Below are 282175 nucleotides of genomic sequence, written 5' to 3' on the forward strand. Positions count from 1 at the left end.
TGGCGTTTGGGGCAAAATAAATTTATATTAAAAATCGATTCAGGATTTTAATGAATCAATATCACGTTATCCAAGCTAGAATCGATTTTAATCGATAATCAAAACCCACCCCTAGTAACTGTGTAATCATGCTTATGTACATCTGGATAATGACACAAACTGTGTGGCGCTCCACTTTTTAATAAACTAAAAGACATTATAGGATCTGTAGTGTTGTTTATTTATATTATGGTACTTATCAGTTGTGATATTTATTACTGTGTGCATACTTTATTAGAAGAGAAAAAAAATCTCTTCCTTGCTGGTTCCATCGAAGAAGAAATGCTCAAGTAACTGTGTAGCACGTAGGTAATCCAATTCCACAACACAGCGTGATGAGGGAATCAGCTGTGTTTTGCTGCCCATTTTATTTCGAATCTGGCGCGAACCGGCGAGCCAGTTCCTGAATCAGTCACGTGGTACGGACTGCCCACGAGGCCTCGAACGTCACTGCATACGTAATCAAAGCGAGCCTCGATACGCGCTTCATAAAAATTCCCCCGAGATTACTCGACACGCTTCGAAGCTTCGACACATCACTACCTCTCACATCTAAAGGTAAGTGTCAAGGTAACTTTGAACTGTTCAGTCAATCTTGAGTTTATCGAAGTTTTCTGAAGGACGCTTTCTGTTGCTCTCTGTGAGAGAAGACCGTTAAAGGCGAGGCTCTCCAGAGTGTAGCAAAACAGGAAACCACAGCTGTGTGTGTGTAATGCTGGGCTTATGCTGGGCTTACACTGTGCGATTTTTGGCCCATTTTGAGCCGATTTTTGAGTCGTGCGACCGTTTTGGCGATCGGCCCGATTTTGGCCTTCGTCGTGCATCGCGTAGTATACGTGGGCTAATGCTGGGCAGACACTGCGATTTTTTTCAGTCGCGCGATTCAGCTCCTACTCAAACTGTACGTTGACTCGCAGGGGTTAGAAGTTCATAGGTCACGGTGCAGGGTCTCACACTATACGGCCCGATGCTCTGATGCGACCTGAGTGCTCACACTGTGCGTCCATAAAATGAAGGTTATAACGGAAATTCTGTCGCTCGCTCTCCCTCTCTGTCTTTCACTCACACAGACACACCACCACCATCAACTTTGCTAAATTGCTAATGAAAAACATTGATCAGGCAGCTGTGATTGAGCAGCAGTGTAGATCCAACTATTTTCACGGTTGTTGTGGTCGTGATAATTTTGTGAGGCCACATCGAAAAGGCTCGAATGAGCTTTCCAAAGTTCTACAAGTTGTGCTCCCATCGCTTGTGTCCAGATCACACACATGTGCTGTGCTGTGCCGTCTTTTTCGCTGACATTTGTGTTTGCGCGTGCGCAGTGTGACAAACTGCAGTGACACCCTGGTCAGTTCTTCTTTCATTGACTGAAGGGTACCAACAATTTTGTCCACGTCTACGGCGCTACTCCCTCGGACCGAGAAACCCCTCTCTCTCGGGTCTGGGTGACGGTATTGCTCTTGAGCTCATGTAGAGCACACTGTCCTTGCTAGAGACAGATGAAGGCGGATTCCTCTTCACTCAAGTCTTCCTCCGACAGCTGGCTTTACCAATTCACTGTTGCTGGCTGCAAAGGGTTACTACTCACTTGCAGGAGTGGCCGCAACCACTGGCAATAAGCTGCTCTTTATAGAGGACTCATGCTCGGGGAGACGTTTTCTGGTCCACCCTCTCTCCCAGAAGAGCCCCGGGAACGCTTGTGTCATCTTTGCATACCTCCACAATTACATATTGTTTAGTCTTTAAAAAAGAAATTGAGATTTTCCGTGTACCACCAGAGAGAGACTAAGTACTACTAGTGGTATGTGTACCACAGTTTGAGAACCACTGTTCTAAACCATGCTGTGAAACTCCTGGGGACCACCCCTTAAGGGTGAGATTAAAAGTATATGTGTATGACTGAGGGGCTGCCCCTCAGATCTGCTCTGGGAGAAACATAAGAATGTAGAAGAGGTGAAGGGAGTGTGTTTTTAAAAAAACAAAACAAACAAATACGTTCGATAAAGTGCTTTCGGTTCGGTATGCATATGTATCGAACAATACAAAATCTTTTATTTGTTTTATCAACTTTTCTTCCAACGATGCTGTCTGTGTTGAGCGCTCAGTAGATCTGTGTTCGACTACCCCGCCTAGGCTGCACTGTCGAGTGCAGATCCACTGAGCGCAGCGCAAGCTAGCAAGACAGAAGCCAAGCTCGTTGCAATATGGCAACTGCCTCAACGCTACCCGAAATTGAACCTCCCCCACCTTCATTCAGATCTGGCGTTTGAAACTATCGTGATGTTCATGTGAAGCATGACCCTGATGGTAAGCGCGTCATGGACAAAAGTAAAACAGTATGTCCGATGTGCCACGCAATGCTCAATTGGTTGGAACTAGTGCGTTATCGCCGTTAGCTCGTTAACATGTTGATGCCGTCCAGCCCCACGCACACGATCCATGGTAACTCGTTAAGGGAGATTTGCAGCGTTATGGCGTTAACGTCATTTTAACGAGTTTAACGCTGACAGCACTAGTGGGAACACAATGAATATGACTACACATTTATGCCGACATCATCCTAGTGCAAAGACAAGTGGAAGCAGACAAAAACAACAAGCACGCATGCCACAAACGTTACCAGAGTCATTTAGGCAGCCGTTAGCACATGATTCTCCTTATGGGGACCTGATATGTTTAATATGCTGCTGAGAGTATAGCCCAGAAGAAGCGTATAGAATAGCTTTTATTTTGGAAAGAGCCATTTCTCTGTAATAAACTCTCTTTTCCAAAGATGAGTGATTCCTCAATCAGATTTATTTATTTATTTATTTTTGTTGTTTCATCAACATTAAATTTAAAAACTGTACTTTTGAGTTAAAATATATATTTATAATGTTAATAAATGACTAATTAAAAAGGCATGAACTTTTTATTTTTGTATCGAAAAAATATCGAACCGTGACACCAAAGTATCGAACTGAACTGTGAATTTTGTGTATCGTTGCACCCCTAGTTGGAGGTAAAAGTGCTATAATGAAAAACATTTCAAGAAAATGTAAAATAAATGTATTCCAGGATAAAACACAGCTGTCTTTGTCTTAACGCTGCAAATCGGTGTGTCGGCCCACTGGGCATTTGATTCTAATAACAGGCCTCAGTCTCTCCTGCTACTGGTCTGCATACTGCTAAATTTGGTATCGGTGCTCAAACCTTTTGTGTCTGTTTGCCCACCTCGGGAAGCAAAAATTTGTTGAACATATGAGACACTTTGACTCTTCAGTGCAGTGTGGAGCCTAACAAAGATCTGTTTTGTGTCCCAGCTGATCAGCAGGAGGAGAAGAGTCTGACGGAGCAGCAGAGGAACATTTTCAGCTACTTGGACTCAGCTCAGCCACTACAGAGGAAACAATGAGCTCAACACAGAAGGTGACAGACAGAGCAGGGCGATATGACCAAAAATGTTTATCACGATATACATTTGAAAATTTGCGATAACAATATAGCTGACGATAAAATTGACACTAGACAAAATACTTTACAACTCCACGACTTTATCAGTGCAAAAAAACCCCATCAATGTATTTTCACTTAAACAAGCAGCTGTTTTTTATGTGCATTAAAGTTATATAAAAATGTAACAGTGCAAATACAAATGCCTTGGAGCAAATGTCGGCCAATTTCCTCTGGAAAATCCTTTTGGTTAAACTCTCAGCAAGCAATTTGCATTTGCACTGTTAAATTTTTATATAACTTTAATGCACATAAAAAAACATCTGCTTGTTTAAGTGAAAATATATTGATGGGTGTTTTGCACTAATAAAGTTGTGGAGTTGTAAAGTATTTTGTCTCGCGTCAATTACATCGTCAGTTATATTGTTATCACAAATTTTCAAATGTATATCGTGATAAATATTTTTGGTCATATCGCCCTGCTCTACTTTCATGTGTTACTGTTTAGGCTTAAATAGGTTTGATGTTTGGTGCCTTTTTCTTAATGTAAAAAAAACCCAGTATTGTTCAATCATTTTGTCAGCAGCTAATAAGACAAACATAGGATTTATTATCACTGAATGGTTATGTATAAATCTAGAAAAAGTAAGTGTGTGTGTGTGTGTGTGTGTGTGTACAATCAGGAGGGATGGGCATGATTTTAGTGTTTGAACAGTCATGAATTATTTTTAACAGCAGGTTGCATGTAATGTGTTAGAACTACCAGCAGGTGGGGATAAGAGACCTTTAAGGCGTTTGGTGCCACGCTCCACCTTCAGGTTTAAAACTAGTGTTAATGGAGGGAGTTTGAAGGTTGAGTTTGTTCCACGACTGCATTTCACTCACTGCCTCTGTTTGTATCTCTGTCACTGCAGGACCAACATGGAGCGAGAAGTCAGCGCTCTCAGGAGGCCGACAAACCTCACAGAAGAAAGGGAGAGAAAACATACACCTGTGACGAGTGTGGGAAGGATTTTACTTTGAAGGCTAATCTAAAACAGCATCAGGTCATCCACACTGGAGAGAGACCGTTCAGCTGTGACTTGTGTGGAAAGTCTTTTTCCTGGAAGGAATCCCTAAAACAACACCATCTCATCCACAGTGGAGTTAAAGCGTACAGCTGTGATCAGTGTGGCAGAGCTTTTAATTGCAGTAGGAGCTTACAGAGGCATCTAGTTACCCATTCTGGAATTAAGGCATACAGCTGTGACATCTGTGGAAAAACTTTCAGCCGGCAAGAGAACAGAAATATACACCTACGCATTCACACCAGACATGATGTGTACTGCTGTGAACAGTGTGGCAAAGAGTTTACAACAGATGCACAGTTAAAACAACACATGTTTACCCACACTGAGGAGAGACCTTATAAATGTGACCTGTGTGAGAAGACTTTTAAATCTCCACATGACCTGAGACGACACCAACAGATCCACACCAGAAAGAGACTCTACAAGTGCAGTTACTGTGAGGTATGTATTTATATTGTTATCTTGTCATTTTAGCCTGACTGTTTGGAACAACTCTGCTCATTAAACTGTGTTAGCATGTTAGCAATTCTACTGCATGGAAAAGCAGCTCTGAGTGATTATTCAGATTTTCATGTTAGTTATGATTTTAGTATTACTGTAGTATTATGGTGGTAGTATTGTAGTTATTGCAGCCCAGTAAACTGAGTGTGTTAACTGAAACAGTCAAATGTAATTGGACGTCTGCAGAGATGCTCTTTATTTCAGGCGACGTTCAGGATAAAAATGTTGAAGGACTGACTTACACTGTCTTTGTGTCTTTGTTTAGAAGCAGAGCGACACAGATGGATCCAGTTCTCAACCCTGTCATCACTGTGGTGGTGGGAAAGACTTTCGTTGTGACCTTTGTGGAAAAACTTTCAGTCAGCAAGCCACCCTAAAAAGACATCAACGTAGACACACTGGAGACAAACTGCAATACTGCAAAGAATGTGGGAGAAGCTTCACCACACCAACTGAGTTAAAACAACATGAACTGATTCACAGTGGGGTTAAAAAGCACCTCTGTGATCAGTGTGGGTCATCCTTCACCACTGCAAGGGAGCTTAAAAGACACAAACGAGTCCACACAGGAGAGAAACCATACAAGTGCAGACACTGTGACAAAAGCTTCTCAGATTCATCTGGTTGTAACTATCATGAACGTACACACATGGAAGGAAACTACAGCTGTGACCAGTGTGACAAGAGCTTCAGGAATCTCAGTTCATACTCCAAACACAAACGATCCCACGTTACTAATAAACTGTTTCACTGTTACCAATGTGCCCAAACATTCACCTCATTGTCTGCTCTGTGCAAACATCAGCGTGATCACTCAGGGCTGAAATCACTCCCATAACTGGATCACAGTGAATCTGAAGAGACAGAAAGATCCTCTGGTTTCAGTGTCAGACTCAAAAAGCTTGAGATCAGGCTCCACAGAGTTCAGATAGAATCATTTAAACTTGTGTTGAACTGAACTGGTTGCTGGGCTGAACTTCTACATAATACAGATTTACATGGGATCTTATTTTCTGTCGTTTTACTGAGTCAGTTTTGTCCTTTTTTCTCTGTCCAGGGGCCCGTTCTTCGTACGTCGCTCACTACATCCAAGATCAAACCATCGCGCTAACCGTGAGCTCGCTAATCCGGTTCCCCGAACACACCTGCCGTTGACGATTAGTACAGCAGTAATGTGACATCACTGGGTGTCGTAAAAGGGGCTACGCATCGATAGTAGAAACATTGATCGGCAACCCGCTGAGTGGTCAGCGAAAATGTCGAAGGAGCGCGCTCAGTATTGTTCGGCAGCAGAGCAAGAACTCTTGATTGAGGGATTTCAGGAGTTTCAGAGTTTAATTAAAACGCAAGGGAACACTGCAAAGGCTGCAAAAGCAAGGAGAGAGGGCTGGCAGAAAGTTGCTGACAAATTAAACTCGTAGGTGATTTAATAATAATAATAATAATAGATTGGATTTATATAGCGCTTTTCAAGGCACCCAAAGCGCTTTACAATGCCACTATTCAGTCACTCTCACATTCACACACTGGTGGAAGCAGCTACGGTTGTAGCCACAGCTGCCCTGGGACAGACTGACAGAAGCCAGGCTGCCATATCGCGCCATCGGCCCCTCTGGCCAACACCAGTAGGCGGTAGGGTAGATCTATCATATGACACGATATTATCCAATATTATATGGCATTATATTGTATTATAATATGTTATATTATATCCCCTTACACATTAGAGCCACAACAGGACCCACTAGAACATGGGAACAAATAAAAGTGAAATATAAGAGTATTCTACAGAATGGTAATATTTATCTCTTATATTGCTTTTCGTCTCTTGGAAAGAGACCCTGTAATAGTCTGTTAGTTTGTTCATAACAGCAACCAAGAAAAGGGCAGAGCAAAAAAAGACAGGTGGTGGTCCTGCACCCCCTTGTCAACAAGTTGGTTAAGTAAATAATACCCTCACGGGAATATCGATATCTCTCTATGAGCACACTGTCACGCTGAGCTGAAGGATCCTGTCTGTCCCGCAATATACGCTGAATTCTGAGGACTCTCCTTATCAATCTTGCACCTTCCGCAATGGGTTGGTCGCGTATACGGACAGGACATGGCTGCGACAGACTTCCCAAATCCACCTTCGCTTTTATAGCCGTGGTCTCTCATCTTGATTACACGAAGTAATTTACAATTACTACTCTGAAATATGAATTACATCTGTAATAATCACATACACGTAATAGAATGTTAATAGTACATTTCCCTTTTTTAGGAAATGACCTGTATGTATCTGTGTGAAATCAATAAAAGGATCAAGTACTGCATTATCTTTAGTTACATTGATGTTATTTATTTATGGTGAAACAGTGGTGGAATATCGCTGTTGCTTTTGTATAAATGAAGCGGACATACCTGCATGGCCGCGATCTAATCCTGTTTACATAAAGTAAGAGATAAGATAAGATAAGATAGAACTTTATTAATCCCTCGGGTGGGTTCCTCTGGGAAATTCGATTTCCAAAAAAGCACAGCACCGACAGAAGTTACAGAGTTATACACACACACATATATATAAATACAGAGACAATATAAATAAAATATACGAAGGGGATAAATAGAATAAATAGGAATAAAAATAAAAATACAAGTGAATTGCACATTTCAAGTATTGAGTCTATTGCACCGTTGACTATTTACAAAAGTATTGCACAAAAGGTATTGCACAGTGAGGTGAAGAGGCACTACAGCTTAGTTGTTCCCCCCTCCTTTGTTCTCCTGTTTCCCCTCCCTCTCCCCTCCAGAGAGGAGTTAAACAGTCTGATGGCGTGTGGGACAAAGGAGTTTTTAAGTCTGTTAGTTCTTGTCTTTGGGAGAAGCAACCTGTCACTGAACAGACTCTTCTGATTGTTTATGGCCGTGTGCAGAGGATGCCTGGCATTGTCCATAATGTCCATCAGTTTCTTTAATGTCCTTTTCTCTGCCACTGTCACCAGAGTGTCCAGCTTCATGCCGACCACAGAGCTAGCCTTCCTGATCAGTTTCTCCAGCCTGGATGAGTCCTTGCTGTGCTGCTCCCCCAGCACACCACAGCATAGAAAAGTACTCCAGCAACCACCGACTGGTAAAACATCCTCAGGAGCTTCCTGCAGATGTTAAAAGACCTCAGCCTCCTGAGGAAGTACAGTACAGTACAGTACTGCTCCCGAGCAGGTTTATGCTTACGGCTGCCCAAGGGCCCTGGCCGATGGTCGGTATCGTTGGCGGCACGACCAGGTGCTCAGAGTAGTTGCTGAAAAGATTGCCTCAGCAATCAGCACCAGCAAGCATCATCATGCTCCGAGGAAGGCAATCTCTTTTATTAAGGCTGGAGAGAAACCCCAGGTGCGCCCACATTTGACAACTGGCCTTCTCAACACAGCCTCTGATTGGCAGCTACAGGCTGACCTGGGTAAACAACTAAAGTTCCCTCAGAACATTGCAAAAACATCACTCCGGCCAGACTTGATAATTATTTCTGAGGCCTCAAAACAGCTGATCATGCTGGAACTCACAGTGCCCTGGGAAGAGCGGATTGAGGAGGCTAATGAAAGGAAACGAGGAAAGTACCAGGAACTAGTGCAAGAGTGCAGGGGAAGGGGCTGGAAGACTTTCTATGAGCCCATAGAAGTGGGTTGTAGGGGCTTTGCAGGACGATCACTCTGCAAAGTCCTAGGCCGGCTGGGCGTGGCTGGGGCAGCCAAGAAGAGGGCCATCCAGGCTGTGAGTGAAGCGGCAGAGAAAGCCACAAGGTGGCTGTGGATTAAGAGGGCTGATCCGTGGGTAGCTACTGGTACGCAAGTCGGGGCCTGATCACCCCCGGCTGGGTCGCCTGGGCGAGGGTGTATGATGTTGTGAGACCCGAAACACCTGATGACCCTAGGATACATCACTGAAGATGCGTACCAGTGCATCCAGGAGATGTGTCTTTATAGTTAAACTCTGGCTGAGCCAGTGACGCCTAGGAAGAGTCTAGGTGACAACCAAGAAAGTTTGGTGACGACTGGAGAGACAGATGACAGCTCGGAAAGACGGCTCCAGGGGCAGGGTGGGCTAGCATCCCGGTCTGCAGTTTTCGCGAGAAAGCACCCAAAAAGCTATGGAAAGCCCTAAAGAAAGATACCCCCAGGAGACCCCGAGAGGGGGGGAGGATGAGGTCTCCAATCGGACGGACTTAAGGTTAACGACTAATGCAATGGAAAGGACTACGAGTAAGACATGTATCTGCGGCAAGCTGTGCAAGAACCAGCGTGGCCTAAATGTCCATCAGGCTAGAATGAAATGTTTGGAGCGGGAGAGTGAGGTGCAACGCACAGGTCCTGAACCTGGTGAGACGCAGGAGGAGCCCGGCCAGGAGGCACCCCACAGAGCCCAGTCCCTCCATGCACAGGACTCTTCCAATCCAAGCAGTGTAGTTCCACAACAGCGGATTAAGTGGCCCCCAGCCAGCAGCCAGAGCGAGTGGCAGAAGTTTGATGAGGATGTCTCCAACATCATACAAGCTGTGGCCAAAAGAGAGAGACCCGAAACACCTGATGACCCTAGGATACATCACTGAAGATGCGTACCAGTGCATCCAGGAGATGTGTCTTTATAGAATAAAGCACCAAATCCACACTTTTAAGCTTAAATTCTTTTTAATCCATTTTAAATCATGCTTTTTATTTTTGTTTTTTAATGTCTCTGTAAAGCACTTTGAATGACCTTGTTGTTGAATTGTGCTATATAAATAAACTCGCCTTACTGAATACTATGTCACTTATTTATGTGCAAATGTTTAATAATGAAGAACATTAAAGCATTACTGTTGGCCACATGTCGGCAAAGTTATGTGACATTAGTGATGTTTGTACTAACTTGGTTTTAAAGCCTTTAAAATATTCGCTGTTCAATAGTCGACCTTAATCTTACAGAGAATCTGATGATTTTATGGATAATTAAAGTCAGTCATATATCCACAAACACAACAAGCTGAAAGTCAGTGATGCTGCTCGGTTTGCAGTCCTGAATATCACGGCACAAGCAGGATTCACTGCACTGTTAATGTTAGCTATGTTATATTGCTGCCTCTGTTCGGTGGTGTCGAGCCAAACGGACTTTAACGTGTGTTTGAACGAGCTGACGGTTCACTCGTTAAGCTGAAAGAAAGATGCCTCCGTGCAAGCTTGAACATGTTGCGTGTGCCGTCGGAACTGGATTTCAGTCTAAACTGGTGTCCGTGTTGGTCCTGCAGAGAATCAGAGTTGGAAAAGTTGTTAATGTAGCAAAAAACAAAATGTAATGCATTTTGTTCATAATCTCTTTAAAGTCATGATCTTTTTTTTTATCGCTGTCACTGGAGTGGGTAAATGAGTCTGCAAAGTTAAAAAAACAGATTTACATTTATTGTTTATTACTTTTATCGTCATCATCCCATTTATACACATTTAAGAAATAACGTGTAAAATAACCTTTTGTTTGCATTTGGAGACTCGGCGTTTGAACCATCCCAGATATCTGCACCAGGGAACCAACTTCTCAAGCCGGTAAAAAGGTCAAGGACACAGTTACACGATCGCTAAACTAACCTGTTTTTGAATAAAAGAAAACCATATAAGCATGATCCCTGGAATCTCGGTTTAAAAAAAGAGAAGCACTACAAATTACTTTTCTTATGTTTAGTATACAGGAGTTGCTGCTCACACTCTGAGTTGCACTAGTGTGTCTGTCAGACGCCCGCACGCGCAGTCACGCCGGACACTTCCTGACCTTATTTCCACGAGCCTTCGACTCAGCTGCAAAGTTCTTACGGGGTCAGTTTCATCAGAATTATCTGCCATCATTCAGACATAAGTTGAGCAATGGTTTAACCAATTTTTTCCATCAAGCCATGAAGGGATGCCGGAATTAAACAGAACATAGGATGTAAGTTAAGGAAATATAAGTTTGACCTTGGAGCACATCTCCTTCAGCGTTCACAATAATGGATTGCATTTCTCTCAGTCAACTGACTGTTTAGGGGGGAAAGCGGCTAATAGTTAGTGGGCTCTGTGTTTGTTGTTTTTTAATCACACTAGGAGTGAACAAAAGCAGAAAACAACCCTGTAAAGATGCAGACTGTGAAAGTCTGGTATATACCACAAATCTTACCAGCTGTAACTGAGTTTTTTGTGGTTTAAGTTATAAGTACGTGTCAAGACTTCTGTCTCCCAGCAACATTGCCGATGTGATCCTTCTTTTTTGTTCCCTATTAATGATCTACGGTAATATGTGATATTGCCCCCATAAAATAATAAGGCTTTAATGAAATCATTGTGATACAGAGATTTGGATTCTTGTGCGTGCAATGTGCATGAAGTAGATAAACAAGAAATTTAGTCAAGATTGGATGTACTTCTGTGTTTACCAACTGCTCCAAACTGACTTTATGCTTCATACGTGTCAACTCAGGGAACTCCTGTTGTGACCTCCCCTCTGTGAGCACACACGCACACACACACACACGCACGCACGCACGCACGCACACACACACACACACACACACACACACACACACGCACGCACGCACGCACACACACACGCACGCACACACACACATGCACACACACACATGCACACACAGAAAGAGAGAAACAGAGATCATTAATGCAGAGGATTGCAGCAGCTCTTGTATTTTCACTCTGCTGGATTTTAGATGAACAGTCACATAAATCTCGCTCCAAATTATTTGAAAAAAACATCAAAGTATCACAGTATCGTGTTTTTTTGTTAGGGTCAAACTTCTCTTTGGGTAAAAATTAAGCCAACATCCAAGTGTCAAAGGTCGGTTCCAGGATGAAGGTCAAAGGGAAAGTCCCTGGGACGCTTCCGGTTATGTTTCCATCCGGCGTAGTCATCTGACGGGTCCGTGCTATATCGCCCTTCCTGACCCGGACTGGTATAACGTTTTGTAGAAAAGTTTGATCGATTCGCATGTCTGTCTGTGCTGTGCTTTACAAACACTCTTAAAGAAAAACAAACATCAGCCAAACACACGGTTCATCCTGATTGTCAGGTGTCGGCCATCCAGATTCCAGAGGTGCTGTGAAAGGTCATAAAGTTAACACTGTGCTGTAAAAAGAAGGCTGGAGTGCACAGAAACTGGTAGAGATGCAGGTATCTGGTCGTCCTGGGTTCCACAGACTATAAGCTAAAAAGAATAAACACATTAAATTGCTGCACATTTGTAGAATAACATTTGAGATTACTTTAAAAATATTTTTTTATTACATTAAATGTAAAGAGTCAAATGGAAGTCTTTCTAAAGTTATATCATGATATTTATATTATGAAAAGCAGATTTTTGACAATTTAAGGTTTTTACATTTTTAGATAAAATAAACACAAAAAAACAAATAACAAGAACACAAAGCTGGCAAACCCAACCAAAACTGACCAAAATCTAACAAAAATACTCCCACATGACAGAACCTCTCCTCTGCCTCTCTGGCTCCATATCTCTCAATAGAACGATCTGTGGTTTGCTATCTCTCACCATCAGAACGCTCCACAAATCCTGCGAATGACTCACTTCCTTATAAACAGTGTTGGCAAGTTATTTTGAAAAAGTAATTAATTATAGTTACTAGATACTTCTTCAAATAAGTCACTTAGTTAGTAACTGAGTTACAAGATTCTGAAAGTAATGAATTACTTGAAAAGTAACTATAGCGTTACTTTAAAAAAACGTTTAACCCTCTGGGCTCCAGGGATAATTGGCCATTTTTAACTACTTTTGATTTTACCTCCATATTTCACCTTTACAAACGATTTACTTTGCCTTGTTTGGCATCATTCTTTTCAGCACAACCTCACATGTCTGAATTTACAGTCATGTTCTCATTTTGACATACTGTACTGACACAATTGATCTAAAATCAGACAAAAACATAAAATCCGAGTAGAAAAAGTTATATATTTTACTGTAACCACCACAAACATGTTTAATGAATCACATTTCATAATTTTAAATGCAAATATTAATTGACAATTTTAAAATCATATGCAACAGTTTGTCGATGCAAGGCTGAGGGTGCTTTTGTAAGATCCAGGAAGAGGTGGCTGGAGGAGGGAGAACAAAATTCTGCTTTTTCAGGCTTGAAAAATACAGATCCAAAATCAACTAAATATTAATGGCACTGTCTTTGACAATCCTAGAGAAATTTCACATTTCTGTGCCAAATTCTATACTAAACTGTACAACTCAAACTATAATGAGGATGTCTCAACACTGTTTCTCAATAATATTAAAAACCTAAAAACTATTGTTGTGGAAGATAGAAGTCACTGTGACAGCCCTCTGACTGTGGAGGAAGTTTGTAATTCTATTTCTGCACTTAAGGCCAACAAATCTCCTGGCACAGATGGTTCAACTGCAAAGTTTTATAAATCATTTTCTAATCTCCTGGCTGCGTTCTTACTGCAGGTTTTCATAGAAAGTATAGAGAATAACACCCTCCCTCCTACTCTTACTCAGGGTCTCATAACACTTATTCCAAAGCCAAACAAAGACTTACTTCTTATTGATAGTTGGAGACCCGTCTGTCTGCTCAATAATGACTATGAGATTATGATTTTAGTACTTACTAACAGAATTAAAGAGGTCTTGGACACAATTATCGATGAGACACAATCAGGCTTTATAAGAAATAGATACATTTCTAATAACATTAGACTGGTTTTAGATCTACTTGATTACTCTGATTTGGTATCTGACAATAGCTTCATTCTCTTCCTGGATTTTTAAAAGGCTTTTGATACAATTGAACATCAATTTATGTTCCACTCTTTGGAAAAATTTAGCATTTTTCTGTAAAGCTTCAAAACCTTGTACACAAATGGCAATAGCTCAATTAAAATGACTAACGGCTCCACCCCGAGATTTGACCTGTTATACAAGGAATCACCATAGCTGATAAGGAGCTCATCATCAGCCAGCTAGCTGATGACACCACACTCTTCTTGAAGAATGCAAATCAAATCCGTCCAGCCCTTAGTGTTATTAGTGATTTCTCTGAGGCATCTGGTTTATGTCTAAATCTAAAAAATGTGAATTACTAGCAATTAAAGGCTGCACTGCAAATGCTATCTGTAACATTTCTGTTAAACAAGAAGTCACATACCCAGGACTGTTAATATCCCAAGACCAAAAGTCAAGATGCTCATCAAACTTCACTCCGATTATACAAAGTGTCGCGGTTCGAATTTTGAGGAAGAGACCTACGACTGAAAGTCCATAGTGGGTCAACACAAAATATTTTATTAAAACACCTATAAATGGTGAAAATAGACACTGCAAAACATCAGGCTCCATCTCCCTCCGCAGGGAGCGCAGACAGAGTCCTCGGAGGTGTTCAAAAAGTGTTTTATTACACACACACAGTACACGTACAGTGTGCGGGGAAGCCTTGATCTTTCGTCTTCTCCTTTCTGCTCTTTACAGAAAGCTTTATAGCCTTTAATGACGTCAGGACAATTCCCAGACCTCCTCTATGTTCAGAACAACAAGACTTTCCCAGAATTAATACCAGATGTTTCCACTCATGTTTCCTGGGAACCTAACCAATAGTGTGTAGAGTGTGTAGTTTTGTGAAATTGTGGGTTCAGGCCAAAGAGAGTTGACTATCCTTATCTGACCTGGGCCTGCCTGGACCTGCAGCCAAGCTGGTGCTTTCTAGAATATGTTTTATTCTGCGTGCTCTGAAATAACTGATAAATGATACATGATAAACTGATGATAAGCTGATGATAAGTAATACAGACTAATGAAGTAATGATGAAATAATGACAGTGCATGTAAATGATAACACAGTGACAGTAAAATAACATGTTTTTCTTGACAAAAGAAACACAAAAAAAAGTTCAACCAGTGGCTGCAAAGGGATTTATCTCTGAAAGGTAGAGTTTTAATTACTAAAGCTGAAGGGATATCCCGACTGGCATATGCTGCTCTCTCCTTACATCTGGATAAGAAAATTAGTAAAGACATCGACCGCATGCTCTTTAATTTTATATGGAAAAACCATAAGCAGGTCCTCTTAGCGTGGACCCTCATTTATAAACACAACTTCTCACCACACATATAACTCATCTGGAACAACAGAGATATTTTATTCAAAAATAAATCACTTTTCCTGGAAACTTGGGTCCAAAATGGGATCCTATTGGTGGCTCAGCTGGTTAATAAAGAGGGAGTACGACTTACTTACAATGAATCCCTTACACTATATAATTTCCCGTAAGTGTTTGGGAATTCTCAATGGTGCTTGGTGCCATACCCTTAATGTTATATAAAAACACTGACAGGTCAATATCTACCTCAGTCACTCTCCCTGATCCAGCTGAGTCAGCAGTGGGAAAAATCTGCTTTTCACAGGAACTTGGTAACAGCAATAAGAGAATACGTAGTTTATTCCAAGAAGATATCGTGTCTCTCCCATATATATAATATCTTACTGGAACCGACATGTTCCAGATATCACCTGAAAGACAGTCAGGATGAGCCCATAAATATCTAATTGTAAACAAGGTGAAGGAAATCTCATATAAAATTCTTCATAAATGTTACCCAGCCAGTCACTATATGGTAACATTTAAAAGACACATAAATACTAATTGAACTTTCTGTGGGCATCATCCAGAAACTGTAGCACATCTTTTTTGGTACTATTCCTCTACACAGAGATTCTGGAAGAATTTAACAGTTTTGTTATTGTCCATATTTTAAGGGCGTTTTCTTAATGATGGGGAAATGTTTTATTCTGTTTCTTTAAGTTCACCAGGAAGAATGATAAATGTTTTTTATAATACATTTCTTAATACGTTTAGCTAAATGTTCTATCCATAAATGTAAGTTTATTAATAAAACACCATATTTCTGCTTTTTTATAAGGATATGGAATTGTACATACAATCAATATCAGACTCAACCAACAAAAAGGAGCAATATTTATATATGTTGATTTTTGCACGTACTCATATAATTATTTTTTTTTACCCCCGGTTCTGTATGTTCATGTTCTGTTCTTTCTTAAACTTCATCTGTTTGTATGTTGTATACTTATTGTGTTTCAATAAAGTTCAGTAAAAAAGTACGTTCTAAATGAAGCTTCAGACGTCACTAATCACGTGACTCTGGCCAAACGAATCAAGCCTCGACACGGTGCTTCTGAAGCAGTATGTTGATCTTTTTCACACACGCACCGGAGCGTCAGCTTCAAGCGGACCATCGCTACCTCTCACATCTAAAGGTAAGTGTCAAGGTAACTTTGAACTGAGTTCAGTCAATCTCGAGTTTTTCGAAGTTTTCTGAATGAAGTTTTCTGTTGCTCTCTGTGAGAGGAGACCGTTAAAGGCGAGGCTCTCCAGAGTGTAGCAAAACAGGAAACCACAGCTGTGTGTGTAAGTGTGCAAACGAATATATTAGAAGTGCAAGTGAGCCACGAGTAAAGAAAGGTCAAGTTTCGTGGTTTGTTTTTCTCACCACTGATCACGCGCTCAACACTCTACACATACTTGCATCACACGCGCACTCTCAAGCATCCGTATTGTACAATTCTGGGCGTCACGTGAGTTGCAGGCGTTACCATATAACGGAAATCTCCATTGTTCTGTAGCTGAAGGCTTTTCAGTGAGTTTTTTGGACATCCTGATAATAATGAATTACAGTCGTTCAGCCTGGAAGTAATAAATGCATGAACTAGTTTTTCAACGTCACTCTGAGACAGGATATTTCTAATTTTAGAGATGTTGCGCAAATGGAAGAAAGCAGTCTTACATATTTGTTTAATATGTGCATTGAAGGACATGTCCTGGTCAAAAATGACTCCAAGGTTCCTCACAGCGTTACTGGAGGCCAAGGTAATGCCATCCAGAGTAAGAATCTGGTTAGATACCATATTTCTAAGCTTTTCAGGGCCGAGTACAATAACCTCAGTTTTATCTGAATTAAGAAGCAGAAAGTTAGCGGCCATCCAGGTCTTTATGTCTTTAAGACATTCCTGCAGTTAATCGACCTCTGTTGGGGGTAGCGTTCAGATAGCTGCTCTGCTCTATGTTGGTACAGGGCATTGAAGATGATAACAGTGGGTGGATTATATTCTTAAACTTAGTTACAGCGCTTTCAGAAAGACATCTACTTTGATAAAGTCTACTCTCCACCGCTGTGTAATCAATTATTGTAAATGTTATCAGGAAATGATCAGACAGGAGAGGGTTTTCAGGAAACACTGTTAAATGTTCAGGTTCGATGCCATATGTTAAAACAAGATCTAGAGTGTGATTAAAGTGGTGGGTGGCTTCTTTTACATTTTGAGAGAAGCCAATTGAGTCTAATAACAGATTAAATGCCATGCTGAGGCTGTAATTTTTAGCATCTACATGGATGTTAAAATCACCCACAATAATTGTTTTATCTGAGCTCAGAACTAAATTAGATGTAAAGTCTGAGAAATCAGACAAACTCTGTGTAAGGCCCAGGTGGACGATAGATGATAACAAGTAAGACTGGTTTTATAGCTGGGGTGGACAATGTTAAGCATCAGGCTTTCAAATGAATTGAAAGTCTGTCTTGGTCTTTCATTAATTAATAGGCTAGTGTGAAAAATTGCTGCCACACCGCCCCCTCGGCCTGTGCTTCGAGATTTCTGGTAGTTAGAATGACTCGGGGGTGTTGATTCATTTAAACTAACATAATCATCCTGCTGCAACCAGGTTTCTGTAAGGCAGAGTAAATCGATTTGTTGATCAATTATTAAGTCATGTACTAACAGGGACTCTGAGGAGAGAGATCTAATATTTAATAATCCACATTTCACTGTTTTACTCTTTGGTTCAGAGGTGGATACTGTATTGTTCTTTCTTTGTAATTGTTTATGTTTAAGTTGTTTGTTGCTGGTTTTTAGTTTGTTTTTGTCTTTTTGGAAGCTGACACAGTCTCTATGGAGATAGGTTTGGGGGGGGTAGCAGGAGGAGAGAAGCTGCAGAGAGGCGTGTAAGACTGCAAGTCTGCTTCCTGGTCCCAACTCTGGATAGTCATATTTTGGGGGGTTTAATAAATTTGTCCATATTTCTAGAAATGAGAGCTGCTCCATCCAAAGTGGGATGGATGCCGTCTCTCCTAACAAGATCAGGTTTCCTCCAGAAGGTTTGCCAGTTATCTATAAAGCCCACATCATTTCTGGGACACCACTCAGACAGCCAGCAATTTAAGGAGAACATGCGGCTAAACATGTCACTCCTGGTCTGATTGGGGAGGGGACCAGAGAAAACTACAGAGTCCGACATTGTTTTGGCAAAGTTGCACACCAATTCAATATTGATTGTAGTGACCTCCGATTGGCGTAACCGGGTGTCATTACTGCCGATGTGAATTATGATCTTACTGAATTTATGTTTACCCTTAGCCAGCAGTTTTAAATTTCCTTCAATGTCGCCTGCTCTGGCCCCTGGAAGACAATTGACTATGGTTGCTGGTGTCTCTAGCTTCACATGTCTGAGAACAGAATCGCCAATTACCAGAGTTCGACCCCCGGCGGGTGTGTCGCCGAGTGGGGAAAAACGGTTAGACACATGAACGGGTTGGTGGTGTACCTGGGGCTTCTGTTTAGGACTATGCTTCCTCCTCACCGTCACCCAGCCGCCCTCTTTCCCCAGCTGCTTGGGGTCTGCCGGGGAACAGCTAGCGGGGCCTACGCTATCTTCGGCTGCACCAGCTACAGGGGCCTGACTAGCTATGGGTGAATGAAGGGTGCGAAGCCTCCTGAGTCTCCAATTCAGTAATCCTGGCCTCAAGAGCTGCAAATATGCTACATTTGTTACAGATATCATTACTGCTAAAGGAGGCCGAGGAGTAACTAAACATCTGACACAATGAGCAAGAAAGTGCAGGAGGGACAGGTGAAGTAGCCATGGTGCTAACGAGTCGGCTACGAGCTAAGCTAAGCTAGCGAAACAGTACAGAGAAAGTGAGTGAATACTTTGGCTATAAATTAGGTAGTGAGTACACAGAAAGTGTGCTTCGGATGAAGCACGTGAAGATTATACTATGAAAAAGAATGTATTTAAAAGTTGTTAATTAAATTGCTAAGCAAATAAGCTACTCAGAAACACCACTGTGTTTGAGCAGGAACAGGAAGTGATACTCTACCGCAGAGCGAGCGAACACCAAGTGACAGCGCCACCAAGAGTCTTATCGTTGCAAATCGGTGTGTCGGCCCACTGGGCATTTGATTCTAATAACAGGCCTCAGTCTCTCCTGCTACTGGTCTGCCATACTGCTAAATTTGGTATCGGTGCTCAAACCTTTTGTGTCTGTTTGCCCACTTGGGGAAGCAAAATTTTTTTGTTTTTTGTTGTCAGATGAACATATGAGACACTTTGACTCTTCAGTGCAGTGTGGAGCCTAACAAAGATCTGTTTTGTGTCCCAGCTGATCAGCAGGAGGAGAAGAGTCTGACGGAGCAGCAGAGGAACATTTTCAGCTACTTGGACTCAGCTCAGCCACTACAGAGAAAACAATGAGCTCAACACAGAAGGTGACAGACAGAGCAGGGCGATATGACCAAAAATATTTATCACGATATACATTTGAAAATTTGCGATAACAATATAACTGACGATATAATTGATGCAAGACAAAATACTTTACAACTCCACAACTTTATTAGTGCAAAAAAAACCCCATCAATGTATTTGCACTTAAAGAACTATGGGCTCAAAATGTGGTCATAAATATTTTGTACTTGTAAAAAAGATTTGTATGTGTAAAAAAGATTTGTGTGTGCGTAAAAAAGATTTGTGTGTGCGTAAAAAAGATTTGTGTGTGCGTAAAAAAGATTTGTGTGCGGACTTAGAAAAAAACCCCTGCAAGTTACAAGTGCGGATTTTGACCCTATTTTTCTTCCTTTCATCTGATTGGTCAATGTCATGTCAATCACAAATGTAACAATCAGATGAAAGGAAGAAAAATAGGGTCAAAATCCGCACTTGTAACTTGCAGGGGTTTTTTTTCTAAGTCCGCACACAAATCTTTTTTACGCACACACAAATCTTTTTTACGCACACACAAATCTTTTTTACGCACACACAAATCTTTTTTACACATACAAATCTTTTTTACGCACACACAAATTCTTTTTTACAAGTACAAAATATTTATGACCACATTTTGAGCCCATAAACAAGCAGCTGTTTTTTATGTGTATTAAAATTATATAAAAATTTAACAGTGCAAATGCAAATGTCAGCCAATTTCCTCTGGAAATGCCTTTTGGTTAAACTGTCAGCAAGCAATTTGCATTTGCACTGTTACATTTTTATATAACTTTAATGCACATAAAAAAACAGCTGCTTGTTTAAGTGAAAATATATTGATGGATTTTTTGCACTAATAAAGTTGTGGAGTTGTAAAGTATTTTGTCTAGTGTCAATTATATCGTCAGTTATATCGTTATCGCAAATTTCCAAATGTATATCGTGCATTTGATTTGATAAATTTTGATCTTTTGATTGATAAACTAAAATGTTATGGATTTTCACCAGCTGCTTTGTGCTGGAAAAAAAAGTTATTTAGACAGAAGATAGCAGAAGGTTTATTGTAATGGTTATTTCTCAGTTATGAACTGCGGTTTACCCCAAGGCAGCTGGCTCGCTCCACTTCTCTATTCAGTTTTCACTGACAATCTGCAATATGTCTTGGCTTAATCTTGGGTATGCCAATGATTCCACCATGTTTTATTCAGCCAGTGACAATTCTGAATTGACCAACGTGTCACAACAAAATTTGCTGAATGTGTTTGACTGGATAAGTAAAAACAACATGATTTTAAATGTATTTAAATCCAAATCTATGTTAATTAGAAGCAGATTAGTCAACAGCCCACAACTGAGTCTTTCCATAGCCAGTGTTAGAACACGTCACCCAGATGAAACTACTCGGCGTTACCATAAATCACCACCTTTCATGGTCTCAGCACATCGATTGTTTTTAAGAAAATGGGACAAGGCATAGCTATGGCTATGAAATGCTCTTTGTGTATCAGTTCTTCAATTATGAAAGATGTCATTAATACACTAGTAATGTCTCATCTGGAGTATTGTTCAATCATTTGGTCAGCAGCTAATAAGACAGATCTTAACAGACTTCAGTTAGTCCAGAATAAGGCGTCCAGATTAGTGTTAAGATGTTCATACTATAATAATATTGATAAAATGTATTATCAACTTTCTTGGCTTCCTGTACAGACTAAAATATTCTATGGCTTACTTGTATTTAGGGCTGCTCGATTATGGCAAAAATGATAATCACGATTATTTTCACTGAAATTGAGATCTCGATTATTTGACGATATTTATTTAACCCTTGAAGACCTACCATAGAACCAAGTCCGCCAGAGCTTATATATTTTTTTTACATGTTGTAGTGCCATTTGTGGGAGCATTTCAAGTTGCTATACATCAATACAACTGTTATAGCCCATATTTTAATAACATGTATGCATTAAGTCCATAGTAACTACATTAATTGCAAAAAAGTGCAATAAACTACAAATAAAATTGAAAATCGTTTTTGTTTTGTTACATATATTTCTACTTGGAGAAATTTAAGAAGCTCATCCCTCAAAACTTTAAATACAAAAAAGTTGCAAAAAATAGTTTACAACAGGAAATTTATTTTGAGTGTCTTCATAGTTTTATTTTGGAGATACAGCAATTTTTATATACTGCAGGAAAAACAAAAAACAATCCTATGATGCAAATTTGCAAAGAAAACAGCTTGTGCATCAAAATAAACTATTTAAAGCAGTGCAATTCGAGTTTTAAGCATCCCAGCAACTATTCAGAAAAGTATAGAGTTAAACATGACTTATAAAAACATCAGTATTGGCTTTTAAGGCCTACAAGTAAAAAACTTCATTTTCCGCGAAAATGACGTCACTTCCTGTTTCGGGCAGGAAATGACGTACATGCGATAGTTCGCGTTGACGTCTTGTTCAATGTGGGAAGTGTTATGAACAGCTGATTGGATCGGCAAAGCGTGTTTCTGGAATATTATGTTTTTGTTCCTGCAAGCGCTTTTTATGCAATTTTTGCAAAGCTATATGTGGAAGGAAACCGTGACAGAGGACAAGCTGATGGCATAAGATGTAAGTACAACTCCTCCGGTTTCATATGCAAAAAAAATTATTGCGCTAGCTTACGCGGTTCAGGTTCTACAGGGATTTAAAAATAGTTACACAAAACGGAGCGTGCAGCTCTGACCAGCTTTAAAGGGTTAACAATAACAATGTATTGAATAATGACTTTAAAAAAATAATATAAAATAGTGTGCAAATACTGATAACAGCGCAAATGTTTGCAATATAAAAAATAAATGAAAAATGTAAACATCTATGTTTAGTGAACTTTGCAGTGTTGCTCTGTGGTGCAGCTACGACACCGTAGCAAAGTTTACACACTGTGTCTACTTGATCCACGTCTGACTCCGCGAACCCATAATGTTTCCACACCACTGAAGTTTTATTTTTTTTTACCTCTCTTTTCAACCAACGGCAGTCACTCTTCTTTCCAAATAAGCTCTGCTTAACTTTCCGAGCTTCCCTCGGTCCTCTTAATTGTTGTGACGTCTGTTCGAAATGCAGAGAAGTGCGCTCGATTTGCCACACGGAGCAGCGCGAGAGTAAAGCACGAGGTGCTAATAATCGGCTCAGTCATTTTTAATGATCGCTGAAAGCCCAGATCGTAATTGTGATTAAAATGCGATTAATTGAGCAGCCCTACTTGTATTTATAAAGAAAGCAATTCTGTTAAACACACCACATTTATTTCTGCTCAGCTGCAGTATCCAGATGAAATACATAATCATATTACACAGTTTTCAGCAAACTGCAATTTAGTAAATGCTCGAGTTAAAAGTAACTTTTAGAGCAACGTTTAAGTGGAATAAATTGCCTTATAACATTAGAGAATTATTCAAACTATTCAGAACTTCAATGAACACTTAACTATGGAAGCCCGTTTCCGCCACTAAAAAAAAAAAAAAAAGGATCCATAACTCAAAATTTCGAGTTAATTTCTCGAAATTTCGACATATTAACTTGAAATTTCGACATACACTCAACAAAAATATAAACGCAACACCTTTGTTACTGCTCCCATTCCCCATGGGATGGACGTAGAGACCTAAAATTCATTCCAGATACACAATATAACCATCCCTCCCAAACAGTGGTCACAAATCAGTCCAAATGTGTGGTAGTGGGCACATCTGCTATATTGAGATAATCCATCCCACCTCACAGGTGTGCCACATCAGGATGCTGATCTGACATCATGAGTAGTGCACAGGTGTACCTCAGACTGCCCACAACAAAAGGCCACCCTGGAATGTGCAGTTTTGTCTCACAGCAAAATGCCACAGATGCCACAAGCAATGAGGGAGCGTGCAATTGGCATGCTGACAGCAGGAATGTCAACCAGATCTGTCGCCCGTGCATTGAATGTTCATTTCTCAACCATAAGCCGTCTCCACAGGCGTTTCAGAGAATATGGCAGCACATCCAACCGGCCTCACAACCGCAGACCTCATGTAACCACACCAGCCCAGGACCTCCACATCCAGCAGGTTCACCTCCAAGATCGTCTGAGACCAGCCACCCAGACAGCTGCTGGAACAATTGGTTTGCACAACCAAACAATTTCTGCACAAACTGTCAGAAACCGTCTCAGGGACGCTCAACTGCATGCCCGTCGTCCTCATCGGGGTCTTGACCTGACTCCAGCTCGTCGCCGTAACAGACTTGTGTGGGCAAATGCTCACATTCGATGGCGTCTGGCACGTTGGAGAGGTGTGCGCTTCACGGATGAATCATGGTTCACATTGTTCAGGGCAGATGGCAGCTGAGAATGTCCCAGTTCTTGCATGGCCAGCATGCTCACCGGACATGTCACCCATTGAGCATGTTCGGGATGTGCTTGACCGGCGTATACGACAGCGTGTACCAGTTCCCACGAATATCCAACAACCTCGCACAGCCATTGAAGTGGAGTGGACCAACATTCCACAGGCCACAATTGACAATCTGATAGACTCCATGCGACGATGTGTTGCACTGCATGAGGCAAATGGTGGTCACACCAGATACTGACCGGTTCTGGGTCCCCAGACCCCCAATAGCGCAAAAAACTGCACATTCCAGGGTGGCCTTTTGTTGTGGGCAGTCTGAGGTACACCTGTGCACTACTCATGATGTCAGATCAGCATCCTGATGTGGCACACCTGTGAGGTGGGATGGATTATCTCAATATAGCAGATGTGCCCACTACCACACATTTGGACTGATTTGTGACCACTGTTTGGGAGGGATGGTTATATTGTGTATCTGGAATGAATTGTAGGTCTCTACGTCCATCCCATGGGGAATGGGAGCAGTAACAAAGGTGTTGCATTTATATTTTTGTTGAGTGTATTAACCCGAAATTTCGATTTATTAACTCGAAATTTCGAGTTAGCGCTGCCAATCAGTAATTTCCTCGTCATTTCCTCGTTACCCGGAAGCTGAAGCCCTCAGCTACAAATGCTACAGCTAAGCTACCGGTATTACATCCAGTCGTGAATGCACAGATTGCTGAGTGTTTTCAGCCTGGCTTCACAAATGATGAAATCCCTGTGTTATTAGCTGAATCACATGGTGTTACTATCAGCAAACGTACTCGCAAAAGCGCCAATTTGTTGGGATCCGTTTTTGAGTGCACGTTCCTCTGCGCCATATGCTTCCGGGTAACAAGAAAGCGACCTCATTCACCTATATTTTTGATTGGCAGAGCTAACTCGAAATTTCGAGTTATATTTCTCAAAATTTCATCTTATGGATACTAGCTGTTTTGTTTTTATTTAGTGGCGGAAACGGGCTTCCATACTTAAAAGCCGATTCACAGAGCTTTTAGTTGTTGTAAATATTGTAAGAGATGATTTGTTTTTGAAATTTGTGTAATGTGCCTGAATGTTATTGATATTATTATTATTATTATTATTATTATTATTATTATTATTATTGATTGCTTATATTTTAACAATTGTGAAACCTCACTGTGGATGTAAGAGCCAAATTATGTGGATATCTTGAATCCACTTTATTGTATAATATTTTATGTGATAGTATTTGACGGAAGATGAGCAACATCTGTTGTGGAAGCTAATGGGATTCTTTTTGAATAAACAAATAAACAAACATAGGATTTATTATCACTGAATAATTATGTATAAATCTATACAAAATATAGAAATATGTATTAGAAACAACAAAATAATATAAATTATAAAATAATGTGTGTGTGTGTACACAATCAGGAGGGATGGGCATGATTTTAGTGTTTGAACAGTCATGAATTATTTTTAACAGCAGGTTGGATGTAATGTGTTAGAACTACCAGCAGGTGGGGATAAGAGACCTTTAAGGTGTTTGGTCCCACACTCCACCTTCAGGTTTAAAACTAGTGTTAATGGAGGGAGTTTGAAGGTTGAGTTTGTTCCACGACTGCATTTCACTCACTGCCTCTGTTTGTATCTCTGTCACTGCAGGACCAACATGGAGCGAGAAGTCAGCGCTCTCAGGAGGCCGACAAACCTCACAGAAGAAAGGGAGAGAAAAAACACACCTGTGACGAGTGTGGGAAGGATTTTACTTTGAAGGCTAATCTAAAACAGCATCAGGTCGTCCACAGTGGAGAGAGACCGTTCAGCTGTGACTTGTGTGGAAAGACTTTTTCCTTGAAGCGTTACCTAAAACAACACCAACTCATCCACAGTGGAGTTAAAGCGTACAGCTATGATCAGTGTGGCAGAGCTTTTACTCACAGTAGCAGCTTACAGAGTCATCTAGTTACCCACTCTGGAATTAAGGCATACAGCTGTGACGAGTGTGGGAAGGAGTTTGCTAGGAAGGATAAACTAAAACAGCATCAGGTCATCCACACTGGAGAGAGACCGTTCAGCTGTGAGTTGTGTGGAAAGTCTTTTTCCTTGAAGCGTTACCTAAAAGGACACCATCTCATCCATAGTGGAGTTAAAGCGTACAGCTGTGATCAGTGTGGCAGAGCTTTTACTCACAGTGGCAGCTTACAGAGTCATCTAGTTACCCACTCTGGAATTAAGGCATACAGCTGTGACATCTGTGGAAAAACTTTCAGCCAGAGAGGGAAACGAAATATACACCTACGCATTCACACCAGACATGATGTGTACTGCTGTGAACAGTGTGGCAAAGAGTTTATAACTCACACACAGTTACAACAACACATGTTTATCCACACTGAGGAGAGACCTTATAAATGTGACCTGTGTGAGAAGACTTTTAAAGCTCCACATTACCTGAGACTACACCAACAGATCCACACCAGAAAGAGACTCAACAAGTGCAGTTACTGTGAGGTATGTATTTATATTGTTATCTTGTCATTTTAGCCTGACTGTTTGGAACAACTCTGCTCATTAAACTGTGTTAGCATGTTAGCAATTCAACTGCATGGAAAAGCAGCTCTGAGTGATTATTCAGATTTTCATGTCAGTTATGAGTTTAGTATTACTGTAGTATTATGGTGGTAGTATTGTAGTTATTGCAGCCCAGTAAACTGAGTGTGTTAACTGAAACAGTCAAATGTAATTGGACGTCTGCAGAGATGCTCTTTATTTCAGGCGACGTTCAGGATAAAAGTGTTGAAGGACTGACTTACACTGTCTTTGTGTCTTTGTTTAGAAGCAGAGCGACACAGATGGATCTAGTTCTCAACCCTGTCATCACTGTGGTGGTGGGAAAGACTTTCGTTGTGACGTTTGTGGAAAAACTTTCAGTCAGCAAGCCACCCTAAAAACACATCAACGTAGACACACTGGAGACAAACTGAAATACTGCAAAGAATGTGGGAGAAGCTTCACCACATCAGGTGCATTAAAACGGCATGAACTGATTCACAGTGGGGTTAAAAAGCACCTCTGTGATCAGTGTGGGTCATCCTTCACCACTGCATGGGAGCTTAAAACACACAAACGAGTCCACACAGGAGAGAAACCATACAAGTGCAGACACTGTGACAAAACCTTCTCACATTCATGTAATCGTTACTATCATGAACGTGCACACATGGAAGGAAACTACAGCTGTGACCAGTGTGACAAGAGCTTCAGGAATCTCAGTTCATACTCCACACACAAACGATCCCACGTTACTAATAAACTGTTTCACTGTTACCAATGTGCCCAAACATTCACCTCATTGTCTGCTCTGTGCAAACATCAGCGTGATCACTCAGGGCTGAAATCACTCCCATAACTGGATCACAGTGAATCTGAAGAGACAGAAAGATCCTCTGGTTTCAGTGTCAGACTCAAAAAGCTTGAGATCAGGCTCCACAGAGTTCAGATAGAATCATTTAAACTTGTGTTGAACTGAACTGGTTGCTGGGCTGAACTTCTACATAATACAGATTTACATGGGATCTTATTTTCTGTCGTTTTACTGAGTCAGTTTTGTCCTTTTTTCTCTGTCCTGGTTTTGCTCGTCTGTAAATAATTGAAACTCAGTCAAATAGTTCATTGTTCTCCAGCAAAACGTTTTGGAAACTCATGTTTAACCTTTAAACTCTGACATGTTTTAGCACACAAGGCTTCATCGGGAAGTTCACTCATGATTGGACCATGAGAATAAAGGTTTTTAGTTCTTTCAAAGAGAGTCTTGGAGGTGTTTGATGTTTTTGTTTTTTCTACAGAAAGGAAGAAACTATTTTTCTTGCTTTGTGTAGTGTGGAAGTTTTTAATGTTTCTTTCATCTGTGATGTTCTTGAATGTGTTGACATGAAGATGGTACAAATAAACTGTCCTTTTAGTTTTAGCTCCTAATTTATTCATTATTTATGGATGTAGCACAGCAGCAGTGTCTTGATTAACACATGGAGGGCTCGGGATCTGATGGTAAATAATGTTTTGTGTCCTTGTACACATCATACAGCTCAGCTGTTCCACAGATGTCAGGTTTACACAGTGGGATGGTTTGTAAGAACACAGCTCTCCTGTGGATAAATCCTTGCTCTTAGCCTCAGGACCTCACACAGTCCCAGCAGGTTTGGTCAGAAGATTTATCCCTTATACCAAAACGTCACTGGTTGAACTGGCTGCATGCATCTCTGAATGTAAATTGGTGCACTATTAATAGATCACTCTTGAACGGTATCGTCACCCTAATTTGCCCACTTAGTAAATCTCACTCATGGCCAAGAAATTGAAATGAATCTTTTTTCCCTGCTGGATAGTGATCCACTGTAACTCTGCTCCTCCTTCCTGTTTAGGATTTCTGTGGCTGAAGTAAAATTCCCTCCATCCATCACTTATCCCAGCTAACCCAAAGTGAAATAAAGTTTTGCTCATCTTAACAAAGCATTACAATAATGGGCATTACCAATGCAAACTGAATAATACAGAAGATGAAAGAAGAGACTTTGATCAGTTAATAAAGCTCATGATCTTGATTCATTGTGGCTGCTACACAGATACTTCTGGGTCACTTCTCTCAGTTAGGAACCTTCCTCACCAAACTGACTGTTGGACCACACCCCTGGTTTCATGAGAAATTGTTTCAGCCATGATTTCTCTTCCTGTATTTCAGAGTAAAGACTGAAGTGACAAATGGAAACATGTTTAAAAAACGCAATGTGGGAAAGACATTGAGGTCTTTAGAAGTTACCCTGGGTTTTTCTGTCACCCTGCTAGATGTTACACACCTTGTTATTGGACTGATTTCTAAATTAAATGTGACGTAATATTTGCTCTTGGTTTGTTTCTCCTGTACAGAACCTTGCAGTACAACAGAAACCTAAAAACATTATTTGTAGTTGTTATTCTTAGTTGTTCTGCTGCCTAAATACCACAGGGTGTAATTATGAAGTTATTGAGCTGCACATACTTTACGACCTGCTTAAGTTCGAGGTCACAGCGTCTGTAGAGCAGCTGAAACATAATGAAGTCTACAAGGTTAAAGTTTTATCTTCACTTGTTGTTCTCTCTGCTGCTTGGTTTGATGGATCTGAGAGCTTTTGTTTTTATTACTGTTATTATAATTATCATTAATATCTTTAAAAGCTTTAAAATAGTGTTTGTGTTTGAAAAAATGGATTTAAGAATTGAACAGAAACATCTGTCCTTCTGAAAATCGCCCAAAGGCACGGAGACAAACTCAAAGGATGCAACCTGTAACTTTCTCTTCCTTCATGTCAGCACCATCATCGATTATTTATATAAAATGCATATAGCAACAGTAACACTTTAGTTTGGATTTCATGATTTCTGTAATTGGAAAATATTATTTTGTTTAAAGACAGAAGTGACCGCATAGTTACAACATTAAAGTGAAATATTTAATAGTCTAATAACAGATTATGTGTTGAAGCTGTCGTTTCAGGAGGAGAGAAGCTGCAGAGAGGCGTGTAAGACTGCAACTCTGCTTCCTGGTCCCAGCTCTGGATAGTCATATTTTAGGGGGTTTAATAAATGTGTCCATATTTCTAGAAATGAGAGCTGCTCCATCCAAAGTGGGATGGATGCCGTCTCTCCTAACAAGACCAGGTTTCCTCCAGAAGGTTTGCCAATTATCTATGAAGCCCACATCGTTTCTTGGACACCACTCAGACAGCCAGCAACTTAAGGAGAACATGTGGCTAAACATGTCACTCCTGGGCTGTATCCCAAAGGCTGCTCGAAATGCGGCCCTCAAATGTGTCCTTCATTTCCCTGAATTTTAAAGATGTGTCGGTGTAGACTTCGTGGCCCAACATATCCCAGATTGCATAGCGCGGCGGTGGATGTGGATAATTTTGCCGAAAAAAACGGTGGAAGCTGAGCGGCCAAAGAGTAAACGTTTAAAAGTAAGTACTGTTATGATGTCTCAACAGGACCTGGAAAAACTAGTCCATGCATTCATCTTTAGTAGGCTTGATTACTGTAACAGCATCTTTACAGGTCTACCTAAAAAATCAGTCAGACAACTGCAGCTCATTCAGAACTCTGCTGCTCGAGTCCTCACTAAGACCAAAAAAGTGGACCACACCAGTCCAGCTCTGAGGTCTTTACTCTGGCTGCCTGTCTGTCAGAGGATAGACTTTGAAGTTCTGATGCTGGTCTATAAAGCTCTGAATGGTTTAGGACCAAAATACTAGTGATGGTGATATAAAGCCTCGTGATGAACTGAAGCTTTCCATCCAACTGGTCGACTCATGGTTCGAAGCATTGTGATGATTCATTTGCTCTACTTCGCCATCAAGTGGACGATTCAAGTGAAACAAGCTCTGTGATTATAATGATGTGACGTGTAAACCGCTAAACTGAATAAATAAATTGTTTTCATGATTATTTATCCCGAATATTGTCTCAGTATGTCTGATACAAAAGAGAAAGTGGAACCTATCAGGACAGAGTTTTGGTATGATTGTGTAACTGTTAGAGCTGGGTATCGTCACTGATTTCTAGAATTGATTCGATCCGATCTGGGTAAATTTTTCCTCAGACAGTCAGAAATGTTATAATTCAGATCACGGATCAGTACATTTCCATAATTTTATATCTATAAAAAAAAGATGACATTTGCGAGACTTTATCAAAGGTGTAAGCATCACAGCAGATGCCTTTGTATCAAAGTAGCTGAGGCTAAAACAGAAAAATGATTTTATAAAAATATTTTTCAGTAGATCAAAAACGAAAGAAAACCATTAATCAACATATGAACATTACCTGATGCTGCTGAAGTGAAGCAGAGAAAAGTTACAGAGGTTTAGAGACACGGCTAAGCGTTTTGCATTTTGCATAATTTTAAAAAGTTTACATTTGTTCAGTAGCCTACTGAACAGCAGAAATTAGGTTTTCTTTTTGGAAGTAAGTAAAAGGGAAAAAAAACAGCGACCGACAGCGCTGTAAACAACGGTAGACTTGTGCATAACAAGCAAGCAAATAATGCAGAAAACTGATTTTTAGACGGGAAACTGTTCTTGGAGTACAGAGAGAGACCACGAGCTGTGCATGAAGTGTGATTTTATCGTGGTGGAAGCAAAATAGCAAAAGTCAGAGGGAATTCATGGCTATGTTTATGTGAAGCGTAGTTTGGATCTTCTTTTGCTGCTGGTTCAGTCAATATTGTTTGGAGAGGTAAAACCTACAGCTTCAGAATCAGCGCAAAAAGGGCGTAAAACACAAGGCCCGCCGACAGATCAGAACCAGCGAGCTGTCGGATTTCGGCCCTAACCGTGTCCGTGCCGTAGGGTGAGAAAGGCCACATCTCACTGATTCTGATGTGTCGGCGGGTCCGCGCTTTGTGTTTACGTCTTTGTGCATAATAGCCTACGTGTATCTGCTGTCATTTACTGTTTTAGCTGTTTGGTGGTTGTTGAAATTTAGTGAGGTTTAACCTGAGATTCTGGCGTTTGGGGCAAAATAAATTTATATTAAAAATCGATTCAGGATTTTAATGAATCAATATCACGTTATCCAAGCTAGAATCGATTTTAATCGATAATCAAAACCCACCCCTAGTAACTGTGTAATCATGCTTATGTACATCTGGATAATGACACAAACTGTGTGGCGCTCCACTTTTTAATAAACTAAAAGACATTATAGGATCTGTAGTGTTGTTTATTTATATTATGGTACTTATCATTTGTGATATTTATTACTGTGTACATACTTTATTAGAAGAGAAAAAAAATCTCTTCCTTGCTGGTTCCATCGAAGAAGAAATGCTCAAGTAACTGTGTAGCACGTAGGTAATCCAATTCCACAACACAGCGTGATGAGGGAATCAGCTGTGTTTTGCTGCCCATTTTATTTCGAATCTGGCGCGAACCGGCGAGCCAGTTCCTGAATCAGTCACGTGGTACGGACTGCCCACGAGGCCTCGAACGTCACTGCATACGTAATCAAAGCGAGCCTCGATACGCGCGTCACAAAAATTCCCCCGAGATTACTCGACACGCTTCGAAGCTTCGACACATCACTACCTCTCACATCTAAAGGTAAGTGTCAAGGTAACTTTGAACTGTTCAGTCAATCTTGAGTTTATCGAAGTTTTCTGAAGGACGCTTTCTGTTGCTCTCTGTGAGAGAAGACCGTTAAAGGCGAGGCTCTCCAGAGTGTAGCAAAACAGGAAACCACAGCTGTGTGCGTGTAATGCTGGGCTTATGCTGGGCTTACACTGTGCGATTTTTGGCCCATTTTGAGCCGATTTTTGAGTCGTGCGACCGTTTTGGCGATCGGCCCGATTTTGGCCTTCGTCGTGCATCGCGTAGTATACGTGGGCTAATGCTGGGCAGACACTGCGATTTTTTTCAGTCGCGCGATTCAGCTCCTACTCAAACTGTACGTTGACTCGCAGGGGTTAGAAGTTCATAGGTCACGGTGCAGGGTCTCACACTATACGGCCCGATGCTCTGATGCGACCTGAGTGCTCACACTGTGCGTCCATAAAATGAAGGTTATAACGGAAATTCTGTCGCTCGCTCTCCCTCTCTGTCTTTCACTCACACAAACACACCACCACCATCAACTTTGCTAAATTGCTAATGAAAAACATTGATCAGGCAGCTGTGATTGAGCAGCAGTGTAGATCCAACTATTTTCACGGTTGTTGTGGTCGTGATAATTTTGTGAGGCCACATCGAAAAGGCTCGGATGAGCTTTCCAAAGTTCTACAAGTTGTGCTCCCATCGCTTGTGTCCAGATCACACATGTGCTGTGCCGTCTTTTTCGCTGACATTTGTGTTTGCGCGTGCGCAGTGTGACAAACTGCAGTGACACCCTGGTCAGTTCTTCTTTCATTGACTGAAGGGTACCAACAATTTTGTCCACGTCTACGGCGCTACTCCCTCGGACCGAGAAACCCCTCTCTCTCGGGTCTGGGTGACGGTATTGCTCTTGAGCTCATGTAGAGCACACTGTCCTTGCTAGAGACAGATGAAGGCGGATTCCTCTTCACTCAAGTCTTCCTCCGACAGCTGGCTTTACCAATTCACTGTTGCTGGCTGCAAAGGGTTACTACTCACTTGCAGGAGTGGCCGCAACCACTGGCAATAAGCTGCTCTTTATAGAGGACTCATGCTCAGGGAGACGTTTTCTGGTCCACCCTCTCTCCCAGAAGAGCCCCAGGAACGCTTGTGTCATCTTTGCATACCTCCACAATTACATATTGTTTAGTCTTTAAAAAAGAAATTGAGGTTTTCCGTGTACCACCAGAGAGAGACTAAGTACTACTAGTGGTATGTGTACCACAGTTTGAGAACCACTGTTCTAAACCATGCTGTGAAACTCCTGGGGACCACCCCTTAAGGGTGAGATTAAAAGTATATGTGTATGACTGAGGGGCTGCCCCTCAGATCTGCTCTGGGAGAAACATAAGAATGTAGAAGAGGTGAAGGGAGTGTGTTTTTAAAAAAACAAAACAAACAAATACGTTCGATAAAGTGCTTTCGGTTCGGTATGCATATGTATCGAACAATACAAAATCTTTTATTTGTTTTATCAACTTTTCTTCCAACGATGCTGTGTGTTGAGCGCTCAGTAGATCTGTGTTCGATTACCCCGCCTAGGCTGCACTGTCGAGTGCAGATCCACTGAGCGCAGCGCAAGCTAGCAAGACAGAAGCCAAGCTCGTTGCAATATGGCAACTGCCTCAACGCTACCCGAAATTGAACCTCCCCCACCTTCATTCAGATCTGGCGTTTGAAACTATCGTGATGTTCATGTGAAGCATGACCCTGATGGTAAGCGCGTCATGGACAAAAGTAAAACAGTATGTCCGATGTGCCACGCAATGCTCAATTGGTTGGAACTAGTGCGTTATCGCAGTTAGCTCGTTAACATGTTGATGCCGTCCAGCCCCACGCACACGATCCATGGTAACTCGTTAAGGGAGATTTGCAGCGTTATGGCGTTAACGTCATTTTAACGAGTTTAACGCTGACAGCACTAGTGGGAACACAATGAATATGACTACACATTTATGCCGACATCATCCTAGTGCAAAGATAAGTGGAAGCAGACAAAAACAACAAGCACGCATGCCACAAACGTTACCAGAGTCATTTAGGCAGCCGTTAGCACATGATTCGCCTTATGGGGACCTGATATGTTTAATATGCTGCTGAGAGTATAGCCCAGAAGAAGCGTATAGAATAGCTTTTATTTTGGAAAGAGCCATTTCTCTGTAATAAACTCTCTTTTCCAAAGATGAGTGATTCCTCAATCAGATTTATTTATTTATTTTTGTTGTTTCATCAACATTAAATTTAAAAACTGTACTTTTGAGTTAAAATATATATTTATAATGTTAATAAATGACTAATTAAAAAGGCATGAACTTTTTTTTTTGTATCGAAAAAATATCGAACCGTGACACCAAAGTATCGAACAGAACTGAACTGTGAATTTTGTGTATCGTTGCACCCCTAGTTGGAGGTAAAAGTGCTATAATGAAAAACGTTTCAAGAAAATGTAAAATAAATGTATTCCAGGATAAAACTCAGCTGTCTTTGTCTTAACGCTGCAAATCGGTGTGTCGGCCCACTGGGCATTTGATTCTAATAACAGGCCTCAGTCTCTCCTGCTACTGGTCTGCATACTGCTAAATTTGGTATCCGTGCTCAAACCTTTTGTGTCTGTTTGCACACCTCGGGAAGCAAAAATTTGTTGAACATATGAGACACTTTGACTCTTCAGTGCAGTGTGGAGCCTAACAAAGATCTGTTTTGTGTCCCAGCTGATCAGCAGGAGAAGAGTCTGACGGAGCAGCAGAGGAACATTTTCAGCTACTTGGACTCAGCTCAGCCACTACAGAGGAAACAATGAGCTCAACACAGGAGGTGACAGACAGAGCAGGGCGATATGACCAAAAATATTTATCACGATATACATTTGAAAATTTGCGATAACAATATAGCTGATGATAAAATTGACACTAGACAAAATACTTTACAACTCCACGACTTTATCAGTGCAAAAAAACCCCATCAATGTATTTTCACTTAAACAAGCAGCTGTTTTTTATGTGCATTAAAGTTATATAAAAATTTAACAGTGAAAATACAAATGCCTTGGAGCAAATGTCGGCCAATTTCCTCTGGAAAATCCTTTTGGTTAAACTGTCAGCAAGCAATTTGCATTTGCACTGTTAAATTTTTATATAACTTTAATGCACATAAAAAAACAGCTGCTTGTTTAAGTGAAAATACATTGATGGGTGTTTTGCACTAATAAAGTTGTGGAGTTGTAAAGTATTTTGTCTCGCGTCAATTACATCGTCAGTTATATTGTTATCACAAATTTTCAAATGTATATCGTGATAAATATTTTTGGTCATATCGCCCTGCTCTACTTTCATGTGTTACTGTTTAGGCTTAAATAGGTTTGATGTTTGGTGCCTTTTTCTTAATGTAAAAAAAACCCTCAGGTTACAATCAGACATTTTTCTTCACTGAACCAAGCTGGTCATTTTACCAGCTCAGCTCTAAATCATGTTACAGATGACATATGGTATAAACATCTAGATGATGGGAAAGTGGTGTTCTTGGACATGATTGTTGGGCTTCATTTCTGTACTGAACAGTCATTTTAAGTTTAGCTGGTAAATAACAATTAGCTAATGTTGTTCATGAGACTAAAGTCATCTCACTTTGGTAACGTAACTATAATATGGCCAATAATATAGTTATTATGTTAATCACTTCACTCAAAGACAAGTATCTTTGACAGTGTATATATAGATGTATCATATATAAGAGACAAATATTGTTCCTTTAATTTGTTGGCATTACTAAATTTGGCTCAATGCTTACATATCTGTGTAAAAAGCAAATGTACGAGCTGTGATAACTGTGTCTGATAGAATGAAGAGTAGACTGATATATGAAATATTCCTTTATTGGGTGAGAAAATCAGACCATGTCATAACTGCTTTAAGTCATACAGAATAGATATCAGAGCCATAACCCTTTAGAGCCGATCGGAGCGGGAACGCTCTGTTATGCGTAACTATTTTTAAATCCCAGTAGCACTGCAACCACGTAAGCTAGCGCAAAAATTTTTTTTGCATATGAAACCGGAGGAGTTGTACTTACATCTTATGCCATCAGCTTGTCCTAGGTCACGGTTTCCTTCCACATAAAGCTTTGCAAAAACTGCATAAAAAGCGCTTGCAGGAACAAAAACATAATATTCCAGAAACATGCTTTGCCGATCCGATCAGCTGTTCATAACACTTCCTACGTTGGAATAGACGTCAGCGCGAACTTTTGCATTTCCTCCATTACCTGCCCGAAACCGGAAGTGACGTCATTTTCGCGGAAATGTAGTCTTTTTTGCGATCAGGGCCTCAGGGCCTATACTGCTCTTTTTAAAAGTTATCTTTGACTTTATGACTTTCTGTGTCGTTTCTGGGATGCTTAGGACTCATATTGCACTGCTGGAAATAGTTTATTTTGATGCATATGCTGCTTTTTTGCAAATTTGCAGTATAATATTTATTTTCGTTTTTCCTGCAGTGTATAAAAATTGGTGTATTTCAAAAATAAAACTATGAAGACACTCAAAATAAATTTCCTGTGGTGGGAAACTATTTTGTGCAACTTTTTTGTATTTACAGTTTTGAGGGATAAGCCTCTTAAATTTCTCTAACTACAAATATATGTTAAAAAATCAAAAACGATTTTCAATTTTTTTGTAGTTTATTGCACTTTTTTGCAATTTATGTAGTTACTATGCACTTAATGAATACATATTATTAAAATCTGGGCTATAATGGTTGTATTGATGTATAGCAACTTGAAATGCTCCCAAAAATGGCTCCACAGCATGTAAAAATATAATATAAGCTCTGGCGGACTTGGTTCTATGGTAGGTCTTAAAGGGTTAAACAGGCTGACTTCTGCTAAATGGGTCAAACTGGGCAGAAAGTATACAAACACATAACATCCTTATAGAATATGATGTAACACTATAGATCAACTTACCACAGAATATATAAAGCATATAAACAATTACAGCAATATGATGCAACAAACACAGCAGTGCTACTAATCCAAAATACTCAAAGCTTCATAGAACTGAAACAAACATTTATTTTTAGCTCCATTCTGCTGCTGATACATACTTTAGGTTTCTGAATATTAAACTTGTTTCTGCCTTTCATAGTGTGTAACTTGAAGGCCCTGAGTACTTTCTCCCACACTGAAAACACTGGAATGATACAATTATTTGAACATTACCTAATAAGACTGATTCAGGACAGACCATTAGTTATTTTAAACTAGAGCTGGGCGATAAAACGATAACGATATGTACTGCGATATAACTTTTTCTCGATAGAAAAATTAAACTATTGCGATAGACCTCACTGCTCTTGTCCTCTTAAAAAAAGGAAAAAAGAAGAAAAAAAAGAACAGCCAATCCAAATTAAGTAGTGCAGAGCCGAACCAATCACAGCCGCAGCGTCACGTCACGTGACTTGTTACGTACAGCACAAGTGCCAAGCCGCACATGTGTATTTGTTTGGGAAGCAGCCAGCCACTGTACCGCCCGGGTAATGGAGGAAATGAGTGTGCAGACTAGAGAAAAAACAACCGAGAGCGTGACTGAAGAGAAAACAGATGATGGTTCCAATGCCGGAGAGATTGTCGAACGGAAAAGCCATAGAAGTTCCGTAGTGTGAAGGTATTTCGGCTATTTCAAGTCTGACAAAAACAGAGTAGCGTTCACTGTAAATTGTACTGAAAGCAAGTCTGGAAATACAATAAACCAGTGCATGCTCAGTCTCTGACTGGAAGCGCTAATTTGTCATTTGGCTTTTGTCAGACTAAAGTAACTGTTAAAACTGTTTGAAAAGCTAAGCTATACAACAAGGAGAGATTGAGAATTTCCTTTTAGTTCTCAGTTTATTTGATATTGACAAAAGTTAGTCAATTTTGTCTGTTCTTCTGTAAAACAAACTAAGATTTATTTTTAGAATTAATATTTTGTTTCTAAGTGGAATTGACAATTTAGTAGCCTGTTTTGTTTGTTCTATTTTGAAACTTAAACTCTTTAGCGGCTGCCTTTTGTGTAGTTTGCAATATTTGCCTTTATTTATCTGAAAAAGTCTCATGTTCCTTAAGTACATCTACCCTGTTGAACTTATTATGGGAAATAAATATATAAAATAAAAACAAGCTGCTGATTATTTCACATTTTACTTGTGAGCAAAGGCACATTTAAATCTTACAAATATAGTTATTTGGCTTATATCGTGATAGATATCGTTATCGCCTGAAATGAAAAAAACATATCGTGATATGAAAAAAATCATTTTGAGCAGCCTTTGAATTGGGACAGCCTCGCTGTTACCGTGACGTAATCGGCCTTATAATGCGGCCTTTAAGGCTGCAGACCCTGAATTGGGATACAGCCTATGTCAGGCTGATTGGGTTAGAATGGCAGACCTGACATGTTAAAAGGAGGGTGGTGCTTGAAATCATTGTTCTTCCATTGTAAACCATGGTGACCTGTAAAGAAACGCGTGCAGCTATCATTGCGTTGCATAAAAATGGCTTCACAGGCAAGAATATTGTGGCTACTAAGATTGCATCTAAATCAACAATTTATTGGATCATCAAGAACTTCAAGGAAAGAGGTTCAATTCTTGATAAGAAGGCTTCAGCACATCCAAGAAAGTCCAGCAAGCACCAGGATCGTCTCCTAAAGAGGGCTCAGCTGCAGGATCGGAGTGCAGAGCGTGCTCAGGAATGGCAGCAGGCAGGTGTGAGCGCATCTGCACGCACATTGAGGCGAAGACTCTTGGAAGACGGCCTGGTGTCAAGAGGGGCAGCAAGAAGCCCCTTCTCTCCCCAAAAAAACATCAGGGGCAGATTGATCTTCCACAGAAAGTATGGTGAATGGACTGCTGAGGACTGGGGCAAAGTCATATTCTCGGATGAAGCCTGTTTCCGATTGTTTGGGGCATCTGGAAAAAGTCTTGTCTGGAGAAGAAAAGGTGAGCGCTACCATCAGTCCTGTGTCAGGCCAACAGCAAAGCATCCTGAGACCATTCATGTGTGGGGTTGCTTCTCATCCAAGGGAGTGGGCTCACTCACAATTTTGCCCCAAAACACAGCCATGAATAAAGACTGGTACCAAAACGGCCTCCAACAGCAACTTCTTCCAACAACAGTTTGGTAAACAACAATTCCTACATAAGACACACAGGATTATAAGGGGCACCGTCGACTTTCAAAAAAATGAAAGGATTGATTTTAAGTGTGGCGTATTTTCCAAAAAACACGGTAATAACGACGGCCTGCTAGCATGCTCTACCACAAATAGTGCTTTGTTGTGTATCTGATGGACGAAAGCTAAACCAGTTCCACACCACTGAAGTTGAAGCATTTTTACAAACCAATTCTGGTTCATCTGTTTCATTCAACGATCCGCTTTCACCCTTCTCATTCTCCGTCGCCGCCATGCTTTTTCCTCCATGTGTGTGTGAAAACAAAGGCACTGCGCATGCGCATTTTACCCATATTCTATTGTAATATTTCATTTTCTCATCGTTGCCCAACATTATATCAAATCAAAATCAAATCACTTTTATTGTCACACCAATGTACCTGCACATGTGATGTGACAATAAAAGTGATTTGATTTTGATTTGATTTGATTTATACCGGTATTGCTGTGAACGGTATGATATAGCCCAGCCCTACATGAAAGGCACCCTGATCGTACACTAATCGCACATTAAAATGATCAAAAGAGGCAAAACTGTGTGCCAGAGTCTCGGGTCAGCGTTTGTTTTCATGTCACAGCACCAGAACGATTGCAGGCGCTCATAAGTAGTTACCATAAATCACCACCTTTCATGGTCTCAGCACATCGACTCTATTATTAAGAAAATGGGACAAGGCATAGCTATGGCTATGAAATGCTCTTTGTGTATCACTTCTTCAGTTATGAAAGATGTCATTAATGCACTAGTAATGTCTCATCTGGAGTATTGTTCAATCATTTGGTCAGCAGCTAATAAGACAGATCTTAACAGACTTCAGTTAGTCCAGAATAAGGTGTCCAGATTAGTGTTAAGATGTTCATGCTATACTAATATTGATAAAATGCATAATCAACTTTCTTGGCTTCCTGTACAGGCTAAAATATTCTATGGCTTACTTGTATTTATAAAGAACGCAATTCTGTTAAACACACATTTATTTCTGCTCAGCTGCAGTATCCAGATGAAATACATAATCATATTACACAGTTTTCAACAAACTGCAATTTAGTAAATGCTCGAGTTAAAAGTAACTTTTTGTAAAACTGTTATATTTAGAGCAACTTTTAAGTGGAATAAATTGCCTTATAAAATTAGAGAATTATTACCAACTATTCAAAACTTCAATGAACACGTAAAAGCCGATTTACAGAACTTTTAGTTGTTGTAAATATTGTAAGAGATGATTTGTTTTTGAAATTTGTGCAATGTGTCTCAATGTTATTGATATTATTATTATTATTATTATTATTATTGATTGCTTATATTTTAACAATTGTGAAACCTCACTGTGGATGTAAGACCCAAATTATGTGGATATTTTTTATTTTTTTTAATAAATTTTATTTTCAGTCACAGCAGAATATTAACAACAAAACATTGAACATACAGTAGTTTGCTGTTCAGTATTTACAATACCCCAAAAGATAACAGAAATAGAGAAGGAAAACAAACAAACCAACCAAAGAAACCCCTACAAAACAACAAAAAACAAACAAACAACAACAAACAAATATAAAAATAAAATGTATAAGGGACATTCAGTGTACAGTTAACTATGATAGTGGTATAGAGATATGGCATCCGGTCATGATAGGGTGGTCATTTTAAATGTTTCCATGTACATCAGGAATGGCTGCCATGCCTTAAGAAATTTGGTGGTTGAACCTGCCAGTGTATATCTCATCTTTTCTAAATGTAAAAACCTCATGAGCTCTGCAAGCCACTGTTCATGTGTGGGAGGAGCTTCCTGCTTCCATTTTAAAAGTATAAGGCGCCTTGCGATAAGTGAAGCAAAGGCAATAGAATTCGAATAGTGTTTTGGCAAAGTGATGTCTTGAGGTATCACCCCAAAGATAGCTGTTAGAGCAGAAGGATCATATTTAACGTTATACATCTCTGACAGACAGTGTTAAATATAGACACCCAATAGTTATGAAGATTGGGGCATGTCCAAAAGGTATGAAGGAGCGAACCTGTTTCTGCTTTACATCTGTTACACAGAGGGTCAGCTCCTGGATAGAACTTTGCTAACTTTTCCTTGGAGATATGTAATCGGTGTAGGACCTTGAATTGCAGGAGCCCATGCCTGGCACATATCGAAGAAGAGTGTACCCTCCGGAGAAAAGATTGCCAGAGTTCATCTGTTATAGTCATCCCAAGGTCTTTCTCCCACTGTGCTTTAAGGATGAAGAGAGAAGGAGATTGAAGATCTGATAATATAGCATAGATTTCTTTAATCGCCCCTCTCTTATGAACGTTTATATTGATAATTTTATCCAAAGAAGTTTCCTCAGGTAGTTCTGGAAATGAAGGAAATCGACTCTTTACAAAGTGACGAATTTTTAGATAACGAAAAAAATGTTGCCGAGGAACATTAAACTGCTTCAGGAGCTGCGTGAATGAGGCAAAAATCCCATCTACAAAAAGGTCTTTGATATTTCTAAGGCCATTACTTTCCCATATTTTAAAGGCAGAATCCATCATGGAGGGTGGGAACATATGATTAGAGCAGATAGGTGCTTTAATTGACATTAAGTGTAACCCCAACCTTTTCCTACATTGCACCCAGATTCTGAGCGAGTCATACAACAAAGGGTTACGTTTATAGGTGTAGAGTTCTAATGGGAGAGCTGAACTCAACAAAGCTGATAGGCAAATTTTGCCACAACTGGATGACTCAATTTGGAGCCAAGCTGGAGTCTCTGTAGTAACATTACTCATCCAGTACAGCATATTACGAATATTTGCTGCCCAATTATAAGACTGAAAGTTTGGCAAGGCTAATCTTTATTTATTTTATTTATTTATTTATTTATTGTCATTGTCAAGAACAATGAAATTGCGTTTGGGGCTTCCATACAACCCAAAAAAAAGAAGAAAATAATAAATACCCCTTAAAACCCAAGTGTACATATTTAACCCAGTGTGACTCCAATGCAATAAGACAATCGTTAGCAATAATGTTCGTAGAAATTCAGACAAAGACCTGAGAAACATGACAAAATACAACAATGCAACCCATTCAATATTATTGTACTGTGAGATATGATATCAGATATGATAGTTATCTATTTAAGAAAGAGGGGGGGGGGGCAGGAGGGGGAAGAGAATAAAGATATGATGCACCAATGCAGACCAGTTCATTGCTATTAAGAAGTTGGATATGGTTATTGTCCGTGAGAGCGGGGCAGAGAGTTCAGGAGCCTCACAGCCTGTGGATACAGGCTGTTGGCCAGTCTGGATGTTCTGGCCTGTATAGACCTGTACCTTCTCCCTGAGGGCAGCAGATGGAAAAGGTGGCGCGCAGGGTGATGTTGGTCCCGCAGGATACTGTGCACCCTCCTCAGACAGCGAGTGGGGAAGATATTACTGATCTCTGGCAGACTTGTTCCAATAATTCTGCCAGCTTCTTTCACCACCCGCTGGAGTGCTTGCTGATCGGCCTTGGTGCAGCTGGGGAACCACACTAGAAATCCATACGTCAGAACGCTGCTGATGGCACAGTTGTAGAAGTTCAACATCAGAGATCTGGGAATGTGTGCGCTCCGCAGTCTCCTCAGGTAGTAGAGGCGCTGTTGGGCCTTCCGTACAACTGAAGTGATATGGTTGCCCCAGGACAGGTCCTCGGTCACAGTTACCCCCAAGAATTTAAAACTGCTCACCCTCTCCACCGCCTCACTGCCAATGAAGAGAGGCAGATGGTTGTTATGGCCCCTCTTCCGGAAATCTACAATGATCTCCTTGGTCTTTTTGGTGTTTAAGACCAAGTTATTGTCGTGGCACCATGACTCTAGTTGTTGCACCTCTGTCCTATAGTTTGTCTCATCATTGTTGGATATAAGTCCGAGCACTGTAGTGTCATCTGCAAACTTAACAATGAGATTGGACGCGCAGGAGGAAATACAGTCATGGGTGAAGAGAGTGTATAGCAGAGGGCTCAGAACACACCCCTGAGGGGCACCGGTGTTGACCACAAGGGTGGAAGAGGTGTTCTTACCCACTCTGACACTCTGTCTACGGTTAGTGAGGAAGTCCACAATCCAGTTGCACAGAGAGGAGTTAAGTCCCAGTTGGTGGAGTTTGGGACGGAGTTTGTATGGCCGGATGGTATTAAAAGCCGAGCTGTAGTCTACAAAGAGGAGCCGTGCATAGGTGTTCCTGTGTTCCAAGTGCTTCAGTAATGTGTGCAGCACCCATTGGCCTAGTCCTCTGCATGAAATCTTTACGAATTCGTGGACTTTTGCCATTCCAAATAAATGCAGAGATATGCTTATTCAGTGTTTATAAAATACTTATTGGGTAAGTAGCATGGGATACATTGAAATAAATAAAGGAACTTGGGTAGTATGTTCATTTTGATAGAATTGATGCGACCAATTAATGACAGTGGTAAATTGTTCCATCTCTGAAGATCTGTCTCAGTATTCTTAAGCAGCGGGACAAAGTTTCTTTCATATAGACCTTTGTATGAGTGGGTAACCTTAACCCCCAGATAGGTCACATACCTTGATTTAACGTTAAATTGAAAATCTGAAAACGAAATCTTCCTGGCTATAGAGTTGACACAGAGAAGTTCACTTTTATGCAGGTTCAACTTGTAACCTGAAATATTACCAAAACATTCAAAAATGGCAAGAGCACGGGGAAGAGAGCATAAAGACTCTGACATATACAGCAGTAGGTCGTCAGCATATAAGGATATTTTGTGCTCCTGGTCACCTCTGAAGATGCCCTTAATGCAACTGTCAGCTTGCAGTTTAATCGCCAGTGGTTCAATTGATAATGCAAAAAGAAGAGGGGATAAGGGACAACCTTGTCTTGTACCACGGAGAAGTAGGAAATAAGAAGAGAATAACGAATTTGTTCTAACACGTGCCATAGGTGAGGAGTAAAGTAACTGAATCCATGAAATGAAATTAGGGCCAAATCCAAATTTATGTAGAGTACAAAACAGATAATCCCACTCCACCCGGTCAAATGCCTTCTCAGCATCGAGTAATAAGGCAATTTCAGGGGTTGTAGTTGACTTTGTGTGTAATATGTTTAAAAACCTGCAATTATGTGGATATTTTGAATCCACTTAATTGTATAATATTTTATGTGATTGTATTTGTATTGTATCTCTGTCACTGCAGGACCAACATGGAGCGAGAAGTCAGCGCTCTCAGGAGGCCGACAAACCTCACAGAAGAAAGAGAGAGAAAACATACACCTGTGACGAGTGTGGGAAGGATTTTGCTAGGAAGAATGAACTAAAACGTCATCTGGTCATCCACAGTGGAGTTAAAGCATACAGCTGTGATCAGTGTGGCAGAGCTTTTACTCGCAGTAGCAGCTTACAGAGGCATCTACTTACCCACTCTGGAATTAAGGCATACAGCTGTGACGAGTGTGGGAAGGATTTTACTGGGAAGGATGACCTAAAACATCATCAGGTCATCCACACTGGAGAGAGACCGTTCAGCTGTGACTTGTGTGGAAAGTCTTTTTCCTGGAAGGATTCCCTAAAACAACACCAACTCATCCACAGTGGAGTTAAAGCGTACATCTGTGATCAGTGTGGCAGAGCTTTTACTCACAGTAGCAACTTACAGAGGCATCTAGTTACCCACTCTGGAATTAAGGCATACAGCTGTGACATCTGTGGAAAAACTTTCAGCCAGAGAGGGCACCGAAATATACACCTACGCATTCACACGAGACATGTTGTGTACTGCTGTGAACAGTGTGGCAAAGAATTTATAACAGACACACAGTTAAAACAACACATGTTTACCCACACTGAGGAGAGACCTTATAAATGTGACCTGTGTGAGAAGACTTTTAAAGCTCCACGTCACCTGAGAGAACACCAACAGATCCACACCAGAAAGAGACTCAACAAGCGCAGTTGCTGTGAGGTATGTATTTATATTGTTGTCATTTTAGCCTGACTGTTTGGAACAACTCTGCTCATTAAACTGTGTTAGCATGTTAGCAATTCTACTGCATGGAAAAGCAGCTCTGAGTGATTATTCAGATTTTCATATCAGTTATGATTTTAGTATTACTGTAGTATTATGGTGGTAGTATTGTAGTTATTGCAGCCCAGTAAACTGAGTGTGTTAACTGAAACAGTCAAATGTAATTGGACGTCTGCAGAGATGCTCTTTATTTCAGGCGACGTTCAGGATAAAAGTGTTGAAGGACTGACTTACACTGTCTTTGTGTCTTTGTTTAGAAGCAGAGCGACACAGATGGATCCAGTTCTCAACCCTGTCATCACCGTGGTGGTGGGAAAGACTTTCGTTGTGACCTTTGTGGAAAAACTTTCAGTCAGCAAAAGACCCTAAAAAGACATCAACGTAGACACACTGGAGACAAACTGAAATACTGCAAAGAATGTGGGAGAGGCTTCCCCACATCGCATCACTTAAAACAACATGAACTGATTCACAGTGGGGTTAAAAAGCACCTCTGTGATCAGTGTGGGTCATCCTTCACCACTGCATGTGAGCTTAAATCACACAAACGAGTCCACACAGGAGAGAAACCATACAAGTGCAGACACTGTGACAAAAGCTTCTCACATTCAAATAGTCGTAACAAGCATGAACGTACACACATGGAAGGAAACTACAGCTGTGACCAGTGTGACAAGAGCTTCAGGAATCTCAGTTCATACTCCGAACACAAACGATCCCACGTTACTAATAAACTGTTTCACTGTTACCAATGTGCCCAAACATTCACCTCATTGTCTGCTCTGTGCAAACATCAGCGTGATCACTCAGGGCTGAAATCACTCTCATCACTGGATCACAGTGAACCTGAAGAGACAGAAAGATCCTCTGGTTTCAGTGTCAGACTCAAAAAGCTTGAGATCAGGCTCCACAGAGTTCAGATAGAATCATTTAAACTTGTGTTGAACTGAACTGGTTGCTGGGCTGAACTTCTACATAATACAGATTTACATGGGATCTTATTTTCTGTCGTTTTACTGAGTCAGTTTTGTCCTTTTTTCTCTGTCCTGGTTTTGCTCGTCTGTAAATAATTGAAACTCAGTCAAATAGTTCATTGTTCTCCAGCAAAACGTTTTGGAAACTCATGTTTAACCTTTAAAACTCTGACATGTTTTAGCACACAAGGCTTCATCGGGGAGTTACTCATGATTGGACCATGAGAATAAAGGTTTTTAGTTCTTTCAAAGAGTCTTGGAGGTGTTTGATGTTTCTGTTTTTCTACATAAAGCAAGAAAAATAGTTTCTTCCTTTATGTAGTGTGGAAGTTTTTAATGTTTCTTTCATCTGTGATGTTCTTGAATGTGTTGACATGAAGATGGTACAAATAAACTGTCCTTTTAGCTTCAGCTCCTAATTTATTCATTATTTATGGATGTAGCACAGCAACAGTGTCTTGATTAACACATGGAGGGCTCGGGATCTGATGGTAAATAATGTTTTGTGTCCTTGTACACATCATACAGCTCAGCTGTTCCACAGATGTCAGGTTTACACAGTGGGATGGTTTGTAAGAACGCAGCTCTCCTGTGGATAAATCCTTACTCTTAGCCTCAGGACCTCACACAGTCCCAGCAGGTTTGGTCAGAAGATTTATCCCTTATATCAAAACGTCACAGAGTCTCCTTTGCTGTGCTGTTTTCACAAAGAAACGTAAACTGAAGACCTGGGCCCTATTTCAGGAAGCCGGTTTAGAAAACTCAGAGTGAAAAATGATACTCAGGGTTGAGTAACCCCGAACTGTCCAACTCGGAATATTCGGTTTCAGAAAGGCTGATAACAAGTAGTTCAATCAACGCGGAGTTCCTTTAACCCCAAGTTAAGCGCGCGCACGAGGATACATAAAGCCCTGATTATTGGAGCACAGATTAAGCGAGTCACCATGGAGACGGAGGGAAAGAAGGCGCGGTCAATGTATTTTACAGCGCTTGAGGCCGAAATTCTGATGGCAGCATATGCCGATAACATGCAAATTTTGCAGAAAAAAAGTAACACAGCCTCAGCTGCAAAAGAAAGGGAGCATGCATGGCAAAACATAGCCGACAGAGTCAATGCGTGAGTGTTAATTTAAACATTGATCTAGGGATTTCAACCCATTTAACACGTTATTTATTATATGTCATTTTTTATTTTATACATTTTATTTTGTGACGTGATGTGAGCGCAGGTGCAACCCAACAGGCCCCAAACGTTCCTGGCAGCAAGTAAAAATGAAATATAAAAATATAGTCCGAACAGGTAAGGTGTAATTGTATTATGAGCCATAGTGCTTGGTCTGTTTGTCCGATGTAAATCAATTGCAGTTAGAGGCTACATTAATTTTCTTTCTGTAAGCACTTATTGAAATTATCTGAGCACATTACAAGTACATATTTGCTTACTCTGTATGCTCAAATGTGACCCGTTATGGCCACTAGAAAAAAAGCGGAGGCCCGAAAAACAGGTGGGGGTCCTCCACCACCACCACTCACAGAGCCTGGCCACTTGGCTTCCACATTTGTGATAATGTTGGCAGCATCACATATGATCTTCACAGTGCAGAGAACACAAATTTGCATCCATTACTATAATGAAATAATTTGTTAGTTTGAAATGCTACGGGGAACTATGTACCTGCACATTAATGCCGTGGAAAGACTTCCTGTTCACATAGTCCCCTTCATTTACTGAAGGAGCAATGATTGGAATGTGAGTGCCATCTGTACAGCCAATCACGCCTGGGAACCGTGAAAATAAATGTAAAATTTAAGTAGTAGTTCAAATATCACCACATCATGAATTAAGTTTTGTTCATCCTGATACCTGCAATTTTGTGGAATCCCTCTTTGATAAATCTTGTGGGTCTATGACCGGGGAACACCACAAACGAGTACAGGAGACGTTTCAGTGCAACTGTAACATTCCTGACTGCGCGACAGACGGTAGCCTTGGAAACGTGCTCAGCTTCACCAATATTATACAGAAAGCTCCCGTTTGCAAAAAACCGAAGTGCAATACAAATAATATTACAGAACTGAGAGGATGTCCGCGATGTGTCACATGAGCAATATTAAGCCTGAGGATGTTATTCAAATAAATTATAGATTGTGCTGAAAAACGGTAACGTTCACACAGAAAATCATCAGGAAATGATAAAATGTCCAAACGCGCTCTAATCACTCTCTCCCGGCGGAGAGCTATGCGGAGAATTTGGGCTTCAACATCTACTGGCTCTTCAAGGAAGGAGCACGCCATGTCTGACACTTCCTACAGTCAGGTTTCCGACAAAGAGGCGGAGAAGGTCAGGGTTAGTTGAAGTAAACCTGCTAGGGGGCAGGTTAGCTTCACGGAGTGTGTCGTCATAGTAACTCACTCAGGATTAATCTAAACTCGCTTTGTGAAACCGAAAACCCAGAGTTTTTGTTAACTCAGGGTATACTTACTCAGAGTTTGCTCTAAACCGGCTTCCTGAAATAGGGCCCTGAACTTACAATGTTTTAATTAGTTTAGCAGATTCAGTGTCTCCATGATCAAATCTGCTGTTTTTGTGCTGCTGTTGGTAGAAAGCCGTTTAATACTGAAATGAACTGGCTGCATGCATCTCTGAATGTAAATTGGTGCACTATTAATAGATCACTCTGGAACGGTATCATCTCTCTAATTTGCCCACTTAGTAAATCTCACTCATGGCCAAGAAATTGAAATAAATCTTGTTTCCCTGCTGGATAGTGATCCACTGTAACTCTGCTCCTCCTTCCTGTTTAGGATTTCTGTGACTGAAGTAGAATTCCCTCCATCCATCACTTATCCCAGCTAACCCAAAGTAAAATAAAGTTTTGCTCATCTTAAAAAAGCATTACAATAATGGGCATTACCAATGCAAACTGAATAATACAGAAGATGAAAGAATAGACTTTGATCAGTTAATAAAGCTCATGATCTTGATTCATTGTGGCTGCTACACACATACTTCTGGGTCACTTCTCTCAGTTAGGAACCTTCCTCACCAAAACTGACTGTTGGACCACACCCCTGGTTTCATGAGAAATTGTTTCAGCCACGATTTCTCTTCCTGTATTTCAGAGTAAAGACTGAAGTGACAAATGGAAACATGTTTAAAAAACGCAATGTGAGAGAGACGTTGAGGTCCTTGGAAGTTACCCTGGGTTTTTCTGTCACCCTGCTAGATGTTACACACCTTGTTATTGGACTGATTTCTACTGCTGGACTACTCCTGGGGAGAGTAACAATACTCTTACTAATTAGCTCTCTTTCACACCTTTGGGGATATTTATTTTTGTGCTTGCAGCGCTGTGAGCCAGAACAGCGAGAGAAAAATCTGCAACAGCGACGGGCCGAATGCTTAAGTGAATCCCAGCAGCTGCACATGTGCAACGCTGATTTAGAAGATATCTTTGCTCTGGATTTATATTTATACTTTTTCATTTCTATATGATTCTTCTTGCATCTAAACAAAGATGATTCAATTTGATAAATTTTGAAGGCCGGGCAGCACGGTGGCACGGTGGTTAGCACTGTTGCCGCACAGCAAAAAGGTCCTGAGTTCAATTCCACCATCAGGCTGGGGTCTTTCTGTGTGGAGTTTGCATGTTCTCCCTGTGTTTGCGTGGGTTCTCTCCGGGTACTCCGGCTTCCTCCCACCGTCCAAAGACATGCAGCTTGTGGGGATAGGTTAATTGATTAATCCAAATTGTCACTAGGAGTGAATGTGAGTGTGAATGGTTGTCTGTCCCTGTGTGTTAGCCCTGCGACAGACTGGCGACCTGTCCAGGGTGTACCCCGCCTTTCGCCCTATGACAGCTGGGATAGGCTCCAGCGCCCCCCACGACCCTGAAAAGGATAAGCGAATGGATGGATGGAAATTTTGAAGGCTCTTCGTGCTCGGGTGTAAATAAGATGTAATATTTGCTCTTGGTTTGTTTCTCCTGTACAGAACCTTGCAGTACAACAGAAACCTAAAAACATTATTTGTAGTTGTTATTCTTAGTTGTTCTGCTGCCTAAATACCACAGGGTGTAATTATGAAGTTATTGAGCTGCACATACTTTACGACCTGCTTAAGTTCGAGGTCACAGCGTCTGTAGAGCAGCTGAAACATAATGAAGTCTACAAGGTTAAAGTTTTAGCTTCACTTGTTGTTCTCTCTGCTGCTTGGTTTGATGGATCTGAGAGCTTTTGTTTTTATTACTGTTATTATAATTATCATTATTATTTTACTCTTTAAAAGCTTTAAAATAGTGTTTGTGTTTGAAAAATGGATTTAAGAATTGAACAGAAACATCTGTCATAAAAATCGCCCAAAGGCACGGAGACAAACTCAAAGGATGCAACCTGTAACTTTCTCTTCCTTCATGTCAGCACCATCATCGATTATTTATAGTAAATGCATATAGCAACAGTAACACTTTAGTTTGGATTTCATGATTTCTGTAATTGGAAAATATTATTTTGTTTAAAGACAGAAGTGACTGTGTAGTTGCAACATTAAAGTGAAATATTTAATAGTCTAATAACAGATTATGTGTTGAAGCTGTCATTTCAGGAGGAGAGAAGCTGCAGAGAGGCGTGTAAGACTGCAACTCTGCTTCCTGGTCCCAGCTCTGGATAGTCATATTTTAGGGGGTTTAATAAATGTGTCCATATTTCTAGAAATGAGAGCTGCTCCATCCAAAGTGGGATGGATGCCGTCTCTCCTAACAAGACCAGGTTTCCTCCAGAAGATTTGCCAATCATCTATGAAGCCCACATCGTTTCTTGGACACCACTCAGCCAGCCAGCAACTTAAGGAGAACATGTGGCTAAACATGTCACTCCTGGGCTGTATCCCAATTCAGGGTCTGCAGCCTTAAAGGCCACGTTTTAAGGCCGATTACGTCACAGCAACGTGACAAAGGCTGTTCCAATTCGAAGCCTGCTCGAAATGCGGCCCTCAAATGTGTCCTTCATTTCCCTGAATTCTAAAGATGTGTCGTGTAGACTTCGTGGCCCAACACATCCCAGATTGCATAGCGCGGCGGTGGGTGTGGATAATTTTGCCAAAAAAAACGTTGGAAGCGGAGCGGCCAAAGAGTAAACGTTTAAAAGTAAGTACTGTTATGATGTCTCAACAGGACCTGGAAAAACTAGTCCATGCATTCATCTTTAGTAGGCTTGATTACTGTAACAGCATCTTTACAGGTCTACCTAAAAAATCAGTCAGACAACTGCAGCTCATTCAGAACTCTGCTGCTCGAGTCCTCACTAAGACCAAACAAGTGGACCACACCAGTCCAGCTCTGAGGTCTTTACTCTGGCTGCCTGTCCGTCAGAGGATAGACTTTGAAGTTCTGATGCTGGTCTATAAAGCTCTGAATGGTTTAGGACCAAGATACATCAGTGACCTCCTGACCCAGTATGAACCTTCCAGATCCCTCAGGTCACCTGAATCCGTTTTTTTTTATCAGTTCCCAGAGTCAGAACCAGACACGGAGAAGCTGCATTCAGCTTTTATGCTCCATATCTCTGGAACAAACTCCCAGAAACCTCAGATCAGCTGAAACACTCAGTTTATTTAAATCCAGGTTGAAGACTCACCTGTTCTCAGCTGCATTTAAATAAAGCACCAAATCCACACTTTTAAGCTTAAATTCTTTTTAATCAATTTTAAATCGTGCTTTTTATTGTTGTTTTTTTAATGTCTCTGTAAAGCACTTTGAATGACCTTATTGTTGAATTGTGCTATATAAATAAACTTGCCTTACTGAATATTATGTCACTTATTTATTTGCAAATGTTTAATAATGAAGAACATTAAAGCATTACTGTTGGCCACATGTCGGCAGAGTTATGTGACATTAGTGATGTTTGTACTGACTTGGTTTTAAAGCCTTTAAAATATTCACTGTTCAATAGTCGACCTTAATCTTACACAGAATGTGATGATTTTGTGGATAATTAAAGTCAGTCATATATCCACAAACACAACAAGCTGAAAGTCAGTGATGCTGCTCGGTTTGCAGTCCTGAATATCACGGCACAAGCAGGATTCACTGCACTGTTAATGTTAGCTATGTTATATTGCTGTCTCTGTTCGGTGGTGTCGAGCCAAACGGACTGTAACGTGTGTTTGAACGAGCTGACGGTTCACTCGTTAAGCTGAAAGAAAGATGCCTCCGTGCAAGCTTGAACATGTTGCGTATGCCGTCGGAACTGGATTTCAGTCTAAACTGGTGTCCGTGTTGGTCCTGCAGAGAATCAGAGTTGGAAAAGTTGTTAATGTAGCAAAAAACAAAATGTAATGCATTTTGTTCATAATCTCTTTAAAGCCATGATCTTTTTTTATCGATGTCACTGGAGTGGGTAAATGAGTCTGAAAAGTTAAAAAAACAGATTTACATTTATTGTTTATTACTTTTATCGAACATCATCCCATCCCATTTATACTATTTAAGAAATAACGTGTAAAATAACCTTTTGTTTGCCTTTGGAGACTCTGCGTTTGAACCATCCCAAATATCGGCACCAGGGAACCAACTTCTCAAGCCGGTAAAAAGGTCAAGGACACAGTTACACGATCGCTAAACTAACCTGTTTTTGAATAAAACAAAACCATATAAGCATGATCCCTGGTGTTTTGGTAGATCCCTGGTTTATGATAGCAGCAACATTAACGAGACTGAGACAGCTCTGTCTTAACGTGGCGACTTCGTTTATTGCCAAACTGCAACAACAAACACACACGACACAACCACCAGAGGGTGCTGCATGAACCATTGAATTAGTCCGTACCATAACACCTGGAATCTCAGTTTAAAAAAAGAAGCACTACAAATTACTTTTCTTATGTTTAGTATACAGGAGTTGCTGCTCACACTCTGAGTTGCACTAATGTGTCTGTCAGACGTCCCAAATGGACAGACCACACGCGCAGTCACACCAGACATCTCCTGACCTTATTTCCACGAGCCCTCGACTCAGCTGCAATGTACTTACGGGGTCAGTTTCATCAAAATTATCTGCTGTCATTCACACATAAGTTGAGCAATGGTTTAACCAATTTTCCATCAAACCATGAAGGGATGCCGGAATTAAACAGAACATTGGATGTAATTTAAGGAAATATAAGTTTGACTATGGAGCACATCTCCTTCAGCGTTCATAATAATGGATTGCATTTCTCTCAGTCAACTAACTATTTAGGGGGGGAAAGCTGCTAATAGTTAGTGGGCTCTGTGTTTGTTGTTTTTTAATCACACTAGGAGTGAACAAAAGCAGAAAAAAACCCCTGTAAAGATGCAGACTGTGAAAGTCTGGTATATATCATAAATTTTACCAGCTGTAACTGAGTTTTTTGTGTTTTAAGTTATAAGCACGTGTCAAGACTTCTGTCTCCCAGCAACATTGCCGATGTGATCCTTCTTTTTTGTTCCCTATTCAGGGCTCTAGACTAACTTTTTGCCATGGTTGCACTGGTGCGCCTAAAAATAAAATTTAGGCGCACCAGCACAAAATTTAGGCGTACAAGCACAAAAGTTAGGCGTACCCAAATTTTTAAACTGCATTACTTAACACCTCAGTTTTACATGTTCACGGTTTTTTTGATTTGTAAATGATTAACTAACAACCTTTCAAAATGATTAACTTGACACCCCCTTTGCTGCCCAAATTAACAGCAGCTCCATCAGCCCCCATAGCAATGATTTTATCCAACCAGTTACTGCACTGGTCCCCAAGAGCAGCAAATGCTTTCTTTGAGGCAGCATAAATTCCTAAACAAATTTAAAAAAAATACCATTTACTTATCAGATCAAGAGTTTACAATGCAGTCTTTTTCAGTTTGAGTTTCTATATTCATGTATTATTGCTATGTTTAATTTTCAATGATAAGAACATGCTAGATATGGTTAATTCAGTAACACGACGTAATATTATTAATCATATACATAGGCTACGTGACATGACATGGCTTACCTTGGGCATGGGCATGCTGGACCTCAATGTGTCCAATCAGTATATTCGCTGGTCTTCCTTTTTGAAAGATACGAGCGTACACAATGACACATTCTTTTGTGGCGATGTCTGTGTCTCCATCGATCAGGAAGGCCATGTATGTACTGTTTGCAATTTCCACTGACGTCTTTTTTTTCAGTGTGTCAGCGATTACGCCTATAAACTGGGCGCACGCAACATCATTGCTGTATGTGGGGTTTATGTCCAAGCCATTTTTCCTGTGAAGAGTTATTTCTGACTTGAACTTAGTAAACGGAACTTCTTCTTTTGCAATATTGTAGGCGATGTTAAACTTAATGATCATCTCGGCCTCCTCCGATGACCTGTTTACTCCTGCCTGCCGCTGAAAGGCAGTGGGGAGCGGGGACATTTTGGCAGAGCATTTATCGCGGCATATAATGTGTCTTCTCGATGCTGTATGCTTTTTCAGCGTTTCAATTCGAAACGTATTAGCACCAGTGACAAATGCTGTGTTGCCGGCCATGGTCTTTCCACACTCGCGACAATAAATGCAGTGCATCATATTGTCAGCTTGGCTGTATCTTAGCCAGGGAAACTGGTCAAGCCACTCGATTCGAAATCTATACATTTTCTCACTTTTACTTTCAGTGGACTCCGGCTGGGAGTCGATCGTATGTGGCTCATTTTCTGATGCCGTCTCCAGTGTTTGACAAAAACGGAGAGGTTGATGGCTCCGTGTCAGAGCGCTGGCTCAGAATTTTGGACTGATCAGGCCTTAACTTAACGAAAAAGTTATCAATTGTTCTTTTCATATTTTCTCAATACCAACTTCATACACTTCTGACCTGGGCTACTCACTCTTCTCTATCTGCCCGCACTTTCAAACGTAAACACAAGTAGGTCTGCAGGAATATCTGGACCACGGCCAATCACAGAGGTCCCCGCCTCTGAGTATCTCTGATTGGTTTAGAACACGACATGGGCATAATGTGTGCCTGTTGTTGAACACACGGAGACTTTCAGGGTTGCTGAAACTTTTTTTCCGAGAAAATACTTGGTTGCACCGGTGCGACCAAGTATTTTTTTTACTTGGTCGCACCGGTGCAACCAAGTATTTTTTATTAGTCGCACCATGGAGAAATTTGGTCGCATTTGCGACCAAATTGGTCGCACTCTAGAGCCCTGCTATTAATGATCTACGGTAAATTGTGATATTGCCCCCATAAAATAATAAGTCTTTAACAAAATCATTGTGATACAGAGATTTGAATTCTTGTGCGTGCAATGTGCATGAAGTAGATAAACAAGAATTTTAGTCAAGATTTGACGTACTTCTGTGTTTACTGGTGCAGACTGGTTATGTGGATTTGCTATATGAATATGCTCAAGAGTCTGTTTGAGCTAAGAAACTTGAAATATATACATATAATTTTAAATCAGTAACATAGATAAAATGTTTTTGGATAACAAACGAGTCACATTTTAAACACTGTTTGAATAATCAAAGAGACAATTATAAAGCGCAGGCTACAACAGACATGCTTAACGGGAGCAGAGAAACACGCTGTATTGTCTCTTCTCCTTAAGTTGCTGGCTGTCTGAGTGGTGTCCAAGAAACGATGTGGGCTTCATAGATGATTGGCAAACCTTCTCGAGGAAACCTGGTCTTGTTAGGAGAGATGGCATCCATCCCACTTTGGATGGAGCAGCTCTCATTTCTAGAAATATGGACACATTTATTAAACCCCCTAAAATATGACTATCCAGAGCTGGGACCAGGAAGCAGAGTTGCAGTCTTACACGCCTCTCTGCAGCTTCTCTCCTCCTGAAACGACAGCCTCAACATAGCATTTGAATGAATGAATGAATGAATGAATGCTTTATTGGCCATATGCAGGTTGCCCCACAGAGGAATAGGACCCCCCCCCCGACTTACACACACAACAACAAGACATCACATGGGAATACAGTCGGAGACCGGCAGCGTTGGGAGAATAACACTGAAAAAATTACACAACATTGGGAAAAGTACAAGAGGAAAAAAAGAGACCTCTTCACACGCTGGGCAACCTATGGGAGGACAGCATGAGAACAGGAAACAAAAAAAACTCCTCTGCACAGAGAGCACATTAATGTCCACATCACAACATCAGAGCACATGACAAGCCACAGGGGATGGATAGGGGGTGGGGGGTGATTCGAAGGAACACAGCAGTCGTCCTGCACCATGCTATCATTTCAGCGCGGCACGCAGACCCGCTGCCTTCCCCCGCAGGAACAAGCATCGAAGGCGTTTGGAAGGGAGGGGGATGAGTGCGTGCTTATCAGTGTAAGTGTATGTGTGTGCGTGTCCATAGTTCAGCTGAGACAGTGTCCTTCGCTGTATCAGGCTAAGTAAACAGTCCTCCAGCCGATCCAGGTGTCCTTCATGGGATGGGAAGAATAGTCATCACACAGTCGTTATCAGGGAGTTGTTTTGGTGGGCTCCAGCCTTGGGCCTAGCAGCTGGCGCCGTGGTGTCCAAATGTAGAATATTGTTGATTTCTCCTTTATGCGAGCAGCGAATTTAGCACTCTGACACTGGGGCCTCGATTTCCCGTTGGAGTGCTGCGAGCCTCCCCATGATGGTATCAAGCTTCTGTTCCGTGGTGTTGTCATTCTTTTGGTTCTGAGACCTCACAACTGCAGTGAGCCGTTCTGCGATGTTATCCAACTTTCGCTCAAGGGTGTTATTGTGAGCAGGCCCCTCTCTGATGTATCCCATCATACGCTCAATGGTGTTAGTTTGAGTCTTCACGGCAGCTGTAAGCGTCTCCAAGGTGTTAACCATGCTGCGTTCGGTGTGGGAGGCCGCGCCTCGTCCCATCGCTTCAATTCCAGCGGTCAGCTTAGGGGGGGTTTGAACAGCTGGTTCCGCTCTCTTATTTCTCCGATAAGTCAGGGCCAAGCCAGCTCCGATCAGCAAGAACCCTGTTATCATGGTTCCGAATAGGTAATCTGTTATTAGACTATTAAATATTTCACTTTAATTTTGCAACTACGCAGTCACTTCTGTCTTTAAACAAAATATTTTCCAGTTACAGAAATCATGAAATCCAAACTAAAGTGTTACTGTTGCTATATGCATTTAATATAAATAATCGATGATGGTGCTGACATGAAGGAAGAGAAAGTTACAGGTTGCATCCTTTGAGTTTGTCTCCGTGCCTTTGGGCGATTTTCAGAAGGACAGATGTTTCTGTTCAATTCTTACAGACGGTGTGACCTCGAGCTTAAGCAGGTTGTAAAGTATGTGCAGCTCAATAACTTCATAATTACACCCTGTGGTATTTAGGCAGCAGAACAACTAAAAACTAGAAAGCGAAAATTTCAGAAGAAATTTTAAGTGTGCCTATGCCGCTGCTAATCAGTGTAGTTTGCCATTCATACGGCTACAGAGAGCAAAACTCAGCAGAGCAGCCATTCTCCACCATGAACTATGGTAAAAACAAACACCGCTCGCACCTCACAGATAACAGCTTACAGTTTTGTGTAAAGATGAGGTGACTTCGTACAGCCCTGATTTGCAGACGCTGTGCGCAGAGGTTCATGAGCAGAAGTCCCATTGTACCACAGCAGACCCGACAATGTTTGCATGAACATGCTTTGAAGCATTAAGTTATGGACCACTTTTCACACATGGTTGGTGTACCCACACAGCCGGCTGTAGCTTTTCAACTCACAGCCCAACACACACCCAAAAAACAGCCGAGAGAGCACAGACTTTACGCCCGTAGGTCCACCTCCCCTGCAGCAGCACTGCAGACCACGCCCCGCCACACACATCAAACATGTAAAATAAATATTTATGCACTTTTGCATTCACTTTTTATTTTTACACAGTGTTCTGAATGATTAACAATGGTCTACAGCCAATCGTGTGTATTATTATACAAACTTTGGTTGTAAGATTCAGATAACTATTTAATAAAAGCTAAATATTTTATATGAGAGTAAGAAAGAAAAGTATATCTTTGTGCCCCCCTTTCCCTGTTAATGCCCCACCTGGCCCCCTGGCAAAAGCTTTGCTAGATCTGCCCCTGCACAGTTACCAGCTGTCAGCTACACAGAAAAGGAGCTTGGTGTTATTCGTCTCTCAGAAACAGTTCATAACTTCCCTTCCACCCATTCATGTCACCTAAAAGGTAAACCTGTTTCTCGATCACCAGTTCAGCTCTGATGATTCAGTAAGGACATCTCCTGGTTTGGACCAGCCGTTTTTAAAGCTGTGACTCCAGCAAAAATCAGCTGATACTAGAAATTAAAATCAAATGAATTCTAACAACAGCTGATCTAGCTAAAACGTGCTGCTGTTGTTTAGCGCGATAAATAAACAAGAGAGAAAAGCCGATCATCCACAAATAATGAATAAATTAGGAGCTAAAGCTAAAAGGACAGTTTATTTGTACCATCTTCATGTGAACACATTCAAGAACATCACAAATGAAGAAACATTAAAAACTTCCACACTACATGAAGTAAGAAAAATAGTTTTTCTTTCAGGTGGTTTCAGAAAAAACAAAAACATCAAACACCTCCAAGACTCTCTTTGAAAGAACTAAAAACCTTTATTCTCATGGTCCAATCATGAGTGAACTCCCCGATGAAGCCTTGTGTGCTAAAACATGTCAGAGTTTTAAAGGTTAAACATGAGTTTCCAAAACGTTTTGCTGGAGAACAATGAACTATTTGACTGAGTTTCAATTATTTACAGACGAGCAAAACCAGGACAGAGAAAAAAGGACAAAACTGACTCAGTAAAACAACAGAAAATAAGATCCCATGTAAATCTGTATTATGTAGAAGTTCAGCCCAGCAACCAGTTCAGTTCAACACAAGTTTAAATGATTCTATCTGAACTCTGTGGAGCCTGATCTCAAGCTTTTTGAGTCTGACACTGAAACCAGAGGATCTTTCTGTCTCTTCAGATTCACTGTGATCCAGTGATGGGAGTGATTTCAGCCCTGAGTGATCACGCTGATGTTTGCACAGAGCAGACAATGAGGTGAATGTTTGGGCACATTGGTAACAGTGAAACAGTTTATTAGTAACGTGGGATCGTTTGTGTGTGGAGTATGAACTGAGATTCCTGAAGCTCTTGTCACACTGGTCACAGCTGTAGTTTCCTTCCATGTGTGTACGTTCATGCTTGTTACGATGACCTGATCGTGAGAAGCTTTTTTCACAGTGTCTGCACTTGTATGGTTTCTCTCCTGTGTGGACTCGTTTGTGTGTTTTAAGGTGACTTGCAGTGGTGAAGGATGACCCACACTGATCACAGAGGTGCTTTTTAACCCCACTGTGAATCAGTTCATGTCGTTTTAAGTGATGTGATGTGGTGAAGCTTCTCCCACATTCTTTGCAGTATTTCAGTTTGTCTCCAGTGTGTCTACGTTGATGTCTTTTTAGGGTGGCTTGCTGACTGAAAGTTTTTCCACAAAGGTCACAATGAAAGTCTTTCCCACCACCACGGTGATGACAGGGTTGAGAACTGGATCCATCTGTGTCGCTCTGCTTCTAAACAAAGACACAAAGACAGTGTAAGTCATTCCTTCAACATTTTTATCCTGAACATCGCCTGAAATAAAGAGCATCTCTGCAGACGTCCAATTACATTTGACTGTTTCAGTTAACACACTCAGTTTACTGGGCTGCAATAACTACAATACTACCACCATAATACTACAGTAATACTAAAATCATAACTGACATGAAAATGTGAATAATCACTCAGAGCTGCTTTTCCATGCAGTAGAATTGCTAACATGCTAACACAGTTTAATGAGCAGAGTTGTTCCAAACAGTCAGGCTAAAATGACAAGATAACAATATAAATACATACCTCACAGTAACTGCACTTGTTGAGTCTCTTTCTGGTGTGGATCTGTTGGTGTAGTCTCAGGTAATGTGGAGATTTAAAAGTCTTCTCACACAGGTCACATTTATAAGGTCGTCCCTCAGTGTGGGTAAACATGTGTTGTTTTAACTGTGTGTCTGTAGCAAAGTATTTGCCACACTGTTCACAGCAGTACACATCATGTCTGGTGTGAATGCGTAGGTGTCTATTTCGGTTCCCTCTCCGGCTGAAAGTTTTTCCACAGATGTCACAGCTGTATGCCTTAATTCCAGAGTGGGTAACTAGATGCTTCTGTAAGCTGCTACTGTGAGTAAAAGCTCTGCCACACTGATCACAGCTGTACGCTTTAACTCCACTGTGGATGAGATGGTGTCTTTTTAGGTAACGCTTCAAGGAAAAAGACTTTCCACACAAGTCACAGCTGAACGGTCTCTCTCCAGTGTGGATGACCTGATGATGTTTTAGTTTAGCCTTCAGAGCAAAATCCTTCCCACACTCGTCACAGCTGTATGCCTTAAGTCCAGAGTGGGTAACTAGATGACTCTGTAAGTTGCTACTGTGAGTAAAAGCTCTGCCACACTGATCACAGCTGTACGCTTTAACTCCACTGTGGATGAGATGGTGTTGTTTTAGGGATTCCTTCCAGGAAAAAGACTTTCCACACAAGTCGCAGCTGAACGGTCTCTCTCCAGTGTGGATGACCTGATGCTGTTTTAGATTAGCCTTCAAAGTAAAATCCTTCCCACACTCGTCACAGCTGTATGCCTTAATTCCAGAGTGGGTAACTAGATGCCTCTGTAAGCTCCTACTGCAATTAAAAGCTCTGCCACACTGATCACAGCTGAACGGTCTCTCTCCAGTGTGAATGACCTGATGACGTTTTAGTTCAGCCTTCTCAGTAAACTCCTTCCCACACTCGTCACAGCTGTATGCCTTAATTGCAGAGTGGTTAAGTAGATGCCTCTGTAAGCTGCTACTGCGTGTAAAAGCTCTGCCACACTGATCACAGCTGTATGCCTTAATTCCAGAGTGGGTAACTAGATGATTCTGTAAGTTGCTACTGCGAGTAAAAGCTCTGCCACACTGATCACAGCTGTACGCTTTAACTCCACTGTGGATGAGTTGGTGTTGTTTTAGAGCAACCTTCCAGGAAAAAGACTTTCCACACAAGTCACAGCTGAACGGTCTCTCTCCAGTGTGGATGACCTGATGCCGTTTTAGATTAGCCTTCAAAGTAAAATCCTTCCCACACTCGTCACAGGTGTGTTTTTTCTCTCTCTTTCTTCTGTGAGGTTTGTCGGCCTCCTGAGAGCGCTGACTTCTCGCTCCATGTTGGTCCTGCAGTGACAGAGATACAAACAGAGGCAGTGAGTGAAATGCAGTCGTGGAACAAACTCAACCTTCAAACTCCCTCCATTAACACTAGTTTTAAACCTGAAGGTGGAGTGTGGCACCAAACACCTTAAAGGTCTCTTATCCCCACCTGCTGGTAGTTCTAACACATTACATCCAACCTGCTGTTAAAAATAATTCATGACTGTTCAAACACTAAAATCATGCCCATCCCTCCTGATTGTGTACACACACACACACACACACACACACACACACACACACACACACTTATATTATTTTATAATTTATATTATTTTGTTGTTTCTAATACATATTTCTATATTTTGTATAGATTTATACATAATTATTCAGTGATAATAAATCCTATGTTTGTTTATTTGGTTATTCAAAAAGAACCCCATTAGCTTCCACAACAGATGTTGCTCGTCTTCCGTCAAATACTATCACATAAAATATTATACAGTAAAGTGGATTCAAGATATCCACATGATTTGGGTCTTACATCCACAATGAGGTTTCACAATTGTTAAAATATAAGCAATCAATAATAATAATACTAATAATAATAATAATAATAATAATAACAACAACATTGAGGCACATTACACAAATTTCAAAAACAAACCATCTCTTACAATATTACAACAACTAAAAGTTCTGTAAATCGGCTTTTAAGTGTTCGTTGAAGTTTTGAATAGTAGCTAATTCTCTAATTTTATAAGGCAATTTATTCCACTTAAACGTTGCTCTAAATATAACAGTTTTACAAAAAGTTACTTTTAACTCGAGCATTTACTAAATTGCAGTTTGTTGAAAACTGTGTAATATCATTATGTATTTCATCTGGATACTGCAGCTGAGCAGAAATAAATGTGGTGTGTTTAACAGAATTGCTTTCTTTATAAATACAAGTAAGCCATAGAATATTTTAGCCTGTACAGGAAGCCAAGAAAGTTGATTATGCATTTTATCAATATTAGTATAGCATGAACATCTTAACACTAATCTGGACGCCTTATTCTGGACTAACTGAAGTCTGTTAAGATCTGTCTTATTAGCTGCTGACCAAATGATTGAACAATACTTCAGATGAGACATTACTAGTGCATTAATGACATCTTTCATAATTGAAGTGATACAGAAAGAGCATTTCATAGCCATAGATATGCCTTGTCCCATTTTCTTAATAACAGTTGATGTGCTGAGACCATGAAAGGTGGTGATTTATGGTAACTTCTTATGAGCGCCTGCAATCGTTCTGGTGCTGTGACATAAAAACAAACGCTGACCCGAGACTCTGGCACACAGTTTTGCCTCTTTTGATCATTTTAATGTGCGATTAGTGCACAATCAGGGTGCCTTTCATGTAGGGCTGGGCTATATCATACCGTTGACGGTAATACCGGTATAATGTTGGGCAACGATAAGAAAATGAAATATCACGATAGAATATGGTTAAAACGCGCATGCGCAGTGCTTTTGTTTTCATACGCACATGGAGGAAAAAACATGGCGGTGACGGAGAATGAGAAGGGTGAAAGCGGATCGTTGAATGAAACAGATGAACCAGAATTGGTTTGTAAAAATGCTGCAACTTCAGTGGTGTGGAACTGGTTTAGCTTTCGTACGTCAGATACACAACAAACTCTATTTGTGGTAGGACATGCTAGCAGGCCGTCGTTATTACCGTGTTTTTTGTGGAGTTGTAAAGTATTTTGTCTAGTGTCAATTATATCATCAGCTACATCGTTATCGCACATTTTCAAATGTATATCGTGATAAATATTTTTGGTCATATCGCCCTGCTCTGTGTCACCTTCTGTGTTGAGCTCATAGTTTCCTCTGTAGTGGCTGAGCTGAGTCCAAGTAGCTGAAAATGTTCCTCTGCTGCTCCTTCAGACTCTTCTCCTCCTGCTGATCAGCTGGGACACAAAGCAGATCTTTGTTAGGCTCCACACTGCACTGAAGAGTCAAAGTGTCTCATATGTTCATCTGACAAGTAAAAGAACACATTTTTGCTTCCCGAGGTGGGAAACTTGTTGGAAACAAACACAAAAGGCTTGAGCACTGATACCTGGCATTGCTGGCATTGAAAGATGCAATGCCAGCAATGAGGATTGTCAAGACTAAAACAATCATTAAGCAAAGACAACTAATCCCCACCACGATTTTTTGATACGGGCAACCGCCCGTATCAAAAACCGCTACTGAGTGTCACAAGTTAATCTGGCTGTAGGCTATGGTACTTGGCCAGAGGTTGCGCTGGTTGACTCGACTCCATTTGAGTGCACACAAAGTAAATTGCACACTTTAGCTGTGCAGCGAAAATGAAAATCGCCCGTATCAAAAACCGCTACTGCCTATACTACTGTGCTGTGATGTCGCTCGTAAGGGTGAAACTCATTGTGAAACGTTTGAGAACCACTGCTACAGAACAATGGAGATTTCCGTTATATGGTAACGCCTGCAACTCACGTGACGCCCAGAATTGTACAATACTGATGCTCGAGAGCGCGCGTGTGATGCAAGTATGTGTAGAGTGTTGAGCGCGTGATCAGTGGTGAGAAAAACAACTCACGAAACTTGACCTTTCTTTACTCGTGGCTCACTTGCACTTCTAATCTATTCGTTTGCACACTTACACACACACAGCCAGCTGTGGTCTCCTGTTTTGCTACACTCTGGAGAGCCTCGCCTTTAACGGTCTCCTCTCACAGAGAGCAACAGAAAACTTCATTCAGAAAACTTCGAAAAACTCGAGATTGACTGAACTCAGTTCAAAGTTACCTTGACACTTACCTTTAGATGTGAGAGGTAGCGATGGTCCGCTTGAAGCTGACGCTCCGGTGCGTGTGTGAAAAAGATAAACACGCTGCTTCAGAAGCACCGTGTCGAGGCTTGATTCGTTTGGCCAGAGTCACGTGATTAGTGACGTCTGAAGCTTCATTTAGAATGTACCTTTTTTTAATTGAACTTTATTGAAACACAATGAGTATACAACATACAAACAGATGACGTTTACAAAAGAAACAGAACATGAACATACAGAACCAGGGGTAAAAAAAATATTATATGAGTACGCGCAAAAATCAACATATAAATATTGTTCTGAGAGCCTTTTTGTTGGTTGAGTCTGATATTGATTGTATGTACTATTCCATATCCTTATAAAAAGGCAGAAATATGGTGTTTTATTAATAAACTTACATTTATGGATAAAAAATTAGCCAAAAGTATTAACAAATTTATTGTAAAAAACATTTATCATTCTTCCTGGTGAACTTAAAGAAACAGAATAAAACATTTCCCCATCATTAAGAAAACTCCCTTAAAATATGGACAATAACAAAACTGTTAAATTCTTCCAGAATCTCTGTGTAGAGGAACAGTACCAAAAAAGATGTGCTACAGTTTCTGGATGATGCCCACAGAAAGTTCAATTAGTATTTATGTGTCTTTTAAATGTTACCATATAGTGACTGGCTGGGTAACATTTATGAAGAATTTTACATGAGATATCCTTCACCTTGTTTACAATTAGATATTTATGGGATCATCCAGACTGTCTTCCAGGTGATATCTGGAACATGTCGGTTCCAGTAAGATATATATGTGAGAGACATGATATCTTCTTGGAATAAACTACGTATTGTCTTATTGCTGTTACCAAGTTCCTGTGAAAAGCAGATTTTTCCCACTGCTGACTCAGCTGGATCAGGGAGAGTGACTGAGGTAGATATTGAACTGTCAGTGTTTTTATATAACATTAAAGTACCTGAGGGTATGGCACCAAGCACCATTGAGAATTCCCAAACACTTACGGGAAAATTATAAAATGTAAGGAATTCATTGTAAGTAAGTAGTGCTCCCTCTTTACTAACCAGCTGAGCCACCAATAGGATCCCATTTTGGACCCAAGTTTCCAGGAAAAGTGATTTATTTTTAAATAAAATATCTCTCTTGTTCCAGATGAGGTGGACGTCACAACAATGTGATTGGTCACTGGCAATGTTGAACCTGGATCAACATTTATTATGAGGATGTGGGAACAACACCGACACGAGGATATCAGATCATTCCAGGATGAAGGTCAAAGGGAAAGTCCCCGGGACGCTTCCGGTTATGCTTCCATCCGGCGTAGTCATCTGACCGGTCCGTGCTATATCGCCCCTCTTGACCCAGAGTGGTATAACGTTTTGTAGAAAAGTTGGATCGATTCTCTCTCTCCCTCTCTTTCTCACTCTTACAAAAATAATAAATTCTCTGGGGGGGGGGTTTTCTCATACATTTATGGTACCCGGCGGAGGAAACATTGACCGGGATTGAACCGACGGTCGTCTGACTCCTTCTTGATGTGCGTAAAACAAGGCCATTTTCTTTTAGGGTTTCTGTCTATTTTCTGTTAATGGGAAAACCTGTTGTAAAAAGTAGCTATAAAAATGATGAAAAACTCTTTACTTTTGGTCTGATAAGGAATGGCTCCACAAAACCAAAATACCTCATCGAGGTGTTTTAATAAAATTATTTGGGATAGAGTTCTGAATATGTGAGCGGTGCTTTTTTTACTAAGGGATATTTTTTTACACATACGAGGAGACTAGTGGGTGGCCTGTAGGTTAATATAAGAAAGTAAAATAAATCCGCTATTGTAAAAAGAAATAGCTCTCTACAAGCAATAGAAAGTCCTTCTTTTCATTGCAACCTTTGGTGTAGCATGCCTCCACCCGGCTCTATAAATATAAATGCAATCCGTTACTAGTCAGATAATCTCAAAGGGTTTTATATTATTGTGCCTGTAATAAGATTAACATAAGAAAGAAAAATAAAACCGCTATTGAAGAAAGAAATAGCTCTTTACTGAGAAAAAGGTTATCAAGATCATTGTCATAATACTGAAACATTTAAACAGAATTCAAACTATGAGTTTGTCTGTGAAAAACGAACTGTCTTGATCATTCTGTCTGTCTCTATGCAGCATGCGCTCCAATCTCCGCTGACTCATCAGAAATCTGCTGCGTCACCCCCCTGAACTTTTCCTCCCTCCAGGAACCACCCCTCCTTTTTTCCCACCGGATGCAATTAGGCACACATATGGAATCGATTAGACACTTCCGGAGTACTTTCTGTAAGGTCAAAAGGTCAAGGCTAGGGCCATCAATCAAACTGATGACACATGGTGTAGGGTTATGTTTTTTTTCTATAAGGATGTTATGTGTTTGTATACTTTCTGCCCAGTTTGACCCATTTAGCAGAAGTCAGCCTGTTTAAGGTTCTGATATCTATTCTGTATGACTTAAAGCAGTTATGACATGGTCTGATTTTCTCACCCATTAAAGGAATATTTCATATATCAGTCTACTCTTCATTTTATCAGAAACAGTTATCACAGCTCGTACATTTGCTTTTTACACATATATGTAAGCGTTGAGCCAAATTTAGTAATGCCAACAAATTAAAGGAACAATATTTGTCTCTTATATATGATACATCTATATATACACTGTCAAAGATACTTGAGTGTCTTTGATTGAAGATTTAAGGTGATAGGAAATATAAATAACTGCAACTTGAATCTTTACTGAAGCTCAGTGTAGCGAACCCCCCCCCCGAATGAAGGATGACACTTTACTGATGGCGTTTTGAAGGTTTAATGGCAGTAAACCATCAATCTCACCGTAAGAGCTGGGGATGTATACACAGAAACAGCGTGTAAGCAAAATAATCCACACTCTTACAATCGTAAACCTTATAACATGAAGTTCGTTTCAACGTAACATTTAACAAATGTAGCGACTATCACAAAAACATCTAAACGTCTCCTTATTTACATCATAACCATACCTTGTGCCTCTATCAAGGGGGCTGCTAATGACAAAAGAAATCACCATAGGCTCCGTTAAGCCATCACTTTTCTAAACTCCCGCGACTGCTGCTGAAAACTGCGCCAAAAACTGTTTTACAGGAAATCGTCCCATCAAAATAAAGGCTTCTACACACGGACAGGAAGTTGGTAGTAGAAAACAGGAATGAGTGCCAAAATAAGGTGCAAAGAAAGGCATTCAGGGTTATTTACACTCAGTATTTGACACGGAGTTCAAACTCACTGCTGTAATAACTGATAATGATTAATATAATAACTATAATATTGGCCATATTATATTTACATTACCAAAGTGAGATGACTTTAGTCTCATGAACAACATTAGCTAATTGTTATTTACTAACTAATCTTAAAATGACTGCTCAGTACAGAAATGAAGCTCAACAATCATGTTTTACAGTCCTGTGGTCTCAGCCTCAGATACTAAATCACACAGAGCTCATGTAGAAACAAATGAACAAAATATGTTCTCCTTCATTTCTGTCAAACAAAGCTGTATGAAACATTTACAGATGTTAGTATCATGGTTGCTAGGCAACCTGGGTAGCGCGACGGAGGCTAGACCGTCCCATTTCACAAGCCTACAAGCCTCACACTTCCGGCCTTAGCAGTCTTTGAGCAGTCCCTGAGGACCGTTGAGGCTGCGTACTTTAAGGCTGCAGATCCTGAACTGGGATACAGCTCTGGTCTGATTGGGGAGGGGACCAGAGAAAACTACGGAGTCCGACATTGTTTTGGCAAAATTACACACTGATTCAATATTGATTTTAGTGACCTCCGATTGGCGTAACCGGGTGTTGATTGATTGATTGATAATACTTTATTCATCCCAAGGGAAATTGGGTTAACCCTCTCAGGCTCAAATTAAGTTTTTGTTGTTAATACACAACCAAGTCCTGCAGTGGTTGTCATGGTCTGGGTGGTTTTCCACAGCATCGGCTCCTCCCCACTGGGTGGAGTCTTTGTTGTTCCTCATCTGATGGCAATCACACCGGCAGTATTTATGACCTGCACACTCAACTGGTCTTCGCCAGATTATCTCCCAACTTTAGTCAGTTCTCGGCCTCACGTCTGTTCCTTGGTGACTCATCAACTTGTAAGACAGCTCAGTGTATTATTCTCAGATTCACTCGCAGCTCTCTGTGGGATTCCCCTGACTGCTCTCTCCCCTCTTTCAGTGCCCTGGCCAGCCACAGTTTCCCCTGCCCAGTCCCTGCACCCAATTATCCCTGCCATCTAGTCATAGTCATAGTCATAGTATTTTCTCTCGCCTCAGACGTCTAGTTTATGTTCCTTAATTCTAGTATGAAATTTCTGTTAGCCTCTGAGCATTGTAAATAAAGACTCGTTTTCGTTACACCGCACCTCTGGCCTCCGGGTTTGAAACGGCACTTGAGTCCATCCCATTTCCACGGGCCACTGTGCCATGACAGTGGTACTTCTGAGTAAAAAAAAAAAATCATAAAATATGTATGTGGGGTAATCAGGTTGTTAGTTTTTAACTGTTACAAATTGGCAACGCCTGCCTCGAGAGGGTTAAGGCTGCCAGCCTTGCCAGCGCCATCTTACCCTCCCAACCATACATACATTACACAAACATCACATGATTCCAGTCAGTATCAGCAGATTCTTGAGAACAATGTTCAAGAAGACTCTAGGGACAGCAAGTAGGCCTGCAGAGCGAGAGCGAAGTGCTCTAATAGGGTGATATGGTACTACAAGGTCATTAAGATAAGATGGGGCCTGATCATTTAAGACCTTGTATGTGAGGAGCAGGATTTTGAATTCAATTCTGGATTTAACAGGAAGCCAATGAAGGGAAGCCAAAACAGGAGAAATATGATCTGTCTTTCTAGTCCCTGTCAGTACTCTTGCTGCAGCATTTTGGATTAGCTGAAGGCTTTTCAGTGAGTTTTTAGGACATCCTGATAATAATGAATTACAGTAGTCCAGACTGGAAGTAATAAATGCATGAACTAGTTTTTCAGCATCACTCTGAGACAGGATATTTCTAATTTTAGAGATGTTGCGTAAATGGAAGAAGGCAGTCTTATATGTTTATTTAATATGTGCATTGAAGGATATATCCTGGTCAAAAATTACTTCAGGGTTCCTCACAGCGTTACTGGAGGCCAAGGTAATGCCATCCAGAGTAAGAATCTGGTTAGATAACATATTTCTAAGACTTTCAGGGCCGAGTACAATAACCTCAGTTTTATCTGAATTAAGAAGCAGAAAGTTAGCGGCCATCCAGATTTTTATGTCTTTAAGACATTCCTGCAGTTTAACTAATTGGTGTGTGTTACCTGGCTTCATGGATAGATAGAGCTCCGTGTCATCTGCATAGCAGTGAAAATTTATGCTATGTCTTCTAATGATGCTGCCTATGGGAAGCATGTATAATGTAAATTGAATTGGTCCTAGCACTGAACCCTGTGGAACTCTATAATTGACCTTAGTGTGTGAAGAGGACTCAACATTTACATGAACAAATTGGAGTCTATTAGATAGATATGATACAAACCACTGCAGCACAGTACCTGTAATACTTATAGCATGTTCTAATCGCTCTAATAGGATATTATGGTCAACAGTATCGAACGCAGCATTAAGGTCTAGCAGGACAAGCACAGAGATGAGTCCACTGTCAGAGGCCATAAGAAGATCATTTGTAACCTTCACTAAAGCTGTTTCTGTGCTGTGATGAGCTCTGAAACCTGACTGAAACTCTTCAAATAAACCATTCCTCTGCAGATGATCTGTTAGACAACTACTCTTTCACGGATTTTTGATATGAAAGGAAGGTTGGAGATTGGCCTATAATTAGCTAAGACAGATGGCTTTTTGAGTAAAGGTTTAACTACAGCCACCTTGTAGGCCTGTGGTACATAGCTGATTATTAGAGATAGGTTGATCATATTTAAGACTCAAGAATTAATTAATGGCAGGACGTCTTTGAGCAGTTTTGTAGGAATGGGGTATAAAAGACACGTTGATGAGATGATGAGAGATGATGATGAGATAGCCTTTATTTGTCAGTTGCAGGTCTTTTGCCCACAACCGAGATGACAGACCTTGCCGACCGTACATACAATACACAAACATCACATTGGGGAGACAGGTCAGGCTAGGTAGCGAGGAACAAACATTGAAATGTGTAACACAAAAGGATAATACAGGAATGCACAGATATCAACACACCATAGCACAATAAACACAGACAAGCAACATGGGAAAGAGTTCCAGTGTGTACATCTGATCTGGGACCGCTGCAATCTTTCGATTGCGCCTCCAACTGACCCGATGTCCACATCAGAGGGGAGGTAAGCGTTGGAGGTGGCGTTGGATCCGGGGTAGGGAGGGTGATGCATCGGTGAGTGCTTATCAGTATCAGTATATGTATGTGTGTGCGTGTCCATAGTTCAGCTGAGACAGTGTCCTTCGCCCTGCCAGGCTAAGTAAACAGTCTTCCAGCCAACCCAGGTGGCCTTGCATGGAATGGGAAGGAACAGACTAAACACAGTCGTTATCAGGGTGTTCAGCTCCGGCCTTGCAGCTGGCGCCGAGAGGGTATCCGCATGAAGTAATGGTATTTTTTACTTTAGTGCGAACAGCTCATATGAATTTCAAAGCAGTTCTACTGTCCAACACTGGTCTCTCACTCTCCCGTTGGAGAGCCGCGAGCTTCGCCATGCTTGCGTTCTGTGATGTTGTCATTTCTTGTGCTCAAGGAGCCAATTTCTGAGAACTCACAGCAGTGTGCCTCCCCGAGATGTAATCCAATTTTGCGCCCAGAGATGTTATTCCGAGCTAGCCCTTCCGAGATGTATCCAGTCTGCAGTCAGAGATCTTATTCTGAGTATTCACAGCAGCCGTAGCCTCTCCAAGATCTTATCCGTGCTGACTCAATGAGCCCATTTTGAGAAACTCACGCCTCTCCCATCGTTCCAATCCCAGTGGGCAGCCTTGTGGGGGTTTGAACAGCCGATTCCGCTTTCTTAATTCTTCGATAAGCCAGGGCCAAGCCAGCTCCGATCAGCCAGAACCCTGTTACCATGGTTCCGAATAGGTAGATATCTTCAGCACTCAGGCTCACCCAAGCCCAAACTTCTCGTTGAGAAAGGGGTGTCAATTGCATTTAGGGACCAGTTGATCCAATCCATAATTCCTCTTTTAGGTTTTAGAGAACAGACTGTGAGAGAGTGTTCCAGGGAAAATACAAAAAAAACCCCCACGAGACTAGACAAGGACATAAGCAGGGAAGATAAGGGAGAGGAGAAAAAGTGCGTCCACCTCCTCCGAGAGCCAAAGAAAGAGCTGATGGTTTGGAGGAAGTAATTATTGAAATTAACTCAGAAAGATCAATTGGAGAAAAAGAGTCTAACTTAACATCGATGGTACTAAAAGTAGCTGTAGATAATATTACATCTGTGGGATGATTATTGGTAATTTTTTCTCTAATGATGATAAAAAAAAAAATTATTTGTGAAGAAGTTCATGAAGTCATTACTAGTTAACGTTAAAGGGATTGTTGGCTCAGTAGAGCTCTGATTTTTTGTCAGCCTGGCTACAGTGCTGAAGAGAAACCTGGGGTTGTTCTTATTTTCTTCAATCAGTGATGAATAGTAAGATGTTCTGGCTTTGCGGAGGACTTTCTTATAAAGCAGCAAACTATTTCTCCAGGCTAAATGATGATCCTCTAAATTTGTGACACGCCATTTCCTCTCCAGCTTACGAGTTATCTGCTTTAGGCTACGTGTTTGAGAATTATACCACAGAGCCAGGTACTTCAGATTTGAGGCCTTAGTTTTCACAGGAGCTACAGTATCCAGAGTCGTACGTAGTGAGGAGGTGAAATTATTAACAAGATAATCGACCTCTGTTGGAGTAGCGTTCAGATAGCTGCTCTGCTCTATGTTGGTACAGAGCATTGAAGATGATAACAGTGGCTGGATTATATTCTTAAACTTAGTTACAGCGCTTTCAGAAAGACATCTACTTTGATAAAGTCTACTCTCCACCGCTGTGTAATCAATTATTGTAAATGTTATCAGGAAATGATCAGACAGGAGAGGGTTTTCAGGAAACACTGTTAAATGTTCAGTTTCTATGCCATATGTTAAAACAAGATCTAGAGTGTGATTAAAGTGGTGGGTGGGTTCTTTTACATTTTGAGAGAAACCAATTGAGTCTAATAACAGATTAAATGCCATGTTGAGGCTGTAATTTTTAGCATCTACATGGATGTTAAAATCACCCACAATAATTATTTTATCTGAGCTGAGCACTAAATAAGATAAAAAGTCTGAGAAATCAGACAGAAACTCTGTGTAAGGCCCAGGTGGACGATATATGATAACAAGACTGGTTTCTGAGTTTTACAGCTGGGGTGGACAATGATAAGCATCAGGCTTTCAAATGAATTAAAAGTCTGTCTTGGTCTTTCGTTAATTAATAGGCTGGTGTGAAAAATTGCTGCCACACCGCCCCCTCGGTCTGTGCTTCGAGATTTCTGGTAGTTAGAATGGCTCGGGGGTGTTGATTCATTTAAACTAACATAATCATCCTGCTGCAACCAGGTTTCTGTAAGGCAGAGTAAATCAATTTGTTGATCAATTATTAAGTCATGTACTAACAGAGACTTGGAGGAGAGAGATCTAATATTTAATAATCCACATTTCACTGTTTTACTCTTTGGTTCAGATGTGGATACTGTATTGTTCTTTCTTTGTGATCTTTTATGTTTAAATTGTTTATTGCTGGTTTTTAGTTAGTTTTTTTGTCTGTTTGGGAGCTGACACAGTCTCTGTGGAGATGGGTATTGGGTGGTGGGGGGGGGGGGGGGTAGCAGGAGGAGAGAAGCTGCAGAGAGGCGTGTAAGACTGCAGCTCTGCTTCCTGGTCCCAACTCTGCATAGTCTTATTTTGGGGGGTTTAATAAATTGGTCCATATTTCTAAAAATGAGAGCTGCTCCATCCAAAGTCGGATGGATGCCGTCTCTCCTAACAAGACCAGGTTTCCTCCAGAAGATTTGCCAATTATCTATGAAGCCCACATCGTTTCTTGGACACCACTCAGACAGCCAGCAACTTAAGGAGAACATGTGGCTAAACATGTCACTCCTGGGCTGTATCCCAATTCAGGGTCTGCAGCCTTAAAGGCGGCATTTTAAGGCCGATTACATCACAGCATCGCGAATTGGGACAGGCTGTCCGAATTCGAAGGCTGCTCGAAATGCAGCCCTCAAATGTGTCCTTCATTTCCCTGAATTCTAAGGATGTGTCGGTGTAGACTTCGTGGCCCAACATATCCCAGATTGCATAGCGCGGCGGTGGATGTGGATAATTTTGCCGAAAAAAACGTTGGAAGCGGAGCGGCCAAACATTAAACGTTTAAAAGTAAGTACTGTTATGATGTCTCAACAGGACCTGGAAAAACTAGTCCATGCATTCATCTTTAGTAGGCTTGATTACTATAACAGCATCTTTACAGGTCTACCTAAAAAATCAGTCAGACAACTGCAGCTCATTCAGAACTCTGCTGCTCGAGTCCTCACTAAGACCAAACAAGTGGACCACACCAGTCCAGCTCCGAGGTCTTTACTCTGGCTGCCTGTCCGTCAGAGGATAGACTTTGAAGTTCTGATGCTGGTCTATAAAGCTCTGAATGTTTTAGGACCAAGATACATCAGTGACCTCCTGACCCAGTATGAACCTTCCAGATCCCTCAGGTCACCTGAATCTGTTTTTTTTTTATCAGTTCCCAGAGTCAGAACCAGACACGGAGAAGCTGCATTCAGCTTTTATGCTCCATATCTCTGGAACAAACTCCCAGAAACCTCAGATCAGCTGAAACACTCAGTTTATTTAAATCCAGGTTGAAGACTCACCTGTTCTCTGGGGGTCCTCTCAGCTTGGCTGGGGCGTTTCTTTGCCTCCCTCCTGCTGTGTGCCCAGCCTGGAGACTGTGGTCTGTGACCGGCTCCCGGTGCAGACGGCTCCCTGTTATAGTGTTTCCTCACTTGGCTCATGCGTACCCAGCCCAATTTTACTATTTAAGTGTGCATGTGTGTGTGTGTGTGTGGGGGGGGGGATATGCGTGTATTCACATCGTTTATGTTAATGAGAGTGTGGGGAGTGAGTTGGAGGGTGGGGTGGGCTGCTTTTAACCATGTAAAGCACTTTGTGCTACATTTTTTTGTATGAAAAGTGCTTTATAAATAAAGATTGATTGATTGACAAAGTGTCTGGAACGCTGATTTTTTTAAAAAACGTTGAAAAAAAGTCTCTGTACTGCATTTATGCATTTAGTAATAAGGGGTGGCTGTAGATAAGGAGGTAGAGCAGGTCACCTAGTAATCCGAAGGTTTTTGGTTCAATCCCTGGCTTCTCCAGTCTGTATGTCAAGTATCCTTGGGTGACATACTAACCTCAAGTTGCCCTCAGATGCATCCATTGAAGTGTGAATTTGTATGAACGTATCCATTTAGAAGGTGCTTGTGTGACTGGGTTAATGTTGTATAGAGTGCTTTGAGTACTTTGGGAGAGTAGAAAAGCGCTATATAAGAATCACTCCATTTACCCTATTCCATAAGCATTCCTCACAAATCAGCCATATGCTGTACAGTAAAGTCACACTGACACAGGAGAAGGATAACTATGGCTATTCAACACCATTACGTGACACGTTCAAGCTGCATGATGCAGATAAAGTGACTGTGCAGATAAAGGTGTTTTTTCTTGTTATCATAAGACATTTGGAGTGACGATTTCTACAACCCAGTAAAGGTTACACTCTGAGGAGTCACAGTTTTGATATTCGACACAAAGAGAAAAGCTCACATGTTTGAATTTGTTTACAGTTACAGTTTTTATAAATTCTGACTGTAAAAAGCTTTTACAGCTTTGATATTCTTTGACACTCGATATCAGGTGATTAAATTTAAAGGTTTCTATGTCCCATTTACACTAACCAGTAACAGTATGTCTAACACGTTTTTAATTTAGATACAGAATTAAGCTAATTTAAAAAATGTTAGACCTCATGCCAGATTTAATTGATAGAGATATATGTATGCATTATTTCCTTTATGTACCTTCCTCCCAAGTTAACTGCAGCCAAAGCTAACTAGTGACTGAGTCATGGACTGCAATAAAGGTTGTATGGTGACTGAATAAATCCCCCCGAGCCTTCTGAGCACGAGAAAAACTGCTGTATCACGAGAAAAACTGCTGTACCTGTACAGGAACAGGTGAGGGCACCAGCTGAACACCAGTCCCTCCTACCCAAGGAACTGAAACGGGTGGAGAGAAATTGTGTCAAATTGAGCAAATTGTGTCTGGGCATACAGATCTTTCTCAAAAATTAGCATATTGTGATAACGTTCGTTATTTCCTGTAATGTACTGATAAACATTAGACTTTCATATATTTTAGATTCATTACACACAACTGAAGTAGTTCAAGCCTTTCATTGTTTTAATATTGATGATTTTGGCATACATAACTCATGAAAACCCCAAATTCCTATCTCAAAAAATTAGCATATTTCATCCGACCAATAAAAGAAAAGTGTTTTTAATACAAAAAAAGTCAACCTTCAAATAATTATGTTCAGTTATGCACTCAATACTTGGTCGGGAATCCTTTTGCAGAAATGACTGCTTCAATGCGGCGTGGCATGGAGGCAATCAGCCAGTGGCACTGCTGAGGTGTTATGGAGGCCCAGGATGCTTCGATAGCGACCTTAAGCTCATCCGGAGTGTTGGGTCTTGCGTCTCTCAACTTTCTCTTCACAATATCCCACAGATTTTCTATGGGGTTCAGGTCAGGAGAGTTGGCAGGCCAATTGAGCACAGTAATACCATGGTCAGTAAACCATTTACCAGTGGTTTTGGTACTGTGAGCAGGTGCCAGGTCGTGCTGAAAAATGAAATCTTCATCTCCGTAAAGCTTTTCAGCAGATGGAAGCATGAAATGCTCCAAAATCTCATGATAGCTAGTTGCATTGACCCTGCCCTTGATAAAACACAGTGGACCAACACCAGCAGCTGACATGGCACCCAAGTCTAATGTTTATCAGTACATTACAGGAAATAATGAACTTTATCACAATATGCTAATTTTTTGAGAAGGACCTGTATAGTCTTTGCAGATTGGACAGCCTCAGAAACACTCAACTTGGACACAGAACAGTACCTAGGAGGAGCCACAGTCTTAATAGGTTCTAGCAAGGGGCAACTAGAGTCCTTAAATGTCCCTGGGAAACAGACAGTCTCTTCCTGTAATCTCCATCCCTACCAACTGCTTGGGCCCTTGCTGAAAAATACATGGCTGAAAGCCTGGCTTAAAAACATTAACCACCTCCCTTTCAGCTGACATGGAAACAGAACTTGCAGCCTTGGGAAATTTCACAGCAGCCCCAATATTTCTTCCCTCAGGTTTAAGGAGAGCAGTCTTGGTCATTTTAACACTGGATTCAGATTGTACAGAATGAAAACAGGTTCTTAAATCCTCAGAGCAGGAGTTCAAACAAAGAATCAACTACCTCTAAGTTAGCAGATTTAGATTCACCTGCTTGGCAGTTAGTCTTCAAAGTCTTAGGGGTAGATTTATTGTTTGTTACGTTCATGAGTTCAGGAGGATCATGAGAAAAACAGTGTTTGTTGCGCACCACTGCTGATTGCCCAGAGGAAGTGGCTGTGTGAGCGTCACTCACTCCAGGAACATGGAGGTAAGCCAGACCGTGAATCCTCCTGCGGACCAGACCGAAAGTCCTCCGGTGGGCCGGGCTGGGACAAAGAGGCGGGAAGCTTGTGTAGCTCCAAACGTGGAAGTCCCAAAAACAAAGCGAAGGATTGCAGTGGAGTAAGCCCAGTGTCTTACACCACATAATCCTTCTTTCGGAGTGACGCCAGAAAACTGAGGAGCTGCTGCCGTGGTAGCCATCGAAGTTTGGAAGCTGCGGGGCCCACCCAGAGCCAAACAAGAGCCATCGCAGGGTGACTCGTGCGCCCAGGGCACACCTAGCCTCCTGCCTCACTCTCTCCTTGAGGAAGGCAGAAACTGCGGGTCGCCGATACCACACTGAGTCTGCTGGGCCCATGACTGGTTGGGTCGTTCTGTCAGGGAGCAGTCGTAGTGTGCTGTGATGCAGGTAGATGGAGGGCCCACATGCAGGACTCGAAACCAAGAGGTAGTGATGTGACGTTCTGTATCGAGGCTTCGAAGCTTGTGTCGAGTAATGGAGGGGGCGTTTCCGCGATGCGCGTATCGAGGCTTGCTTCATTTATGGGAGGAGCTGAAAATGATGACGTCCGAAGCCTCGCTGCCCGGCTGTACCACGTGACTGGTTCATGAAGTGGTTCGAACTTTGCCGCGAGATATGACAGCGATATAAACCCCTCAGACTTCATTCAAAAATGTGGGTGTTTGATGGAGAGTTGCGGTTAGTGAGAGTTTGGAGACAGTTTGGAGGCCGTTTGGAGGTTTATGAGAGTGAGGAGAGAAAGTCAGGAGAGAATGGAGCCAGCTAAGAAGAGGAGGATGTCCTCCCTTGTGTGGGAACATTGTGATCTTATTCCTCCCAACAAGGTATGTAAATTTCTACAGAAGATGTATTTTCATAATACTGATGGTGCCATAAAACTTATGTTAAGCTGTCTTTACTTTTTTACAAGGTGAAGTGTTTGCTATGTGCCAGGGAGCTGGGATATAACAACAACACCTCATCCATGCTTAGGCACTACAGAGCTTTGCATGAGAATAAGGGGAACACCGATTGTGGAGCAAGACCAGGTGAGCCATCAAATGCCATGATAATATAGCATGCAGTAATGTTACTAAATGATATAACAATATTATACAACTGTAATAAGTTACGTGTGATACTTATATTTGTGCTTTGTCTTTATTGTCTTTCCTCAGGAGAACAATCTCCAATAGATGAAGACCTGGTCAGCATGGTGATTGAGGACTCCCAGCCAGTTAGCATTGTGGAGGACAAAGGATTCAACAGATTTGTTAAATCATTAAATCCTAGCTATGTTCTCCCCACTAAAAGGTCATAAAAGCAGTGAAAATTTAGTTTTTACAGAATAAAATGTCAACATGCAGGACTGAGGCTCAAAGCCTCAGTGTGTAGCTGTCCATACCTCAACGTTACAAAAGAACAACCACTGTCCACACCCCAACCACACCTCACCTCACAGTAAATGATCATTTCCATTTTAAGCATTTCCAAATGATCATTTTCCATACTACCAGTATAAATATACACAGTATACTGCCATCACTACAATATAGATGTTTTACACACTGCTTTTGTTGTTGACTGTGTGCAAAAGGCCACACTCTTCAAATTCATGCCAACTAATATTTTTACGTCCAGTAGGTGTCCTACTAGAGCAAATGAAGCTTCAAGAAGCTTTGCGCTGGGGTGAACCAATTGGATGAAAAGCTTCAGTGCTTCATGGGGCTTCATCTGCCCATCACTACCAAGAGGTTAACTTAAATAGCAGTTTATTCACTGGGATGACTCATCAGAGAAATAAAAATTACTCAAACACAACCAAAAAATGATGAACACTGGAACCTAAAACAAGAGAACCCACACAAACAGAACCAAGATCTAAGCGCATGAACAATTTTCAAGCACAGGGAGGAAGTGACCATCAACAACCCAACACAGAGCAGGGAAAACACAGGGCTTAAATACACACTGGGATAACGAGGGCATGAGACACAGAAGGGGAGGACAGCTGGGAGTAATCTGACATGACGAGAGCAAGGGAAGCAAAACTCAACACATGACATATGTCTGTGAAGGTTCTCAGTCATCCAGGTCATCGTAGTCTAAGGAGCTTGGAAAGAAAAGTATCTGGACTTCTTTAAGTTGCTTGAAGACGTTTCACCTCTCATCCGAGAAGCTTCTTCAGTTCTAAGGTCAAATGGCGGAGAGTCACAGATTTAAGTCCCAGATTACTCCAAAATACTGACTTAACAATGTGGTGTATGCTGTACAGTGTAGCGAGGAATGCCCAGACCTCTACATTGGAGAGACCAAACAGCCACTTCACAAGCGCATGGCACAACATAGAAGAGCCACCTCCACAGGACAAGACTCAGCAGTCCATCTGCATCTTAAGGATAAAGGTCACTCTTTCGAGGATGCCAATGTTCACATTTTGGACAGAGAGGACAGATGCTTTGAAAGAGGAGTGAAAGAAGCCATCTATGTCCACTGTGAGCGACCATCTTTGAACAGAACGGGTGGTTTACAACACCAACTGTCTGCCATCTATAATCCAGTTTTGAGATCCCTTCCCAGACGCCTTAATGCCCACTCACATCCTGGGCCATCTGACCTCAGGAAATCACATGATAGGGAGGGGCCAGGTTTCAAAATGAGCTCACACAAAACCCTGGCTGATTGTGACCCACAACCGTTTTCACACCTTGGCTCATATGATTAGGTAGAGGATCATCAGGGGGTCCTTTTGTCCCTCTTTGGGGGGAAACTCCCACTGGGACTAAATCTGGGACTCTGGACGCTTTTCTTTCCAAGCTCCTTAGAGTATTTGGTATGAAAGAAAACAAAACAAATTGAGTCTCATTCTTTGTGAACTAAAACTAGAGATTTAAAGGCATTTTAGTAAACAATAAATACTAAGACAAAATGTGTCACTGTGTTATATTCATTAGCTTAATGCAGGCTGCCACTGTGAATAACAATGTGTTGTTTTGCCTGATTTCATAACGGTTACACTGACTCACTGCTCTAGGAGTATTTACTGCAAGTCCAGAAATCATAGCTGCCTCATCTTCCTACACCTTTGTGGGGCGCTCTAGCTACGTCCCAGTGTGTGTTGGTTTGTGTGTGTCTGTGCGTCACTAGTGGCCAGGCGTGTGTGAGAGTGAATAGCCTGTGTGTGTGCATGGCTGGGCCTGGGCCCTGTGGGACATGGTCATGGAGCAGGTGTTCTTGGGTGCCGTGGGCAGGCCTGTACAAAAGGGTTTTCAGCCACTAGTGGAGTCAGCTGCCCCTGACCTCTGGTTCTCCAGGATTCTCACCCTTCAGCTGTGGGATCCCAATCTGGAGCGTCCTCCTTCTCCTGCTGGGATGGACGCACGGATGTCACTGAGATTTGTGGCCTCAGGTCTTTGTTACTCGTAGAGGTGCTGGACAGGCCGGTTCTTCTGCATCCATCTCTGGATGCCTCTGGCTCCTGGGGGCTCTCTCTCTCTCTCTCTCTCTCTCTCTAACACACACTGCAATATGACTGCTGATTTATGTATCTGTGGATTTTTCTTACATGTGCAGTGGCTGTCGATACATTGTGTATTTATATTTGTAAAATGTAGTTGTAAAAATGTAATCAGGAGACGTAGTGAGACATGGACTGTGACAACACGAGTTTGACGCAGGGGTCGAGGGGACACGAGAGAGAGAGGGAGAGACAAGATTAGCTGGGGAAATATACATGGATACACATGACAGACATGGAATGAAACAGGGAGGATAATGTAAGGACGAAACAGGCAGACGAGACACAAAGACATAACAGGGACGCACAAAGGCGAGGGAGACTTAAACCCAGAGGACACAACAAACACACGCTGAAGACACGATGCTACAAACATAGTGGGGAGACACAGACATGAGAGTAACCTAAACAGATAAAACTAAACAGGGAAACAGAGAACACAACCATAGAACTAACTGAAGGTTAAAGTCTCTACTAGGGATGTAAGAAAATATCGATACAACGAAATATCGCAATATTTCGCTCAATGATACTGAATCAATATTTAAAATCACTGTTATCGATTTTTTTTTTAATTGAAAAATGACATGCATTTACTGTTTATTTCTTTTGTATGTTGGAATTCAAACTCCGGCCACTGGTTTGCAGTTTTCACCGCCTTTACTATGACGTAAAAACGAGGTCTCGCGATAACTGTAGAAGCGTCTAGTTTCCCAAAAGAACGAAGTAGAACAGTCAGTGGACATGTGTGATGCTAGCTAACTGATGACTGAAGAGGAGAGGATACAGCCGGCCCCCGCAGCTTTCAAAGCTGATGTGTGGACTTATTTTGGATTTAGGACAAAAGAAGGCAGTAAAGACTATGACAAGAGCTATGCAGTCTGTAAAATCTGCACCGCCAGAGTCAAATATTCTGGTAACACAACAAATTTACGAACACACGTGTCTAGACACCATAGCGACGTAGCGTCAAATGCTAATTTTAAAACGAAACGAGGTGATCCCTCTCAACGGACAATTGAAGAAGTTAACTTTTCGAAACTACCAGCAACTTCAACTCGTGCAACAAAAATAACGCAGTCAGTACTTGTTTTTATTTGCAAAGACATGCGCCCTCTGAGTGTTGTGGAGAATAAAGGATTTCGTAATATGATTAAAACGCTGGAGCCCCGTTACACCGTTCCTTCTCGACAACACATCACGGACATCGCTCTGCCAAAGTTGTACCAAGAAGTCAAATCGACAGTGCTGGACTCTCTCAACTCGGCTGAGACAGTTGCTCTGACATGCGACGCTTGGACTTCGAGAGCCACTGAATCGTACGTAACTGTTACAGCACATCACATAACGGACCAGTGGAACCTTCAGTCTCATGTACTACAAACCCGAGCCATGCATGACAGTCACACAGGTGAGCACATTGCAGCGTTACTAACTGACGCTGTGGCTGAATGGGGATTGAACGCAAAGGACCTTGTTGTTGTTACCGATAATGCACCAAACATGGCTCTCGCGGCTAGACTTGCCTCAGCTATCCAAAGTAGCAAGGAGTTTCCTATGCATTCCTGGAACAAGTGTCTCTGCAGAGAGAGTTTTCTCCTCTGCAGGAGACATAGTAAATGCACAGAGAAGTGTCCTGAGAGCTGACCATGTCGATCAGCTTGTATTCCTGCACAAAAATCTGGAAATTGAAAAATAAACACTGAGAAAACACTAGACATGTAAAATCTCTGATATGAGAATGTTTGACATTTTGGTTGAGTCTCATAAGCACTTATTTAGATGAGTAAATTCCTTTTTTCAGGTTGTACTAAAAGTGTTCCATTGATGGACACTGCAGAGCTGTACTTTATTTTATTAACACTTAATTGTAATAGCACTTTACATTTTTTGTTAATGTTTACTTGGATGGATTCTTCAAGCAATTTCATTTTTGATTTATATTTGTTTATGTTAAGGTCACATAAAAAGTGCTTTGTTTTGATGCTCCATAGAGCAGTTTTTGGATAAGTATTTTACAATCATAGTACTTAGAAAGACTTCAGTGTTACATGTTTACTTTTTTCATGTTAAAAAATACTTGATATTTCAGTAAAGTAGTTTTTGTTTGTTTATTTGACATGACTTCTAATAAGGCAGATGTTAATTTCTCCATTCATTTTGAACTTAGAGTGTTTTTGTTTCAGATGTTTCATGTGAAGCATTAAACAGTTTGGACTGTTTACTTGAGTTTTCCTAATTAAATTTAGTCCTACTAAACACAAATATCGTCTGGCTTTTAGTATTGCAATATATCGTATCGTCTACCCTGTATTATGATACATATTGTATCGCCAGATTCTTGCCAATACACACCCCTAGTCTCTACTATACAAACCAGAACATAATACAAACGGGCATAAAACTCAAAATACCGGCCCGTGACAAAAACGAGTTTTCTTCATTTCTTTCATTTGTAACTGATGGTGAGTAGTATTTCTAGTACATTAAAGCACATCCACAGTGTTTCGTACGTCTCTTTATTTTTTTTTATTTTTTATTCTAATTTGAATTGATATTACAGCACTAGTGTTTATAAAAAACAATGGAAAAACATGAGATGAAACGCAAATTCACATTTGAAGTGTGTATCTGGATTAACTTTTTTATTGCTGTATAATAATCGACACCGACGTTTGCGAATGGTGGTAGATTTTCCCTTTCTGGGTCCTTGTCCATTAGGTTCCTCTTGTGTCTCAATCCTCTGTGTCCCTCTTTGTGTGACCGTTTTTATACGTTTGTGAGTTTGTGTGTGCGTGTGTGATTGTGGTTGTTTGCTTGACAAAGGCAAAGTGTGCTTTGCAATATTACACACAGTAAAGCAGCCCAGAGTTCAAAGTTCAAAGTTTGTATTTCTTCATAAAAGTTCAAAATAAAATATTTACTACACATTTCAGCCGGTGTCAGTCTCTGTTTCACTCTCTAACTGTGGCTTAAGTACATAAAACATTCAAGAATCTGATAGATTAATAATATCAGACAGAATGTGTTCCCAGCACTCGATATCTCCCATTTGTGGTCTACTTCTCCTAGTTTTACATATCAACTGACATTATTGTCTACATCACCAGCACTATAGAAGTGAGTGGGCTATTATACCATAGTGCATGTTAAGGTAAATACTGCACAAAAAGTAAGTAGCATCTTGTATGAGATGATTAGGGTAAGCAGTAATGTGTATGTGAGCCTAAAGAAAAGGAATTTAAATACACCAGTACCAGCTTCAGATCATATTGTATATTATATGTTTATACTTCTTATAATATGTCATCTGTCATGTTTATATGCAGTGACAATTGTACATGTGGAGTTGTGCTCATATTTGGTTTTTACATTAAGTGTATCATTTGTAAAATGTTGATATTTCTTTCTTTTATTATTGTCTTGTTTGTTTGCACGTGCTTGTAAATACAGCAAATATTTACAACCTTTGTTTTTTGAAGAATGTTTATGTTTGTGGCGATGAAGCTATCTGGCAACATGACACAGCCCTTTGAACCTCATCTTCATGCCCATCATGTGGCTATGGTACAGGATTTAGGTTTAATGTGATGCATATGCAGGTTACAGCCGGGGAATGGCAGTAAGTTGTGGAGTGATTTGGCATGTTTGACTACTGTTACTCCAAATTCTCTCACATATAACAGGAAAAACCCCTCTTACCCAGTGTCATGGAGTTTCACAGGTACACAGAGGCAGTGTTGGGAAGGTTATTTTTAAAATGTATTCCGTTACAGAATACAGAATACATGCCCCAAAATGTATTCTGTAACGTATTCCGTTACGTTACTCAATGACAGTAACGTATTCTGAATACTTTGGATTACTTAATATATTATCATGCTTTTTACAACAACGTAAATGTACTATTGCTGTGTGATTTATTACTGAAGGTCCGCGACTCCGAACTGTAGTAAAGGGACCTCTGACTAATACGGCGGGGTCCCTGTCGGCTCGTAGCCGAAAAATAGCTTTACTTTGTTGTGTGGGTCAACTTTTCTTGTAAGAGACAGAGAGAGGCGTTGAAAGGCTGCTCCAACGGAACTTGTTGTTTTCTTTTTTTTTTTTTTTTTTTTTCTCTTTTTTTTTCTTTTGTTTTTTTTTCTTTTTTTTTCTCTTTTTTTTTCTTTTTCTTTCTTCTTTTCTTTTCTTTTTTTTTCTTTCTCTTCTTCTTCTTTATTTTCCTCTTTTTTTTTCTTCTTTTGAGCGTTTTCAGAACAAACCCTGACCTGTAAAGTGCTATTTGCATTTTTCAGTCAATGGATTTTGTTTGCCCGTAACCTGAATGCAACCTTTTTATATTTCTCCTCATAATGTTCTTTAACAATCAGAGAGAAGTGTATTAAACAAAAAGAACCTGGCTGTGAGGTTGAGTTTAAGTCTTTGTTATGACATTTTTGCTAATGGTAGGGTGCCATAAAAGAGGCTGTCTGCTTTCCAATGTTTTTTTGGCTGACACCAAGTGGAACGGCTTAGTACAAACCAGAACTGATGGCAGCCAAGAGCTGGAACCTAAATCACAGTCATTTCAGTTTTGTGGAAAATGTGAAAAAACATTGTCAAGGATTTTCTTGAAACCTGTGTGCATCTCTATTAAAAGTTGAAAACTCATTTTAAAAAAATAAAAAAAATAAAAAATAAAAAAGACTGAAACGGCAGAAAAAGCAGATATACAACATCAGATCAGACACATGTTATTATGATTCTGTCAGTTTAACACCTTTTCACTCCATACCAGCATAAGTGGTAAGTTTCATGGTTGATCAGTCATTCAGAGAAAACCTGACTGGAGCTGAAACATAGCCAAGAGACGGCCCGCACTGTGGGCAAAGCATAAATTTTTGTCAAAATACCAAAATCCATCAGCCAAAGTTCTGCTGTTAGTTGAAGAACTGGCAAGAAGCCTTCAAGATCTAAGCTTAAAGTGAGAGCCTTAAAGTTCAGCTTGACCATTTATCTTTCTGCTTGTAGAGAAAATATAAAAACATTAGAGCATGATGATGGGATACTTGGAATAGGGATCCTTGGTTTACAGCAGGGGTGTCAGACTCCAGGTCTCGAGGGCCGGTGTCCTGCAGGTTCTAGATCTCACCCTGGGTCAACACACCTGAATCAAATGCAGAACTTCAAGACATGTTGAGGAGGTCATTTCGCCATTTAAATCAGCTGTGTTGGATCAAGGACACGTCCAAAACCTGCAGGACTCCAGCCCTCGAGGCCTGGAGTTCGACATATGTGGTTTACAGGATTCACAAAAGAATGTATTTTTTTTTTTTTTTTTTTTTTTTTTTAAATGACATCAGAAACAGCAGTATGCGACATTACGTGATGGCAGAGCTTCAGTTCATCCTTTGTCATTTTTTTTTTTTTTTTTTTTTTTTTTAATAAATAGGACAGGGGGAATGAATGAGAGAAAGAGGGGGAGAGAAAGAAAGAAAACCAAAGGGGAGAAGAGACGGTGAGAAGGGGGGGAAGAGAGAGAAAAAAAAAAAGAACTCCTGGGTCACCTGTATGGAGAAAAAACAAACAAACAAACAAAAAAAACAAACAGAGGAGACAGCAAACAACAAAGAGCAACATAATAATAGAGAAAACAAAGCACCATCACAATAAACTAGCTAGTCATAGATATCAATATTTACTAAATAATAAACGATATTGTGCAGCACGCAAGATAGACAGCGCACAGTGTGCTTTGAGGCAGCAGCCAAGAAAGCTTTAGTCCGCGTCTGTGAATACCCATGTGTGCATACCTGTGTGGATCAGCATGCTTGCATTCCAAAGGTTTCTCCATGTAATGATCTGCTAGGGAGTGTGGGGGGGCCACAGCCCCGTCCTCCAGGGTGTGAAGCAGGTATGGAGGAGATCAAAACTCCAGACATCCAGAGGCCCCCAGAACACAAGAGACCATGGAAGACCAACAGAGGGGCAGCCGCGCCACTGTTCCAGTAAGAGCTGAGGAGAGTCCCAGATGAGGGCTCGCCCAGCAGCCGCGGAGCAGAAGTCAGGGGGAGTTGCAGTGACGCGCCCGTGAGCTCCGCCGGCCCCCAGCTGTGCCTGAGTGACCGAGCCCCAGGCCGAGAGGCCGGGGGCACCCCACCTCCAAAGGGGCCCGAGCGAGCCCCAGGCCCCAGGCCCCGACAAGCGGCCGCCAAGGAGTGAGCCGGTGTGTACCCGGACGCCCACCCCCAGACACAAAGAACCACCAACACACCGACACCTGAGGGAGTCCGCCACCGGCAGGGGAAGTGGTGGTGGGTGGAGATAGGCCTCCAAACCTTGGAGGGCCTGAGGTGTCCCCAGAGAGGTGGCGTCTGATACCCAACCTCCGGAACTTGTTGTTTTCGGAGGAAAACACGAACACGGTGTACAGTTGAGTCTTAATAGCTTACTTACAACTGGGCTCGTCAGGCACTCTTCTTGGCTGCAGTGGTTATTATTATATTTACATGCTTCCAGCTCCCGTTTTTCCTCGACGACAACTCGTACCTTTCCACTCCCCTTTTTCTCCCTCCTCGCGCTCACAGACCCATAACGTGTATGGCAGTCCATTCTCCCTGCAACACGGACTACACTGCCCATGATGCTACATTCTTTAGAGCTATGCTTGTAGCATTCTGCCTGTTAGCTTAGCACAACAACAACAAGGAAAAGGCGCTCTCTCACCCAGGAAACACACAGTCGCAGAGAGCGAGAGAGCGTCGCCCTGTAACCATGGCAACCGTAACCCTGCCGCCTGGAACAACAGAACGTAGCTGTCAAACAAAACCCAAACAGTCCTGACCTGCGACAAAATGAAACAGGAAAGTACCGCAGTGTAATCTATTTATTTCAACAAAGTAACTGTATTCTGAATACCACCTTTTTAAACAGTAACTGTAACGGAATACAGTTACTCATATTTTGTATTTTAAATACGTAACGGCGGTACATGTATTCCGTTACTCCCCAACACTGCACAGAGGCACTAAGTTATATCAAAGAAGCCAATTTGTTTGCAGCAATGCTGCGAAGAACATCTTAAAAATACAAAATTCTTCATTGATTTGAGCTGTGGGGTTTGCTACACTTGGCAGAAAATTAAAGAGTAAACAGTGAAAGCCACAAACCCAAGTCACGAGATCCTTGAATTCCATTTTTAATCTAAACAGAAACTTCCAAGGGTCTGTGGACAATGGATGACCACCCAGTCCAGCAGGTGGTGATAATGTACCTTAAAGCGTTAACCGCCAAAGAATCCAAAAAGAAGAAGAAGACGAGGAACACGACGACGACGAAGAAGAAGCCACAGAGTTCCCGTTTCATTGCTGTTTGTTTCTCAGTTTTTCCCTCTCCCATCTAAAAGTAAGTGCCAAGGTAAGTTTGATCTGAGTTCAGTCAGTCTTGAGCTTTATGAAGTTTTCTGCTCCTCTCTGTGAGAGCGGGCGGGAGAAGACCGTTAAAGGCGAGGCTGTAGAGTGTAGCAAAACAGCTGGGTATGTGTATAAGTGTGCAAAACAATAGATTAGAAGTGAGCCACGAGTATAGTATGGTCACGCTTTGTGAATTGTTTTTGTCACTACTGATCACGCGCTCAACACACACTCTACACGTGCTTGCATCGCACACGCGCACTCTCAAGTATCAGTATTGTACAATTCAGCTGGACTGGCCATCGGACATACCGAGCATTTCTTTGTTTATCGCCCACTTTGCCCCAGAAAGAGGAAAACAGCGTATGTTGGCGGAAAAGTGCTATAATGAAATCCATTTATTTATATTAAAACACAGCTGCCTTAATCTTATTGGCGCAAAGTTGTGTCTGCCCACTGGGCACAGGGTTCGCTGGAAAAGCTTGAAAAGGGACCTTGAAAGTGCTTAGAAAGTGCTTGAATTTGACCCTGAAAAAGGCGTACGAACCCTGTGGGCATTTGATTCTAATAACAGGCCTCAGTCTCTCCTGGTACTGCTGTGCCATACTGCTAAATTTGGTATTGGTGCTTAAACCTTTTGTGTTTGTTTCAAACAAGTTGCCCTCTTGGGGAAGCTAAAGTTTGTTCTTTGTGTTGTCAGATGACCATATGAGACACTTTGACTCTTCAGTGCAGTGTGGAGCCTAACAAAGATCTGTTTTGTGTCCCAGCTGATCAGCAGGAGGAGAAGAGTCTGACGGAGCAGCAGAGGAACATTTTCAGCTACTTGGACTCAGCTCAGCCACTACAGAGAAAACAATGAGCTCAACACAGAAGGTGACAGATACTAGTGATAACTAAAACTCCATTAAAAGCTGAAGTACTGATATATATTTTACGCAAAACTTATTGATCCTTGTGCTATATTAAGGTAATGTAATGTTTTAATAATTTAATAATACAATGCCTACATTGTAGAGGGTGACTTTGCCTCTAAACAGGAACATGAGCAGGGAGGAGGTTAAAGTGGGATTGAGCAGGTGGGAACCCTAAAATCAGCTGTAGTGGCTCAGCGTGGGGAAAAGAATCACAGCTCACAATAATTTCTGTTGAGAGCTCCAGTAGATTTTCTTAAAGTACAGGCTGTGATCAGCTGACCTGCTGCTCTCTGTGGATGTACACAACTGAATTCAACCAGATGTCAGCAGATGTTTCATGAGCTGTCCTGGCTGATTTCCATCCTCTACACTGACAGTACACTGTCTTTATATTAGACACTATACTGTTGGTATGAAGGTGGAACTCAGTGAATGAATGTCAGCATCATGAGCTTCAGTTTAAATGAATCTCTGCTACACTTGATGTAATCTAACTCTGACATGAGCACCACAGTCACACACTGTTCTTTACTTTAAATCCATCACAGTTCAGCAAACGAACCTGTTTATCCTGCACTAACCTGCAGAGGATCTACATGCAGTTTTTAAATAACACAGTTAGTCTGCCTCAGATTGTTTTGCAGCATCTTTCAGTATATGAAAAAACATAATGTCACATGTACAGACATGTATATTAATCAAATCCCACTGAGCAGTCCTTCCCTTTAAATCTGACCTCTCCTCTTCCTCTCCTGTCCTGTGTGTCAACCTTGTTCTCATTCGACAGCGTAACATACCGGCGATTTGTCACATCCCGAGGCGTTCCTCAGGCACGCGAAAGTTAACCTTCTGCGTTCCTATGATACGCACCGGGTTGTGGATGGAAAGCAATAGATTGGCGCTGCCGGCGGTAATACACGTTCCAGCTCTGACCATAACCTGATCCCTAACATAAGCACCACCTTAATCATGTTAGATAGTGTTTTCCATAACAATTACATTAAACGTACATGTGTAGATTCATTCCAAACGGTATAGGGACGTGTTGGGTGGCGGAAAGCGTAACATACTGAAGATTTGTCATCTAGCACAAGCGTCAACAACCTTTAACACCCAAAGAGCCATTTGGACCCAGTTTCTAAGGAAAAGAAAACACTGGGAGCCGTAAATACTTCTTAACATCTAAAATGGAGCTAACACTGTGTATATTGTTTTTTTTTTACCTTTATGCTTTGTATAAACAACTATAGTGTGTTGCTTATGAAATCCATGAAGGGCTAAAGAGAAAATGTAATTTTATTTATGTAATGAATACATTTTCAACTCTTAAAAAATAATAACAAAAAAGAAAGACAACCAGTTGAAGGTCTCTTTTAAATGAATTAAAAAGCTAAACTTTAATTTATCATGTAGCAAACAAAAACTGTTGTGAGCTGTCATCCTTAAATCGCCTTTGGGCTTTCGGAGTATAGGGGAGCCTTGACCTGAATTTAGAAAATAATTGGAAAACAGCACTATGCTCCTAAAAAATTAAAAATAAATATTTGCAAAATATTTTTTTATTATAATAATATAATATTTATATAATAATGATAATATTTATTTTACCTGGTTAATGTGTGTCGCAGGGTGTGGCCCAAAGTGCCGCTGCAGGAGAGGCACACACACCTGAGCGGCATCCGGAATCACGCCTCGCCGACTTAAGTCTGTTGTTTGTACGTGTCGGGCTGTGAGCTGGAAAGCTACAGCCGGCTGTGTGTGTGAGAAAAGTGGTCAATAAAGAGATGCTGAAGAGCAAGCTAATGCAAACATCGTCGGCTCTGCCGTGATATGTTTACAATGGGACTTCTGCGGTAAGCTGTCGTCTGTGAGGCGTGAGTGGTGTTCGTTTTTAACATAATTCATGGTGGAGAATAGCTGCTCACTTACGGATGTGGATCCGAAGACTGACATTCCACAAATCAGGCGTCCTGATAGGCCACTCTCGTCAGAGGTAAATGCAAATGAATCTGCCCAGGCATCATTAAATGTTGTATTGTCTTCAGATATCTTTCTTTTCTTACATTTCTCCATACTTGGCCTACCTAGGGCTGAAAGTCTCGATGAATGCACGTTGTTTCAGTGGGTATACCGGCTTCCACAAGTGTGACTCTTATTTTGAGCAACGAAAAATAATAAAATATGACTTTATTTTTATATTTCAAGATCACAATAATCTTCTAGTCTTCTTGTGTTAGTTGTTTTTTAGAACTAACACAAATACACTTCAGTTAAATACTTATAATTTATTTCTCCAAACCACGCAGAGCCACAGTATAAAGACTAAAGAGCCACAGGTTGCCGACCTCTGACCTAGCATAAAATGTTACACTTTGGGAATGTGTTGGTGTGTCTTAGCTAACTTCAGTCAGAGACAGGGAAAGATCTTTTCTCTTCCTGTGATATACAGCAGCTGGACTTTTAGCTAGCAACACACTGTGAGACAAACTGCACAAAAACAGTTTGTGTGTTTGCTGATGTTTGTTGAGCTGATGGAAACGCTGCATTTGAAATTACCTGCCACTTAAAAAATTATTACTCCATTTATGCTCGCTTGTCTTCTGTATTGCTAGCTAGATGCTGAAGCACCGCGGCCATTGTTGACAAAAACACAACAATGTTCCACTTTAACAGTCCCTGACTATGACACACAGTTTTTCCTTTTTTATCTCATTTTAATGTGTCATACCCTGGTGATTAGTACACGATCATAATTGCCTTTCATGTGTTACTGTTTAGGCTCAGGTTGGTTTGATGTTTGATGCCTGCAGCCAAATAACTCCCCTCAAATGGCTATACAAAAAATCAATACATTTCAATATAGCTACCGTTCTGATTAATTTACATGTTGAAAGCGAGTGGGAAGAAGTAAACACTTATTTAATCCCACCCCTTTGCCATAAATTATCAGTTAATATTTAGTCTGCTTCCTTAGTGATATAATTTGTAATAAAAATAGCAATTTCTGATATACTGTTTACTATAATATCACATCATGATTTTTTGTTTTTGTAAATAGAGACATTCACTTAATTTCAATATTTTCCTTTTCTTTATAGTTCGAGAAGATCATATTTTTATAACTGTTTCTGAACTGTTTTGGACATGGCTTTAATTCCATATTCAGACTGTTCCACAGTTTCACTCCATGAACAGAAACACAAAAGCTTTCTCTTGCAGTACGTACCGTCCCTGTTTTGAAGTTACAAAACCCCTTAAATTATAGCTTCCTTCTTTCAAAAAAAAACATACTCTGAATATTACCTTTATATTTTTTGCTTTGAATAGAATTTGTACTGTTTGGAATTTCACTAGATTGTCAATTTTCAATATTTCAGACTGCAAAAATAGTGAGTTTGTATGTTCCCTATAACCTGCATTGTGGGTGATTCAAATTGCTTTTTTTTTTTCTTTTTGCTTTTTTTTTTGCTTTTTTGAAGAATAAAAAGTGAATGTAGTGTCGTTTTATAGTTGTTGCCCCAGACCTCTGCACAATAGCTTAAGTATGGTGAAACCAGTGAACAGTATAGAATATGAAGTGATGTTCTGTCGAATACCTGCTTTGGCTTGTTTACTATTGCAATGCTTAGTGATACTTTAGAATGAATATATCTTACATGAGCACGCCAGTTAAGATTTTCATCTATTATTACCCTGCAAGAAGGTCCTGAGTTCAATTCCACCATCAGGCCGGGGTCTTTCTGTGTGGAATTTGCATGTTCTCCATGTGGGGGGGTTCCTCCAGGTACTCCGGCTTCCCCCATGCAGCTTGTGGGGATAGGTTAATCCAAATTGCCCATAGTGAATATGCGAGGGAATGTAAGAGCGAATGGTTGTCTGTCCCTGTGTGTTGGTCCTGCGACAGACTGCGACCCTACAAAACGATAAGCGGAAGCGAATAGATGGATGGATTTCATAAGCAACACACTTTAGTTGCTCTGTGGATTCTTTTAAAAAGCAGTTAAAAACTTTTCTGTTCAAACAAACCTTTTGTTGATAGACGTATTTACATTATTTACATTATTTACATTTATTTTGTGACTGCCTGTCTGTGAAAAAGGCTTAATATATAAACTTTACTTACTTACTTTAGTTGTTCACACAAAGCATAAAGATAAAAAAAAAAACAAAAAAAAACAACATACACAGTGCTATCTTCATTTTAGATGTCAAAAAGTATTTGCGGCTCCCAGTGGGTTTTTTTGCGTGGAAACCGGGTCCAAGTGGGTCTTTGGGTGTTAAAAGTTGCTGACCCCAGGTGTAGGGAGTAAAAGTTTAAAAGAAACCCTGAGGCTACAATCAGACTGACATTCCTTTACTGAAGCAGGCTGGTAACTGTTACTTTTGATTTATTATCATTGAAAAAAAAAAAAAGAAAAGTATGTATGTATGTATGTATGTATGTATGTATGTATGTATGTATGTATACATACATACATACATACATACATAGACATGTGTGTGTGTGTGTGTGTGGAGCAAATGTCGGCCAATTTCCTCTGGAAAATCCTTTTGGTTAAACTGTCAGCAAGCAATTTGTATTTGCACTGTTAAAAATTTATATATCTTTAATACACATAAAACCAGCTGCTTGTTTAAGTGAAAATACATTGATGGGATTTTTAATAAAGTTGTGGAGTTGTAAAGTATTTTGTCTTGCGTCAATTATATCGTCAGTTATATTGTTATCGCAAATTTTCAAATGTATATCGTGATAAATATTTTTGGCCATATCGCCCTGCTCTACTTTCATGTGTTACTGTTTAGGCTTAAATAGGTTTGATGTTTGGTGCCTTTTCCTTAATGGAAAAAAAACCCTCAGGTTACAATCAGACATTTTTCTTCACTGAACCAAGCTGGTCATTTTACCAGCTCAGCTCTAAATCATGTTACAGATGACATATGGTATAAACATCTAGATGATGGGAAAGTGGTGTTCTTGGACATGATTGTTGGGCTTCATTTCTGTACTGAACAGTCATTTTAAGTTTAGCTGGTAAATAACAATTAGCTAATGTTGTTCATGAGACTAAAGTCATCTCACTTTGGTAACATAACTATAATATGGCCAATAATATAGTTATTATGTTAATCACTTCACTCAAAGACAAGTATCTTTGACAGTGTATATATAGATGTATCATATATAAGAGACAAATATTGTTCCTTTAATTTGTTGGCATTACTAAATTTGGCTCAATGCTTACATATATGTGTAAAAAGCAAATGTAGGAGCTGTGATAACTGTGTCTGATAGAATGAAGAGTAGACTGATATATGAAATATTCCTTTATTGGGTGAGAAAATCAGACCATGTCATAACTGCTTTAAGTCACACAGAATAGATATCAGAGCCTTAAACAGGCTGACTTCTGCTAAATGGGTCAAACTGGGCAGAAAGTATACAAACACATAACATCCTTGTAGAATATGATGTAACACTATAGATCAACTTACCACAGAATATATAAAGCATATAAACAATTACAGCAATATGATGCAACAAACACAGCAGTGCTACTAATCCAAAATACTCAAAGCTTCATAGAACTGAAACAAACATTTATTTTTAGCTCCATTCTGCTGCTGATACATACTTTAGGTTTCTGAATATTAAACTTGTTTCTGCCTTTCATAGTGTGTAACTTGAAGGCCCTGAGTACTTTCTCCCACACTGAAAACACTGGAATGATAACATTATTTGAACATTACCTAATAAGACTGATTCAGAACAGACAATTAGTTATTTTAAACTAGATCTGGGCGATAGAACGATAACGATATGTATCGCGATATAACTTTTTCTCGATAGAAAAATTAAACTATCGCGATAGACCTCGCTGCTCTTGTCCTCTTAAAAAAAGGAAAAAAAGAAGAAAAAAAAGAACAGCCAATCCAAATTAAGCAGCGCAGAGCCGAACCAATCACAGCTGCAGCGTCACGTCACGTGACTTGTTACGTACAGCACAAGTGCCAAGCCGCACATGTGTATTTGTTTGGGAAGCAGCCAGCCACCGTACCGCCCGGGTAATGGAGGAAATGAGTGTGCAGACTAGAGAAAAAACAACCGAGAGCGTGACTGAAGATTACCGAAGAGAAAACAGATGATGTTTCCAATGCCGGAGAGATTGTCGAACGGAAAAGCCATAGAAGTTCCGTAGTGTGAAGGTATTTCGGCTATTTCAAGTCTGACAAAAACAGAGTAGCGTTCAGTGTAAATTGTACTGAAAGCAAGTCTGGAAATACAATAAACCAGTGCATGCTCAGTCTCTGACTGGAAGCGCTAATTTGTCATTCGGCTTTTGTCAGACTAAAGTAACTGTTAAAACTGTTTGAAAAGCTAAGCTATACAACAAGGAGAGATTGAGAATTTCCTTTTAGTTCTCAGTTTATTTGATATTGACAAAAGTTAGTCAATTTTGTCTGTTCTTCTGTAAAACAAACTAAGATTTATTTTAAGAATTAATATTTTGTTTCTAAGTGGAATTGACAATTTAGTAGCCTGTTTTGTTTGTTCTATTTTGAAACTTAAACTCTTTAGCGGCTGCCTTTTGTGTAGTTTGCGATATTTGCCTTTATTTATCTGAAAAAGTCTCATGTTCCTTAAGTACATCTACCCTGTTGAACTTATTATGGGAAATAAATATATAAAATAAAAACAAGCTGCTGATTATTTCACATTTTACTTGTGAGCAAAGGCACATTTAAATCTTACAAATATAGTTATTTGGCTTATATCGTGATAGATATCGTTATCGCCTGAAATGAAAAAAACATATCGTGATATGAAAAAATCATTTTGAGCAGCCTTTGAATTGGGACAGCCTCGCTGTTACCGTGACGTAATCGGCCTTATAATGCGGCCTTTAAGGCTGCAGACCCTGAATTGGGATACAGCCTATGTCAGGCTGATTGGGTTAGAATGGCAGACCTGACATGTTAAAAGGAGGGTGGTGCTTGAAATCATTGTTCTTCCATTGTAAACCATGGTGACCTGTAAAGAAACGCGTGCAGCTATCATTGCGTTGCATAAAAATGGCTTCACAGGCAAGAATATTGTGGCTACTAAGATTGCATCTAAATCAACAATTTATTGGATCATCAAGAACTTCAAGGAAAGAGGTTCAATACTTGTTAAGAAGGCTTCAGCACATCCAAGAAAGTCCAGCAAGCACCAGGATCGTCTCCTAAAGAGGGCTCAGCTGCAGGATCGGAGTGCAGAGCGTGCTCAGGAATGGCAGCAGGCAGGTGTGAGCGCATCTGCACGCACAGTGAGGCGAAGACTCTTGGAAGACGGCCTGGTGTCAAGAGGGGCAGCAAGAAGCCCCTTCTCTCCCCAAAAAAACATCAGGGGCAGATTGATCTTCCACAGAAAGTATGGTGAATGGACTGCTGAGGACTGGGGCAAAGTCATATTCTCGGATGAAGCCTGTTTCCGATTGTTTGGGGCATCTGGAAAAAGTCTTGTCTGGAGAAGAAAAGGTGAGCGCTACCATCAGTCCTGTGTCAGGCCAACAGCAAAGCATCCTGAGACCATTCATGTGTGGGGTTGCTTCTCATCCAAGGGAGAGGGCTCACTCACAATTTTGCCCCAAAACACAGCCATGAATAAAGAATGGTACCAAAACCGCCTCCAACAGCAACTTCTTCCAACAACAGTTTGGTAAACAACAATTCCTACATAAGACACACAGGATTATAAGGGGCACCGTCGATTTTCAGAAAAATCAAAGGATTGATTTTAAGTGTGCCGTATTTTCCAAAAAACACGGTAATAACGACGGCCTGCTAGCATGCTCTACCACAAATAGTGCTTTGTTGTGTATCTGAAGGACGAAAGCTAAACCAGTTCCACACCACTGAAGTTGAAGCATTTTTACAAACCAATTCTGGTTCATCTGTTTCATTCAACGATTCGCTTTCACCCTTCTCATTCTCCATCGCCGCCATGCTTTTTCCTCCATGTGCGTATGAAAACAAAAGCACTGCGCAAGCGTGTTTTACCCATATTCTATCGTAATATTTGAATTTCTTATTGTTTCCCATCATTATACCGGTATTACCGTATGGGGGTGCCTACTGGGGTCAGCGGGGTCACTTGCCCCTCCCTTCCTTCCCTCCCCATCTCCAGCTGCCTCCCTCTTCCCGCTCCACCACAACCACCCACACATGCAGGGCCTTGGAGTAGGGGTGTGTCACCAGGGTGCAGAGGAGGCTACCCCCCCCCCCCCCCCCCCCCTCTGTCCCCTTCTGGCTGCCTCTGCCTCAATTTTATCCCACAACTTAGACATTCACATTACTCACACTCTCATTACACATACATATAGGATCTTGGGGGTGGGCACGATACACGGATTCCAAATTACCATCAGGGTGTACACCTCACCCCTGGCGTCGTTGCCCACCTCTCAATTTTAAATACACGTAGACATTGAGGGCTAGCAGGAGGGACTATGCGCTTACCTGCTGCTCTCTGGCAGGTAGGTCCATGCCCTCCTGGGTTTTAAATGCACCTTAGAACACAAATGCATCAACACTACAATGAGCGGGTGGAGGGAGGTTTTGGAGTCTTCTCTCACCCCCGTTCTCTGCGGCCTGCTGGAGCGGGGGGGCTAGAAGGAGGAGTTGGCCGTCCGACTGGGGTCTGGAGTATGGGGCCTCCCTGCTGCTGCGGAGTCGGGGCGGTCTGCCTCTCCCCACCGCAGGCAAAAGGGTAACACCACCTGGGTCTGGGTGCAGTTCCCCCCTCCAGGGGCAAGGGTACCTAGACCCGGTTCGTAGAGTACGCTTGGGGAGTGTGATCGTGTGTACAGCGTCTCTTTATGTCTGTCTCCACGTTGGTTGAGTGTGGAGTGAGTGCATATGAGAGCATGAGGGTGGGAATGGATGTTTGTGTCTGTGTGTGCCTGTATGTCTGTGTCTATATGTCAGGTTGGGTATCAGACGCCACCTCTCTGGGGACACCTCAGGCCCTCCAAGGTTTGGAGGCCTATCTCCACCCACCACCACTTCCCCTGCCAGTGGCGGACTCCCTCAGGTGTCGGTGCGTTGGTGGTTCTTTGTGTCTGGGGGTGGGCGTCCGGGTACACACCAGCTCACTCCTTGGCGGCCGCTTATCGGGGCCTGTAGCCTGGGGCTCGCTCGGGCCACTTCGGAGGTGGGGTGCCCCCGGCCTCTCGGCCTGGTGCTCGGTCACTCAGGCACAGCTGGCTGCCGGCGGAGCTCATGGGCGCGTCACTGCAACTCCCCCTGGCTTCTGCTCCGCGGCTGCTGAGTGAGCCCTCATCTGGGACTCTCCTCAGCTCTTTCTGGGACAGTGGCGCGGCTGCCCCTCTGTCGGTCTTCCTTGGTCTCTTGTGTTCTGGGGGCCTCTGGATGTCTGGAGTTTTGATCTCCTCCATACCTGCTTCATGCCCTGGAGGACGGGGCTGTGGCCCCCCCACACCCTCTAGCAGATCATTACATGAAGGAACCTTTTAGAAAAACAAGCGCGTCCATGCTCACAGGTGTACACACGGGTGATCACACCCACAAACTACACCCTTTTTGGCTCCTACCTCAAAGCACACTGTGTTCTGTTGATCTTATGTGCTGCACAATAATGTTTAATATTTAGTATTTACTGTCATATTCCCATATATCATCGTGATGTTGTTTATTCTATTACTCTTGTTCTCTTCTGCTTGTTTTCTTTTTTCTTTCTCAACAGGTGATCCAGGTGATTGATATATGCATTTTTTCTTCTTTTTCTGCCCATTCTGTTGGTTTTTGTTTTTTGCCCTTTCCCCCGTCCCTCTTCTCAGCTGTTTCTCTTTCCCTCTTTCTTTCTCCCCTTCTTTCCCCCAGTCAAGTCTTTCCCATATTCAGTAAGTGAAAATAAAATAAACAATAAAAGGTGAATCAAATGGACCATTACAGCAAGGCTGGGATGGTCAGTTTGGTAAAGTAAATCCGTTGGGCATCTTTCTTTGCCTTTAGACAACAATTCTGATGGCAAAAGAGCCAAACAGGACAGGCAAAAAAAAAAAAAAAAAGATGTTCATACTACACTAATATTGATAAAATGCATAATGAACTTTCTTGGCTTCCAGGCTAAAATATTCTATGGCTTACTTGTAGTTATAAAGAAAGCAATTCTCTTAAACACGCCACATTTATTTCTGCTCAGCTGCAGTATCCAGATGAAATACATAATCATATTACAGTTTTCAACAAACTGCAATTTAGTAAATGCTCGAGTTAAAAGTAACTTTTGTAAAACTGTTATATTTAGAGCAATTTTGAAGTGGAATAAATTGTCTTATAAAATTAGAGAATTAGCAACTATTCAAAACTTCAATGAACATTTAAAAGCTGATTTACAGAACTTTTAGTTGTTGTAAATATTGTAAGAGATGGTTTGTTTTTGAAATTTGTGCAATGTGTCTCAATGTTATTGATATTATTATTATTATTATTATTATTATTATTATTATTGATTGCTTATGTTTTAACAAGTGTGAAACCTCACTGTGGATGTAAGAGCCAAATTATGTGGATATCTTGAATCCACTTTATTGTATAATATTTTATGTGAGTATTTGACGTGAGACGAGCAACATGGAAGCTAATGGGGTTCTTTTTGAATAAACAAATAAACAAACAGGATTTATTATCACTGAATAATTATGTATAAATCTATACAAACTATAGAAATATGTATTAGAAACAACAAGTGTGTGTGTGTGTGTGTGTGTGTACACAATCACGAGGGATGGGCATGATTTTAGTGTTTAAACAGTCATGAATTATTTTTAACAGCAGGTTGGATGTAATGTGTTAGAACTACCAGCAGGTGGGGATAAGAGACCTTTAAGGTGTTTGGTGCCACACTCCACCTTCAGGTTTAAAACTAGTGTTAATGGAGGGAGTTTGAAGGTTGAGTTTGTTCCACGACTGCATTTCACTCACTGCCTCTGTTTGTATCTCTGTCACTGCAGGACCAACATGGAGCGAGAAGTCAGCGCTCTCAGGAGGCTGACAAACCTCAACCAAGAAAGAGAGAGAAAAAACACACCTGTGACAAGTGTGGGATGGGTTTTACTTTGAAGGCTAATCTAAAACAGCATCAAGTCATCCACACTGGAGAGAGACCGTTCAGCTGTGACTTGTGTGGAAAGACTTTTTCCTGGAAGGATTCCCTAAAACAACACCATCTCATCCACAGTGGAGTTAAAGCGTACAGCTGTGATCAGTGTGGCAGAGCTTTTACTCACAGTAGCAGCTTACAGAGCCATCTAGTTACCCACTCTGGAATTAAGGCATACAGCTGTGACATCTGTGGAAAAACTTTCAGCCAGATAGGGAACCGAAATATACACCTACGCATTCACACCAGACATGATGTGTACTGCTGTGAACAGTGTGGCAAAGAGTTTATAACTCACACACAGTTACAACAACACATGTTTATCCACACTGAGGAGAGACCTTATAAATGTGACCTGTGTGAGAAGACTTTTAAAGCTCCACATCACCTGAGACGACACCAACAGATCCACACCAGAAAGAGACTCTACAAGTGCAGTTACTGTGAGGTATGTATTTATATTGTTATCTTGTCATTTTAGTCTGACTGTTTGGAACAACTCTGCTCATTAAACTGTTAGCATGTTAGCAATTCTACTGCATGGAAAAGCAGCTCTGAGTGATTATTCAGATTTTCATGTCAGTTATGATTTTAGTATTACTGTAGTATTATGGTGGTAGTATTGTAGTTATTGCAGCCCAGTAAACTGAGTGTGTTAACTGAAACAGTCAAATGTAATTGGACGTCTGCAGAGATGCTCTTTATTTCAGGCGACGTTCAGGATAAAAATGTTGAAGGACTGACTTACACTGTCTTTGTGTCTTTGTTTAGAAGCAGAGCGACACAGATGGATCCAGTTCTCAACCCTGTCATCACCGTGGTGGTGGGAAAGACTTTCATTGTGACCTCTGTGGAAAAACCTTCAGTCGGCAAAAGACCCTAAAAAGACATCAACGTAGACACACTGGAGACAAACTGCAATACTGCAAAGAATGTGGGAGAAGCTTCCCCACATCAGCTGAGTTAAAACACCATGACCTGATTCACAGTGGGGTTAAAAAGCACCTCTGTGATCAGTGTGGGTCATCCTTCACCACTGCAGTCAACCTTAAAACACACAAACGAGTCCACACAGGAGAGAAACCATACAAGTGCAGACACTGTGACAAAAGCTTCTTACAATCAGGTAATCGTAACAGGCACGAACGTACACACATGGAAGGAAACTACAGCTGTGACCAGTGTGACAAGAGCTTCAGGAATCTCAGTTCATACTCCACACACAAACGATCCCACGTTACTAATAAACTGTTTCACTGTTACCAATGTGCCCAAACATTCACCTCATTGTCTGCTCTGTGCAAACATCAGCGTGATCACTCAGGACTGTAATCACTCCCATCACTGGATCACAGTGAATCTGAAGAGACAGAAAGATCCTCTGGTTTCAGTGTCAGACTCAAAAAGCTTGAGATCAGGCTCCACAGAGTTCAGATAGAATCATTTAAACTTGTGTTGAACTGATCTGGTTGCTGGGCTGAACTTCTACATAATACAGATTTACATGGGATCTTATTTTCTGTCGTTTTACTGAGTCAGTTTTGTCCTTTTTTCTCTGTCCTGGTTTTGCTCGTCTGTAAATAATTGAAACTCAGTCCAATAGTTCATTGTTCTCCAGCAAAACGTTTTGGAAACTCATGTTTAACCTTTAAACTCTGACATGTTTTAGCACACAAGGCTTCATCGGGGAGTTCACTCATGATTGGACCATGAGAATAAAGGTTTTTAGTTCTTTCAAAGAGAGTCTTGGAGGTGTTTGATGTTTCTGTTTTTCTACATAAAGCAAGAAAAATAGTTTCTTGCTTTATGTAGTGTGGAAGTTTTTAATGTTTCTTCATCTGTGATGTTCTTGAATGTGTTGACATGAAGATGGTACAAATAAACTGTCCTTTTAGCTTCAGCTCCTAATTTATTCATTATTTATGGATGTAGCACAGCAGCAGTGTCTTGATTAACACATAGAGGGCTCGGGATCTGATGGTAAATAATGTTTTGTGTCCTTGTACACATCATACAGCTCAGCTGTTCCACAGATATCAGGTTTACACAGTGGGATGGTTTGTAAGAACGCAGCTCTCCTGTGGATAAATCCTTACTCTTAGCCTCAGGACCTCACACAGTCCCAGCAGGTTTGGTCAGAAGATTTATCCCTTATATCAAAACTTCACAGAGTCTCCTTTGCTGTGCTGTTTTCACAAAGAAACGTAAACTGAAGACCTGAACTTACAATGTTTTAATTAGTTTAGCAGATTCAGTGTCTCCATGTGCTGCTGTTGGTAGAAAGCCGGTTAATGCTGAAATGAACTGGCTGCATGCATCTCTGAATGTAAATTGGTGCACTATTAATAGATCACTCTTGAACGGTATCATCTCACTAATTTGCCCACTTAGTAAATCTCACTCATGGCCAAGAAATTGAAATAAATCTTGTTTCCCTGCTGGATAGTGATCCACTGTAACTCTGCTCCTCCTTCCTATTTAGGATTTCTGTGGCTGAAGTAAAATTCCCTCCATCCATCACTTATCCCAGCTAACCCAAAGTGAAATAAAGTTTTGCTTATCTTAAAAAAGCATTACAATAATGGGCATTACCAATGCAAACTGAATAATACAGAAGATGAAAGAAGAGACTTTGATCAGTTAATAAAGCTCATGATCTTGATTCATTGTGGCTGCTACACAGATACTTCTGGGTCACTTCTCTCAGTTAGGAGCCTTCCTCACCAAAACTGACTGTTGGACCACACCCCTGGTTTCATGAGAAGTTGTTTCAGCCATGATTTCTCTTCCTGTATTTCAGAGTAAAGACTGAAGTGACAAATGGAAACATGTTTAAAAAACGCAATGTGAGAGAGACGTTGAGGTCCTTAGAAGTTACCCTGGGTTTTTCTGTCACCCTGCTAGATGTTACACACCTTGTTATTGGACTGATTTCTACTGCTGGACTACTCCTGGGGAGAGTAACAATACTCTTACTAATTAGCTCCCTTTCACACCTTTGGGGATATTTATTTTTGTGCTTGCAGCGCTGTGAGCCAGAACAGCGAGAGAAAAATCTGCAACAGCGACGAGCCGAATGCTTAAGTGAATCCCAGCAGCTGCACATGTGCTACGCTGATTTAGAGGATATCTTTGCTCCGGATTTATATTTATACTTTTTCATTTCTATATGATTCTTCTTGCATCTAAACAAAGATGATTCAATTTGATAAATTTTGATGGCATTTGTGCTTTGTTGTAAATGAGACGTAATATTTGCTCTTGGTTTGTTTCTCCTGTACTGAACCTTGCAGTACAACAGAAACCTAAAAACATTATTTGTAGTTGTTATTCTTAGTTGTTCTGCTGCCGAAATACCACAGGGTGTAATTATGAAGTTATTGAGTTGCACATACTTTACGACCTGCTTAAGTCCGAGGTCACAGCGTCTGTAGAGCAGCTGGAACATAATGAAGTCTACAAGGTTAAAGTTTTATCTTCTCTTATTGTTCTTTCTGCTGCTTGGTTTGATGAATCTGAGAGCTTTTGTTTTTATTATTGTTATTATAATTATTATTAATATTTTACTCTCTAGAAGCTTTAAAATAGTGTTTGTGTTTGAAAAAATTAATTCAAGAATAGAACAGAAACATCTGTCCTTCTGAAAATCGCCCAAAGGCACGGAGACAAACTCAAAGGATGCAACCTGTAACTTTCTCTTCCTTCATGTCAGCACCATCATCGATTATTTATATAAAATGCATATAGCAACAGTAACACTTTAATTTGGATTTCATGATTTCTGTAACTGGAAAATATTTTGTTTAAAGACAGAAGTGAGTGCGTAGTTGCAACATTAAAGTGAAATATTAATTAATGAGCATTAAGTATATTTGTTGCTTAAGCGTTTGCACTATAACTTAAGTAGGATTATAACTTTTAAGCAAGGAAAGATTTCAGATATTTAGTTCACTGTTTCAGTCATTGTATATGAAATTAAAAAATTTACGTTGGTCAAATATGATCCTCTAAATCAAATAAGTTTGAAAAATACTTTTTTAAATTTCCTTTTTGAAAATAAATGATGTATTTTTAAATGTCGCAACAAATTTTCACAAAAAGTAACTAATAATTAAAACCAGTTAAACAAAATAAAACGATTTAAAAATAAAATTTTTGAATCATGCTTAACCAAATGCCAGGATGGAGAGCTGAACCTAAAGTATACGTAGAAAGATTTCAACATTTGAGCAGATTGTCCAGTTTTTAATGTTTTTATCACATATAAATGTCACAGTAGTGGGTCCTGGCCCAATGCTTTGTGTTTTTCATTTAATATTCTTTGACTATTGTTTTTCTTGGTTTTTGTTATTCTTATTTATCAGGCTCTCAGTAATCTTAGTTCTCCCTGCCTCAGTGTTCTTCTTAGCCTGTGTTTAGTTTCTGTTCCCGTGTCCCACGTTTCATCATTTCATGTCGAGTCACCCCTGTCTCTATGTTCCCTGTTTCTCCCCAGTCAGCCCCGCCTCCCTCGGGCACTCATGTGTGATATAGAGTAATAAACCTGACTACATTTGCTACACTCTCTTTATTACCTGTTACTTTAAAATTCATACACTAATTATGTCTGCCCACCTCTCTAATGTGAAGGTCAAAGGTCAACATCCCAGTGACATAAGAATAATCCCAAAGGGGCAAGGGGAGCGGTTAATTTAGCATATTTAGCATTAAGGGTACAGCAAGGATATACTTTTACTTATTGTGGCAGGGGTGTGGTCTCTGGCCTGCTGCAGTGGAGGCTGGTGGTGGGACGTTGGACGGCACAGGTGAGGGTGATGGAACTCATGACTCTCCCCTTTATAGTGACTGAGGAGACTGGCGTGGGGGAAGCGTGTAGTGGAGGAAGCCGAGGAGAGAGCTGGTTTCTGGCTACAAAGACGGCGTCAAACCAGAAAAGATTGCTTGTGGTCAAATAATGTGTCAATCACCTCTGAATCAAACTCTGTGTGGGTCAGTTCATTTCACAGTATTGTTTAGTATATCTTCACTTGTCTCACTCTCCTTCTGTTCTGTCCATCAGGACGATCCTCAGCGCTTACACAGATCCTCCATCGATGTTTTGGATCCAATCAGTGATCAGTTCTACGAGGAGGCCTGGATGGTCACCAGCGCTCGCTACAACTCCATCTACAGGAAGGTGAGTGTACTCCTTTGTATTCAGATGAACTTTCTTTTTTAAAATACATTTTCATATATGAGCTTTCTATTATTTCATGGGCAATGTAATCAATATTAAAATTACAAGCATATCAACAAAGGTAAAGCTGATTTTTTTTTTCCACTTGCTGTCACACAGTCATGGAGGAATACAATTAATCCCTAATTTGTCTGTGAAGGTTCTCAGTCATCCAGGTCATCGTAGTCAAAGGAGCTTGCAAAGAAAAGCGTCTGGACTTCTTTAAGCTACTTGAAGACGTTTCACCTCTCATCCGAGAAGCTTCTTCAGTTCTAAGGTCAAATGGTGGAGAGTCCCAGATATAAACCTAGTGGGAGTAACCCCACACAGAGGGACAAAAGGACCCCCTGATGATCCTCTAATCGCCTGAGACAAGGTGTGAAACTGGGTGTGGGTCCCAATCAGCCAGAGTTTCGGGTGAGTTCATTGTGAAACCTGGCCCCACCTTATCATGCAAATTCCTGAGATCAGATGGCCCAGGATGTGAGTGGGCGTTAAGGCGTCTGGGAAGGGATCTCAAAACTGGATTATAGATGGCAGAGAGTTGGTGTTGTAAACCACCGCCTCTGTTCAAAGATGGTCGCTCACAGTGGACATAGATGGCTTCTTTCACTCCTCTTTCAAACCATCTGTCCTCTCTGTCCAAAATGTGAACATTGGCATCCTCGAAAGAGTGTCCTTTATCCTTAAGATGCAGATGGACTGCTGAGTCTTGTCCTGTGGAGGTGGCTCTTCTATGTTGTGCCATGCGCTTGTGAAGTGGCTGTTTGGTCTCTCCAATGTTACATTGGAGAGACCAAACAGCCACTTCACAAGCGTCCCTCTGTGGGGGGTTACTCCCACTAGGTTTATATCTGGGACTCTCCACCATTTGACCTTAGAACTGAAGAAGCTTCTCGGATGAGAGGTGAAACGTCTTCAAGTAACTTAAAGAAGTCCAGACGCTTTTCTTTGCAAATCCCTAATTTCCTTTGGGATTAATAAAGTATTCTGATTCTGAATACAATAAATACATAATCAATCATAGATCCTGAACAATGAGATTAAAAGAAAGTCTGTGGCTCTAAAAACTAAACAGTATAAAGACATGCTCCAAGCTGCTTTTTCTCTCCTACTCCTCTAGGTTTTCCACTGTCGGCCATCCAGAGATGCTGGAGGGCTACCTGGCCAATGCTGGCCTACGCAAAGAGGTCCCGGCTCGGGCTCGGAGGAGCTGAAGAAGATCCTTGCCTTCCTCGTCAGTTTCCTCTTCAGTTCATGTCCCAACAAAACCTGCTTTCACCTATTAGCTCCAAAGAGGCTATAGTGCCCGTGGAGGTCTGGACCTGAGGCCTGTGCTCATCACGTGGAAGGTGAATAGAAAACACTCTGACACCATTCTGGAGGTCTGACGGGACTCTGACCAAAACACAGATGAAATAAAACTTGTGGCTGGAGTTTTTAAAATCTCTTTTTCACCTCATAGATTAATGCTCATGATTGCATGTTAGCAAGACAGCATCTGCCCAAGGTGAAACTCTCAGGATGACATTTACTCTTAAACTGTTATCTGGTTAAGACTACTTGAGGAGATCTTAGTAGCGAGTATGTGGATTTAGTCTCTTCACCAACAGCAGACAGACCCATGCCAAGAAAGCAGACATGTTCACAGAGAAAGCAGAGAGCAGAGATTGGAAAAAGCTAAAAAGAAAACGCTGCAGCTTTAGACGACTATCTGCCTGTAAGGCTGAAAAATTCCAGTTACGCTCTATTTTGGAAAAGGTCCCAGTTTTGGTAACCTGGATTTTTATTTCCCCTCTTCTGCTACAGATGTTGACTGTGACCTCAGAGGCCAACTGGACCACAAAGCTGCAACAGGATTGAGGGAGAGGAGTCTTCATCCAGCTTCAAAGAAAACATCTAGGTAAAGTGATGTGGATCAGTGGATAAAAGTCTCCACTTTCAAAGGAGATACTCTGAGAGAGAGAGAGACTATCTGAGCCATTTTAGCCCAAATTATAGTACTTTATAGTACAGCAACACTTTTAAAGGACAAAAATTAACATAAACTTTGACTGTAATACAAACAAAGTATTGCATGTGTTTTTTAAAACTGTTCCTCAGATGGGCAGGATATCACTATTAGACTGTCCCACCAGCCAACTTCAACAAAAGAACACAGCAGCATTCAGTGATCAGCACAGATGAGCTTGTTCCTCTAACACTCAGCATCTGATCCCTGTTGGTCTGTGTGCTTCTGCTTTTGGTCAGTTAGAAACCCTGCAGTAACCTCACCCAACACTGTGTCTTCTTGTTCGCCTCAACGTTGAAGTGTCAAATGTCAAACATCTGGAAAGGAAACCACACCAGTGTACTGTGATGCTTCACCAACATGTGGCTGACGCTGGTTCTGCCTTTCATGCTGACATCACCAGAGAGCCCCGCCCACCTCAGGACCTCCCCTGTCATGTATTGAACAGGATGATTATGAAGATGACCGAGTGCAAATAAGACTGTAAAAATCCACGACCAGAATGTTTAGATGCTTTCTAATTATTCATGAATATCATGAGTGTTTGTGTGTTTTGTCTTTTCTTTCCTGACGTTTGTTACTAACAAAGACAGTTTACGCTCTGTATGTGTTTTCATCCTTACCAGCCACACTCTAACTGCAATTAAGAAAACAAACTTTAGAAATTGTCGACTCAGTGACTTCATAAAATATTTAAGTGGTTCAGGTAGAGGCAGTTTTTAAATGACCATGAACACTTACCTTATTGTATCTGTACAGCATGTTTTTCTATTAGACAGATTTGTAACAGAGGCCTTGCTCTCAGTAAGTTTGAAGTCATTTTCTGATTTATTTTGTAATCTCTGACCTTTGTACATCCTGCTCAGTTTGCATGCTGCCTTTAGGAGTTTCTGTCTTTTGTATTTGAAGATAATTCATTGAATATACTCTGCTGCTTCCCTTTGGTGCCTCACACATCACTTTGTCAAGTTTTTCAGTGTCATTTTTTTATAGCTGTTTGAATTCTCTGTATGTTTGACCCTGTAGACTGTTTAATGGACTGCTCGTCTTCCTGTTTGTAACCACTGCCTGTTTACGACTAAAGATTTGGATTTTTGACTTTAATACAGCCTCTGCGTGTCGTCCCTTTGTGACCTCGTCCTCTGTGAATGTGTCACAGATGTTTTCATTATAATAACACAGCTTTCCCACAGTGGCTTGCAGCAGCAAAGCTTCAGATTAACACAATGATTTTATATTCAGAATTATTCTGACAGTGGGCCACTGTGAATTGTGATCTTTCATGAGGTCAATTTTAAAGTTCAGTATTTCAAAGCAGGAGCTATGAACAGTCATCATGTTGGCATTAGAATTATTATTATTAATCATTATTAATAATGTTGTTACTCATAACTTTTATTAGTATACATGAATTTTATCAATAGTAAAAAAATAATGAATAATTCATGTCTAACTTTCATTGTGTTTTGTATATTAATTATATTTAAATAGAGATGTTGACCATAACTGTACAGTAGCATACTAAAACAAGCATCAATGTAACATACATTAATGGTCCAAGCTGTCATAAATGGGGAGCCTGATCCTTTATTATGAAAATATGACGAGTATTTTTCTTGTCAGTTGGGAAGAAGTTGGTCTTCTTTTTTCCTTTTCTGTTATAATTGAAACTCTGATCAAACCTACTCATGTTTACAGCAGGTAAAAGCAACTGACAGTCCATGGCATTGTTGTTTGTAGATGCGCAGTGTAGTGGGAGCATAAATCAAAATGAAATAAAACACTAACATTTATGTAATAAAACATTTTAATGAAAATGATTAGACCCTTTATAAACTTTAAAAGGATCTGAAAACAACACTTTTTAAAACAGTATCTTGGGGTGTAGGTGGTCAAAATAGAAAACTGAGCTGAGGATTTAAGTTCAATCCATCTATTCATTAAACTTAGGAGGAAGAAATGTCAGGCTGGTTGTTGTGGAAGTTTTCCACTTAAATAAACCAAAAGAGTCTCCCTGAGCCTAGCATGGCTCTCAGTTAAATACCTTCTCCAGGAACAAAAGGCAGTACACAGCTGTTTCACACCTTAAGGTTCACACTCCCTTGCTACCTCCCAGAGTCCTCAAAGAGACAAAAGACTCTTCCTGTGGAGTGGTCTGCTTCTCCAACTTCCTTATTACAGTATGGGTGTCAGACATGTTAAAATCCAGTGGCACCAAGGCATTATACAATAAAATAATTTGATTAATACACAAGTAAAAGAAATTCCTATACACGAGCAGGATTTTGAATTCAATTCTGGATTTAACAGGAAGCCAATGAAGGGAAACCAATACAGGAGAAATATGCTCTGTCTTTCTAGTCCCTGTCAGGACTCTTGCTGCAGCATTTTGGATTAACTGAAGGCTTTTCATGGAGTTTTTAGGACATCCTGATAATAATGAATTACAGTCGTCCAGCCTGGAAGTAATAAATGCATGAGCTAGTTTTTCAGCATCACTCTGAGACAGGATTTTTCTAATTTTAGAGATGTTGCGCAAATGGAAGAAAGCAGTCCTACATATTTGTTTAATATGTGCATTGAAGGACATGTCTTGGTCAAAAATGACTTCAAGGTTCCTCACAATGTTACTGGAGGCCGAGGTAATGCCATCCAGAGTAAGAATCTGGTTAGATACCATATTTCAGGAATCAGAAAATATTACAAGATTTTCAGGGCTGAGTAAAATAACCTGTTTTATCTGAATTAAGAAAAAAAAAAGTTAGTGGCCATCCAGGTCTTTATGTCTTTAAGACATTCCTGCAGTTTAACTAATTGGTGTGTGTTACCTGGCTTCATGGATAGATAGAGCTCCGTGTCATCTGCATAGCAGTGAAAATTTATGCTATGTCTTCTAATGATGCTGCCTATGGGAAGCATGTTTAATGTGAACAGAATTGGTCCTCGCACTAAACCTTGTGGAACACCATGATTGACCTTAGTGTGTGAAGAGGACTCTCCATTTAGGTGCACAAATTGGAGTCTATTAGATAGATATGATTCAAACCACTGCAGCGCTGTAAATTAAATTAATTTGTGGCCACATTCAAAAGGACTTCTCCCTGTGACTTTGTCTTTAATAGCGTTTAATGAGTGGTCTTCACAAAAACTGCTTCTTCACTTAGTAGTTGACAACAGACCTTAATCTAGAGGTTTAAGATTACCATTAAGATTACCATTTCGTAATCTTAAACTAGCCAGCTGCATAAATTTGGGCACGCCAACAGAAAATTGACATCAATATTTAATAGATCCACCTTTTGCAGAAATAACAATCTCTAATTGCTTCCTATCGCTTCCAATGACAGTCTAGATTTAGTTGAAGGTATTTTTGGACCATCTCCAAAACATCTCCAGTTTAGCCAGTTTTTGTGGTTTTTGAGCATGAGCAGCCCACTTTAAGTCACACCATAGAATTTCAATAATATTCAGGTCTGGGGACTGAGATGGCCATACCAGAACATTGTACTTGTTTCTCTGCACGAATGCCTTACTAGATTTTGAGCAGTTTTTAGGATTGTTGTCTTGTTGAAATATCAGCCCCGGCACAACTTCAACTTTGTCACTGATTCTTGAACATTGTTCTCAAGAATCTGCTGGTACTGGACTGGAATCATGTGATGTTTGTGTAATGTATGTATGGTTTTCCCATTAACAGAAAATAGAATCCTTAAAAGAAAACTGTCTTATTTTGCACACACCGCAGGTCAAGAAGGCGTCAACAACCCCTCTAATCGATATTAGTATTTCTTAAGTCTTGTAACCTAGCAAAGAATTTCATGCAGGCCTCAACTCCTAGTACGTGTAAAATAACCCTTAGTGAAAAAAAAAAAAAAGCACCGCGCACATATTCAGAACTCAGAACTAAATTCAGAACTAAATAATTTTATTAAAACACCCTGATGAGGTATTTTGGTTTTGTGCAGCCACTCATACCAAAGTAAAGAGTTTTTCTTCATTTTTATAGCTACTTTTACAACAGGTTTTCCCATTAACAGAAAATAGACAGAAACCCTAAAAGAAAATGGCCTTGTTTTACACACATCAAGAAGGAGTCAGACGACCGTCGGTTCAATCCCGGTCAATGCTTCCTCCGTCGGGTACCATAAACATATGAGAAAAAAAAAAACCCCAGAGAATTTATTATTTTTGTAAGAGTGAGAAAGAGAGGGAGAGAGCGAATAGATCAAACTTTTCTACAAAACGTTATACCACTCCGGGTCAGGAGGGGCGATATAGCACGGACCGGTCAGATGACTACGCCGGATGGAAACATAACCGGAAGCGTCCCAGGGACTTTCCCTTTGACCTTCATCCTGGAATGATCTGATATCCTCGTGTCGGTGTTGTTCCCACATCATCATAATAAATGTTGTTCCAGGTACAACATTGCCAGTGACCAATCACATTGTTGTGACGTCCACCTCATCTGGAACAAGAGAGATATTTTATTCAAAAATAAATCACTTTTCCTGGAAACTTAGGCCCAAAATGGGATCCTATTGGTGGCTCAGCTGGTTAATAAAGAGGGAGTACGACTTACTTACAATGAATCCCTTACACTATATAATTTTCCCATTAGTGTTTGGGAATTCTCAATGGTGCTTGGTGCCATACCCTCAGGTACTTTAATGTTATATAAAAACACTGACAGTTCAATATCTACCTCAGTCACTCTCTCTGATCCAGCTGAGTCAGCAGTGGGAGAAATCTGCTTTTCACAGGAACTTGGTAACAGCAATAAGAGAATACGTAGTTTATTCCAAGAAGATATCGTGTCTCTCCCATATATATAATATCTTACTGGAACCGACATGTTCCAGATATCACCTGGAAGACAGTCTGGATGATCCCATAAATATCTAATTGTAAACAAGGTGAAGGATATCTCATGTAAAATTCTTCATAAATGTTACCCTGCCAGTCACTATATGGTAACATTTAAAAGACACATAAATACTAATTGAACTTTCTGTGGGGATCATCCAGAAAGTGTGGCACATCTTTTTTGGTACTGTTCCTCTACACAGAGATTCTGGAAGGAATTTAACAGTTTTGTTATTGTCCATATTTTAAGGGAGTTTTCTTAATGATGGGAAAATGTTTTATTCTGTTTCTTTAAGTTCACCAGGAAGAATGATAAATGATTTTTTTATAAAAAATTTGTTAATACTTTTAGCTAAATTTTTTATCCATAAATGTAAGTTTATTAATAAAACACCATATTTCTGCCTTTTTATAAGGATATGGAATTGTACATACAATCAATATCAGACTCAACCAACAAAAAGGCTCTCAGAACAATATTTATATGTTGATTTTTTCTTTTTTTACCCCTGATTTTGTATGTTCATGTTCTGTTCTTTTGTAAACTTCATCTGTTTGTATGTTGTATACTCATTGTGTTTCAATAAAGTTCAATTTTAAAAAAGTACATTCTAAATGAAGCTTCAGACGTCACTAATCACGTGACTCTGGCCAAACGAATCAAGCCTCGACACGGTGCTTCTGAAGCAGTATGTTGATCTTTTTCACACACGCACCGGAGCGTCAGCTTCAAGCAGACCATCGCTACCTCTCACATCTAAAGGTAAGTGTCAAGGTAACTTTGAACTGAGTTCAGTCAATCTCGAGTTTTTTTTTAAGTTTTCTGTTGCTCTCTGTGAGAGGAGACCGTTAAAGGCGAGGCTCTCCAGAGTGTAGCAAAACAGGAAACAGCAGCTGGCTGTGTGTGCGTGTGTGCAAAAGAATAGATTAGAAGTGCAAGTGAGCCACGAGTAAAGAAAGGTCAAGTTTCGTGAGTTGTTTTTCTCACCACTGATCACGCGCTCAACACTCTACACATACTTGCATCACACGCGCGCTCTCGAGCATCGGTATTGTACAATTCTGGGCGTCACGTGAGTTGAGGGTGTTACCATATAACGGAAATCTCCATTGTTCTGTAGCAGTGGTTCTCAAACGTTTCACAATGAGTTTCACCCTTACGAGCGACATCACAGCACAGTAGTATAGGCCTATTTAACACTACATACACATACTTGCCAACATTCAAAAGGGCTCTCTCTCTCTCTCTCTCTCTCTCTCTCTCTCTCTCTCTCTCTCTCTCTCTCTCTCTCTCTCTCTCTCTCTCTCTATGGCACACTCCGTCAGTCTCGTTCCTCTAGAACGACAAAATGTTTAAAAATATTCTCATGCAGATGGTGTTCACAGGACAGCAAGAGTAAACGATCGGGAGAATCTTGTCTTTGTCATCGTTCCCCTCGTACGTGTTATTACTCAGCGGATTTCAGCGGTTTTGCTTCACAACTAGTGCAGTTTACTACTCAAATGGAGTCCAGTCAACCAGCGCCACCTCTGGCCAAGTACTATAGCCTACTACTAGATTAACTTGTGACACACAGTAGCGGTTTTTGAAACTGGCGACACGGGCGGTTGCCCGGGACGGCATCACAAGCATCGGGGCAAAAAAAAAGATTGCTCCTCATTCTGCCCCGACATCATGCCAGCGCATATTTGGAATGTCGTAGGCTCCGATCGGTTTTCTATCACCCATTTGCTGGGAGTAAGGGCGCCCTCCGTTTGCGAGGTGCGCCTGCTGCTTGCGGCACAGGGAGGAGAGGGCGGGGCGGCGGGGGAGTCTCTGGCTGTATCCCAATTCAGGGTCTGCAGCCTTAAAGTATGCAGCCTCAACGATCCTCAAGGGCCGCGTACTCAAAGACCGCTAAGGCCGGAAGTGCGAGGCTTGTGTAATGGGACGGTCTAGCCTCCTTTGCGCTGATACTGTTGTTTGTCAATAAAGTAAAAAAAAAAAAAAGAGCCTCCGTTGCTCTGCCCAGGTTGCCTAGCAACCATGATACTAACCACTGGAAACGTGTCATAGCTTTGTTTGACAGAAATGAAGGAGAAAATCTTCTGTTCATTTCTTTGTTTCTACGCGAGCTTTGATCATTCTCTGTAAGATTAAGCTCAGCTATTGAACGGCGTATATTTTAAAGTAAAGGCTTTAAAACCAAGTTAGTACAAACGTCACTAATGTCACATAACTTTGCCGACATGTGGCCAACAGTAATGTTTACCGTTCTTCGTTATTAAACATTTGCACACAAATAAGTTCCATAATATTCAGTACTTAAAATGCACTCTTCGGCCGCCCCTCATTTGCCGTTTTTTTTTCTGCAAATTTATCCACACCCATCGCCACGCTATGCATTCTGGGATATGTTGGGCCATGAAGTCTACACTGCCACAGCCTTAAACTTCAGGGAAATGAAGGACGCATTTCAGGGCCGCATTTCGAGCAGCCTTTGAATTGAGACAGCCTTGAAATGCGTACAAGGCTGCAGACCCTGAATTGGGATACAGCCTCTGGCTGGCTGGAGCGGCATTTAATCCGGTTGTTCAGTGATGACGCGACGAATCCTACTTCCGGGCCTAAAGTAGTGTGCGTTTAATATGGCTTTTGTGTTGTTAACATGTTTAATGTTATGTATTTTCTTCTATTTGATCTCAAAAAGCTCCTAAAACAGTCAGTGATCTCTGTTGACCTCCCTCGGCTTTTATTACCGCTAATCATTTATTTAAGCTCAGTTTTTAAAACCTTAGGATGTAACTACAGCCCAGCCCATGCAGCAGTATATGAATGACTAACCTCGTATTGTGGATGGATTATCTCAGTTGTTCTCCTGGCTGAAGTTTGGTCCTTTTACAGCATCCTGCCATGCGATTACATTTGTTCCTGACCACCGAGAACACTCACGTTAACTTTTATCGAGTGGAAAAAAAAGTTAGCTTGTTTATATTATGCTAACATAGCTGTGTTGCTAGCAGTCACATAGCACATCATTATATACCAGCTAGCCCAACTTCAGTAACCCTACAAACGTCACTGCTGTTAAGTTTCCTGTCTTCATTTATGTTGGAAGTGATAACAGAGCTGTACGTTTTAATTTGTTTCCAAAACCCCGCAGTCAGGACATATTGGATTTAGATAGAAGCTAGCGAGCTAACTCCCTGCTAACTTCTAACTCCGTTAAATGTCATAAATTCCGTTTTCATGGATGCCTGGATGTTAAACTCAATTGTTACACCTGGTGGAGCAGAACGCTGATCATTTTATTAAAGATGAAAGACTTTTGATAGTTTTTCAACTCTCAGTAATGCCATAGTGATCGTTTGATATATGGACCTGCAGCGGAGTTTAGGTCCAGACACGGCTAGTGACGTCAGACTGAACAATCGGATAGAGATTGACAGACCATGTGACTTTCGCGCATTGCATGCCGGCAACTCGTGGCAAAACAATCCAAGTACCGCATCAAACGCAAGCATTTGCAGCACCGCAAAACGTTCATTCTCCGGTTCCAATACCTTCTTGCTTTTTCTTTGTTTCCCAAAAAAGGTATGTACAAAAACGAAAGAGAACAATGCCGGTCCGTACAAAGACAGACTTGATGAAAAGTCAAAGAAAGATACGTGGAAAAAAATCAAAGGAGTGAAAGGGTCAGACCCTTACAAGCACACAGAGTGGACAAAATACGTTCGCGTGCTGCCCAACTTTCACCATGCTAATTATACGGTTCTTGGAGTGAGTGCATACACTCATGAAGTTTAGTAACTTCAGGTCACTGCAACAAGCCCAGGTCCAGTTTTTACCAGCTTCGCCTTATTTCTAAGACCAGGCACTATATCCCGTATAAAGACCTAGAAAAGCTCATCCACGCCTTTGTAACGTCGAGGCTTGATTACTGCAATTCACTTTATTGTGGTCTCCACTCTTCCCTTTTACATAGATTACAGACAGTTCAGAATGCTGCAGCACGCATTCTAACTAAAACCAAGAAGTTTGCCCACATTACTCCTGTCCTTGCTAATCTGCACTGGTTGCCTGTCAAATATCGTATTCAATTTAAAATTTTGTTGTTTACTTTTAAAATTACCAATAACACTGCACCAAGCTATCTTAAGGAACTTTTAAACCCATATGCTCCTGCTAGGGCTTTAAGGTCATCCTCACAGTTACTGTTGGTTCAGCCCAGATCTCGACTGAAATCTAGAGGTGATCGATCGTTTGCTCTAGTTGCACCGGAGCTGTGGAACAATCTCCCGATTGGCATCCGGGCGTCTGATTCTATTCATTCTTTTAAATCACGGCTAAAAACATATCTTTTTAAACTTGCCTTTTCTACCAGTTAAATGCTGGCTTGCTTGCAGTGACCTATTGACCTATTGTATTGTATTGTATTGTATTGTATTAAATTCTCTGCTATCTTTCCATTATTGGTGTCTTTTATCATGGTGGTACAGTCTTACCTTGCTATAACCTATGTGCTGCAGTCTACTCTTATTGGTGGCTTTTATCTTCATAAATACACATTCGTTAACAGTTTATTAATAGGACCTTTGAGCTCAATGGTAATTAATTAGTAGTGGAAATAATTTCTGGTTCGCATCACAGAAATGTAGCAGCGACAATAATATTGTATGCTGTAATCGTACTGGGCAATTAGTGATACAAAAAACTGTTGTGTGAAATCCCAGAAATAAACCTTAGACAAAGTGAATCTGTGAACTAAGCTGTAGGTCTATTAGGTTATTTGTGGTGATCCTCGGGTTGGGGGGATTTGTGTTCATACTGGGGTCCGTTCTTCGTACCTCGCTTACTACATCCAAGATCAAATGACACATCCAAGATCAAATCATCGCGCCAACTTTGAGCTCGCAATTCCGGTTCTCCGAACACACCTGTTGTTGACGATTAGTATAGCTGGATGAAGTAATGTGAGATCACTGGGTGGCTTAACAGGGGCTACGCATCGATAGTAGAAACATTGATCGGCAACCCTTTGGTCGGCGAAAATGTCGAAGGAGCGCGCTCAGTATTTTTCGGCAGCAGAGCAAGAACTCGATTGAGGGATTTCAGGAGTTTCAGAGTTTAATTAAAACGCAAGGGAACACTGCAAAGGCTGCAAAAGCAAGGAGAGAGGGCTGGCAGAAAGTTGCTGACAAATTAAACTCGTAAGTAATTTAATAATAATAATGGAGTGGATTGATATAGCACTTTTCAAGGCACCCAAAGCGCTTTACAATGCCACTATTCATTCACTCTCACATTCACACACTGGTGGAGGCAGCTACGGTTGTAGCCACAGCTGCCCTGGGGCAGACTGACAGAAGCCAGGCTGCCATATTGCGCCATCGGCCCCTCTGGCCAACACCAGTAGGCGGTAGGGTAAATTTATTATATTATATTATATCCTCTTTTAGGGCTGCTCAATTAATCGAATTTTAATCACGATTACGATCTGGGCTTTCAACGATCATTAAAAATGACTGAGCTGATTATTAGCCCCTCCCTAATTTATCCGCGACACCTTAAAGGCCGGTCCGTGAAAATATTGTTGGGCATAAACCATCCGTGGCGCAAAAAAGGTTGGAGACCGCTGATTAAGAGGACCCGAGGGAAGCTCGGAAAGCTAAGCAGAAGTTATTTAGAGAGGAGAGTGACTGCCGTTGGTTGAAAAGAGAGTTTAAAAAAAAAAACTTCAGTGGTGTTGCACACTATTTTATATTATTTTTTTAAAGTCATTGTTAACCCTTTAAAGCCGGTCAGAGCAGCACGCTCCGTTTTGCGTAACTATTTTTAAATCCCTGTAGAACCTGAACCGTGTAAGCTAGCGCAATAATTTGTTTTGCATATGAAACCGGAGGAGTTGTACTTATATCTGATGCCATCAGCTTGTCCTCGGTCACGGTTTCGTTCCACATATAGCTTTGCAAAAATTGCATAAAAAGCGCTTGCAGGAACAAAAACATAATATTCCAGAAACACGCTTTGCCGTTCCTATCAGCTGTTCATAACACTTCCCACAGTGAAATGATGCACATGCTGTTTTCTTTGCAAATTTGCATCATAGGATTGTTTTTTGTTTTTCCTGCAGTATATAAAAATTGCTGTATCTCCAAAATAAAACTATGAAGACACTCAAAATAAATTTCCTGTGGTGGGAAACTATTTTTTGCAACTTTATTGTATTTAAAGTTTTGAGGGATAAGCCTCTTAAATTTCTCCAAGTAGAAATATATGTAAACAAAACAAAAGTGATTTTCAATTTTTTTTTTGTAGTTTATTGCACTTTTTTGCAATTTATGTAATTACTATGGACTAATGCATACATATTATTAAAATATGGGCTATAACAGTTGTATTGATGTATAGCAACTTGAAATGCTCCCACAAATGGCACTACAGCATATAAAAAAAAAAAAAATAAAATAAAAAAAAAACTCTGGTGGACTTGGTTCTATAGTAGGTCTTAAAGGGTTAAATAAATATCGTCAAATAATCGTGATCTCAATTTCAGTGAAAATAATCGTGATTGTCATTTTTGCCATAATCGAGCAGCCCTATCCTCTTTCACATTAGAGCCACAACAGGAGCCACTAGAACATGGGAACAAGTAAAAGTGAAATATAAGAATATTCTACAGAATGGTAATATTTATCACTTATATTGCTTTTAGTCTCTTGAAAAGAGACCCTGAAATAATCTGTTTGTTTATAACAGCAACCAAGAAAAGGGCAGAGCAAAAAAAAGACAGGTGGTGGTCCTGCACCCCCTCGTCAACAAGTTGGTTAAGTGAATAATACCCTCACAGGAAAATCGATATCTCTCTATGAGCACACTGTCGCGCTGAGCTAAAGGATCCTGTCTGTCCCGCAATATACGCTGAATTCTGAGGACTCTCCTTATCAATCTTGCACCTTCCGCAATGGGTGGCTCGCGTATACGGACAGGACATGGCTGCGACAGACTTCCCAAATCCACCTTCGCTTTTATAGCCGTGGTCTCTCATCTTGATTACACGAAGTAATTTACTATTACTACTCTAAAATATGAATTACATCTGAAATAATAAAATACATGAAATAGAATGATTAATAGTACATTTCCCTTTTTTTAGGAAATGACCTGTATGTATATCTGTATGAAATCAATAAAAGGATGAAGTACTGCATTATCTTTAGTTACATTGATAACATTTATTTATGGAAAAACAGTGGTAAAATATCGCTGTTGCTTTCGTATAAATGAAGCGGACATACCTGAGTGGCTGCGATCTAATCTTGTTTACATGAAGTAAACCTGCTCCCAAGCAGGTTTACGCTTACGGATCTGTTGCTATGACAGCAAGTCCCGGATGAGCTTCGGGGAACCGAACGATCCAAGATCACGCGAAATCGTCACCAATCAAATCCAGCTAACTTACTTAGCGAGGTACGAAGAACGGGCCCCTGGAGTGCAAAATTAAAACTAATGGAAGGTGGACAACAAAAGTTCAAAGCCACATCACATCCTGTAAGCATAGTCTGCCTGTGTCGCTACTGCACCTGTTTCTATGACTACATTGAGTAGAGTCTGAGTGGCTGCACTTGACACTGGTGCATTCAAATCCACCCTCAAACATATTGAAAGATGCAATGTGGATTGTCAAGACTCAAACCAATCAGTAAGCAAAGACAGCAGGGATCACTTGTTTCTATTTATTATACAGCCAGATTTACTTGTGACACACATGTGCAGCTGGCTTTATCACCTATTTTGAATTTGTTTCAAGCACAATACATTTGTAACTTTCAGTGTTTTCCGGTCTTCCAAAAGAAGAAAAAAAACCTTCAACTACATGACATGCAATTGTGTATTTGTTTTCACCTTATCATACACTTGAAGTTTTACAAATCACCACTCCTTTTGTTTAATAACATTTCAGTCTCAGACAATCTAGTTTTTCTTACAGAGATTGAATGCACCTTCTGCGGATGGCGGTACCACACAGTGTGCGTGGACTTCCCCTGTACAGAAGGCAACTACAAATGCTGTGAATGCTAAATAAACAGAAACAAATGATCCCTGTTGTCTTTGCTTAATGACTGGTTTTAGTCTTGACAATCCTCATTGCTGGCATTGCATCTTTCAATGCCAGCAATGCCAGGTATCAGTGCTCAAACCTTTTGTGTTTGTTTCCAATAAGTTGCCCACATCGGGAAACAAATGTGTTCTTTTACTTGTCAGATGAATATATGAGACACTTTGACTCTTCAGTGCAGTGTGGAGCCTAACAGAGATCTGTTTTGTGTCCTAGCTGATCAGCAGGAGGAGAAGAGTCTGACGGAGCAGCAGAGGAACATTTTCAGCTACTTGGACTCAGCTCAGCCACTACAGAGAAAACAATGAGCTCAACACAGAAGGTGACAGACAGAGCAGGGCGATATGACCAAAAATATTTATCACGATATACATTTGAAAATGTGCGATAACGATGTAGCTGATGATATAATTGACACTAGACAAAATACTTTACAACTCCACAACTTTATTAAAAAACCCATCAATGTATTTTCAGTTATACAAGCAGCTGTTTTTTTTATGTGCATTAAAGTTATATAAAAATTTAACAGTGCAAATGCAAATTGCTTGCTGACAGTTTAACCAAAAGGCATTTCCAGTGGAAATTGGCTGACATCCTAAACATAACCATGTATAATATCCAGAAACTTAAAAAGAGGTTATACAGTCGTGGCCAAAAGTTTTGAGAATTGCATAAATAATGTTGAGAGAATATTGACTAGCACAAGGCTGGAGATCATCATGGCTGTATTCCAATTCAGGTTCTGCAGCTTTAAAGTACGCAGCCTCAACGGTCCTCAAGGGCCGCGTACTCAAAGACCGCTGAGGCTGGAAGCCTCGATCGCGCTGCCCAGGTTGCCTAGCAACCATGATACTAACAGCTGGAAACGTTTCATACAGCTTTGTTTGACAGAAATGAAGGAGAACATACTTTGTTCATTTGTTTCTACATGAGCTCTGTGTGATTTAATAAGTATCTGAGGCTGAGACCACAGGACTGTAAAACATGATTGTTGGGCTTCATTTCTGTACTGAACAGTCATTTTATGATTAGCTAGTAAATAACAATTAGCTAATGTTGTTCATGAGACTAAAGTCGACTCACTTTGGTGATGGAACTATAATATTGCCAATAATATAGTTATTATATTAATCACTTCACTCAAAGAAAAGTTTCTTTGACAGTGTATATATAGATGTATCATATATAAGAGACAAATATTGTTTGTTCAATTTGTTGGCATTACTAAATTTGGCTCAATGCTTACATATATGTGTAAAAAGCAAATGTACGAGCTGTGATAACTGTTGCTGATAAAATGAAGAGTAGACTGATATTGAATATTCCTTTATTGGGTGAGAAAATCAGACCATGTCATAACTGCTTTAAGTCATACAGAATAGATATCAGAGCCTTAAACAGGCTGGCTTCTGCTAAATGGGTCAAACTGGGCAGAAAGTATAGAAACACATAACATCCTTATAGAATATGATGTAACACTATAGATCAACTTACCTCAGAATATATAAAGCATATAAACAATTACAGCAATATGATGCAACAAACACAGCAGTGCTACTAATCCAAAATACTCAAAGCTTCATAGAACTGAAACCAACATTTATTTTTAGCTCCATTCTGCTGCTGATACAGACTTTAGGTTTCTGAACATTAAACTTGTTGCTGCCTTTCATAGTGTGTAACTTGAAGGCCCTGAGTACTTTCTCCCACACTGAAAACACTGGAATGATACAATTATTTGAACATTACCTAATAAGACTGATTCAGAACAGACAGTTAGTTATTTTAAACTTTCCTAGCAGTCCTTCACAAACAGGGAACAGTCTGTCTATTCTCTCCATCTGTCAGCTGTTGCTGGCTCTTCCTCCTCCTCTTCCTCACACACTGCTGAGTTTGTCCTGGTGGATCATCAGGGGTGCAAAGCCTCACAGATGATGTGCAGCAGTGGGTCCCTCAGTCTGTCCTCACTCTGGACACTTGCAGTCGTCACACATGGAAATCAAATGTGTGATAAGCTGCAGGATTCAAACACAAGTGTAACTTATAAATACATGTTCATACTTTTATTCCACAATCAGAGAGAAAGAGAGAGAGAGAGAGTGCAGGACAGACAGACAGGTGACAGTCTCAGGTGTACACACTGCTACAAAACAGCACAAGAGAAGCAGGATTTAGTGTTTGTGTTATTACGAGTGCTACACAAGAAGAGTTCCCAGATGGTACAGTGGACACATGTGTGACTCCTGTGATTAAAGCATCTTTCTTTCAGCTTAACGAGTGAACCGTCAGCTCGTTCAAACACACGTTAAAGTGCGTTTGGCTCGACACCACCGAACAGAGGCAGCAATATAACATAGCTAACATTAACAGTGCAGTGAATCCTGCTTGTGCCGTGATATTCAGGACTGCAAACCGAGCAGCATCACTGACTTTCAGCTTGTTGTGTTTGTGGATATATGACTGACTTTAATTATCCATAAAATCATCACATTCTCTGTAAGATTAAGGTCGACTATTGAACAGTGTATATTTTAAAGTAAAGGCTTTAAAACCAAGTTAGTACAAACATCACTGATGTCACATAACTTTGCCGACATGTGGCCAACAGTAATATTTTAATGTTCTTCATTGTTCAACATTTGCACATAAATAAGTGAAATAATATTCAGTACTCACTTTTAAAAGTTTAGTCTTTGGCTGCTCCGCTTCAGCTTTTTTTTTTTTTTTTTTTTTGGCAAAATTATCCACACCCACCGCCGCGCTATGAAGTCTGGGATATGTTGGGCCATGAAGTTTACACCGCCACATCCTTCAAATTCAGGGAAATGAAGGACACATTTGTGGCTGCATTTCGAGCAGCCTTTGAATTGGGACAGCCTCGCTGTCGCTGTGACGCAATCGGCCTTAAAATGTGGCCTTTAAGGCTGCAGACCCTGAATTGGGATACAGCCTATGTCAGGCTGATTGGGTTAGAATGGCAGACCTGACATGTTAAAAGGAGGGTGGTGCTTGAAATCATTGTTCTTCCATTGTAAACCATGGTGACCTGCAAAGAAACGCGTGCAGCCATCATTGCGTTGCATAAAAATGGCTTCACAGGCAAGAATATTGTGGCTACTAAGATTGCATCTAAATCAACAATTTATAGGATCATCAAGAACTTCAAGGAAAGAGGTTCAATTCTTGATAAGAAGGCTTCAGCACATCCAAGAAAGTCCAGCGAGCACCAGGATCGTCTCCTAAACACGATTCAGCTGCGGGATCAGAGTGTCACCAGTGCGGAGCTTGCTCAGGAATGGCAGCAGGCAGGTGTGAGCGCATCTGCACGCACAGTGAGGCGAAGACTTTTGGAAGACGGCCTGGTGTCAAGAGGGCAGCAAAGAAGCAACTTCTCTCCAAAAAATCCCCATCAGGGACAGATTGATCTTCCACAGAAAGTATGGTGAATGGACTGCTGAGGACTGGGGCAAAGTCATATTCTCGGATGAAGCCTGTTTCCGATTGTTTGGGGCATCTGGAAAAAGTCTTGTCTGGAGAAGAAAAGGTGAGCGCTACCATCAGTCCTGTGTCATGCCAACAGCAAAGCATCCTGAGACCATTCATGTGTGGGGTTGCTTCTCATCCAAGGGAGTGGGCTCACTCACAATTTTGCCCAAAAACACAGCCATGAATAAAGAATGGTACCAAAACTGCCTCCAACAGCAACTTCTTCCAACAACAGTTTGGTAAACAACAATTCCTACATAAGGCACACGGGATTATAAGGGGCACCGTCGATTTTCAGAAAAATGAAAGGATTGATTTTAAGTGTGCCGTATTTTCCAAAAAACACGGTAATAGCGATGGCCTGCTAGCATGCTAGTGCTTTGTTGTGTATCTGACGGACGAAAGCTAAACCAGTTCCACACCACTGAAGTTGAAGCATTTTTACAAACCAATTCTGGTTCATCTGTTTCATTCAACGATCCGCTTTCACCCTTCTCATTCTCCGTCGCCGCCATGCTTTTTCCTCCATGTGCGTATGAAAACAAAGGCACTGCGCAAGCGTGTTTTACCCATATTCTATCGTAATATTTGAATTTCTTATCGTTGCCAAACATTATACTGGTATTACCGTGAATGGTATGATATAGCCCAGCCCTACATGAAAGGCAACCTGATCGTGCACTAATCACACATTAAAATAAGCAAAAGAGGCAAAACTGTGTGCCAGAGTAAAAAACAAAACAACCCCCCCCCCCCCCCCCCCCAAATCCCTTTAAACCTTAACACCAACAAAAGGAAGCATTTCTATGGAAAAAGAAACCCCTCCACTTGGTTTGACCTGCTGATGTCATATGTGACATCATCAGGACTTTAAAATGAGGAAATGCTAGGCGGGTGTTTCCCCACACCTGACCCTCATGAAGACTGAAAAGACAAACAAAGTATGAACTTAATGACTTAATCTGTAACATAATAAAATATAAAGTAACATGTAACTGAATATTTGCCTTAATTTGCAGAATGTTTGATTTGCCGGCAACAAAACGCTTACACAAACAAACCCGGGATAGTGAGTGCAGCGATGTTACTTGACAAATAGCGAATCATAGCAAATACATAGAAACAGAATAATGTGTACAATGTGCAAAAAAAGGTAAACACATATGGGACAAATGGAGAGCATTGCAACTGCTCCTCCACTTTGTCACAGTACAGTCTGTGCCAAAAAGTACTGACAGGAAACTACATGCTTTTGCAGAAAATAGGAGCTGCAGCCAGAAAGTGAATCTAAGCACAGTCTTTGATTTAAACTTAAAGTGTGTGTGACGTCTAGAGGAAGTATATAAATAACTAGGCTTCCTGTTTGTGCTTCAGACCTGAGCTTATGTGTTCGTGTGTTCAGGTCAATGAAAAATAAAGATCATCTTTTGAGCTTTGACCACTTTGAGCAGGGTCTTTCTTTGCCGTAGGGAAAACAAAGAACTGGGATTTAATACTTGTAGTTATAAAGAAAGCAATTCTGTTAAACACACCACTTTTTTTTTCTGCTCAGCTGCAGTATCCAGATGAAATACATAATCATATTACACAGTTTTCAACAAACTGCAATTTAGTAAATCCTCAAGTTAAAAGTAACTTTTTGTAAAACTGTTATATTTAGAGCAACTTTTAAGTGGAATAAATTGCCTTATAAAATTAGAGAATTAGCTACTATTCAAAACTTCAATGAACATTTAAAAGCTGATTTACAGAACTTATAGGCTACGTTCACACTGCAGGCGAAAGCGCATCAAATCCGATTTTTTTGACCCTATGCGACCCATATCCGATCATGGTATGACAGTGTGAACGGCACAAATCCGATATTTTCAAATCCGATCTGGGTCACTTTCGTATGTGGTACTGAATCCGATACATATCCGATGTTTTAGAAAGCGACTGCTGTTTGAACGGTCAGGTCGCATTAAATCCGTCTTTTACGTCACCGACACAAGACAGACGCCAATTATACGCGCCAGAGAAGACATCGCAAACGCTTCTCTGGCCATCCCGTGTAGATGTCAGTGAAACTGTTGGAAAGACAATGTTGGATAAACGTGAACATTTTATTTGTACTGTATAATCTGCAGATTCTGACAGAAATCTGCAACTATCCTTTGAAGCAGCGCTCCTCTAAAACAGCAATAAGGATCATTATTAGGTTATTTACATTATTATGTAAATAACAAAATAACTTAAAGCAAAAATTGGGAAATCTAAAGTCCGAACTCTTTATATTAAGGGCCATCTATCAAACAATATTGTTTGCTCTGGGTCTAAACAGAGCGCGTTGTGTGTGACGTCTTCTTTTGCGCATGCGGGCCGCTTTGAGCGTTCACACTAGAGCGCGTTTGCTGTCGCATTTTATTTGTAGTGTGAACGAGCAGACACAAAAAATCGGATTTGATCAAAAAATCGGAATTGAGCATTAAGACCTGCAGTGTGAACGTAGTCTTAGTTGTTGTAAATATTGTAAGAGATGGTTTGTTTTTGAAATTTGTGTAATGTGCCTCGTTGTTGTTGTTGTTGTTGTTGTTGTTGTTGTTGTTGTTGTTGTTGTTATTATTATTATTATTATTATTATTATTATTATTATTATTATTATTATTATTATTATTGATTGCTTATATTTTAATTGTGAAACCCCACTGTGGATGGAAAATTATCTGGATATTTTGAATCCACTTTATTGTGTAATATTTTATGTGATCGTATTTGACGGAAGACGAGCAACATTTGTTGTGGAAGCTAATGGGGTTCCTTTTGAATAAACAAATAAACAAACATAGGATTTATTATCAGTGAATAATTATGTATAAATCTATAAAAAAAATGATAGAAATATGTAATAGGAAACAACAATCTGATATAAATTATGAAAATAATATATGTTTGTGTGTGTGTACAATCAGGCGGGATGGGCATGATTTTAGTGTTTTTAAATGGTCATGAATTATTTTTAACACCAGGTTGGATGTAATGTGTTAGAACTACCAGCAGGTGGGGATAAGACACCTTTAAGGTGTTTGGTGCCACACTCCACCTTCAGGTTTAAAACTAGTGTTAATGGAGGGAGTTTGAAGGTTGAGTTTGTTCCACGACTGCATTTCACTCACTGCCTCTGTTTGTATCTCTGTCACTGCAGGACCAACATGGAGCGAGAAGTCAGCGCTCTCAGGAGGCCGACAAACCTCACAGAAGAAAGGGAGAGAAAAAACACACCTGTGACGAGTGTGGAAAGCATTTTACTGGGATTTATAAACTAAAACGTCATCAGTTCATCCACACTGGAGAGAAACCGTTCAGCTGTGACTTGTGTGAAAAGTCTTTTTCCTTGAAGGATTCCCTAAAACAACACCAACTCATCCACAGTGGAGTTAAAGCGTACAGCTGTGATCAGTGTGGTAGAGCTTTTACTCACAGTAGCCACTTACAGAGTCATCTAGTTACCCACTCTGGAATTAAGGCGTACAGCTGTGACGAGTGTGGGAAGGAGTTTACTCTGAAGGCTTCACTAAAACGGCATCAGGTCATCCACACTGGAGAGAGACCGTTCAGCTGTGACTTGTGTGGAAAGTCTTTTTACTTGAAGGGTCACCTAAAAAAACACGAACTCATCCACAGTGGAGTTAAAGCGTACAGCTGTGATCAGTGTGGCAGAGCTTTTACTCAAGGAAGCAGTTTACAGAATCATCTAGTTACCCACTCCGGAATTAAGGCATACAGCTGTGACGAGTGTGGGAAGGAGTTTACTGGGAAGGCTGAACTAAAACGGCATCAAGTCATCCACACTGGAGAGAGACCGTTCAGCTGTGACCTGTGTGGAAAGTCTTTTTCCTGGAAGGAATCCCTAAAACAGCACCAACTCATCCACAGTGGAGTTAAAGCGTACAGCTGTGATCAGTGTGGCAGAGCTTTTACTCAAAGTGGCAACTTACAGAATCATCTAGTTACCCACTCTGGAATTAAGGCATACAGCTGTGACATCTGTGGAAAAACTTTCAGCCAGAGAGGAAGCCGAAATATACACCTACGCATTCACACCAGACATGATGTGTACTGCTGTGAACAGTGTGGCAAACAGTTTATAACTCGCACACAGTTACAACAACACATGTTTACCCACACTGAGGAGAGACCTTATCAATGTGACCTGTGTGAGAAGACTTTTAAATCTCCACATTACCTGAGAGAACACCAACAGATCCACACCAGAAAGAGACTCAACAAGTGCAGTTACTGTGAGGTATGTATTTATATTGTTATCTTGTCATTTTAGCCTGACTGTTTGGAACAACTCTGCTCATTAAACTGTGTTAGCATGTTAGCAATTCTACTGCATGGAAAAGCAGCTCTGAGTGATTATTCAGATTTTCATGTTAGTTATGATTTTAGTATTACTGTAGTATTATGGTGGTAGTATTGTAGTTATTACAGCCCAGTAAACTGAGTGTGTTAACTGAAACAGTAAAATGTAATTGGACATCTGCAGAGATGCTCTTTATTTCAGGCGACGTTCAGGATAAAAGTGTTGAAGGAGTGACTTACACTGTCTTTGTGTCTTTGTTTAGAAGCAGAGCGACACAGATGGATCCAGTTCTCAACCCTGTCATCGCTGTGGTGGTGGGAAAGACTTTCGTTGTGACCTTTGTGGAAAAACTTTCAGTTGGCAACAGAACCTAAAAAAACATCAACGTAGACACACTGGAGACAAACTGAAATACTGCAAAGAATGTGGGAGAGGCTTCACCACATCAGCTGAGTTAAAACAACATGAACTGATTCACAGTGGGGTTAAAAAGCACCTCTGTGATCAGTGTGGGTCATCCTTCACCACTGCATGTGAGCTTAAATCACACAAACGAGTCCACACGGGAGAGAAACCATACAAGTGCAGACACTGTGACAAAAGCTTCTCACATTCAAATAGTCGTAACAAGCATGAACGTACACACATGGAAGGAAACTACAGCTGTGACCAGTGTGACAAGAGCTTCAGGAATCTCAGTTCATACTCCATACACAAACGATCCCACGTTACTAATAAACTGTTTCACTGTTATCAATGTGCCCAAACATTCACCTCATTGTCTGCTCTGTGCAAACATCAGCGTGATCACTCAGGGCTGAAATCACTCCCATCACTGGATCACAGTGAATCTGAAGAGACAGAAAGATCCTCTGGTTTCAGTGTCAGACTCAAAAAGCTTGAGATCAGGCTCCACAGAGTTCAGATAGAATCATTTAAACTTGTGTTGAACTGAACTGGTTGCTGGGCTGAACTTCTACATAATACAGATTTACATGGGATCTTATTTTCTGTCGTTTTACTGAGTCAGTTTTGTCCTTTTTTCTCTGTCCTGGTTTTGCTCGTCTATAAATAATTGAAACTCAGTCAAATAGTTCATTGTTCTCCAGCAAAACGTTTTGGAAACTCATGTTTAACCTTTAAACTCTGACATGTTTTAGCACACAAGGCTTCATCGGGGAGTTCACTCATGATTGGACCATGAGAATAAAGGTTTTCAGTTCTTTCAAAGAGAGTCTTGGAGGTGTTTGATGTTTCTGTTTTTTCTGAAACCACCTGAAAGAAAAGCTATTTTTCTTGCTTTGTGTAGTGTGGAAGTTTTTAATGTTTCTTCATCTGTGATGTTCTTCAATGTGTTGACATGAAGATGGTACAAATAAACTGTCCTTTTAGCTTCAGCTCCTAATTTATTCATTATTTGTGGATGATCGGCTTTTCTCTCTTGTTTATTTATCGCGCTAAACAACAGCAGCACGTTTTAGCTTGATCAGCTGCTGTTAGAACTCATTTGATTTTAATTTCTAGTATCAGCTGATTTTTGCTGGAGCCACAGCTTTAAAAACGGCTGGTCCAAACCAGGAGATGTCCTTACTGAATCATCAGAGCTGAACTGGTGATCAAGAAACAGGTTTACCTTTTAAGTGACATGAATGAGTGGAAGGGAAGTTATGAACTGTTTCTGAGAGACGAATAACACCAAGCTCCTTTTCTGTGTAGCTGACAGCTGGTAACTGTGCAGGGGCGGATCTAGCAAAGCTTTTGCCAGGGGCCAGGTGGGGCATTAACAGGGAAAGGGGGGCACAAAGATATACTTTTCTTTCTTACTCTCATATAAAATATTTAGCTTTTATTAAATAGTTATCTGAATCTTACAACCAAAGTTTGTATAATAATACACAAGATTGGCTGTAGACCATTATTAATCATTCAGAACACTGTGTAAAAATAAAAAGTGAATGCAAAAGTGCATAAATATTTATTTTACATGTTTGATGTGTGTGGCGGGGCGTGGTCTGCAGTGCTGCTGCAGGGGAGGTGGACCTACGGGCGTAAAGTCTGTGCTCTCTCGGCTGTTTTTTGGGTGTGTGTTGGGCTGTTAGTTGAAAAGCTACAGCCGGCTGTGTGGGTACACCAACCATGTGTGAAAAGTGGTCCATAACTTAATGCTTCAAAGCGTGTTCATGCAAACATTGTCGGGTCTGCTGTGGTACAATGGGACTTCTGCTCATGAACCTCTGCGCACAGCGTCTGCAAATCAGGGCTGTACGAAGTCACCTCATCTTTACACAAAACTGTAAGCTGTCATCTGTGAGGCGTGAGCGGTGTTTGTTTTTATCATAGTTCATGGTGGAGAATGGCTGCTCTGCTGAGCTTTGCTCTCTGTAGCCGTATGAATGGCAAACTACACTGATTAGCAGCGGCATAGGCACACTTAAAATTTCTTCTGAAATTTTCGCTTTCTAGTTTTTAGTTGTTCTGCTGCCTAAATACCACAGGGTGTAATTATGAAGTTATTGAGCTGCACATACTTTACGACCTGCTTAAGTTCGAGGTCACAGCGTCTGTAAGAATTGAACAGAAACATCTGTCATAAAAATCGCCCAAAGACAAACTCAAAGGATGCAACCTGTAACTTTCTCTTCCTTCATGTCAGTACCATCATCGATTATTTATATTAAATGCATATAGCAACAGTAACACTTTAGTTTGGATTTCATGATTTCTGTAACTGGAAAATATTTTGTTTAAAGACAGAAGTGACCGCATAGTTGTAGAGCTGGGCGATATGAGATTTTTTCATATCACGATATGTTTTTTTTCATTTCAGGCGATAACGATATCTATCACGATATAAGCCAAATAACTATATTCGTAAGATTTAAATGTGCCGTTGCTCACAAGTAAAATGTGAAATAATCAGCAGCTTGTTTTTAAATATTTATTTCCCATAATAAGTTCAACAGGGTAGATGTACTTAAGGAACATGAGACTTTTTCAGATAAATAAAGGCAAATATTGCAAACTACACAAAAGACAGCCGCTAAAGCATTTAAGTTTCAAAATAGAACAAATGAAACAGACTAAATTGTCAATTCCACTTAGAAACAAAAGTATTAATTCTAAAAATAAATCTTAGTTTTACAGAAGAACAGACAAAACTGACTAACTTTTGTCAATATCAAATAAACTGAGAACTAAAAGGAAATTCTCAATCTCTCCTTGTTGTATAGCTGAGCTTTTCAAACAGTTTTAACAGTTACTTTAGTCTGACAAAAGCCGAATGACGAATTAGCGCTTCCAGTCAGAGACTGAGGCTACGTCCACACGTACACGGGTATTTTTGAAAACGGAGATTTTCCGTTTTCGTTTTAAAAAATAATCCCGTCCACACGTAAAGGCAGAAATGAAGGAAAACGCTGCTATGAACATGCCAAAGCAGCAGGTGGCGCTAGATTCCTAACCGTGCAGAAATGTTGGCCAATCAGAAGTCTAGAAGCCTCGGTGGGAAAAAGTAAACAAAGCTGGGGCATAGAAGCAGAACCGAGTCGTATGTGTGGACGGACAGTAACTGTATGTATATGTAAGCATTTAAACACTGCAGAGAGTAGAATTAACAGTAACAGTATTGTAGAAATTCATTTCACCGAAACAATAACGTGGCGCACAGTGTGACGCATGCACCAGTTTATTGTATTTCCAGACTTGCTTTCGGCACAATTTACAGTGCACGCTACTCTGTTTTTGTCAGACTTGAAATAGCCGAAATACCTTCACACTACGGAACTTCTATGGCTCTTCCGTTCGACAATCTCTCTGGCATTGGAACCATCATCTGTTTTCTCTTCGGTCACGCTCGGTTGATTTTTCTAGTCGGCACACTCATTTCCTCCATTATGCGCTGGCTCCATTACCCGCTGGCCGCTTCCCAAACAAACACATGTGCGGCTTGGCACTTGTGCTGTACGTAACAAGTCACGCGACGTGACGCTGCGGCTGTGATTGGTTCGGCTCTGCGCTACTTAATTTGGATCGGCCGACCTTTTGTTTTGTTTTTTGTTTTTTTTGTTTTTTGTTTTTTTAAGAGGACAAGAGCGGCGAGGTCTATCACGATAGCTTAATTTCTCTATCGAGTAAAAGTTATATCGCGATAGATATCGTTATCGTTCTATCGCCCAGCTCTACATAGTTGCAACATTAAAGTGAAATATTTAATAGTCTAATAACAGATTAAATGCTATGTTGAGGCTGTCGTTTCAGGAGGAGAGAAGCTGCAGAGAGGCGTGTAAGACTGCAACTCTGCTTCCTGGTCCCAGCTCTGGATAGTCATATTTTAGGGGGTTTAATAAATGTGTCCATATTTCTAGAAATGAGAGCTGCTCCATCCAAAGTGGGATGGATGCCATCTCTCCTAACAAGACCAGGTTTCCTCCAGAAGATTTGCCAATTATCTATGAAGCCCACATCGTTTCTTGGACACCACTCAGCCAGCCAGCAACTTAAGGAGAACATGTGGCTAAACATGTCACTCCTGGGCTGTATCCCAATTCAGGGTCTGCAGCCTTAAAAGCCGATTACGTCAGAGCAACGTGACAAAGGCTGTCCCAATTCGAAGGCTGCTCGAAATGCGGCCCTCAAATGCATCCTTCATTTCCCTGAATTCTAAAGATGTGTCGGTGTAGACTTCATGGCCCAACATATCCCAGATTGCATAGCGCGGTGGTGGATGTGGATAATTTTGCTGAAAAAAAAAAACGGTGGAAGCAGACAAGAACATCACAGATGAAAGAAACATTAAAAACTTCCACACTACATGAAGCAAGAAAAATAGTTTCTTCCTATATGTAGAAAAAAACCCAGAAACATCAAACACCTCCAAGACTCTTTGAAAGAACTAAAAACCTTTATTCTCATGGTCCAATCATGAGTGAACTCCCCGATGAAGGCTTGTGTGCTAAAACATGTCAGAGTTTTAAAGGTTAAACATGAGTTTCCAAAACGTTTTGCTGGAGAACAATGAACTATTTGACTGAGTTTCAATTATTTATAGACGAGCAAAACCAGGACAGGTTTTGCTCAGGAGGTTTGTCGGCCTCCTGAGGGCGCTGACTTCTCGCTCCATGTTGGTCCTGCAGTGACAGAGATACAAACAGAGGCAGTGAGTGAAATGCAGTCGTGGAACAAACTCAACCTTCAAACTCCCTCCATTAACACTAGTTTTAAACCTGAAGGTGGAGTGTGGCACCAAACACCTTAAAGGTCTCTTATCCCCACCTGCTGGTAGTTCTAACACATTACATCTAACCTGCTGTTAAAAATAATTCATGACTGTTCAAACACTAAAATCATGCCCATCCCTCCTGATTGTACACACACACACTTTCATATTATTTTAGAATTTATATCATATTGTTGTTTCCTATTACATATTTCTATATTTTGTATAGATTTATACATAATTATTCACTGATAATAAATCCTATGTTTGTTTATTTGTTAATTAAAAAAAAAAAAACCATTAGCTTCCACAACAGATGTTGCTTGTCTTCCTTCAAATACAATCACATAAAATATTACACAATAAAGTAGATTCAAGATATCCACATAATTTTACATCCACAGTGGGGTTTCACAATTAAACTATAAGCAATCAACAATAACAATATCAAGAACATTGAGGCACATTACACAAATTTCAAAAACAAATCATCTCTTACTATATTACAACAACTATAAGCTCTGTAAATCGGCTTTTAAGTGTTCATTGAAGTTTTGAATAGTTGCTAATTCTCTAATTTTATAAGGCAATTTATTCCTCTTAAAAGTTGCTCTAAATATAACAGTTTTACAAAAAGTTACTTTTAACTCGAGCATTTACTAAATTGCAGTTTGTTGAAAACTGTGTAATATGATTATGTATTTCATCTGGATACTGCAGCTGAGCAGAAATAAATGTGGTGTGTTTAACAGAATTGCTTTCTTTATAACTACAAGTATTAAATCCCAGTTCTTTGTTTTCCCTACGGCAAAGAAAGACACGGCTCAAAGTGGTCAAAGCTCAAAAGATGATCTCTATTTTTCATTCCCAGGAATGGAGACCTGAACACACGAACACATAAGCTCAGGTCTGAAGCACAAACAGAAAGCCTAGTTATTTATATACTTCCTCTAGACGTCACACGCACTTTAAGTTTCGATCAAAGACTCTGCTTAGTTTCACTTTCTTGCTGCAGCTCCTATTTTCTGCAAAAGCATGTAGTTTCCTGTCAGTACTTTTGGCACAGACTGTACTCAGAGTTGGGCCTCACAATATAATCAGCAAATAAGTGCTAAGAATATATATATTTAAATCCCAACAGACCCCCTTTTCGTCTTTTTTAAAAGACGACATAAACCCTAATTTATCCCATTAAGTTTTACTTTTATGTGACAGTAATAGCTAAAATATAACAAACATCTAGCTCCAGACAGCACCTCATGTTTGCGCTGGGCTGTGAACTGTCCTCCCTTAATTATTACCCCCTTTTTAAGTAGAATCCCAGTTTAAACCCACTTCTGACTTCCCTCACTGCTCACCGTAAAATCCAAACAGATATAATTAGCTTTTCCTAATAACAGGTCCTACATTGCTTTTTATCACTCTTTGGAAACAGCCTCTATAGAGTTAAAATTTACTCCTGGTTTTTCACCCCCTCTACGGGTAACATATATCTGGCCTTAACACTATTCTTGGGCAATTTACATAACATAGAAATCCTGCAAAACTATAACTAAAGTCCTTCTCATTACTCTTCATTACTTTTATGCTCACATTTAACCGGTGTCTAACGAGCTTTTAGTCTCCTAAACCACACATTCTCTGGAACTGAGGTTCTCTGCGCTTCTTTTCAGGGTCTCTCTTTCTCTGGTTGGTTCCTGGATTCTTGCCAACCCCTCCGTGGATTTGCTCTGGTTCTGGAATCTCCTGTAAAAGATAGAAAACAAAAAAAACCTTTCCCTGCTACGCCTCCATAACCTATTATGTTCATCAATTGTTCGCTTAATCCAATTCCACAACACAGTGTGATGGGGAAATCAGCTGTGTTTTGCTGCCCTTTATTTCGAATCTGGCGCGAACCAGCGAGACAGTTCCTGAATCAGCCACATGGTACGAACTGCCCGCGAGGCCTCGAACGTCACTGCATACGTAATCAAAGCAAGCCTCGATACGCGCTTCACAAAAACTCCCCGGAGATTACCCGACACAGGTATCGAAGCTTCGACACAGGACACATCACTACCGTTGAGGCTGCGCACTTTAAAGCTGCAGAACCTGAATTGGGATACAGCCATGATGATCTCCAGCCTTGTGCTCGTCAACATTCTCACCTGAGTTAAGAAGACGATTACTGAAATGGTCTCAGCAGGTCCTTTGATGACAGCAATGAAATGCAGTGGTAAGGGTTTTTGGGGATTAAGTTCATTTTCATGGCAAAGACGGACGATGCAATTCATCTGATCACTCTTCATAACATTCTGGAGTGTATGCAAATTGATATTATAAAAACTTAAGCAGCAACTTTTCCAGGTTCGAATATTTATGCAATTCTCAAAACTTTTGGCCACGACTGAATAACCTCTTTTTAAGTCTTGTGGATATTATACATAGTTATGCTAAGGATATGTCGGCCAATTTCCACTGGAAATGCCTTTTGGTTAAACTGTCAGCAAGGAATTTGCATTTGCACTGTTAAATTTTTATATAACTTTAATGCACATAAAAAACAGCTGCTTGTTTAATAAGTGAAAATACATTGATGGGCTTCTTTTAATAAAGTTGTGGAGTTGTAAAGTATTTTGTCTAGTGTCACTTATATCGTCAGTTATATTGTTATCGCACATTTTCAAATGTCCATCCATCTTCATCTGCTTTGTCCGAGGCCGGGTCGCGGGGGCAGCAGCCTAAGCAAAGAGGCCCAGACCTTTCAAATGTATATCGTGATAAATATTTTTGGTCATATCGCCCTGCTCTGTCTGTCACCTTCTGTGTTGAGCTCATTGTTTCCTCTGTAGTGACTCAGCTGAGTCCAGATGGCTGAAAATGTTCCTCTGCTGCTCCGTCAGACTCTTCTCCTCCTGCTGATCAGCTGGGACACAAAACAGATCTTTGTTAGGCTCCACACTGCACTGAAGAGTCAAAGTGTCTCATATGTTCATCTGACAAGTAAAAGAACACATTTTGGTTTCCCGATGTGGGCAACTTATTGGAAACAGACACAAAAGGTTTGAGCACTGATACCTGGCATTGCTGGCATTGAAAGATGCAATGCCAGCAATGAGGATTGTCAAGACTAAAACAATCATTAAGCAAAGACAACAGGGATCATTTGTTCCTGTTTATTTAGCATTCACAACATTTGTAGTTGCCTTCTGTACAGGGGAAGTCCACGCACACTGTGTGGTACCGCCATTAGGGTTGCCAACCGTCTCTTAAAATACGGAATCGTCCCGTATTTAGAAACAAAAGTACACGTCCCGTATTGAGCTAATAAGGGACGCACTTTGTCCCGTAATACAGTGAGAATCAAAAGTAGTCTATAACTTTTAATGGAATTAACGCTTTGTTTGAAAACATAATTCCCAGCCCCTCTCCTGCTTTGTGACCAATGAGCTGACAGCACACTTATGACAATTCGAGTATGACAATTCAGATTACCGCTCATCTCATTGGTCGAGGAAAGGTCGCTTGCTGAGAAAATACCGGAAGACAACAGGTGACCACAACAAGAAGCATGTTGTTGGCCAACAGGGAAACAAACGCCGACACTGCGGTGCAAGTCTCGGACGACAGTACACCTAAAGCTGGGCAGACACTGTGCGATTTTTTTCAGTCGCGATATTCAGCTCCTGCTCAAACTGCACGATTGACTCGCAGGGGTTAGAAGTTGGTAGGTCACGATGCAGGTCTCACACTATACGGCCTGATGCTCTGATGCGACCTGAGTGCTCACACTGTGCGTCCATAAAATTAAGGTTATAACAGAAATTCTGTCGCTCGCTCTCCCTCTCCGTCTTTCACTCACACAGACACACCACCACCATCAACTTTGCTAAATTGCTAATGAAAAACATTGATCAGGCAGCTGTGACTGAGCAGCAGTGTAGATCCAACTATTTTCACGGTTGTTGTGGTCGTGATCATTTTGTGATGCCACATCGAAAAGGCTCGGATGAGCTTTTCAAAGTTCTACAAGTTGTGCCTCCATCGCTTGTGTCCAGATCACACGCTGCACAGCCGTGCTGCTCCGTCTTTTTCACCGACGTTTACGTGTTTGCGCGTGAGCAGTGTGAGCGGCTGTGGTGAGACCCTCACGAGCGATTGATGATCGGGAGCTGGTCGTGAGGTGTTAATCACTTCTCGTTACCCCACGTATACTACACGACGCACGATGAAGGCCAAAATCGGTCCGATCACCAAAACGGTCGCACGACTCAAAAATCTTCTCAAAATGGGCCTAAAACCGCACAGTGTGAGCCCAGCATTAGAGCAGCAACGTTTGTTCCCCTCAGAGAAAGGGAAGAATGGGAAAAGGAAAACACCTGGCTGGAAAAAGTTAATATGGGCATGTGCAGTGAATATCAGCGCTATGTGGCCAGAAGTGTGATAATATAACTTATTTTGTGTAATAAACAACTGCAAGGATAGATGATTACAACAAATAGATGACTAATACATAAAAGTAATACATAGGTGAATAATGATGATCAGTTAAGATGCGTAATCATGGGAACAAGCGGGTTTACAAACAGGAGCAGCTGATTAGCATTAGAAAAGCTGAAATAATACCTCAACTGAAGCCAATTGTACTAAATGCACTAAATGTGCACTGTTACAAGAATGTTTTTCTTTCTATTATTTTCTATTATTTTAAGTTAAGCAGGACAAAGTTCTTTTAAAGAAAGATTTACTTATATTCTCAAAAGTTAAGCATGACAGGCTTCTGTTTAAGAAAGAGACCTGTTTTATTGTGTTAATGTTGTCATTTTGAGCTAAAAAATAAATGGCTAAATGATCACTTGTTTCACATGTGTTCATATCACAAAGAATAGAATATGCATCTGCTTAAATCAACTTCAAGTCAAATGGTTAAAAAAAAAAAAAAATTTCACACACAAAAAAAAGAGCTAGAAAATTCACCACACTGGGAAGGGTGAAGACAACTGGGTTGCCCGGCCCTGGCCACGAGGTGTCCCTTATTTATTTTTCATGGAGTTGGCAACCCTAACCGCCATCCGCAGAAGGTGCATTCAATCTCTGTAAGAAAAACTAGATTGTCTGAGACTGAAATGATATTAACAAAAGGAGTGGTGATTTGTAAAACTTCAAGTGTATGATAAGGTGAAAACAAATACACAATTGCATGTCATGTAGTTGAAGGTTTTTTTTTTCTTCTTTTGGAAGACCGGAAAACACTGAAAGTTACAAATGTATTGTGCTTGAAACGAATTCAAAATAGGTGATAAAGCCAGCTGCACATGTGTGTCACAAGGAAATTACATTACATTATAAATATTCCTAACTTAGCCATGGCAGCCATGTTGATGTATTACCTATATTGGCTGAAAATGTTCATTTCTAGAGAAAAGACACAGGCAGACTATGCTTACAGGATGTGATGTTACATGTTATTATGTGATGTTATTGAAATCATCATGAATAACGGGAATGATGATTTCTATCCGGTTGTTCAGTCTGACGTCACTAGCCGTGTCTGGGTCTAAACTCCGCTGCAGGTCCATATATCAAATGATCACTATGGCATTACTGAGAGTTGAAAAACTGTCTAAAGTCTTTCATCTTTAATAAAATGATCAGCGTTCTGCTCTACCAGGTGTAACAATTGAGTTTAACATCCAGGCATCCATGAAAACATGACATTTAACGGAGTTAGAAGTTAGCAGGGAGTTAGCTTGCTAGCTTCTATCTAAATACAATATAGCATGTCCTGACTGTGGGGTTTTGGAAACAAATTAAAACGTACAACTCTGCTATCACTTCCAGCATAAATGAAGACAGGAAACTAAACAACAGTGACGTTTGTAGGGTTACTGAAGTTTGGCTAGCTGGTATATAATGATGTGCTACGTGACCGCTAGCGACACAGCTAAGTTAGCATAATATAAACAAGCTAACTTTTTTCCCACTCGATAAAAGTTAACGTGAGTGTTGTCGGTGGTCAGGAACAAATGTAATCGCATGGCAGGATGCTGTAAAAGGACCAAACTTCAGCCAGGAGAACAACTGAGATAATCCATCCACAATACGAGGTTAGTCATTCATATACTGCTGCATGGGCTGGGCTGTAGCTACATCCTAAGGTTTTAAAAACTGAGCTTAAATAAATGATTAGCGGTAATAAAAGCCGAGGGAGGTCAACAGTGATCACTGACTGTTTTAGGAGCTTTTTGAGATCAAATAGAAGAAAATACATAACATTAAACATGTTAACAACACAAAAGCCATATTAAACGCAGACTACTTTAGACCCGGAAGTAGGATTCGTCGCGTCATCACTGAACAACCGGATAACTTTGTGTATATAATTTGGCATTTCTCACTGATGTAGGCCAAAAATAAATACATAATAAAATGTAATTTATTTTAAATGTTTATTTGCAAGACACAAAAACAGACAAAATAGAAAATTCTACATGTATTGTGAAACTTTACACACACACACACACACACACACACTAGGGCTGCCACAAACGATTATTTTGATAGTCGACTAGTCACCGATTATTTTTGCGATTAGTCGACTAATCAGATCATCATCCATTGGACGTAAAACGAACAGCTTATTGCACCAGCAGCATCTGCTCTTATATAACTATCATTAGCTTACAGCTTTAAGTGTTTAAGGTCTGTGCTAACTAAAAATAAAGACAAGATGATATTTTATTAAATTTTAATGAAATTTGCAGATTGTTTCGGTGAAGTTTAATAAACTCCTTGCTATCTAAAATATAACAGGACACCAGAGTAAATTCTCGAGCATCTCACACTTCTGATAATCAGCTGTCTGCTTGATGTTTATTCAGCTGTGTAAAAACTATAACTTTAATCTCAGCCTAACCGATTTACTCAGGAACAAATAAAATACTGGAAAAAAAAAGCCAAACAATAACATTTTTAAGTGATCTATGTGACTTATATATCATGTTTAACCTGAGTAGCGAAAGACGGCGGTGGGTTTGAAAGCAATTTGCCGGGAGTCCGGTGTTCTCACGGCTCTAGTGAGCCTTGCCCCCGGCTCACTATCAAGCTAGTGGGTAACAGACGTCTCCGAAAACGTCGGAGCGATTTTGAAAATATGTGGTGTCTTGATAAACTGAGCAGATATTTGAGGTTGGCACAGCTACATTCTCGCCTGAAAATATGTTAAACGTTTATTTTGTGACCCAGAAAGAATAATAAGAGTAATATTAAAACTAACTAGCTGCCGCCATTGTTGGAAACTGAGCTGGGCTGCGCTATGAATTCTGGGACACAGCTTCTTCTTCAGGATTTAACGGCAGCTGGCATCCTTGTACATGCAGTGCTGCCGTCTTCTGTTTCAGTCCGTTATTACACTCTTAAATCCTACTACTCATTCCTGCGTCTTTTGTGATCTTACAAAGCTTTAATTATCCAATGGCACATCTGCTTACCTGCATCTTTTGCTCGTTACTCCTCCTCTTCATTTCTATTTTTTCTAAACTGAGCACCTGATGGCTTTGAACTTTTCTTGTCCATCTTCCATTGGTTTTAATTTTGCACTCCAGTATGAACACAAATCCCCCACCTCGATGATCACCACAAATAACCTAATAGACCTACAGCTTAGTTCACAGATTCACTTTGTCTAAGGTTTATTTCTGGGATTTCACACAACCCAGTATTCAGATCGTGAATACATAATGGGCTTGGATTTACAACATTATGAATGAAATGTGCTCTATTTGGAAGCAGCATGTCCCCCTCCCCTTTCCAGGGGTTGTGTGTGAGACTTTAAAGATCAACACGCTGCTTCAGAAGCACTGTGTCGAGGCTTGATTCGTTTGGTCAGAGTCACGTGATTAGTGACGTCTGAAGCTTCATTTAGAATGTACCTTTTTTTTAATTGAACTTTATTGAAACACAATGAGTATACAACATACAAACAGATGAAGTTTACAAAAGAAACAGAACATGAACATACAAAATCAGGGGTAAAAAATTATCTCATCAGTACGCGCAAAAATCAACATATATATATTGTTTTGAGAGACTTTTTGTTGGTTGAGTCTGATAATATACCTTATAAATTCTCTTATTGGAAGTTAAATAACTCCTTACTAAAAGATAAAATGGTTAGAACGCAGATTAATCAATTAATGGCTCATTATTGGAATAAAGCTAACACAGAGAAGTCCTTTTGTACCAATTGGGAACTTTTTTAATTTGAAGCATGCAAATTCTTGAGAAGATATGGGAGTCAAATTATTAAATCAAGGAAAGCTGAAGAGGAAGAAGTGATCAGCAAAATTGCCTCTTATTACCAGAATTCCCCAGAAGAAATCTCAGAGGAAGATAAATTAAATTTACTAGACCTTCAAAATAAATTGGACGGTTTATATCGATGCAAGGCTGAGGGTGCTTTTGTAAGATCCAGGAAGAGGTGGCTGGAGGAGGGAGAACAAAATTCTGCTTTTTCAGGCTTGAAAAATACAGATCCAAAATCAACTAAATATTAATGGCACTGTCTCTGACAATAATAGAGAAATTTCAAATTTATGAGTCAAATTCTATACTAAACTATACAACTCAAAATATAAATAGGATGTCTCAACACTGTTTCTCAATAATATTAAAAACCTAAAAACTATTGTTGTGGAAGATAGAAGTCACTGTGACAGCCCTCTGGTGGATGACGGAAAGGCAGGAGGAGCAGAGACCCGAGGCGGTGAACTGAACTTCAGGTAAGAAGTTATGACCTGCAGTCTGTCTGGGTCAGATATAAACCAAGTTTAGGTGGAGTTTATTTTCGTTATGCTGACTTTTTACAGTCAGTTGCAATAACTCGTTCTGCGTACTAGCTAGTATGACGGAGTTTATAAACGGCTGGGCGGGTGCTGTGATATGATTGATGTTGAACTTGTTTTATCTTATTTTATTTATAAGGTTAGTTATTAGAGTTGCCAACAGTCCCGTAAAAAACGGAATAGTCTTGTATTCAGAGAAAATATTACGCGTTTCGTATTGAGGTGAAAAGGAACACAGTTTGTCCTGTACTTCAACTAGAATGAAAAAGACAAAGCTGGAGTTATTCTGTGTCTTTGCTGCACAGCTGCCTCTTCTTCTCTCACCCTCCCTCTCCTGTTTCTACTTCAATCATGAAACTGATCAATGATCAGCTGATCAGCTTTTCTCTCTTGTTTGTTTATCGCCCACTTTGCACCAGAAAGAGGAAACCAGCGGATGTCGCGCTAAACAACAGCAGCACGTTTAAGCTTGATGGGGGGGCACAAAGATATACTTTTCTTTCTTATTCTCATTTAAAATGTCTCGCTTTTAACAAATAATTATCTGAATCTTACAACAAACGTTTTCATCTGATGTAAAATGTATAGAAATCCATTATTGTACATAGTAATGTTTTTAGGGTCCCATTATAATTTCTTCAGAAGTAGCTAAGTACTGTATATGATGCCAGTATTTTCCCACATTTTCTAGATACTGTACCAGTACTGTGTGTAAAATGCCATCAAAAAGTCAATCAAGTTTTATTATTTCTATCTCCTTTCACCTTTTAAAGTTTGCTATGTTAGAAAAAATATTTTGCCCTGCCATGCTGTTTATTGATGTGGCAAATGAATGGTTTATGAAAATATATCTAAATCTGTCATCAGTAATAAGTAATGACCATGTCTCACCTCTAGTCTTCTCTGTCTTAATTTCAGGTTCTCACCATGTGTTGTAGATAGTTTAGGAGGTTAACTCGGGTACTGTTTAGAATACCAGAATAGGGAGGATGGTGTAGGTTTAAGTTTATTAGACTGATACATATGTACCAACAAGACAGTGTACATCACTGTCACAAAAGTGTTTGTTTTCATTCAAAGGCTAATACCTGGTGGGCTGGTCTCTAGTCAAAATGCCCGGGCCGATTTTTTGTCCCAGTCCAGCCCTGCTTCTGACTGTGGAGGAAGTTTGTAATTCTATTTCTGCACTTAAGACCAACAAATCTCCTGGCACAGATGGTTTAACTGCAGAGTTTTATAAATCATTTTCTAATCTCCTGGCTGCGTTCTTACTGCAGGTTTTCATAGAAAGTATAGAGAATAACACTAGCTATTAAAGGCTGCACTGCAAATGCTATCTGTAACATTTCTATTAAACAAAAAGTCACATACACAGGACTGTTAATATCTCAAGACCAAAAGTCAAGATGCTCATCAAACTTCACTCCGATTATACAAAAAAATGTGAAAAAAGTTCAACCAGTGGCTGCAAAGGCATTTATCTCTGACAGGTAGAGTGTTAATTACTAAAGCCTAAGGGATATCACGACTGGCATATGCTGCTCTCTCCTTACATCTGGATAAGAAAATTAGTAAAGACATTGACCTCATGCTCTTTAATTTTATATGGAAAAACCGTACACATTATATTAGAAAATCTGTTGTGATGAATAACTACAAATCAGGTGGGCTTAACAGTTTAGACTTTTCTACTTTAAATAACACTTTCAAAATGATTTGGGCTAAACATTTTCTTTAAACCCTACCTCTATCTAGAATTTTATACCATATCATATTTTCTCCCATTTTGGTGGCTTTAATTTTATTTTAAATTGTAATTACAGTGTTGAAAAAGTCCCTGTAAAGCTTTCATCCTTCCATAAGCAAGTCCTCTTAGCATGGACCCTCATTTATAAACACAACTTCTCACTACACAAATACCTCATCTGGAACAACAGAGATATTTTATTTCTTTTATTATCACTTTTCCTGGAAACTTGGGTCCAAAATGGGATCCTATTGGTGGCTCAGCTGGTTAATAAAGAGGGAGCACTACTTACTTACAATGAATCCCTTACACTATATAATTTTCCCGTCAGTGTTTGGGAATTCTCAATGGTGCTTGGTGCCATACCCTCAGGTACTTTAATGTTATATAAAAACACTGACAGGTCAATATCTACCTCAGTCACTCTCCCTGATCCAGCTGAGTCAGCAGTGGGAAAAATCTGCTTTTCACAGGAACTTGGTAACAGCAATAAGAGAATACGTAGTTTATTCCAAGAAGATATCGTGTCTCTCCCATATATATATAATATCTTACTGGAACCGACATGTTCCAGATATCACCTGGAAGACAGTCTGGATGATCCTATAAATATCTAATTGTAAACAGGGTGAAGGAAATCTCATGTAAAATTCTTCATAAATGTTACCCAGCCAGTCACTATATGGTAACATTGAAAAGAGACATAAATACTAATTGCACTTTCTGTGGGGATCATCTAGAAACTGTGGCACATCTTTGTTGGTACTGTTCCTCTACACAGAGATTCTGGAAGAATTTAGCAGTTTTGTTATTGTCCATATTTTAAGGGAGTTTTCTTAATGATGGGAAAAATGTTTTATTCTGTTTCTTTAAGTTCACCAGGAAGAATGATAAATGTTTTTTTATAATAAATATGTTAGAACATTTAGCTAAATGTTCTATCCATAAATGTAAGTTTATTAATAAAACACCATATTTCTGCCTTTTTATAAGGATATGGAATTGTACATACAATCAATATCAGACTCAACCAACAAAAAGGCTCTCAGAACAATATTTATATATGCTGATTTTTTCGTGTACTCATATAATAATTTTTTTTACCCCTGGTTCTGTATGTTCATGTTCTGTTTCTTTTGTAAACTTCATCTGTTTGTATGTTGTATACTCATTGTGTTTCAATAAAGTTCAATTTTAAAAAAGTACATTCTAAATGAAGCTTCAGACGTCACTAATCACGTGACTCTGGCCAAACGAATCAAGCCTCGACACGGTGCTTCTGAAGCAGCGTGTTGATCTTTTTCACACACGCACCGGAGCGTCAGCTTCAAGCGGACCATCGCTACCTCTCACATCTAAAGGTAAGTGTCAAGGTAACTTTGAACTGAGTTCAGTCAATCTTGAGTTTTTCGAAGTTTTCTGTTGCTCTCTGTGAGAGGAGACCGTTAAAGACGAGGCTCTCCAGAGTGTAGCAAAACAGGAAACAGCAGCTGGGTGTGTGTAAGTGTGCAAACGAATAGATTAGAAGTGCAAGTGAGCCACGAGTATAGAAAGGTCAAGTTTCGTGAGTTGTTTTTCTCACCACTGATCACGCGCTCAACACATACTTGCATCACACGCGCGCTCTCGAGCATCGGTATTGTACAATTCTGGTCGTCACGTGAGTTGAGGGTGTTACCATATAACGGAAATCTCCATTGTTCTGTAGCAGGGGTTCTCAAACGTTCCACAATGAGTTTCACCCTTACCGGCGACATCAAAGCGATGAGTCGAGTCTCAAGTCACTGGTTTAAAAGTCCGAGTAAAGTCACAAGTCTGAAATTTTGAATTTCAAGTCCTTTCGAGTCTTTAAAAAAAAAAAAAGAAAAAAGAAAAAAAGCATGTTGCAGTTATATGCTAAATGTAAATATTAGACCATGTAATTTTTAAATCTGTGTTTTTCTCAACACATGACAAAATAGTGAACTTAGAAAATATACACAAATTGTGAAATTGCACCTCTTTAACATGCAGCTCAATTAAACCTAGCTCCAAGAATAGTTTTCACCGACAGTTCTGAGATAAGCCGCATGTTATTCTTCGATGCGCTTGTAGGACTGGCTTTAGAATCGCATGACAAAAATATCATACACATTTAAAAAAAAAAAAAAAGACTGTATCACCAACGTAGCCTGGAAAACATTTGCTAGTTAGATGAAGTCAGCTATCTCATCCTAGCATATTTATATGCATATTTATAATCATACGGTTCTTGGAGTGAGTGCATACACTCGTGAAGTTTAGTAACTTCCGGTCACTGCAGCAAGCCCAGGTACAGTAATTTCTGGTCCGCATTACAGAAATGTAGCAGTGACAATAATACTGTATGCTGTAATCGCACTGGGCAATTAGTGATACAAAACAACTGTTTTATCCTGTGCATAAAAGTATATATGTTTTTGTCAATGTACCATGGTAATAACAGAAGCGAAACTCAATATTGTGTCAGGACAATTCACTATTTATGCACAATAAACAAAGGAGCATAGTGCGACAATTTCTGTTCAGCGCCAGACTTGCTTGTAACCTATATCACCAATTATGTTATGAAAATGACGCATTAACTACAACAGCAGACTGACCTGTGTGGAAATGCTTGGAGCAGACTAACCTGTGAGCTGGAGTGTTCTGAGATGTTATATTTGGTCTTTGAATGGCTGCAATCCAGGCCATCCGTCGCCTCTTTGTTACTTCGGAACATTGCTCGAACAATTTCTCTTCAACGACGTAATCCGATAACAACCGATCTCTTTACCCGTCGGCTTCCCGTGGCTGTCATGCGACTGGCTATTGCAGTTAATAATACAACAGCTTCTTGCCATTTTTGTGTTTCTTTTTATCGCTGTATAACTGATTTCAATTGAAAGCCTGCGTGCGCTAGTACCTCTTGCTACGAGTTCCCAGAATCCTTTGCGGTTCTACCCGTGAATGACGTCACATTTTCAATCTCTATATAATATGCATGTTAAATTTTATATTTGGGGTAAAATATCAAGTCTTTTCAAGTAAACCGGTTCAAGTCCAATTCAAGTCCCAGGTCATTGGTGTAAAAGTCCAAGTCAAGTCACAAGTCTTAGAACATTTTTTCAAGTTAAGTCTAAAGTCATAAAATTAATGACTCGAGTCCAAGTCATGTGACTCGAGTCCACACCTCTGATTTCAAGTAACTTAAAGAAGTCCAGACACTTTTCTTTCCAAACTCCTTAGACTACGATGACTGAGAACCTTCACAGACACCACATACACATATTTGCCAACATTCAAAAGGGGTGTGTGTGTGTGTGTGTGTGTGTGTGTGTGTGTGTGTGTGTGTGTGTGTGTGTGTGTGTGCGCGCGCGCACACGTGGCCCGGGTCCTTCGAAAGTCGGGTAGGCTGGAAGTGAGCGATTGTGAAGTTGGACGGTCTAGCCTTCAGAATTACATCACGACCTCTCTCAGTGGAGTGAAACTGCCGTCTGCTCCTTGCTATCTAAAATATAACCGGACACGTAAATTCTTGACCATCTCACACTTTTGTTTAATCAGTTTTATGTTTGACGTGTTTTCAGCTGTGTGAAAACCCTGGAGGAACCCTTCCGAGGGAATAATAATGTTTTATTTAATCTAATGACTCAGCCTAACCGATTTACTCAGGAACAAATAAAACACTGAAAAAAGCCAAACAATAATAATAAGTTGTCTAAATGACTTATATATCATGTTTAACCTGATTAGCAAAAAACCACAGGGGGTTTGAAAACGATGAAGCCAGGAGTTCGCTGTTCTTGCCGGCTCAGATATTTGAAGTTTACACAGCTACATTCTGACCTGAAAATATTTTAAAAGTTTATTTTGCAACTCAGAAAGAGTAAGAGTAATATTAAAACTAAGTTGCTGCCGCCATTGTTGAAAACTGGAATTAGCTGGGCCGCGCTAGGAATTCTGTGATATGATTTTTCAATTTTGTTGTTTGGGTGGAAAATCGGGAGAAATTTGGGAGAATGGTGGTTCAAGGGGATTTTCGGGAGGGGCAATGAAAACTGGTGTCAATCAACTGTGCTACGTTTGTGCTACTAAAAGTGTCATTTTGTGCTGCCTCTGTTTTAAAGATATTAATGAAAATGTAAAGGTCAACCCCCCACATTATCCAAATCAAACAAATTTGATGTTAAACCTTTGTGCTACGTTTGGATTACTACTCACTTGCAGAAGTGGCTGCGACCACTGGCAATAAGCTGCTCTTTATAGAGGACTCATGCTCGGGAAGACATTTTCTGGTCCACCCTCTCTCCCAGAAGAGTCCCGGGAACGCTTGTGTCATCTTTGCATATCTCCACAATTACATATTGTTTAGTCTTATTAAAAAATAATTGAGATTTCCGTGTACCATGTTACGAAATCAGTTTCACCCCGGTTCTTTTATTCGTCGAAACTTCCAGAGACTGCACCGGAACTCAGTAGTTATTTCACAAAATCTTTATTCATCTTCATTTAAGCATGCACTTCTAGAAGGGAAGATGAGGCCGGTGTGTCCCTCTGTAAAATCTTCACCCCTTTGTTAGTTACAGCCAGCTTTATAGCTTTATAGAGGCGTCCCCATCATAAAACCCCCTACGGTGTGCTGCAAACTCAGGCATTCACGTGCTTGTGCACATAGACAATGTGAATGCACATGAGTGAGTGTGCGTGTGGATGTGTGTGCGTGACAGTTAAAACACCGTGGGTGTAGATGACTCCCTAGAGGTCATAAAAACCCATCTCCCTTCCAGACCACAGTTATCCAGTTACAAATGTTGAGACCCCCACCCAAACATTCTCTGGGGAATTTCCACTCAGCATTAACTCCTCTCTGTTTTACTTTCACAGTTCAACTAGGGAGGGTCTCCTATACTCCTAAGTTCATGACACAGTCAGGCCTTTATTACATTGAGGGCAGTGTCAGTGTCTCTACAATAATTCTACATTCTATGTTAACACATTTCTAAACTCTAAAATGAGCTAAACATTCTTACAACCACCAGAGAGAGACTAAGTACCACTAGTGGTATGTGTACCACAGTTTGAGAACCACTGTTCTCAAAAACTCCCGGGAACCACCCCTTAAGGGTGAGATTAAAAGTATATGTATATGACTGAGGGACTGTCCCTCAGATCTGCCCTGGGAGAAACATAGGAATGTAGAAGAGGTGAAGGGAGTGTGTGTTTTTTAAGAACCAAACTGTGAATTTTGTTTATCGTTTCACCCCTAGTTGGAGGTAAAAGTGCTACAATGAAAAACATTTCAAGGAAATGTAAAAAAAAAAAAAAAAAAAAAAAAAAAAATGTATTCCAGGTAGAGCTGGGCGATATAAGATTTTTTTATATCACGATTAGGGCTGGGCCATATTATACCGTTCACGGTAATACCGGTATAATGTTAGGCAACGATAGGAAAATGAAATATCGCGATAGAATATGAGTAAAACGCGCATGCTCAGTGCCTTTGTTTTCATACGCACATGGCCGATTGTTGAGTGAAACAGATGAACCAGAATTGGTTTGTAAAAATGGTGCAACTTCAGTGATGTGGAACTGGTTTGGTGTTTGTCCGTCAGATACACGATAAAGCACATTGTTTTGCAGAACATGCAAGCGGCCGTCGTTATTGTCGTATTTGTCGGACTAAGATGCTCTTAAATCTGGGAGTAATCTGGGTCCTAAACTCCGTATGCTTCAGGTCAAACGAACACTGCAGCATCACTGAGAGTTAAAAACTGTCTAAATTCTTTCATCTTTAATAAAACGATTAGCATTGCTGCTTTACCAGGTGTAACTATGAAGTTTAACTTCCAGGCATCCATGAAAACAAAATTTATTACATTTAACAGAGTTAGAAGTTAGCAGGAAGCTAGCGGAAGTTAGCTCGCTAGTTTCGCTAGTTACCTAAGCATGATATTGCATGTTCTGACTGAGAGATTTCTGAAAAAAAATCAAACGTACAGCTCTGCTATCACGTCCAACATAAATGAAGACAGGAAACTAAACAGCAGTGACGTTTGTAGGGTTACTGAAGTTGGGCTAGCTGGTATATAATGATGTGCTACGTGATCGCTAGCGACACAGCTATGTTAGCATAACATAAACAGTGAAGCTGGAGGACGAACACTAACACTTTTCCACTTATAAAAGTTAACGTTAACGTTCCTGATAGTTGGAGACAAATGCAATCGCATGGCAGGATGCTGTAAACGGACCAAACTTCAGTCAGGAGAACAACTGAGATAATCCATCCACAATACGAGGTTAGTCATTAATATACTGCAACAACATGGGAACAGAGCAGCTGCCAGAGAATTCAACATTAATGAATCAATGGTACAGAAGTGGGGGAAGCAAGAAGAATGAGTTTAATAAAGTTTGATTTATCTGACTGCTTTGTTTCGCTTAATGTGCCTTATAATCCCGTGCACTTTATGGTCCAAAAAATGCGTACTGCACACTGCAGTTTAATGTTGCAAAGCACCTCTTTTTAACTTCAGTGGATATTATACATGGTTATGCTCAGGATATGTCAGCCCATTTCTACTGGAAATGCCTTTTGGTTAAACTGTAAGCAAGGAATTTGCATTTGCACTGTTACATTTTTATAAAGCTTTAATGTACATAAAAACCAGCTTCTTGTTTAAGTGAAAATAAATGGAAGGTTGTCTTTTTGCGCTAGTAATGTTGTGGAGTTGCATTTTGTCTCGCATCAATTATATCGTCAGTTATATCGTTATCGCAAATTTTCAAATATATATCGTGATAAATATTTTTGGCCATATCGCCCTGCTCTAATCACGATATTATTTTTTTTTCATTTCAGGCGATAACGATATCTATCACGATGTAAGCCAAATAACTATATTTGTAAGATTTAAATGTGCCGTTGCTCACAAGTAAAATGTGAAATAATCAGCAGCTTCTTTTTATTTAAATATTTATTTCCCATAATAAGTTCATCCATTAAGTGGACGCGAATGGATGGATGAAGTTCAACAGGGTAGATGTACTTAAGGAACATGAGACTTTTTCAGATAAATAAAGGCAAATATTGCAAACTACACAAAAGGCAGCCGCTAAAGCGTTTAAGTTTCAAAATAGAACAAATGAAACAGACTAAATTGTCAATTCCACTTAGAAACAAAATATTAATTCTAAAAATAAATCTTAGTTTTACAGAAGAACAGACAAAACTGACTAACTTTTGTCAATATCAAATAAACTGAGAACTAAAAGGAAATTCTCAATCTCTCCTTGTTGTATAGCTGAGCTTTTCAAACAGTTTTAACAGTTACTTTAGTCTGACAAAATGACGAATTAGCGCTTCCAGTCAGAGACTGAGGCTACGTCCACACGTACACGGGTATTTTTGAAAACGGAGATTTTCCGTTTTCATTTTAAAAAAGAACTCAGTCCACACATAAAGGCAGAAATGAAGGAAAACGCTGCTATGAACATGCCAAAGCAGCAGGTGGCGCTAGATTCCTAACCGTGCAGAAATGTTGGCCAATCAGAAGTCTAGAAGCCTCGGTGGGAAAAAGTAAACAAAGCTGGGGCATAGAAGCAGAACCGAGTCGTATGTGTGGAGGGACAGTAACTGTGTGTATATGTAAGCATTTAAACACTGCAGAGAGTAGAATTAACAGTATTGTAGAAATTCATTTCACCGAAACAATAACGTGGCGCACAGTGTGACGCATGCACCAGTTTATTGTATTTCCAGACTTGCTTTCGGCACAATTTACAGTGCACGCTACTCTGTTTTTTGTCAGACTTGAAATAGCCGAAATACCTTCACACTACGGAACTTCTATGGCTCTTCCGTTCGACAATCTCTCCGGCATTGGAACCATCATCTGTTTTCTCTTCGGTAACCTTTGGTCACCGTCGGTTGATTTTTCTAGTCGGCACACTCATTTCATCCATTACCCGGGCGGTACGGTGGCTGGCTGCTTCCCAAACAAATACACATGTGCGGCTTGGCACTTGTGCTGTACGTAACAAGTCACGCGACGTGACGCTGCGGCTGTGATTGGTTCGGCTCTGCGCTACTTAATTTGGATTGGCTGACTTTTTTTTTTTTTTTTAAAGGACAAGAGCGGCGAGGTCTATCGCGATAGAGAAATTAAACTATCGAGTAAAACTTATATCACGATACATATCGTTATCGTTCTATCGCCCAGCTCTAATTCCAGGATAAAACTCAGCTGTTTTTGTCTTATTGGTGCAAATCGTTGTGTCGGCCCACTGGGCATTTGATTCCAATAACAGGCCTCAGTCTCTCCTGCTACTGGTCTGCATACTGCTAAATTTGGTATCGGTGCTCAAACCTTTTGTGTCTGTTTGCCCACCTCGGGAAGCAAAAATTTGTTGTTTTTGTTGTCAGATGAACATATGAGACACTTTGACTCTTCAGTGCAGTGTGGAGCCTAACAAAGATCTGTTTTGTGTCCCAGCTGATCAGCAGGAGGAGAAGAGTCTGACGGAGCAGCAGAGGAACATTTTCAGCTACTTGGACTCAGCTCAGCCACTACAGAGAAAACAATGAGCTCAACACAGAAGGTGACAGACAGAGCAGGGCGATATGACCAAAAATATTTATCACGATATACATTTGAAAATTTGCGATAACAATATAACTGACGATATAATTGACGTGAGACAAAATACTTTACAACTTCACAACTTTATTAGTGCAAAAAAAAAAAAACCATCAATGTATTTTCACTTACACAAGCAGCTGTTTTTTTTATGTGTATTAAAATTATATAAAAATTTAACAGTGCAAATACAAATGCTTTGGAGCAAATGTCGGCCAATTTCCTCTGGAAAATCCTTTTGGTTAAACTGTCAGCAAGCAATTTGCATTTGCACTGTTAAAAATTTATATAACTTTAATACACATAAAAAAACCAGCTGCTTGTTTAAGTGAAAATACATTGATGGTTTTTTTTTTTGCACTAATAAAGTTGTGGAGTTGTAAAGTATTTTGTCTCGCCTCAATTATATCGTTATCACAAATTTTCAAATGTATATCGTGATAAATATTTTTGGTCATATCGCCCTGCTCTACTTTCATGTGTTACTGTTTAGGCTTAAATGTGTTTGATATATAGTGCCTTTTCCTTAATGTAAAAAAACCCTCAGGTTACAATCAGACATTTTTTTTCACTGAATCAAGCTGGTCATTTTATCAGCTCAGCTCTAATTCATATGACAGATAATTTATGGTATAAACATCTAGATTCTAGATGATGGGGAAGTGGTGTTCTTGGACTTTGGTGCTGCATTTGATTTGATAAATGATGATCTTTTGATTGATAAACTAAAATGTTATGGATTTTCACCAGCTGCTTTGTGCTGGATGAAAAGTTATTTAGACAGAAGATAGCAGAAGGTTTATTGTAATGGTTATTTCTCAGTTATGAACTGCGGTTTACCCCAAGGCAGCTGCCTCGCTCCACTTCTCTATTCAGTTTTCACTAACGATCTGCAATATGTCTTGGCTTAATCTTGGGTATGCCAATGATTCCACCAAGTTTTATTCAGCCAGTGACAATTCTGAACTGATCAGCATGTCACAACAAAATTTGCTGAATGTGTTTGACTGGATAAGTAAAAACAACATGATTTTAAATGTATCTAAATCCAAATCTATGTTAATTAGAAGCAGATTAGTCAACAGCCCACAACTGAGTCTTTCCATAGCCAGTGTTAGAACACGTCACCCAGATGAAACTACTCGGCGTTACCATAAATCACCACCTTTCATGGTCTCAGCACATCGACTCTGTTATTAAGAAAATGGGACAAGGCATAGCTATGGCTATGAAATGCTCTTTCTGTATCACTTCAATTATGAAAGATGTCATTAATGCACTAGTAATGTCTCATCTGGAGTGTAGGAGCCATATGAGTTGTTTCCGTCTGACTAAGTGGGTTGGTTTAAATGGACTCACTGTATTGGTGCATGGGTGTGGGGCGTGTCTCATGGGTGTGGTAGATAATAAATGTGGTTGCACTCACCTGTTCACTTCACCTGATGTTGATGAGCAGAAGGTAGACATTCTCCCAATCCTCTGCTGTATCATCCATGTGCTCTCTGGCAAACTTCAGACGGGCCTGGACATGCACTGGCTTCAGCAGCGGAACACGTCTGGCACTGCGGGATTTGATTCCCTGCCGTTGTAGTGTGTTACTGATGGTGACCTTTGTTACTTTGGTCCCAGCTCTCTGCAGGTCATTCACCAGGTCCCCCCGTGTGGTTCTGGGATCTTTGCTCACCGTTCTCATGATCATTTTGACCCCACGGGATGAGATCTTGCGTGGAGCCCCAGATAGAGGGAGATTATCAGTGGTCTTGTATGTCTTCCATTTTCTGATGATTGCTCCCACAGTTGATTTTTTTCACACCAAGCTGCTTGCCTATTGTAGATTCACTCTTCCCAGTCTGGTGCAGGTCTACAATACTTTTCCTGGTGTCCTTCGGAAGCTCTTTGGTCTTGGCCATGGCAGAGTTTGGAGTCTGACTGTTTGAGGCTGTGGACAGGTGTCTTTTATACAGATGATGAGTTCAAACAGGTGCCATTCATACAGGTAACGAGTGGGGGACAGAAAAGCGTCTTACAGAAGACGTTACAGGTCTGTGAGAGCCAGAGATTTTCCTTGTTTGAGGTGACCAAATACTTATTTTCCACCCTGATTTACGAATAAATTCTTTACAAATCCTACCATGTGGATTCATGGATTTTTTTTCCACATTCTGTCTCTCACAGTTGAAGTGTACCTCTGGTGCAGATTACTGACCTCTGTCATCATTTTAGGTGGGGGAACTTGCACAATCGGTGGCTGACTAAATACTTTTTTGCCCCACTGTATACTAATATTGATAAAATGCATAATCAACTTTCTTTGCTTCCTGTACAGACTAAAATATTCTATGGCTTACTTGTAGTTATAAAGAAAGCAATTCTGTTAAACACACCACATTTATTTCTGCTCAGCTGCAGTATCCAGATGAAATACATAATCATCTTACACAGTTTTCAACAAACTGCAATTTAGTAAATCCTGAAGTTAAAAGTAACTTTTTGTAAAACTGTTACATTTAGAGCAAAGTTTAAGTGGAATAAATTACCTTATAAAATTAGAGAATTATTCAAACTATTCAAAACTTCAATGAACTCTTAACTATGGAAGCCCATTTCCGCCACTTAAAAAAAAAAAAAAAAAAAAAAAAAAAAAGGATCCATAACTCGAAATTGTGAGTTAGTGATGCCAATCAGTAATCTATGTGAATGACGTCATTTCCTCGTTACCCGGAAGCTGAAGCCCTCAGCTACAAATGCTACAGCTAAGCTACCGTTATTACATCCAGTCGTGAATGCACAGATTGCTGAGTGTTTTCAGCCTGGCTTCACAAATGATGAAATCCCTGTGTTATTAGCTGAATCACATGGTGTTACTATCAGCAAACGTACTCGCGAAAGCGCCAATTTGTTGGGATCCGTTTTTGAGTGCACGTTCCTCTGCGCCATATGCTTCCGGGTAACAAGAAAGCGACCTCATTCCCCTATATTTTTGATTGGCAGAGCTAACTCGAAATTTCGAGTTACTTTTCTCAAAATTTCATCTTATGGATACTAGCTGTTTTGTTTTTATTTAGTGGCGAAAACGGGCTTCCATACTTAAAAGCCGATTCACAGAGCTTTTAGTTGTTGTAAATATTGTAAGAGATGATTTATTATTGAAATTTGTGTAATGTGCCTGAATGTTATATTTTAAGAATTGTGAAACCTCACTGTGGATGTAAGAGCCAAATTATGTGGATATCTTGAATCCACTTTATTGTATAATATTTTATGTGATCGTATTTGACGGAAGATGAGCAACATCTGTTGTGGAAGCTAATGGTGTTCTTTTTAAATAAACAAATAAACAAACACAGTATTTATTATCACTGAATAATTATGTATAAATCTATAAAAATTAAAGAAATATGTATTAGAAACAACAAAATAATATAAATTATAAAGTAATATAAAAGTGTGTGTGTGTGTGTACAATCAGGAGGGATGGGCATGATTTTAGTGTTTGAACAGTCATGAATTATTTTTAACAGCAGGTTGGATGTAATGTGTTAGAACTACCAGCAGGTGGGGATAAGAGACCTTTAAGGTGTTTGGTGCCACACTCCACCTTCAGGTTTAAAACTAGTGTTAATGGAGGGAGTTTGAAGGTTGAGTTTGTTCCACGACTGCATTTCACTCACTGCCTCTGTTTGTATCTCTGTCACTGCAGGACCAACATGGAGCGAGAAGTCAGCGCTCTCAGGAGGCCGACAAACCTCAACCAAGAAAGAGAGAGAAAACACACACCTGTGACGAGTGTGGGAAGGGTTTTACTGGGATTAATAAACTAAAACGTCATCAGTTCATCCACACTGGAGAGAGACCGTTCAGCTGTGACTTGTGTGGAAAGTCTTTTTCCAGGAAGGAATCCCTAAAACAACACCAACTCATCCACAGTGGAGTTAAAGCGTACAGCTGTGATCAGTGTGGCAGAGCTTTTACTCACAGTAGCAGCTTACAAAATCATCTACTTACCCACTCTGGAATTAAGGCATACAGCTGTGACATCTGTGGGAAGGATTTTACTCTGAAGGCTTCACTAAAACAGCATCAGGTCGTCCACAGTGGAGAGAGACCGTTCAGCTGTGACTTGTGTGGAAAGTCTTTTTCCTGGCAGGAATCCCTAAAACAGCACCAACTCATCCACAGTGGAGTTAAAGCGTACAGCTGTGATCAGTGTGGCAGAGCTTTTACTTACAGTAGCAGCTTACAGAATCATCTAGTTACCCACTCTGGAATTAAGGCATACAGCTGTGATCAGTGTGGCAGAGCTTTTACTTACAGTAGCAGCTTACAGCGGCATCTAGTTATCCACTCTGGAATTAAGGCATACAGCTGTGACATCTGTGGCCAAACTTTCATCCGGATAGATAGCCGAAATACACACCTACGCATTCACACCAGACATGATGTGTACTGCTGTGAACAGTGTGGCAAAGAGTTTACAACAGACACAAAGTTACAACAACACATGTTTACCCACACTGAGGGACGACCTTATAAATGTGACCTGTGTGAGAAGACTTTTAAATCTCCACGTTACCTGAGACAACACCAACAGATCCACACCAGAAAGAGACTCTACAAGTGCAGTTACTGTGAGGTATGTATTTATATTGTTATCTTGTCATTTTAGCCTGACTGTTTGGAACAACTCTGCTCATTAAACTGTGTTAGCATGTTAGCAATTCTACTGCATGGAAAAGCAGCTCTGAGTGATTATTCAGATTTTCATGTCAGTTATGATTTTAGTATTACTGTAGTATTATGGTGGTAGTATTGTAGTTATTGCAGCCCAGTAAACTGAGTGTGTTAACTGAAACAGTCAAATGTAATTGGACGTCTGCAGAGATGCTCTTTATTTCAGGCGACATTCAGGATAAAAATGTTGAAGGACTGACTTACACTGTCTTTGTGTCTTTGTTTAGAAGCAGAGCGACACAGATGGATCCAGTTTTCAACCCTGTCATCACTGTGGTGGTGGGAAAGACTTTCGTTGTGACCTCTGCGGAAAAACTTTCAGTCAGCAAGTTGCCCTAAAAAGACATCAACGTAGACACACTGGAGACAAACTGAAATACTGCAAAGAATGTGGGAGAGGCTTCACCACATCACATCACTTAAAACAACATGAACTGATTCACAGTGGGGTTAAAAAGCACCTCTGTGATCAGTGTGGGTCATCCTTCACCACTGCATGTGAGCTTAAAACACACAAACGAATCCACACGGGAGAGAAACCATACAAGTGCAGACACTGTGACAAAAGCTTCTCACATTCAGGTCATCGTAACAGGCACGAACGTACACACATGGAAGGAAACTACAGCTGTGACCAGTGTGACAAGAGCTTCAGGAATCTCAGTTCATACTCCACACACAAACGATCCCACGTTACTAATAAACTGTTTCACTGTTACCAATGTGCCCAAACATTCACCTCATTGTCTGCTCTGTGCAAACATCAGCGTGATCACTCAGGGCTGAAATCACTCCCATCACTGGATCACAGTGAATCTGAAGAGACAGAAAGATCCTCTGGTTTCAGTGTCAGACTCAAAAAGCTTGAGATCAGGCTCCACAGAGTTCAGATAGAATCATTTAAACTTGTGTTGAACTGAACTGGTTGCTGGGCTGAACTTCTACATAATACAGATTTACATGGGATCTTATTTTCTGTTGTTTTACTGAGTCAGTTTTGTCCTTTTTTCTCTGTCCTGGTTTTGTTCGTCTGTAAATAATTGAAACTCAGTCAAATAGTTCATTGTTCTCCAGCAAAACGTTTTGGAAACTCATGTTTAACCTTTAAAACTCTGACATGTTTTAGCACACAAGGCTTCATCGGGGAGTTCACTCATGATTGGACCATGAGAATAAAGGTTTTTAGTTCTTTCAAAGAGAGTCTTGGAGGTGTTTGATGTTTCTGTTTTTGTTTTCTACATATAGGAAGAAACTATTTTTCTTGCTTTGTGTAGTGTGGAAGTTTTTAATGTTTCTTTCATCTGTGATGTTCTTGAATGTGTTCACATGAAGATGGTACAAATAAACTGTCTTTTTAGCTTTAGCTCCTAATTTATTCATTATTTATGGATGTAGCACAGCAGCAGTTTCTTGATTAACACATGGAGGGCTCGGGATCTGATGGTAAATAATGTTTTGTGTCTTTGTACACATCATACAGCTCAGCTGTACCACAGATGTCAGGTTTACACAGTGGGATGGTTTGTAAGAACGCAGCTCTCCTGTGGATAAATCCTTACTCTTAGCCTCAGGACCTCACACAGTCACAGCAGGTTCGGTCAGAAGATTTATCCCTTATACCAAATCGCCCAAAGGCACGGAGACAAACTCAAAGGATGCAACGTGTAACGTTCTCTTCCTTCATGTCAGCACCATCATCGATTATTTATATAAAATGCATATAGCAACAGTAACACTTTAGTTTGGATTTCATGATTTCTGTAACTGGAAAATATTTTGTTTAAAGACAGAAGTGAGTGCGTAGTTGCAACATTAAAGGGAAATATTAATTAATTAGCATTAAGTATATTTGTTGCTTAAGCGTTTGCACTATAACTTAAGTAGGATTATAACTTTTAAGCAAGGAAAGATTTCAGATATTTAGTTCACTGTTTCAGTCATTTTATATGAAATTAAAAAATTTACGTTGGTCAAATATGATCCTCTAAATCAAATAAGTTTGAAAAATACTTTATTAAATTTCCTTTTTGAAAATAAATGATGTATTTTTAAATGTCGCAACAAATTTTCACAAAAAGTAACTAATAATTAAAACCAGTTAAACAAAATAAAACGATTTAAAAATAAAAAAATTTGAATCATGCTTAACCAAATGCCAGGATGGAGAGCTGAACCTAAAGTATACGTAGAAAGATTTCAACATTTGAGCAAATTGTCCAGTTTTTAATGTTTTTATCACATATAAATGTCACAGTAGTGGGTCCTGGCCCAATACTTTGTGTTTTTGGTTTAATATTCTTTGACTATTGTTTTTCTATTGTTTTCAAACCTACTCATGTTTACAGCAGGTAAAAGCAACTGACAGTTCATGGCATTGTTGTTTGTAGATGTGCAGTGTAGTGGGAGCATAAATCAAAATGAAATAAAACACTAACATTTATGTAATAAAACATTTTAATGAAAATGATTAGGCCCTTTATATCACCTCACTACCTGGATTTTGGACTACCTCACCGACCGACCACAGTATGTGAGGACTCAGGGCTGTGTGTCGGACAGGGTCGTCTGCAGTACAGGGGCCCCACAGGGAACGGTTCTGGCTCCGTTCCTCTTCACCATCTACACTGCAGACTTCTCCCACAATTCCACCCAGTGCTTCCTGCAGAAGTTCTCTGATGACTCTGCAATAGTCGGCCTCATCACTGATGGGGACGACAAGGAGTACAGAGGACTGACTCAAGACTTTGTGGACTGGTGCCAGCTGAACTACCTCCAGATCAACGCCAGTAAAACCAAGGAGCTGGTGGTAGACTTCCGCAGGCACAAGCATTCTCCACTGCAACCACTGAACATCCAGGGTATGGACATTGAGGCTGTGGACAGCTACAGGTACCTTGGTGTTCATCTGAACAACAGACTGGACTGGACTCATAACTCAGACGCCCTCTACAGGAAAGGGCAGAGCAGGTTGTACCTGCTGCGGAGACTCAGGTCGTTTGGGGTGGAGGGCCCACTCCTGAAGACCTTCTATGACTCTGTGGTGGCTTCTGCTATCTTTTATGGTGTGGTCTGCTGGGGCGGCAGTATCTCTGCTGGGGACAGGAAGAGACTGAACAGGGTGATCCGAAGGGCCAGCTCTGTTCTAGGATGCCCTCTGGACCCAGTGGAGGTGGTGAGTGACAGGAGAACGGCGGCTAAGCTATCATCCCTGTTGGACAACGTCTCCCACCCCATGCTGCAGACTGTGACAGCACTGAGCAGCTCCTGCAGTGGGAGACTGCGGCACCCACGGTGTGGGACGGAGAGATTTCGCAGGTCTTTCCTCCCCACTGCTGTCAGACTCCACAACAAAGACTTTAACTGAACAAACACACACATCCACACATGTGCAATAACACTAAGTGCAATAATCTTTTCTGGCATCGTTGTATTTTTACTCAGTTGTATATAGCATTCGTATTCTATTTTTATCTTATTGTATATTTTTATTCTATTTTATTCTACTGTATATATTATTCTATTCTGTACAGCTGTGTACTGTATTAATTCTTATTGTATTCTAATTTTTGCGTCATAACTTTTGCACTGTCCACTTCCTGCTGTGACAAAACAAATTTCCCACGTGTGGGACTAATAAAGGTTATCTTATCTTATCTTATCTTATCTATCTTATAAACTTTAAAAGGATCTGAAAACAACACTTTTTAAAACAGTATCTTGGGGTGTAGGTGGTCAAAATAGAAAACTGAGCTGAGGATTTAAGTTCAATCCATCTATTCATTAAACTTAGGAGGAAGAAATGTCAGGCTGGTTGTTGTGGAAGTTTTCCACTTAAATAAACCAAAAGAGTCTCCCTGAGCCTAGCATGGCTCTCAGTTAAATACCTTCTCCAGGAACAAAAGGCAGTACACAGCTGTTTCGCACCTTAAGGTTCACACTCCCTTGCTACCTCCCAGAGTCCTCAAAGAGACAAAAGACTTCCTGTGGAGTGGTCTGCTTCTCCAACTTCCTTCTTACAGTATGGGTGTCAGACATGTTAAAATCCAGTGGCACCAAGGCATTATACAATAAAATAATTTGATTAATACACAAGTAAAAGAAATTCCTATACACGAGCAGGATTTTGAATTCAATTCTGGATTTAACAGGAAGCCAATGAAGGGAAACCAATACATGAGAAATATGATCTGTCTTTCTAGTCCCTGTCAGGACTCTTGCTGCAGCATTTTGGATTAACTGAAGGGTTTTCATGGAGTTTTTAGGACATCCTGATAATAATGAATTACAGTCGTCCAGCCTGGAAGTAATAAATGCATGAGCTAGTTTTTCAGCATCACTCTGAGACAGGATTTTTCTAATTTTAGAGATGTTGCGCAAATGGAAGAAAGCAGTCCTACATATTTGTTTAATATGTGCATTGAAGGACATGTCTTGGTCAAAAATGACTTCAAGGTTCCTCACAATGTTACTGGAGGCCGAGGTAATGCCATCCAGAGTAAGAATCTGGTTAGATACCATATTTCAGGAATCAGAAAATATTACAAGATTTTCAGGGCTGAGTAAAATAACCTGTTTTATCTGAATTAAGAAAAAAAAAAGTTAGTGGCCATCCAGGTCTTTATGTCTTTAAGACATTCCTGCAGTTTAACTAATTGGTGTCTGTTATCTGGCTTCATGGACAGATAGAGCTGGGTGTCATTAGGCAGTATCATTAGAAAACATAGCATAGAAAATGTATGCTATGTTTTCTAATGATACTGCCTAAGGGAAGCATGTATAATGTGAACAGAATTGGTCCTCGCACTAAACCTTGTGGAACACCATGATTGACCTTAGTGTGTGAAGAGGACTCTCCATTTAGGTGCACAAATTGGAGTCTATTAGATAGATATGATTCAAACCACTGCAGCGCTGTAAATTAAATTAATTTGTGGCCACATTCAAAAGGACTTCTCCCTGTGACTTTGTCTTTAATAGCGTTTAATGAGTGGTCTTCACAAAAACTGCTTCTTCACTTAGTAGTTGACAACAGACCTTAATCTAGAGGTTTAAGATTACCATTAAGATTACCATTTCGTAATCTTAAACTAGCCAGGTGCATAAATTTGGGCACCCCAACAGAAAATTTACATCAATATTTAATAGATCCACCTTTTGCAGAAATAACAATCTCTAATTGCTTCCTATTGCTTCCAATGACAGTCTGGATTTAGTTGAAGGTATTTTTGGACCATCTCCAAAACATCTCCAGTTTAGCCAGTTTTCGTGGTTTTTGAGCATGAGCAGCCCACTTTAAGTCACACCATAGAATTTCAATAATATTCAGGTCTGGGGACTGAGATGGCCATACCAGAACATTGTACTTGTTTCTCTGCACGAATGCCTTACTAGATTTTGAGCAGTTTTTAGGATTGTTGTCTTGTTGAAATATCAGCCCCGGCACAACTTCAACTTTGTCACTGATTCTTGAACATTGTTCTCAAGAATCTGCTGGTACTGGACTGGAATCATGTGATGTTTGTGTAATGTATGTATGGTTTTCCCATTAACAGAAAATAGAATCCTTAAAAGAAAACGGTCTTATTTTGCACACACCGCAGGTCAAGAAGGCGTCAACAACCCCTCTAATCGATATTAGTATTTCTTAATTCTTGTAAACTAGCAAAGAATTTCATGCAGGCCTCAACTCCTAGTACGTGTAAAATAACCCTTAGTGAAAAAAAAAAAAAAATGCACCGCGCACATATTCAGAACTCAGAACTAAATTCAGAACTAAATAATTTTATTAAAACACCCTGATGAGGTATTTTGGTTTTGTGCAGCCACTCATACCAAAGTAAAGAGTTTTTCTTCATTTTTGTAGCTACTTTTACAACAGGTTTTCCCATTAACAGAAAATAGACAGAAACCCTAAAAGAAAATGGCCTTGTTTTACGCACATCAAGAAGGAGTCAGACGACCGTCGGTTCAATCCCGGTCAATGCTTCCTTTGTCGGGTACCATAAATGTATGAGAAAAACCCCCAGAGAATTTATTATTTTTGTAAGAGTGAGAAAGAGAGGGAGAGAGAGAATCGATCCAACTTTCCTACAAAACGTTATACCACTCCGGGTCAAGACGGGCGATATAGCACGGACCGGTCAGATGACTACGCCGGATGGAAACATAACCGGAAGCGTCCCGGGGACTTTCCCTTTGACCTTCATCCTGGAATGATCTGATATCCTCGTGTCGGTGTTGTTCCCACATCATCATAATAAATGTTGTTCCAGGTACAACATTGCCAGTGACCAATCACATTGTTGTGACGTCCACCTCATCTGGAACAAGAGAGATATTTCATTTAAAAATAAATCACTTTTCCTGGAAACTTAGGCCCAAAATGGGATCCTATTGGTGGCTCAGCTGGTTAATAAAGAGGGAGTACGACTTACTTACAATGAATCCCTTACACTATATAATTTTCCAGTCAGTGTTTGGGAATTCTCAATGGTGCTTGGTGCCATACCCTCAGGTACTTTAATGTTATATAAAAACACTGACAGGTCAATATCTACCTCAGTCACTCTCCCTGATCCAGCTGAGTCAGCAGTGGGAAAAATCTGCTTTTCACAGGAACTTGGTAACAGCAATAAGAGAATACGTAGTTTATTCCAAGAAGATATCGTGTCTCTCCCATATATATAATATCTTACTGGAACCAACATGTTCCAGATATCACCTGGAAGACAGTCTGGATGAGCCCATAAATATCTAATTGCAAACAAGGTGAAGGAAATCTCATATAAAATTCCTCATAAATGTTACCCTGCCAGTCACTATATGGTAACATTTAAAAGACACATAAATACTAGTTGAACTTTCTGTGGGGATCATCTAGAAACTGTGGCACATCTTTGTTGGTACTGTTCCTCTACACAGAGATTCTGGAAGGAATTTAGCAGTTTTGTTATTGTCCATATTTTAAGGGAGTTTTCTTAATGATGGGAAAATGTTTTATTCTGTTTCTTTAAGTTCACCAGGAAGAATGATAAATGTTTTTTATAATAAATTTGTTAATACTTTTAACTAAATTTTTTATCCATAAATGTAAGTTTATTAATAAAACACCATATTTCCGTATTTTTTATAAGGATATGGAATTGTACATACAATCAATATCAGACTCAACCAACAAAAAGGCTCTCAGAACAATATTTATATATGCTGATTTTTTCTTTTTTTACCCCTGATTTTGTATGTTCATGTTCTGTTTCTTCTGTACACTTCATCTGTTTGTATGTTGTATGCTCATTGTGTTTCAATAAAGTTCAATTTAAAAAAGGTACATTCTAAATGAAGGTTCAGACGTCACTAATCACGTGACTCTGGCCAAACGAATCAAGCCTCGACACAGTGCTTCTGAAGCAGCGTGTTGATCTTTCTGACACACGCACTGGAGCGTCAGCTTCAAGCGGACCATCGCTACCTCTCACATCTAAAGGTAAGTGTCAAGGTAACTTTGAACTGAGTTCAGTCAATCTCGAGTTTTTCGAAGTTTTCTGAATGAAGTTTTCTGTTGCTCTCTGTGAGAGGAGACCGTTAAAGGCGAGGCTCTCCAGACTGTAGCGAAACAGGAAACAGCAGCTGGGTGTGTGTAAGTGTGCAAACGAATAGTTTAGAAGTGGAAGTGAGCCACGAGTAAAGAAAGGTCAAGTTTCGTGAGTTGTTTTTCTCACCTGTTGTTTTATTAACTGCAATAGCTGGTCGCATGACAGCCACGGGAAGCCGACGGGTAAAGAGATCTTTTTTTTTTTATCGGATTACGTCGTTGAAGAGAAATTTTTTAAGCCGTGTTTCCGAAGTAAGAGCCGACGGATGGTCTGGATATACCAAATATAACGTCTCAGAACACTCCAGCTCACATGTTAGTCTGCTCCAAGCATTCCCACAAAGGTCAGTGTTTTGTAGTAGTTAATACGTCATTTTTCTTAACATAATTGGTGATATAGGTTACAAGCAAGTCTGGCGCTGAACAGAAATTGTCGCGCTATGCTCCTTTGTTTATTGTGCATAAGTAGTGAATTGTCCTGACACAATATTGCGTTTCGCTTCTGTTATTACCATGGTACATTGACAAAAACTTTACTTTTATTCACAGGATAAAACAGTTGTTTCGTATCACTAATTGTACAGCATACAATATTATTGTCACTGCTACATTTCTGTGATGCTACCAGAAATTATTTCCACTACTAATTAATTACCGTTGAGCTCAAAGGTTATATTAATAAACTGTTAACGAATGTGTATTTATGACGACGATTTGTGAGACTGGTAAACTTACCTTTGTTCGTACGATGGGCGTTTGTTCTACACGGTGCATTTCAAGGTCCTGCACCCATCCGTCGGTAAACTGTACCTGGGCTTGTTGCAGTGACCGGAAGTTACTAAACTTCACGAGTGTATGTGTAACCAATACGTCTACTCACCAAAGAATGAGTGAAGCAATATGGATAACAGCAGAGGACAATTTATTTAGGGTCTGATGGCAATTTACCATCGGTGTCCAGCACTTTAAAGGATTGATGGACTGGAGCACATCTGTCCTTAACATACCCTCTTAAACATCAGCTTGACACTGATACATCAAAGGAAACTTAACAGACTCTAAGTGCAAATGTTTCAACCTGAACAACTTAAAACTTCTCTGGGATACAATGTAAACAAAGACAAGAAGAAGAAAAATATTTCCATCAATAGTCACTTCTCCTAACCAGGAGACAAGTGAATACATTATGTAAAGAGTCCTTTTTCTCAGTCCTGGGGTTGTAACACCACAACCTCCTCAGTCCGTAATCAGAGAGTGTCTATTTGACAATAACCAAAATATCTTTGGATAGTCTTTGTGAATGCAAACAGAAAAAAAACAATGATGTTAGCTGGCCTGCAAAATAAAGAGACTGTATGGCGCTGAGTGCGGGCGTGTGTGTGAGTACTTCGGTCCAAATAATCAAGGTCCAGATGGATGAAGCGATGGCAGCCGCTTGTCCTTTAATGGCACCAGCGAGACAGCACAGTAGTAAGGCAGCACAGCAGTAAGGCAGCACAGCAGCGAGGCGTCTGGCAGGAGAACGAACAATAGTTTTTTTTTAAGGCTACTGCAGAAGGAGATATTCCCCGCTAGCTCACCCAAGCTTGCTCTCTGGCACAGCTACAAGCCATGTGAGCTCATAGCCCCTCCCGCTAGGATGTACTACCACAGTCGACTGTCGTAAAGCAGCCACAAATCAATAGCAATTAAAAAAAAAACTCAAAATCATTGAAGAACATTTTATAACACCCAATATAGATATATACATATATACTGAATATCACACAATATCAGATAACCAAATTAACACTGGGTTACATCTGCACTCACTCCAAGAACCGTATAATTATAAATATGAGCGTGGTGAAAGTTGGGCAGCACGCTAACGTATTTTGTCCCTCTGTGTGCTCGTAAGGGTCTGACCCTTTCACTCCTTTGATTTTTTCCTCGTATCTTTTCTTTGTCTTTTCGTCGAGTCTGTCTTTGTACGGACCGGCATTCTTCTCCTTTTGTTTTGTACATTCCTTTTTTGTGCGGCAAAGAAAAAACAAGAAGGTATTGGAACCGGAGAATGAACGTTTTGCGGTGCCGCAAATGCTTGTGTTTGATGCGGTACTTGGATTGTTTTGCCACGAGTTCCCGGCATGCAATGCGCGAAAATCACGTGATTGCTAAACAAGGGGGAGGGTGCATCCGGCCTCCTCGGCTGTAATTGGTCCAGCCCAGAGTCGATCATGACCAATTGGCCAATCCAACACCTTTCATTATATATACCCTTCCTAAAAAAAAAAAAATCCATCGGCCCATAAAAACAAAAAATCACCAGCGGCCCGCTGGCCAGTCCAGCTATGCTCACCACTGATCACGCGCTCAACACTCTACACATACTTGCATCACACGCGCGCTCTCAAGCATCAATATTGTACAATTCTGGGCGTCACGTGAGTTGCAGGTGTTACCATATAACGGAAATCTCCATTGTTCTGTAGCAGTGGTTCTCAAACGTTTCACAATGAGTTTCACCCTTTGCTAGCGACATCACAGCACAGTAGTAGCGGTTTTTGATATGGGCGACACGGGCGGTTGCCTATATCAAAAAATCATGGTGTGGGTAGAGCTTGGTGATAGAATGATAATGATATGTATTGCGAAATAACTTTTTCTCGATAGAAAAATTAAACTATTGCGATAGACCTCGCCGCTCTTGTGTTCTCACAAAAAAAGAAAAAAAAAGAACAGCCAATCCAAATTAAGTAGCGCAGAGCCGAACCAATCACAGCCGCAGCATCACGTGACTTGTTACGTGCAGCACAAGCGCCAAGGCGCACATGTGTATTTGTTTGGGAAGCAGCCAGCCGGGCTGCCCAGGTAATGAAGGAAATTAGTTTGCCGACTAGAGAAAAATCAACCGAGAGCGTGAGCGAAGGTTACTGAAGAAAAAAACAATTATGTTTCCAATGCCAGAGAGTTTGTCGAACGGAAGAGCCATAGAAGTTCCGTAGTGTGAAGGTATTTCGGCTATTTCAAGTCTGACAAAAAACAGAGTAGCGCGCACTGTAAACTGTGCCGAAAGCAAGTCTGGAAATACAATAAACCAGTACATGCTCAATCTCTGACTGAAAGCACTAATTCGTCATTCGGCTTTTGTCAGACTAAAGTAACTGTTAAAACTGTTTGAAAAGCTCAGCTATACAACAAGGAGAGATTGAGAATTTCCTTTTAGTTCTCAGTTTATTTGATATTGACAAAAGTTAGTCAGTTTTGTCTGTTCTTCTGTAAAACGAACTAAGATTTATTTTTAGAATTAAAATTTTGTTTCTAAGTGGAATTGACAATTTAGTCTGTTTCGTTTGTTCTATTTTGAAACTTAAACGCTTTAGCGGCTGCCTTTTGTGTAGTTTGCAATATTTGCCTTTATTTATCTGAAAAAGTCTCATGTTCCTTAAGTACATCTACCCTGTTGAACTTATTATGGGAAATAAATATATAAAATAAAAACAAGCTGCTGATTATTTCACATTTTACTTGTGAGCAAAGGCACATTTAAATCTTACAAATATAGTTATTTGGCTTACATCGTGATAGATATCGTTATCGCCTGAAATGGAAAAAAAACATATCGTGATATGAAAAAAATCTCATATCGCCCAGCTCTAGGTGGGGGTTAGTTGTCTTTGCTTAATGATTGTTTTAGTCTTAACCATCCACATTGTTGGCATTGCATCTTTCAATGCCAGCAATGCCAGGTATCGGTGCTCAAACCTTTTGTGTTTGTTTCAAACAAGTTGCCCACTTGGGGAAACTAAAACTTGTACTTTGTGTTGTCAGATGAACATATGAGACACTTTGACTCTTCAGTGCAGTGTGGAGCCTAACAAAGATCTGTTTTGTGTCCCAGCTGATCAGCAGGAGGAGAAGAGTCTGACGGAGCAGCAGAGGAACATTTTCAGCCATCTGGATTCAGCTGAGTCACTACAGAGGAAACAATGAGCTCAACACAGAAGGTGACAGATACTAGTGATAACTAATACTCCATTAAAAGCTGAAGTACTGATATATATTTAACACAAAACTTATTGATGCTTGTGCTATATTAATGTAATGTAATGTTTTAATAATTTAATAATACAATGCCTACACTGTAGAGGGTGACTTTGCCTCTAAACAGGAACATGAGCAGGGAAGAGGTTAAAGTGGGATTGAGCAGGTGGGAACCCTAAAATCAGCTGTAGTGGCTCAGCGTGGGGAAAAGAATCACAGCTCACAATAATTTCTGTTGAGAGCTCCAGTAGATTTTCTTAAAGTACAGGCTGTGATCAGCTGACCTGCTGCTCTCTGTGGATGTACACAACTGAATTCAACCAGATGTCAGCAGATGTTTCATGAGCTGTCCTGGCTGGTTTCCATCCTCTACACTGACAGTACACTGTCTTTATATTAGACACTATACTGTTGGTATGAAGGTGGAACTCAGTGAATGAATGTCAGCATCATGAGCTTCAGTTTAAATGAATCTCTGCTGCACTTGATGTAATCTAACTGTGACATGAGCACCACAGTCACTGTGCACCAGTCACACACTGTTCTTTACTTTAAATCCATCACAGTTCAGCAAACGAACCTGTTTATCCTGCACTAACCTGCAGAGGATCTTCATGCAGTCTTTAAATAACACAGTTAATCTGCCTCAGATTGTTTTGCAGCATCTTTTAGTATATGGAAAAAACATAATGTCACATGTACAGACCCAATATCTGATTTCAACACATGAGGACTTACATGTAAGCTTTAATCTCCAGTTGATCAAATCCCACTGAGCAGTCCTTCCCTTTAAATCTAACCTCTCTTCTTCCTCTCCTGTCCTGTGTGTCTTATCTTTCTCCATCTCTGAGTGAAGTTAGCTCTCTTTCTTTTCTCTCCCTGTGATGTGCAGCAGCTGGACCTTTAGCCAGCAACACACTGTGAGACAAACTGCACACAAACAGTTTGTGTGTTTGCTGATGTTTGTTGAGCTGATAGAAATGCTGCATTTGAAATTACCTGCCACTTAAAAGATATGAATCCATTTATTCTTGCTCATCTTCTGTATTGCTAGCTGGATGCTGAAGTACCGTGACGGCAACTTATGAGCACCTGCAGTGATTCAGGTGTTGTGCCAAAAAAGAACATTGGTCCACTTTAACTCTTGACTATGTTTTGCACACAGTTTTGCCTCTTTCATCTCTTTTTATGTTTCATACCCTGGTGATTAGTGCACGATCAGGATTGCCTTTCATGTGTTACTGTTTAGGTTCAAATCAGTTTGATGTTTGATGCCTGCAGCGATGACATTACTCTCCTCAAATGGCTTAAACCAAAAGTAACAAGCCTGTTTTAAAAATGTAAGAAGTAGAAAATACAGATATGTGTAGGGAGTAAAAGTTTTAAAGAAATCCTGAGGCTACAATCAGACTCTGACATTTTCCTTCACTGAACCAGGCTGGTAACTGTTACATTTGATTTATTATCATTGAATAAATTAGAAAATTAAACAAATATATAATAGGAACAGCAATAAGAAATGTAAAAAAGTATAGACCTGGTAAATATTTATATATTATATATGTATACATTTTTATATATCTGTGTACATCAGGAGGGATGGGCATGATTTTAGTGTTTTTAAAAAGTCATGAATTATTTTTAACAGCAGGTTGGATGTAATGTGTTAGAACTACCAGCAGGTGGGAATAAGAGACCTTTAAGGTGTTTGGTGCCACACTCCACCTTCAGGTTTAAAACTAGTGTTAATGGAGGAAGTTTGAAGGTCGAGTTTGTTCCACGACTGCATTTCACTCACTGCCTCTGTTTGTATCTCTGTCACTGCAGGACCAACATGGAGCGAGAAGTCAGCGCTCTCAGGAGGCCGACAAACCTCACAGAAGAAAGAGAGAGAAAAAACACACCTGTGACGAGTGTGGGAAGGGTTTTATTTCCAAGTGTCATCTAAAACAGCATCAGGTCATCCACACTGGAGAGAGACCGTTCAGCTGTGACTTGTGTGGAAAGTCTTTTACCTGGAAGGATGCTCTAAAAACACACCAACTCATCCACAGTGGAGTTAAAGCGTACAGCTGTGATCAGTGTGGCAGAGCTTTTACTCACAGTAGCTACTTACAGAAGCATCTAGTTACCCACTCTGGAATTAAGGCATACAGCTGTGACGAGTGTGGGAAGGATTTTGCTCAGAAGGTTTCACTAAAACGTCATCAGGTCATCCACACTGGAGAGAGACCGTTCAGCTGTGACTTGTGTGGAAAGTCTTTTTCCTGGAAGATTGACCTAAAAAAACACCAACTCATCCACAGTGGAGTTAAAGCGTACAGTTGTGATCAGTGTGGCAGAGCTTTTACTCACAGTAGCCACTTACAGAGGCATCTAGTTATCCACTCTGGAATTAAGGCATACAGCTGTGACATCTGTGGAAAAACTTTCAGCCTGAGAGGAAACCGAAATACACACCTACGCATTCACACCAGACATGATGTGTACTGCTGTGAACAGTGTGGCAAATACTTTGCTACAGACACACAGTTAAAACATCACATGTTTACCCACACTGAGGAGAGACCTTATAAATGTGACCTGTGTGAGAAGACTTTTAAATCTCCACGTTACCTGAGACAACACCAACAGATCCACACCAGAAAGAGACTCTACAAGTGCAGTTACTGTGAGGTATGTATTTATATTGTTATCTTGTCATTTTAGCCTGACTGTTTGGAACAACTCTGCTCATTAAACTGTGTTAGCATGTTAGCAATTCTACTGCATGGAAAAGCAGCTCTGAGTCATTATTCAGATTTTCATGTCAGTTATGATTTTAGTGTTACTGTAGTATTATGGTGGTAGTATTGTAGTTATTGCAGCCCAGTAAACTGAGTGTGTTAACTGAAACAGTCAAATGTAATTGGACGTATGCAGAGATGCTCTTTATTTCAGGCGACGTTCAGGATAAAAGTGTTGAAGGACTGACTTACACTGTCTTTGTGTCTTTGTTTAGAAGCAGAGCGACACAGATGGATCCAGTTCTCAACCCTGTCATCACTGTGGTGGTGGGAAAGACTTTCGTTGTGACCTTTGTGGAAAAACTTTCAGTCGACGAGACGCCCTAAAAACACATCAACGTAGACACACTGGAGACAAACTGAAATACTGCAAAGAATGTGGGAGAAGCTTCCCCACATCAACTGAGTTAAAACGACATGAACTGATTCACAGTGGGGTTAAAAAGCACCTCTGTGATCAGTGTGGGTCATCCTTCACCACTGCAATGGAGCTTAAAACACACAAACGAGTCCACACAGGAGAGAAGCCATACAAGTGCAGACACTGTGACAAAAGCTTCTCAGATTCAAGTAGTCGTAACAATCATGAACATACACACATGGAAGGAAACTACAGCTGTGACCAGTGTGACAAGAGCTTCAGGAATCTCTGTTCATACTCCAAACACAAACGATCCCACGTTACTAATAAACTGTTTCACTGTTACCAATGTGCCAAAACATTCACCTCATTGTCTGCTCTGTGCAAACATCAGCGTGATCACTCAGGGCTGAAATCACTCCCATCACTGGATCACAGTGAATCTGGAGAGACAGAAAGATCCTCTGGTTTCAGTGTCAGACTCAAAAAGCTTGAGATCAGGCTCCACAGAGTTCAGATAGAATCATTTAAACTTGTGTTGAACTGAACTGGTTGCTGGGGCACGTTCTTCGTACGTCGCTTACTACATCCAAGATCAAATGACACATCCAAAACCAAATCATCGCGCTAACCGTGAGCTCGCTAATCCGGTTCCCCGAACACACCTGCTGTTGACGATTAGTACAGCTGGATGAAGTAATGTGAGATCACTGGGTGTCGTAAAAGGGGCTACGCATTGATAGTAGAAACATTGATCGGCAACCCTCTGGTTGGTCGGCGAAAATGTCGAAGGAGCGCGCTCGGTATTGTTCGGCAGCAGAGCAAGAACTCTTGATTGAGGGATTTCAGGAGTTTCAGAGTTTAATCAGAACGCAAGGGAACACTGCAAAGGCTGCAAAAGCAAGGAGAGAGGGCTGGCAGAAAGTTGCTGACAAATTAAACTCGTAAGTAATTTAATAATAACAATAATAATGGAGTGGATTGATATAGCGCTTTTCAAGGCACCCAAAGCGCTTTACAATGCCACTATTCAGTCACTCTCACATTCACACACTGGTGGAGGCAGCTACAGTTGTAGCCACAGCTGCCCTGGGGCAGACTGACAGAAGCCAGGCTGCCATATCGCGCCATCGGCCCCTCTGGCCAACACCAGTAGGCGGTAGGGTAGATTTATCATATCACACTATATTATCCAATATTAAGATAAGATAAGATAACCTTTATTAGTCCCACACGTGGGAAATTTGTTTTGTCACAGCAGGAAGTGGACAGTGCAAAAGTTATGAGGCAAAAATTAGGATACAATAAGAATAAATACAGTTCACAACTGTACAGAATAGAATAAAATAAAATACTATATACAGTAGAATAAAATAAATATACAATAAGATAAAAATAGAATACAAATACAAATGCTATATACAACTGAGTAAAAGCACAACGATGACAGAAAAGATTATTGAACTTAGTATTATTGCATATGTATGGATGTGTGCGTTTGTGTGTTTATATTACATGATATTATATTATAATATGTTATATTATATCCTCTTTCACATTAGAGCCACAACAGGACCCACTAGAACATGGGAACAAGTAAAAGTGAAATATAAGAATATTCTACAGAATGGTAATATTTATCACTTATATTGCTTTTCGTCTCTTGGAAAGAGACCCTGACATAATCTGTTTGTTTGTTCATAACAGCAACCAAGAAAAGGGCAGAGCAAAAAAAGACAGGTGGTGGTCCTGCACCCCCTCGTCAACAAGCTGGTTAGGTAAATAATACCCTCACGGGAAAATCGATATCTCTCTATGAGCACACTGTCGCGCTGAGCTAAAGGATCCTGTCTATCCCGCAATATACGCTGAGTTCTGAAAACTCTCCTTCTCAATCTTGCACCTTCCGCAATGGGTGGCTCGCGTATACGGACAGGACATGGCTGCGACAGGCTTCCCAAATCCACCTTCGCTTTTATAGCCGTGGTCTCTCATCTTGATTACACGAAGTAATTTACGATTGCTACTCTGAAATATGAATTACATCTGTAATAATCACATACATGTAATAGAATGTTAATAGTACATTTCCCTTTTTTAGGAAATGACCTGTATGTATCTGTGTGACATCAATAAAAGAATCAAGTCCTGCATTATCTTTAGTTACATTGATGTTATTTATTTATGGTGAAACAATGGTGGAATATCGCTGTTGCTTTCGTATAAATGAAGCGGACATACTTGAGTGGCCGCGATCTAATCCTGTTTACATAAAGTAAACCTGCTCCCGAGCAGGTTTACGCTTACGGCTCTGTTGCTATGACAGCAAGTCCCAAATGAGCTTCAGGGAACCGAACGATCCAAGATCACGCGAAATCGTCAACAATCTAATCCAGCTAACTTACTTAGCGAGGTACGAAGAACGGGCCCCTGGTTTTGCTCGTCTGTAAATAATTGAAACTCAGTCAAATAGTTCATTGTTCTCCAGCAAAACGTTTTGGAAACTCATGTTTAACCTTTAAAACTCTGACATGTTTTAGCACACAAGGCTTCATCGGGGAGTTCACTCATGATTATTGACACTCACTGACTTTTAATAGTGTTGGGGGAAAACTCTGTAAAAGACCCAGGAGAAATAAAGACACAATGAGACAAAGTTACTTTCTTTATCAAACGTGTACACGGGTGAGCTGCTAAGAACAACTCACACCATGCACAGTGGCTTGGTAATTTTTATAGGAAAGACAGTGAGAACAGGATAAGAAAATACAAAACAAATAAAATAAACAACTCCATATGTGGCGCTAGTCTCGTCAGCAGAGAGCTGGGAGAAGGCTGTGAGAGATAAAACAATCTAAAACAATATGTCCCAAAACAGTATGTCTTTGCTGAGAAAGTCTAAAAAGATAATTCTAAACTAATCTAACCATAGGCAAAGGGCAGACAAAAGGCATCTTTGTACATTTAAAAGAAGGTAAAGAAACATAGAATCATTTTTCCTGTAACATTCCCCCCTGTTTAACTTATTTTAAATGTATACAACAATTGTCTATGAAAATTATTTATTAAGTATGTTAGGCAATTTTTAATTTCCAAAATCTTCAAAATGTCATCATAGCAGAAATGGCAGTCATTTGGTCTAAAGAATAAAACAAAAGAAAATAATAAAAAGAAAAACATAGTAAATGAAAATCATAGTAAATGAAATAACAAGTGGAATAAACAAGAAAAAATAATAAAACTAAAACTACAAAAAATAAAAGGATGAAAACTAAAATGAAAACTTCAAAAAATACAAGGATGAAAACCTTATATTTAAAATGATGCAAACCTTAAATTGAAAACTTTATATGTAAAATAATGAAAACTTCATATTTAAAATGAAAACTTTATGTTTAAAACTGAAGACTTCAAAAGAAAATAAGAGTATGAAAACGTTATAAAAATGAAAAACTTTATGTTTAAAAGTCAAGACTTCAAAAAAAATAAAAGCATGAAAACTTGCATAACCTACTAATGTTTTAATCAGTGCATGATCACTTGACAAGTCATTTTTAATCACCACGTCATTTATTAGTAGCTAGTACAAGTTCTCCTCTAACAGAATTGCAACGGGATGTTGTTCTTCTTCAGGCACGGCAACATAAGCAGTCATTGTAGTTGTTATCATCTTTGAAATCATTACTCTTAGGCATGGCAACACACACAACACTAATATGAGCAGTGCTATCATGATGAGACCTAGAAGAAAAAATGGCTTTGCTACAGCAGCCAGCCATGAACCGCTGAACAGCCAGTCAAGCCAGCCTTGTGCTGTAGCTGCTCCAGGTGTGTGGTCAGTGACATATTTTTGCAGAGCGGTCAAATTCTGCAAAGCTTCATAAATGTCTCCTCCAGTTTCGTATCCATCAGGGATAAAAGTGCAACATGTTTCCCCGATCAGCTTGCAAACTCCTCCTTGTGATGCTGTTAGCAGGTCTAGTGTCAGTCTGTTCTGCAGCACCATCGTTCTGATGGCCTGCTGTTCTCCTGCTAAGGCAGTTCCCAGGGTCTTAGTCAAGTTGATGTGTCGTAGCAGAGCATATCGGTTGATCTCCACGTGATCCCGCACCTCGGCAACTCCAATGCCGGGGATCAAGCTCTGTAAGAATTTCACTCCTCCTCCCCAGATGCGAAACTCTCCCGGCACTCCAGTGTCCACGGTAATGCCGAAAGAATTGGGGGAGGCGATGTCCACTTCACGTCTCTGCCGGCTGCTTGGGTGATGTGCAACACTTTGCATGAAGAAAACGTGATCTGATAATTCCACCAGGGCGCACAGACCTCCCCAACCTTCAGGGAGTGACAGATAAGCCTTGTTGCCACATAGGAAGTACCAGTCAGCCAAAACTCTGGTTCCTCTGCTGCTGGGTGCCGTCCGTGCACATCCTGTCTGGTACTGAGTCTTTGTTTGTAGTGGCATTCGGTAGCTGTAGTCGGAGCGACAGTTTAGGCCCATCAGCGTCGTGTTACTGGCACAGGTGGCGTTGATTGAACAGGCCATACACTTCCTCTCGTTCCTTGGTGGGCAGAAAGTGTATATGTGCTTACATAGGTGAGTAGGCAGCTCCCCCACTGCCCGCGAGCCATTGTTCATCACACATACTGGCAGTTGTGATGCGTTCAGTTTGTTCAGTAGAATTACATCAGGCAGTGGGTCTGAGACTTGGGGCCAGGTCAGTAGGTAGGTCTGTCCGGAACAGTTCACATTTGTGAGTGATGATGACCTCCAGGTTGCTTTTGCTGGGATGCTGTAGTTGGCTTTGGACCAAAGAGTACCGTAGCCTGGATGTGTTGCCAGGCCCAACAGACACCAACTGCGATCTTCAGGTATGCTGTACGGCCACAGGCCAGACGTCTGCGAGGATAGGGGCATATGGGTACATGCATAGCAGTCAGTTTTGTTATTCAGGTGAGCTGTAGTGTTCATAAACTGCCACCAGAAGTTGGTGGCGTATCCATGGGGAAACTTGGTGTACTTTCCTTTGTCATACAGTGTCTGCCTTTTCTCCATGTAGCGTGACTTGTTGTCCCTCACGGAAGCAAAGGTGAGGAGCCCGGCCATGGTCAGGGCCGCTGCAGTTGATAAGAGCCACCACGTCATGACGACGGAACACACCCTCCTGTCGCGAGTAGACCCCCCGGCCAGGAAAGCTGACCCCTCCACCGGGCGAGATCACAACAAGCGGGCAAGCCTGCCGTCAGCTGTGTTTAGATGGCTTCACTGACACGCCTGCAGTGACTCTGATGGACCCAGGATGGTCGTTCCGCAATTTTGCAAGCGGTCGGTGTAGTGAGGAGGACTTGGTATGGTCCCTCCCACCTGGGTGTGCTCCAGTTTTTCCTTTGGAGCACCTTGATCAGAACCCAGTCACCGGGCTTTAGTCTGCAAGACACTTGATAGACATCATTACATTCTTCGTCATTTACAATCATCTCTTTATTTTCCTACAACTTAGACATACATTTTGCTACTGAAATTGTATCTGCCTTTTTCACTGGGTAGATTTCTGGCCACTTTGAGAATACATCTATAACCACTAGGGTGTATTTTTACCCTTGGCATTCATTTAGCTCAATAAAGTCCATATGGATTGTGTGGTCTCAGGTTTCCCTGAGCATTACATTTTTTGACACGTCATGCATGTTCTGACAAATTGTTTTGCTGAGGTTTCAAAATTTACAGTGTAGAATTTACAGTGTAGAAATGAGAGTATTGTGTAGAATTTACAGTGTAGAAATGAGAGTTGACAATACTGGTCAGTCCCCCCGTTGACAAATGCGTACAGCCATGAGTCACTAATGCCGCCATTTTGTGGAGGAATTTTGGCAACACTGGCTTGCCATAACACATCATTAAGTCGTTTGTCAGAACTGCACCGTGTTTTAGCCATTTTGCCTGCTCTGCTGTGCTTGCTGCTTTATGTTCATTTTTCAACACATCCAGTGGAATCTGATGTGTGTTTACTGCCATCAATGTGATGTTTGTCTTTTGTGCCGCCTATTTTGCTGCTCTGTCAGCAAAATTGTTGCCTGTAGTAATGAAAGAGTCAGTAGGCGTTGTAAGAGGTTGGCATGCTGGTTTGCCAGTTGGTGTAATCATTCCTCTGGTTTTCCAGATTTTTTGCAAAATGATGCACAGCAGAGAAAACATACTGGCTGTCTATATAAATGGTTATTTGTTTATCTTTGTGTATTTCACATGCGCAACAATCTCGTGTGAAGTGACCTTCCTCTCCACGGTTCTAGCAGGCGTTGTCTCTATGTTATCTGCTGTTTCTGCGTGGCTGTCTGCGGCCTTGGTGTTTGTGACTTTGCTCGCCTCTCTGTTCCTGATAGCCACCTGCGAATTAGTGTTTTAGTCTGTTGTCAACAGTCAGCCTTATTTTTAAGTTACAGAATGCTTCTCTCTTTTTTTGGTTTTTGTTTTTTTTGTTTGGGAGAATAGATGCAACTCTACATTTTCACTTAAGGCATTTTTAGGTAATTTCTAGTTCTTCAAACAATGCATGGATCTCACACATTTCAAACTTTCAAGTTAGGGTTGTTTCCCATTTATACAAATATATATTTAACTTTGCATTGCTCACAGCTCATAGCTCACAGCTCTAAACCTAGGCATTTTTCAATCATATGCCTAATCACTATGTGTCACTGTGATTCTCAAGTATTGTCACAAGTTCGTTTAAATTCGTTTCCAAAACCAACAAAATAATCAAACAAAAACAAAAAACATAAACGTGTCAGGACACAAAAGAAAAAGGAAAAAAAAAATGCTGCCACCCGAACAAGGCAGAAGTCTGCATATGTTGGCTTTTAATAGCATGCAGCTTCTAACATACTAGACTAATGTGCCTGTGTTAATTCAGCTCCATATTATTGTGTGAAGTTTCACTTGGTTGGGAGTGGTTTTGTGTGTGTCACATTTTTGGTGAGCCAATGGCTGGAATCAGGTTGGACTAATTAGAGGCAGGTGTACTTGATTGCACTGATACACTCGTCTACTTATAGCCCACACTACAAACACTGCTGTGTCGTTTTGTCTCTCTGGTGCAGTCCAGGGCCTATTATATGCCACAGCCTAAAGGCAGCTGGGTTGCAGAGGCTTGAGTGACCACTGACTATATGCTTGCAGGGTGGTGGGTCTCCAAGTACAACTTCTAACCCTGTTAAAGGCAACATGTGGAGTGCAACTTGGCCGTGTGTCATAGCTGTCTCTGGCCTTGGGACTGTGTGTTTTTATACAATTCATAAGTGGGACACTGGACTGTTTTATCTTTTGTCTCTTGATATATTTTTCGTCAATAAATTATCTTTTAGAATTTTATTGACTGACATCTTTTTGCCCATGACTGAGACGGTTGGTCAGACCTAGAGTCTTTCTTTGGGTGTGTTACAGCAGCTTCTGCTCTAAAAGAAACAAATAAATAAAAAGAAAAGAAAATGTGGAACATGTTCATCAGCTTAGCAGTGTCTACATATTTAATTCAGCTTCTCAATCCTGTAGTTGTAGCTGTTGTCTACAGGGTTTTGCTTATTGGTTGTTATTATAGGTGTGCTCTATATCTCAGCAATGTGTCATTCTAGGACAGGTTTCAAGCTGGTCAAGTGCCTCTATGCACTTCATTAGTTTAGTTATTCTCCGTATTGTCTTCATCTCACATGTCATTACACTGAGTTTCAGCAAACCTTAAGCTTGATGCAGACTACTGCTTAACAATTATCCACCTCACATCATAACCGATTAAGGTGCCTCTTCATATTAATATTATGTCATTGTTAATATTATCCTCTTTGTCTTATATAACTGCAATAGCATATTATACTATTTTATTAGTGTGTACCACTATACTACTACTGAGCCAATTTGTTAGTTAGGATCATCTTATTCAGCAAACAGATAATTTTGAATTCATCCAATCTGCGGTCACATTTGTTCTCTCTGTTGCATGGTGGACCAGGCAGTTCTATTATAATATATTATTTATATTTTATTTTGTATCCATCAAGGGCTTCAGATGACCTGCAGAATCATCCTTTTCCCAGGATGGAGACAGTTACCTTTTCACACACTGTCCTTGGCTGAACAATGACACAGCCTTAATATACCTTATTTATTTTATTAAAATATTTTCGTGTGAATTATTTGCTTTATATTCATTTTATACATTGTGGGCATGGTCATCATGCCAACTGTGTTTCATTGTTAATATCACTTTACAGGTTGTTATCCTTGCTATTATTAATTTCAAATACTCTAAAGATAATTTCTACTGTAACTTTCCCTTTGTTCATCTTTATTTCGTACTTTTTATATTTATATCTACTCAGTGGGGTCTGTTTTCAACCCTTTTAAACTACTTCAAACTACTGTGATCTCTAGTTTTCACTTAATAAGGGATTATTAAGTTCTTCCTGATATGGGTGTTGCTGCAGATGCGGCTGCAGGAGTGAGTGATGGTTTACTAAAAAGATTGTGGGAACTGCACAGTGTCTCGTCTTCTGGTTTTACTAAACTGGCAGTTGAGTTCTGTTCTTCTGACTGTTTATATTTTGTTTTCTTAAATCTCTCAGTTTACAGACACTGTTTTTGTCCGGCGTCTGGACTTTTCTTTTCTCACCACTGCTCGTCAGCAGGAGTGAGTTTTAATTTCACTTGCTTGATTACCCATCTTATTTATGTATTTACTTATTTTTGTTTAAGTAATACATACACAATACAGCTGCTATCACCTTCGCTGGTATTAGAGACGAGAGTGGTTGCTCACACGCCCTTCTACTTTCGGACTATTTCCAAAAGCGGTGTGAACTTTACGAGACGGAACTCGACCGTTCTCTCAACTCACCAGCACGTCAGTGAATAGCAGTAAAAGAAAAACACAGTAGGAGCAGCTCAGTCTCTTATTGGACCGTGAAAATTCAGCTTGCTCCATTAATTAAAACAATACACACACACACATTCACATTCACAGCTTCGACGCGCGCGACCGGAACCCTTATAATAAGGGGAGCTCCCAGAGCTACTTACTCCCTAGACCCAGTCTAGACCCAGCTGGGGGAGCTACCCAGAGCTCCAAAGCTACCAGTCGACGAGCTCCCAGAGCTACCAGTCGACGAGCTACGCTACCAGTCGACGAGCTTCCAAAGCTACCAGTCGACGAGCTACTTCCGCTATTTTAAATTCCCTGAATTCAAAATGCGCTTTTACGCAAGATTGTGTCAGTGTGTCTGTATCTACCTGGTCGGTGTCGCCGGGTCTGGTCCACCTCGATCGGGCCCCACCACCGTGGGTCGCTTTCTAAGACGTTGGCCAAGACCCGAATTTAACGCTCTTGGTCTTTTTCCACACACCTGGTGTGTGGGCTGTCGACAGGCGAACAACGTGGACTGGTCACGGAGATGGGACACGATGGAGGTGATCCGGCTGTCGAAGGACCAAGAAATGTTGGGGGAAAACTCTGTAAAAGACCCAGGAGAAATAAAGACACAATGAGACAAAGTTACTTTCTTTATCAAACGTGTACACGGGTGAGCTGCTAAGAACAACTCACACCATGCACAGTGGCTTGGTAATTTTTATAGGAAAGACAGTGAGAACAGGATAAGAAAATACAAAACAAATAAAATAAACAACTCCATATGTGGCGCTAGTCTCGTCAGCAGAGAGCTGGGAGAAGGCTGTGAGAGATAAAACAATCTAAAACAATATGTCCCAAAACAGTATGTCTTTGCTGAGAAAGTCTAAAAAGATAATTCTAAACTAATCTAACCATAGGCAAAGGGCAGACAAAAGGCATCTTTGTACATTTAAAAGAAGGTAAAGAAACATAGAATCATTTTTCCTGTAACAAATAGTCATTCTATAAATGCTGTCCGTTTAAATGGTCTTACCTGTAAACACTGCTAAATCCACCAGATTCCAGCCAGAGTGGATTCTGGAGTCTTCCCACGCTCCTGTTAGTGATCCTCCATGTGGATGGATGATAACAACCTTCTGAACAATCTAGAAGGAGATGGCCCATATCTATGGGACTGATTTGTGCTAATAACGCCCATTGTATGGACTGATAACAGCCGAAGCGGGTGAATAAAGTCACCCAGTCGCTAGCTGTGCCATTACCCAGCATACACCACTCCATCCATAAATGCAATACACGATACAAAAGTAATAGCTAAAATGAATTTATCTGCTGTTTCTCAGGTAGTTGTTTACATTATACAATATATTGTGTTCAGTATACGTCACTACAATGTGATTTCGGAAATGTATAAATATACAAACAAGAGGCTCTTCCGCGGAAATCTCTTGTCGTCAATAAACAACGATTAGGGAGCAGCATAGTATTCAATGGGAGGACCCTGCACGTCAATTCTCGATGCGAGGGGGGTACCCTGCACGTCGATAAGTGAAGCAGAGGGAACCTGACCATGTGTCATACATTTGACGAGTTGGGAGTGAGAACGTGTTGCTCTGACAGGTAGAGTGTCAATTACTAAAGCTGAAGGGATATCACGACTGGCATATGCTGCTCTCTCCTTACATCTGGATAAGAAAATTAGTAAAGACATTGACCGCATGCTCTTTAATTTTATATGGAAAAACCGTACACATTATATTAGAAAATCTGTTGTGATGAATAACTATGAATCAGGTGAGCTTAACAGTTTAGACTTTTCTACTTTAAAAAAACACTTTCAAAATGATTTGGGCTAAACATTTTCTTTAAACCCTACCTCTATCTGGAATTTCATACCATATCATATTTTCTCCTATTTTGGTGGCTTTAATTTTATTTTAAATTGTAATTACAGTGTTGGAAAACTCCCTGTAAATCTTTCATCCTTCCATAAGCAAGTCCTCTTAGCATGGACCCTCATTTATAAACACAACTTCTCACTACACAAATACCTCATCTGGAACAACGGAGATATTTTATTTCTTTTATTATCACTTTTCCTGGAAACTTGTGTCCAAAATGGGATCCTATTGGTGGCTCAGCTGGTTAATAAAGAGGGAGCACTACTTACTTACAATGAATCCCTTACACTATATAATTTTCCAGTCAGTGTTTGGGAATTCTCAATGGTGCTTGGTGCCATACCCTCAGGTACTTTAATGTTATATAAAAACACTGACAGTTCAATATCTACCTCAGTCACTCTCCCTGATCCAGCTGAGTCAGCAGTGGGAAAAATCTGCTTTTCACAGGAACTTGGTAACAGCAATAAGAGAATACGTAGTTTATTCCAAGAAGATATCGTGTCTCTCACATATATATAATATCTTACTGGAACCAACATGTTCCAGATATCACCTGGAAGACAGTCTGGATTGTAATAATGTGAATTATTGTTTACAAGATGGTTTGTTCCACAATAGATTGTGTTGCTGCACAGACGTTTTAGAGTGTCACACAAGTAAGGATTGTTAGGCTGTATGTTGCTGTTGTACATGGCAGAGGACCAATCTGAGTCGCATGACTTGTTAATAAAACTTACTACCCCATTGGGTAGGAAATAGATATTCTGGAGTCTGTCGTGAATGAGACCAGAATATAACATGGTGGCAGCGGAGCGGATAGCGGACGGACAGCGGAGCAAGCTGCACGGCCGGTGTGAACCCCCGAGAAACGCCTGTCGGAGCGGTGAGCAACTAGCGGCTAATCGAGTTAGCACCGCTGCAAGGCATGGAGGGCCTTAAATCGCCGCCGACGCTGGTATTGGACTCCAATAATCTGTCACGGACATGGAAGACCTGGAGGGACGAGTTTATGCTCTATGTGGAGCTGACCATGGACTCAGATGGCGAACAGAAAAAAGTAAGCCTGTTCAGTTATCTCGTTGGTGAGAGCGGCAGGGAGCTGCTAGACACGCTAATGGGCGACACGGCGAGAGATCGGTGGACAGTTAAGGACATTATTGAGAAGTTTGACAATCATTGCAATCCTGTAGTTAATGAAACTGTGGAGCGTTATCGGTTCTTCACGAGAAACCAAGGCGCCAGTGAGACAATCGACAGCTATGTGACGGAGTTAAAGCTGCTGCAATTTTGGAGTAATAAGGGACTCACTGATTCATGACAGGATTGTATGTGGACTTAACAACCCGAGTTTGAGGGAGAGACTGTTGCGTGAGAAAAACATGACACTGGATGCATGCATACAGCACTGCAGAGCCGCGGAGCTGTCGCGGGAAAACAGCAAAACCATTTCGGGAGCTACAGTGGAGGAGGTGCATGCTGTGCGTGGAGCTGCACGCCAGAAATGGATCGGCGACGCAGTGGACTGTAAGTTGTGTGGCAGAAGACATAAAAAAAGAAAGAAAAATGTCCAGCATACAGGAAGAAATGTAAAAAGTGTGGCAGAGAAAACCTCTTTGCAGTTAAATGCATGGCACATTCAGAGCAGAAGAGAAGGACGAATGTACACAACGTGACAGCATGTGAGAGTGATGAGTATGAGGACGTTCTCTGTATTACAGAGGCAGACACTCATGATTCAACTACAAAGAACACTGACAAAGTGAGAGGCACTCAACTCTTTGCAGGCATGCTGATGGGCAAAGAGATTGTAAATTTTCAGATTGACTGTGGTGCCAGTTGTAATGTAATGCCAATCCACATGCTAAGCCCGAACACACAGTTGGGGGACACACAGACAGTGTTGATGATGTACAACAAAAGTAAGATAAAGCCGTTGGGAAAATGCAAAGTTAAGCTACGTAACCCGAGAAATCAGAAACTGTATCGGTTGGAGTTTCAAGTGGTTGACAAAGACTGTAAAGTACCACTGCTGGGCAAGAGAGCCAGCGAAGCGATGAAACTCATAAAAGTACACTATGAAAACATCTTGAAACTGGACAGCATCGTTACTTCAGAGCACCCAACAGCCAATGAGTGGAACATGGATCAGATTAAAACAGAGTATGCCGATGTCTTCACAGGAGATGGCTGTTTGGAGGGAGAGTTAAGGCTCCAGGTGGATGAAACTGTGAAACCAGTGCAGTTACCAAAACGGCGTGTCCCTATTGCAATGATAAAGCCGTTAAAAAAGGAGCTTCAAGATCTTCAGCGCAGAGGGATCATTACACCAGTAGAATGCAGCACAGACTGGATCAGTGGGATGGTTGTGGTCCAAAAGCAGAGTGGGGACTCAAGAGTGTGCATAGATCCAAAACCCTTAAAAAAAGCCCTACAACGGAGCCACTTCCCATTGCCCACCATTGAGGACATTTTGCCAGATCTGTCAAAGGCTAAAGTGTTCTCTGTCTGCGATGTGAAGAGTGGATTCTGGCACGTGAAACTGGAGGAGGAGTCAAGCTACCTGACAACATTTTCGACTCCATTTGGACGCTACAGATGGCTGAGGATGCCAATGGGTGATAAGTCCAGCTCCGGAAGTGTTCCAGAGGAAGCTCACACAAGCTTTGGATGGACTGGCAGGGATCTACATCATTGCAGATGATGTGCTGATCATGGGTCAGGGGGACACAGATGCCGGAGCAGTACATGACCATGACGAGAAGTTGAGACAGTTTTTGACTCGTTGCAGGCAGAAAAACATTAAGTTGAACGCAGACATGTTCAAACTTAAACAGAAGGAGACTACGTACATTGGACATCAGCTGACATGCAACGGTCTGAAAATAGACCCGGAGAAGGTTAGGGCTATAGAAAAAATGCCCAGACCTACAGACGTGAAGGCAGTACAGAGACTGTTAGGTATGGTGACCTACTTAGCAAAGTTTTGCCCACATCTGTCTGACCATTGCGACTTACTGAGACAACTGACACACAAAGACAGTGAGTGGAACTGGACGACTCGACATGAAGACGCATTCCAGAGACTGAAAGAGACTATAGCAGAGGCTCCAGTCCTGAAATACTACTGCCCAGAGGAAGAGCTGACAGTACAATGTGACGCTTCTGACAAAGGGTTAGGTGCAGCACTCATGCAGAAAGGTAAGCCTGTGGCTTTTGCGAGCAGAGCACTTACACGTACAGAGCAAGGTTATGCCCAGATCAAAAAGGAACTTTTGGCTGTGGTTTTCAGCATGGAGAAGTTTCATCAGTACACATATGGTCGTAAAGTGGTGGTACACAGTGATCACAAACCCTTAGAGACCATTGTAAGAAAACCACTGTTGAGCGCACCCAAACGGTTGCAAAGGATGCTTATGCGCATTCAGAAATATGACATAGATGTGGTGTATGTGCCAGGCAAAGACATGTTATTAGCAGACACGTTGAGCAGGGCATATCTTCCAGAGTGCTCACCACAGGGCTCCATAGAGGAGGAAATAGAGAGCATTAACATGGTCACTCATGCACCCATCTCACCTGACAGACTAAACAGCATAAGGACTGCTACACAAGACGACAAAGCACTACAGATCCTCATAGATACAATTCACAGAGGTTGGCCGACAGACAAAAGAGACACTGACGGTGACATCAGACCATTCTTCTCATTCCAGGATGAACTGAGTAGTCAGGATGGACTTGTGTTTAGAGGTGAACGTGTTGTTGTCCCGACTACCATGAGACAGGAGATCATAACTAGACTACACTCGACACACCTAGGTGTAGAAGGTTGTCTAAGGAGAGCCAGAGAGTGTGTGTACTGGCCAGGCATGAATGAACAAATTAAGACTTATGTGACTAAGTGTGACATCTGCAGGTCAGTTGACTACAGACAGCAGAAAGAGACCTTGGTCCCACATGAGATCCCGACTAGACCTTGGGCTAAGGTGGGCTCGGACCTGTTTATGTTTGACAACAAGGACTACCTTATCACAGTGGACTACTATTCAAACTTCTGGGAAATTGACTATCTCCCGGACACTAAGTCCACCACAGTGATTAGAAAGCTGAAGGCTCACTTTGCCAGACAGGGCATCCCGGACATTGTTGTTTCAGATAATGGACCACAGTATACGTCCGGTGAGTTTCTGAGATTTAGTCGACTGTGGGGTTTCCTGCATAAAACATCTTCGCCAGGTTACCCTCAGAGTAACGGGAAGGCTGAATCAGCAGTGAAGACAGCAAAGAGGCTGCTGCTAAAGGCAAAAATGGCGGGGCAAGACCCGTATCTTGCGATTCTGGACCATCGCAACACACCATCACAAGGCCTGGAGACCAGCCCAGCTCAGAGGCTGCTCTGCAGGAGGACACAGACGCTTTTGCCAACCAGGACGAGCCTGCTAAGGCCAAAAGTCATTCTAGCCCGGCGGGAGTTGGAGATGAAACAGAAGCGCCAAAAACTGTGCTATGACCGATCAGCACGAGACATGGACTCTTTGAAGCTAGGGGACAGTGTCAGAGTTCAGCCTTTTGACCGCCATTCCACTTGGAGCAGGGGAGTGGTGATTGGGACTGTTGACCCGAGGTCCTATGAGGTTCAGTTGGACTCTGGAGGTGTCCTGAGGAGGAATCGGAGGCACCTGAGACATGCAGGCGTGATGGATCAGGAAAATGCCATAACAGACACCGGGGCACTGACCAGCTCAGTGACAGCTCCTTCAGAAACCCGTGAGCAGCAGATCAAGACTGACGAGGTAACGGGGTGTCAGGACAAGGTCAGGCCGCAAAGTGGTTCCACCGCTTAGGTACAAAGACTATGTTACATAATGAGGATTTATTGTTTATGGTTTGAGGGGAAGAGTTGTGTATTCTGTGGATATTGATGTTCACTACAGCTTACAGAAATGTACATGTTTGAATAAGTGGAATTCTTTTGTATTCTTTGAGTGTTTCATATTGTTTTCACCCTCAGTGAGAAGAAGGACACATCAAAACAAAAAAGGACTTCTGTTTTTTTCAAAAAAAAAAAAAAAGAAGATGGTTTTTTCCACAATAGATTGTGTTGCTGCACGGACGTTTTAGAGTGTCACACAAGTAAGGATTGTCAGGCTGTATGTTGCTGTTGTACATGGCAGAGGACCAATCTGAGTCGCATGACTTGTTAATAAAACTTACTACCCCGTTGGGTAGGATATAGATATTCTGGAGTCTGTCGTGAATGAGACCAGAATATAACATGGATGATCCCATAAATAACTAATTGTAAACAAGGTGAAGGAAATCTCATATAAAATTCTTCATAAATGTTACCCAGCCAGACACTATATGGTAACATTTAAAAGACACATAAATACGAATTGAACTTTCTGTGGGGATCATCCAGAAACTGTGACACATTCTTTTTGGTACTGTTCCTCTACACAGAGATTCTGGAAGAATTTAGCAGTTTTGTTATTGTCCATATTTTAAGGGAGTTTTCTTAATGATGGGAAAATATTTTATTCTGTTTCTTTAAGTTCAACAGGAAGAATGATAAATGTTTTTTTTATAAAAAAAATTGTTAATACTTTTAGCTAAATATTTTATCCATAAATGTAAGTTTATTAATAAAACACCATATTTCTGCCTTTTTATAAGGATATGGAATAGTACATAAAATCAATATCAGACTCAACCAACAAAAAGTTCTATTGTTCTGAGAGCCTCAAAAATTCACATATATATGTATGTGAATTTTTTTCGCATACTCATATAATTATTCTTTTTTTTTACCCCTGGTTCTGTATGTTCATGCTCTGTTCTTTAGTAAACTTCATCTGTTTGTATGTGCATCCAGCTCTGGATGCCTCTGGCTCCTGGGGGCTCTCTCTCTCTCTCTCTCTCTAACACACACTGCAATATGACTGCTGATTTATGTATCTGTGGATTTTTCTTACATGTGCAGTGGTTGTCGATACATTGTGTATTTATATTTGTATAATATATTTGTAAAAATGTAATCAGGAGACATAGTGAGACATGGACTGTGACAACACGAGTTTGACACAGGGGTCGAGGGGACACGAGAGAGAGAGGGCGAGACAAGATTAGCTGGGGAAATATACATGGATACACATGACAGACATGGAATGAAACACAGGGAGGATAACATAAGGACGAAACAGGCAGACGAGACACAAAGACATAACAGGGACACACAAAGGCGAGGGAGACTTGGACACAACAAACACACGCTGAAGACACGATGCTACAAACATGGTGGGGAGACACAGACATGAGAGTAACCTAAACAGATAAAACTAAACAGGGAAACAGAGAACACAACCATAGAACTAACTGAAGGTTAAAGTCTCTACTATACAAACCAGAACATAATACAAACGGGCATAAAACTCAAAATACCGGCCCGTGACAAAAACGAGCTTTCTTCATTTCTTTCATTTGTAACTGATGGTGAGTAGTATTTTCTTTTGTGTGTGCGTGTGTGATTGTTGTTGTTTGCTTGACAAAGGCAAAGTGTGCTTTGCAATATTACACACAGTAAAGCAGCCCAGAGTTCAAAGTTCAAAGTTTGTATTTCTTCATAAAAGTTCAAAATAAAATATTTACTACACATTTCAGCCGGTGTCAGTCTCTGTTTCACTCTCTAACTGTGGCTTAAGTACATAAAACATTCAAGAATCTGATAGATTAATAATATCAGACAGAATGTGTTCCCAGCACTCGATATCTCCCATTTGTGGTCTACTTCTCCTAGTTTTACATATCAACTGACATTATTGTCTACATCACCAGCACTATAGAAGTGAGTGGGCTATTATACCATAGTGCACGTTAAGGTAAATACTGCACAAAAAGTAAGTAGCATCTTGTATCAGATGATTAGGGTAAGCAGTAATGTGAATGTGAGCCTAAAGAAAAGGAATTTAAATACACCAGTACCAGCTTCAGATCATATTGTATATTATATGTTTCTACTTCTTTTAATATGTCATCTGTCATGTTTATATGATGTGACAATTGTACATGTGGAGTTGTGCTCATATTTGGTTTTTACATTCAGTGTATCATTTGTAAAATGTTGACATTTTTTCTTTTATTATTGTCTTGTTTGTTTGCACGTGCTTGTAAATACAGCAAATATTTACAACCTTTGTTTTTTGAAGAATGTTTATGTTTGTGGGGATGAAGCTATCTGGCAACATGACACAGCCCTTTGAACCTCATCTTCATGCCCATCATGTGGCTATGGTACAGGATTTAGGTTTAATGTGATGCATATGCAGGTTACAGCCGGGGAATGGCAGTAAGTTGTGGAGTGATTTGGCATGTTTGACTACTGTTACTCCAAATTCTCTCACATATAACAGGAAAAACCCCTCTTACCCAATGTCATGGAGTTTCACAGGTACACAGAGTCAACACTAAGTCACATCAAAGAAGCCAATGATGGTGAAATGGGAAGTTGATGGTGTCATTATATATATCCAGGAATATGTGGCTGAGGATAGTTGTCATGAAAGGTGTAGGAACATACCCCACTACCAACTCAGTGTCAAAAGAGTTATGTTGGGAAAAAAGAGTGTTCAGATTTGCAGCTCCTTCCTCTTGAAATCAGCTGAAATCAACAACAACTGAATGAGCTGATCTCACTTAATAGACTTAAGGAGATTTTCAACTTGAATGACTTGGATGCAGCTACTTCAGCCTGCAAATGTTTGACCTGAATATTATTATGTTTTTTTCTGTCATTAGACACTTTTCATCATTTTTCATCATGTTCAAGTTTTCCTTCTTTATAGATTCTGAAGTTTTGGTCGTTTTAGTTTCTAATTTTTATGGCCTGTATTTAAAGTACTTAATGTATGTATTTGTTTGTTTGTGTATATGTTACCAGTTTATGCAGCTTTATCGATTGTTTTGCTTGAGGTTTTTTAATCTGATGAGTTTTAATTTTCATAGTAAAATAAAATAAATAGGTGCATTAAAAAAACAAAACAAAAGAAACTTTCAAGCTGGGCTGCAGAAGCTTCCTGTAAGGTGGAATAAAAATGAAGTGAGATGGCTCACACAGTAAACTTTATTATCCAGCTGCTGTGGATTAACACATCAGCAGAATTTATTTGTTAATTATATTCATAGAGAGAATTAATTGGCTGAGATTTTTGGAAAGTTGTTATTATATCTCTACCAAATGTCTTTATAGGGTTCATATAACACCACATGGTCTTGTCCAGGAGCTGAACCCGGGAGCTTGCACACCCAATCATTACCCAGACCAACAAGCCACAGAAACAATGCAGTTTTAGCAATGCTGAATGTTGGAGCAAATACATGAAACACGACAGAAGAATGTATGAAAGAATATCTTGAAAGCCGATGCTAGCTAAATGTCCTGCAGCTGTGTGTGAGGCATTCAGGGAACTTATGTGACAGAGAAATCTGTCTCAAAAGAGTGGCAAATGCCTACAGTATGATAAACACACAAAAACAACTGACCACACAAACTTTCTGATCAGAAGGAGGCTTGTGAAAAATCTCAAGCTACAAGTTGAAGGAGCCATTTCAGTCGTTCAAGATACAATTTGTTAATTACAGAGTTCAGGACTGTTACATGTTACATTGTTACAAATAATTGGAGCCATAAATAAAAGACTAAAGAGAAAAATGGGAATGTGGTTGCAATCCAAAGTCAGAGTAAGATTTTTTTCATTTTCGCAGTCTTTTATTTACAGTCTGTTTCTTCTGGTGGTAAACCTGTTTCACATGTTTGGACCACATTTTAGGCCTACATAGCTGCTGGTTGCAGCTATGTATGTTGTTTGCAGCAATGCTGCGAAGAACATCTTAAAAATACTAAATTCTTCATTGATTTGAGCTGTGGGGTTTGCTACACGTGGCAGAAAATTAAAGAGTAAACAGTGAAAGCCACAAACCCAAGTCACGAGATCCTTGAATTCCATTTTTAATCTGAACAGAAACTTCCAAGGGTCTGTGGACAATGGATGACCATCCAGTCCAGCAGGTGGTGATAATGTACCTTAAAGCGCTGACCGCCAAAAAGAAGAAGAAGACGACGAACACGACAACGACGAAGAAGAAGCCACAGAGTTCCCGTTTCATTGCTGTTTGTTTCTCAGTTTTTCCCTCTCCCATCTAAAAGTAAGTGTCAAGGTAAGTTTGATCTGAGTTCAGTCAGTCTTGAGCTTTATGAAGTTTTCTGCTCCTCTCTGTGAGAGCGGGCGGGAGAAGACCGTTAAAGGTGAGGCTCTAGAGTGTAGCTAAACAGCTGGGTATGTGTATAAGTGTGCAAAACAATAGATTAGAAGTGAGCCACGAGTATAGTATGGTCACGCTTTGTGTCACTACTGATCACGCGCTCAACACACACTCTACACGTGCTTGCATCGCACACGCGCACTCTCAAGTATCAGTATCAGTATTGTACAATTCAGCTGGACTGGCCATCGGACATACCGAGCATTTCTTTGTTTATCGCCCACTTTGCCCCAGAAAGAGGAAAACAGCGTATGTTGGCGGAAAAGTGCTATAATGAAATCCATTTATTTATATTAAAACACAGCTGCCTTAATCTTATTGGCGCAAAGTTGTGTCTGCCCACTGGGCATCTGATTCTAATAACAGGCCTCAGTCTCTCCTGGTACTGCTGTGCCATACTGCTAAATTTGGTATCGGTGCTCAAACCTTTTGTGTTTGTTTCAAATAAGTTGCCCACTTGGGGAAGCTAAAACTTGTTCTTTGTGCTGTCAGATGACCATATGAGACACTTTGACTCTTCAGTGCAGTGTGGAGCCTAACAAAGATCTGTTTTGTGTCCCAGCTGATCAGCAGGAGGAGAAGAGTCTGACGGAGCAGCAGAGGAACATTTTCAGCCATCTGGACTCAGCTGAGTCACTACAGAGGAAACAATGAGCTCAACACAGAAGGTGACAGATACTAGTGATAACTAAAACTCCATTAAAAGCTGAAGTACTGATATATATTTTACGCAAAACTTATTGATCCTTGTGCTATGTTAATGTAATGTAATGTTTTAATAATGTAATAATACAATGCCTACACTGTAGAGGGTGACATTGCCTCTAAACAGGAACATGAGCAGGGAAGAGGTTAAAGTGGGATTGAGCAGGTGGGAACCCTAAAATCAGCTGTAGTGGCTCAGCGTGGGGAAAAGAATCACAGCTCACAATAATTTCTGTTGAGAGCTCCAGTAGATTTTCTTAAAGTACAGGCTGTGATCAGCTGACCTGCTGCTCTCTGTGGATGTACACAACTGAATTCAACCAGATGTCAGCAGATGTTTCATGAGCTGTCCTGGCTGGTTTCCATCCTCTACACTGACAGTACACTGTCTTTATATTAGACACTATACTGTTGGTATGAAGGTGGAACTCAGTGAATGAATGTCAGCATCATGAGCTTCAGTTTAAATGAATCTCTGCTACACTTGATGTAATCTAACTCTGACATGAGCACCACAGTCACTGTGCACCAGTCACACACTGTTCTTTACTTTAAATCCATCACAGTTCAGCAAACGAACCTGTTTATCCTGCACTAACCTGCAGAGGATCTACATGCAGTCTTTAAATAACACAGTTAGTCTGCCTCAGATTGTTTTGCAACAAGTTTTACAACCTGAAAAAACAATGTCACATGTACAGACATGTATATTAATCAAATCCCACTGAGCAGTCCTTACCTTTAAACCTAACCCCCCTCTTCCTCTCCTGTCCTGTGTGTCGACCTTGTTCTCATTCGACAGCGTAACATACCGACGATTTGTCACATCCCGAGGCGTTCCTCAAGCACGCAAAAGTTAACCTTCTGTATTCCTATGATATGCACCGGGTTGTGGATGGAAAGCAATAGATTGGCGCTGCCGGCAGTAATACACGTTCCAGCTGTGTATTCCAGCTATGACCATAACCTGATCCCTAACACAAGCACCACCTTAATCATGTTAGATAGTGTTTTCCAAAACGATTACAGTAAACGTACATGTGTAGATTCATTCCAAACGGTATAGGGACGTGTTGGGTGGCGGAAAGCGTAACATACTGAAGATTTGTCATCTAGCACAAGCATCAACAACCTTTAAAACCCAAAGAGCCATTTGGACCCAGTTTCTAAGGAAAAGGAAACACTGGGAGCCGTAAATACTTGTAAACATCTAAAAATAATAAAAAAAAAATATATATATATATATATATATATATTAGGGGTGCAACGATATTCGTATCGATATTGAACCGTTCGATACAGTGCTTTCGGTTCGGTACGCATATGTATCGAACAATACAAAATTTGTAATTTATTTTATCAACTTTCCTTCTGACATGCTGTCTGTGTTGAGCGCTCAGTGAATCTGCGTTCGACTACTCCGCCTAGGCTGCACTGTCGAGCGCAGATCCACTGAGCGCTCAACACAGACAGCATGTCAGAAGGAAGAGCGCAGGGCAAGCTAGCGAGACAGAAGTTAAGCTCTCCTTGCAACATGGACCTCCCCCACCCTCATTCAGATCTGGCGTTTGGAATTATTTTGGTTTTCATGTGACGTATGACCCTGAAGGTAAGCGAGTCATGGACTAAAGTAAAACAGTATGTTGGATGTGCCATGCAATGCTCAATTACATGGGTGGGAACTAGTGTGTTAGCGCAGTTAGCTCGTTAACGTGTTGGCCGTCTAGCCCCATGCACGGGGCGATCGGCGGTAGCTCGTTAACGGAGATTTGCCGTGTTGTGGCGTTAAGGTCATTTCAACGAGATTAACCTGAAAGCACTAGTGGGAACACAACGAATATGACTGCACATTTACGCCGACATCATCCTAGTGCAAAGACCAAAACAACAAGCATGCTACTAACTTTAGCCGAGTCATTTAGACAGCTGTTAGCACATGATTCTCCTTATGCTGCTGAGAATATAGCCCAGAAGAAGCGGTTAGTATAGCTTTTATTTTGGAAAGAGCCATTTCTCTGTAATAAACTCTCTTTTCCAAAGATGAGTGATTCCTCAATCAGATACAGGGCTTGCAATATCGCTAGCCCGACGTCCTGGGGCTAGCGATTTTTTTCAGTCGGGCTACCAAAATCTATCTCTTCCCTGCCCGTCGGGCTATTGTAGGAAAAATATATGTCAATGCTTTTGCATTCTTTCAGAAATGTAGCTGGGTAATTATGTCATTGGCATCGGTGAGCCACTGTCAATATGTGACATATTGAAATCGCGTTTGAATTTGCGCTTGTTTTTTTGCTTTCACTTTGCAATCGTGCGAACTGTGTATAGAGAGCGACAGCACTGATCTGTGAGTGATGATAATTTGTGCACCAATTCCTCTGACATCGTCTTATTAATCGTTAGCTTACTACGCAAACATGACAAGTGAAATCTCCCGCAGCAAGCTTAAACATGTGAGAGGTTGATCGCGCAGAGAATCGCTGAGCTTATGTGAGTGCGTGTGTAAAAGCAGCAGTATATATATTTTAGTTCTGCTGAGCCAAATAAGACAGGTCAGGGTGAAGAACTGACAGCCAAAGAAAAGCTTACCGCAAAACGGAGAAGTTATGACAAATCAGACTATAAGGCAAAAAGAAAGTGCAGCTTTATGGTTTCATGGACAAAAGAATTTCTGTGGCTGCAATATGACGAGCTAAATAACCAGGGCTGCACATAAGTGGTCCGCAGGTGCGCATTCGCTGTCAAAATAAAAAACACGCACAAGGGTTAGGGTTAAATTTAAAAACTGTACTTTTGAGTTAAAATATATATATTTATAATTTTAATAAATGACAAATTAAAAAGGCATGAACATTTTTTTTTTATCGAAAAAATATCGAACCGTGACACCAAAGTATCGAACCGAACCGTGAATTTTGTGTATCGTTGCACCCCTTATATATACTGACCAACCTGTGCACTGCCTGGATTGATTACAAGAAGGCCTATGACTCAATGCCCCACAGCTGGATACTGGAATGCCTAGAATTGTACAAGATCAATGGGACCCTAAGAGCCTTCATCAGGAACTCAATGGGGATGTGGCGTACAACACTAGAGGCCAACTCCAAGCCCATAGCACAAGTCACCATCAAGTGCGGGATCTACCAAGGAGATGCTCTGTCCCCACTGCTGTTCTGCATAGGCCTGAACCCCCTCAGTGAGATCATTAACAAGACTGGCTACGGATACCGACTACGGAACGGAGCAGTTGTCAGCCACCTCCTGTACATGGATGACATCAAGCTGTATGCCAAGAGTGAACGAGACATCGATTCACTGATCCACACTACCAGGCTATACAGCAATGACATTGGAATGTCGTTCGGACTGGAGAAGTGTAGTCGGATGGTAACAAAGAGAGGGAAGGTAGTCAGAACTGAGGGGATTGAACTACCAGAAGGCAACATTGCAGACATAGAGGACAGTTACAAGTACCTGGGGATCCCACAGGCGAATGGGAACCATGAAGAGGCCGCTAGAAAAGCTGCAACCACCAAGTACCTGCAGAGGGTCAGGCAAGTCCTGAGGAGTCAGCTGAATGGTAAGAACAAGATCTGGGCCATCAACACGTACGCCCTGCCCGTGATCAGGTACCCTGCTGGGGTAATAGGCTGGCCAAAGGAGGAGATAGAAGCCACTGACATCAAGACAAGAAAGCTCCTTACCATGCATGGAGGGTTTCACCCCAAGTCCAGCACCCTGAGGCTGTACGCTAAGCGGAAGGAAGGGGGCCGGGGACTGGTGAGTGTCAGCACCACAGTCCAGGATGAGACAAGGAACATCCAAGAATACATTGGGAAGATGGCCCCAACTGACCGAGTGCTCAGTGAATACCTCAGGCAGCAGAAACCCAAGAAAGAGGAGGGAGACGAGGAACCATCATGGAAGGACAGGCCCCTGCACGGTATGTACCACCGGCAGATAGAGGAGGTGGCTGATATCCAGAAATCCTACCAGTGGCTGGACAAAGCTGGACTGAAAGACAGCACAGAGGCACTAATCATGGCAGCACAAGAACAAGCTCTGAGCACAAGATCCATAGAGGCTGGGGTCTATCACACCAGGCAAGACCCCAGGTGCAGGCTGTGTAAAGATGCCCCAGAGACAATCCAGCACATAACAGCAGGGTGCAAGATGCTAGCAGGCAAGGCATACATGGAACGCCATAACCAAGTGACCGGCATAGTGTACAGGAACATCTGTGCCGAGTATAACCTGGAAGTCCCGAGGTCAAAATGGGAGATGCCCCCAAGGGTGGTGGAGAATGACCGAGCTAAGATCCTGTGGGACTTCCAGATACAGACGGACAAAATGGTGGTGGCTAACCAACCGGACATAGTGGTGGTAGACAAACAGAAGAAGGCGGCCGTAGTGATCGATGTAGCGGTTCCGAATGACAGCAATATCAGGAAGAAGGAACACGAGAAGCTGGAGAAATACCAAGGGCTCAGAGAAGAGCTCGAGAGGATGTGGAGGGTGAAGGTAACGGTGGTCCCCGTGGTAATCGGAGCACTAGGTGCGGTGACTCCCAAGCTAGGCGAGTGGCTCCAGCAGATCCCAGGAACAACATCGGAGATCTCTGTCCAGAAGAGCGCAGTCCTGGGAACAGCTAAGATACTGCGCAGGACCCTCAAGCTCCCAGGCCTCTGGTAGAGGACCCGAGCTTGAAGGATAAACCGCCCGCAGGGGCGTGCTGGGTGTTTTCTTTTCTTTCTTTTTTTTTTTTTAATATATGTGTGTATATATATGTGTATATGTAAAAAATCAGGGAACAACAATAGGAAATATAAAAAAGTATAGACCTGGTAAATATTTATATATGTATACATTTTTATATATCTGTGTACAATCAGGAGGGATGGGCATGATTTTAGTGTTTAAACAGTCATGAATTATTTTTAACAGCAGGTTGGATGTAATGTGTTAGAACTACCAGCAGGTGGGGATAAGAGACCTTTAAGGTGTTTGGTGCCACACTCCACCTTCAGGTTTAAAACTAGTGTTAATGGAGGGAGTTTGAAGGTTGAGTTTGTTCCACGACTGCATTTCACTCACTGCCTCTGTTTGTATCTCTGTCACTGCAGGACCAACATGGAGCGAGAAGTCAGCGCTCTCAGGAGGCCGACAAACCTCACAGAAGAAAGGGAGAGAAAACATGCACCTCTGACGAGTGTGGGAAGGATTTTACTTTAAAGGGTCATCTAAAACAGCATCAGGTCATCCACACTGGAGAGAGACCGTTCAGCTGTGACTTGTGTGGAAAGTCTTTTTCCACGAAGGGTTACCTAAAACAACACCAACTCATCCACAGTGGAGTTAAAGCGTACAGCTGTGATCAGTGTGGCAGAGCTTTTACTCGCAGTAGCCACTTACAGGATCATCTAGTTACCCACTCTGGAATTAAGGCGTACAGCTGTGACATCTGTGGAAAAACTTTCAGCCGGAGAGGGAACCGAAATATACACCTACGCATTCACACCAGACATGATGTGTACTGCTGTGAACAGTGTGGCAAAGAGTTTGCTACAGACACACAGTTAAAACAACACATGTTTACCCACACTGAGGGACGACCTTATAAATGTGACCTGTGTGAGAAGACTTTTAAATCTCCACGTAACCTGAGAGAACACCAACAGATCCACACCAGAAAGAGACTCTCCAAGTGCAGTTACTGTGAGGTATGTATTTATATTGTTATCTTGTCATTTTAGCCTGACTGTTTGGAACAACTCTGCTCATTAAACTGTGTTAGCATGTTAGCAATTCTACTGCATGGAAAAGCAGCTCTGAGTGATTATTCAGATTTTCATGTCAGTTATGATTTTAGTATTACTGTAGTATTATGGTGGTAGTATTGTAGTTATTGCAGCCCAGTAAACTGAGTGTGTTAACTGAAACAGTCAAATGTAATTGGACGTCTGCAGAGATGCTCTTTATTTCAGGCGACGTTCAGGATAAAAATGTTGAAGGACTGACTTACACTGTCTTTGTGTCTTTGTTTAGAAGCAGAGCGACACAGATGGATCCAGTTCTCAACCCTGTCATCACTGTGGTGGTGGGAAAGACTTTCATTGTGGCCTCTGTGGAAAAACTTTCAGTTGGCAACCGAACCTAAAAAGACATCAACGTAGACACACTGGAGACAAACTGCAATACTGCAAAGAATGTGGGAGAAGCTTCACCACACCAACTGAGTTAAAACAACATGAACTGATTCACAGTGGGGTTAAAAAGCACCTCTGTGATCAGTGTGGGTCATCCTTCACCTCTGCATGTAAGCTTAAATCACACAAACGAGTCCACACAGGAGAGAAACCATACAAGTGCAGACACTGTGACAAAAGCTTCTCACATTCAGGTAATCGTAACAGGCATGAACGTACACACATGGAAGGAAACTACAGCTGTGACCAGTGTGACAAGAGCTTCAGTAATCTCAGTTCATACTCCACACACAAACGATCCCACGTTACTAATAAACTGTTTCACTGTTACCAATGTGCCCAAACATTCACCTCATTGTCTGCTCTGTGCAAACATCAGCGTGATCACTCAGGACTGTAATCACTCCCATCACTGGATCACAGTGAATCTGAAGAGACAGAAAGATCCTCTGGTTTCAGTGTCAGACTCAAAAAGCTTGAGATCAGGCTCCACAGAGTTCAGATAGAATCATTTAAACTTGTGTTGAACTGAACTGGTTGCTGGGCTGAACTTCTACATAATACAGATTTACATGGGATCTTATTTTCTGTTGTTTTACTGAGTCAGTTTTGTCCTTTTTTCTCTGTCCTGGTTTTGCTCGTCTGTAAATAATTGAAACTCAGTCAAATAGTTCATTGTTCTCCAGCAAAACGTTTTGGAAACTCATGTTTAACCTTTTAAACTCTGACATGTTTTAGCACACAAGGCTTCATCGGGGAGTTCACTCATGATTGGACCATGAGAATAAAGGTTTTTAGTTCTTTCAAAGAGAGTCTTGGAGGTGTTTGATGTTTCTGTTTTTTCTGAAACCACCTGAAAGAAAAACTATTTTTCTTGCTTTATGTAGTGTAGAAGTTTTCTCAGATGTTTCTTTCATCTGTGATGTTCTTGAATGTGTTCACATGAAGATGGTACAAATAAACTGTCCTTTTAGCTTTAGCTCCTAAATTATTCATCATTTATGGATGTAGCACAGCAGCAGTTTCTTGATTAACACATGGAGGGCTCGGGATCTGATGGTAAATAATGTTTTGTGTCCTTGTACACATCATACAGCTCAGCTGTTCCACAGATGTCAGGTTTACACAGTGGGATGGTTTGTAAGAACTAGGACTGCCACATAGGATTATTTTGATAGTCGATTAGTCACTGATTATCTTTGCAATTAATCGACTAAGATCATGCATCCATTGGACGTAAAACGTATAGTTTATTGCACCAGCATGCATCTGCTCTTATTTAACTATTATTAGCTTACAACTTGAAGTGTTTAAGGAAGCTCACAAGGAATATATTTACATGGTTCACCGGGTGTATATAAAAAGGTGCAGAGATAGTGCTATGTACAAAAGTGGGGGTACAGGGCTCCAGGGAAAATACACTCGCTCCTCATCAAACAATCCATGCACAAGGTCAGGCTCTCTCTCTCTGACACTCACCACAGGGAAACATTTGTTAGTTCAAAGCTCAGGAACACGAGGGAAAGCTTGCAGGTAACTTGACGGCACTAACACGAATCATACATAATGATCCATCAAAGAACAGCAGTCACTCCCTGGCTTAAATGCTGGCACACTAATGAGTCTCAGACGTTTGTTCCTCTGAGTGGCGTGGGCCAAGGGCGTGAACCCGCAATGAGTTCCACCCCGGCAAGAGAGAGACAGAATGAGAGAGAGCGCACGAGAGCGAGAGAAACGCAGAAACAGCTTATCAGCACCCTGCTGATCCTCCTGGCCGTGACAGGTCCTCTGGTGATGTCACCATGAAAGGCAGAGAGCCCCGCCTACCTCAGGACCTCCCCTGTCATGTATTGATCAGGATGCAGAGTTGGGTTGAATATCCAAAAAAATGTACTCAAGTAAGAGTAGCATTACTTTAAAATATTATTACTCAAGTAAAAGTGAAAAGTAGTTGTCAAAAAAGTTACTCAAGTAAGAGTAAAAAAGTATTTGGTGAAAATACTACTCAAGCAGTGAGTAACTGTTTTAAATGTCCGATTTATTTTATAAATAAATGCTATCAGACAAACAAAAATGAATAAATATACAAATTTTAGTATCTTCAAAACGTTTTCAGAGAAAATATTAAAACGAGGCATCTTTTGTATGAACACATGTTCATACAAGGAAGCTCAGTTTACCATAAATTGTATGGGTTGCATTTATTTCTGCATATTTAGCAAAAATGTGCCATTTCTTCACTCAGTGAGGTGATGGTTTTCAGCAGCAGTTTGCTCTCAAGGTTCTTTCTGTGACGCTGTAACTGTTTAGCAGTGAACAGGAGTCCTGCATGACTAAGAAGTTCTTCACAAGCTTCAGACCACCAGATCCCTGTGCAGAGCCCAGTCCCATCACGTTCTCTGATGGCAGTGAACATACATATGGCGCAATGATGTACCTTTGCTGGAGCTGCAGCCATAGTGTGAGACTAGTAGAGTCCAAAGCTAAACTGACACCTCTCAACCACAAAGGCGCTCCTGTTAAAGCAGAGATGTGTGGCGCCGTCTTTGCTGCCCGCCTGAAGATCTACTTCCAGAGACACTGCAGAATCCAGGTCAAAAAATGGTACCACCTCGTCGACAGCCAGACCGTCTTGGGTGCAATCCAGCGTGAGAGCTACGGTTTCCAGACCTTCTTCGCAAACCGCATTGGTGAAATCCAGACATTTGGACATCCACTGATGTCCAAGATTGGTGATGGATTCCTGGGTCAGCAAACATTGCAAACATTCTCACCAGAGGGGCCAATCCAAATGCCCTAACCGAGGACTCCGAGTGGCAGTCGGGTCCAAAGTTTCTCCAACTTCCTGAAGATGAGTGGTTGAAGAAATCCACCGGAGAAGTCGCTGCCCAAGCTCGAGAAAAGGTCACAAAGCTACAGAAAAAGACTTTTGTTGCGGTCCTTACCAGAATCCACATCAAGGCAGCTCAGGACTCAGCACACGTAGAGTCGAGAAGACCACTGGCAGGAGTAGCAACCCAACAGCTAATCGACGCAAGGCGATTCAGCAACCTGAGAAGGCTGATTGGGACCGTGGCGTGGGTCTGGAGGGTTGCCAAAAAGTTCATGAGATCCAAGACCAGAGACCAAGAAAAGTGGGAAGTAGTACCATCTTCGGGTGTCCTCACAGTCAGTGAGAGACGAGATGCTTTTCGAGACCTTTGCCAAGAAGACCCAACACTGTGTCTTCTTGTTCGCCTCAACATTGAAGTATCAAATGTCCAACATCTGGAAAGGAACCCACACCAGTGTACTGTGATGCTTCACCAACATGTGGCAGATGCTGGTCCTGCCTTTCATGCTGACATCACCAGAGAGCCCCGCCCACCTCAGAACCTCCCCTGTCATGTATTGAACAGGATGATTATGAAGATGACCGAGTGCAAATAAGACTGTAAAAATCCGCAACCAGAATGTTTAGATGCTTTCTAATTATTCATGAATATCATGAGTGTTTGTGTGTTTTGTCTTTTCTTTCCTGACGTTTGTTACTAACAAAGACAGTTTACGCTCTGTATGTGTTTTCATCCTTACCAGCCACACTCTAACTGCAATTAAGAAAACAAACTTTAGAAATTGTCGACTCAGTGACTTCATAAAATATTTAAGTGGTTCAGGTAGAGCCAGTTTTTAAATGACCATGAACACTTACCTTATTGTATCTGTACAGCATGTTTTTCTATTAGACAGATTTGTAACAGAGGCCTTGCTCTCAGTAAGTTTGAAGTCATTTTCTGATTTAATTTGTAATCTCTGACCTTTGTGTATCCTGCTCATTTTTCATGCTGCCTTTATAATAATAATGGATTGGATTTATATAGCGCTTTTCAAGGCACCCAAAGCGCTTTACAATACCACTATTCATTCACTCTCACATTCACACACTGGTGGAGGCAGCTTTAGGAGTTTCTGTCTTTTGTATTTGAAGATAATTCATTGAATATACTCAGCTGCTTCCCTTTGGTGCCTCACACATCACTTTGTGAAGTTTTTCAGTGTCCAGTTATGTTTTTTATTGCTGTTTGAATTCTCTGTATGTTTGACCCTGTAGACTGTTTAATGGACTGCTTGTCTTCCTGTTTGTAACCACTGCCTGTTTAGGACTAAAGATTTGGATGGTAGACTTTAATACAGCCTCTGCGTGTCGTCCCTTTGTGTCCTCGTCCTCTGTGAATGTATCACAGATGTTTTCATTATAATATCATTATAATAATAGAGTAAGATGGCGCCATTGTACGGCAGGCCGTCCTCGTCTCTGTTGTCGAGCTCTTTTCCTTGATATTTGTTTATTATTTACTATCTTTCTGGCACTATGCCCCCCAGATGGTTATGCATTAATCACCTATGACCGGGATACTCTGTTAAATCTTTGTTTTCCCCCCATATGCTGGGTTGGATCTTGGGAGACACTACATTTCCACGTATCATCTCTTCCACTGGTTCATACGGTTCCCCTCTCTGCCCCCCGCCTAAGAAGCGTGACAGGAAGCGGGGCAAACGGAGTGGGTTTCGGGTTCACTTTAAGGCTTACCTTAAAACATCAGCTGCAGCTAATTCCCTCACCACCGCGGGGATTATACGACTTCCATCCGCTCGGGATCCATTGTCCTTTGGGCTGCTCAACCATCGCTGGATCTGTCCGGTCGGTAAACAAGCCTGTCCGGTTTCTCCGGTAGTCACTCTGCCTGTTCGTGTTTGGATTGGTTCCCCAAGTGATGGTGTTCGTCACAGGTATTTAAGCCAACTAAGACGTGCTTCCAGCAGAGATAAGATGCCTATCTCTCGGATGGTTCTATTAAACGCAAGATCGCTGGTGAATAAAACCTTCATCTTAAATGGCCTCTTCCTCAACTCTTGGCTTGATGCTCTGTTATTGACTGAAACTTGGATTCGTCCTGGTGAGTCCTTTTCCTTTTCAGAGCTACTTCCCCCGGACTGTGTATTCTTTAGTTCACCGAGACCCTCGGGAAGAGGTGGAGGCGTTGCCTCTGTTTTTAAAAACAAACTTAAAGTTCGGCAACTGCCCTCTCCTACCTATTGTAGTTTTGAGGCTCAACTATTGGAGCTTGCCGGACCCCCAACGATTCTATGTGCTGTGATTTATCGACCACCTAAATATAATAGGTCTTTTATTTTGTGAATTTGCTGACTTCTTAGGTTCATTTTTATTAAGTTATGACCAAGCTCTTATTACTGGATATTTTAACATACATATTTGTTGTGCTGATGACCCCCTAGCCAAAGATTTTCTTGCCCTAACTGAGTCTTTTAACCTTACACAGTGGGTCAGGGAACCTACTCATCTTAAAGGCCATACCTTGGATTTGGTCCTCTCATATGCTTTGGATATTTGTACTATGGACGTTGATAATGCTGGTATTTCTGACCATTTTTTGCTCGTGTTTGATGTTGAGCTATGTGCAATTGATTTAAATTCTAAAGGCTGTCATCGCCCTGTACGTATCATTAACTCTGAGAATGTGGCTAACTTCATTACAGCCTTTTTGAACTTTGCCTTTTTTGATCCAGATTTCACTGATACTAACTGTTACACACCTCCCTTGGTTGATGATTATGCCAACGCTATGTTATCCACCTGTTGTTCCATCTTAGATACTGTGGCCCCTATAAAGATGAAACGTCCCAGAACTTCTCATCAACCATGACTAAATGACACTATATGAGCTTTACGTCGTGTCTGTCGTCAATCTGAAAGGAGGTGGAAAAAAGACAGGCTTCAGATATCCTATGGCATTCTTTGTAGGAGCCGCCTTCTATACCAGAACTCCATAAAGGCAGCTAAAGCAGCTTTCCTATCAGATATTATTGAGACTAATAGCTAACAGCCCCGAATGTTATTCAAAATTTTTAATTCAGTCTTAAGTCTTCACTCTTAAGGGAATAATTGAACAATTGAGAAACTCAAATTCTGTGCATGATATCCTTTCATCCTGAATTATCAAGGAAAGTTTTGAGGAAATTGGGCCTTGCATCTTATTTTTAATGAATTTATCATTGTTAGTGGGCTGTGTCCCAACTGCTTTTAAACATGCGGTAGTGCACCCTGTTCTTAAAAAAAGTAAGAACTTTTTTTGCAGAGGACACAATTCATTGTTTTTAACACTTAGTTTCACTTCAGCTCTGTGTTTGTTATAACTTTACTCTTCTGTGCGGCTGACAGACCAACAAAAGCACATGCGAGAGAGGCCCACAGACCAGCTGGACCACATACGCTGTACACTGGCTTCATCAACACCAGAGCTCTGGGCAGGTAGACGGGCCATCCCCAGACTGCCAGCAGACTGCAAACGTGCTCTCCACACTGAGCCATAAATTATGGCTGTACAACTCATGTTACATGTTACAATTAGAGAAGTCAGAAAGACCGATTCATCTTTCTTATTAATGTAACCGCTGCATTTCCTCACTTCTCTTATCTCACCCTTCTTCTTCTGCTGAGGCTGCACAACACGAACCTTTGAGATGTGGAAGAACAGGAAATTCTCATCGAAGAAGATCCAGTGTTTGAATCTGGTCTAGGGCCTTTCTGTCTGGAGTCTTCCCATGTCTGCTTATGTTCTCTCTGGTACTCTGGCTTCTCACAGTCCAAAAACATGCATAGGGTTAGGTTAACTGATGATTTGAAATTGACCGTAGGTGTGAAAAGTAGTAGGAAAGCTCCTAACTGAGAGAAGTGACCCAGAAGTATCTGTGTAGCAGCCACAATGAATCAAGATCATGAGCTTTATTAACTGATCAAACTCTATTCTTTCATCTTCTGTATCATTCAGTTTGCATTGGTAATGCCCATTATTGTAATGCTTTTTTAAGATGAGCAAAACTTTATTTTACTTTGGGTTAGCTGGGATAAGTGATGGATGGAGGGAATTTTACTTCAGCCACAGAAATCCTAAACAGGAAGGAGGAGCAGAGTTACAGTGGATCACTATCCAGCAGGGAAACAAGATTTATTTCAATTTCTTGGCCATGAGTGAGATTTACTAAGTGGGAAAATTAGGGTGATGACACTGTTCCAGAGTGATCTATTAATAGTGCACCAATTTACATTCAGAGATGCATGCAGCCAGTTCATTTCAGTATTAAACGGCTTTCTACCAACAGCAGCACAAAAACAGCAGATTTGATCATGGAGACACTGAATCTGCTAAACTAATTAAAACATTGTAAGTTCAGGTCTTCAGTTTACGTTTCTTTGTGAAAACAGCACAGCAAAGGAGACTCTGTGAAGTTTTGATATAAGGGATAAATCTTCTGAACGAACCTGCTGGGACTGTGTGAGGTCCTGAGGCTAAGAGTAAGGATTTATCCACAGGAGAGCTGCGTTCTTGCAAACCATCCCACTGTGTAAACCTGACATCTGTGGAACAGCTGAGCTGTATGATGTGTACAAGGACACAAAACATTATTTACCATCAGATCCCGAGCCCTCCATGTGTTAATCAAGACACTGCTGCTGTGCTACAGCCATAAATAATGAATAAATTAGGAGCTGAAGCTAAAAGGACAGTTTATTTGTACCATCTTCATGTGAACACATTCAAGAACATCACAGATGAAAGAAACATTAAAAACTTCCACACTACATAAAGGAAGAAAAATAGTTTTTCTTTCAGGTGGTTTCAGAAAAAACAAACATCAAACACCTCCAAGACTCTTTGAAAGAACTAAAAACCTTTATTCTCATGGTCCAATCATGAGTGAACTCCCCGATGAAGCCTTGTGTGCTAAAACATGTCAGAGTTTAAAGGTTAAACATGAGTTTCCAAAACGTTTTGCTGGAGAACAATGAACTATTTGACTGAGTTTCAATTATTTACAGACGAGCAAAACCAGGACAGAGAAAAAAGGACAAAACTGACTCAGTAAAACGACAGAAAATAAGACCCCATGTAAATCTGTATTATGTAGAAGTTCAGCCCAGCAACCAGTTCAGTTCAACACAAGTTTAAATGATTCTATCTGAACTCTGTGGAGCCTGATCTCAAGCTTTTTGAGTCTGACACTGAAACCAGAGGATCTTTCTGTCTCTTCAGATTCACTGTGATCCAGTTATGGGAGTGATTCCAGCCCTGAGTGATCACGCTGATGTTTGCACAGAGCAGACAATGAGGTGAATGTTTTGGCACATTGGTAACAGTGAAACAGTTTATTAGTAACGTGGGATCGTTTGTGTTCGGAGTATGAACTGAGATTCCTGAAGCTCTTGTCACACTGGTCACAGCTGTAGTTTCCTTCCATGTGTGTACGTTCATGATTGTTACGACTACATGAATCTGAGAAGCTTTTGTCACAGTGTCTGCACTTGTATGGTTTCTCTCCTGTGTGGACTCGTTTGTGTGATTTAAGCTCCCTTGCAGTGGTGAAGGATGACCCACACTGATCACAGAGGTGCTTTTTAACCCCACTGTGAATCAGTTCATGTTTTTTTAACTCACTTGGTGTGGTGAAGCTTCTCCCACATTCTTTGCAGTATTTCAGTTTGTCTCCAGTGTGTCTACGTTGATGTTTTTTTAGGTTCTTTTGCCAACTGAAGGTTTTTCCACAAAGGTCACAACGAAAGTCTTTCCCACCACCACAGTGATGACAGGGTTGAGAACTGGATCCATCTGTGTCGCTCTGCTTCTAAACAAAGACACAAAGACAGTGTAAGTCAGTCCTTCAACACTTTTATCCTGAACGTCGCCTGAAATAAAGAGCATCTCTGCAGACGTCCAATTATATTTGACTGTTTCAGTTAACACACTCAGTTTACTGGGCTGCAATAACTACAATACTACCACCATAATACTACAGTAATACTAAAATCATAACTGACATGAAAATCTGAATAATCACTCAGAGCTGCTTTTCCATGCAGTAGAATTGCTAACATGCTAACACAGTTTAATGAGCAGAGTTGTTCCAAACAGTCAGGCTAAAATGACAAGATAACAATATAAATACATACCTCACAGTAACTGCACTTGTAGAGTCTCTTTCTGGTGTGGATCTGTTGGTGTTCTCTCAGGTAACGTGGAGATTTAAAAGTCTTCTCACACAGGTCACATTTATAAGGTCGTCCCTCAGTGTGGGTAAACATGTGTTGTTTTAACTGTGTGTCTGTAGCAAAGTATTTGCCACACTGTTCACAGCAGTACACATCTTCTCTGGTGTGAATGCGTAGGTGTATATTTCGGTTCCCTTTCCGGCTGAAAGTTTTTCCACAGATGTCACAGCTGTATGCCTTAATTCCAGAGTGGGTAACTAGATGATCCTGTAAGCTGCTACTGCGAGTAAAAGCTCTGCCACACTGATCACAGCTGTACGCTTTAACTCCACTGTGGATGAGTTGGTGTGTTTTTAGGGATTCCTTCCAGGTAAAAGACTTTCCACACAAGTCACAGCTGAACGGTCTCTCTCCAGTGTGGATGACCTGATGCTGTTTTAGATGACACTTGGAAATAAAACCCATCCCACACTCGTCACAGGTGTGTTTTTTCTCTCTCTTTCTTCTGTGAGGTTTGTCGGCCTCCTGAGAGCGCTGACTTCTCGCTCCATGTTGGTCCTGCAGTGACAGAGATACAAACAGAGGCAGTGAGTGAAATGCAGTCGTGGAACAAACTCAACCTTCAAACTCCCTCCATTAACACTAGTTTTAAACCTGAAGGTGGAGTGTGGCACCAAACACCTTAAAGGTCTCTTATCCCCACCTGCTGGTAGTTCTAACACATTACATCCAACCTGCTGTTAAAAATAATTCATGACTGTTCAAACACTAAAATCATGCCCATCCCTCCTGATTGTACACAGATATATAAAAATGTATACATATATAATATATAAATATTTAACAGGTCTATACTTTTTTACATTTCCTGTTGCTGTTCCCTATTATATATATTTCTATAATTTTCTAATTTATTCAATGATAATAAATCAAATGTAACAGTTACCAGCCTGGTTCAGTGAAGGAAAATGTCAGAGTCTGATTGTAGCCTCAGGATTTCTTTAAAACTTTTACTCCCTACACATATCTGTATTTTCTACTCCTTACATTTTCAAAACAGGCTTGTTACTTTTGGTTTAAGCCATTTGAAGAGAGTAATTTCATCGCTGCAGGCATCAAACATCAAACTGATTTGAACCTAAACAGTAACACATGAAAGGCAATCCTGATCGTGCACTAATCACCAGGGTATGAAACATAAAAAGAGATGAAAGAGGCAAAACTGTGTGCAAAACATAGTCAAGAGTTAAAGTGGACCAATGTTCTTTTTTGGCACAACACCTGAATCACTGCAGGTGCTCATAAGTTGCCGTCACGGTACTTCAGCATCCAGCTAGCAATACAGAAGATGAGCAAGAATAAATGGATTCATATCTTTTAAGTGGCAGGTAATTTAAAACGCAGCATTTCTATCAGCTCAAAAAACATCAGCAAACACACAAACTGTTTGTGTGCGGTGTGTCTCACAGTGTGTTGCTGGCTAAAGGTCCAGCTGCTGCACATCACAGGGAGAGAAAAGAAAGAGAGCTAACTTCACTCAGAGATGGAGAAAGATAAGACACACAGGACAGGAGAGGAAGAAGAGAGGTTAGATTTAAAGGGAAGGACTGCTCAGTGGGATTTGATCAACTGGAGATTAAAGTTTACATGTAAGTCCTCATGTGTTGAAATCAGACATTGGGTCTGTACATGTGACATTATGTTTTTTCAGATTATGAAAGATGCTGCAAAACAATCTGAGGCAGATTAACTGTGTTATTTAAAGACTGCATGAAGATCCTCTGCAGGTTAGTGCAGGATAAACAGGTTCGTTTGCTGAACTGTGATGGATTTAAAGTAAAGAACAGTGTGTGACTGGTGCACAGTGACTGTGGTGCTCATGTCACAGTTAGATTACATCAAGTGTAGCAGAGATTCATTTAAACTGAAGCTCATGATGCTGACATTCATTCACTGAGTTCCACCTTCATACCAACAGTATAGTGTCTAATATAAAGACAGTGTACTGTCAGTGTAGAGGATGGAAATCAGCCAGGACAGCTCATGAAACATCTGCTGACATCTGGTTGAATTCAGTTGTGTACATCCACAGAGAGCAGCAGGTCAGCTGATCACAGCCTGTACTTGAAGAAAATCTACTGGAGCTCTCAACAGAAATTATTGTGAGCTGTGATTCTTTTCCCCACGCTGAGCCACTACAGCTGATTTTAGGGTTCCCACCTGCTCAATCCCACTTTAACCTCTTCCCTGCTCATGTTCCTGTTTAGAGGCAAAGTCACCCTCTACAATGTAGGCAACAGAAAATACACATATGTTTTATTTTCCTTCATTTTCTACTTAACTGATTCAAACAGAGAACCTTTATTAGAAATAAATAGTTTATACTTCATTTACTAATCTTAATTTATTATTACATTAATAAAGCACAAGGTTCAGTTAACTTTGGATAAAAACAGGTGGTAAAAATGTTCAAGGAGCTACTTTTACTTTCTTACTCTGATTACATTTCAGAGCCTGTACTTTTCCACTTGAGTAAACAAGTTAAATCAGTACTTCAGCTTTTGATGGCATATTTGATGGAGTACTTCTTTACACTAGTATCTGTCACCTTCTGTGTTGAGCTCATTGTTTCCTCTGTAGTGACTCAGCTGAGTCCAGATGGCTGAAAATGTTCCTCTGCTGCTCCGTCAGACTCTTCTCCTCCTGCTGATCAGCTGGGACACAAAACAGATCTTTGTTAGGCTCCACACTGCACTGAAGAGTCAAAGTGTCTCATATGTTCATCTGACAACACAATGGACATATTTTAGTTTCCCTTTCACCTTCATGTTTCCCTCTCACCACATATCTAAACCAAATTCATGACCAGCAGCTTTTACAACTGTGGCTCCAGCAAACATCAGCTGATAGTACAAAGTAATATTAAATAAATTCTAACAGCTTATCAAGCGTAAGCGTGCTGATGTTGTTTCGCTGTTTTCCTTTCTCTGGCGCAAAGTGGACGATAAACAAACAAGAGAGACGGGACTTGGACAGAAAAGCCGATCAGCTGATCATTGAACAGTTTCATGATTGAAGTAGCAACAGGAGAGGGAGGGGGAGAGAATGAGAGGAGAGGCAGCTGTGCAGCAAAGACACAGAATAACTCCAGCTTTGTGTCTGTTTTTTTTTTTTATTCTAGCTTCTAGAATTGCGTTCTTTTTCAGCTCAATACGGATCTATTGTAATTGGCCCAGCCCAGAGTTGATCATGACCAATTGGCTAATCCACCACCTTACACTGTTTACACTGTTACAAAAACAAACAAACAAAAATGAAAAGTCACTGTTGGGTCTGTGTTTCCACAAGCCCCGCTAATTCTAGAGACTTATTCATCATGAAGAAAACAAGACAGTCGATCGATCGATTATTTGCGCAAGGGAGGCCTCATCTGTGTCCACTACGAAAATGACCCCCAGATCTGACCTCCTGCTGCCTTTTATTGGGAGACAGTTCACACAAAACACGTCAGAACAAAGCCACGCCCCCTTTGTTCTAAGACAAAGCATTTTATGTATATGTGTGAACTTCTGTGAGAGTGTGTGTGTGTGTGTCAGACCTCCTGCTGACCAAAGGGTCATAAACCCAGGAAGCTTACATAAAAAGAAACAGATCTTTCCGGTAGGATGCATCTACAATAAAACCTCCCCCAGTACAGAGTGGTTGGAGAGGTGGTCAGGATCAAAGGAATGGCTTTGATCCTACTGCTTGAACTAAGACTGTACAAATTTAAGAAACACAATGGCAACATTCAACAATTAGACTTAACAGTCACCATCGGCCCACCGGGCAAATCCCCGGTATGCCCAATGGCCAGTCCAGTTATGCGGTCAGTTGGTGGGTAACATGATCTCCGAAAACGTTAGATCACTTTGCAAATAGGTGATGTCTTGATAAAAGAAGCAGATATTCGAAGTTTACACAGCACCATTGTTACCTGAAAACATCTTAAACGTTTATTTTGTCACCCAGAAAGAGTAATATTTCAAACTCCGCCACTCTTCATTCCTCTGCCACTGCCTCGCTTGTAGTGATGTGCAAATCATGAACAAATCGTTCAACACTCGAGAGTCTGTTTACTGCAGGGGTCTCAAACTCACATGGGCCGCGGGCCACTTCTGGGACCGTCATCTAATTGGAGGGCCACTTTAGTGTCCTAGCAGTACAAAATAACAAACACGAAAACACCCACTAATATTTCCTAAATTTTAGTGTTTTGTTTGGTTTATTTAATTCCAAATATTGTGTAAGACAAAATGGCAAACATGAAGGGAATTTTTTTCTCACTCTTAACTATCTGAAGCCTTTAAGTTTCATTTGTCATATGCAAGTTAGCACAGGATCAACATTGCAATGAAATATATTTGACGAGCAGAAGACAGTCACTCAGCAGTGTAGTACAATATAGTACAGTAGTTTCATTGAACTACCAAATAAACAGCTCTTTCTGGCCAGACACGTGGAAGCACCTTTGCCACAAATTTGTTTGTATTTAACAAAATAAAAATGCAGGCATAAGCGTACACTTTAGTTTTCAACTGCAAGTGAAAATTGTTTTCTTTCCAAATAAATCTGTCACTGAACTAACACAGCCAATCCCTCAACATGTTTGCACTCTCTTGTTACCTCGGCCAGGTCCGCGGCTCCAAACCGTGGTAAGGAGACCTCTGGCTAATACTTTGGGGGCTTGTAGTCGGGAACTAGCTTTACTGTCTGCGTCAACTTTGCTAGCGAGAGACAGAAAGAGGCATTGAAAGGCTGCTCCAGCAGAACTTTATTGTTTCGGAGGAAAACATGAACACGGTGTACAGTCGAGTATTAACACTCGACTGTCCCTCCCTCATGCTCACACACACACAGCAGGAGGGGCGGTCCCACACGTTCTCCCTGCAGCAAGGACTACACCGCCCATGAGGCTACAGTCTTAAAGGGCCATGCCTGTAACGCTCTGCCATCGTATTAAATCATTTTTCGTATAATAATTAAAAAATAATAATTTCTTCACATCAATATGCAAGTAGAGGTGACGTGGGCCGCAAATGGCGGGTTTGAAAGCCCTGCTTTACTGACAAATGACTCATTGACTCATCCCTGTTGCTGTTAGCAAACTAATTTCATTAGTAGAAATATATCTAGTTTAAAATTATGGAGAAAAACAACATTCAGTTTCTTAACATAAACATTTCTGCTGTGAACTGGAAGAAAAAACCCTGAGTAGAAAGCTCACATCAAGACAACAGCTCCTCGGTTCACAGTAGCACCGATTCACTTTGGTGAGTGACTCATTGAAACTCGATTCAGTAAAAAGAATCAAATTTACCATCGCTACTCGCTTGAGTTTTGGACGAAATGCATTCTGGGATTTTTGCATTTCGTCATTTCGAGCTGATTGGAGACCAAAACAGCCAATCAGATTTTTTTGCATCGAAGTCTGTGATCGGCTGGTTTTGTGGCACAAATATAACGGTGTACAGCAGGGGTGTCCAAACTTTTTTCACTGAGGGCCACATACATAAAAAATATAGGAGGGGCTGGGCCACTTAATAGAAATTAGGTATATAACCTTAACTTTAGTGTATTAAAGTTAGAAAAATCACTTAAAAGTGGTCAAATGTGTTATATTGTTGAATATAATTAAAGACAAAACTGCCTTCATCCCAGCTTTCCATAAATGGATCTTTATTGATTTATTCAGAAAAAGCTTTGGTAGCTCATTCTCAGAACAGCAGCCTCAGATTTCTTCTTAGACAGAAGATTTACAGCACAGAGGAAAAGAACAATAAAGGGGAAAATGGGACGGGTACATTTCAAGTTTGTTATTTAAGTTATTAGGCTTAGCAACACACCTATTAACGTTCGTTTTGAAACAATTATCAACATTAACAGACTGAACCGGACTTAATAACAGGAGTGCATATAATTTTAGTAAACTATTCTGGTGAGTATCAGCTGCGCTGGGAATGTAAATCGGGCCATCCAGCTGCGGTGCTGATCAAGGAGCAAATCTGCATCAGATGAGATCAGCTGACTGCATGTGAGTTTTACAGCGATGTGTAGTCTGTGTGTTAACAAGAAAAACGCATATACGAAAAACAGAATTGATGCGCATTATTGATATTTGAAGCATGTGTACCTGCACATGCATGCTTATTAACACACGGTTACTGTTGAATATATTTTTCACTCACCTAAAGCGCTCGTGCTCTCGTCCACTACCCGCAAAAAAAATAGCAGCTGTGCGGTGTCTGTGGCATCGGTGCTCTCATCGCATGCGATGGAGTAAAAATCAAAAGCACAGCACAGCCCCACTCCCCCCCATCATCCTGACTGACACCCCCATCACCTCTGTGGACTCATTCCGCTTCCTGGGTACCACCATCACCCAGGACCTGAAGTGGGAGCCCACCATCACCTCCGTCATCAAGAAAGCCCAGCAGAGGATGTACTTCCTGAGGCAGCTGAAGAAATTCAACCTGCCAACACGGACGATGATGCAGTTCTACACTGCAATCATCGAGTCCATCCTCACCTCCTCCATCACCGTTTGGTACGCTGGAGCCACTATCAGGGACAAACAGAGACTGCAGCGTGTTGTGCGCTCTGCTGAGAAGGTGATCGGCTGCAGACTCCCATCTCTGCAGGACCTGTACACCTCCAGGACACTGGGGCGTGCAGCTCGGATCTCAGCTGACCCTTCTCACCCTGGACACAGTCTGTTTGACCTGCTCCCCTCAGGCAGGAGGCTCCGGTCCATTCGCACCAGAACCTCTCGCCATAAGAACAGTTTCTTCCCCTCTGCTGTTGGACACATGAACAATAACCGTATGACTGTTCCCACCACTAACACATGACCCTACGCTGTGTTCACTGCATGATTCCATGTTTGGCACTGATCACCACCTGCACTCATGTATATATCTTTCAACGTAGCACTTTTAATTCTTATTCCTACTTTTATTTTTTCATGTCTATTTAATCGCAATTTATGACACTATGTTTGCACTGAAGCACCGCAGCAATTTCCTAATGTTGTAAACCTGCTCAACATTTGGCAATAAACCCCTTTCTGATTCTGATTTCTGATTCTGATTTATCAGACATTTGCAGTTTAATGTTGGCTGATGAGTCATCAATGCGTCGCACAACTGGATTTCTGGACATGCTGACGTTGTTGAAGTCCTGCACTTTTTCCGGGCACATTATTTCGGTGACTTTAATGAGGCCGTGTTTTAAGAGGTCTCCATCTGAAAAAGGCTTGCCATGTCTTGCGATGAGTTGGGCGACCTCATAGCTGGCTATTTGAGCCTTTTCCTGGACAATTTGAGCACGAAAAAAAATCATTGTTGCTGACCCTGCAGGAGAGCTACCCTTTGCTTTCATTTCTGCTCCATCTCAGCACCAGTGTAGGATGCATAGGCCTGATGTTTGGTTTCATAATGACGTAGTACATTATACTCTTTCATAACTGCCACAGTTTCAGTGCAGATCAAACAGATACACTTCCCTTTGAATTCTTTGAAGAAATATTCACTCTCCCACCGTGTCTGAAATTTTCTGCACTCACTTTCTACCTTTCGCTTCTTTGGTTCTGCCAAGTTTAGTAACTTTCTTCTGTGATTGTCCTTTTTGGTGGCGCAACTGACTTGATCAACAGCAGCTCCCCCTGTTGTTAAAACTAAGAAGTGCAACAAACTCAAGCAAAAGTTTAAGTGCGCGCCATATTCTATTGTATTTATAAAATTACTTGCGGGCCAATTAAAAATTGATCGGAGTTTGGACGGATCAATGTTACTTCATGAACTCAGATCAATGTTACTTTGACACTTACCTCTAGATAGGCCAGAACAAAAAACTGAGAAACAAACAGCAATGAGCAGGAACTCTGTAGCTGTGTCCCAAGTCTATAAGAGCACCTGGCTGCAGCCACTGTGGAGCTCCACAGTACCTTCCTTCTTCTTCTTCAGTCAAGTTTAACGGCAGCTTGCATCCAAAACTGTTGTATTACTGCGATCTCCTGGCTGTTAACCGTCAGTCACTCCTGAATCCCCAGATCCTCTTGATGAGACCAGTACTTCTCAAAAAACGAAAAACCACCACTTTCCCTTCACCATGACTTAACTTATTAACCACTCACAGTAACTTCCACGGTATCCATGCGTGTTTATGGCTACTGTGGAGGTCACGTGTATCCGGTTACTGTGGAGCTCCACAGTGGCTGCAGGAAATGGGCGATAGAAAACCGATCGGTGCTCATGCCATTCCCAATATGCGCTGGCAGACGTCGGGGCAGCATGAGTACCAGCATTTTTTTTTTTTTGCCGATGCCCGTGATACCGCCCGTGTCTAAAACCGCTACTGCCGCCGGTGTTCCAGATCTATTGGCGTTTAGATCAACTGGCGTTAGTCGAACAGATGTGTGGCAGAGCTGCTACCGACAAACCAGCAAGAAAACGCCAAATGTGTCAACTGTGACACTTGTGAGGTTATCTCAAACACACTCCGTCAGTCGTGATGCTGTTGAACAACAAAATGTTTAAAAATGTGGCGAGTTTACCTGGTGATATCCTCATGCGCGACGCGATCGCGAAAACAGCAAACAAGTAACACCACGCCGACGTTGTTCACAGGAGAGCAAGAGTAAACGATCGGGAGACTCTTGTCGTCGTTATCGTTCCCCTCGCACGGTTTATTTCTCCGATTTCAGCGTTTTTGCTTCGCAACTAAAGCGAGCAGTTTACTTTGTGCACTAACATGGAGTCGAATCAACCAGCGCCACCTCTGGCCAAGTGCCACAGCCTACAGCCAGATCAACCTGTGACACACATCTGCAGCACGTTTGAATTCGTGTCATGCACAACACATTTGTACCTTTCAATTGTGTCTGTTTGTGCGTCATGCAAATAAACCTTTGAAAAGAATGAAATGATATCATATATTCCTTATTGGCCTACATTTGTACAAAATTCCAAATTATATACACAAAGTCATAGAAATCACCACTCCAATTGGTCATTATGATTTTGATATTCTCTTTTTCCATAACAATGAAGTACACCTTGGACAAATATGACACATCAATATTTCATTAGTGTTGTCACATCACATCCTGTAAGCATCGTCTGTCTGTGTCTTTTCCCTGGAAATGAATATTTCCAGCCAATACAGGCAATCCATCAACATGGCTGGAGAGTTATATATGTAAAAGGTTAACATATGTGTTTAAAAGTTGAAATGTGTGGCTGGTAAATCTGGATTACACTAATAGTTAAAAAGTTAAGAGATAAAAAGACTTACGGGGATGTTAGTTCAGTTTATGCCTTCATACAAGGAAAAAAGGGAACACCCCAGTTATATTTTGGTCTTTGTTATATCGTTCAGTGTTGATTCAGTATTTTCTAATTACACTTTACATCTTCCATGGCATTACTTAAAAAATATCACTAGGTGGCGCATAGCGGCCAGGAGGAGCGTAAAACCCCCCTGGGAGGCAAATCTGCAGAATAAATCCTGCAGTTGAATTGTAAACAAGTTCATGATCTGTGCCTCTTTATTTCAATACACAGCTGTGGGATCTAGGATCGCACCCCTCCCAGGCACCTGTCACATCAGGGGGGCAACATATACAGTCTGTATAAGTGTGGTTAATCCAATGAAGATTTGTAAGGAGATGGCAGTTACTGTGAATTCACAGCAGTTACACAGTGATTAGTAATAAACAGCCAGTGAGAGTGAGTGGATATAAGAAAGTCAGTGACTCAGGTGTGTCGCTTGGTTTGTCATCTGTTTGTGAGACTGGAGGAGACGTAGAAATCTTTTGTTTTAAATCTTAGTTAGGAAGGTTCCTGTTTGAAAACAAGCACTTTTTGTGAGAAATGCAAGAAGTACATCTGCAGAAAGTACACAGTTACATTCTGTCCATCATGTGGACAAAATAGAAAATGTTGAGCATTGAAAAACTGAGAACGTTGGGCAAGTTCAAAAGAAATGTGTTTGTAAGAACGAAAAACCAGATTGTTCCTAAAATAGTTATGGAAAGTCTAACTGTTGTATGTCTGTGTTCTACATGTTTATCTAATGGAAAATAAAGTTGCTATTGTTTTATTGCAGTTTTTGGATAATCCTGAGTGGATTTACACAGTATGGGTCAAAATGACCCACAACAAAATCAATGTCAATTGTTTGTTCTTCAACATAATACAAGGGTTGATTTCCAAAACTTGCTTATGATCTTCAATTTGTAGCAGATCCACTATCACACAGCAGCTGGAGCAGTTTCAAATGGAGGTCAGTCCACTGCTGCCACCTGTGGCCAAGTACCACAGCCTACTACTAGATTAACTTGTGACACATCTGCACCTGTTTCTAGGATCACATTAAGTAGAGGCTGAGTGGCTGCACTTACCCCTGGTACATCCAAATCTACCCACAAACATGTTGAAAGATGCAATGCCAGCAATGTGGATTGTCAACGCTAAAAACAATCAGTAAGCAAAGACAACAGGGATCAATTCTTTCTGTTTATTTAGCACCCACAACATTTGTAGCTACCTTCTGCACAGGGGAAGTCCACACACACTGTGTGGTACCACTTTCCACAGAAGGTGCATTCGATCTGCAAGACTGAATGAGATTGTCAGAGTCATTGTCTGACTGTTTATTACTAATCACCTGCTGTACATTCACAGTAACTGCCATCTCCTTACAAATGTTTATTAGATTAACCACACTTATACAGACTGTATATAACAACCAACTCTAAAATGTTTGTTCACAGAGAAAAGTCACAGACAGACTACGCTAACGACATGTGATGTTACAACACTAGTGAAATATTAGTGTCATTTCATTCTTTTCAAAGGTTTATTTGCATGACGCACAAACAGACACAATTGAAAGGTACAAATGTGTTGTGCATGACACGAATTCAAACATGGTGCAGATGTGTGTCACAGGTTGATCTGGCTGTAGGCTGTGGCACTTGGCCAGAGGTGGCGCTGGTTGACTCGACTCCATGTTAGTGCACAAAGTAAACTGCTCGCTTTAGCTGTGAAGCAAAAACGCTGAAATCGGAGAAATAACCACGATAACGACGACAAGAGTCTCCCGATCGTTTACTCTTGCTGTCCTGTGAACAACGTCGGCGTGGTGTTAATTGTTTGCTGTTTTTAAACACTTTTAAATGAGGATATCACCAGGTAAACTCGCCACATTTTTAAACATTTTGTTGTTCAACAGCATCAAGACTGACGGAGTGTGTTTGAGATAACCTCACAAGTGTCACAGATGACACATTTGGCGTTTTTTTTTGCTGGTTTGGCAGCTCCTGAAGCGCAAGACTGCCACACATCTGTTCGACCAACGCCGGGTGCGGTTGCTGGATTGGGACACAACTAAAGAGTTCCTGCTCATTGCTGTTTGTTTCTCAGTTTTTTGTTCCGGCCTATCTAGAGGTAAGTGTCAAAGTAACATTGATCTGAGTTCATGAAGTTTTCTGTTGCTCTCTGTGAGAGGGGGTGGGAGAAGACCGTTAAAGGCGAGGCTCTCCAGAATGTAGCAAAAACAGGAAACCACAGCTGTGTGTGTGTATAAGTATGGTGTTATATTTGTACCACTATTCCTAACGCACGTAAAAAAAAATTGCAGGTGCAAGTGTTGCATTTTGAGGAGAAATTTATTTTGATCAAAGAAAAGCTAAATTTGAGGGAGCAAAATTCATTGCTGAGTGCAAGAAAAATGTATTTCAGTGTTTGCTATTATCCACACACACACACACACACACACACACACACACACACACACACACACACACAATAGCAGCCCCTCTCGCTCAAGTTTTGCATTTGCGCTTGCTTGCAATGTGTTGCTTCCGCTCTCAACATAGCTGGACTGGCCCGGTGTTCACCGGTGGGCCGATGGAAGTTTTTCGTTTTAAATGGGCCGATTTTTTTTGTTGTTGTCTTTTTTCCCCTGTAAACAGTGAAAGGTGGGGGATTGGACAGATGCTGGCAGACGTGTAAAAATAACTCAATTGTTTGGTAGTGGCTATGGTGGAGCTTTTACAGATTCAGTAAAATTAGCAAGTGGTGGAGGCCAGCAGGTGGATGAGGGAAAGGGGAGGCGGAGGAGGAGAGACCCGAGGTGGCTGTGTGGGTGCTATGATGTTACTGGTGAACTTTATTTTATTCATAAGGTTAGTTAGTAGAGTCGCCTACCTCTGTAAAAAACGGAATCCTCTGGTATTCAGAGTTAATATTAGGCGTTTGGTATTGAGCTGAAAATAAACGCGATTTGTCCCGTACTTCAGCTACAATAAACAAAGACAAAAAGTTGGAGTTATTCTGCGTCTTTACGCTGTCAGCTGCCTCTTCTTCTCTCATTCTCCCCCCTCCCTCTCCTGCTGCTACTTCAATCATGAAACTGATCAATGATCAGCTGATCGGCGTTTCTGCTGCAAGTCCCGTCTCTCTTGCTTATTTACCTCCCATTTTGCGCCAGAAAGAGGAAACTAGCGGAGGTCGCGTTAAACAGCAGAAGCGCCTTTAAACTTGATAAGCAGTTGTTAGAATTTATATAATATTAATATCTAGTATCAGCTGATGTTTGTTGGAGCCACTGCTGCTGGTCATGATATCGGTTTGGATATCTAGTGAGAGGAAAACATGAAGATGAAACCAGGAGATGTCCTTACTGAATCATCAGAGCTGAACAGGTGATGGAGAAACAGGTTTACATGAATGGGTTGAAGAAAAGCTATGAACTGTTTCTGAGAGACAAATAACACCAGGATCCTTTTCTATGTAGCTGACAGCTGGTAACTGTGCAGGGGCGGATCTAGCAAAGTTTTGCCAGGGGGCCAGGTAGGGCATTAACAAGAAAAGGAGGGCACAAAAAATACTTTTCTTTCTTATTCTCGTTTAAAATTTCTCGCTTTTAACAAATAGTTATCCGAATCTTACAACCAAAGTTTTCATCTGATGTCAAATGTATAGAAATCCATTATTGTACATAGTAATTTTTTTCAGGGTCCCAACATAATTTCTTCAGAAGATAGTACTGTACATGATGCCAGTATTTTCCCACATTTTATAGATACTGCACCAGTACTTTGTGTAAAATGGCATCAAAAAGTCAGTTAAGTTTTATTCTTTCTCACCTGTCTTTCTGTCTCCTTTCACTTTTTAAAGGTTGCCATGTTAGAAAAAATATTTTGCCCTGCCATGCTGTTTATTGATGTGGTAAATTAATAGTTTATGAAAATATATCTAAATCTGTCATTTATTATTTTTAATATTTAGTAATAGTCAATGGACAATAGAAATTAAACTCTTTAAATAATAAGTACATTTTTTTAAAGACAGAGACTCTACAGTACGCAGCGGTAGCATCGCTTCCACAATGGAGCCCGCAATCATTTTTTAAGCTCACCTTCAGACGCTTTCTGGGGCAGGGATAGCTCAGTAGGTAAAGTGGTCGCCCCATGATCGGAAGGTCGGCGGTTCGAATCCACTTAACGGCTACCCTGAGGTACCCCTGAGCAAGGTACCGTCCCTACACACTGCTCCCCGGGCGCCTGCTTAGTGGGCTGCCCACTGCTTCACTGAGTGAATGGGTCAAATGCAGAGAAAAAACAAGTAATTTCCCCATGGGGATCAATAAAGTATCCATTATTATTATTTCTGTGCTGCTGAAGTAAAATCACGTTTTGCCTGCTTAGCAGGAGTTGCCGCGGTGTTATCCATGGATGATGAACAAGGATCACTCAGAAGTGTTCGTCTATGCTCTCGTGTCAGGCGCTTCAGTAGATTACTCGCGCTATTAACAGCAGCCGATAGTTTTTTCTCCCCAGGACATAGCTTACATATTACTGTAATGTTCTTCTCTGCTTGTTTCAGAAAAGTGAAGTGACGGGAATATGTCCATTTCATAAAACCGCCACTCGCTTCAGCCGAGTCCGACATCTTCCGCTGTAGAATACGACTACGCAGCAAACTGGCGCGAAATGACGTGCAGCTGCACTACAGAGTTTACTTCTATGTTTAGAAGATAAATTATTGAAATTAAATAATGATATTCAGCGAGTTTAAACAATGTAACGCAAGTACATTGTAAGTAACTGTAATTAAAATACCTAAAAATGAACAGTAACCAGTTACTCTACTTTTCAGTGGAAAAGTCATTTAATTACAGTAACGCGTTACTTAGTAATGCATTACACCCAACACTGATACCATGTCATAACTGCTTTAAGTCACACAGAATAGATATCAGAGCCTTAAACAGGCTGACTTCTGCTAAATGGGTCAAACTGGGCAGAAAGTATACAAACACATAACATCCTTATAGAATATGATGTAACACTATAGATCAACTTAGCTCAGAATATATAAAGCATATAAACAATTACAGAAATATGATGCAACAAACACAGCAGTGCTACTAATGCAAAATACTCAAAGCTTCATAGAACTGAAACAAACATTTATTTTTAGCTCCATTCTGCTGCTGATACATACTTTAGGTTTCTGAATATTAAACTTGTTGCTGCCTTTCATAGTGTGTAACTTGAAGGCCCTGAGTACTTTCTCCCACACTGAAAACACTGGGATGATAACATTATTTGAACATTACCTAATAAGACTGATTCAGGACACACAGTTAGTGATTTTAAACTTTCCTAGCAGTCCTTCACAAACAGGGAACAGTCTGTCTATTCTCTCCATCTGTCAGCTGCTGCTGGCTCCTCCTCTTCCTCACACACTGCTCCACACCCACTGCCGTGCTATGAATTGTGGGATATATGGGACCACAAAGTGTACACCGGACCACACTTCAAATCTGGGGAAATCGACGGCGCATTTGGAGTACACTGCGGATTGGGACAGCTGTCGTCGCGTCGCTGTGATGTAATAGGTCTCAAAATGCGTATTCCGGAGCGTGCGGTCGCTGGATTGGGACACAACCTATATCATCCGAATTGTCTACATTAGAAGTAATTACTTCCTCTTCTGCCTTTCATAGTCATGTGCGAAATACGGCTGTATAAATGGCAGGCGTCCAGAGAAAGGAAAACAGCGGATGTCGTGCTAAACAACATCAACACGCTTACGCTTGATAAGCTGTTAGAATTTATTTAATATTACTTTGTACTATCAGCTGATGTTTGCTGGAGCCACAGCTGTAAAAGCTGCTGGTCATGAATTTGGTTTAGATATGTGGTGAGAGGGAAACATGAAGGTGAAAGGGAAACTAAAATATGTCCATTGTGTTGTCAGATGAACATATGAGACACTTTGACTCTTCAGTGCAGTGTGGAGCCTAACAAAGATCTGTTTTGTGTCCCAGCTGATCAGCAGGAGGAGAAGAGTCTGACGGAGCAGCAGAGGAACATTTTCAGCCATCTGGGCTCAGCTGAGTCACTACAGAGGAAACAATGAGCTCAACACAGAAGGTGACAGATACTAGTGTAAAAAAGTACTCCATCAAATATGCCATCAAAAGCTGAAGTACTGATTTAACTTGTTTACTCAAGTGGAAAAGTACGGGCTCTGAAATGTAATCAGAGTAAGAAAGTAAAAGTAGCTCCTTGAAGAACATTTTTACCACCTGTTTTTATCCAAAGCTAACTGAACCTTGTGCTTTATTAATGTAATAATAAAATAATATTAGTAAATGAAGTACAAACTATTTATTTCTAATAAAGGTTCTCTGTTTGAATCAGTTAAGTAGAAAATGAAGGAAAATAAAACATGTGTGTATTTTCTGTTGCCTACACTGTAGAGGGTGACTTTGCCTCTAAACAGGAACATGAGCAGGGAAGAGGTTAAAGTGGGATTGAGCAGGTGGGAACCCTAAAATCAGCTGTAGTGGCTCAGCGTGGGGGAAAGAATCACAGCTCACAATAATTTCTGTTGAGAGCTCCAGTAGATTTTCTTAAAGTACAGGCTGTGATCAGCTGACCTGCTGCTCTCTGTGGATGTACACAACTGAATTCAACCAGATGTCAGCAGATGTTTCATGAGCTGTCCTGGCTGATTTCCATCCTCTACACTGACAGTACACTGTCTTTATATTAGACACTATACTGTTGGTATGAAGGTGGAACTCAGTGAATGAATGTCAGCATCATGAGCTTCAGTTTAAATGAATCTCTGCTACACTTGATGTAATCTAACTGTGACATGAGCACCACAGTCACTGTGCACCAGTCACACACTGTTCTTTACTTTAAATCCATCACAGTTCAGCAAACGAACCTGTTTATCCTGCACTAACCTGCAGAGGATCTTCATGCAGTCTTTAAATAACACAGTTAATCTGCCTCAGATTGTTTTGCAGCATCTTTCATAATCTGAAAAAACAATGTCACATGTACAGACCCAATATCTGATTTCAACACATGAGGACTTACATGTAAACTTTAATCTCCAGTTGATCAAATCCCACTGAGCAGTCCTTCCCTTTAAATCTAACCTCTCTTCTTCCTCTCCTGTCCTGTGTGTCTTATCTTTCTCCATCTCTGAGTGAAGTTAGCTCTCTTTCTTTTCTCTCCCTGTGATGTGCAGCAGCTGGACCTTTAGCCAGCAACACACTGTGAGACAAACTGCACACAAACAGTTTGTGTGTTTGCTGATGTTTTTTGAGCTGATAGAAATGCTGCGTTTTAAATTACCTGCCACTTAAAAGATATGAATTCATTTATTCTTGCTCATCTTCTGTATTGCTAGCTGGATGCTGAAGTACCGTGACGGCAACTTATGAGCACCTGCAGTGATTCAGGTGTTGTGCCAAAAAAGAACATTGGTCCACTTTAACTCTTGACTATGTTTTGCACACAGTTTTGCCTCTTTCATCTCTTTTTATGTTTCATACCCTGGTGATTAGTGCACGATCAGGATTGCCTTTCATGTGTTACTGTTTAGGTTCAAATCAGTTTGATGTTTGATGCCTGCAGCGATGACATTACTCTCCTCAAATGGCTTAAACCAAAAGTAACAAGCCTGTTTTGAAAATGTAAGGAGTAGAAAATACAGATATGTGTAGGGAGTAAAAGTTTTAAAGAAATCCTGAGGCTACAATCAGACTCTGACATTTTCCTTCACTGAACCAGGCTGGTAACTGTTACATTTGATTTATTATCATTGAATAAATTAGAAAATTATGGAAATATATATAATAGGGAACAGCAACAGGAAATATAAAAAAGTATAGACCTGTTAAATATTTATATATGTATACATTTTTATATATCTGTGTACAGCAGGAGGGATGGGCATGATTTTAGTGTTTTTTAAAAGTCATGAATTATTTTTAACAGCAGGTTGCATGTAATGTGTTAGAACTACCAGCAGGTGGGGATAAGAGACCTTTAAGGTGTTTGGTGCCACACTCCACCTTCAGGTTTAAAACTAGTGTTAATGGAGGGAGTTTGAAGGTTGAGTTTGTTCCACGACTGCATTTCACTCACTGCCTCTGTTTGTATCTCTGTCACTGCAGGACCAACATGGAGCGAGAAGTCAGCGCTCTCAGGAGGCCGACAAACCTCACAGAAGAAAGAGAGAGAAAAAACACACCTGTGACGAGTGTGGGATGGGTTTTGCTTTGAAGGGTTCACTGAAACAGCATCAGGTCATCCACACTGGAGAGAGACCGTTCAGCTGTGACTTGTGTGGAAAGTCTTTTTCCATGAAGGGTCACCTAAAATCACACCAACTCATCCACAGTGGAGTTAAAGCGTACAGCTGTGATCAGTGTGGCAGAGCTTTTACTCACAGTGGTAGCTTACAGAGTCATCTAGTTACCCACTCTGGAATTAAGGCATACAGCTGTGACATTTGTGGAAAAACTTTCAGCCAGAGAGGGAACCGAAATATACACCTACGCATTCACACCAGACATGATGTGTACTGCTGTGAACAGTGTGGCAAATACTTTACAACAGATGCACAGTTACAACAACACATGTTTACCCACACTGAGGAGAGACCTTATAAATGTGACCTGTGTGAGAAGACTTTTAAAGCTCCACATTACCTGAGACAACACCAACAGATCCACACCAGAAAGAGACTCTACAAGTGCAGTTACTGTGAGGTATGTATTTATATTGTTATCTTGTCATTTTAGCCTGACTGTTTGGAACAACTCTGCTCATTAAACTGTGTTAGCATGTTAGCAATTCTACTGCATGGAAAAGCAGCTCTGAGTGATTATTCAGATTTTCATGTCAGTTATGATTTTAGTATTACTGTAGTATTATGGTGGTAGTATTGTAGTTATTGCAGCCCAGTAAACTGAGTGTGTTAACTGAAACAGTCAAATGTAATTGGACGTCTGCAGAGATGCTCTTTATTTCAGGCGACGTTCAGGATAAAAATGTTGAAGGACTGACTTACACTGTCTTTGTGTCTTTGTTTAGAAGCAGAGCGACACAGATGGATCCAGTTCTCAACCCTGTCATCACTGTGGTGGTGGGAAAGACTTTCGTTGTGACCTCTGTGGAAAAACTTTCAGTCGGCAAGCCACCCTTAAAACACATCAACGTAGACACACTGGAGACAAACTGAAATACTGCAAAGAATGTGGGAGAAACTTCATCACATCAACTGAGTTAAAACGACATGAACGGATTCACAGTGGGGTTAAAAAGCACCTCTGTGATCAGTGTGGGTCATGCTTCACCACTGCAAGGGAGCTTAAAAGACACAAACGAGTCCACACAGGAGAGAAACCATACAAGTGCAGACACTGTGACAAAAGCTTCTCAGATTCAGGTAATCGTAACAGGCACGAACGTACACACATGGAAGGAAACTACAGCTGTGACCAGTGTGACAAGAGCTTCAGGAATCTCAGTTCATACTCCGAACACAAACGATCCCACGTTACTAATAAACTGTTTCACTGTTACCAATGTGCCAAAACATTCACCTCATTGTCTGCTCTGTGCAAACATCAGCGTGATCACTCAGGGCTGAAATCACTCCCATAACTGGATCACAGTGAATCTGAAGAGACAGAAAGATCCTCTGGTTTCAGTGTCAGACTCAAAAAGCTTGAGATCAGGCTCCACAGAGTTCAGATAGAATCATTTAAACTTGTGTTGAACTGAACTGGTTGCTGGGCTGAACTTCTACATAATACAGATTTACATGGGATCTTATTTTCTGTCGTTTTACTGAGTCAGTTTTGTCCTTTTTTCTCTGTCCTGGTTTTGCTCGTCTGTAAATAATTGAAACTCAGTCAAATAGTTCATTGTTCTCCAGCAAAACGTTTTGGAAACTCATGTTTAACCTTTAAAACTCTGACATGTTTTAGCACACAAGGCTTCATTGGGGAGTTCACTCATGATTGGACCATGAGAATAAAGGTTTTTAGTTCTTTCAAAGAGAGTCTTGGAGGTGTTTGATGTTTCTGTTTTTTCTGAAACCACCTGAAAGAAAAAGTTAGTTTTTAATGTTTCTTTCATCTGTGATGTTCTTGAATGTGTTGACATGAAGATGGTACAAATAAACTGTCCTTTTAGCTTCAGCTCCTAATTTATTCATTATTTATGGATGTAGCACAGCAGCAGTTTCTTGATTAACACATGGAGGGCTCGGGATCTGATGGTAAATAATGTTTTGTGTCCTTGTACACATCATACAGCTCAGCTGTTCCACAGATGTCAGGTTTACACAGTGGGATGGTTTGTAAGAACGCAGCTCTCCTGTGGATAAATCCTTACTCTTAGCCTCAGGACCTCACACAGTCCCAGCAGGTTCGGTCAGAAGATTTATCCCTTATACCAAAACTTCACTGAGTCTCCTTTGCTGTGCTGTTTTCACAAAGAAACGCAAAGTGAAGACCTGAACTTACAATGTTTTAATTAGGTTAGCAGATTCAGTGGACTTTGATCAGTTTTTTAAACAATATCTTTTAACTATTTTTTTCATTTTCACAAATAGTACACAATTACATAACATAATAAAGTGTTAATAAATAAAGTACAGAACAATAAAAAACAACCAAAAAACCCCCACCAAACAATCCAAAAACAAAGCAACAACAAAAACAAACAGACTGAGAACTAAGCACAAAACAAAACACCAGCTCAGATCCACGCAATCAATCAATCAATCAATCAATCAATCATTTAATCAAGTATACAATACAGTACAATGCCTGTGGTCCCAGTACGACGCAGTTTCAAATTCATTGCTTAAAACCTACATCGAACATCCCTGGTTTAAAGTCAACGTTATTCACAATAGGGGTGAACACAGATGTTAACTTCAACCTTCCCGTCGACATACTGACCACCAGGCCTAAAGTGTATTAAGTGTGATTTGATTTTTTCCTAGCTTGAACTAATATCTTCAAAGTTCTTAAAGAACAGTAAGACCCTTAATGGATACTTGTCAGCGGTTGTGTGGAGGCGAGGAAGAGATGACCCAAACGCAGGACTCACTGTGCAGGGTGATGATGATTTATTGGAATGAGTGGATAGACAGAGCAGGAACAAAAGGACCAACAGACTGAAAGACTGAATGGCTGGCTGAACTGAACACAGGCGGGAACGACAACATAACATCAACAATGACACGACAAGTAACAGGTGGAAACTGAGGGTTTAAATACACTGGCTAATGATAACGATTAGGGACCAGTGAGAACACAGCTGATCATAATAGAACTAATAACACACAGGAACCAAACATGAAAACAGGAAATGTGAACAGGTGAATAAACTGAACATGAAACAACTGAAAACACTGACTGGGTGAACACCCAGGAACCCTGACAATACTTTAAAAGAGAAGTTTCAATCCCCAACCAGATAGAGTGTGAGTTATTTGTGACCCAGTCATGAATATAGCACATGTGAGTACTCAATTGATATGTTCTAATATTTGGTAAATCTAGACCCCATACTGAACCTGGGAGTTGTAGTGTAGCCATCATACGTTTGGTCTGCGTTTGCTCCATATAAAAGACCTTAGCCAGCCGTTCAGATCCTTCATCACCGTATTTGAAAATATAACTGGAATCATTTGAACAGGACATAACAGTCGAGGCAAAATATTCATCTTAACCAAAGCTATACATCCTAGCCAGGAAAAGGGTAGGGAATTCCATCTCTTATTATAAATATCCCTAAGTATACAAAACCTGTGGGCGACCACTTGAAGGGTAAAGAAAACAGTCCAGTTGGCACTGAATTAAGGCTGCCAATTGGCATAGCCTTCTACTTAGTCAAATTTACTTTATAACCAGAAAATTGACTAAATGTATCAACAATGTTAAGTAAAGCCGGTATTGATGTCTCTGGATCAGAAATAAATATTAAAACATTATCTGCATATAAACTGATCTTATGCTCATAATCAATTTGCAAGCCCCGTTGTTACGCCCCAGTCTAGGGGTACAGGAACGTAGCATAAGAGTTAAAAAAGGAAGTGACCCCGCCCTGGTCCCCAAAACCATACACAGAAAAAACAATTTCTTAAGTAAATGGTGGTTTATTTATCTACACTGAAAACTAAGCTCCGGGGTAAGCAAAGGCCAAAATAACAAACAAAACAAGCTAAGTCAGGAGAAGAGGTGCCATCTAAAACCCTATGTGAAACAAAAACCAAACAAAAGACAAATTTTGTCTGTTCTTTGTCTGTTGTCTGTAACTCCCTAACTGAAATAAACAGGAGAAAACAGTAGTGATGTATCTTGTGTCTCGAAGCTTCGAAGCGTGTGTCGGGTAATCTCGGGGGAGTTTTTGAGGCTCGCTTTGATTACGTATGCAATGACGTTCGAGGCCTCGCGGGCAGTCCGTACCACATGACTGATTCAGGAACTGGCTCGCCGGTTCGCGCCAGATTCGAAATAAAATGGGCAGCAAAACACAGCTGATTCCCTCATCACGCTGTGTTGTGGAACTGGATTACCTACGTGTTACATAGTTACTTGAGCATTTCTTCTTCGATGGAACCAGCAAGGAAGAGATTTTTTTTTTTTATCTCATCTCTCCTAATATAGTATGCACACAGTAATAAATATCACAAGTACCATAATATAAATAAACAACACTACAGATCCTATAATCTGATTTCTTTCTTTTAGTTTATTAAAAAGTGAAGCGCCACACACTACTTTGTGTCATTATCCTGATGTACATAAGCATGATTACACAGTTACACAATCATACCAAAACTCTGTGTTGATAGTTTCCACTTTGTCTTTTGTATCAGACATACTGAGACGATATTCGTGATAAATAACCATGAAAACAATTTATTTATTCAGTTTAGCGGTTTACACATCACATCATTATAATCAAAGAGCCTGTTTCACTTGAATCGTCCACTTGATGGCGGAATAGAGCAAATGAAATCACAATGTTTCAAACCATGAGTCGACCAGATGGATGGAAAGCTTCAGTTCATCAAGAGGCTTCATCTCACTATCACTAGAAAACAGTACAAGAAAAATAATAAGGCAGCTCACCCCTTCTGTTTCAGTGTCTATTTACAATGTGCTAGTTACAATTGAAGACTAATTTACACACTATATACAAGCTCAGTAATTCACGAGAATCACAAGCATGAGGCCAGGGTCAGGTCTGCTGCTGCTGTCAGTGGCTGGCCCTACAACAACTGCTGGTGAGGGATTTTGAAAAGAGCCACATGATCAGGGACCAATCAGCCGCCGCCAGCTCTCCAATCGGGAAGGACCTGTGGAGTCTTAAAGACACAGCACAACAAAAGTACAAAGCCAGCCCAGGGCCGTAACACTGTACATCAGGTGCCCTCCCTATAGCCTTGGCTAACGATTCGATGGCAATAGCAAAAAAAATAGGTGACAGGGGGCAGCCTTGCCTCGTTCCTCTAAACAATGGGAAACTATCTGATTTCAGTCCATTAGTCAAAATGGACACCAGAGGAGTATCATACAGAATATTTACCCACTTAATGAAATCATTAACAAGACTGAATTTATTTGAAGTGTAAAATAAGTATGTCCATTCTATCCGGTCAAAAGCTTTTTCAGCTTCCAGAGAAACAACCAAACCACTCATGTTCCTTTGCTGAGAAGGTGCCTGACATTATTACGGGAATTACGGCCTTTTATAAAGCCTGTTTGATCTTCTTTAATAATTATAGGCAAGAGAATTTTGAGTCGAGTAGCTATTTTAGAAAGTATCTTCTGGTCCACATTTAGAAGAGCTATCGGTCTATAAGAGGAACAAGACTCTGCACACTATTAGCTTCCCTTAGAGTCTGAGGTAAACTATTGTTCAAGAATGAATAATTAAACATATTGACTAATGGATCTATTAACAGCTCACTGAATTCTTTATAAAATTTACTATTAAATAATGGATTGCAATGAATAATAATGGATTGCATTTATACAGCGCTTTTCGGGGCCCTGAAAGCACCATCAGGTCTTGGGGCATTTCTGTTTTTATAGCGTTTAGTACTTCCTCTCTAGAAATGGGAGCATTGGGGGTGGTCTGTTGTTTTGTTGGTATGGTAGGCAGATCGAGTCGGGAGAAGAAATCCTCCATTAATTCCAGTGCGTCAACTGGTTGTTCAGATGCATGAATCGGTCTTTCTGACTTCTCTAATTGTATTGTCTCAATTTTGACAACTGCAATGCCTGAAACATGTTTTTGCTTAATATCCTTTGTAGCATGAGTTGTACAGCCATAATTTATGGCTCAGTGTGGAGAGCACATTTGCAGTCTGCTGGCAGTCTGGGAACGGCCCATCTACCTGCCTAGAGCTCTGGTGTTGATAAAGGCAGCGTACAGCGTATGTGGTCCAGCTGGTCTGTGGACATGACCACTGACAGTCCAGGGCATTGTTGTTTGTAGACATGTGCAGTGTAATTTTTCTTTTATAGATTTAAAACTTCAACAGTATCAATATATAGGACCACTATAACAGCAGGTGTTTCAAAGATTTTTCCATGTCACCTTTTGTTTTAAGTCTCAGACAGAAAGGTAATTGTTGTGTTTAAATGCCTCGTGAGTGTTTATTTTATTTTTTATTTTTAGGCCTGCTCACACTTTAGTTTGGCCGCTGTGTTTGGAACACAGCTGAGCCTGAGTATGTGTGTGAGAGAGAGATGGAGCTTCATCTCTAAGTTCTCATTCTTCTGTGTTTCTGTGCGAGGTTTGTTAATACCAGTTTTTAGCCTCATAGTACTCGTTGGATTGATCTCACTGCCCATATGGAAAAGAAATAGAAAAAATGTATAAAAGACTTCATATAGTGAATCATATAAGGCTTATATGATTTACTCATGAAAGTGGCCACTTTCTCATTACTTTCATATATTGTTTTAGTAAGTATCCAAAACATACAAAGTTTCATTTATATAATTTTTCAAGGGATCTTAAATCTGTTTTCACTCTTGTATGCTTTTCATACAAGTTCCACACAAGACAGATACAAACTTTATAAGATTTATATATATCTTTTCCATATGGGTGAGAACGACAGGAAAATCAGGGGAATGCATTGTATATTTACAATATTCTAGAATGACTTGTGAAGCTGTTTATAAGAAAGTGTGACGTCAAAGGTTCAAACAATTGCACTTAAAGACAAATTCTTTAAATTCTTTAAATGTGTCATTCATTTGCTTTAAGAGGAAATTAATTAGGATGATAAGGAACAACCCAGAAATCACCAGGGCTCAAATCTGCCAATCTACAGTGAGGAACCACAGCCAGTACTGAAGATGTCCAGGTAAAGAGTAGAGCTAATGTAGAGCCTTGAAATTGCCATATTTCTAATGGCCACCAGAGGGCAAACCATCTGGTTGACAAAAGTCTTCCTGTTGTATAGACGTTCCTAATTTAATACTGAGTAGAACAAAAAATCAATTTTTGTAAACTGTGTAAACACTCAGAGTCAGAAAGGACGATTCCCCATCGAAGCTTTCTGGCTAATGACTTCACTTATCACAGCCTGTTTCAACACACCACGATGGCTGAAGTGATGATGCTTCATAATGAGTCTCGAAACGAGTAGATGACATCACAGTCATGGCCTCTATCTATTAATACTGTCTATGGCCCTTCCACCTGCTTTTTAAAAACATACCTTTTCCCTGAGTTCAAACACTCAATAAAGTTTGGAAATAAATCATCACAGGATGATCAGTGTGGTAGTGAAGATTACTAAATGGTAATCTTAAGCGTGTAATTTAAGGTCTGTACCTGTTGACAGTTACTAAAAGCAGTTTCTGTGAAGCCCACTCATTAAACGCTATTAAAGACAAAGTCACAGGGAAAGTCCTCTTAAATGTGGCCACAGAAGCTGATCACCCAGTAATGTCACTGTTTTATTCTGAGTTGTCTTTGAAAGGAAACCACCATGAATTTAGATGTGGGAGGTACAAACCACTAATAAAACCGACACCCACAGGTCAACAGGAACGAAACTGGTGGAAGATCACGTCACAGAGAGTCCCCGTGCTCAGCCAATGGAAATCCTTTCCACACACCGAGGGAGCATTTATCAATAAATCATATTAAAATACTTCTCTGTATGTAATAAAATAACTAACTTTACCTTTCCTGTCACTATTAAACAAAGTAATGCAAGTTTCCAACAAGTCAACAAAAGAGTGAAACAAAAACATTCATTCAAACAGATGCATTTAATTCTCCATGTTTTTATTAGAGATGTGCAACAATCCATTTGAACACTGCTGCCCTCAGCTCTGGAAATATCGCTTCCCATAATACACAAAACTGTGTTATTGGAAAACTGTGAAAAAATATCAAAAATAAAAATAATAATTAGTAAAATGTTTCCCTTCAGTGTTAAATGGATTGATTTTACAGCAGCTTATGTTTACGGTTAAACTCGTATACTTGTGTTTCATGTCCAACATTGTATTTAATAAATAATCTGTTTGTACTGGCTGTCGTCTGAAGATCTACGATTCTACTACCACTACTACTGCTGTTAGTAATGTTAATACTACTACTATACATATTAGCATGTTTAAACAAATTACAGACACATTAAGCTGTTCAACAAATTTCAACAAAGTTTGTTGAAACAAACATGAGGAAGGAAGCTGCTCACCACAGCAGTTTATGGTTGGTGTGTTTCCATCAGTGTTTATTTTTGTGTAAATACATCACCAAACAGCCCCTAATTCAGTGACAAGCTACAGTATATAAGATGAGCTGCTGTCACACTTTGACAAGTTCATCAGCTGGTAACAAACCTGTTCACGGCTCAGATCCAGACTCAGATTTGGTGCCTTTCAGCGTCTCAACATGTGTTCGAGTCTCTCCACCAGCCGCCTGATTCTTCTGATCTCCCTGAGTGTGATGATGCTCATCTCTGTATCAGGTACAGTTTTTATTTCTCTGTTGTCAAAGTTCAGTAACACCAGCTAACAGATCAGTAAATTATTTATACAACATCTGAGAGTTCAGCTTATTTCATTCTCCATGATATCTGAAAGGCTCTGAAGAATAATGACAATGTGTGTGATGATGTGCTGCAGGGGCTGACCACGTGGGGAAAACCTGCTATAAAACACATTCTAACAGACTTGTAATAAACATGTCTACACCTAAATGGGCAAAAAACATCATCAGCTGCTTTGAAGACAACAGACCAGGCTGCCTTCATGGCTATGTGTAAGTAGAACTTCTTCTAAATACACTTAAACCAAATAAAATGTAGAAATGAATTCTTGATTAAAAATCCACAAACACAACAATGAAAATGAGATTTGCACTGAAACCTTGATGTAGCAGATAAATGTTCCCCTCTCTAACATACAGCACTACTGTTTGCTCTGTGATTGTTTCTAATGTGGTGACGTTGGGGAATCTGTGAGTTTGTGCTTATGAGCTTGGAGGAAACCTGAGCTGTTCTCTCACAGCATAATGCAAAATGGACCCTGCACATGTTCAGTTAACAATAAAGTGAAAATGTCTAATCCTTTGATTTGTCTTCTTCGCTCTAAACTTCTTTCTTTATTCTTCTGTTTTTTCGTCCAGGGTTAAAACACGTGGAAATAGAACATTTTTCCTCAGACCAAACACCGAGTGGCTTAAAAGGAAAATAAATGAGGTGAGAAACGAAATATTAATAAAAATGTGGACACAAAGTTTAGAAAAACCAGCAGTGACTTTCTATCAAATATGTGAAGATTATAATATAGGTAATAAAAAGACACTGTGTGTATCTGTCTAATGGTGCTTCTTCTTCTTCTTTTCATGTCACCTTCATTCTTTTACCACCACAGGGAACTCTGCTGTGTCCTCCAGTGATTTCTAAATGAAGATGATGGAAACGATGAAACAAAACCTGTAGGAAACAAGACCCTAGTATTTTTTGCTTGTTAATTCACACTTTAACAGAAATATTTATTAAGAAATGTTGACTTTTCTCAGTAATTACTGATAGCGCTTTAAAAAACAGTTTTGTTTATAATTGTTACAAATTTTATTAAGTATGAATGTTTGAAGTTTTCTTATTCTGTCTTCAATCTGAGAACAAAGATAAATGAATAAAAAAGTTTTTGCAATCAGATTGTTTAATGGTCTGTGTGATTAATTATTATTTGCTGTAGGTGTTATAACTGACAACAAAATACTTATTGTTGTGATTATTTCATGATGACGTCATGATCACAGGACACCAGGAGGCAGCATTTAACCGATATGGCAGAAGTAAAAGTGAACATTCAGAAATAACTTGAAAAGTTATTCACAAATACATATTTTATTCATACTGATTAAGACACCCATACCTCCCTCTCCTCAGCCACCTCCTCCAGCTCCTTTAGGGAAACACTGAGGCGTTCCCAAGTCAGCCAAGAAACATACGTCTTTGTCCTTCCTTAGATTGCAGATAATTAACTCCACTCCTCACATCTTAGTCCCTCCCACTGCAGATGGCAGCAGAGGAGGTATAACTATAGATTTAACAGGATCTTAACAGTCATCTTTGAAACTTTTGTGAAAGTGGTGTCAGTGTAAGAAAGAATAATGTGATGTCAAACCTATTTGTTTGAGTCACAGGAACAGAAATAGTGAGATCAGCTTAAATAACTGAAGCTATTGATCTTTAAAGAGTCCTCCTTCTATTATTGTTTGTATATCTAGCAGAGCCAAAGAGCCTAATATTTTAGGCCATGTATTGTGTCTCTGCTTTTAGGATAACAAACAGGTATGATTCAGTGATTTTGAATCACTGAGAGACAAAATATAAAAATGTAATTACTGTAATTACCTCCCTGCTAATTAATCTTTTTTTTTTTTTTTTTTTTTTTTGGAAGTGACATCAGAAACAGCAGCATGTGACATCACGTGATGGCGGAGCTTCAGTTCATCCTTTGTCATCCTTTTTTTTTTTTTTTTTTTTTAGGACAGGGGGAAAGAATGAAAGAAAGAGGGGGAGAGAAAGAAAGAAAACCAAAGGGGAGAAGAGACGGTGAGAAGGGGGGGAAGAGAGAGAGAGAAAAAACAAACAAACAAAAAAAAAACTCCTGGGTCACCTGTATGGAGAGAGAGAAAAACAAAAAAAAAAAACAGGGGAGACAGCAAACAACAAAGAGCAACATAATAATAGAAAAAAAAAAAAAAAAAAGCACCATCACAATAAACTAGATAGCAGTAGATATCAATAGTTACTAAATAATAAACGATATTGTGCAGCACGCAAGATAGACAGCGCACAGTGTGCTTTGAGGCAGCAGCCAAGAAAGCTGTAGTCCGCGTCTGTGAATACCCATGTGTACACCTGTGTGCATACCTGTGTGGATCAGCATGCTTGTATTCCAAAGGTTTCTCCATGTAATGATCTGCTAGGGAGTGTGGGGAGCCACAGCCCTGTCCTCTATGGTATCAAGCAGGTATGGAGGAGATCAAAACTCCAGACATCCAGAGGCCCCCAGAACACAAGAGACCAAGGAAGACCCACAGAGGGGCAGCTGCGCCACTGTCCCAGTAAGAGCTAAGGAGAGTCCCAGATGAGGGCTCACTCAGCAGCCGCGGAGCAGAAGCCAGGGGGAGTTGCAGTGACGCGCCCGTGAGCTCCGCCGGCAGCCAGCTGTGCCTGAGTGACCGAGCCCCAGGCCGAGAGGCCGGGGGCACCCCACCTCCGAAGTGGCCCGAGCGAGCCCCAATAAGCGGCCGCCAAGGAGTGAGCCGGTGTGTACCCGGACGCCCACCCCCAGATACAAAGAACCACCAACGCACCGATACCTGAGGGAGTCCGCCACCGGCAGGGGAAGTGCTAATTAATCTTGCTAGTGTCGTTCTTCAGTTGTTTCAAATCTCTCATCTCCTGCTTGAACGGACTCAAACTATATATATATATATATATACATATATATATATATATATATATATATATATATATGGAGAGAGAAAGGGAGATGTTCCTTTGGTCTGTGGAAGGGCTTTCCACAGACCGAGCACAGGGACTCTCTGTGACGTGATCAGTTTCGTTCATGTTAACCTGCGGGTGTTGATTTTATTAGTGGTTTGCACCTCCTACATGTAACTTTATGGGGGTTTCCTTTCAACAACCATCTGCAATTAATGGGTGACCCAGTTTTGTGGTCAAATCTGAAAGTACTTTCCTCTATGACTTTTGTTTTTAACAGCTTTTAATGAGTGGTCACCACAAAAACCACCTCTATTCTTTGTCATTTTCAACAAATATACACCATAATTTAGCTTAAGATTACTGTTTTTTTTTTTTTTTTAGTAATCTTTAATACGCCACTGATCACATACAAAATACATGATTATCCATTTCAAAACTGTATTAATAAATCATTTGAACTCAGGGGAAAATGTATGTTTAAAAAGCAGGTGGAAGGGTCATAAAGAGTATTAAATGACAGAGGAAGCCATGACCATGATGTCTCCAGAGGATGCAGCCGACGTTTTGGGCCACAGCTGAAGAGTCATGAGAGGGGAGAGGAGATGTAACAGACTGGGACATCCTCACTTTGGAAACTTGTCTTAACGTGATGCCAGTTAAAAGTAACCTTTTCTGAATCATACCCACTGAATGAAACCAGTTATACTTCAAGAGTGCCTCACTTTCCCCACTTTCTCAGTCTATTAAAGGTGTTAGGAACTGTGACATTTTTCAACATGGAGCACTGTTGCTAATACCCTTTCTTGGTCTGTGATTTCATGTTGCTGTAGTGTTCTCTGTTTATGATTTGCTATATTCTGAGTTTTCCTATTCATGCGAATGCATCCCATAATCTCCAAAGTTGCCAGAAACACCTTACCAAGGAGGTGCCTTAGTCAGCTGCTCAAACAACCTCAGTTCTTTCTGTTAGATGTGGGCACTATCAGTTTTGCTGTGAACACCTGAATGATCTGAGGATGAGTCCAGACACCTATTAGACAAAGCTCCTTTCTTCAGCTTTAAACTATGATCCTACACTTTCTAGTCCTCCTTGTCCTCCATGTGTTGATCTCTACCATCCCTCTCTATCAAGTGTGTCTGTGTATGATTAATACATTTGAGTTTTAGAGAGTTTTACATTTGCAACACATTCCAAGAGGATTTGGACTTTATAAAGGAGCTTTGGATGAGCTTATCTTGGAGAACTGGGAAAAGTATGCAGTTGAATAAATGAACCATCTGTCTGTGAGTCCTTGCATCAGGAAACAACAAATCTGTCTCCTGAGGGACAATCCTTTACGTTCCCTTTCTCAGTTTCATTAGTTACAATAAGACTTATTGACATTTAACCGTTTTAGTTTGTCAGTTCTAAATCTCTTGGAAACCCCCCGAATAACAGATCTCACACTCAATCACTACCCACAACATGTGGCCAAACATGAGGGTAGGAACATAAATCAGCCAGTAAATTAATAGCTTTGCTGTCAGACTCGGCTCTGTTACCCACAAACAGAGTAGCACACACAGTCTAACTCAGCACTTCCTTCTTGCTTGCTCTCTCTTCTCTTGCAGAGTCTGATTTGTGATGTTATACACTTTAAGGCTGAAACTGATTTTTAGAAGCTGTGACACACTGACCTCTCACATGAAGTCAGGAAGACTGCTCTCAGACCCACCTCTGCTAGCTGTACACGTAATCCAAGTAGACCTTAGTGGTTCCGGTCAAACAGATGATGTGAGTTAATCTTTATTTTTTCAAATCTTGATTTGTCCCAGGTGAATGTCTTCAGAAGAAAGAGCCAATTTGGTAAGAATATTTTAGAGGATTTATTTTCCATATTTTGTTTTTCTTACTTTAATATAAGCAATCAGAGTAAGCGGTCACACGCTGGTGGTTATCAAACTGAAAAGTCAACCCACAGTTTATCAATCTGGCTATGAATGTGATGACATGTAAGAGGTAATGTTGGCAGCGTGTGACACAGGGCTGAGTTTAAATTTGATGCAACAAACCTGAACATAGTGTAAATGGAAAGGCTTTAGGACCCAGGGGATTTTAGGGAGGGTATAAAGCAGAGGTGGTAGTGGGTGCTCACTGTTTCTCCCTACAGAAGTGACACAGATGTGGTTTGTGGGGACGCTACAAAGTTTTTGATAAACAATATCAGTGTCACGTCTGCACCTCTGTGTTATACTTCTTGTTTTACTTTGACAGTCTGTCATTTGTTAAAGTATTCTGCTTTGCTTCCTTTGTCTAGGTCTGATCACTCCCAGCTTTGCTCTCCTGCTGTGTCGCATTCCCGCGTCACTCTCAACTCAGTTGTTGTGTTGAACCCTCACTGGACTGTGTCTTTCTGCTGTCCTTCTGGTATTATTCAGGTTCTGTTTCCTGGTTTTGTTTTATTTTTCACTTTTATGTTTGTGTTTCTAGTTTAGCTTTATTGTATTTCATGTTAAAGCTTGTCTGATGAACTTGCTTAAAGAAACATATTTAACATATTTAAACGATGCCTTCTCTGTGCAATTAATGAGTTATGAAATAAAATATGTCACATTGGCTTTTACATGTCAACACGTGCAAGAAAAAATAACTTAAAAACCTCTGGAATTAAACAATGGTACAGAAATAATGCCTCATCTGCATAAGAAAAAATACCAGTACTGGGTCTGTATGGATCTGTCGGTAAAAAAAATTGACCATGGCGTTTTGAGTAGAGACCGGCCTACCAGGTATTATAGGAAAAGCCATAAAGCCTTTGAATGAAAACAAACGTTGTTGTGACAGTGATGTGCACTGTCTTGTTGGAATATATGATTTCTATACATTTTACATCAGATAAAAACTTTGTTTATACGATTTAGATAATTAATAAAAGCGTGATATTTTAAATGAGAATCAGAAAGAAAAGGTTTTTTTCGTGCTACACCTAAACTTGTTTTATATCTGACCCAGATAGACTGCAGGTCATAACTTCTTACCTAAAGTTTAGTTCACCTGACACCTGCCTCGAGTCTCTCCTCCTCCTGCCTCACCTTTCCCTCATTCACCCGCTGGCCTCTGTGGAAGCTTCGCCACAGACACCACCAAACAATTCGGTAATTTTTACACATCGGCCACAATCTGGCCAATCCACCACCTTTCATTGTTTATGCCGTTACAAAAACAACAAAACCATCGGCTTGTAAATAACCATTGGGCTCACCGGGCAAATGCACAGAACAAGAGCTCACAAAACAGCAGTTCGGGGATGATACATGGGTCCTCTGTCGGAATACAGGAAAACCCAGATCCATGAAATCCATGAATCATTGATCTTACTCCTTCAGTCAATACTCAATACTATGGCCCCAACTTGTGGCCATAGGTTAGGGTAGGAACATAGAACTCTGCTCTCTCCTTTGGATCAATTGGATCCCAACTACACTTCACTTTCCTCTCTCCCTATCTTGCTCTTTTTCTGGTGTAGTGTGCACTCTGGTAAATGATTTTATGTTTTTAAGGCTTTAATTGGCTGGAAAGGCATGACACACTGTGCTCTTACATGCTTAATAGATTTTTAAAATTCATTTTAAACAGCAGTTTTCATGGCAGCTCTGTGCAGTTGGTGTTGTCTTACGGACAGAAAACTGTCGGCCTGATTTACTCTGTAAATGTATACTTTTAAATGAGCTCTGTCTGTAGTCAAAAAGTTACAAAAATGTCCACTAAACATGTAACTTTAACTGTAGGCTGGTGTACTGAAAGGAACCAACCTAAAAAAGGATAGACAATAAGAAAATCCCTTTCATTGGAGGCTTTGCTACAACCACACAGTCAAGCTTTGGATTCTGCTGTTCAAAGCTAAAAATGTGGATCTGAAAAACCCTTCGATGATAACTCCTATTTGGTGAAGAAATAGGTCAAAGTTCAAGGTCCGGCCTACTTTGAACAGCACGTAGTCATTGAGCTAAAATGAGTACATGCATGGATTGCACATCAGCCACAATTTATCAATCTAGCTATGAGCGTGATGACGCGTAAGAGGTGATGATGGCAGCATGTGGCCAGTTTGAAGAAAGGAGAAGAAAACAACAAACGTGAACATATAAAGACATGAAGAACACACAGTGGGAGTGTTTGTTGCTGTACATCATTTCCTCAGAATAGCCTGCTCAATTTCCACATTTCCTCTTTTTGTGACAAACTACAGTATATAAGACCACACAAGCGTCAGCCTAACAAACTTGCTTAGAGCACTGATCCAGAGTCAGATTTGGCGCCTTTCAGCTCGTGAAGATGTGTCCGACTCTCTCCATCAGCCGCTGGATTTTCCTGCTCTGTCTGCCTGTCGTGATGCTCGTCTCTGTGCAGAAAGGTACAGCTCTTCTTTGAATGGTGTTTGCAGTGTTTTCGCTATATAGAAGGAAACACTATCTTTATTGTATCTCAAACTTTAATGCAACCAGAGAGATGTTTAATATTGTTTTGAAAATGATCAATGTCTTTCAGGAACATTTAATAATCATGAATAATAGCAGTATTCCTAATATTTGTTGAGTTCATTTCATACTTACAATAACACTCGTGTCATGTCATGCTGATTAAGCTCATTGTTGTTCTCTTTTCATGCAGCCCATTCCTCAGCTCAGAGTTTGGGTTTGCCGTGCTGCCACAAGGTCATCACCCAGGAAGTAAAGACAATCCAAAGTTGCTTTGAACAAAAACCACGCTATCGCTGCAGGCAACACGCCTTCCTGTGAGCAAGCCTAGATTTAAACACAACTCTGAAATTTTCCATGTTAATAACGAGTACATTATACATGTTGCACTGAGACACTGATGTAACAACATGTTTCACTTGTTTGTGTTTCTGCTTTTAGCATCATCAACAAGCGGCATAAAAATAAGATATGGTGCATTGATCCAAATTCTGAGTGGCTCAAAGACAAAATAGAGAAGGTGAGTCAAAGGTGACATCGCTCAAAGTGACTCTTCTGCAAACAAGATTACTGGATTGAGTTCCACTAAAGGAAACACCCGACTAAACTAAGTTGCCAAACGTCCATCTTCCATCATAGTCAGCACGATGCGTTGACTACAGTGAATTTATCACTGGAAAATCCCCTCCCGTCTAGTTTAGTCGCTGCGTCTTTCAGCTGCCTCAAATCTCTCATCTCGCGGTTGAATGAACTCCAGCTCCATCATCTCAAACTGTGCCTGGTGACAGCAGACGTTCTTTTCTGGAAATCCACTGTGAGCTACTGGTTTGGGCCGCTCTAACCAGGACCTGCAGGAGAGCTGGTGTCACTATGCACACGAGGTTGGCGACTGTCACCAACTGTATCCCAGGATGGTGGAGGTGGAGTTCAACTATGGAATTAGGAACTAATTCCACTGACTAATTAACACTGACTTCACATCCAGTGAAGTCAGTGTTTTATAAAGAGATATGGGATGAAAGGAAACCTCCTCTAAAAATGTAGGAGGGGGAAGCCACTCATTAGCCTTTGCTGGTGTGAAACTGATGGACGATAATATCAGACTCCCGCTGTGAAGTAACGTAGAAAGACAAAACTATAGATCAGCCTAACAGACAGTAATAATAAAATATTCTGTAAAATATTTCTAACTGTAAATATTTCTCTGTTTTCTTCTCCACAGGGAGAACTGAAATGTCCTCCGGTGATAAGTGTATGAAGCAACAATGAGACCACAAAAACATCAGAGCAAAGAAGCTGATGACAACATTTTGTACTTATTTAATTGTAATTCTTTTTGCAGATGTATTTATTTATTTATTATGTAAGTTATTATTTTAGCCTTTAAGCCATCAACATCATTCCTAATTTGTTGTATTTGTTGTAGATGACAGTAATAAAAGTTGTTCTTTGTGACTCTAAATAAATATGGATCATGTTTAAAGTAAAATCTAATGCAGTTTGGTGATTCTTTTCTGGGCGGCAGTGCAGAGAAATTTCTGTTCTGACTCAGTGTCACATTTCTTTCAAATTGTTAACATGTAAAATATAACAGGTAGAAATCAGTTCATAACAGAGCTGAGGCAAAACCATTATTTTTATTAATCCTTACAAATAATATTAACGAAAAGCTGATAATGAAAGAAAACTTTCACGTAAGAGGAAACTGAGGAAAAGTGTTGCTTTGGATCATGTACATTATGTGCATTTATGAGGACACTGGGCCATGAAACCTGTATCTGTATCGGGTGACCTGATGTCCCTCTTTAAGCGCAGCTGCACAACATTTTATGTCCCCCTGTCCCACATTTTGACCGACTCTGCAGGACATGCACTTTCATAAGGTCTGGCTTTAGTCAGTGCAGCTGAATGGAAACATTTCTTATACTTAAATTAAGTTTAGTCTGTCTAATTCTATACCCACGGAGACTCACAGGGAAAGTCACAAAAGTCACACGCTGTGCAGATTTTGGTAAATATGATGGAAATGAACACAAAGAAAATGATGCAGCAATATACTCTGAGAAACTGAGGGAAAATATGATGTGATGTGACATTATTTGTAAGTCATACTTGGCTAAAAATTGCTAAAATATTCAGAAATGGCTAAAAAAGGCATGTTGATCTATGGACACATCATTACTGAAACCCAAAGACTGTTACCAGGCAGAACAGCTGAATAAAATACAGCCTATTGTGTGAGATCATAACAACAAAGTTTAGCCTCCTTTTCTTCCTGTTGTATTGACTTAGCAAGAGAATTTAAAACATTGCATTAAAATATAAGATATTTGACAGCCTCCCTGCTTTGGTAATGTGCTGTTGTCCCACACAAACACTGTGTTTGTCCCACATTTAGTTTATTCATCATAATCTGAAGGCTGAACATAGAAATCCAACAGAGTCAAAATGAAACTGTATGAAGGATTCATTTTACATGCCTTCATTAAATTGTATATAAAATAAGTAAATAAGTCAATAACCAAAAACTTTGAAGAGGTCAGATGGGAAGCTGTTGTCAGATTTATCCAGTTTGATGTTGAATGATGGAGGCGTTATGATACCAGAGGTGTCTGTGGCTCTAAAGCTGAGGTAACATCCCGTCTTGCCAAAACGAGTCTAAAATATTAGAATAAAATATGTGATTTTACAGTGACGTCACAACAGAAGCTACATTTTCTTGCTGACCAGTCAGGTTATGGTTTTAATCTGTGTTATGCTGCCGACAAAATACACCAACATGTGATGTCCATAACTCGCATTAGAAATTAAATTTGTTTCTCCACTCGTTTATGTTTTTCATCACCACTACCGTTGCCATGGCGCTCATTGTTGGCTGTGCAAAGTCATTTCTTGTGGAAATTCAGACACATTTGGTCCTGTGTGTATTCAAGCTGTGTCATGAGATGTTTCAGAGGTGAAACATGCAAAGCTTTACAAGCTCAGGTCTGCAATGACTCTATTTATAACATGTGTATTAGTAAAACCACTGTCAGTCGCACACCTCTGATGTCAGAGCTGACATGGTCTCTGAGGTCAGTGAACTAGCTGATCAGTTATTTATAACTCCGGTGTTTCTGTCACTGCTGCAGACAGTAAGCATAGAAATACAGTGAATCATCAATACAAAGGAAAAAGAGAGTCACCTTTCTAAATTGATCATTTATTCTCAGTAACAACTTTTAACATGAGCCTGAAAATCAGCATTTTGTATTTTATTGATGCTTCTCTGTGGTCGCAGTTTCATCTTCATCCAGGAATTCATATCTGTGTTTGTAGGAGATGCCTTTAGGACACTGTAGTTCTCCCTGTGGTGTAGAGAGTGAGAGAGGAAAGCAAAAGTGGAGAGAGAGGAGAAGTTGTAGTTAGATAAACTGAAGCACTTGGTTCATTTATTCCAAGCAAACACTGTTATCTATCTGCCTGCACTACTTCTTGGTTGGTTTTTCTTACAGACCAAGAAATTTCATATTTTTAATTCTATCACAACTTGTTTTTAACAGTAAAAGAAGAACTTCACTATGTTGGAAAGCGAGGTAACATTTCAGACATGTGCACAGCTTTTAATAACTACTTCTCTACAGTGCTTGATGCCAGTAAGGGTCTTGCAGTGGCGTGGTGGTTAGTACTGTTGCTTTATAGCAAGAAGGTCCTGGCCTCAAATCCAGGACTGTCTTTCTGTGTGGAGTTTGCATGATCCTGGTACTCCTGCTTCCTCCCAAAGACATATATATGGTGCATGTTTGTGGTGACCATAAAAATGGTTAATGGAAATACACCTCAATTAAACTTAAAAACATGAAAACGTTGTTGAAAAACTGATTGAAAGAAAATAGCAAAGCAAAAACCAAAATCATTTAAAAAAATGTAATGTGTATCAGTGTAGTCAAATATTTGGCTACAGCCCTGAAATGTATTCGTATGAAATTGCAGTCAGCCCAGTTGTTTTTGTTTGTATAGTTCTTGATGGGCTCTTGTATGCGACCGTGGCGCAGGAGGTTGGAAAGCCTGGAACCGGAAAGTCGCCAGTTCGATCCCCGGGCTCTCTGTCCTGGTCGTTGTGTCCCTGGGCAAGACATTTCCCCTACTGGTGTTGGCCAGAGGGGCCGATGGCGCGATATGGCAGCCTCGCTTCTGTCAGTCTGCCCCAGGGCAGCTGTGGCTACACCTGTAGCTGCCTCCACCAGTGTGTGAATGTGAGTGAATGAATAATGGAATTGTAAAGCGCTTTGGGTGCATTGAAAAGCGTTATATAAATCCAATCCATTATTATTATTATTATTATTATTATTGTATGTGTGGTGGTGTGAAGGAGGAAAACTGGTAAAGGTAACTAAATAGTGTTAAGGGTGCCACCTGGGGAGGGAGTACACCCCAGGAGAGATTACAACAGCCAGTCTAAACGTTGTAACAGTAACAAAAGGCACACAGGCTCGTCATTAACAAGCAGAGGTTTGGCAAGTCAATTTCATAGAAGACAACTTATTAGAGAAACTACCACCAATATAGAGCCGCAGATAAGAAACCGACTTAAATAGCAGGATTAGCAATACCAAACCTTAGATTAAGACATTTCATTAAGACACAAACATTACTTAAAAGAACAAGGTTCGCTGCCACGTGCTGCCCTAGTTAAAAATAGCAGCTCAATAAAATAGTTAATCAAAATGGTGGAGACCGGCCACCTGGGGAGGCAACCTACAGATCGGAGTGCCCAAGGGTGCCACCAATTACTCTACCGTGCAGTCTTTCTGTAACTTAAATTGTGTGTTATACTTGTTTCCCAGTGTGTACACTCATATGCATCAGAGGGAATTCCACCACACGTCCCTACCCCCCACAGCAAGCGGCCGTGCCTTCACTAAAGCAAAATAAAAGAAACCTATAAATCAAGCAACATAAAACACAAAACAACTCAGTAAATGATAAACAGAGAAAAAGGAACAAACACACACAGGCAACCTTTAAAACCTAACAAAATATAATAAAAAGTTAAGACTAAAACACCATAAAACACAAATAATCAATCAATGCCACACACATTGCCGCTCTTGAGCTTTAGGGGAGATGACACTGATGATTTACCTTTTTAAAGTTTTTTGCCAAGTCGGGGTTTAATTGTGAGTTGCCTCCTTTTTAATGTGTGTCACATGTTGATTTGTTTTTATCAAGTTCACTGTCGCTTATCCTGTCTCTCGCATACTGTGATACAGTTTTATAGTTTTAACCGTATTTAATAAAGTAAAGCTTTTAATTGTTATAGGTACTACTGTTACATGGTTAATTTTATTTTGTATTAACATGAAACCCTTTTTAACTGACTGTGTGCCTGCAGCTCTGTACTATTGAAATAGGTACCTCCTGCGGGTCACAAACACCTTTTAGATGTTTTAATTCACACACTGATTTTCATAATGAAAACTACTTTTGAGGAATCATTGCAGTCCTTAAACTGTGTGCGGTTTAGTGTTGTCTAACAAACTGTAGCTAAAGGCCTGATTATCTCTAAAAATACTTCTTGAAAGATCATATCCCACAAACTTAGTTTAGAGAGACCACACTGTCTACACTGTATATAGTGAAGTCTGCAGGTGTTTGAACATTGAAATTTGTTTTGTCCCTAAATTATTCTGGAGATCATCAGAATGAAAAGTTATTGGCCATGATTGCACAGCCCCTTTTTAAAAAAAAAAGATTCCACAACATTATTGTATGTCAGGTGGTGCTCAGGGCTATCCAGACTGACAAGCGGGACATTCAAGGTCACCACTCCGGTGGGGAGGGAGCCTGAGATTGTCTAAATTGGAGTCTGTTCTATCGCAAATGCAGAACAAAAGGTTTTAAGACAGCAAATAAGTTGGTGCTCTAAAAAACACGATTGTTTGCTTGCAGGACAGCAGCAGGAGATGAGTCCTCTGTCACAGATGGTTGGTCAGTGAAGATGGTCACCTGCAGGTTCAAGCTCATTGCATCTCCAACCCACATCCACTGTCACTGCACTTAAGGGAAGTTATTGTTGGGTTTATCTAAGTACAAACCCTGCTGGAACAATTAGACAATCAACTGCAGCAGCAAAACAAAACACAGCTCTTCGTGTGATCACGCGCGAGGGAGGCCAACTGAGGTCAAGCGCTGTTCCTTCCACTCGAACCACGTCAGAGTGTCTGCAGAAACTCCCGTTAGTGCTCCTTTTATTGCAATTACATGAATATGCATAGTCTCATCTAGAGATGGACCGATCCGATATTACGTATCGGTATTGGTCCGATACTGACCTAAATTACTGGATCGGATATCGGAGAACAATAAAAAATGTAATCCGATCCATTAAATATCACGAAAGCACCTCGCAAAACTTGCAACACGCCGTAACTCACCTCAGAACGTTAGCACGTCGGAGCAGTATGCATCACGTGATAGAGCGGCTGTGGCATGCGGGACCTGTGGTGGTCTGGATAGCATGTGGAGCTTCGCTAGCAACCCCGCATTTCATCTCCGACAAAGTTATCCCCGAGAGAAGTAAAGCAAGTGTGTAAGTCCATCTCTGAATGTTTGTAAAGCATTCCTGCGTTAAGCTTAACAAGCGACTGCCTCTTCTTGCTGCTACTTCAATCATGAAACGGCTTAATGATCAGCTGATCGGCTTTTCTGTTGCGAGTCTGTCTGTCTTGTTTGTTTTTGGCCCACTTTGCACCAGAAAGAGGAAACCAGCGGCTGAACAACAGCAGCACGTTTAAGCTTGATAAGCTGTTGTTAGAATTTAGTTAATATTACTTTCTACACCAGGATCTTTTTCTAGCTGACGGCTGGTAACTGTGCAGGGGCGGATCTAGCAAAGTTTAGCCAGGGGGGCCGATAGGGCATTAACAGGGAAAAGGGGGCACAAAGACATACTTTTCTTTCTTATTCTCATTTAAAATGTCTAGCTTTTAATAAATAATTATCTGACACCCAAAGTTTTAATTTGATGTAAAAGGAATAGAAGTCAATTACTGTATATAGTGACTATTAAGTCTAATATATATACCCTAGTAAGCTATAGTACTTTTTCCTTTGAGAGGGTACCATCTGTGCAGTCTGCAATTTTGTTGAAGAAAGATGTTGAATCTATTTAATATTTCTTGAAAAATAATTGATTTCTGTGCATTTTTTTGATGATATGTTTCCAAATACAAGTGACAATCCTAAATTATCACTCTGACAGTTATGTTCTGTTAAAGACTTTCTTCTGCACTTACATTTGGATCACCTAAATCCATGACAGTCATTTGAGCAGTAATGCCACGACTGGAAACAAGCAATCCCTGAAATATTACAATATACCAAGCTTCTGTGTTTGAATACAAAACAAATGTGTTGTGTGATCTAGAGACTGCACTTGTGGCTGAACCGTAAATACATTTTATTTTGATTTTATAAATAATGTAACTTGCAAAACAAAGTTGTGGAAAGCCTTAACTTAGTTTCAGGATAATTAAATCTGAGCCTTTGTTTCACTGTAAGATTCTAACAATGATGGCAACATAACTGTTTGTTGTTCAGCAGAACAGTGTCCAGTATGTTGGCTGGTAGACTTTCTTACATAAAAGTTGGGCTGATTTTAACAGCATTACAAGCTTTCTTGGTTTTTTGAGGCATAAGTTCTGGTAACTAATGAGGTTGTACAGTGTAGTGATCATTTTGAAGCAAAGGGTGATACTGATGTTCAAGAGCCGCAGGTCATTTTGATGTTTGATGATCTTCTAGCATCTTCTAGTGATCATTTTGAATCAGTTGACAATGCTGATAATGTGATTGAAGTTGACACTGTGCAGAGGGGTGGTGGGGTTAGGACTAAGGATAAACCTGATTTTAATTCCAGAGAACTGCAGCAGCGTGTTGATTTTAGAACGATTGCTGTAGATAGTCTAGACCATGTTCCAGCCAGGGTTAGAGGGAGTTTGGGTAATTTAATTGATGAAGCCTTAGATAATGGATTGCATTTTTATAGCGGTTTTCTAGGCACCCAAAGCGCTTTACAATTCCACTATTCATTCACTCTCACATTCACACACACTGGTGGAGGCAAGCTACAGTTGTAGCCACAGCTGCCCTGGGGCAGACTGACAGAAGCGAGGCTGCCATATCGCGCCATCGGCCCCTCTGGCCAACACCAGTATGCGGTAGGTGAAGTGTCTTGCCCAAGGACACAACGACCAGGACAGAGAGAGCAGGGGGATCGAGCCTCATCTGTAACCTCCCGTTTACAGATGAGCTTCCCAACCACCTGAACCATGGTCGCCCCAAGCAGATGATGATTATAATACAGATTTATCTCTGGAGGAAATCATGTAAGTGCTTCAGACTAATGATGCATCAATATCTTGGGAGGAGTTGAATGTGATTGTCACAGTTGCTCATAACAGGAGTGGAGGAGGCATTTGTTTGAGACTGGGCAACATGTTGTATGATGACATTTTGTCAAGAAAAGGGAAACATCTATATAATCTCCAAAGTAACGATAGTAACTTGTGCTTTTGTGCCTCGTACACTCTGTCAATGGTTGTGTGTCTGAGGATTAAAAACGACTTTATGCAAAACAGCTACACAGCAATGCAGGACTCGAACTGACCTCATGTCCCATTGTTAATCAGTGGTGCTGGTTTCAGTCATTATGTAAATGTGCTGTTTATTATGTCAGGAAACCTTCATCAGCTGAGACTGAAAAATTCACTTGGATGAGTGAAAAAATGTTTCTCCCACTGAAAACACTACGTGCAGATGAACAGAATCATTGTTTTGAGATTTTACCAGAAAGGCTTTAGGACCCAGGGGATTGAAGGGAGTGTAAAGCAGCGGGCGCTCACTCTTTCTCCGCGGTTCTATCACAGAGGCGTCGCAGTCAGCAGATGTGGTGTGTGGATGTTTAGACGTTGTTGGTAAGCAATATGAAACTGAAAATTAGAACTTGTATCATCCTGTGAGAATATAGCACGAGTGTGGCTCATACTGTGTGTACTTATGGAAGGAGTGCTGAAGTATAACATTTAGATAAGGCTGGTTGGCATTCAGGAGCACGCTCACAGTAAAAGAAAGACGAGGAACAAAGCAAATGTTTTGATGTTTTGGATCATGAAACTGAAAGAAGATTTGAAATGAACTGTGTGTTGCATATTTTGCATTTAGTTTTTGTCAGTACTGACTAACAAGAAATGAACCACGCTGTGTGGCAGGTGAATCATTCAGCTTAAGGTGTGAAATGTCCTGTAAAAACTGTGAACTGTAAATATATACTGGTACAGGTATGCAGCCCAAACTGTAGGATGGCCTCTGTGTGTGATATTGTTTTTCCACTTTTCTCCCTTCTTACTTCTTTCCATTCTACTTATTTGAGTCAGGTCAATGGTCTCGGGTTTACAGTCGTGTTTTCAGTTATTTTGTTTGGCATGGTGCAATACGACAGCCGGGCAAAGTACAATCCCTGAGTGGAGGCTTAATACCTCATTGAGGTTTACCCCTGTGTTCATGAAATGATGACAGGATGCTCCGAGTTTCTCCTGTTTCCAGATGTTTAGTGCATGTAATACCTGCCTGTGTGTGACTGTGTTTATTCTATTGTGTGTTTGTGACTAAAAAAGCTTAAAGGATTCCTGTTGGTGCCATTACTCTTTCTTTTCATATGAGGCTCATTTTAACTATAATTTTATTACAAATGGTTTAATAAAAAAGTTCTGTATATATTTTCTGATATTGACCTCTCGTCACCTTTATTCTGAATTTATTCCTGCATGATTTGAGATTAGATTGCGTATGAATAACATAAAGGGCTTAATGACTATGAAAGGACACACTAAATAACCCTGTGGATGTGCTTGTCGATGGGTGTTTGTTGGTCTCTCAGTAAATGATGACCTCAGAATAGTCTGCTTAAATAATGCAGTTCTTCTTTCTGTGACAAACAACAGTTCAGACACTTTGACAAGTTCATCAGCTGGTAACAAACCTGCTCACAGCTCAGATCCAGACTCAGATTTGGTGCCTTTCAGCGTCTCAACATGTGTTCGAGTCTCTCCACCAGCCGCCTGATTCTTCTGATCTCCCTGAGTGTGGTGATGCTCATCTCTGTATCAGGTACAGTTTTTATTTCTGGAGTTTGTTTTGTTGTCAAAGTTCTGTAACAACAGCTAAAAGTCTGTTTCTCAACCTGGTTATAAATCTATCTGACCTTAATGCAACTTGCTCACTGTGAGCTAACTGTGTGAAAAGAGACTAAAACTATCACAGACTGTAACAGAGCAGCTGTTTCTGGATACATTTAAAATGCAACTCTACATTTTATATGACTGATTAAATCCAGCTGTATTTTTGTCAGTTATATAATTTTTCATATTACACATAATAACTGGATCAGTAAATTATTTATACAACATCTGAGAGTTGTTTATTTCATTCTCCATGATATCTGAAAGGCTCAAAGAATAATGACAATGTGTGTGATGATGTGCTGCAGGGGCTGACCACGTGGGTAATGACTGCTATAAAGATCATTCTAAGCAAAATGCAAGAACCACGTTTACACCTAAATGGGCAAAAAACATCATCAGCTGCGTTGAAGACAACAGACCAGGCTGCCTTCATGGCTATGAGTAAGTAGAACTTCTTCTAAATACATTGAAACCAAATAAAATGTAGAAATGAATTTTTGATTAAAAATCCACAAACACAACAATGAAAATGAGATTTGCACTGAAACCTTGATGTAGCAGATAAATGTTCCCCTCTCTAACATACAGCACTACTGTTTGCTCTGTGATTGTTTCTAATGTGGTGACGTTGGGGAATCTGTGAGTTTGTGCTTATGAGCTTGGAGGAAACCTGAGCTGTTCTCTCACAGCATAATGCAAAATGGACCCTGCACATGTTCAGTTAACAATAAAGTGAAAATGTCCAATCCTTTGATTCGTCTTCTTCGCTCTAAACTTCTTTCTTTATCCTTCTGTTTTTTTCTTCCAGGGTCAAAACAAGTGGAAATAGAGCATTTTTCCTCAGACCAAACACCGAGTGGCTTAAAAGGAAAATAAATGAGGTGAGAAACAAAATATTTATAAAAAAAAATGTCAACACAAAGTTTAGAAAAACCAACAGTGACTTTCTATCAAAAGTGTGAAGATTATAATATAGGTAATAAAACGACACTGTGTGTATCTGTCTAATGGTGCTTCTTCTTTTTCTTTTCATGTCACCTTCTCTCTTTCACCACCACAGGGAACTCTGCTGTGTCCTCCATATTTCTAAATGATGATGATGGAAACGATGAAGCAAAAGCTGTAGGAAACAAGACCCTAGTATTTTTTGCTCATTTATTAATTCTCTTTTTCTTCTCTTTTCTTCTTCTTTTCTTTTTTCTTCATCTTCTTTCACCAATTCTTCTTCTCTCTTTCACCACCACAGGGAACTCTGCTGTGTCCTCCAATGTTTTCAAATAAACATGTAGAAAATCGATCAGCTTAAATAACTGAAGCTATTAATCTTTAATGAGTCCTCCCACTATAGTTTGTATATTCCAGCTGCACCACAGTGTTTAGAAGCAGTGACTGTCTGTCCTCTTACATGTCTTGTAGGTTTCTTAATTCACACGCTGATTTTCATAGATTAAAGTAAGATGATAAAAACGATGAAACAAAGTTAAAGTAAAGCAGCTGCTGGAAACATTTTTGCTCATTTATTAGTTCACACTTTGACAGAAATATTTGTTAAGAAATGTAAATTCCATCCATTCGCTTCCGCTTCTCCTTTTCAGGGGCGCTGGAGCCTATCCCAGCTGTCATAGGGCGAGAGGCAGGGTACACCCTGGACAGGTCGCCAGTCTGTCACAGGGCCAACACACAGGGACAGACAACCATTCACACATTCACACCTAGTGACAATTTGGATTATCCAATTAACCTATCCCCACAAGCTGCATGTCTTTGGACGGTGGGAGGTATCCGGAGTACCCGGAGGGAACCCACACAAACACGGGGAGAACATGCAAACTCCACACAGAAAGACCCCGGCCTGATGGTGGAATTGAACTCAGGACCTTCTTGCTGTGAGGCAACAGTGCCAACCACCGTGCCACCGTGCTGCCTAGAAGAAATGTAAATTATTTTTTGCAAATTATTCATAGCGCTTTAACAGTCTTGTGTTCACACACACACACACACACACACACACACACACACACACACACACACACACATATATATATATATATATATATATATATATATATATATATATATATATATATATATATATATATATATATATATATATATATATATACACACACACGATACAAAGCAATTTTACTATATAACATGTTTAAAACCAGGGGGTACACCAAATTACTTCACAGTAAGGAATAAAGAGTAAAATGATGACACTGAACAGTAAGACATTTAAAGAATGTAAAATAGAGAAACAAACAAAGGATTGGCAGAATTCATGATAATTTAGAGAAATGAGTAAAGATACAGCAGTTAGTGATTGGTGAGAATTAGCAAATATACTACAAATGTCATTAAATATGAATGTTATTCTGTCTTCAAGCTGAGAACAAAGATAAATCAATAAAAGCTTCTGAAATCAGATTTTGTTTAATGGTCTGTTTGATTAATTATTATTTGCTGTAGGTGTTATAACTGACAACAAAATACTTATTGTTGTGATTATTTCATGATGACGTCATGATCACAGGACACCAGGAGGCAGCATTTAACCGATATGGTAGAAGTAAAAGTGAACATTCAGAAATCACTTGAAAAGTTATTCACAAATTCATATTTTATTCATACTTTCATTAATGTTGCAGGAGCAGCAGACTGAGCACAGACACTCATACGGTCCTCTCCTCCTCCAGCTCCTTTAGGGAAACACTGAGGCGTTCCCAAGTCTGCCAAGAAACATGCGTCTTTGTCATTCGTTAGAATTAACTCTATTCCTCACATCTTAGTCCCTCCCTCTACAGATGACAGCAGAAGAGGTGAAGACGAGGCATGAGACAAGATTTAACAGGTCTATTGCGGAGGTGTGGTCCCTGGCTCAGCTGCAAGGGCGAAGTAGTACAGTGAGCTCAAGGGGGCGGTGCTGGAGAGGCTGGTGGGGCCACAGCTGGTGGCGTTTGAACTGATGACAATCTCTTGTCATCAGTGACAAGCGAGAGACTGGCATGAGAATGGAGAGCTGAGACCGGCGCCGAACAGACTGTGGGTCGTTATATGTGCGTGTAATTATAAAAACTGATATCCAAGAGCACAAACATTGTGTGTGTGGAAGTCCATCTTACAAGGACGTTAACAGACATCATGGAAACCTTGTTTTAAAGTGGTGTCAGTGTACGAAAGAATAATGTCATGTTAAACCTATTTGTTTGAGTCACAGGAACAGAAAGAGTGAGAAGTCTGATCAGCTTAAATAACTGAAGCTATCGATCTTTAAAGAGTCCTCCTTCTATTATTGTTTATATATCCAGCTGAGCCAAAGTGTTTAGAAACTCTCTGTTCACCACACCAGACTGACTTCACTTCGAATCCGTTCTGTCTGGTTTGCTCTCTCTGAATAGTGATTTTGTGCATTTTGAAGCTTAAACTGGTTTTTAGAAGCTGTGATTCTGTCCTCTTAAATGCCTTATAGATTTCTTAGTTGACAGACAGCTACTTTTGAGGAATCATCGCAGTCCTTCGACTGTGTGCGGTTTATTGTCGTCTCACAAATTGTAGCTGAAGGCCTGATTTTCTTGAAAATATACTAGTTAATATTCAAGGATGTTTTATAAATGTGACAGGTGAGACCTGAGTCTGGGAACCACCCCTGGTGGGCGGAGCTGGTCTTTGCTCCTTTCATAAGCTCAGGTGTGGAAGCTGCTTGGTCCAAGTTGGTGTTTTTAATTTCTTTCCATGAAAGCTTGATGCGGGTCCCCCTAAACTTCTGTCAGAACGGTAGGTTACACAACAATGTACCACTTGAGCTCTGGTTGTTGTGGCCGAGGTTTACAGTTATTTGCACCCTTGTAGGTGGGAAACATTGCGTTCCCGTGAGAACAGTGTAGTGGACTTCACCGCCACTGACCCACATTTATTAAGGTGTGACGCGAACTTGTGGACAGGTAACGAAAACAATACAGTTGAGGAATATTCCTGTGTTTTACTGTCCAGCGTAAGTCATCTCCTGCCTTTTATTTACAGAGTACCGAGCTGCTGCTTTGCCAAGTGGATTTCTGGCTGCGGGCAAAGGACCCGACACATCAGTGGTTTAATTTATTTTATACTGGTGTAAGTCGACAGACTGTGACTGCTGCGGCTGTCGATTTTGTTTGTTTCTTGTTTTATTTTTCTGTGTCAGTAGGCACCACAGAGATTGGTTCTTTTAGTATCTTAACCCCTTTTTTTAAATATATATATATATATATATATCTCACTGACTTTAATTATTAAACATTTGCACATAAATAAGTGACGTCATATTCAGTACTTTTGACAGTTCACTCTTCGGCCGCTCCGTCTTATTAGGGAAATTCCACATACATAAATGTAAGTTTCAAAACTCAACCCCATCATTTAATTTGTTTTTGATTGAAATTGAATATTAGTTAAACTCTCTTAAATTAACTTCCAACTAGAAAAATTTGCATTTCCTGCGAAAATGCAGTGTGGATGCTTAAAGCTGAAGCTGTATGCAAAAAGTAGCTGAAAAAGCTGAAAAGTTGCAGAAATTGTAAAAACTTTGCAGAAGCAAAAGAAGTTTGCTAAAATGGAATAACTTAGAAAAACTGCAATATCTTAGAGGAAACATAATACTTGGCAGAAATACAATAGCATAGCAGAATTTAGCAGAAATATTGTAACTTACCAGAAACATGATAACTTCTCAAAAATACAAGAATTTAGGAGAAATAGTATAAGATAACAGAAAGAATATATTTAGCCAAAAATACTTAAACATTACAGAAACACTATGATTTAGAAAAATAGTACAACAGAGCAGAAATATTGTGATTTACCAGAGACACTGTGATGAACTATGAATATTGTAATTTTAAATTAAGACTATGTTTTAGCACAAATATTATAATTTGGCAGAAATACTATAATTTAGCAGAAATACTATAATTAATCAGAAATACTACATTTAGCAGAAATACTATATTAAGCACAAATCCTATGAAAAGCAGAAATAGTATGATTAAGCATAAATACTACATTTAGCAGAAATACTATATTAAGCACAAATCTTATAAAAAGCAGAAATACTATATTAAGCACAAATCCTATAAAAGCAGAAATACTATATTAAGCACAAATCTTATAAAATAGCAGAAATAGTATGACTTAGCACAATAGTAATAAGTTAAACAGAAAAATTGGAAAAGCAAAATGGACAGCTGAAAAAATGCTGAACATGCTGAGGGTCCCTCAAATATACTTGTTAAATGAAAAAAAAATCAGCAAAAAAATATATAACAGCCACACAATCACAAATATGTACACATAAGGAAACACACATGCACAGAGAGACACACACACAAGATCCAATTCAGTCAACCAGTCTAAATATATTGAATTTGAATCTTACAATGAGATCATCCCATTAAAAGGCTTTCTCTCTCTCTCTCTCTCTCTCTCTCTCTCTGTCACACACACACACACACACACACACACACACACACACACACACACACACACACACACACACACACACACACACACACACACACACAGGGAGAGAGGACTAAGTTTCTAGGTCAGCCTGGGAACTGCTGAATTTGAATCCACCAATCAGAGAGCCTGTGCACTTTTCCCCACCAAAACAGGTGCATCTGTTTACACACGCAGCAGCACAGAGAGACACAGGATTTTTGCAGTCTATTTCTCATAGTGACGACTCCCTCAAACAAATGACCGTAATTTCCTAACCGTAGGGGCTAGAACGGTCATTCTTACACCGTTTTGTTCAGAAGAGGTGGGGGAATCTTCAAGTGTTGACAATTTAATATTAAAATATGAATTTTTAGAGATATATGACATGGATGACTTGTTGACTTAGAAGCCACGAATTCCCCAATATGCAAATTTGAATGCCTGAGACCACATATGTGATTGGCTGGCTGGGAAGCCGTGCAGGCCCTGATTTGTGGATTTGAATTCCTCAGCCCTCAGATATGATTGGCTGGCTTAGAAGCCATGAAGTCCCCAATATGCAAATTTGAATGCCTCAGGACACATATATGATTGGCTGGGAAACCGTGCAGGACCTGATTTGAAAATTTGAATGTCTAAGTCCTCACAGAGGATTGGCTGCCTGGGGACCAGGCAGAAATATATAGAAATACTATGATTAAGCATAAATACTACATTTAGTAGAAATACTATGTTTTAGCACAAATCCTATAAAAAGCAGAAATACTATAATTTAGCAGAAATACTATATTAAGCACAAATCATATAAAAAGCAGAAATACTATATTAAGCACAAATCCTATAAAAAGCAGAAATACTATATTAAGCACAAATTCTATAAAAAGCAGAAATACTATATTAAGCACAAATTCTATAAAAAGCAGAAATACTATATTAAGCACAAATCCTATTAAAAAGCAGAAATACTATATTAAGCACAAATCTTATAAAATAGCAGAAACAGTATGATTTAGCACAATAGTAATAAGTTAAACAGAAAAATTGGAAAAGCAAAATGGACAGCTGAAAAAATGCTGAACATGCTGAGGGTCCCTCAAATATACTTGTTAAATGAAAAAATCAGCAAAAAAATGCACAGGGAGAGAGAAGTGAGTTTCTAGGTCAGCCTGGGAGCTGCTGAATTTGAATCCACCAATCAGAGAGCCTGTGTACTTTTTCCCGCCAAAACATGTGCCTCTTTTTACACACACAGCACAGAGAGGCACAGGATTATTGCAGCCTATTTCTCATAGTGAGGACTCCCTCAAACAAATGACCATAATTTCCTAACCATAGGGGCTAGAGCGGTCATTCTTACACCGTTTTGTTCAGAAGAGATGGGGGAATCTTCAAGTGTTGACAATTTATCATTAAAATATGAATTTTTAGAGATATATGACATGGATGACTTGTTGACTTAGAAGCCACGAATTCCCCAATATGCAAATTTGAATACCTGGAGCCCACATACATGATTGGCTGGCTGGGAAGCTGTGCAGGCCCTGATTTGTGGATTTGAATTCCTCAGCCCTCAGATATGATTGGCTGGCTTAGAAGCCATGAAGGCCCCAATATGCAAATTTGAATGCCTCAGGACACATATATGATTGGCTGGGAAACCGTGCAGGCCCTGATTTGAAAATTTGAATGTCTAAGTCCTCACAGAGGATTGGCTGCCTGGGGACCTGGCAGAAATATATAGAAATACTATGATTAAGCATAAATACTACATTTAGTAGAAATACTATGTTTTAGCACAAATACTATAAAAAGCAGAAATACTATAATTTAGCAGAAATACTATATTAAGCACAAATCCTATAAAAAGCAGAAATACTATATTAGGTACAAATCCTATAAAAAGCAGAAATACTATATTAGGCACAAATAGTATAAAAAGCAGAAATACTATAATTTAACAGAAATACTATGTTTGGCACAAATCCTATAAAAATAATAAATACTATAATTTAGCAGAAATACTATATTAGGCACAAATCTTATGAAAAGCAGAAATAGTATCATTTAGCAGAATAGTAATAACTTACAAAATTACAAATATGAAGGCATATTGAAACACAAATGCACAGAGGGACACACAAACACAGGCTCTAATCCAGTCAACCAGTCTAACTATATTCAATTTAAATCCTACAATGACATGCTGCCAAATAAGGGCAGGGTCCTCTCTCTCCCACTAAACACACACACACACACACACACACACACACACACACACACACACACACACACACACACACACACACACACACACACACACAGAGGGAGAGAGCTGCCGAATTTAAATCCACCAATCAGAGTGGCTGTTTACGTTTTCCCGCCAAAACAGGTGCATCTTTTTACACACGCAGGAGCACAGAGAGGCACAGGATTATTGCAGCCTATTTCTCATAGTGAGGACTTCCCTCAAACAAATGACCATAATTTCCTAACCGTAGGGGCTAGAGCGGTCATTCTTACACCGTTTTATTCAGAAGAGATGGGGGAATCTTCCAGTGTTAACAAATTATCATTAAAATATGAATTATTAAAGATATTAGACTTCTAATGCACCATAACTGAGCAGAGCGAAGCAAAAACTGCCTTGACTTGCCCTCAAACAACGCTTTCTAACTCTAAATCTATTTGGAGTATCGATATCATTCTTTCACCGTAAGAGACAGCAGGCTTTGGTGAACAGTCAGAGAAATTTTCAGGTCTCTGTGGAAATCCAACAAAAAGTTATGACGAGAGAAAAAAGTGGTTCATTTCCACAGTTTGAAATCTGAAGAAATCTGAGCGAAGGACAAATTTCCTACCCTCAAACAAGTCCAACTCATTTCAGAACGGTAATAGGTGAGAAAGAAATTCTTGAATTGTGAGCGTCAGGAGTGTCTGAAGATATACCGGGACAAGCCTCATGTCTTAACTTTGCTTCGTTAAGGAGATATGACGATTCGAATATGCCTCTCATTACAGAAATGCAGCGATGATTTTGAACAAGCTCTCCATTGACTTTATATGGAGAGTTTTCTGACATTGTGTTAGTCTGAGGAGATTTGCAAAAATTCTATAAATCCCACAACAATGATAGTGACATTTTCTGAAAGCCAGCAAAAATACCTACGTTTTGATGTATAATTTGTGGAAGTTGAGTGAAAATTGAGCAAGTAGCAAGAAGTTGTTCGGACATGAAGTGAAAATTGCAAAACCTTCAGTGACACACTGGAAGCCAAGAGCATAGCAACCATAACAACGCATGTATTTTGTGAAAAATCACAATTTTGCAACTCAAAACTTTAAGAGGCATAAAAGTAAAACGGTAAAAGATTTGAAAAAGCTGAATCATACATGAATAGCCCAATAATTTGTGAACATTTTAAAGTTTGAATGGTTTTTCTAGGCGAAAGTATGAGGAAGTAGTTAAGTTTCAAAAACAAGCAAAATTTAGCAGAATTGCAGAAGTTTTCCATTCATTTCAATGGGACAAATTAAAGGAAAAAAGCTTAATATTTTAAAAAGTATAATAGCAAAAAATAGCAAAAATCATAGCGCAAATTAGCAGAAATAGCAGAATAGTTTAAAATTTGAACGGTGAAAATAGCACAAAAATTGTGGAAGTAGTTAAAGGACAAAAAATGAGCAACTTGAAGAATAATAATAACTAGAAAAATTTGCATTTCCTGCGAAAATGCAGTGTGGATGCTTAAAGCTGAAGCTGTATGCAAAAAGTAGCTGAAAAAGCTGAAAAGTTGCAGAAATTGTAAAAACTTTGCAGAAGCAAAAGAAGTTTGCTAAAATGGAATAACTTAGCAGAACTGCAATATCTTAGAGGAAACATAATACTTGGCAGAAATACAATAGCATAGCAGAATTTATCAGAAATATTATAACTTACCAGAAACATGATAACTTCTCAAAAATACAAGAATTTAGGAGAAATAGTATAAGATAACAGAAAGAATATATTTAGCCAAAAATACTTAAACATTACAGAAACACTATGATTTAGAAAAATAGTACAACAGAGCAGAAATATTGTGATTTACCAGAGACACTGTGATGAACTATGAATATTGTAATTTTAAATTGAGACTATGTTTTAGCACAAATATTATAATTTGGCAGAAATACTATAATTTAGCAGAAATACTATATTAAGCACAAATCCTATAAAAAGCAGAAATGGCATGATTAAGCACAAATACTACATTTAGTAGAAATACTTTGTTTTAGCACAAATCCCATAAAAAGCAGAAATACTGTACTATGATTTAGTAGAAAAACTATAATTAATCAGAAATACTAAATTTAGCAGAAATACTATATTAAGCACAAATACTATGAAAAGCAGAAATAGTATATTAAGCACAAATCTTATAAAATAGCAGAAATGCTATGATTTAGCACAATAGTAATAAGTTAAACAGAAAAATTGGAAAAGCAAAATGGACAGCTGAAAAAATGCTGAACATGCTGAGGGTCCCTCAAATATACTTGTTAAATGACAAAAATCTGCAAAAAAATTTATTACAGCCACACAATCACAAATATGTACACATGAGGAAACACACATGCACATAGAGACCCACACACAAGATCCAATTCAGTCAACCAGTCTAAATATATTGAATTTAAATCTTAGAATGAGATCATCCCATTAAAAGCGCCTCTCTCTCTCTCTCTCTCTCTCTCTCTCTCTCTGTCACAGACACACACACACACACACACACACACAGGGAGAGAGGACTAAGTTTCTAGGTCAGCCTGGGAACTGATGAATTTGAATCCACCAATCAGAGAGCCTGTGCACTTTTCCCCACCAAAACAGGTGCATCTGTTTACACACGCAGCAGCACAGAGAGACACAGGATTTTTGCAGTCTATTTCTCATAGTGACGACTCCCTCAAACAAATGACCGTAATTTCCTAACCGTAGGGGCTAGAACGGTCATTCTTACACCGTTTTGTTCAGAAGAGGTGGGGGAATCTTCAAGTGTTGACAATTTAATATTAAAATATGAATTTTTAGAGATATATGACATGGATGACTTGTTGACTTAGAAGCCACGAATTCCCCAATATGCAAATTTGAATGCCTGAGACCACATATGTGATTGGCTGGCTGGGAAGCCGTGCAGGCCCTGATTTGTGGATTTGAATTCCTCAGCCCTCAGATATGATTGGCTGGCTTAGAAGCCATGAAGTCCCCAATATGCAAATTTGAATGCCTCAGGACACATATATGATTGGCTGGGAAACCGTGCAGGACCTGATTTGAAAATTTGAATGTCTAAGTCCTCACAGAGGATTGGCTGCCTGGGGACCAGGCAGAAATATATAGAAATACTATGATTAAGCATAAATACTACATTTAGTAGAAATACTATGTTTTAGCACAAATCCTATAAAAAGCAGAAATACTATAATTTAGCAGAAATACTATATTAAGCACAAATCATATAAAAAGCAGAAATACTATATTAAGCACAAATCCTATAAAAAGCAGAAATACTATATTAAGCACAAATTCTATAAAAAGCAGAAATACTATATTAAGCACAAATTCTATAAAAAGCAGAAATACTATATTAAGCACAAATCCTATTAAAAGCAGAAATACTATATTAAGCACAAATCTTATAAAATAGCAGAAATGCTATGATTTAGCACAATAGTAATAAGTTAAACAGAAAAATTGGAAAAGCAAAATGGACAGCTGAAAAAATGCTGAACATGCTGAGGGTCCCTCAAATATACTTGTTAAATGAAAAAATCAGCAAAAAAATGCACAGGGAGAGAGAAGTGAGTTTCTAGGTCAGCCTGGGAGCTGCTGAATTTGAATCCACCAATCAGAGAGCCTGTGTACTTTTTCCCGCCAAAACATGTGCCTCTTTTTACACACGCAGGACAGAGAGGCACAGGATTATTGCAGCCTATTTCTCATAGTGAGGACTCCCCTCAAACAAATGACCATAATTTCCTAACCATAGGGGCTAGAGCGGTCATTCTTACACCGTTTTGTTCAGAAGAGATGGGGGAATCTTCAAGTGTTGACAATTTATCATTAAAATATGAATTTTTAGAGATATATGACATGGATGACTTGTTGACTTAGAAGCCACGAATTCCCCAATATGCAAATTTGAATACCTGGAGCCCACATACATGATTGGCTGGCTGGGAAGCTGTGCAGGCCCTGATTTGTGGATTTGAATTCCTCAGCCCTCAGATATGATTGGCTGGCTTAGAAGCCATGAAGGCCCCAATATGCAAATTTGAATGCCTCAGGACACATATATGATTGGCTGGGAAACCGTGCAGGCCCTGATTTGAAAATTTGAATGTCTAAGTCCTCACAGAGGATTGGCTGCCTGGGGACCTGGCAGAAATATATAGAAATACTATGATTAAGCATAAATACTACATTTAGTAGAAATACTATGTTTTAGCACAAATACTATAAAAAGCAGAAATACTATAATTTAGCAGAAATACTATATTAAGCACAAATCCTATAAAAAGCAGAAATACTATATTAGGTACAAATCCTATAAAAAGCAGAAATACTATATTAGGCACAAATAGTATAAAAAGCAGAAATACTATAATTTAACAGAAATACTATGTTTGGCACAAATCCTATAAAAATAATAAATACTATAATTTAGCAGAAATACTATATTAGGCACAAATCTTATGAAAAGCAGAAATAGTATCATTTAGCAGAATAGTAATAACTTACAAAATTACAAATATGAAGGCATATTGAAACACAAATGCACAGAGGGACACACAAACACAGGCTCTAATCCAGTCAACCAGTCTAACTATATTCAATTTAAATCCTACAATGACATGCTGCCAAATAAGGGCAGGGTCCTCTCTCTCCCACTAAACACACACACACACACACACACACACACACACACACACACACACACACACACACACACACACACACACACACACACACACAGACAGACACAGAGGGAGAGAGCTGCCGAATTTAAATCCACCAATCAGAGTGGCTGTTTACGTTTTCCCGCCAAAACAGGTGCATCTTTTTACACACGCAGGACAGAGAGGCACAGGATTATTGCAGCCTATTTCTCATAGTGAGGACTTCCCTCAAACAAATGACCATAATTTCCTAACCGTAGGGGCTAGAGCGGTCATTCTTACACCGTTTTGTTCAGAAGAGATGGGGGAATCTTCCAGTGTTAACAACTTATCATTAAAATATGAATTATTAAAGATATTAGACTTCTAATGCACCATAACTGAGCAGAGCGAAGCAAAAACTGCCTTGACTTGCCCTCAAACAACGCTTTCTAACTCTAAATCTATTTGGAGTATCGATATCATTCTTTCACCGTAAGAGACAGCAGGCTTTGGTGAACAGTCAGAGAAATTTTCAGGTCTCTGTGGAAATCCAACAAAAAGTTATGACGAGAGAAAAAAGTGGTTCATTTCCACAGTTTGAAATCTGAAGAAATCTGAGCGAAGGACAAATTTCCTACCCTCAAACAAGTCCAACTCATTTCAGAACGGTAATAGGTGAGAAAGAAATTCTTGAATTGTGAGCGTCAGGAGTGTCTGAAGATATACCGGGACAAGCCTCATGTCTTAACTTTGCTTCGTTAAGGAGATATGACGATTCGAATATGCCTCTCATTACAGAAATGCAGCGATGATTTTGAACAAGCTCTCCATTCACTTTATATGGAGAGTTTTCTGACATTGTGTTAGTCTGAGGAGATTTGCAAAAATTCTATAAATCCCACAACAATGATGGTGACATTTTCTGAAAGCCAGCAAAAATACCTACGTTTTGATGTATAATTTGTGGAAGTTGAGTGAAAATTGAGCAAGTAGCAAGAAGTTGTTCGGACATGAAGTGAAAATTGCAAAACCTTCAGTGACACACTGGAAGCCAAGAGCATAGCAACCATAACAACGCATGTATTTTGTGAAAAATCACAATTTTGCAACTCAAAACTTTAAGAGGCATAAAAGTAAAACAGTAAAAGATTTCAAAAAGCTGAATCATACCTGAATAGCCCAATAATTTATGAACATTTTAAAGTTTGAATGGTTGTTCTAGGTGAAAATATGAGGAAGTAGTTAAGTTTCAAAAACAAGCAAATTTTAGCAGAATTGCAGAAGTTTCCCATTCATTTCAATGGGACAAATTAAAGGAAAAAAGTGGAATATTTTAAAAAGTATAATAGTTAAAAATAGCAAAAATCATAGCTAGAAAGAGCAAAAATAGCAGAATAGTTTAAAATTTGAACGGTGAAAATCGGCTGAAAATTGTGGAAGTAGTTAAGTGCCAAAAAGTGTACGGAAGCAACTGGAATAATAATAATAACTAGAAAAATTTGCATTTCCTGCGAAAATGCAGTGTGGATGCTTAAAGCTGAAGCTGTATGCAAAAAGTAGCTGAAAAAGCTGAAAAGTTGCAGAAATTGTAAAAACTTTGCAGAAGCAAAAGAAGTTTGCTAAAATGGAATAACTTAGCAGAACTGCAATATCTTAGAGGAAACATAATACTTGGCAGAAATACAATAGCATAGCAGAATTTAGCAGAAATATTGTAACTTACCAGAAACATGATAACTTCTCAAAAATACAAGAATTTAGGAGAAATAGTATAAGATAACAGAAAGAATATATTTAGCCAAAAATACTTAAACATTACAGAAACACTATGATTTAGAAAAATAGTACAACAGAGCAGAAATATTGTGATTTACCAGAGACACTGTGATGAACTATGAATATTGTAATTTTAAATTGAGACTATGTTTTAGCACAAATATTATAATTTGGCAGAAATACTATAATTTAGCAGAAATACTATATTAAGCACAAATCCTATAAAAAGCAGAAATGGTATGATTAAGCACAAATACTACATTTAGTAGAAATACTTTATTTTAGCACAAATCCCATAAAAAGCAGAAATACTGTACTATGATTTAGTAGAAAAACTATAATTAATCAGAAATACTAAATTTAGCAGAAATACTATATTAAGCACAAATACTATGAAAAGCAGAAATAGTATGATTAAGCATAAATACTACATTTAGCAGAAATACTATATTAAGCACAAATCCTATAAAAGCAGAAATAGTATATTAAGCACAAATCTTATAAAATAGCAGAAACAGTATGATTTAGCACAATAGTAATAAGTTAAACAGAAAAATTGGAAAAGCAAAATGGACAGCTGAAAAAATGCTGAACATGCTGAGGGTCCCTCAAATATACTTGTTAAATGACAAAAATCTGCAAAAAAATTTATTACAGCCACACAATCACAAATATGTACACATGAGGAAACACACATGCACAGAGAGACCCACACACAAGATCCAATTCAGTCAACCAGTCTAAATATATTGAATTTAAATCTTAGAATGAGATCATCCCATTAAAAGCCTTTCTCTCTCTCTCTCTCTCTCTCTCTCTCTCTGTCACACACACACACACACACACACACACACACACACACACACACAGGGAGAGAAAAGTGAGTTTCTAGGTCAGCCTGGGAGCTGCTGAATTTGAATCCACCAATCAGAGAGCCTGTGCACTCTTTCCCTCCAAAACAGGTGCATCCTTTTTACACACGCAGCACAGAGAGACACAGGATCATTGCAGTCTATTTCTCATAATGACGACTCCCCTCAAACAAATGACCATAATTTCCTAACCGTAGGAGCTAGAACGGTCATTCTTACACCGTTTTGTTCAGAAGAGATGGGGGAATCTTCAAGTGTTGACAATTTATCATTAAAATATGAATTTTTAGAGATATATGACACGGATGACTTGTTGACTTAGAAGCCACGAATTCCCCAATATGCAAATTTGAATACCTGGAGCCCACATACATGATTGGCTGGCTGGGAAGCTGTGCAGGCCCTGATTTGTGGATTTGAATTCCTCAGCCCTCAGATATGATTGGCTGGCTTAGAAGCCACGAAGGCCCCAATATGCAAATTTGAATGCCTCAGGACACTTATTTGATTGGCTGGGAAACTGTGCAGGCCCTGATTTGAAAATTTGAATGTCTCAGTCCTCACAGAGGATTGGCTGCCTGGGGACCTGGCAGAAATATATAGAAATACTATTATTAAGCATAAATACTACATTTAGTAGAAATACTATGTTTTAGCACAAATACTATAAAAAAAAGAAAAACTATAATTTAGCAGAAATACTATATTAAGCACAAATCCTATAAAAAGCAGAAATACTATAATTTAGAACAAATAGTATAAAAAGCAGAAATACTATAATTTAGCAGAAATACTATGTTAGGCACAAATCCTATAAAAAGCAGAAATACTATAATTTAGCAGAAATACTATGTTAGGCACAAATCCTATAAAAAGCAGAAATACTATAATTTAGCAGAAATACTATATTAAGCACAAATCCTATAAAAGCAGAAATAGTATATTAAGCACAAATCTTATAAAATAGCAGAAATGCTATGATTTAGCACAATAGTAATAAGTTAAACAGAAAAATTGGAAAAGCAAAATGGACAGCTGAAAAAATGCTGAACATGCTGAGGGTCCCTCAAATATACTTGTTAAATGACAAAAATCTGCAAAAAAATTTATTACAGCCACACAATCACAAATATGTACACATGAGGAAACACACATGCACAGAGAGACCCAAACACAAGATCCAATTCAGTCAACCAGTCTAAATATATTGAATTTAAATCTTAGAATGAGATCATCCCATTAAAAGCCTTTCTCTCTCTCTCTCTCTCTCTCTCTCTCTGTCACACACACACACACACACACACACACACACACACACACACACACACACACACAGGGAGAGAAAAGTGAGTTTCTAGGTCAGCCTGGGAGCTGCTGAATTTGAATCCACCAATCAGAGAGCCTGTGCACTCTTTCCCTCCAAAACAGGTGCATCCTCTTTACACACGCAGCACAGAGAGACACAGGATCATTGCAGTCTATTTCTCATAATGACGACTCCCCTCAAACAAATGACCATAATTTCCTAACCGTAGGAGCTAGAACGGTCATTCTTACACCGTTTTGTTCAGAAGAGATGGGGGAATCTTCAAGTGTTGACAATTTATCATTAAAATATGAATTTTTAGAGATATATGACACAGATGACTTGTTGACTTAGAAGCCACGAATTCCCCAATATGCAAATTTGAATACCTGGAGCCCACATACATGATTGGCTGGCTGGGAAGCTGTGCAGGCCCTGATTTGTGGATTTGAATTCCTCAGCCCTCAGATATGATTGGCTGGCTTAGAAGCCACGAAGGCCCCAATATGCAAATTTGAATGCCTCAGGACACTTATTTGATTGGCTGGGAAACTGTGCAGGCCCTGATTTGAAAATTTGAATGTCTCAGTCCTCACAGAGGATTGGCTGCCTGGGGACCTGGCAGAAATATATAGAAATACTATGATTAAGCATAAATACTACATTTAGTAGAAATACTATGTTTTAGCACAAATACTATAAAAAGCAGAAATACTATAATTTAGCAGAAATACTATATTAAGCACAAATCCTATAAAAAGCAGAAATAGGATGATTAAGCATAAACACTACATTTAGTAGAAATACTATGTTTGAGCAAAAATCCTATAAAAAGCAGAAATACTATATTAGGCACAAATCCCATAAAAAGCAGAAATAGTATGATTAAGCATAAATACTACATTTAGTAGAAATACTATGTTTTAGCACAAATAGTATAAAAAGCAGAAATATTGTAATTTAGCAGAAATACTATATTAGGCACAAATCTTATAAAATAGCAGAAATAGTATTATTTAGCACAATAGTAATAAGTTAAACAGAAAAATTGGAAAAGCAAAATGGACAGCTGAAAAAATGCTGAACATGCTGAGGGTCCCTCAAATATACTTGTTAAATGAAAAAATCAGCAAAAAAATGCACAGGGAGAGAGAAGTAAGTTTCTAGGTCAGCCTGGGAGCTGCTGAATTTGAATCCACCAATCAGAGAGCCTGTGTACTTTTTCCCGCCAAAACATGTGCCTCTTTTTACACACGCAGCACAGAGAGGCACAGGATTATTGCAGCCTATTTCTCATAGTGAGGACTCCCCTCAAACAAATGACCATAATTTCCAAACCGTAGGGGCTAGAGCGGTCATTCTTACACCGTTTTGTTCAGAAGAGATGGGGGAATCTTCCAGTGTTTACAATTTATCATTAAAATATGAATTATTAAAGATATTTGACTTGTAATGCACCATAACTGAGTAGAGCGAAGCAAAAACTGCCTTGACTTGCCCTCAAACAACGCTTTCTAACTCGAAATCTATTTGGAGTATCGATATCATTCTTTCACCGTAAGAGACAGCAGGCTTTGGTGAACAATCATGGAAATTTTCAGGTCTCTGTGGAAATCCAACAAAAAGTTATGACGAGAGAAAAAAGTGGTTCATTTCCACAGTTTGAAATCTGAAGAAATCTGAGCGAAGGACGAATTTCCTACCCTCAAACAAGTCCAACTCATTTCAGAACGGTAATAGGTGAGAAAGAAATTCTTGAATTGTGAGCGTCAGGGGTGTCTGAAGATATTCGGGGACAAGCCTCATGTCTTAACTTTGCTTCGTTAAGGAGATATGACGATTCGAATATGCCTCTCATTACAGAAATCCAGCGGTGATTTTGAACAAGCTCTCCATTCACTTTATATGGAGAGTTTTCTGACCTTGTGTTAGTCTGAGGAGATTTGCAAAAATTCTATAAATCCCACAACAATGATGGTGACATTTTCTGAAAGCCAGCAAAAATACCTACGTTTTGATGTATAATTTGTGGAAGTTGAGTGAAAATTGAGCAAGTAGCAGGAAGTTGTTCGGACATGAAGTGAAAATTGCAAAACCTTCAGTGGCACACTGGAAGCCAAGAGCATAGCAACCATAACAACGCATGTATTTTGTGAAAAATCACAATTTTGCAACTCAAAACTTTAAGAGGCATAAAAGTAAAACAGTAGAAGATTTGAAAAAGCTGAATCATACCTGAATAGCCCAATAATTTGTGAACATTTTAAAATTTGAATGGTTGTTCTAGGTGAAAATATGAGGAAGTAGTTAAGTTTCAAAAACAAGCAAATTTTAGCAGAATTGCTGAAGTTTCCCATTCATTTCAATGGGACAAATTAAAGGAAAAAAGCTTAATATTTTAAAAAGTATAATAGTTAAAAATACCAAAAGTCATAGCGCACATTAGCAGAAGAAGCAGAATAGTTTAAAATTTGAACGGTGAAAATCGGCTGAAAATTGTGGAAGTAGTTAAGTGCCAAAAAGTGTACGGAAGCAACTAGAATAATAATAATAAAGAATAAAGAGAAACAGGAACTCAATAGTGTGGATGCTTAAAGCATCCACACAATAAAGTATAAAGAATAAAGAGAAACAGGAACTCAATAGTGTGGATGCTTAAAGCATCCACACAATAAAAAAGGTTTATCATTGATTGAAATTCATTCAGAAATGTTTAAGGAATGAGCTGTCACAACTTTCAAGTACAAAGTTGTTATGAAGTCTGTCACATTCCCCCCTTTTTTTCTTTTTTTATCCTTTATTTATTTATCCTTCTTATTTCATTGTGCTGTATATTGTTACTCTTATTTGCCTTGTATGTCTACTGTACAAACTGAACTGGAATGACTGACTGTTCGCTTTATAAGTTCAATAAAGTTTGGGGAAAAAAAAAACCCTCTTCGGCTGCTCCCTTCTGCCGTATTTTGCGGCAAAATTATCCACACCCAGCGCCGCGCTATGAATTGTGGGATATATGGGATCACGAAGCGTGCACCGGACCACGCTTGATATTTGGGGAAATCGACGGCGCATTTGGAGTATGCATTTGAAGTACACTTCGAATTGGGACAGCCGTTGTCGCGTAGCGGTGACGTAACCGCACTTGAAATGCGTACTTCAAGCGTGCAGACCCTGAATTGGGACACAGCCCCTGTCTTTGTGGCCTTTGCAGTGGAATTATGTCTTCACAGATGATTTATTACCACATCATCTGAAACCATAGAGGTGGTGAATGACTCTTATCTTTTATTTGATAACAACAAGGGGGGAAACTTAATATCTCACGATAAGATAAATACCATGTCCTAATATTTTAGTATTTATATGATAAAATGTATTGAGTCTCTGCTTTTAAGATAGCAAACAGGCATGATTCAGAATTTTGAATCACTGAAAGACGAAATAGAAAATGTAATTACTGTAATTACCTCCCTGCTAATTAATCTTGCTAGTGTCGTCCTTCAGCTGCCTCAAATCTCTCGTCTCCTGCTTGAACGGACTCAAACTCCATCATCTTGACCTAGGGCCACTCTAACCACTGTGCTGATGCAGCTGCAGACTGCCACCAACTGTAGTCCAGGACAGTGGATCTGAGACTTATTAGTGGGGCAGCACACTCTAGAATTATTCTATTTATACTGATAGAACAAAAATCCATTTTTGTAAACTGTGTAAATGCTCAGAGTCAGAAAGGACCATTAGCCACGTGTGACGTTCTGCAGTGCAGACCGAGCGAAGGTGTGTGTGGACCCAGGAGCAGACACAGGTGAGGAGACGGTTCAGGGTGAAAGGCTGAAGACATGCCTTTATTTGGAGCGATTACAAGAGTGCAAAAATAAAAGACACTACAAGAATGGTGACGAGTGCTAAACTAAAACTTAAACTGGGAAATAATAGAAGTGACTATGAGAACCGACTATGGGAAAATAACCGTGACGACTATGAACTAAACTTTGGGCTGGTACATGAACTACAAACATGACCAGCACAAAATCCTGAAAGACACATAACGTGTAATGAACACAGACGTAGCGACGCTGAACACGAGGAGACTGAGGACTTAAATACACACATGAGGACACAGCTGACTCCAATGAAACATAATGACAACACAGGGGAGAGTAACACTCGACACACTAACACGAGACACGGACCTTCAAAGTAAAACAGGAAATATGACAGGCGCAGACTAGACACTAAAGTAAACCTAAGAACAAAACTCTTAACCAGAATAACACTGAAACTTAGGAATATAATAACAGGAAAACTAAAGAATCGGTAAAAACACCTCAATACAAGAAACTGAAAATGCCTGATCAAAATGACCAAAACTGTGACACCATGATATGCTTACTGGTTAACGACTTCACCCATCGAAACACCGCGATGGCTGTAATGATGACACTTGATAATGAAAGTCAAAACCAGTGGATGACATCATTGTCATGGCTTCCTCTATCTTCCTCTCTTTATGACCCTTCCACCTGCTTTTTAAACATACATTTTCCCCTGAGTTCAAACGACTTATTAATAAAGTTTGGAAATGGATCATCATGTATTTTGTATGTGATCAGTGGCATATTAAAGATGACTAAAAAACAGTAATCTTAAGCTAAATTATGGTGTATATTTGTTGAAAATGACAAAGAATAGAGGTGGTTTTTGTGGTGACCACTCATTAAAAGCTGTTAAAAACAAAAGTCATAGAGGAAAGTACTTTCAGATTTGACCACAAAACTGGGTCACCCATTAATTGCAGATGGTTGTTGAAAGGAAACCCCCATAAAGTTACATGTAGGAGGTGCAAACCACTAATAAAATCAACACCCGCAGGTTAACATGAACGAAACTGATCACGTCACAGAGAGTCCCTGTGCTCGGTCTGTGGAAAGCCCTTCCACAGACCAAGGGAACATCTCTCTCTCTCTCTCTTTCTATATATATATATATATTAACCAGGTGAATTAAAATGCTTGAACGTATAACATGGTTGTGTCAATATTTACATGAGGGATTAAAAATATGAGAGAAAAATGAATGTGTTGTGCTGGAAAAACAGCTGATTAAATTTATTGCATAGATGCTAATTTTCATAATCAATGTGCAGGCTGAACTCAAACACAGGGCTCAGGAAGGTCACTTTAAGTGATTTTACTTACAGTGAACTATTTATCTTAATTTATTAGTTCGTGAAGATCTGAGCTCAAACGCCAACAGGAGCGGGTCAGATCGCTCCTCCACAGATCCTATTTCAGATTACTGCCTCTCAGGGAAACAAAACAGGACTTCTGCACAGAGGAGAAAACAAGTAAGCTACAGGCAACGTTTCATAGATGTGAGGTGACAACTTAAGAATCATGTGTGTTTAAAAATATTACGAAACATTTAAATACATCATCCAGCAGCTGGACTTGGACTTCTTTGACATACGGTTGACGAAAGGGTGTAAAATTCCCTTTAGGGTGCAGAACTTTCCTCTACACTAATTTCAGTAAATAAATAAATCTTTTAATTCTTACTTTTAGTGCTGCTTATTATTGCAATAATCATGAATCATGCAGACCAGAGCTTGCTTCACAGCAGCTTAATTCGGCTACAACTGCTAATATTGCTGCTACTGCTATAAAATGTCAGTGCTTGTTGGATGACTATTCATATTTGGGTTTATGGTGCATATTATCAGGCTTCAACCCATTACAGAAAATGTTAGCTTGGAACAAACTAAACAACAACCCTCAGCACTGGAGGAAGAAAGCTACCAACCACAGCAGTGTGTGGTTGTCATGTTTCCATTGTGTGTCAATACATCACCAAACAGCCCCTAATTCAGTGACAAGCTTCAGTATATAAGATGACTCACTCTCACACTCTGACCAGTTCATCAACTGGTAACAAACAAACCTCAGATCCAGACTCATATTTGGTGCTTTCAGCGTCTGAACATGTGCCCGAGTCTCTCCACCGGCCGCCCGATTCTTCTGCTCTCCCTGAGTGTGGTGATGCTCATCATCGTATCAGAAGGTAGAGTTTTTGTGTATTTCTGGAGTTTGCTCTGTTGTGACAGTTCAGTATCATCAGCTAAAAGTCTGTTCATCAAAGTGGTTATGAATCTATCTGACCTTAATGCAACTCAACAACTGTCATTAGGAACTGAAACTACTGTAGATTGTAACAGAGCCGGTGTTTGTTGACACATTGCAGCTGACTACATTCGGGAATTTGTTTTAGCTACTTGGAGAAACTCTGGACAAATTTAAAGCACAACTTGAAGATTTTCATGGTTAATTAAAACCACTTGTTTTATATTATACATAATAATTAGTACAACATTTATGAAGCTTTATAAATCATCTGAGAACACAGTTCATTTTATCCTGTGTAAAGTCTGAAAAGCTCTGAATAATAATGAGTATAATGTGTGATGGTGTGTTGCAGGGGCTGGCCACGTGGAGAGTTCCTGCTATCATGCTGCTGAGTACTCTAAAACTAGGAAAAACAGCCATGTCGCACCTAACTGGACAAAAAACATCATCAGCTGCTTTAAACAAGACCAACAGGGCTGCACACCTGGCTACCTGTAAGCAGAACTTCCTTTGAATGTAAATAAAATGTAGTGCTGTATCCAAATATTAGCATTTTTGCATCTACATACGAGGAGTGAGCCTTTGATTTGCCTTTCTCTCTTCCTCTCTCTATACTTATTCCTTTCTTTTCTTATTCCAGGGTTAAAACAAGAGGAGGAAAGACATTTTTTCTCAAACCAGACACGAAGTGGCTGAAAAAGAAAATAAACGAGGTCAGAAACAAAATATAAATCAAACTGTGGGCACAAAGTCTAGAAAAAACAACATTTCCAACTGAAATATTCAGATTATAAATGAATTAAAAGGTTATACAAAGACTCTGGACTTTTCTAATGTTGCTCCTTCGTGTCTTCTTTTCATGTCACCTTCTCTCTTTCCACACCACAGAAAACTCTGCAGTGTCCTCCAGTGATTTCTAAAAGAAGCTGATGTGGGAACAAACAAAGTTGAAGCAAAGCAGCCACAGAAGCATTTTCCAGTTCAAACCTTTACAGAAACATCTGCTGAGAAACGTTTTATTATTTCTGTAAATTATTTGTAGAGCTTAACAATCAGATTTTTTTGGAACTGTTTAGTTAAGATGTTTGTAAATATGAATATTTCAAACGACCTTATTCTGTCTTCAAGATGAGATTGATGTTAAATTTTAATAAAAGTATTTAAAAGTCTGATTTGTTTCATTAGTCTGTGTGAGATTATTTATTATTTGCTGTCAGGATTTAAAGTGACAACACAACACTAACTGTCATAGTTAATGTGGGGAGGTACCCAGGGGCCATTTTAGACCATTTTGGGGGTGCTTCAGCAACCGCAAAATGAATCAAAGCACCCCCAAAGATTTCTTACTTTTTTGACAATATTTGCTGTTTGTGTGACACACTACTAAAAATATAAAAAGCATACAGTACTTGGTTGAGATGGAACATTTTAACAACAAAAGTATAGATAACCCTCCCACCCCTGCAAAGTGGTTTGTTCCAGCTCAACTCTCCCCTACTCTGGCTCTAGCGCCTTTCTGCCAGAGTGATGGTGGCTGAGACGCAGCAGAGCGGAGGTGTAAGTGCCTGGCCTAAAACATGTTGGCTGCATTTAACCTTCAGTTACTCTTTATATAGTTAGGTAGGAGTCAGTCCATGTTTCTTTTTAGCTGAAAAACATTACACCAGGTAACCTGCAGTGTTGAAAACGTGTTTCCGACAATGTTTGCTACCCTACAATCCGTCCTGCTCCGTAGTAAAATCAGCAACATATGACCGTCCTGTTGCTCCCATTGAAATGTATACAGCGTATTTAAAATCTAAAACTTATAATTGTCCGCAGCCTGCTGTGGTTACCACTGTCCTGCTTGAAATGGATACTAACTAGCTAACTTACTGGATGCCCATTAACCTTATGACTCCTGTTGTGTGTGTGCGTGTGTGTGTGTGTGTGTGTGTGTGTGTGTGTGTGTGTGTGTGTGTGTGTGTGTGTGTGTGTGCATTGTGTACAGAGAGACAGCCAGGTTCATAATGGATATAAGGAAGTTTTTTCAAAAAAAGGAGCCACATTCAGGTAAAAGTGTAAAAATCAAATGATCCATCAATCAAGAATAATGTTGGATCAGTGTTTCAATGTTTATCTTTTATTAGATGTTCATGTGGTTTGGTTATTTGCCTTTTGGTTGAAAGTACACTGAGAGAGAACTTTTTGTTAGTGATCATAATAGTATTTTTTATATATTAATGAAATTTTTCATCTAATTGAATACAATCTATTTGTGTATGATTGTCAGTCCAAAGAGGGAGAGAGGAAAGAGGGGAACGTGAGGAGAAAGTACAAGGTCAGGAAGAACCAGGTAAGAAAACAGACAGGGAACAGTGACAGGCACAACAGAAACTGTTAAACTGACAAAGAGAAAAAACCTGATTTTACTCACAATCTGGAAGTTGTGTCCTCCCTATATTAAAGCTGCTGTACAGAATCTGCAAAACAAACTGGGTTGAAACATTTTTGACCCTCTTTAACAACATTCCAACATAACATTATAATTGATCGGGGAGATTAAAATTAATTATATATTTTTATGTGTTTCAGCCACAACTCTACTAAAACCTCAGCCAGTAATAGGTAGGCCAACTTTTGGACCGTCCAGTTGTCTGTATGACTGCTGCAGTACATGCATCACATTTGCACACTATCAGAAAGAGCCAAACAGCCCTGGTGGAGTGAGAAGCTGCAAAGAGAAGCAGATGCTCTGTTTACATTCTAAATATGTTTTAAGCTTATTTCAAAGATTCTGTACTGCAGCTTTAAATGTTTTCTAAAAGCACACAGACACTTATCAGTGTTTCTCAAACTTTTTACAGTGTGTACCACCTGATAAAAATGTCAAGCTCTCCTAAGGACCACTATGAAAGCATGAAACTCATAAATCTTACAACACAAAATTAGTATCTGCAATAAAGATTTTTTCATGCATTGTATACATTCTACCAGAGGCAAATTTGCCTCCATTTATATATATATATATTTTAAATATTTTGTAATAATTGATTTGTAATAATTTATTCTGTTTTGGGAGTGTTTTTTATGTATCTGTATTATATTATACATACGCATTAAAAGTGAATCTCTGTCCAAAAAATGCACTCAGTTTACTTTTTTACTCACTATGAGCATCAGTCATTATTCTTCCCCAGTAATTAAGGTTAGGAAATGTATTTTTTCTATTCCAATCCATTCTTCTTTAGCAGCATTTACATAACCTTTATCTGATTTGATGGTTTTGTTACAGACTTTTCAAAAAAGTGTTTTGTTTTTCTTTCACAAATGTGGGGATTAAATTGTTAAAATGTACAAAACAGTGATGTCATGTTTTGTGACGAGGACCCAGGCACAGAGAGACTTGATGAATTTAAGAATCTTATGATTTAATAAAGAAATTTGCAGACTTGCACAGAGATGGTAAAATTATGATGACTGATAAAGGAGACGAAGACAACAGACGATGAGGACAGGGAGGATGCAGGGACCGAAAGAGACAGGGAAGAAGTCTCATTGTGACGAGTAAAGTGTATCTCAGCTGGCCAGGCAGCTCTCTGGGTGCTCAGCCCCCCCAAAGCTCTGATCCTAGAATCGCCCCTGGAGGTACCCAAACACAGACATCAGAGGCCTGTACAAAGCAGGATGATTCAGGCTTATTTAGTTAACCCTGCGTTCTCTGTGCAACCAAAGTGCTTCACTGTTTATCAGCGTACATCACCATGGTAACTTATGCTCCTCTCCTTGCACCTTTGCCCCTCCCACTACAGTTGCCAGCAGAGGAGATGTAACAGACTGGGACATCCTCACTTTGGAAACTTGTCTTAACGTGATGCCAGTTAAAAGTGACCTTTTCTGAATCATACCCACTGAATGAAACCAGTTATACTTCAAGAGTGCCTCACTTTCCCACTTTCTATTAAAGGTATGTTAGGAACTGTGACATCTTTCAACATGGAGCACTGTTGCTAATACCCTTCCTTGGTCTGTGATTTCATGTTGCTGTAGTGTTCTGTGTTTATGATTTGCTATATTCTGAGTTTTCCTATTCATGCGAATGCATCCCATAATCTCCAAAGTTGCCAGAAACACCTTACCAAGGAGGTGTCTTAGTCAGCTGCTCAAACAACCTCAGTTCTTTCTGTTAGATGTGGGCACTATCAGTTTTGCTGTGAACACCTCCTGAATGATCTGAGGATGAGTCCAGACACCTATTAGACAAAGCTCCTTTCTTCAGCTTTAAACTATGATCTACTCTTTCTAGTCCTCCTTGTCCTCCATGTGTTGATCTCTGCCATCCCTCTCTATCAAGTGTGTCTGTGTATGATTAATACATTTGAGTTTTAGAGAGTTTTACATTTGCAACACATTCCAAGAGGATTTGGACTTTATAAAGGAGCTTTGGATGAGCTTATCTTGGAGAACTGGGAAAAGTATGCAGTTGAATAAATGAACCATCTGTCTGTGAGTCCTTGCATCAGGAAACAACAAATCTGTCTCCTGAGGGACAATCCTTTAGGTTCACTTTCTCTGTTTCATTAGTTACAATAAGACTTATTGACATTTAACCATTTTAGTTTGTCAGTTCTGAATCTCTTGGAAACCCCCGAATAACAGATCTCACACTCAATCACTACCCACAACATGTGGCCAAAAGTGAGGGTAGGAACATAAATCAGCCAGTAAATTAATAGCTTTGCTGTCAGACTCGGCTCTGTTACCCACAAACAGAGTAGCACACACAGTCTAACTCAGCACTTCCTTCTTGCTTGCTCTCTCTTCTCTTGCAGAGTCTGATTTGTGATGTTATACACTTTAAGGCTGAAACTGATTTTTAGAAGCTGTGACACACTGACCTCTCACATGAAGTCAGGAAGACTGCTCTCAGACCCACCTCTGCTAGCTGTACACGTAACCCAAGTAGACCTTAGTGGTTCCGATCAAACAGATGATGTGAGTTAATCTTTATTTTTTCAAATCTTGATTTTGTCCCAGGTGAATGTCTTCAGAAGAAAGAGCCAATTTGGTAAGAATATTTTAGAGGATTTATTTTCCATATTTTGTCCTGTACTTCAGCTAGAATAGAAAAAAAGACACAAAGCTGGAGTTATTCTGTGTCTTTATGCTGCACAGCTGCCTCTTCTTCTCTCATTCTCTCCCCTGCCTCTCCTGTTTCTACTTCAATCATGAAACTGATCAATGATCAGCTGATCGGCTTTTCTCTCTTGTTTGTTTATCGCCCACTTTGCACCAGAAAGACAAAACCAGTGGATGTCGCACTAAACAACAGCAGCACGTTTAAGCTTGATCAGCTGTTGTTAGAATTTATTTAATATTAATTTCTAGTATCAGCTGATGTTTGCTGGAGCTGGTCATGATATCGGTCTGGATATGTGGTGAGAGGGAAACATGAAGATGAAACCAGGAGATGTCCTTACTGAATCATCAGAGCTGTGATGGAGAAACAGGTTTACCTTTTAGGTAACAAGAATGAGTTGAAGGGAAGTTATGAACTGTTTCTGAGAGACAAATAACACCAGGATCCTTTTCTATGTAGCTGACAGCTGGTAACTGTGCAGGGGCGGGTCTAGCAAAGTGTTGCCAGGGGGGCCAGGTAGGGCATTAACAGGGAGAGGTGGGCACAAAGAAATACTTTTCTTTCTTATTCTCATTTAAAATGTCTCGTTTTTAACAAATAATTATCTGAATCTTACAACAAATGATTGATAGATTGATGCATATATAGAACAGTGCATCACTGTCACAACAGTGTTTATTTTCATTCAAAGGCTTTGTGATTTTTTTCCTATAATGGCGGGCCAGTCTCTAGTCAAAATGTCGGTCGATTTTTTTTGTCCCAGTCCAGCCCTGTATGCAGCTCATCTGCAGTCTGGTATTACCTACATCTTCCTATTCGGAAGGCAGAATTTCCGAGTTTCCGAGTACAAACGAAAGCACCACGACTGCAGTTTTCGTGTTGGATGTAAAAAGCGCACAATACACTGTGACGTAGGCTAGAATCATGGCGGCGGCCAACGACGGTCCAGGCGTGGGATTTCTCTCGTGGAATTATGCACATTATTTTTTCCTTCCAATTGGTAGGTGGCACAGTGCACTTGTGGCGAGTAAGCAAGCTCGAAGACTGGCAATCTTGCTGGGTTTCCAGTTCCGGAATCAAGACATTAACAAGAGAATTTTGAATAAAACCGAAGTTACTTTCCCTAGTAACTAGTTACTTTGAAAGTAACGAGTAACTTTAAGTAAGTTACTGAGTTATTTTTGATAGAAGTAACTAGTAATGTAACTAAGTTACTAATTCAAAGTAACTTACCCAACACTGGTTGTGTCTCGGGCTCAGTGTCAAGTCTGCACCTCTGTGTTATACTTCCTGTTTTACTTTGACAGGCTGTCCCTTGTTAATGTATTCTGCTTTGCTTCCTTTGTCTTGTAGGTCTGATTACCGCGTTACTCCCATGTGTATTTAAGCCCTGTGTTTCTCTGTCAGTTGTCATGTTGTGACCTCAGCAATTTTTAGACAAGAGAGAAGATTAATTTTATTTTGATGTGGAGCAGATGGAGTGAGTTCCTCCTGAATGATCTCTGAGTCTGAGTCCAGAAACCCTTTTCAGCTGCTTGAATCCATGAATCATTGATCTTACTCCTTCAGTCAATACTCAATACTATGGCCCCAACTTGTGGCCATAGGTTAGGGTAGGAACATAGAACTCCGCTCTCTCCTTTGGATCAATTGGATCCCAACTACACTTCACTTTCCTCTCTCCCTATCTTGCTCTTTTTCTGGTGTAGTGTGCACTCTGGTAAATGATTTTATGTTTTTAAGGCTTTAATTGGATAGAAGGCATGACACGCTGTGCTCTTACATGCTTAATAGATTTTTAAAATTCATTTTAAACAGCAGTTTTCATGGCAGCTCTGTGCAGTTGGTGTTGTCTTACGGACAGAAAACTGGCGGCCTGATTTACTCTGTAAATGTATACTTTTAAATGAGCTCTGTCCAGGGCTGGACTGGGACAAAAAATCGGCCCGGGCATTTTGACTAGAGACCGGCCCACCAAAAATGTGATGTCATTCAAGGGTAAAACCGCAAAGGATTCTGGGAACTCGTGGCAAGAGGTACTAGCGCATGCAGGCTTTCAATTGAACTCAGTTTCACAGCGATAAAAAGAAACACAAAAAATGGCAAGAAGCTGTTGTATTATTAACTGCAATGTTGTGCCAAAAAGTGATTGTCTGCCAAAAACTGATTGCTCTTATTTAAATTGCTACAAGTAACTTGTTGGGCTATAATATGTGAAACATATGTCAAATGCATCCCTCACGGATGACATAAAGT

General features: G+C 40.3%; 11 protein-coding genes and 3 long non-coding RNA genes across 30 annotated transcripts; 10 read left to right on the forward strand and 4 right to left on the reverse strand.

Moving 5' to 3' along the window:
• Positions 1-465: 465 nt before the first annotated feature.
• Positions 466-7366, forward strand: LOC145431136 (uncharacterized). The gene is made up of 4 exons (XM_080306594.1): positions 466-597; positions 3345-3450; positions 4389-4985; positions 5311-7366. Exons 2-4 carry the CDS (start codon positions 3433-3435, stop codon positions 5881-5883), a joined length of 1188 nt encoding a protein of 395 aa, XP_080162720.1. The 5' UTR covers positions 466-597; positions 3345-3432; the 3' UTR covers positions 5884-7366.
• A 127-nt stretch (positions 7367-7493) lies between these two features.
• Positions 7494-14517, reverse strand: LOC113029430 (uncharacterized). The gene is made up of 4 exons (XR_003273409.2): positions 14216-14517; positions 10758-12243; positions 10526-10642; positions 7494-10302 (listed from the first exon to the last, which is right to left on the reverse strand). It is a non-coding gene; the product is annotated as an uncharacterized LOC113029430 (long non-coding RNA).
• Positions 14518-16228: 1711 nt separating this feature from the next.
• On the forward strand, positions 16229-102135 carry LOC113029415 (uncharacterized). 5 transcript variants are annotated; one of them, XM_080306586.1, is made up of 5 exons: positions 16229-16342; positions 19522-19627; positions 25672-26520; positions 45636-46585; positions 101957-102135. In XM_080306586.1, the coding sequence occupies exons 2-4, from the start codon at positions 19610-19612 to the stop codon at positions 46326-46328; spliced, it is 1560 nt and encodes a 519-aa protein (XP_080162712.1). In that variant the 5' UTR covers positions 16229-16342; positions 19522-19609; the 3' UTR covers positions 46329-46585; positions 101957-102135. The 5 variants fall into 5 exon arrangements, with proteins under 5 accessions (XP_080162712.1, XP_080162715.1, XP_080162716.1 ...); XM_080306589.1 differs by lacking the exons at positions 45636-46585; positions 101957-102135 and adding an exon at positions 26846-27976; XM_080306590.1 differs by lacking the exons at positions 45636-46585; positions 101957-102135 and adding an exon at positions 26849-27976.
• LOC145431132 (uncharacterized) lies at positions 58784-136407 on the reverse strand. 2 transcript variants are annotated; one of them, XM_080306578.1, is made up of 4 exons: positions 64415-64530; positions 63432-63537; positions 60245-61597; positions 58784-59919 (listed from the first exon to the last, which is right to left on the reverse strand). In XM_080306578.1, exons 2-4 carry the CDS (start codon positions 63447-63449, stop codon positions 59227-59229), a joined length of 2064 nt encoding a protein of 687 aa, XP_080162704.1. In that variant the 5' UTR covers positions 63450-63537; positions 64415-64530; the 3' UTR covers positions 58784-59226. The 2 variants fall into 2 exon arrangements, with proteins under 2 accessions (XP_080162704.1, XP_080162705.1); XM_080306579.1 differs by lacking the exons at positions 63432-63537; positions 64415-64530 and adding an exon at positions 136281-136407.
• Positions 87155-102135, forward strand: LOC113029419 (uncharacterized). 2 transcript variants are annotated; one of them, XM_026180282.2, is made up of 4 exons: positions 87155-88155; positions 88922-89027; positions 100087-100683; positions 101007-102135. In XM_026180282.2, the coding sequence occupies exons 2-4, from the start codon at positions 89010-89012 to the stop codon at positions 101565-101567; spliced, it is 1176 nt and encodes a 391-aa protein (XP_026036067.2). In that variant the 5' UTR covers positions 87155-88155; positions 88922-89009; the 3' UTR covers positions 101568-102135. The 2 variants fall into 2 exon arrangements, with proteins under 2 accessions (XP_026036067.2, XP_080162724.1); XM_080306598.1 differs by having other exon boundaries at positions 88031-88143.
• On the forward strand, positions 112653-174334 carry LOC145431134 (uncharacterized). Of its 5 annotated transcripts, none has more exons than XM_080306584.1 (4): positions 112658-113090; positions 120643-120748; positions 127100-128200; positions 128526-129660. In XM_080306584.1, the coding sequence occupies exons 2-4, from the start codon at positions 120731-120733 to the stop codon at positions 129216-129218; spliced, it is 1812 nt and encodes a 603-aa protein (XP_080162710.1). In that variant the 5' UTR covers positions 112658-113090; positions 120643-120730; the 3' UTR covers positions 129219-129660. The 5 variants fall into 5 exon arrangements, with proteins under 5 accessions (XP_080162709.1, XP_080162710.1, XP_080162708.1 ...); XM_080306582.1 differs by lacking the exon at positions 128526-129660 and adding an exon at positions 172036-174334 and having other exon boundaries at positions 113047-113090; positions 120643-123973; XM_080306580.1 differs by having other exon boundaries at positions 113047-113090; positions 120643-123973.
• Positions 145284-158783, forward strand: LOC113029418 (uncharacterized). Its single transcript, XM_080306585.1, has 4 exons — positions 145284-145411; positions 152546-152651; positions 156390-157322; positions 157648-158783. The coding sequence occupies exons 2-4, from the start codon at positions 152634-152636 to the stop codon at positions 158338-158340; spliced, it is 1644 nt and encodes a 547-aa protein (XP_080162711.1). The 5' UTR covers positions 145284-145411; positions 152546-152633; the 3' UTR covers positions 158341-158783.
• Positions 174335-192087: 17753 nt separating the features above from the next.
• LOC113029417 (uncharacterized) lies at positions 192088-226605 on the forward strand. The gene is made up of 3 exons (XR_013911480.1): positions 192088-192195; positions 192863-192968; positions 225790-226605. It is a non-coding gene; the product is annotated as an uncharacterized LOC113029417 (long non-coding RNA).
• LOC145419361 (uncharacterized) lies at positions 206762-217219 on the reverse strand. 3 transcript variants are annotated; one of them, XM_080306596.1, is made up of 4 exons: positions 216851-217219; positions 210866-210971; positions 208219-208815; positions 206762-207893 (listed from the first exon to the last, which is right to left on the reverse strand). In XM_080306596.1, the coding sequence occupies exons 2-4, from the start codon at positions 210881-210883 to the stop codon at positions 207321-207323; spliced, it is 1188 nt and encodes a 395-aa protein (XP_080162722.1). In that variant the 5' UTR covers positions 210884-210971; positions 216851-217219; the 3' UTR covers positions 206762-207320. The 3 variants fall into 3 exon arrangements, with proteins under 3 accessions (XP_080162722.1, XP_080162721.1, XP_080162723.1); XM_080306595.1 differs by having other exon boundaries at positions 216125-217219; XM_080306597.1 differs by lacking the exon at positions 216851-217219 and adding an exon at positions 214485-214609.
• A 7850-nt stretch (positions 226606-234455) lies between the features above and the next one.
• Positions 234456-235839, forward strand: LOC145431142 (uncharacterized). The gene is made up of 4 exons (XM_080306602.1): positions 234456-234647; positions 234805-234940; positions 235307-235379; positions 235555-235839. Exons 1-4 carry the CDS (start codon positions 234572-234574, stop codon positions 235588-235590), a joined length of 321 nt encoding a protein of 106 aa, XP_080162728.1. The 5' UTR covers positions 234456-234571; the 3' UTR covers positions 235591-235839.
• Positions 235840-241667: 5828 nt separating this feature from the next.
• LOC145431143 (uncharacterized) lies at positions 241668-243591 on the forward strand. The gene is made up of 4 exons (XM_080306603.1): positions 241668-242038; positions 242296-242419; positions 242544-242622; positions 243325-243591. The coding sequence occupies exons 1-4, from the start codon at positions 241960-241962 to the stop codon at positions 243358-243360; spliced, it is 318 nt and encodes a 105-aa protein (XP_080162729.1). The 5' UTR covers positions 241668-241959; the 3' UTR covers positions 243361-243591.
• Positions 243592-245288: 1697 nt separating this feature from the next.
• On the reverse strand, positions 245289-248978 carry LOC145431145 (uncharacterized). Its single transcript, XR_013911484.1, has 2 exons — positions 248519-248978; positions 245289-245449 (listed from the first exon to the last, which is right to left on the reverse strand). It is a non-coding gene; the product is annotated as an uncharacterized LOC145431145 (long non-coding RNA).
• On the forward strand, positions 248522-254385 carry LOC145431144 (uncharacterized). 5 transcript variants are annotated; one of them, XM_080306605.1, is made up of 6 exons: positions 250925-251059; positions 252086-252251; positions 252631-252766; positions 253134-253206; positions 253386-253447; positions 253921-254385. In XM_080306605.1, exons 2-5 carry the CDS (start codon positions 252176-252178, stop codon positions 253413-253415), a joined length of 315 nt encoding a protein of 104 aa, XP_080162731.1. In that variant the 5' UTR covers positions 250925-251059; positions 252086-252175; the 3' UTR covers positions 253416-253447; positions 253921-254385. The 5 variants fall into 5 exon arrangements, with proteins under 5 accessions (XP_080162732.1, XP_080162734.1, XP_080162730.1 ...); XM_080306606.1 differs by lacking the exons at positions 250925-251059; positions 253921-254385 and adding an exon at positions 248522-248673 and having other exon boundaries at positions 253386-253632; XM_080306608.1 differs by lacking the exons at positions 250925-251059; positions 253921-254385 and adding an exon at positions 248522-248673 and having other exon boundaries at positions 252167-252251; positions 253386-253632.
• Positions 254386-274600: 20215 nt separating this feature from the next.
• On the forward strand, positions 274601-275966 carry LOC145430860 (uncharacterized). The gene is made up of 4 exons (XM_080305831.1): positions 274601-274738; positions 275153-275294; positions 275441-275513; positions 275689-275966. Exons 1-4 carry the CDS (start codon positions 274660-274662, stop codon positions 275728-275730), a joined length of 336 nt encoding a protein of 111 aa, XP_080161957.1. The 5' UTR covers positions 274601-274659; the 3' UTR covers positions 275731-275966.
• Positions 275967-282175: the final 6209 nt, after the last annotated feature.

The sequence above is a fragment of the Astatotilapia calliptera genome, chromosome 9, assembly GCF_964374335.1.
Source record: "Astatotilapia calliptera chromosome 9, fAstCal68.1, whole genome shotgun sequence".
In the NCBI taxonomy this organism is placed as follows: Eukaryota; Metazoa; Chordata; class Actinopteri; order Cichliformes; family Cichlidae; genus Astatotilapia; species Astatotilapia calliptera.

Bases quoted from the DNA above. Each gene is read 5' to 3' on its own strand.
- LOC145431142 (XM_080306602.1), top strand. From the start codon at position 234,572: ATGTGTTCGAGTCTCTCCACCAGCCGCCTGATTCTTCTGATCTCCCTG. The intron at 234,648-234,804 runs GTACAGTTTTTA...GATGTGCTGCAG, and splicing joins GATGCTCATCTCTGTATCAG to GGGCTGACCACGTGGGGAAA. The intron at 235,380-235,554 runs GTGAGAAACGAA...TTACCACCACAG, and splicing joins TTAAAAGGAAAATAAATGAG to GGAACTCTGCTGTGTCCTCC.
- LOC145431143 (XM_080306603.1), top strand. From the start codon at position 241,960: ATGTGTCCGACTCTCTCCATCAGCCGCTGGATTTTCCTGCTCTGTCTG. The intron at 242,039-242,295 runs GTACAGCTCTTC...CTTTTCATGCAG, and splicing joins GCTCGTCTCTGTGCAGAAAG to CCCATTCCTCAGCTCAGAGT. The intron at 242,420-242,543 runs GTGAGCAAGCCT...TTCTGCTTTTAG, and splicing joins TGCAGGCAACACGCCTTCCT to CATCATCAACAAGCGGCATA.
- LOC113029415 (XM_080306586.1), top strand. The intron at 26,521-45,635 runs GTATGTATTTAT...GTCTTTGTTTAG, and splicing joins ACAAGTGCAGTTACTGTGAG to AAGCAGAGCGACACAGATGG.
- LOC145419361 (XM_080306596.1), bottom strand. The intron at 207,894-208,218 runs GTATGTATTTAT...GTCTTTGTTTAG, and splicing joins ACAAGTGCAGTTACTGTGAG to AAGCAGAGCGACACAGATGG.
- LOC145431136 (XM_080306594.1), top strand. The intron at 4,986-5,310 runs GTATGTATTTAT...GTCTTTGTTTAG, and splicing joins ACAAGTGCAGTTACTGTGAG to AAGCAGAGCGACACAGATGG.
- LOC145431144 (XM_080306606.1), top strand. From the start codon at position 252,176: ATGTGTTCGAGTCTCTCCACCAGCCGCCTGATTCTTCTGATCTCCCTG. The intron at 252,252-252,630 runs GTACAGTTTTTA...GATGTGCTGCAG, and splicing joins GATGCTCATCTCTGTATCAG to GGGCTGACCACGTGGGTAAT. The intron at 253,207-253,385 runs GTGAGAAACAAA...TCACCACCACAG, and splicing joins TTAAAAGGAAAATAAATGAG to GGAACTCTGCTGTGTCCTCC.
- LOC113029419 (XM_026180282.2), top strand. The intron at 100,684-101,006 runs GTATGTATTTAT...GTCTTTGTTTAG, and splicing joins ACAAGTGCAGTTACTGTGAG to AAGCAGAGCGACACAGATGG.
- LOC145431134 (XM_080306582.1), top strand. From the start codon at position 123,869: ATGGTGAATGGACTGCTGAGGACTGGGGCAAAGTCATATTCTCGGATG. The intron at 123,974-127,099 runs GTGAGCGCTACC...CTGTCACTGCAG, and splicing joins TCTTGTCTGGAGAAGAAAAG to GACCAACATGGAGCGAGAAG. The intron at 128,201-172,035 runs GTATGTATTTAT...GTCTTTGTTTAG, and splicing joins ACAAGTGCAGTTACTGTGAG to AAGCAGAGCGACACAGATGG.
- LOC145430860 (XM_080305831.1), top strand. From the start codon at position 274,660: ATGTGCCCGAGTCTCTCCACCGGCCGCCCGATTCTTCTGCTCTCCCTG. The intron at 274,739-275,152 runs GTAGAGTTTTTG...GGTGTGTTGCAG, and splicing joins GCTCATCATCGTATCAGAAG to GGGCTGGCCACGTGGAGAGT. The intron at 275,514-275,688 runs GTCAGAAACAAA...TCCACACCACAG, and splicing joins TGAAAAAGAAAATAAACGAG to AAAACTCTGCAGTGTCCTCC.
- LOC113029418 (XM_080306585.1), top strand. The intron at 157,323-157,647 runs GTATGTATTTAT...GTCTTTGTTTAG, and splicing joins ACAAGTGCAGTTACTGTGAG to AAGCAGAGCGACACAGATGG.
- LOC145431132 (XM_080306579.1), bottom strand. The intron at 59,920-60,244 runs GTATGTATTTAT...GTCTTTGTTTAG, and splicing joins ACAAGTGCAGTTACTGTGAG to AAGCAGAGCGACACAGATGG.